At 41.3% G+C, this 227,507-nt stretch overlaps 4 protein-coding genes across 14 annotated transcripts; 1 reads left to right on the forward strand and 3 right to left on the reverse strand.

The window, feature by feature from the left end:
- The first annotated feature begins 19,939 nt into the window (after positions 1-19,939).
- On the forward strand, positions 19,940-94,346 carry CIT (citron rho-interacting serine/threonine kinase). Of its 10 annotated transcripts, none has more exons than XM_063350726.1 (47): positions 19,940-20,047; positions 20,812-20,953; positions 22,224-22,399; positions 23,746-23,847; positions 24,062-24,204; positions 25,163-25,256; positions 27,003-27,206; positions 28,432-28,585; positions 35,955-36,135; positions 43,355-43,460; positions 44,318-44,461; positions 45,795-45,914; positions 49,491-49,661; positions 49,876-49,935; positions 50,346-50,399; positions 51,539-51,679; positions 52,053-52,178; positions 55,126-55,221; positions 56,940-57,056; positions 57,497-57,606; positions 60,521-60,695; positions 62,081-62,278; positions 64,480-64,533; positions 72,254-72,451; positions 72,938-73,131; positions 73,642-73,777; positions 74,211-74,315; positions 75,689-75,829; positions 76,001-76,108; positions 76,812-76,974; positions 77,220-77,384; positions 78,610-78,747; positions 79,021-79,201; positions 79,410-79,501; positions 79,798-79,902; positions 80,777-80,946; positions 81,907-81,987; positions 82,198-82,333; positions 83,601-83,740; positions 84,601-84,693; positions 87,001-87,109; positions 87,235-87,363; positions 88,207-88,287; positions 88,910-88,988; positions 89,104-89,286; positions 90,147-90,480; positions 90,979-94,346. In XM_063350726.1, the coding sequence occupies exons 1-47, from the start codon at positions 19,955-19,957 to the stop codon at positions 91,000-91,002; spliced, it is 6,246 nt and encodes a 2,081-aa protein (XP_063206796.1). In that variant the 5' UTR covers positions 19,940-19,954; the 3' UTR covers positions 91,003-94,346. The 10 variants fall into 10 exon arrangements, with proteins under 10 accessions (XP_063206796.1, XP_063206798.1, XP_063206800.1 ...); XM_063350728.1 differs by having other exon boundaries at positions 90,177-90,480; XM_063350730.1 differs by having other exon boundaries at positions 76,857-76,974.
- A 2,174-nt stretch (positions 94,347-96,520) lies between these two features.
- On the reverse strand, positions 96,521-105,561 carry PRKAB1 (protein kinase AMP-activated non-catalytic subunit beta 1). 2 transcript variants are annotated; one of them, XM_063351278.1, is made up of 8 exons: positions 105,236-105,400; positions 104,166-104,340; positions 103,136-103,302; positions 101,309-101,402; positions 100,250-100,364; positions 98,856-98,989; positions 98,274-98,342; positions 96,521-98,195 (listed from the first exon to the last, which is right to left on the reverse strand). In XM_063351278.1, coding segments are annotated over exons 1-8 (834 nt in total). In that variant the 5' UTR covers positions 105,238-105,400; the 3' UTR covers positions 96,521-98,117. The 2 variants fall into 2 exon arrangements, with proteins under 2 accessions (XP_063207348.1, XP_063207349.1); XM_063351279.1 differs by lacking the exon at positions 105,236-105,400 and adding an exon at positions 105,510-105,561 and having other exon boundaries at positions 96,522-98,195.
- Positions 105,562-112,943: 7,382 nt separating this feature from the next.
- TMEM233 (transmembrane protein 233) lies at positions 112,944-131,010 on the reverse strand. The gene is made up of 3 exons (XM_063351372.1): positions 130,659-131,010; positions 121,713-121,847; positions 112,944-114,794 (listed from the first exon to the last, which is right to left on the reverse strand). The coding sequence occupies exons 1-3, from the start codon at positions 130,845-130,847 to the stop codon at positions 114,783-114,785; spliced, it is 336 nt and encodes a 111-aa protein (XP_063207442.1). The 5' UTR covers positions 130,848-131,010; the 3' UTR covers positions 112,944-114,782.
- A 181-nt stretch (positions 131,011-131,191) lies between these two features.
- CCDC60 (coiled-coil domain containing 60) lies at positions 131,192-215,373 on the reverse strand. The gene is made up of 18 exons (XM_063351371.1): positions 215,351-215,373; positions 182,109-182,189; positions 179,422-179,513; positions 165,479-165,658; positions 162,217-162,321; positions 160,728-160,832; positions 158,977-159,067; positions 156,923-157,148; positions 152,141-152,249; positions 151,414-151,512; positions 150,847-150,969; positions 149,334-149,465; positions 146,523-146,712; positions 144,022-145,060; positions 140,213-140,396; positions 133,656-133,830; positions 133,226-133,363; positions 131,192-131,854 (listed from the first exon to the last, which is right to left on the reverse strand). Exons 1-14 carry the CDS (start codon positions 215,354-215,356, stop codon positions 144,962-144,964), a joined length of 1,638 nt encoding a protein of 545 aa, XP_063207441.1. The 5' UTR covers positions 215,357-215,373; the 3' UTR covers positions 131,192-131,854; positions 133,226-133,363; positions 133,656-133,830; positions 140,213-140,396; positions 144,022-144,961.
- Between the last annotated feature and the right edge of the window lie 12,134 nt (positions 215,374-227,507).

Here is a 227,507-nt window from a genome sequence, read left to right on the forward strand (position 1 = left end):
TGAGGCAGAGTAAGGTGGGGTAAAACTATATTGTCACGTTTACTAAGACTGCATTTTCTTAATTTCTGATTATGCTTTCATTTCAAGCGAGGCTTTAATAGTGATTGAACAAAAGTATTTTTAAGGAAACCTGTGCTTTTGACTCCCAGATTCTGCAGAAAAAAAGATTAATTTTACAGCTTTTCTCTTTAGATCCGTCTTCCATGAGGCTTGCTTTCCTTCCTCCTGCAGCAGATTCACTTACACCATGTTCATGTGTATGCAACTGCCCCAACACATCAGTCCAAGGATGTTTTTGGCTGGGACAGTTGATGGCTGATGCAGTCTTCTCGCAGGGCTGGCTCCTGCCTCGCGTCAGACCCAGGGCCCTGGAGAGCTGCTGATTATTCGTAACAGTTAGAGCATGAGTTGTGGAAATGCAAACTTCCCTCTGGCCATCTGCCACTGGGACTTAGCCTTTTGTGGGGCATATGCCCCAAGAGCCCAGCTAGCTGGACTGGTCAATACTTGGCCCTTTTCCTGGCAGTGTCAGTTAATGCTAGTGGTGCTTTTTGTAACGTGAGCACCTGCTCTCCACAGACCAGGCACAGACTTGGTACCTCTTGCCATGCTGCCTGCCAGCATCCGCCCCCCGACGGTAACTGTTGGCTGTTATGACTGTGATTTCTTTTGCGCTGGTGACCCAGAGGTGACGCCTTCTTTATCTCATAGCAATTCCCCCAGGCACTGATTTTGCTAGACCTTTTGTCCTTGCAATCAACTGATGCTTACATTGCTGGAAAGTGGGACTCGCCATAAGGCGAGATGATTTGCACAGTATTGGCCCTTTTAAAAGAATCCCCCTGCCCCGACGCAGGAACCATGCTTTCACAGATTTGATCATCGCTATTTAAACAGAGGAGGGCGTTTAATAATTAAACTGATTGTGAGCACCTTCTGCTGGAAGTGCCTACTACAGCAAACCAAGCCTTCTGGTGTGATTAATGAAATCCATTGTGGCATTAATTTTCATCTCTAATGCTTCTTTCAGTGTATAAAACAAAAAGAGATTATACTGAGATGGCTTTAATCCCCCAAACAAAGCCTGAAACAAAACCCATTGCTGCAGCTGTTAGGATAGGGAGGGGAAAAAAGCTATTGCCTGGATGGAGAGAAAAAGCACATATAAATCAGTGCTATGTATTGTAGATATGCCACCATCTCAGTCAGGCATCTATACAAGCTTAATGCTCATTTGGGGCCTATTGACTGCAAAACATAACAGTGTTATCCGGAGTAACCTTGGATTAAAGCTTTGTTCACAGCATGGCCTGTAATTAACTTCCACTTCAAAAAACAAATCCATTGTCCTGTGAATTTAATTATTGATTTGACTTTTTAGAAACATATTAGGTTACTCTTTTTTTAAAACTCCTTTGTATGTTACTTTACTGGTATTTTATCATGTATGTGTTATCCTAATCAAATATCTATGAAAAACTGTTAAGAATACAACAGTACAGTTTTTTTAGAGTTATATGGTGGCATTATCCATTAGGATCCTAAAATGTATTTCAGTTGAGAGCTGGGACAGTTGCTGTCCATAGGTGGACACTCGACTCCCATTTCTGCTCTTCTCCAGTAGTTAGGCTTGGTTATGTCCTTTGGAGAACCTCAGCCTAGAAAAAAGGAGAATGAGTTAAGGGGAATGAATAAAAAACGAGTTGGATTTTTTTCTGTTCAATTGCACTGCTCAAGCCTGATGCAAAGCTTCACTACTCAGGTACTAAGAACTGCAAATAGTGGGTAGATCTTGTGGAGATTTAGATCAAGCATTTCAGGAGCTGATGCTCTCGCAGTGTGGAAGGTTCCTGTCTGTACAGTGCAAATTATCTTTCAGCATGGAAGTCACCACAGGGATGACCCTTTCTGAAAATGCAAAAAGGCCTGACTGATTCAAGCACACAGAGAACTGAGAGCAAGTGACTGATGAAAGTGATGTCATCCCATAATACAAAAATGTCACCTTATCCAGGACATATGAAGGCCTTCTCTGTGGTATTAGGAAACTAGGGTGAAAATAAAGCATTGGAATTAGAGAGTAGTGTAAGGTTGCCTGTAAGAAGAGCAATCATTCTTCTCTTGCTCTGGTGAAACACTTGCAGGGCTGTACAAGAAAAGCAACCAAAAAGTTCTGTCCTGTATGAGGAAAAAGGACAGCACTGATGTTGTTGCTAAGTAATTTCCCCTTCTTGTTTTTCCTCATCCCACAATTACCCGATTCAGTAAATAAGCCGTGGGGATGGTTGGAGAACTTCACTCAAGGAGCCATTCAGGGCAATCTGCCAGTGCAATTCACTCTACTAAACAGGTTCCTAAAGGAGCGAGGTATTGATACAGGCAATCCAGCTTAAGATATGGATATGGCAATGTATATTGTCCTCCCCAGAGGGTCAAGGAGAGGTGAACTCTAAGCTTTGCAGGCTCTTCAATCCCAATATCAAGTATATCGTTAAAACTGATGCTTTGAAATTAGTCTTCTGCCTTCCAGAGATTTCACCAGTTGGTCCTTTACAAAGGAAGTGTGGCAGAGGGTCTGGACCTTTGGTGGTTACACCAAGAAATATTAGAGTATGTACAACTGTATGAGTTAAGCAGGACAAAACATTTTTCACACATCAGAAAGCCACAAATCCAATAAATGTCCAAGTGCTTCAATCAATACTTTCACCTCAGCTATGAGGACAGCACTCAGAAAACAAGCACTGCAAGGGATCATCCTTTTTTATTTAGAGTAAGGGGAGAAAAAGATGTGTTGCCACAACCAGACCTATAAAAGCAGATTATTGTCCTGTGCTTTTAAAGCTGACTGTGGTGAGAGAGGAATTCCCATCAGCATCCTTAATCTTCCTGACAGTGGGCTGACAGTCTTCCAGGGGAGGTGGCACAAGCTATCAGGTTTTTTTTGCCATGCTCGCTCGCGCGCTCTCTCTCATCTTTTTGAATGATTAATTGCTTTTCTTTCTCTTTGCTTTACTGTGCTTTATTTCTGACAAATGTTTTGGTTATTCTGGTTGTTTGTGTACTTCCGTGCTGAGGTGTTTCAGTGCACCAGAGCCTCCTGCTGCTGCAAGATGGGCAGCAAGAGGTGCAGGCAGCCTAAGAGAGTTTGCTCAGAGTTTGCAGTTAACCAAATGAATAATTAAAGAAAATACGTGCCTTGCTTTCGAAGCAGGCCAGAACTGCAAAGCCAGAGATAAGACTCATGTCTGACCTTTTTTTTTGCTTTGCTTCTGTAATGTCCAAAGCTATCCGGTATGCGTGGGCCCAGGTTTTCCCTGGTGCTTGGTAGAGGATATACAAGATGGGAAAGTGTATTTGCAGAGGTTGGTAAGGGAGAAGAGAACAGAAATTTCTGGTTAAACAGAAGGGAAAAGAAAGCTGTTAGGAGTGTTAGCCAAGCAACATGTAGTAAAATAAAAGACCATCCTGATGCTTCCCAAGGCTCACGATCCCCACAGAGTTCCCAGCAAGTTTGTTGTTTCCCAGAGTTATCAATATTACGTCAGTTAGAGCAGAAAAAGCACTCATCCACCAAAGTGACTCATAACATCAAAGTCAGGGGAAAAATCCCTTAACTGCTAAGGGCATAAAGCATGTCCTGGGTGATTCAGGACTGCCTAAGGACGGAGCCAACACCATACTATGCTCACCCTACTGCCTGTGTGCAAGGAACAAGGGACGCAAAGGGAAAAGAATAGAGTAATAGTTTTGACATGTCATATGGCACATATGAGTATTGTGCTGAGAAATCTATGAGTTAGAGACGTAAATACTTTGTACCACAGCTTTTAGTCACTTTGAGGTGCAAAGTTTGGAAGCATGCCGTAACAGTCTCTCCAGAACAAAGTTGACACTGCTGGGAACAAGCAGAACTACTCTGGAGCAAGTGGAATTGCATGGCCAATATTTCAAGCCAGATTGACTTGTCTGGGGTATCACACTGGCAATTTGACTTTTTTTCACACCTGGCCCTGACCAGCCATATGACGTAAATGCTACTTTTCGGGCCTCCTTCTCGACTTACCTAGGGCTCCTTCTCGACTTACCGTGCTCCAGGTAGACTCTGGACACAGAGAGAGTCCAAGCTGTCTCCCTCTTACCGGGACAATCTTCCAACACTTATCCCAGGACAGCTCCCATTCTCAGAAACTCTTGCGCCAGCTGCAGGGATTTGCCATCGCACGCCGTCAGCATCATGTTACAGACATATGCTACTTAGAGCAGCTGCACCACCACTTCTTATTGCTTCAAGCTTTCTCAGCTGGAGAAGCTGCAAAGAAATAAAAAATATCCTGGGGACATGGTGAGCACACCAGGCTCCAGAGCAGACCTGGGATGGGGCACTGCACGCCCACTTGAGAGGTGTTAGGTCTGAGCACTTCGACGCAAACATGGCCCTGGGCTTGCTACTTCTGCAGTCCACAGAAGGAGTAAAGATGTAATGGATCCATGGGTAGATGTACATCTACATGTAGACTAGGGCTGGGTTTTTTTGACGAAGTAGGTGTTTTCAACAGTGGGTGTGACTCCCTCTTGAATCTTACATGACAATGTTTGACAAGTTTTTGTGGAACAAAAACTCCTATTAAAAAAGAAGAAGTAGCCTGTGCCTTTGCTCATATGATGACACAAACTGAGTGAGATGTTCTTGCTTGTATTTCTTTGTAGCAAACCATTAGGTCCTAAAATTACCTGTCATGGTGTTGGCCCTGGAGTTCGGCAACCATTAAATGATTAGACATGACTTTGTGCTTTGTTGTGGGGAGAAATATTTGTTCACTATCATCTTGCTCTGCTTATTATGGATATGCTGTGATTTGTAATGACTCGTTAGGAACGATGGTCTTTGATCTAGCATTATTGGATTGTAATTGTACATGTTGACATGAAGCAATCTTGGTTTTAATGCAGCCTCCTTCACTCACTGTTGTGGTCAATTATTTCATGATAATGGCAACTCTTCCAGGTATTTTTGCTTCGTTGAGCAATTATGTTGTTATGGAAACTGATATTCTATAAATTATCTGAAGAGACGCCTGATTCACTTCCTGGGAACAAGAAGTTTGAAAGTAAAAAGTAAAGGATAAGTGTCTTAATTAGCTATATATTTATTTGTGTAATTACTAATTCTTAGGGCCTATTAACTATTTGGTGCAAATACCAGCACCTTTGCATCCATGCAGGATCTGGTCAGTTGTTGTCCCTCATTAGAGAATGTGTGACCAATGGATATGCACAAGAGACGGTAAGCTTGTTCCTGCCCGTATTTAGGTGACCTGTGTGCTAACCTTGCTGGATTTGGAGAACATTTCTGTGTTCCATCTGCAGGGCTCATGAGCTCCAAAAACCTTGCCTTGGCTGTGCTGTGGTCAGTGCTGCATGTGGCTGTGGCAGGAAGGATGTGTCCTTTTGTCTTTGTGAACAAGATTTATGGGGGACTGGACACTGCAGGAGATTGATAATCTGATACAAGAACCTCTTGCTCCTGTTCAATCATTTAAACATTTCAGAGAGGCTGTGTGTGTAACAGAGTTTCCTTCCCATCTACTGCTGGTTTCTTGCCTTAAGATAAAGGAATGGGCAGCCTTGAGGGATTTTTGGTTTGGGGTATTTTGTCCAAAAAACCCTACCCTTTCAACTGGTGCAAAGGCTGTCCCCATGTTTACTAATCCCAAGCGCTGGAAAAAAATCACAGGGCCTGAACTGTCACATCATTAGAAGCCAGACAGTCCTGCCCGGATGGAGGCATCCTGAGTACGTGCAGCACAGAAGCTTTCAGAAAGAGTTTTTGCAGCATGCATTACCTAAGAGAGGAGCAGCCTTTCATCCCCAGTGCTGTTTCTTCAGCACTTTTCAAGAGCACGAACTACGATAAACATGTAGGTGGAAAACCATTGAACAGAAGTAATTAAGTTGCTCCTGGTTAGCTGAAGCTCATTCTCCATGGTTGAGGGACCCTGCATTAGCATGAGTTAGTCAGTGCTGTTCCCCCGGCATCCTTCTCCTTTTTCATGCTTTCAAACTGTGGTTTCTGTACTTCTGTTTCTTTTAAACAGTGCAGGTCCAAAAAAGAGCGTTGTTACCTTTTACATGTTCATCTTAAGCCTGAAGTTAAATGCCTGATGTTTTTGGCATCCAGATGCAGAGGCCAGGCAGGGGGCAGGCAGGGTGAGATGACTATCAGTGTGTGTTCTGGTAACAGGATCGTGCTTGGAAACATTCTTGTTTTCCACCTCGCCCATATCAGTTCAAGCTGGAAAAGCCAGCTATTGCTTCTTAATATTGACTAAACTAAATTGCTTTGTGGTGTTTACTAAATACTAGCTCATGAGAAACAAAGTCCTCTGGGTTGAAGCAGGTGTTCAGAAAGAAAACAGCACTAAAAAAGGAATGAAAGAAGTAACAAAACTTCTTAATATTTAAGTCTGAGGAGTCCAAGCAGCTTCTATTCAAAATGCCCATTCCTCCCAAAACAGCTTTCAGGAAGTAAAGTAGTGTCTGTGAATACTACAGGACAGGGGCCGCACAGGGACATCAGCTTCCCTGGGTCCCAGGGAAAGTGGCTCTGCAGGGTGGCCTACAGCAGCAAGCTCTCCTTCTCTTGACTCTGGAGGGCACCTGGAAATCTGTCTTTCCTCTGCTGGCCTGGCCACAGGGAACACTGCAAGTACTAGGAAGAGAGCCTCCAGATGTTAATTTGTTTCCCTGTGTGAGTAGAGGGCTTTAATTTGGGGGTTGTAATCAACCTTGCTATAAAAAAACACAGGTCTTAATCTCTCCAGAAAAATGAAACTCATGTGTCTTCTCATTCCAGTTGCTGGTTTCTAAATCCCCTTTGGTTTGTCAGCACCTTTCTGCTACACAGAATGGAGAGTTGTCAGACTGGTGTATCATCTCTCTGGGGCCTGCTGCCCACGTAACAGGTAGCATATTCAAATTCAAAATAGCAGACTTCATAAGAGTGCAGGTCAGCTTCGGATGGCTGTAAAAGAGATTTGTTATTTTTACAAATGTGGTTGCATATTGCTGTATGAGAACAACTCACAATGAAATAAAACTTGTTATGAGTAATTTCCATTTTAAACTCATATTTATGTATAAGAGTTTTCAAGAGAAAAAGAATTGCCAAATAATAGCTAAGACGTACTGTTGAATTATGGGTATTGGTTTCTGTTGTTTAATTACCTGCAGACTGCACTATCATGTTGGAAAGGCAATGACAGAACTTCCTATACTACAGTTCCACTCTCTTTCATCTGGCAAATGTCCTTCTATAGGATTAAAAAGTAAATTTTTTTCCATTATTTATACTGCTCAAAAAAATAATGCATCTTTTCTCCCCGTTTGGGCACTTGCTTCACTAACAGAAGCACAACTTTGAAAGCTTTTTTTATGTGTCTGCTTTACTGCTAGCATAAGAACTCCTCTGCACAGCACTATGCAAAGATCCCTGAATATTACACATGCAATGTCATCTGCTTTTGGAGAGGCAGCAAAACCAGACTTTTCCAAAAACTACATCCTATGTCTTCCCGTACTGTCTTCTTTCCAAGGAGTCCAAAGCTCTTCATAGAACCTATAATGAGGCAACTCTTGGGGTAACACTGTCCTGTAATGACTGTTCCTCTTTCACAGAGGGATGAAGAGAAGCCAAGGCAGTAACGAGCCAACAGTCCCCAATGCCAGGTCATACACAAACCTCATGTTGAAGTAATGACTTAGAGTATTAACCCTTAGATCACAATTTCTCTTCAAGGCCCAAATTGCAAGAGGGAACCAAAAGAGATCCTGGTAGTATCTTCCTGTAATGACTACACTTCTTTGTTTTTTGAGACAGACTCCCAAGGATGAAGGAAGGAGATGCTATAACACAGCTGATGTCACAGATGTATAACGGTAGTGGTAGTAAGAGAGCTGAATAGAACAAGAGAGAAGGTCACAGCTCCAAAGAGCTTGAGATCAAAACATAAGAAACATGGAAAACAGGAAAGGGATTAGTGTTAAATACCAGAAAGGAGAAGGGGAGAGAATGAATCCATATTACAGTAATTTTACTGGTCAGTTTTTAAATTGTAAGATAAATTGTGCTTGTAATCTAAAAAAGAAAAAGTATTTCTTTATTCCTGCTGGGAGGACCTAGTTCACACTAGTTGTAAATATGTTAGGACAGAAAAATCAAAGTGTTTAACTGCTGCGAAGCACTCTTATCATATCTTAATGCCTTTTGAAGCGGTAATTCAATGATTGATCAGAGGAGATCTAATTAACTAACTACATTAAATGAAAAAAACAACCATGGAGAAAGTTGTGATACTCTGCGTATCACATTCATCAGAATCTTTCCTCTGCTGCCTGGGTGTGGGTGTTCTATGGAGAAGCCAAACCTTCATTCAATGTATGACCTAAAAATAAACCTTAAGATTAAAAGTTTCCTTTGTCTTTCTGTCTTGCCTTTCCCATATTGTTGCTTTGCATACTTCTAAGACATTTTAGGAAGTGCGTAGACCATATTTGTCACTAACATATTCAGCATTCAGTTAACTGCTTAAATCTAATATTCACCCACGCATGATCTATATGGGGGTGAAATTTAGATATGAACATTACCTTAATAAAGTATCTTCTATTCTTGTTTCCCATTTTAAATTTTGCTTTATAGCATTGCACGCCTGCCGAGGCTAGGCAAGCTCAGTCTCATTGGAAATGACATTTATGAACATTTAGTGCAGCCTCAGACTGGGTTCACAGTCAACTTCTCCCATGGGGTGTATGAAAGCAGCGTGACCTGCAACGTGACGAATGAGAGAAGTGACAAATATGAAGCCAAATATTATTCATTGAGATTGATGAATACTTTGACATGCTGTTGTAAAGGAATATAGAGATCGTGTGCATATTTTGCTTACTTGACGGCCTTTCATCTTAGATACAGAGGCTATGATAAAACTCCACAGCAATCCAGGCTCTCCAGCAGAGCTCGGTTTGGCTGATTGCCCTTTCATACCTGTTGTGCTTTGGAGTGTGATTCTCCTCTCTCTTGGAGATCAGGTTGTTTTATAAAGCTTTCAGACCTTTGCCTGACAAGATCTTTTGAATCCTATGAAATCAGCCTCGTTGGGCAGGAAGAGAAGAGTCATCAAAAGTCTTCTTATGTGCATTATTTCAGTGCTGTGGGCTTGCATTATCTTCCACATATTTGGCTATCTGGTTTCTCTGAGAAACACTTTACTATTAAAATAACATCTTAGATTAGATGATAGAATTTTTGCCTATTTTAATAACTCGCTTAGGTTAGCATCAGATGTAGCCTTATGTGAAGAATTTAATTTATTTTTATATTTTCCCTCACTGTTTTGATTCAAAGATGTTGCATAGATAGATGAATATTGCTTCCCCAAATTTACATTTAAGTGAAGAAATTTCAGCAAAGGCCAAAAGGGCCTTCCAAAGCATTATGGAATATCCTCCCAGAAAAGGCTATATGGCTTGCCTGTGACACACAGTCTGGCCCAGAGGTCCAGATCTTTACTGCTCCCTGGGTCAGTTTTGTGCTATTCGGCGTCAGTGACAGGTAAGATACATGCCGTGTCAGTTTTACTCCATTTTTTACCTCTAAAAGAGTAACCCATATACAAATAACTGAAATATTTATGGGTTTGCCCTTCAAGTGTTTTTGTTTGTTTAGTGTTTCAGAAGTTACTCTGTAGGAAAAAGAAGATGCTCCTACATAAAATGATACGTCTGCAGAGCTCATGAAATATTGTCTTACTCTTCAGAGCACACCAACATCCCTCTCCTGTGCCGAAGCCTCCCTAGGAACTTGCTGTGGGCGTGAATGGTAAGAGCGGGCTACTGTGATTTTTATTGCATCTGCACGTGTGTCACCCTTGGTTGCTTTCCTTTTTCTCTGGATGACTTACTAGCTCAATAAGGTGTAGCATAACTAACCTGAACTGCTATAGCCATCAGAAATTGGAAAATCATTCAGCAGCACAGTTGATAGTTAGCCTAAAAGCCTACTCCCAGCTGATGGGGGGAAAGGCTTTTGGGTAAAGGAGGTTCTTTATGGGAATCATTTGCTCAACTGCTATAGAATTAGGCCTTACAGTTGGAAAGAGAACCTGTAATGAAGGAATCTACATCTTTGGAAAAGTGCCTCACTCTGAGCTTCAAATAATGCTTTGTTTAAAAAGCTGGAGTTTTCTTTGTATTTTTAGAAAATTAAACTAGGAGTTCCCCTGTGCTAGCATATGCTCTGGAAATGATCTTACAGCCTTTTCTGTTTAGTATTTTATCATGCTTCTATTTAACTTTGTCTGGCTTTCTGGTACCATTAATTGTATCTATTAGTCATTAGTCTGTTAAACTCTTCCTATATCTCATTTCTCTGGAGAATAAGAGTAATTTGAAATAGTTAGAGAATGCTGGCAAGGCAAGTGATTGTGTTTATAAACCAGAAACATTATGTTCCTCTTTATTTACAATTATTGTAAATGGGAAATGCATCTATTGTTAATATTTCTCTGAAATTACGTATCACTCTTTCAGACACCTGAAGACCCATTATCACCTCCGTAATTTTTGTGTTGCTTTGTCTATGAGAGAAAATGTCCTTTATTTGCCTATCTCTGAAATAGCGTCTCATCAATTGGGAACCGATTTAGAATTCTTTTAATTCAGCAGATCATTAGAATATATATGGCACTTCCAGGGAAAATCAAACCACACGGAAACAATAAAGACTGGCAGTTATGTCTCATCAACAGTAATAGTCCAGCATTAGGGAAAAAATTATGATGTATTTTTCTTCTGAAGCCTATCAACATTTAACAAAACTGCTTTTTGTATTTTTAGCCCATTATAAAAATACCAATAGTTGGGAGCCTTTTTCGGGGGGGACTGGGGGGGAGAGAAGGGAAGGAGAGGGTAAAGAGACAGACAGCTGCAAGGACTTGCAGCAGATTCTGATTCTCTATTTTGTTTGACCTGTTTTAACGAGCTTCCTCTGTTGAAATATCATAGTCTATGTTGGGAATTATGTCAGGAAGCACAATATGTGCAGTGTGGGTGAGTGAGCTTGCATAAACTGTCAATGAAGATCAATTATAGGAATTATTGAATTACACATTAGATAAGAAGCAGATGACTTCTTTTTGCATGCAAGTGCGGTGTTAACTATTTTTGTCTAAATTAAAATATAGCCATACAGGCAGTGAAAATCTGTCACTAAGCGTCACAAGCTGCCCAGGCTTATTGATTATTTTTTTTCTTTACGACTGAAGTCCTGCAGTTTCGTGGTTTTGGCATGAAGCACTGTGCAGATGAAGCGAGACAGCATCAATCTACTAACAACATAAAATTTATATGCAGCTTGGGCAGAAATAGCCCCTTACAAAAGACTCGGTAGGGATGAAAAGAAAAATGTTATTTATCTGTTGCCATTTTCTGAATGTGTTGGTACTCCTGATTCATGCTGTGTGTCCTCCTGCTCCTACCACAGCTGGGCAGTTAACGACAGGGTGGTGAGACAGGCTCGTTCCTGCACCTTCATCATTTATAAATACCTTGTATCGGCCTGTTTATTGGACCTTTTTGAATGTCTAGATGGCATTTTTGCCCCAAGAGGCTACAAATAAGGTGAGAAGACTGGCTGTAGACCAGCCATCCTTTAGCAGACTCTCCACAGCTGTTGAACACCAGTGCCAGCATTGCCTGTCTGTGCCTCTGGCTCAGTTTGATGCTGAAGAATCCCAGCTTGGCAAAACAGAAAACCAGTATGATTTAAAGAGCCCTTTTCAAGAGAGAAATAGCTGTTCTTATTCGTAGGAACTAGATGATAGATCATCTTTTGATGTTGGGTTGCTGGAAGGCATCAGAATGAAACCGAGGAGAATACAGAGAGGACAGAGGTGCAACAAACTATGCAGCCTGTCTGCAAATACTCTTTTATTCCAGCATCCTGTATTCTAAAATGGAACATCTTTATTTCCTAATATCTGTTCATGGTGGATTGAGTTGATGCTTAACCCAGCACCCTCCGCTGCTTTTACTGCTGTCTCCTGGAGAATTTTAAGTGGTAGCTGGTGTTCTGCTTTAGAAAGGTTGTTAGCAAATAACAATTACTTAGCATAGATTTTTTGGGTTCTTTTGTCATTTTGAGGTTGGCTATTAGGCTTTTTCTGATAATTGTTTTATATGAAAAGCTGACTGCTTTCTGCTTCATGTTTAAAAGGTTTAAGAATTGTAATATGTACTACTCCCCAACAAGTCTGCACCTCTCCCTTTGTTTCCAAGAAAGTAATTGCTATTAGCTGTTGCCATCCACCGGCACAATTAATAAATGTTGCATCTGATCCATTTCAAAATTTCAGAGAATCCATGCACAAGACTCATTACTCTTAGGAAAACTGGATAGCTGAGTGATGGGAAGAGCAGAAAGTAGAAAATATTCTACCTTAGTACTTATGTAATTTATTCAATTATAGAGAAATTTGAAACAGTAGTATAAACCCACCTTTTATTAAAAAGTAAGTTTAAAAACTTTAAGTCTGTCAGTAGTACTTTAAAAACACACGAAAAAAAGAAAAGTAGTCTTAAGCCTGTTTTTTTGTTTGCAGGAAATGTTTATTCCACAGAAACTCTTTTGCATGGAGTTTCCGTTCCTCTTTCAAGACTGGTGTTTTAGTATCCAGCCTTTGGCTTAAAATGGCTAAATGCAATTCCTTGGCAGACCATGAACATTTCATCATTGCAACAATCTCCCACCGTCCTTTTTTTTTCTGTTTGAGGAAGAATATACTAGTTTTGTAGCCTTTTCCTTCCAGGTAGCAAAGGAAATTTAAAAGTGTAAGAAAACAATGTGAGCCAGGCCAATAGCCCATCAGGAATGGTGAACAGTGCTCCAAAACAGCGATTTGACCATGCAGGAACCTCCAGAGCAGCCAGAAATTGTCATTCAATCCCTATATGAACATTAAGTTACTTCACTGTTTGTCAGTGTTATGTCTTAATCACTTATTCATCACAATTCTTAACATGGAAAAGCTGTTTAAAAATCAGAATCCCACAACAGTCACTGTAAAATATTACTTGGCCTCCAAGCAAACAGTATAGAACTAATTCCAGAAGAATTAAATAAAGTAACATGTAGGCTGTCATTGCTGTGAGTTCTTCAAGACAGGAATGAACACACCCACTCAGAGCAAGTACATCTTAAGTCTGTAAAGTACCAAAATCGTGATTCCAAATTAAAAAATAGACAGGCAATCATAACTAAATTTCTTTTAGTCTTACCTGGAAGAGTTCTTCTAGATTAAAGTTGTCATTGCCTCTTCTGATGCTTTTATTTATACTCTGAACAAAGTGCTGCTGTTGTTCTTTGATACCCTATTCATTCTCGCCACCGTGCCTATAAGGCTGTAGTGCACAGATTATTGTTTACTGGATTTTTGGGAATAAATCTTCAAAAGAAACAAGATAGAATTTCTTTCAGGTTCACTTACACAGAGAAGCCAAGTCTGCCTCTGCATCTTAATTCACCAGAGTTAGTAAAAAGTTTTGTTGTTCTTTTTTAAAAAAAGAGCTTACGTAATTTCAACAGGCATATTTTCTTTAATCTATTTTAATACTTAATTTTGATGCTTCAGTCTGACAGTATTTGTTTTACAGAACTGTAGGTAAGAGTGAGTCATTTTATTTTGCTTTTAGACAACAAATCTTGGAACTCTGTAGTACGTTGTAGCTACATCTGTCAGCCAACACTGGGCTGCGGGAGAGCACCTTCTACTCCCAATGACTTCTGCAGCAGAGAGGAGTGGAGCTACTGCCTCAGTGTGTGGACTTGATATGAGCAGGCTCTTCCCAACTGAACTGTAGTTTGCAACTGGCATTGAACTGACCTATTTAAAAAAAACAACCAATCACAAACAAACAACAAACTAACAAACATCCTTGTTTCAAAAAGGGGAATGTTTTCCACTCCAGTGGAAAACTGATTTAGTGATGCTTCCCTCCCCAGATGGCTGCCTGCCATTTTGTTACATAGTTGAGTTTCAACATCAGTCTAACCTTGTTTATTCCAGAAAACTCCGAATAATCACTAGACCTGTTCTCCCCAAAATCACAATGGTATAGCGCCATACGAGTATCTTTCAACGCCATCTAGCTAAATCCTAAATTAATTCACATTCTTCCACCTTTATGGAAGTCAGCCAAAAAGATTTATGTGTGTGCACGGCTCTGCCACTCATCAGTATTGGACAGGGAGGTGTGTGTCTGGCACATCTCTGCTTCTGGCTCCGCTCAGGGACAGAGATCAGCTAAGAGCCTACTACTTATATTAAGGCAGAATGAATCTTTTTGAGCACTTTCCCTTGATGACGGTCAGATTTCCAGTTTCCGAATATAGTGCGTGGACTAGACTGAGTCAGAACTTCTTTCACCACAAATCAGGATACACAACGTTCTGCAGCCCACAGGAGGGCGGGGAATGCCAGGTTTCTGAATAGAATTCCAACACATAGCAATGAAGCGCAGATGACAAGCAAGCAGATTATTGTTGTAGTAAACTAAAGGGTGTCTTTCCTGTGGATTTGTTGGTTTAAGGCAAGGAAAAAGTCCTCCTGTGAACATCTAGAATTCATTCATCCTAGGACCAAAGTAAGATTAAATTCTACTAATAAGTTTTAATTGTGCTCTCAAAAGAATTTGCTGTCTTCACTATAAAGGTATCTCAGTTCATATCGTCTTTTGGAATCCAGGTAAAATATGATTTGATATGGCAGTCTTTTACATGATGACCATGTCTAAATTCCAGAGTAACTGAGTATTTTGTTGTATGCAATTTCCAGATGATAAACTGCACCTGTCCCATTCTAGGTTTTATCTTCTAAAACAGAGTTCAACATTGCCTTCCTTTCCGTGTCAGTGAAAACATACAAGTAGTTCTTTAGCTACATTTTAAAAAAATGTGTTTATTGTAGTTGCTCAGATACTTTGGCAGTTTTGCTTTAATTAAGCCCTTGTCACTTGTTGCTCTGCAACATATAATTCCCGTTAAGTCATGACAAATTTAGTTTTCAGCAGCTCCAGGAGATGTTAATGTGAAGACATCAATATTCATGTGTCTTGACAGATCGTGAGGTTTAATAAATTGCTTCTGTAAGACAATTTTTGTGGAATCAGGGGTGTTCCTGTGGTGGCACAAGGGAAGCCTGAAGCTGAGATATATAAAAGATCATTTGCTTTTTACTGCATCTAAAAATTAATAAATTATTTCTCCAGTAAGTAATGAGGTATTTGGTCTAGGACAAACATAAAAAAATTAAAGTGTAAGACAATTAGGATTTAAAAAGCACTTAACTTTCATGCGGTTAAATGCTTAATTTGCATATAAAAAGTGTTGTTAGTGACCCAATTTGGTTCCCATTTCATTTTGGTCAAACCAGAAATTTAGCATGATTGTGTTTTGGCTTACAGAGAAATTCAACATGTAATGTTAGCAGAGTTTGGTAAGAAAACCTGGGTAGTCACGGAACAGTGTGTGCTGGAATGAGGAATCCTCAGAACTGGGATTAGGTCTGAAGAGCATCACATGTGTCTGTTTGAAATTTTATAAATAAACACAAAGATAGATGATGGCTATGTATCTAATAGGAAGGCTACCATGTGTATTTAAAACACTATTTTAGTGGATTTTACTTCTGTAAATATAAGGAAAATAAAAACAATGTATAACGCCCCCCCAGTGAACACTAACACTTATAATACTATTATTAGCGTATTGCTAATATAAACAAAAAAGGCCTTTAATATTCTAGTGGAAGTCTATGGAAGAAACACTGAACAGCCACTTAGGTCTTTTGAAGTTTCATTTCCTTTCTGCTTATCCTAGGAGAATGATTGCAGAGTGATCTTTTTTCCAAAAATTCTAAGGAGGAAATTAAAAATATGGCAGAAGGAAAGACAATATGTTTTCCTGGCGATTATTTCTCTTTGCCTTCATATCTTTCTCAGAAAAGGAATTTACTTACCTTTTCCATAACTGTTACTCCTAAAGATGTATTGTGCAAATATTTCTGTCCCCTGTAGTGTGCATGACTATTACATCTAAGCTGGATATTTTGTGATAGTTTGGGAAAAGAAAGTGGAAAAAAATGTGCCTAGGATAATTTTGGTCCCATTAAGCAGTGGTGAGAGCTACTATTAGCAAGGGTTTATGATAGCGTTCAAGTCAGACAAGTTTAACCCTTTATTTTGATGCAGAAAGTGGTAACTCAGCTATGATCAGGGTTAGGGCTAGGAAAATAATGGAAGAGCTTGGTTTATTACAGGATCTTTTGAATACTGAAGTTACAGAAAGGAATAGAGCTGATAAGGAATAATTCATTTTTTGTTTTCATACGCATATAGATTAGCTATGGTAAAGGCCAGCCATAACATTCAACAAAAGAATTGCTGAAGAATGCGATTTATTTCTGGGGTCCACATACTCTGGAAGCCTAGGTTGCAAACTGCTACCAGTCTGCATGAATGGATTGGCATTAGATTTTGGAAACCACAGAGCTGAAGAGATTTCCAAGGTAGAACAAAAAATGGGATTTTTTTGGTCATGCTTAGCTCTTATAATTGTGATAGCACAAGCCTTTTTTATCGCCTTCTAGCCATATGTAAATGTCAGGAAGTTAGCATCCTAAGAGCAGTCACCAGTGTCTTGCTGCTCCAAAGATGAAGATGTTTAAGAGTGACGCTGCTGTAAATACAGAAGTTCACAGCCAGATGATGTTAGGGGGGATTTGGCATCTCTCTGCCCATTAAAATATGGCGATGTTAGTTTGGATGAGAATCTGAATACCAGGTTCTCGGCAAAAGGTTGGCATACTGCATGCCTCATCTTTTACTTTTACTTAGTGTCTTAGACCCCGAGCAAGCCTGAAGGGTGTTAGTGACAAGCAAGCTTTGGAACAGGGTCACTTTGGCGCACTACACAACAGCACGAGGGAAGAGAATTTTGCCCGGGGAAATAAAGGGAAATCCCTACTCTTATAATAAAAAAATGCCAAACAGATGGTAACCAATTGCATGGTGAGATGTCAAAACATGTTGAGCACCATATTGGGGCCTGTTTAGAGAAAATCATAGAGCTATTTATTTTATTAATTTAATAGTAAGGAATAAGCCCTTGTTTTGTACAATTGCAGGTTTGCAATGATCCTTCACGTGAAATGAGATTATCCACAGGAGTAGCTGCCAAAATCAAGAATTGATATATAATTTGTCCATTATAAAGACAAAGAACTAGTCTACTGTGATTGCTCTTGATAAAAATATCAAAAGTATGAAGGAATCATCGCATTCACTCTGAAGACTTCAGATCACCACTTTAAAGAAAAACAAAATACATCTTCTTCTGAAAAGGTTTTTTTTTTTTTTTACCTCAGACATCAGAAACAGGTACTGAGGTGTTATCACTGAAACTGCACAGCTTTTCTTTGTCTCCCCTGCTCCCTCCATCTGCCACTTCAGCTTCTTTTCTTGATGTTTGATAACAGTTCTTGTGCAGCTGTATTTTTATGCTATTTCATTTTGCTAGTAGATATTCTTGTTTATGTGAGCCTTTTACACCGCAACAAAGAAGAAAAAACAGTAAGTGGTCTTTTACCACATGACTGCTTCTAGCAAAATATATATTTAAGGGCCTTCTTAAAGGGAAGTGATCTAACTTTTGAGCCCTCACCTAAATCATGAGGAAAACTGTATCCATCCCAAACAATGCTTTTAACAGCCAGCCTCACCCGGCTGGTCAAACTTGGGATATTGGGTGGGAGACCCACAGCTAGTGTTCATGTTGCAGAAGGGAAAGGGTAGCCTAATGTGGGTGAGATGAAACCTTTAATGAGCCATCTCCTCATCCAGTCTGTGGATCAGCTGTTCTACACCATCCTGCAGAGAAGATAGAATCATTTGAACACAATACGGAAAGGACATGTCAGAAAGAGAACCCAGCTCTTCTGCTTCCCTCATTTTCTACATCTAAATTAATGTACAGATATGGTCATTTCCCAAGAGGCATTAGAAACAGCGTGGATATTTAACAGTAATTTTGGCAGTTAAAAGAGAGGTGGCTAACACCATTTGTGCAGAAGGTCGGCTGGAGAAAGGGAAAGGCAGAGGAGCCTAAAGTTCTCTCAGTTTGGATGGCAGACAGTAAGACTTGTCTAAAACCTAGGACAGAGCACCCTTAGATATGAGTAGGCTGCAAATATCAAGGCAGGATCTGATATTTTACTAAAGTGCGCTAGCATGAAAATCAATCAGTTTATGAAAAGAAAGCTCTTTATCGCACTTCTTTTGAAGAGCTCATCTCGCTTGTGCAATGCAGTTGTGGATGAGACATAGACAATGACAGTGTCCTGAATGGAATCCAAACAGCAAATTGGCAGTGCAGGTGGTGGACAATAAATTAGATTTTAAAAACTCTTTCAGGTTTAATAACTTGAAATGAACCCAGATATGTAAGTTTGAGACAAGAAATACAACAAAATTATGTCAGAGTTCCAGTGGTGGACTGGAAGAGGTGGAAGGAAGCACAAATCCGTAAAATGATTTGTATAAAGTCATAATACAAAAAATCCATCTGTGCATTATCTTATCAGCTAGATGCCAAGCTCTTATTAGCATAATTAAAATGATTGCTGGATAGCAAAACATCTTCTTTTGTGTCACTATGCAGCAACATGATTATTTCTTTTAAGGAACCCCATCACCTCGATCTGTTGCCAGCTCAAAGCCTGCCAAGACACTGTGTAACAAAGAACTGTACTTTGAAATAGCATCCTGTGTTTTTGCATAATCGTGATGTTTGCAGATAGCATCAACGCTTCACGCTGATGTTCTCCACTGACATCACTGTACCCATCCGTCGTTAAAGCAAGGTCATGCTGCAATCCACTTAGCATTTTGATGGACGGCACATAGGCACTTTGGAGGGGATGCCGAGCTGGAACGTTTTCACCAACACTTCACTTTTAAGCTAATTACCCTATATATGAATAAGATGGTCACATACATCACCAAAAAAAAAAGAAAAGTGGGACATAAAGGTCAAATAAGCATTTCACGGAGCACAGTTTAAAGCTTCTCAAAACAGTTTTATTTCCCCTCTGGCTGTCCTACCTGGCAGTTAGCTGCTGCCAACTATGACGTCTAGCCTACGGTTGCGCCAGCTCTGGTCACAATTACTCAGAATGAGTCTTTTTTTTTTTTTTTTTTTGCCTTTGACGATTTGTCAAAGGAGAAAAAAAAAAAAGGTAAAAATAAATGGTGAGGGGAACGAACCCCGTCGCTCGCTCCCTCAGGGCCCGGTGGGGCGGGGAGCCCGCGAGGGACCGTTCGGTCCCTCGCGGGCTCCCCGCCCCACCGGGCCCTGAGGGAGCGAGCGGTTGCTGGGCCCGCAGCGGCGGCAACCGGCCTCCCTCAGCGACAAACATGGCGGTCAGCCCGCCGCCTTGACGGTTAAAACCGTTAACCGTCCTCCCGCGCGCCCACCCCCGCCCCCCCGAGGAGGGGGAAGCCCTTCCTCTAGGGACGTGATGACGGCGCTTCCGCCAGGCCGGCCTCGGGATTGGCTGAGGAGGGGGGGGGCGCGTCATCGGAAGTGGTGGGGTGGGGGGACACGCCCTCGGCTCCGTTCAAACCCGGATGGCGGTAAAGGTGAGGAGAGCGGCGCGGGGGTTTGCGTGCGTTCAAAGTTGTTATTTTTAATAAATTTTGTCTCCAAGGAAATATAAACGTCGCTTAAATTGTACCCGTCTTCATCCTCCTTTTTCATTTAAAGTCGCCTCTTAAATCACCTCTTCTTGAAAGTCGCGCTTCTCTTTATCAGGCGATCTTTTATACGACATAATCCGTAAAGATGTTGAAGTTTAAATGCGCCCGGAATCCGGTAGAGGCAGGACCGATGGAGCCCATCACCAGCCGAGTTTCTCGGCTAAATCTGCTTTTTCAGGTAAAGAGCGTCTGGCCCGGGATTAGCTGATCTCGGTTTTGTTTGTGTGTGTCCCCCCGCAGCGTATCAAAATACACTTTTGCATGCCTATGTGGACACTCAAAGCGTGCCTTTGTGGCCCTCTGAAGGAAGGGGTAAAAGAGGAGGATGACTTGTTGACGTTCAAAGTGTGTATCTAGTCTGCAGAAAGTTCAGTGCATAGGAGCTGGTCTTATGTTTGTCTGTCAATGTTTTAGCCTGAGTGGATTTTCCCACATAAAGATGGAATATTGCACTCCATGTCCTGTTATCAACAATTTTTTCATGCGTGGTGTAGCTGAGGGTTTGTCATGAGATGCGTTTACCTAACTAGCTGCTACTTGATCATCTGAGGTTCAGCACCTTCTCCTTCTAGACCTAATATCAATACTGATTGCTTAACCTATTTGTACCATGAAAAAATCCACATGGTACCATGTCAAGAAAAAAGCTGCTCAGATCGTAGTTGTCAGCAAGATGTAGATAGTTTCAAGAAAGCTGTGATTTCAACTTTAACAATCTTTAAAGGATCACTTTGTCTGAAAGTAAAATACCTGTAACAGCTATTACAGATACACATAGTGAGTTGATATATTTACCTCACATTTCTGTATCATTTGTCTAATTTCTGAAGTAGCGATTTTTAAATGGATAATATATAATCTGCTCTATACATATGTTATTGATTTGAGGCTTTTCATTGTTGTCTAAGACTCCATCTGCTGTTGCTTCTTTTTTTTTTCCAGGGGAAGCCACTCTTTGTGACTCAACAGCAGATGTCTCCTCTCTCCCGGGAAGGCATCCTTGATTCTTTATTCGTTCTTTTTGAAGAATGCAGGAACCCCGCTTTAATGAAAATTAAACATGTTGGCAACTTTGTCAAGAAGTGTAAGTTCGCTTAGACTCATTTTCAGATGTCATTATAAAAGACAGTTCTTAAGAATCTGAACGTTTAAATAATGCTTTAGTTGCTTTGATTCATTAAAAATTGTAACCTAGGATTTGAGCATCTGACTTTTTGTGGGCAGACTCAACATTGCAAAGGGGATCTTGGCAATCTTAGTAAGGCTTTATTCAGGTCCAAAAAGGTGAAATGCAAGTGGCTTTTGAAGTGCTGTGACTCGAATGTGCATCCTTCTTAGTCCGTACTATATTTGTAGTTGAGGAGGCACTTTCTTTAAAAGTGGCTGAGTAGTGCATACAGCAAAGCTCCAAGTACGCACAACAGAAGGATGTCAGAAGTTGAGAGCAGGACAGTGACTAGAGGTACGAGGAAAAAAAAATCTAGGAAGGAGCTTGTCTCTTTCAGCTTGAAGTAGTCTTTTGGATTCAATGTGTTACCTGAATTTTGCATGTGTAACTTGTAAATAGTAGTTCTGTGCTTCAGAAATTGAATTTGTGATGGAGTAAATATTTTACTGATAATGTGCTTGGATTCTTTTTGGGGAAAAGGAAGAAAAAAAAATCCATCAATTTTTCTATTAAAATATTCTAGGAAGCCATTTGGTTAAAAGTAACTCATCATGCCCTCTATAATAGCTCCATCCAACGGTTTCTAGATATTATTAGCAGAGAGTAATTTTCTGCTAGTCTGAAGAATTTTTAGAACAATCTACAGTGAGCAATTGATTATCACAGTGCATGCTGGTTGAAACTAGTCAATGGAAAACTTGAACTGAATAACTGAAATAAATGTCTACGGTTATTTGTTAGCCAATAGACTAGTGCCTCCCACAGGCAGAGGAGAAAACCCTGCCACTTGACTCGTGGAACTCGGCTGGGTAAAGCCCTCATATTTAGAGAATACACTTTGTATTGGTAAAGGATGGTTGGAAAGAAATTAGAAACAAAAGAGGCTATCAGCCTATGATGTTATGAATGGGACAGAATTATGGTTGCTATGGGAACTGTCTTAACGTTTCCTGATTCTTTTGTATATACCATATTTCAGTCTTAACTATGCATTAGTACAGTCTTTTTCTAGTACTTATGCATACTGTTTTTTTTTAAGAAGCACATTCTGGAATAATTTAACATTTCTTTAAAGTCTGGAACTAAATGTGGGGCTTTTTGTTTTGTTTTATTCCTCATTTTTGATGCTGTGTTTGTTATGAAATGCCAGTTGGCTAATGTAAAAATAAGTATTTTATTTTTATAGATGCAGAGACTATAGCTGAATTAAGGGAACTGCAACCCAGTGTGAAGGATTTTGAAGTAAAGAGTGTGGTTGGCTGTGGTCACTTTGCAGATGTAAAAGTAGTAAGAGAGAAAGTTACTGGTGATGTATATGCTATGAAGGTGACGAGCAAGGAGTCCTTGTTGGCGCAGGAGCACGTATGTATATTTTTCTGTTATGATAGTAGAACGATACATTATGATTTGTTGAACATTTCCTTTTGGTCACTACTATTAGAATTAAGTTAAAAGTGTATCTTGAGAAGGATCATCCTACATTTCAGTGAAGTAATATATTTGTGTGTAGTTTTGCTGTGTTTAAAAGCCATTGTCATAGACTACGAATCTATTGTGTGAGGTGCCGTCCAAAACGAAAAATGGCCCTTGTCTTAAAGGGTTTACCATCTAATTGTAAGACAAGAAAAAACAAATGAAGAAAATACTGGATCAGTATTGATCAGCTTGATGATGGCTTGAATTTTCAGGCAATCTATTCATTAAGGTTTTTTTATTTTAAAGAGCGACATAGAATGTCAAGAGTGGGTGTGAAGGCAAACTGTGGCGACTGGATTTTTATGGAGAGCCTCTCACTAGCTTGAGAAATGTGTTACTTGAAAACTTAAAAAAAGGGATAATGAAGGTTGCTATCATAGTTTGGTGAGAAACAGAAGTTAACCTTTCACTGACATGGGATGACAAGTAGGACAGAGATACTCCATGAAAGATCTTGTGAATTCATACAGCAATATCTGCATCAGTTGTTCCCAATATATGGTGCTGTTATGTTGCTCCTGAGATTCCTTAGCATTGTTTGTGGCTATCAGAAATGAAGATAAACTAAAATTACTCTTGCTATGGCATAGGTTGACAGGAAAGCAAAGTGTGATACTGCCTTCAATATGACACTTGCTCAGCCTTGTTGAGCATGGGTCAGTGAATGTAGGGAATGTTGATCTAAATGAACTTGCAGTATCTCTGTGATACAATTAATTTCTTGTTGTCTGGCTGCACATCTGAATAATTAAATAGTTGCTAGAGGATGATTTCAAGAAAGTCTTTATTTTAATACCTTACAATGAATTTATTACTGAATTAGCTGTGAGATGCTACCCCATAGTTGCTCTAGCCTCTTTTCTGTTTGTCTGATTCTTTTGAGATTATTTTTATTTTATTAGGGTCAGTCCAGATGAGCTCAACCAAGATTGCATTCCAGACTGGTAGATGCTTCACTGGTTTGAAAGGGAAGCTGGCCTTTGTTGCAGAGACCATTCAGTTGAGAAAGCAAGCTAGACAACAGAAGGTTTGGGGGGGAACGGAAAACACAAAGGAGTAAAATTACTTTTTTAAAGGTGCACATCACAAGAAAATAGCATTTAATATTTTCTGGGTAACTTTTTTTGATGTGTGCCTTTGGCACAGACTCAAATCTTTCTGAAACTAGGGGATTCTAATGTATTCTAACTCATTTTCATCGTGACATAACTGAACACTTCCTTTTTTTGTAGGTGTCGTTTTTTGAGGAAGAACGCAATATATTATCTCAGAGCACCAGTCCGTGGATTCCACAGTTACAATATGCATTTCAAGACAAGAAAAATCTCTACTTGGTAATGCCTACTCTTTGTTTCTTTTCTCCTCTATTAAACACTGTTGCCATTGGTATGCTGAAGAACAATGTGGTGGTTGAAGTGTGCTCATCTTCTGTAAATTTTCCTGCATTACATGCTGCTGTTTGATATGTGTCCAGTGTAATATGGAGGAATTGAATGGAATATCTTTTGTATGTATGAACTATATCTGTTCCTGTAAAATTTTATGTAGGTTATGGAGTATCAGCCTGGAGGGGACTTACTGTCACTCTTAAACCGATATGATGACCAACTAGATGAGAGTATGGTCCAGTTTTATCTTGCAGAGTTGATTTTAGCCATTCACAGTGTCCATCAGATGGGTTATGTACACCGGTAGGTAAACATTGCTTTGCATCGCACATAATAGTTGATCACTATCATTCCAGAAAAAGTGTTCTGGAATGATGTATTCTTGTTGTGTTTTATTTTTTTTTTTAATATTCTGTCCTCTTTCAGGATAGCATTTCACATGCTGTATCAGAAGAGAAAATTAGAAAATTAATCAGACTCCAACTATAATTATAGCTAAAGGCATTAACTTTGATGTAAAGTTCAAACTAATATCAAGAAAGGATTGTTATATATATTTTCTGGAGGCTTAGTAAAAAGAAGCCTTAATGTTGCACTATAAAAAATGAAAATCTTTTCCAGAGATTGTTGCTTTTAGTACCAAGTAATATGGGAAATTAGTGTAACTGTAAAAACCTGTTGTGCGCTGATTGGTGAACAGAGCAGTATAGGATGTTGGACCAGTTAAATATCAGAGTTTTCTGAGGATCGTATCAAGGCTTGAAGGCTGTTTCTATATGCTTTTTCAAATCATATTGGTGTTTAAGAAATTTATTCCATTCTGAGGCTTCGGAAATGTTATGAAATATTTTATGTTCCAAGAAACAGTAGTGACTGCACTTAGTGCATAGGCTGTGGCTTTCTAATGCAGGATAGCTGCCTGGATTTGAAAGATGTACAGAATAATAAGCTGCAAGGAAATTTGGGAAGAAAGCTACGTAATACTTCACTGTAACTCAGTTACCCTGTAGTCAAGGTGCAAAACGACCTTCTCTTTCCATCTTCTGTCAATAATTATTAACTTTCCGTGGAAATAAAGGGAACTTTACTACTTTCCTATTTGCTTGGAAACAGAACAACAGTTGGAAATAAGACTCCCACTTGTTAAGGTTTTATGCAACTGAGCACAGTCGAGTGTAGGTGAATAAGGATATCCTGTTATTGAGATGTGACAGTGGGGAACAGTATGGAAAGGTACTGATTGCTTTCTTCTTGCTTACAGAGATATCAAACCAGAGAATGTTCTTATTGACAGAACAGGACACATTAAACTGGTGGACTTTGGGTCAGCTGCCAAAATGACAGTAAACAAAACGGTAATAACATGGATTTAAACTTTGCCTTTGGCTTGTTTGGATAGGCCACTCAAAAAGGGAAAGATAACTTTATATCTGTTCCTTGATTACACCTTGTTCTTCTGCCTTACTTGTCCAATATATAATCTATTCACAGTGATATTTTTCCATTTATGAATGGCTTTTCAAACATGAGCTTGAGTATCTTTTGCAGCTCTCAGGAGATATATATTTGCTTATTAAAATTTTTATAGGCAAGTAAGGTAAAGGCAAGTCTACTTTCTCATGGTGCTACATTTCAATACAAAATCATACTTAGAATCATAGAATCAGAATGTGTTGGGTTGGAAGGGACCTTTAAAGGCCATCTAGTCCAACCCCCCTGCAGTCAGCAGGGGCATCTTCCACTAGATCAGGTTGCTCAGAGCCTCATCAAGCCTGGCCTTGAATGTCTCCAGGGATGGGGCCTCCACCACCTCTCTGGGCAACCTGGGCCAGTGTCTCACCACCCTCATTGTAAAGAACTTCTTCCTAATGTCTCATCTAAACCTGCCCTGCTCTAGTTTAAAACCATTGCCCCTTGTCCTGTCGCTACGTGCCCTTGCAAACAGCCCCTCCCCAGCTTTCTTATAGGCCCCCTTCGGGTACTGGAAGGCCGCTATAAGGTCTCCTGGAGCCTTCTCCAGGCTGAGAAATACTTGTAGAGATTCTTACAACTGTTCAATGGTGTGTTTAAAGACGGAAGTGGATTTATAATTGTTCATAATTGGACTGAAAGTTGTGTTTGTTTTAAGTAAAGTTTTGAAGACCAGGGAGCTCTTGATTGAAATGAGTCACATTCCAATGTTCCAGGCTTTACTTGCCAGAAAGCACTATATTCAAAGCTGTGAATTGGTTGAGGTTTTTTGATAAGTTGCTTGTAAATTTAGGTAACTGCATACAATTTCAAGTGATAATTTGAAATTAAAATACATCTAAGCGAGAATATGAAGTTCTATACCACAATCCTGCCTTGTTTTACAATTTTTTTTGGTAGCATTTTCTTAGTGTCGTGACTCTTAATATTTTGTTTTCCCTGTTCTTCCCTTTTCAGTGCTTCTCTGCATTGGATTTTTCTTTTAAATTTTTTCTTCACATTATCTTTTCAGCATCTTCAGGTTTATGTGTTAGTCTGCCTGCTGTTTTGTTTCATTCTTTATGCCACTCAGTGCAAATGTGATTGCAGTTTTTGCTCCTGAATTACCTTTTCTAAGCACTTCAGAAATTCAAACACTAGTACTTTGCTGATCATGAACACAAGGTAAAAAGGTAGGGATGACACAGAATGGAATGAGGGCAGGGAATATTTATGTCTAGATTTGACTGTTTTTGAAATTTCAGCTATGATGTCCCTGTTAATACTAGTTGAAGCAGTAGCCCTGGAGCGTGCATACTGCTTAAAACATCACTGTTTAGTAAACCTATGCTTTTTAGAATGCTGCTTTTCTACTTTAGCTGTTTGTACTTTCTAGTAACAGTTAGCTCTGATAATTTGACTTTTTATACCAAAGAGCTTGCTTTCTGTTTGATTATCAGCAGTTTCCTTAGCCTTGCACTTTTTTGCTTAACAGCTTTACTTAAAATTGCTTCCTTAAAATTAATTTGGAGGGCTGAAAATTGTGTCTCATTTAAAAAACAAAAAGAAAAAAGAAAAAAGATTTGGTTTATTACCAAGATCACAGTGAATAGAAAGTGCTGTAATTTCACTTGGTATATCTTTGCTTCTAGGTAAATGCCAAGCTACCTGTCGGCACACCAGACTACATGGCACCAGAAATGCTAACAGGGTTGAATGGGGATGGCAAAGCTTCCTATGGTCCGGAATGTGACTGGTGGTCCCTAGGAATCGTTGCGTATGAAATGATTTATGGAAGATCTCCGTTTGCTGAAGGGACTTCAGCAAAAACTTTCAATAACATCATGAACTTCCAGGTAGAGAGAACTCCTTCCATGTTCTTGAGTAAAAACTTGCTGTAACTAAAGACTGTTTTTACAGTTGAAAAAAAGAAGCTTATGAGTGTCTCTTGCTTTGTTATGTTCGGAAAATATTTAGAATATATACTTTATATTGTTTTTATATGTCTCTGTATTGTAGATATCGAGTTATTTTTTTGTAATGGGTGTCTAAAAATAATCTTCTGCAATGCATGAATTAAAAAAGATTTAGCTATCCATCTTCGGCAACTATAGTTGCAGCATTTCCAAAATAATCTAGAAAATGGATTGAAAGGATGAATTATGGATTGATAAAGTTTCTGAATCTTACTGAGTGTTTCTGGGTAGTAAAAACAAGGGCTAGCTATGAAGAGCTGCAGAAAGACTTGATATTTGAGGATACTGAGTGTCTGTATGATTAAAATGTCATGTGAAACTTAGTGTAAATAAATTTAAACCAATGCGTAGGAAGGGAAGAGTATCCCAACTTTACCCAGTGGTGGGCTCAAGAACAGTATCTTGATGTTATAATCTATGCAAATGTTAGTTTAGTTCTTAGTAACGTCCAAAAAGCAGCACATAGAATTGTAGGAGCCAGTAGGAAAGAAAAAGAAAAAAAAATAAATCATGTGTAGCTGGAAGTGACCAAAGAGTGGTTGCCTATTTTCTCTTCTAAGATGGGAATTAGGGGCATCAAATGAAAGTAGCCAGCAGTAACTACATTACAAACAAATAAGGACACTCTATATAGCACATTCTCATGCTGGGGAGCTCTTTGCCACAAATTTGCAGCTGCTGAATGTTTATATGGGTTTAAGAAGTACCTAGAAAAATTCACAGAAGAAGAATCCATTGAGATCTGGCAAATACAAAAACATCATCCCTGGTTCAGAAAATCCTAAGCCAAAATCCTTGGAAGTTTGGGAGAATTTTCTGGGGAAGTTTTTTGTTTTACTCTTCCATTTGTGTATGCCATTGGCTGTTGTTCAGCATAAGATGGTGATCTGGGTCTGCCATTTATCTGATTGGGTATGGTTGTTCCTATGTTCTTATCTTGACTGTAGTAAATGCATGTAAAAGCCTATTTGGAAAAAATACACAATACTGTTATTTGTATGCTATAAATATTTATCCTTTGTGCCTGACACATCTCAGAATAATGAAACTGAACCTTACTGTTCTGTTTCTCTACTGAGCAGAAATCCTTTTCTTTCTACTGCAGAGATTTCTGAAGTTCCCAGAGGACGTGAAAGTTAGTAGTGAATTTCTTGATCTGATCCAGAGCCTGCTTTGCGGGCAGAAGGAAAGGCTGGGTTATGAGGGACTCTGCTGCCATCCATTTTTTTCTAAAATTGACTGGAATAATATCCGTAACTGTAAGTAGAATAACAATGCATTTATAAACAGTTCCTGTTTCTTTGGGTAACATGAAAGTTTGTACAATGTGAGCATTTAATTGTGTTTGGTCTGAATAATTATTCATAATGAAACAGGATTGTGTCGTGGAGCAGACGTTTTTAACAAAACAATTCATTTTGGTTTCGGGTAGGATATGTTAAGATCTCGCAGGTGAAAATTGTGGGGTGAGATGAAGTTTAATACAATTCTATATGAATTTCTGATGCAATTGCCATATTACTGCGGGCACTAGACTGGAAAATCAAAATGGCCCTGTCCATGCCTTTCCTCAGATTAAAATGCATCGCTATGTTCTTGCTTGTGATACAGCTTCATTTAAGTTTGTTTGGATTTTTTTCAGCTCCTGTAGGTGATAAAATATCAGCAGTCATAGGGGCCTTGGAGTTCTTCCTCAAAGTTAATATGGCTAATATATGGTTAATTTTTTTGTCAAAAATCTGTTCATTCCACTAGGAATGGAATAAAATCAGTGAAACAGATAATTTCCTATACAGAAAATTGTTTATAATACTATGGAAGCCATGGAATTTAGTACTGAGGCACCAGCTCCGTGGCAAAAGCAAATATTTCACAGATCATCAATGATCTGTGTTTGAGTGCCTGACTTGTGTTGGATAGTATTTTAAATTATTTGGACTGTAAGATTATCTGGGCAAGGAACATGTCTGCCTTATATTCTTTATCAAATATGCTGTAAGAGCAATGATTGTGCTCCATTTTCCATGATAAATTGCTAAGCCAGTGCTGCTACTTTTGATGACTATCTCAGCACTTCAGCTGTCAGCTCCACAGAATGTTTACTCACATTTCTGTTGATTCATTAATTTTGAACTTGTGGAGCTGCTGTTGTGTTAAATTCCTTTGTTTCTGCCCTTTGAGAGCCATTGAGCCTTGAGTCTTTTTCATCATTTTAGCATATATTTGCCAGACTTCAGCTCACTCTGCCTTCTTTCCTTAGAACCCTGCGTAAGCCACCAGTTTCTGTTTCTGAAATTTTTGTATTGCATTTGTATCGTATTATCTCAGATCTGGAAAAAAATGGCATGTAAGCATATGTTCTGGTGTTTCCTTGGCAATCGTCTGTCCAGTATTCACACAACTGCACAAGTTAATTGAGTGTTTTGCCATTTCATGTGACAATGGTGATACTGATGGACAAGCTGGTAGGCAGCCCTGATGTTGTTATAATGTTGAAATAATCATTTGGGATTTTAAAAATCCCATTTTTGTCTGCAGCTGGCCAGTGGATTGCATCATTCCTTGTAATATCTGGACTTACCTCCTGTGAAGATTCATGCAGTTTTGACCCCTGACTTCATTGGTATTTCTCATACTTTATAAAACCCCACTGTAACTAGCACAAAACACAGCAGTCGTCTTGCTTTTGGTAGCAGATTCAATGTATCGCCTATTGCTTTGCTCTCTGCAGTGGTTCTCCATTTGCTGGTTCATTCCGGGCAGTATCTCTGTCATTCTGTTCAAAACCCTTGTCGGGTTTGGCCCAGGATATGTAGAAGCTAAAGGTTTCTTTCTTATCTTGACCTCTGCTGATAGTGGTGTTTAACTGGAGCAATGGCAGCCTGAGAAAATGAGGAAACTAGTGAGTGCTGGAAGAGGTCACAGGATTTAGACTAAAGAATCTCACTCCCTCAAGTTAATCTGGTCAAAGATTTTGGAGGTATGGAATGGTGGACTCGATCTTAAAGGTCCTTTCCAACCTAAATGATTCTATGATGCTTTGATTGTTAAATCCTGTGTCAGCGCAGTCAGACTTTTCTCCAGGCTATAAAAGCAATGATGTTATTTCTATTTCAGACTGAGAAAGGTAGGGAAAAAATTGGTACCCTTGCCTTGCAGGTATTTAAATTATCATGCTGGGAACTCCAGGATAACCATTCTTAGTGCAGTGATTTTGGCTAAGAATATGTCATTAAGGACTTTTTCAGTGTTACGTTTTGTTGTTATGGTAACCTATGAAACACTTGACTTTTCAGTAAACCCCTTCCCAAAAGTTAGTTACCTCTAAAAAAGCTCCCAACTTCCTTGGGTTTAAGTAGCATGTGACTGTAGAAGCAGCCCTTAAGTTACAGAAACAGAATCCAACCAGTAAACCTGAGGTCAGGTCTCAACTGGTAATTTTCCCCTTCTTTGGAGTATTGTACTAAAACATATTTGTAGATTTTGCTGTCTGTATTTGTTGACTTCTGCTCTTGAATGACTTCTGAACCTTCTAAAAAAACCCAGCCCCAAACCAGATACCATCCCACTGCCCCAAACAAAAGAAAACAAACCAAAACTTTGGAAAGATTGTGTCGATTTATTTGACAGAATTTTCTGAAAATATTTTGGAATTTGTTCACCTAGAATAAACATATTTCTATGTGTGTTTCAGCTAAATGATCAGGATTTTAACTGTAAAGTTGATAACAGAACTATTTGAGTACTTGATAAGTATCTAAAATCAGAGGTAGAGAATGGAGGATGACATACTTGAGTTATCGGCAGCAAGGTTGCACTCTATATAATTTGGGGATTTTGTTAATCACTTTTTCTTACTTGAAACCCATAAATTACATTGGCTATTTACTTTGGAACCAAAAATCTGCCTGCTGAAGGCTAGCTGAGATGGTCGGAAGACTTTTATTGTCATCTAAGCAATATATCTGTATAGCATAAAGCATCTTTAATTTTAAGAATTATTTTGTAACTGCAGTTCAAGAGGTCTTGAAAAAGGAATGGCATATTTGGACTTGCATGAGGAAACTATATATATGAGAAGAAAAGAATTAATGTCTTGTGCAAACAGAAGAACTTAAGAAAGCGTTGAAGACTGATTTTTTTTTTTTTTTGAGGCTGTCTTCTGCTATTAAACAGCCAGGAGCCCCAATCCCTTTCTTCATAAGTTCAAGACTCTTTCTTATCCTTATGAACCCGAAGTTGTCATTCAGTATGTTAACTATAGTTAAACACTGTGATATTTCATTTAAATACTTGCCTTCAGAAAAATTTGTTGACTTGTTTCTCTAACTGAATATCACTTTCATGTCAGCTTGAGGATCACTTTTATTAACAGAAATGTATGTGTTGGATCATTGCCTTGACAGAACAGAAAAGATGTTAAGATCGTGTTGTATAGATTGGTTAGAACTAGTATAATGCCTTTATTTAAAGTGGTCTTAGATAAAACATCCTTAAATTACCTCATTTGGACTTTCTGTTTTCTATTTTTCTTCCATAGCACTTTACTCAAATAGGCCTGTTAAAGCCTGAGGAAGAGTAATGCCTAACCTACTTAAAAAGGCTGCGTGGATGCTTTTCCTCAGAAAGTGTATATATAGATCACCTTGTAGATCAAGAAAAGACACATTTTTATTCTTAAGAAATGTTCTGTATTTCCTTTAAATTTCCTATTTCAGTTAAGTCTTTCACTGTCCCAGGGGAAATGCAGTATCTCTTTTCTGAATTTGCATGAAAATATTTTGAAAGGATGAAAAGACCCGATTAAGGCAATGTTCCTTGAACTAATCATAAATACGCATACTAGTGCAGATTTTTTTTTTTAAAAGCTTCTTTCCATAAGAGACATTTTATCTAATCTTAATGATGAACTGGTTAAAGTACTGCAGTGTATGTGTGGTGGGTTTGGTTTTTGGTTTTTTTTTCTTTTTTTTTAAACTTAGCAACCTACAACACCCCCTTTTCCTCTGAAAGTCATTCTTTGGAACAGATGGAAGAGGGTTACATCCTTCCACAAGTGGGGAGGTATCTAGGCAAGCAATTGGCTTTTTTAAAACATGCCGTTCTCTACAAGATACTTTAAATGGTAAACAGAACATGTACGTTCGTTTGTAACATATCGGAGGCCAAAAAAGAGGTCTTTATACCCAACCGGTTTGTACGAGTAGAAGCATCGGGTTTACTGTCTTTTTGAGTAATAGTTTTGCCTCCCCTTTGGGTGAGCCTGAAAAAAGTGCAAATTTTTCACCTTGTCAGATGCGATGGCATGGTTTGAACATTTAGTTCTCAGAGGCTTAGCTTGACCTCTACTAAAGGATTCTTCCATTTAAAGAAGCAACCGATAAGCACATCAATGTATTTGCATTCACCAGTCTTCATCTTGTTCTGAAAATACCATAGTTGTGTGACAGGCCTCTGATTTTAAACAAGAAATAATAATTTAACTAGAGATTATGTCACTATGTGGCCCTCGTTTGAGAACAAAATCGCTCATCAGTTTTAGCTTGTTTTTACGAGACTACTCCGTTTATTCTGTAGATATTTTGGACATCAGACAAAGGACTCCTTAGTCTTAGCAGTAAGGGACTATGAAGAAGCTACCAAATAATTAACAAAATCAGACAGAGTTGTTCTAGCCTTTTTTTTTTTTTCTTAAAGATATTCCCTCATACTCCTAAGTGAGCTTTTCTCCAGTCTTCTGCAACTTCTGAAGAAGTTCTGCTTCTCATTTTCAGTCACGGTTGACAGTTCAGAACTACTTAACATCTAGAGGTGTTTCTGTTGAATGACTGTTCTAAGTTTTCTATTTAGTTGCTACTATTTCTTGATACAAATGTTGTAACAAGGTTATACTGCAAAGTTGCAGAGTTTTTGGACTGTTAGTCATTAATTTTTAGTGAAAGCAAAATACAGGGCAAATGATTTTTTTCATTCTTTATTTAACCTAGTGTTCACAATTTCTCTTCTGCGTTCACATCTTTTATTAAACAGTAGAGGAAACTGTAGTGTAAAACACTGTGCTCTTTAAACTAGTTTTCCACCAGCCCCAAAGGTTTGCTTGGTCTGTCATTCAGTTTTATCTTTTTGTATCCATTGTTCCCCTATTGAGTCCTTTTCATCTTTTTATGTGCATGCTGATCTTAGGCATATTTAAATTCTGTTTTCTTTTAAGCATGTGGTTTGACTAGGAATTGTTATTGTTGGTAAGAAGAAAGAGTTTCTTTTTAATTGCAAGGGCTTGAAGATGACTCTTAAAATCTTCTTAGCTAATTTCTGGTGAGGAGTAAGGCACTAGATCTCTTCCTAAGCTGAAGCTATCTGTCAGACTCTGAGGTGTATATAATGGGGTTGTTATTTCATTATAAAAAGGCAGCTGTGTTGGTTTTTGCTACCTCTTTAAGAAAGATTCTAGACTTCCACAGACGAAGTGAATAGTTTGCTGTTTTCTCTGTTACTTCACCTCATGGACTGTATCTGCCTTCAAAGACAATGTTAAAAACCCCGCAGCAACCCCTTCCTGTAAGAGGACGGGCAAAGTTCTTTCAGCAGAGGTCCTAAATGAAAAAATGTTAATTCCTGAACTTCTCTTCCTCTGCTATGAATTAACTGTAACTTCAGGCTTATATTTGCATTACAGATGATATACTTACAAACTGTTTTCTGTTGCTTCTCTGGTTTTAATCATTAAAAGCAAAAGAAAGAGTAGCTGGACATTATCCTGACATTAAGAATTTTTAAAATAATACATCTCTGAATCAACAATCTGTATTCCAAAATTATGTTTACAGTACATAAATGTCAGCATTACATTGGATCTAAATTTATATTATAACCAATAAAATAACAGAAATTAATAAATGCATGATATTGACAGAAAATTTAAATGTTCTGGAGCCAGTAAGTAAAACTGCTTACTACAGAACCTTTTTAATTTGTGTATTTTCCCCATTTATCTCATTCTAATGTACTTGGAACTCCTGTACGTGAGCAGCATCCTAGCTGCTTCATGGAATTTCTCCTCACTGCCCTGCTGGGGACCAGCGTCAGAACGGCTCCTTGGGGAGCTGCTAACAAAGCCTGCATGGGTAGTTGGAATTTCACGGTGTATATAGGCAGATTTTTTTATATTGGGGGTGGGGTGGGGAGGGGGGACGACGCTATTAATGCTGGTCCGGTGGGTAGTTTAAGCGTACGTTTTCCTAGAGAATGAAGAGTTAAAAAGCGGGCTGTGAAAGGCTTTGGCAACCTAGAGGGAGCTAGCAAGCTCCAGCCGTGACTCATTCTGCCTGTGTCAGTCAGATAAGCATCAGCATCTGTCACGAATGCAGGCAGGTAGGGTTAAACTCTGAGCATGCAGGGAGCCAGGAGCAGGGAGCCTGCACTGCAGGGGTTGGGATGTTTGTTCCCGGTTCTTCAATTCTCATCAGCCCTTCAGCTACAGGAGATCTATACTGGATCCATGGTAACGGTTTTAGCACACTACACTTCCATCGGCTTGTGACAATGGGCTATGTTCTAGTTGCTGACTGAAGAGCCGTCTCCTTTATAGAGCAAAAAAGAGATTAGTAGTTTTGCAGTGAGTGAAGACCTGAGTAATGAAATAAATAAATAAATAAAACTCTTAAAAACCAGGATTTAATGAGGTAGGAATGGCACAGCAGGCTTTTGCATTCATTCCTTTCGCACACGTAGCCAAGCCAGCAGGTAGCTCGGGTGCTGCACATCATTGAGAAGAACTTGTTCTTTTGTTCTCTTGGTTAATTAAACTGAAGCAAACACGAGAGAATCAGCCGAAATTAAACAACTGCTTAACAAGTTAAGTGGTACCAATTTAGAAATTATAGTAAGAAATACATTGTAATTCCTGCTATTTATACCTCTCTTCAGAGCTGATTGTATCAGAGCCAGACTGCAGTGGTGTCCCAACAAGAGTTTCAGATCTTTAGCAAGCTCTTTTAGAGAAATAAAATCTTTCTGATATTTCTTCCCTTCCTAAAGACCAATTAGCCTTCTAGTAGCTATAGTTTATTAGAATCTTCCAGGAGAAAGACCGGTTTGCGGTTGACTAGAAGCCCATGCAGGGAAGATTCTTCGTAGCATTCAAGGGTAGATATATCCCTTAGCTGACTAGCAAAGGATCAGGCTACATTCTGATGTAGTGTCACTAATTGGATAGGTTGGAGACATTTTCTTTTTCCAGATCAAACCAAATTGAATTACTTTTAGCTATATTACAGTAATAATTTTCTTAGCCTGGTGCTTTGATTTGATTCAATGTATAAGTTTGAAAAAAAAAAAACCCTAACCTGAAAAAAACCACACACCAAAACCAACAATCCCAAATCCCCAACCTAAAAGCCAGGTTAGTCAGTGAGGGAGACGTTCTGCCTGCAGAGTGGTAGCCATGTTGGTAGCTTAAGGGTTAATCTCTTGTTGCTGTAATACGATTTGAGAGCAGCAGCTCAGTCTGCTTGTGTTAGCAAGATTAAAAGCAGGAGCTGCAGTGCCATTGCAAGCACTGAATGAGTGAGACTGTTGCAGAGTGAACTGTAGCTGAATTTTGTCTTTTCTTCTTGCTTTTTTCACCAGCTCCTCCCCCCTTCGTTCCTACTCTCAAGTCTGATGATGACACCTCAAATTTTGATGAACCAGAGAAGAATTCGCGGGTTTTACCTTCTACGTGCCAGTTGAACCCAGCAGGCTTCTCCGGCGAAGATTTGCCATTTGTGGGGTTTTCATTCATCAAGGCATTAGGGATCCTCAGATCAGAGTAAGTAGGAATTATTGCTTAGGTGGATAGGACCATTGGAAAAATGCAAAGGTTTGTTACAGTGAGGATGGTGTGTGGGGAAAAGCTGTTTTAACTGGCCTGTACTTTGCTTTAGGGAAGCTGCCAGATTCTGGCTTTATCTGTTGCTGCTGTGGCTTGTGCATGTCCTACCGTTCTGTGATTATTTCTGGGATGAGGGGGAGGAAAGGGAATGAAAAGACCTTTTCTAAAACAGTTATTGTTAAAATTGTTGTTCAGATACTTTGAATTAGTTGTTAGTGTTAACCAGAGAGCAGTAGGTGATTGCATTTCTGGTATTGCAGATCCCTGATTGAAGGATAATACTAAGGAGTTCAGAGATGGAAAAAGAGGGGGGGTGTTATTTTATTGGGTCAGAGAGTGGGCACCAAGTGCTGGGGATGTGTAAGGCTGAATCGGTGATCCACAGAAATGGAGCTCCACTAATCTGGGAATGTGCAGTGATGGGTCAGTGAACAAGAGAAGGAGCTTCAGGACGGCTGACTGTGTGCTGTTGGGTCAAGTTAAATATGAAGACTGGACATTGCTGTGTTGTGTGTTAAGAAGCTGGAGATTCAGATGAAGTATGCAGGGTATGTGTTTGTGGAGGGAGGTAAAAATCTAGAAAAAATGGTTTTCAATTGAAAGAAAGAAAGAGAATGGAGTCGGTGAAAAAGCAGCATATAAATAGTATGGTATAAACCATTTGGTGTGGTGGGTGGTTAGTTTCTGATGACAGAGCTATTGAGAAAGTATTAGTGCAGTACCTTAAGTTGAGAAGTCCTTACCTCAGTATCATGAGGCCTCTCAGGAATGCAATGGCTTTAGCTGGGTTACTGACTCAATGCACTAAGGCGCTGTGTTTTCATGTCAACCATCGTTCATTGCTGCTAGTGAGTTCCCTTAAGGGACTTCGTTGTCAATCTGTCTAATTGTTTTCTTTTTTTTTTTTTTTGTCATATTGGTTGTGATAATTGCTCTGCGGTAAGCGTGTAACCAAATCTGGTGATTCTCTTGACATCTTTGATCTTGCCCACACCGTAAATCAAGGTTATGTGATGGTTGTGCCAGTAATAAAAAGGGAATCTTTGATTGTCCCTCCTCAGCTGAGTTGCTTTTATGACAAAAGAGGAAGGAAGGGAGAGGACATAGCAACCAAAAAAGTATTATTTTGGTGAAATGATCTAATATTATTAGCAGAATTAGAAAAATGGAATGTTATATCTGTAGATACCTGGGGTTTAAATCTATCTTGATTTAGAAGTGAAATAACTTACGGTGTTATCTTTTCTGCCTGGGGAACTGCAATCTGTCTGTCAAGGCTACATGATCATTCATGTAACAGTCAGAAGAGGCTCAACAGTGACCATAGGTGGATGGTAAAAATGTAAATGTAATTGGGGCCCAGGACTGGAACTGAAGAGGAGCGTGAGGTAAAGTCTCAGGAGCAGTGGTGTAACTGTGCAGGAGGTTGAAGGCTGAAAAGTAACATTCATATAGCAGATGGATTGATATGCTTTCTTTGTGGAGGTAGTTATTGAAGTTATATTTGAATTTTGGTAATAGGTGAGAAGGGATACGGCAAATAGAGGTTAATGTGCTCTGGAGAAATTTTGAATGAAGTAAAATTTCTGCTTGATGTGGCCTGTTTCATCCTGAGCTGGAACAGAAAGACATTATGTACTTACATTAAAATTATTTGGGGGAAAATTAAGTAGATCTTAGTGGTTTCCTTTTTTGAATGAGAACTCGATAAATGCACTTCGATATTTTTAGCAGTAAATACTTGCATTTTGTTCTAAGAAGGGGATTTAAATACCGCAAAGAGTGTGGAGACTTGAAAATATCTGTATTTAAATAATGCAGTGACTAGTTTATTCTCAATATCGCTGCAACACTGGGTCATAAAGATAACTTCTTACATATGAAATATTGTGTGGTGCATGTTTTAACTTGAGGAAATAAAGTACTGTTTCGGTCCACAGTAGCTTGAATATCAAATTCTAGATGGAGAAGAGAACAGTAAATGGGGGGGTAGGCTTATCTGTTGTGAATCTTGGGATGTCTCCTCTGGAACGTCCTAGATACTCAAGTTTATCAGTCCAGAATTTTTCTTAAAATCTTTCCTCCGAAAGTCTAACCCTTACGGTTGCTAAGTGATGCAGATCTGTTTTCCTGTGTCTGCAGCATGAGAGCTCTAATGCCTCTAGTGCTGCTCACAGTTAGGCCAGGCAACTGCAGAGTGCCATTAACATAGTCCTTGAAACTTTCATTGCTTTTAATTTGAGGGCTTCAAGCTCTGAAATTAGGGTTATACTCTTGCCCTTGTTCAGTGGTCAGTAAGAAGCCATAGCTGAGCTAGGAATTTCAAATTCTTTGGAGAAAGAACAGTTCAAAAAATTGCACAGAAGAAGGATAAAAGAAGTTCTCTTTTCCATTCTTCTCTTTCTCCCAACCACTTAGGTTTAGAAGGATTCACCTAAGTCACTTAGACCTGTTGCCAGAAATTATATAGCCGGTGTGTTGTTTAGAAGGGTCCACTGAATGAAAATGTTCTGTATGTTGCCCCATATCATGGGAAGTTTTGGGAAGCATTTGTGACCCTGTAACACATGTGAGATCTAACAAAAGAGGGAAAGGCATGACAATGATGTGTTGTAGGAAGCAATCAGGAGAAATCAAGGGCATTGCTTATGTCATAGGTTTGTTAAATAAATCTCCTATATGATTCTAAGAACTGGGATCAGGCTGCAGGGAAGGACCAGCTAACTCCTTCTCCCATCATGGCCTCTGAATCCTTGATTTGGGGGAGAAATGCCTGTCTGACTGCAAATCTGGCCGCAGGTTTGGCTGCGAGCGTGTGACTGTGACAAGATAACAGGCGACTGAGAGTTTAATTCCATTAAAAGCCAGCCCCACCTTACTTCCTGTCCCTAACTGTGGCTGATCTCCAGTGCTTAGAACAAATGAGAAAAACCCTTAGATGCCAGAAATATGCATCAAGTGGTGAAAAAAAAATTCTTCTTGTCCTTTGCAGGTGACTAGCAAGAAGCCCTAAGGCATAAGATAAATACATTATAAATCTAGGGCTAACCAAATATACCAAAATATCTAATAAAAATAAATACCTAATTGAAAAAATTGCTTATAATATAATTTTTTGCCTGCCTCGGGTCCTCTCTTAGACTGGAGTAAGGACCTAAAGGGGCCTGACTACTTATGATACAAAATTTAGGTTAATACAAAATACTTGCTAAACCAGAACCTAGAGAGATATTCACAGGCAAGGCTGACAGTGCGACTAGTACCAAATCTCAGTTGGTGGTATTAGGGTTTTTTAAATTATTTATCAGCATGTAATAGATGTAATCCTAGTAATTCTTGAATTTTGGCCTGTGAGGCTTTGGTAGATGGTCGAAATCTTTTCTGTAAGTTCCTAAGGAATGGTATTTTTCAAGATTTTAAAAAATTATTATTACTTTAAAATTTGACAAGAATTCATGATTGTCATTATAAAATACTGAGAGTTAAAATGTGCCATTCTTCCAAAAAGAAGGACTACGGCTTTCTTCCAGCAGTTTGTCGGGTTCTGGTAAACTCTTTCACCAAAGATAGATTAAAGAGGAAGCAGAGGATGAACATACCAAAAATATGCTTTGCTTCAGCTAGCTCTATTCACAGATTGATGGTATCACTGTTTGTTTTTGGTTGGTTTTTTTTTAGGCCTGAGCAAGCATTTAGGAGGGGGCGGAAGGTACAGATGAGTATAATGCTAAAAAGAATAGAGCATGAGGGACGGGGGATGAGATTATAGGCATGTTGTGTGGGGGCCAGGATTAGGACAGATGGTGTTAATCGTTGTGAGAAGGAAGAAGCACAGGTGAGTTGGGGGTTTATGAGCGGCATAAAAGGACAAAGGAAGGTATGAGGTATGATGCACAAGAGAGGTTAAGATACAAATTCGATACCTCAGAATCATCTTATAGCTTTTCCTATACTAACACTTTTTTCTTCTTCATCTCAGCCACATTAAGACTGGAGGAGCTTTTCCACAGTTAGCACCATTTCTGATAATTCTGCTGGTTGAGGCTGTTGCTGATCTAGCTGTGAAATCACCAGCTAGTCAGCTGTAAGTTAACTTGGTTTTTAGTCACACAGGCAGTGCTTCTTCTGAAAGTAAATTGGCACAGCTAGTGCTATCAGTGCTTGGTACTATGGGCTTGGCTTTGGGGTATTTTTTTATCTTTTATTGGAATTTTCTTGTTGATGTATGCTGGTTACCTTTTGTTAATCTTTTTTTCACACTTCAGAGGAAACAGCAGAAACTGCTCTGTTGTGCTAAGAGAATTGATCCAGATGTAGCAGTTAACTTAATGAAATATTCTGCGACGGTACCAAGCTGAACGATAGCTTTGCATCATGGCTTTTGATGTTGGATTGAGTGTGTTTAATTTCTGAGATGATGCTGACTGAGGAAGAATATAAGTGCCCCAGCACTGTGGGTATTTTCCACCTTGTCATGCTGTGATGAGAGCTTATATCACCATGACAAGGCTTATTAGATTAGTCGGTATTCCATTTCTCTTGATTTCCTCTGTCTGCCCCCTTTCTGATACTTTGAAGGTTGTATGGATGTTCATGAAGTTGTTGTAATATAATTTGTACACAGGAAAGCATTACTGGGAAAGGATGTCTCTTAAAAACTGTGTGTCGAGGGCTAACTGAAATCAGCTTCCCTTGGGGATAAGATGTGCTCTTTCCATGGCAGGAGAATCATCGTGTCACCAGCACATATATTTTTAAGGAATTTCTTCCTCCCTTTGGACAGGGACGAGGAAGAAAGATTGTAGTTCTAGTTTGTAGCCTTCTCTTTCCTTACAAAACTGACACCAGCCCTGAGGAGCAGCTCCCTCTACAGTCACCTAATGAAATTGAAACCTTGCTCGGTGGGAGTCTCCTGTGCTCCGTCCCGTCCCATCGCTCCTGGCTGAACAAGGTGGCTGTGCAGAGCTCGGTATCCTCTTGCCTGAAGCTGTCCTGTTACTTCCAGGGTTGCAGTGCAGATGGATGCTCTAAGCTGGCTGGCTAGGAGAAATTTTTGAAATGCAAAATGGTGGCTGGGATATTAGGCTCTGGTTCTTTTAATAGCAAATAAAATAAATAGGCAAAAATAAAAAATAAAATGAGCCCCGCTGGGGAGGTGAAATAGAAGGAGCAAATAAAAGCAGGTCTGTGGGAACTGGCTAGAGTTTTCTTAGGTAATGCCTCAGATTTGAAAAGAAGAAAAGTAAAAAGGTGATGGCTAATGTTGAAACTATAATTAAAAAAAAAATAATAATTGCTTTAGCCAGTACAGTTCAGACCTGTAAAGCTAAATTTTTATTATAAAAAGATTTTCAGACTCAGTACATATCTCAGTACACATTTGCAGCTATTTACATATATTTGATTAACATTTTAAAGCAGATTCCTTCGTGTCTTTTTTAGTTAATGTGAGCTTTAATTTGTATTTTTAGACTGCTTTTCTCAACTATTCATTTTTAGCCTTGTTTGTACACCCAGCTGTTATGGGATTTAATATGCATCTTTCTCAGATGGTTGCCTTTTCTCTGTAGGAGTATAGACGTGCTTTATAAATTGAATTTTAAATATGATAATCTAATGGATCAGATTGATTGGACCAGGACTAAAGGAAATCACTTTTAACATTTGTTTTTTATTATGTTCTGATCATATCTGTAATGCTGACATGCAGGATTCTTTCTTCCAAGTTTTTCCACATCCGGTTCCTGAAGAAATATTAATATTTGTCCTTTCAAGGTAGAATTGGTGGATTTTGCTATGTTTGTTTGCTAATATCAAAACAGTGTTTCCTAATGACTGCTTGAGATGGTGGTACTGAAGATCGATTTTGATGAATATATGTTGCTGCAGCATTTTCATAAAAACCCGTGTCTCTTTTTTTTTTGGTGACTATCCTACATGTCTATTTGGATTAAGGAATAGATTTTTCTCAGAAAATGGTGGTGATGGAATCAAACTTTCCTTGGTGTTAAGAAGAGACTGTGCTGCTGTGTGTGGGTGTATGGCTATATGCAGAGAGCTGCTCAAAGCTCATTTCTCTCCATGGGGATAACTGGCTGCATACCAAACTGTGGCCAGGAGAAGCAGAAAGCAATGTGTGGGCAGACTGTATGATCTTTTATTAGCACCTTCATTGTACTTTGGCGTTTTCATCTATCAGTTAACACTGGTTCCATCATTAACTGCTTAAATATCTAGTTTGAATCATTTTATGCGAGGGAGAATGTGATTTTTTAAAATTATGTTTTGATGCGTGTACTTAATTTTTTGGTTGCAAATTACATATTTAAGACTGCAAAGACTAAAAATATGCCCCAAAACATTGAGTGGCTTCCTATCCTTTTCTATAATGAATTTAGACTAACAGGAATTGTAAACTTCTTAAATGTTGAGTCCCAATTAGACAGAAAGCTTAAGAACATGTAAATATTTTCCCCGGTTTTTCTGGAGTCAAATTGTTTTGAATAGTACAGTTAAGTTGTGTCTCACGAAAGAAATTACTTGTAAGTGGAACTCTGAAGTTCTGCAGTGTGACTAATCATATTGATATTGATTTTGAGTTCGTAGGGATCGTATGAATTGGGTTAGGAAAGTTTCAGTTTAATTTTGATTCACAGAAGGTAACTAAGGATGTTAAATGCTTCTTCCTGTGGTGCAGATTATTACATGCTGAAGTTTTTAGGGCTTTTGTACTTTGATGATAATTTAAAAATCTGTTTATAAATGAAGGACAAAATAAAAAGCAGTTCTCTGAAAATTTGTTATCTTTCCAAATGGTTACGTTGACTTTATGCTTTGTTTTTGTTACGCTTATGAATTCCTACAAGTTATGCAAAAATGTTGCTGTGATTTATTGTTTTTCATTCTGACATTTCCATAGCTGATGGAAAATACTGATATTGTAACTAGAAGTACACATGGATTATTTAATAATGATATACTGTCACCAGATTTTACGGTATGTTTGATCAGAAATGATGGCTGTTAGGTGATGATTGCTGGACCTTTCTTTTATCCTGGTATCAGTAAGTATCCAATGACTTTGTCAAGGCTGCATAAGTGCAGATTTCTGTACCCACTACCTATATTCATGTGCTGTTTGGCTTTGCTCTTTTAGATCTGTTTTTTCAAGTGTGGATTCTCCAGCCAAGGTCAGCTCCATGGAAAAGAAACTTCTTCTCAAGAGCAAAGAACTCCAAGAGGCCCAGGACAAGTGTCACAAGGTATTTATTTATGCGATTGGCCATCTCCATTGCTCCAGGAATCTGCAACCACTGTATGTCCAGGGATCTGTCAGATGCTGCTGATCATCCAGACTCGTGGTGGGCAAAGTGCTTTTCCTTCAGTGAGGTGGCTTCCTGTCCAGTACGAAGGGAGATGAATTTAGGCCATGCTGTTGCTCTAGATACTTTTATCTTAACAAGAAGCGGCTCTGGATTTTAAACAGCGTGATAGACGACTGCTTCTTCCTGCAGGCCGTGCCTCTTCATCACACGCACAATTGCAGCAGTACGGTTCTGAGGTTCTCTTCCTAACTCATCAGCTTCTACTTGCATAACTGTTGTCACGTCACTGGTTATGGTGAACATCTTATAACAGTTGCTGTGCTCCAATAAAGGGAACCCGGTGGAGTCTTTTAAAACTTACTGCTTGTTTGAGACTTTTATGAGAGTTCGATTACTTTTCTCCCTGCTCTGTTCTGGATTTGACCATTTGCTCCTGACAAGGAGATGGGGGGAAACCATCTTCTGGTCCAGCATGGATTTGGGATAAGGTTAAAGTGATCCATCTCTGCAAGTCAGGTGAAAAATGATTGTGTCTTCTTTGCTAACTGGGGTTCGAAGAATGACTGAATATGAACAAGCAGCTTGAATGAATGGGGTGACTTAGACTTACTACTTGTCCTTAAGAAGAACTGTGCATTCCTGGAGCAGAGACAATGGTATCGGAATTTAAACACCATTTGGAGAAATATAGCTAGAAGTCTCTTGGAGACAAATTCCTTACAAACAGAGCTCTAAAAGTAGCAGTTAACAAAGCTTTTGAAGCCCCCTTTATAACCTCTTGATATTTATTGCAGATGGAGCAGGAAATGACGCGGTTGCACCGGAGAGTGTCAGAGGTGGAGGCTGTACTTAGCCAAAAGGAGGTGGAACTGAAAGCCTCTGAGACCCAGCGATCCCTCCTGGAGCAGGACCTGGCCACCTATATCACAGAATGCAGTGTGAGCCCTTACACCAGTCGTTTCAGCTCTGAAGGCTTGAAATCTGGTGGTCTTTGCCTTTCTCTTCCATCATGCTTTCAGTGGGGTACTTGATGGAGAGAAAATAATATGTGAGAGGATATCTGTGGAATAAGGACCCCTGAATTGTTTGCAGAGGCTTGCGTGATTCAAACTTTGTTTCACGGTCATGTGCTTAGAACATACAGGAATAACTTCTTTCCTGATCTTGCTGAAACTATTTGTGATGTTTGTCTCACAGGCTGTGCTAGAACACGCTTGAGTTTGACTTCTTGCAGGTTTCTTAGCCAGAGGAGGATGGGGCCTAATCAATACCTAGCCAGAAATCTTCAGGGATAAATAAGAGGATTAGGAAACCATGATGTTGCCTCCATCTGTGGTATTCTGAGTTCAGACTGATCCAGTTCCCCAGCATAACGTCAGGGATGATGCTAGGACAGGTGCTATTTTTCAGATAGAAGATAAAAATGAGGCCTTAAAACTGTGTCTTCAAAGATCATTTGGCATTTTTCATGGGAGCTGGAATGTCTGCCCAGTTGTCCTGGCAAGATGCTAGTGAGGATCTTTTCATTCTAGTTAATACTCTTAGTATTTTCAGTTGGATATAATATTCTGTTTCCTTTCTTGCACCAAGAACAAAAATCCAGATAATACTCTGTTTCAGAGAATTGAAAAGCATTTCTGATGGGTTGGTTTGTTGGGAAGCAGATCTTAAAACAAGGCTGAGTGATTTTCCTATACCAGATGCTACTAGGGTAAATAAAATGAAGTTTGTATCTTTCTGTTCAAGAATAATATACAGTTGATAGGAGGACCACTAGTCTGTCAAAATTTGCAGGTAAGGTATGTGGTGAGGTACAGAAGCAGCTCTTCTGTTCTTTGTAGAAGTTTAACGGTGATTAAAGAATTTAACTGACTTAACAGCAACAAGAAAAATGAGTAGGCCTGTTAGTAACATGAAGTTGAAGGATTGTATCTAGGTTGTGAATTAATAGTGGTAGATAAAATATAGATAAATGCTGTCAATAATGGATGCCTTTTGTGATCTCTGTTTGGTTTTTGTCTCTAAACCTGATGTGACAAAGTAGAGATTTGAACTAAGATTTCAGTGTAGTAAACAGTGTTTGTAACGTGGGCTGTTTCTATCCAGACAGAAGCAGCACTGGCCATGAATTTCTTTAGGGTTCCATCATTGGTGCCTTGGTTTTTTTGATGCCTCACTGCAGTCAAGGAGGCATTGGTATAGCTAAAGACCTTTATTATACAGCCATCTGAAAAAGCGAAGACTGTGTCTTGAACATTTTGCTTTCTGCAGAGCTTAAAGCGAAGCCTGGAGCAGGCACGGATGGAGGTGTCTCAGGAAGATGATAAGGCACTACAGCTACTTCACGATATCAGAGAGCAAAGCCGAAAACTGCAAGAGATCAAAGAACAGGTATACCTGCTTCTCCGGGGAGCAGAGTGGCTATCTACAAATAGGCACTCTTGGCATATTCTGTCTCTGTTGCCAGGATTAGGTTTTATGTTGGTAGGCTGTGATGACTCCCAATCTGCTTGTTTTCATATGGTTTCTTAAACAAAATGGGAAGCAATAAAATTATACTTTTGTGTATATTGCAAGTAAGCACAAACTCCAAACTTCGAGTTTTTCTTTTCCTAGTCCTGAAGGTAGTTTTTCTATAAAATCATCATAGGACAATGTTGCAATGCTTTAGTAATGAGTTGCATTAGAAATGAACCATCCACTATAAATGGTCAAGCTATGCAAATCCCACAACAAGTTCATGAATCTTCACCTGGGAGAGAACTGAGCTAACCTTAATTTTGTGGTTTTGTTCCCCCACCCTTCTTTCATATCCGGACATTTAAAATGCTTAATTGTCTTTCAAAATGGAATCTGTGTTGCCTAACTGTTCTTTTCCTAATTTAACCTCTTCGCAAATAGATGTTCATAATTTTTTCCACCAGAAGAATGTTGAAAATTCATTAATCTGTTCATAAGGAAAAAAAATGTCAAAATGAAATGAAAATATGGTGACAAATGTGGACATTTTTAGGACTTTAAATGGTCTACAAAACAGAACCCATTCAGTTTTATGAATTAATAGCAACACGTTGTATTGAGAAAAAGAAATTGAAATTTGCCATGGCGTTCAAACAATTCTTTGCAATTATCTGTTGTTTTTCACCTTCAGAGCACTTAACAAACATTAACTGCCTAATTTCGTAGTGTTTGAGACAAGGAAGCCCAGAAACCTTGGTAATAATTCTCCAGACATGAGCAGCTCTTATGTAAAAAGTAATGAAATGCAAAAACAACCCTCTGGATGTAGCAGGCCTCCATAGACTTCTCTACAGCATTTTTCTGGATTGTTCTTTTATGTAATACAAGGGATATAAAACTCTGTACTCTGTGTTTTGGTAGCAAAGTTGCTTTAGATACTGAAATGTGGAACATTTTTTGGCAATGATAAATATCAATAGATTCTTAGGCAGTACAGACGCATGTAACAGAGGAAAAATAATGCAAGTAATTTGTAATCAAATATTTTGTCCCAGAGTCTTTTAATTTGGCTTGTGAAGATTCACAAGGACGTAAAAATGCTGCTTAGGTCAACAAATGGATCTGTAATGTCCTGCAGACTTTCAGATCTGGGGTGGGGGTTTCTGGGCTACCTGAAACCCATGTGCAAGAACAGTGCAACAAAATGCGCAGAGAAGTTTTTGCTGACTCATTCCAGCAAGTGGGCCCGAGCCATTGAAGACTTGGATCATTATTTTTAAGTCAGACGGAACTGGGAGGTGAGATGGAAGAGTCACTTAGAGTTTTGCTGTTGAAAACATGAAACTTGAGAGAGAGCCAGTAAAATTAGCAGCCAATCAGAATCTTCAAAACCCAATAATTAGGCATTTGGTATTTTCAGGGCAAGGCTGTAGGTTCAATTTAACCCCAGGTACTTGAATAGAAGACCGTGGTGGGTTTGTGGGCTTCTTTGTTTGGGGTGTGTGTTTGCTTTTTGTTTGGGTTTCAGTTTTTCTGTTTTTGTTTGTTTGTTTGTTTTTTGGTTGGTTGGTTTTTTTAACTAAATCTGCGTTCTGGTCATTACTTGATGAAGACCCATATGAATGGATGAACTTGCAAAAAATCAGAATCTATGTTTTTTCAAAAGGCCTGCTCATTTGTATGCAGCTACCCTGATGTGATTTGCTTCAGGTATATGCCCTGAGCTTTGCCTGTCCATTAATATACTATTAAGTACATCTTGATAGTTCTAAAACTATGACCAATGCATACGCGACAGGTATTGTTCTGGGTCACCTTGAGTGATGTGGCCTGTTCCTCTGACCTGACCGTGAGATTTATTCAAAGACAGTCTTGCAAATGTCAAGAAACAAGAAAAAACTGAAAATTACTAATTATCTCCTCTTCTTCTTTTCTCCTTCCCTGTTCTCCTCCCTTCCCAAATACTAATTTTCACAGTGGCAACTGTAGTCATACCTGTGATTCTTTGGTCAAGTGTTTGCTGATGTAAAAGCCAAGTATTTTAGGAAGTCTTAACAAATTATGATTTCTGAGCAGAACATGTATTCCTTCAAACCGTTCTGCCTTTTTTATTCACAAACATCTTTGTATGAAACAAATATTTGAGTTAATATATGCTCACGTATTATAAAAAGGCTCTAATTCTTTTCAGCAAGAAAACAAGATCATCCGTAGAGAAACCAACTGAAAAGAAGAGAGTAGGTCCCCCTGTCTGCCCTACAAACTGGAGAACCAATTTGGGGTTTACAAACCAAAGAGCCATTCTGCCCTGCTGCCTATAACGGATAGTAAAGCAATCTGTTAAAGGCCCAGCTTCTTTAAATATCAGCATAAGCTCTCCATGTTGCTTGAGAATCACAGGCTGACATTAGGGTCAGTGTTCATGCAATCACTTGTCTAACTAAAGACAGCAGCTGGTTGGAAGGAGCGATGACAAACTTGATTTTGTCATGAGACAGTTACTCTTTTGAATATGGGGGTAGTCAGGCATATTGTAAGATATTAAAATGGAAAGAAAGATAGACTCCCCCACTGTCAGTCCTTCATAATCTTTTTTGCTAGCTCTTGATGTGCAGGTTTTCTACTCGTTCTCAGCTTCATAAAAAATACTTTTTGGGGTTTTTTTGGGGGACTCTTTTTGTTTAGAGTAATTTTATAAAATATATTCTTACAGGACTTAATGAATGCTACATAAACATAATTAAATTCTTTTTTTCCAGTGAGGATACAAGAAGCAATCTCACGAGCTAGTCTCAGTTTGAATACCCAGTCCCATTGAGATAGTCAATTCAAATGTTCTTTTCTTCTCCCACCTTCCCCATCCAAATGCCCTATCTTGTAGGGCCTTATTTCTACCTATATAGGCAAATATCTTCTGTTGGCAATGTAATTTTTAGGCATTTTTTTGTAAGTTAATATTTGATTTTAGGTTGTCTCCCGTACATAGGAATATGATTCTTTTTAACTCTGTCAAGAGAAAATAACTGATGGCTAGAAGCCCCAGTATGCTACCCCTCTGCTTCTCCTTCTTTCCTTTTACCCAAGCTGTGCAGATCTGTGGTAATTGTCATGTTATCAGCCTGAGAAAATATATCTTGAGGGAGCACCTGGGCATTTAGTAGAGACATCAACTCAAAGGCACATTTCTGTTTCAGAAATTAGAAATGTAAGTAATTTTTATCATTTGTATGTAGATGTATGTCTGTGTTTCTGCAGTGAAGCCACTCTCAAAAAGGCAGTGTTTTGACTTTTCTGAGGTGTTGACTTGAAATTGTCAAGACTGAAACCAGAATACCCTGGATATGTTATTTTATTTAGCTTTTATTGTTTTATTTTGTGTGTTAGTTTTCTTCCACATGTTCTTAAATGCTCCTCTTGCCTGCAATCAGTATTCTGGGATCAGCGTCTCCAGTTATTTCCCCTTTTGCCTCTAAAATGTAATACCTTTTCCTTCCACCACAACTACAGGAGTATCAAGCTCAAGTAGAAGAAATGAGGTTGATGATGAATCAATTAGAAGAGGATCTTATTTCAGCTCGCAGGCGTAGTGATCTTTATGAATCGGAGTTGAGAGAGTCACGACTGGCAGCTGAAGAATTCAAACGTAAAGCTACGGAATGTCACAACAAATTGCAAAAGGTAGTTTAGGCTTCATGGGAGAGGCGGGCTTGAATTTCTACTGCTGTTGTGTCCTCAAAAGATTAGCATCGTTAGTACAACCGATACAAAACGTCTTCAATTGTACATGCAAATAGCGTAACTTATGTTTTGTGTAACTACTTGTGTTTAAATTGCATGAGGTGATGAGTGTACTGCAACTTTTCCTGAGACTTTTATATATTTTATATTTAAGTTACAGGTTAAAGATCAAGGAAAAAATGAATCGGGAGAGTTGTATTGCAAATTGGAGAAGGTATGCTACTTCTATGTCCTGGAGTTTGCTTCCTGGGTCTGGATATCCTGTTCTTAATGGATTGTGTTCAGAAGCTAGGCAAGGACAGGCCATTATGTTTAATCTGAGTTTGGAGTTAGGTTAGTGATACATAACGGTTTTCTTTATAAATAAAAAATAGCAAATAAAAAAATAAAAAGAATTCTGAGTATTGTCACACTGAACAATCTACTTGGTGACCAAAATATGAAACCAACCAGAAGTTAGTAAAATGGGAGTAGATTTGCCAAGGAGCATTTTGGTGTGTTGGAATTTATAGGGAGAAACAAAGTTTTTTTGGAAGTAAATTAAAATAAGTATGGAGAGAGCATGTTTTCCTTTTTGTTTTTTTTTATGAAACTCTTTGCCCCCCTCTTTTCATTTAACTGTAGATCAATACAGAGCAGCAGGCCAAAATCCAGGAGCTGCAGGAAAAGCTGACAAAGGTAATGTCTGGGTGGTGAAAGTGAGTTTTCCATGAGATTTTCCAGTGAAACCTTAATGCAGAGGAGGGATGCACTTTGTTTGATCCTCAAAAATAGTATTAGTCATAGCATGGGTGATGATAAGGAAAAGGGGGTGGGAACTGGTATCTGAAATCATTGGTGTTCTCAATATGCTTTCGGCTCTTGAGACATGTCAACAGTGTTTATTTTTACAAATGAAGCTGAGTCAGAACTGGAGTAGCGTAGAGAAATTCTAATTTAAAAGGCCAGTTTGGGCACGCCGTATGCAATACACTGGTCCCTTGCTTCCGAAGACAGGGTTCAGATATTTTTAACTCACTAGTAAAATACATATTTGGCTTAATTTAGTCTCTCAGTATACACGGTTTTAATTGCAAAATCACTTTCCAGTTCAGTTATTCACAGTAAAAATGTTGAATGATACGGGTTCACAACAGAATTAAAATACCTTTGCAATGTTTGCTGAAGGAAGTACATAATATCTAATGTTTGCAGCCGTGGTCAGCCTGTCACTTATCAGGACTGTAAGAACAGTAGGGGAACTTCTCTTATTGGGATCTTTCAGCAGCAAAGTAAGGGGTGGTCATAATAATCCACTGAGAGAGCTTTTCAAACTTGGCACCGGCTGAGAGATGGCTTTTTCAAGGGTTAGTGATCTAGAATATGAATAGGAGACCAAAATTATGTAGAAATAGTACTTCTAATATTTCAGAACAGTCATGTTTTAATCTCCCCTCCCCTTTTCTCTTTTCATTAATTCTAAGGAATTATCTGTAGGCCAACAGGTTATTTTAGTTAGAGTATTTTGTGAGCTCTTTCCATGAACTTTCAGTACATAGAGATGATTAGAAACTTGCAGTATAGCAAGACAAACATGTAGATTTCTTGGATTTTCATTTTTTTGTGAAACAGAAAAGAATTCTGTAACAGAAGTTAGAATTTGTACGTTCCTGCACATGTTTGGAGGCGGTCATAATTTTAGACCGCTAGGCCAAAGTTGTGTAGCAATTTTATTCAGAAAGTTGACCATCTTGAGGTTATGAACTTTTCAAATACCGAGTTTTTGTGAGTGTATTTTTCTTATAATACCTTACTCCCCCCCCGCCTTGGACCTTTAGGCTGTGAAAGCTAGCTCAGAGGCAACTGAGCTTCTTCAGAATATCCGTCAAGCAAAGGAAAGAGCTGAGAAGGAGTTAGAGAAACTGCAGAATCGGGAAGACTCTAATGAAAGCATGAAGAAGAAATTGCTTGAAGCGGAGGTGAGTGGAGAATGTCTATCTAGAGTAAATTAGTTATTGGAATGTGTCTCAGTTTAGGAACCCTTATCTGTATGACTCTGAACAGCTTGTATTCCTGTAGTAACTAGTCATACGAAAGTGATGTTAGACATTAATCCATTTTTAATTAAAAAGCACATATTTCTTTGAAGAAAACCAAGAGGTTTTTTATTTTCAGTGAGGAGTCAATAAGGACATGTGGTTAGCATAAAGGATTTGAGGCATGATGAGGATTTCAAATATAAAAGACAAGCATATATTGACTGCTTCAGATGACTTTTTCTAGAAACTACTCATTGCTTTGTGATAATGCAGAGTCGGTTAGCCTAAATGGCAGTTAATAATTGCTCTACAGGAACGGCGCCATTCTCTGGAGAACCAGGTGAAGAGACTAGAGACTGTGGAACGGAGAGAAAACCGTCTAAAGGAAGATATTCAAACTAAATCTCAACAGATTCAACAGATGGCAGAAAAAATTCTGGTGAGCAGAGGTGAAAATGAAAGATAAAGGGTAAGAGTTTGTAAGAAAGGGGTAGGAAAGGAACGGAAGACTAGAATTGCATTGAATAAGGTGGAAATTGTTGAATAAAGGGATTTGTTTCTTGTACCAGTCATACTGGAGAAGGCTTAAGTGCTCAAATTCTGTTTGCACCTATAGTTACAAACTCACTCCTGTATCTTTACTTTTAATACTACTTTAAAATTGTAGTTGTCTCAGTGGGAGCACTTTTAAGTCAGCTTGTAATATTTAAATTAATTACCGAATGATGGTTTCAGAAGTAAAACATTCTCAGTATGGCATACTGCAACAATAAAAACATTGATACCTAGGTTTTAAACTAAATTGCAAAGGAATTTAGAGGTCAGATCTACTTGAAATGCTTACATTTTGAAGCAGAGAGAAATTAGTCATCTAAACTGTTCATCTCCAAAGATAATATTTGTCAGGAATCCATTTTCACCCACATACCTTCTCTGTTAGCAATTTCTTGTTTCTCTCCTTGTTAACCTATTAAGTCTTTATAGCGAGTTGGTACGTCAGTCTAAGTGAACCAAGCAGAGAGTGTCTGTAATCCTTTTACTTCCCTGGGACAGGAAGCATAATTTTATAGCGGAATAATTAAATTAATTTTGTGTTTCTTGTGAGTTCTTTTTCTGTGTTGTCAATATGATAAGGAAAAAAGATTACTTTTTATCGGTAGCAATCCTGAGCAGAGAGACACCTGAGGAAGGCCAAATGGAAATGTATAAATAACTGTATTTGGAGTCAACAGGTGACCCATGCTGGTTCCGGGTAGTGACTGCATCTGTAGACTTTAGTGTAAGAATGCCTCAGTGCTCTCAAGAAAAGGCAGAACCAGTTCTTTAGTAGTGCTGTTTCTTGCAATTGTTTTGATAACATGAGTGCATGGTAAGTGGGAGACTATGGTTTTGCCGGGCACGGAGCCAACTTTATGTTTAGAAATAGTGTAAAACTTCAAATTGTTTCATTAGCCTCTTGTGTATATTTGGAGACTGTTCCATGGTTTTGATTACATCCTCTGTGGAGAGGAAAAACTGGAAGGGAATGCAGAAATACTGACTAATTGTTTTACACCATGGGATATGTTTAGCTCTTCTTGTAGATAGTTTCCATGGAATTCTGATAGAATGTTGGAGAGACACAAAAGTATCTTAAAAGAAAGTCGAACAGGCATTGAGGAAATAGTCCTACAGAGTATTTCTTAGTCCCTTGCAGCTCTGATTTGGGAGCACAGGTAATAGTTTTTTTTTTTTCTCCACTTCTACCCTGTTTTTTCCCTCAAGATGGTATCTTCAAATACTTTTGACTTTTCCTGGTACAGAAAATGTAGAAAGGCAGGAAGGGAGCTGATGATACAAAATGGCATAGAATAAGGTGGAAATTGTTGAATAAAGGCATTAGTTTCCTCTACACTCATGTAGCAGTACCTGAGAAATACCTGCTGATCTGCCTGTAGAGAGCTGAATAAGAAGCAAGAAGCAAGTTAGAGAAGCTACTTATTGCTGCGTGAAAGTTTAAATCATTGCTATGATGCTAATAACAAAGGTAGTGCTACATAGAGAACAGGGAGTGAGAACTGGAATGGTAAGAGATTACCTTTTTAAGCCCACACTGGCTGTTAAGTGCCATGGCAGAAACTGGTGAAGCTTCTGCTACAATATGAGCAGTCTGATGCTGGTAGCTTTGAAGCTGCTGCTGATCTGGTTGTCTGATTCCCTGCCAGGACCTGAAACATGTGGGCTTCTGGGGGAGGTGAGTTGTCCCTCTTGTTGCTGGGAGACATATTTCAATTGCAAAAAGCAGCAATCTCCATTCCTTGCAGAAGTGTCGGGTACTAGGCACTGTAGATGACCTACTTTTGGTGAACCTCCTCTTTGATTCTCACTTCTGGAAAAGGAGGTCTATTGCAATTACTGGAGCAAAAAAATCTTTGTATGTTTTCAAGACGAGGAAAACCAGAAAAGAGAATATGAAAAGAGCTAAAGTAGAAATATCAGGATATTTTCCTGTGCTATGCAGTAGTGAAGGCAGACAGGAGGCGTGGATGCATCCCCCAAACCTGTACTTGTCTATGCAAGAGTCAGTCCAGTGGTAGTGAATGACAGACCTGGATCTGCCCCTCGTTCTAAGGAAATCATTGGAATGGCAAATAGTGACAACGAATGAGCATCAAGTTCTAAGCTCAACTCTTGCGAGGTGTCCTATTGAAAGGTGATTATAAATATACCCTGAACAAGATAGTCAGACAGCAGAAACAGTGAAGTTCTGAGATGCAAAATTATTTAAGTCCTTACTGTGCATGGCTCAAACTAGCGGATGTGAAGTAAAGAGGTTAAAAATATTCTGGTATGTTCTACCATATATGTATTGCATCCTGCACTTTTCATTTTCGAATCAATTTATAAATAGTTATTCTGGCAACGTTTGTCTGAGGAATATAGCAAAGTAAATGCTATTCCCACTCTATGAATGTAAAATGAAAAGCATAGAGAGCAGTGCACCATTATTGAGGTCTTCTGTGAGAAAACAAGTGAGAGACCTTGTTAAAAATAGATCGGAACTTCTTGTAATGCCACTGCAGCTATAAAGTGTTTATAATTGCTTGTTTTCACAAACATCCTTGGCCCATCTTTGGGAATATTTTACTGGGAAATGGAGATTCTCACTGTGAAAGTAGAGATCTTTGTCTTTAGCAGTAGCTGGGTCAGCAACAATATGCAGAGCTTAAAACTGATAATGTGCAGCTCTCATAATGTGTTTTTTTTTTTACTACAACAGCCCTGGTCTTGGGATTTTTATAGTGTGAAGCTTAAAAAAGAATGAATGAATGTTTGATACCTGTGTAACACACACACACAGCACCTATTATTTCTTGTGGCTGAATTTGAATCTCTGCTGCTTTTAGGAGCTGGAAGAAAAGCATCGTGAGGCTCAGATTGCAGCACAACACCTGGAGTTGCAGCTGAAACAGAAGGAACAATTCTATGAGGAAAAACTCAAAGTAAAAATACCTTCTTATCATCTTCCTACAAGCTTTTGTGGGTAGAATGAGTTCAGGGAAAAAACAGTTGCCTTTAGGCTCCGATTGCTTTGTGTTATGAGTTGCCTTCTTGCCTACCACTAACGGTTCAGAGAGTTTAGTGAAATCTGATTAAGTTTTTCTTCTAGTCCATGCCCTCGTACCTTACCTGTCTTTAGCACTGCATTAAAAGAGGTAGCATTTTGAAATCAGAACTATAGGAATGCAGTTGTTGGTTGTAACTTGACTATTACTGACTAAATAATTCTTGATGCTGTTGGATCTCACATCCTGAAAAAGCCTTCAGTTCCTACTGACGATTTTCTAAGAGTATTCCCACAGCCTACCTGCAAGGTTCAAATTCAGCAAATACGAGAGCATTTCTGAAATTCCCTCTTCTTGGAGCTGTAACATCTGCCAAGAAGCCACAGAAACCACCCACTTTGTTTTTGTCTTTTCCAGGGTAGCATAAGACTTTAACAAACAGTCAGAAATAGAACCATAGACACCATCTAAAATTAGGAAAAACAAATTGGGAAATAAGAGTATGTGCACAGGCTAAGGATTTTTCTAAAGAACCTGCAGTACATCAGCCAATAAGTGCTTTTTTTAAGAATCTTTGCTTCTAATAAGCATAATCTGTTTTCATCAATCCTCATCTAATATGTTTACCTAGGACTTTAATTCTATATTTCAGCTTAAATGTGAGAGGATATAATATGTAAGAGGAGAGAAGGAATTTCTATGTGAGAAATACAAAGCAGAAAAAGAGAAGTAAGGTTTCCTGGCAGACCAGAGCACGTGGGAATCAGTAAAGAGAGGAGAGTGATAGAAAGCAGGATGATCAGAGGTAGATGTTGGGAAAGGAGAAGTGGTCACATAAAAACTGGAAAAGAGGACAGGGACTGGAAAAAGAACTTAAAGAGAGACAGTGTATTACAGGGACATATGATATGGGGTTTAGTAGGAGGAATCAGGAAGCCAGGTGAAAGAGGCTCAAAGAGATGAACAAGGACATGGGAGTTTATAACTGCAACAGTAAAAAATATCCTGTGGTGTCCAGACTTTGTGACTATGAAAACTTGTCTTTGAAGGAAATGACCTTCAATTTAACAACTGACTTAAAGTTGGACGTACATTCATAACATGCATTTTTAAAAAAATCTAAAAATTAGTTACTTTAGTCCTGTTCCTTATGATGGGTATTTGTGCCACAGAAAGAAGTATTTTACTTTCATTTGGTTTCTCCTACTTGAAGATTTCATGAGGTCTTAATTGCCTTCTCATGCATATCACTCCTGAGCCATATTGTTAGGGCAGCTAAAGGATGTGCACGTTCATATCTCCTCTACTATACATATTGGAGTACAGAGGTTTTCTATTTTCTATTGCATTGATCTGGAATATTTCTTGAACATAGTTTAGAGGACTTAAAATAATAATTAAGAAAATCTACAGTATCTCCATGTCTTTATAAAATTACATCATTAAATTCAGTCTTCAGAGATAACTGAGGGAGTGCTCTTTTTTGGAGTTTGCTCTTCCATGGATTTCATGCAATTGCATCTTGGGTTTAATTTTGCTTGAGATATGATCAATTGCTTAAAAAAAATTCAATTCTTTCTTGATGATTTTCTTTCTGCTTGCCCTTTGCCCAGTGAAACAGATATAATTTAGACAAAAGAAATGTCTTCATTTAGGTGTTAGAAAATCAGATGAAGAAGGATCTTGCAGATAAGGAAGCACTTGAGAATATGCTCAGAAGACATGAAGAAGAAGCCCGTGAGAAATGTAAAGTCCTTGCTGAACAGAAGGCGGTATGTATAGTTGAATTGGAAATCAAAGCATTTTTAAGAGTAGCTTTCTAAGACTCTGATTTCAAGCAATCTTGTTTGAGGTTTTATAGTGCTGCTGGGCTGTTTTGAAAGAAATCCTCTGATTAATACTGACTTTAAAAGACATGGTTTTTTAATTCAAGGTATCTTCAATAATATTTCCTTAAAAGTAGCCATGTCGCATGCCGCGTACTTATAATTTTGTTCATTGATAATATAACGGTTGCTTTCTCCTAATATTAAAGCAGTAGAAAGTAGTTGTAAATAGCTCCAGTAATTGCATCTGTGATGCTCTTTTAGCCATTTGGTTGGTTTTCTTTTACTTCTTTTTGCTTCTAGAAAAAGTTGGTACTTTTTTTTTAAACATTGTTTTTATAATCAGTTCTATTGTGCAGTCTCAAAGGCACATTGCTGTGTTTCAGATGATCAATGCAATGGATTCGAAGATTAGGTCACTGGAGCAGAGAATAGTGGAATTGTCTGAGGCCAATAAACTGGCAGCAAATAGCAGCCTTTTTACCCAGAGGAACATGTAAGTATAGCAACTGCTGTCATACTGGTCACTACTGAACACTTCTCAGTAAGATCTGTTCTCTTAATGTAAAAGTGGATCTTTTTTTGCAGCCTGCTGTGCTCCTTGCTTGTTTTTCAGTGAAGCAAAAATATGCTTGTTCTTCAAATAGTTGTGGTTCGCTGCTTATTTTGTGTTTCCTCAAACATGACTAGGAAAATTGGTTTGCATTACAATGTTTACTTTGGAGCCTTTCCTAAGGCTGGTGCTTCGTGCAGGTTTACCAAACAAGTTAAATAAATACTAATAATTTTAATGTCTAAACTACCTCTGGAGAAGCATGTATTCCTTTTTTGAACATAAATGCTGCTAATAGTTTTGTATTTTCCTTGGTTCTTGTGACAGTTACACGATGTTGAAATTGAAAAGATTAAATACCTTTCTTTCACAAACATTCCATCCTGCCCTGATGAGTGAGAAGACAAGAAAGCAGGATTTTTGAGCCAAGAGGTTTTCTACATGTTTGTGAATTGCTGGTTGCAATAGTGAGATATTTTGTTACTGAAATGGGCAGAAGTAACATGAAGTAGGGGATACCCCAGTTTCAGCTTCAGAATGCTGCTTCAATTACTTTTTGTTCCTTCCTAACCCAGATAGCACTTGCATATATCTCTTGCCTTTTTGGCTTCAGCCTCTCTGCAGTTCTCTTGATGACTGGTGTAATAATCAGTTCAGTGGTTTGGGGGTATACTACTGGTCAAGATCTAATGTCATCTTGAATCACTGTGTAATAGGAGATCTTCTGTGTCAGATCCTTCTGTCTGCCTGAGCTTTATTTTGCTTTGGTTTTTAGCTGAGATTCCTTGTCCTTCTAATGATGCTTTTCCTTCGTAAGAGATTTAAAGGCATTCTACTTCAATTATAGGGAAAAGCATGGATTGCTTGATACATCCTGCAAGGTAGGGCTAAAGTAGTATATGCTTTTATTTATTGAGTTAAGCGATTCATCAGCTTTGCCTGTCCACAGAAAGGTTTTCAGTGTCTGTCAGCTGCTGGATGCAATGATAGGTAATGTCTCTGTGAGAAGCGCTTGGACAGATTCACCTATAATACTCAATAGAACCAAGCAAGGACGAATTTTGGCAAAGACTTGCTTTGGTTTTTTTCCTTTTCAGTGGTGATTATGCCTCCAGATATGTAATGGCTCCAATTTTTGTTGTATTTCAAATGTCTGGCAAGTTATTTTAGCCTGAGCAGCCAAAAATATTCACAGAAATAACTGAGAAATTTAATTGCGTTGCTTTATGCTCCAGTTGTATTTACTCCAGATGACCTCCAGTTAATCACCCAGGAAGTTTTTTGAGGCTGCAAAAGCCATAATTTACCTTCAGTCTGAAATAAAACAGAAGTATTGTCTCAGCGTGTACCAGGAAAGCATATGCAAGGTCTAGTATCACAGTCACTGGTGCTGTACTGGGTGTAAGAACTTAGCTGAGGTAGATGCGTTCTCTGAGAGCAGGACACTTGACTAGAGATCCATAGAAAGCATGAAAAAGAAATAAATTTTGAACATACAGTTTGGAATAGGTTATTGAGAGACGTATTGTCAAGTAACATAATTTTGCAGGATTGGTAAAAGATAGTACAGAATTAACAACATTTGTAAGAGATAATTGCTTTATTATGCATGCAGATAGCTAATGAATTTGTGCTGATTTTGTGAATGGTAGTGGTGAAAATGTATAAATCTGTTGTTGGACTGTATTTTGAATCCAGAAAAGCTACAGCTGATCTGAGCATGTCTGAAGAGGAGAACTAGTGATTAAACCCTTCAGAGGAGGGGTGAACTCTGCTAGCTTTTGTTTCATCAGTAGCTGAGGAAGCTAATGATTATCAAGTTCCTGAGAAGATAGCCCAGTACCCAGTAGGAAGTGAAATAACACCATTTGACAGTTCTGGCTGGCAATAATCTGTAGAGGTAAACTAAAACAAGAGAAAGGGTGAACGGGTGGTTTTGCGTGCAATGCACAGAAATGTGAGTCAGAAGACTTAAGTTCTATTTTTAGTTTTGTTAAGTCTTTCTATTTGATCTTAGGCAACCCACATAATTTCTCTGGGATAGGATTAATAACAGCTTATCTCACAGTGAACTTCTTAAAATATTAATTCATTAATATATGTAGAGCTTTATGAGACTTCTAAGTAGAAAGCACACCATGAGGCAGAATTTCCCAATGCATGATAAAATGATTCCAGGAATTGTAAATAATATAGAAAGACCTTTTTTCTCCCCCCCCCTTTTTTTTTTTTATGAGGGTATCCATTTCAAATTGTTATGCTAATAATTAATCGTTGCCAGCTCTCAAAATTCTTATTAGCACAAGTAATTATTTTTGTTCACTTTGTAGATTAAGACTTTGATCAGACACAACAAAGCTTCGCTTCAATGTAGGTCAAGTTCTAGGTCCATTGCAACTTAAAAACCCCCCCAACATACTACACCCCACCCACCCCAACCCTAAACCATGGGGTTTCTCTTATCTCATGGAAATATATTGTGTGAAAGCAACTATTCTTAGCATTTATTTTTCCTGTATAGAATAACATGTAACAAGGAATGGTGAAATGAGAAGAATGAACTGTAGCTTAAGTATTGTTGTAGATTCTCATGTACAAGGTTAATTTTTCTGCAACTAACAAACATGGGATTTTAGTGCTCTGGGCATATGTTGATGAATACACTAGTACATGGATCTTTTGCAAACAGGAATAAAGAGTTGAAATTTTTTTTTTTCAGTTGGGACATAGCATTTAAGCTATGAACTTAACTGTTCTGTGGAACAGGAAACTTGTATATTCTTCCTCACTTCACCCCAGTGAAAGGACATATGTTAAGGACATTTTGGGTTTGTCACTTGTGCTTTTCTTCTACCAGGAAAGCCCAAGAGGAGATGATTTCAGAGCTCAGGCAACAGAAGTTCTACTTGGAAACACAAGCTGGAAAGTTAGAGGCCCAGAATCGAAAATTAGAAGAACAATTGGAAAAGATGAGTCACCAAGATCACACTGACAAGAACCGCCTGCTGGAGTTAGAGACTAGGCTGCGAGAGGTGAAAACTTGGGTTTAATCCCTTCAAAGAAACTTAATGAATTTATCCCATTTTGAGTATCATAGTGAGAACTAAGATTAAGTTGGTTTAGTTCTGTGTGTGATAAAAATGATATTTTAAGGTGTATTAACTTAGTTTGGTCTAGCAGTACTTTTTTCCTTAGGAGAAAAAAAAATAAATTAAAAATTGCTCATTAGAAGGAGGTAAAAGTAAGTATCAAGGATTTGTCAGTCTTAGACCTAACTGAATCTGAGCTTTTAGATCATCTTGCTTTCTCAGAATCATATTTATGGGTTTTTTTGTATAATATCCTTATAATGTTATCCAGCTGGAGTTGTCACGGGGTAGAGAATAAAAGCTTAGCTATGTACAATGACCAGCTTAACCATAGCCTTGGAGTCTACAGAATAGAAAGTAAAGGACACAACAGAATTGCTGGAAGAAAACAGGAGATCTGTTGCTTCACACACATTTTTCAGAAGTTTTCTGGAAAGGAAACTAATATGAAAATGCGTGTTTTTAAAGATTTGTGAGCTGTGCTTCATTTTTAGTTTGGTATCAACTAGTTTGGATCCACTTCAAATCTTCTTTTACCTTCTCCAGTCTCACTCCACTAATTTTCAGCTAAGACTGAAATCTTGCCTTTAGCTAAGAGGGCTGGACGACCAACACAAGTCCTTGCTTGACTGGAAGTTCGTTTGGACCAGTGTAAGATTTCAGGCAGGTTTGTCACGCATCTGCAGCACAACAGACACATTCTGCTGGGATAGCAGAGAGCCTGAAGAAGGTGCTCAGGTTTGGAATTGATTTTGAGCACTGAGATCTGTTCTGCTGCTTGTTCATTTCTTATCCATTTGTGGAAATGACATGTTTATCCCTGAGTATGCCTCAAGCAAACCTTCAACAGAAGCCATTCAAATAAACCCAGAGCCACAGGATCTGGTTGGTTTCTTTAAAAAAGGATCTGAAGGGAAAATGAAATATGAAAGTCAACAGCAAAATATATGCAATGTTTACATACATGTAAGGATTAGTATCGATGTTTATGCCTAAAGGTTCTCAAATAAAGATTCCCAATGTCAGCACAAACTACTTCAACTTTTTTGCTTTTTGTATCAACGTTTGATATGTGATATTGGAGTCCCAGCTGGAATTATTCTTGTGCCCTTGTTGTTGTTTCAAAATGCCAGGTTGCTTTTAACTTTTTTCAAAGCAAACCAGTAGTTTTTAGGTAGTACACAAAGCTGTGTCCTTGACTTGTCAGTGACTAAGCAATCCGTCAGGATGTGATTTTTGGGATAGATGTGGCAACAGCATCTTAAAGTGAGTGCCTATATTTTCTTTGTTAGTAGCTTACATTTGGATGCTACTTTGTCTTTCTTCAGGTTAGTCTAGAGCATGAAGAACAAAAGCTGGAACTCAAAAGGCAGTTGACAGAATTGCAGCTGACACTCCAGGAGCGGGAATCTCAAATTACTGGGCTGCAGGCTGCACGGACAGCCCTGGAGAATCAGCTCCGTGAAGCCAAAACGGAACTGGAGGAGACTACAGCTGAGGCAGAGGAAGAGATTCAAGCTCTCACGGTGAGACGTTAAATTCACACTATGAACTGTAGATATGGATTAGAATTATGGAGGTGCCTGTTTCATAATGAGGTTAAAATTAATTTATACTATTTAATTTTTAACTTTCAGAACAGATCAGTTGTGCCTTGTGTTGATAGGGGCGGGGATGGCTAAAATGTCATATTATCTGTACCTGTATGAATGCTTCCTAGTAGTGGTTCGTTGCTGCCAAAACTGACTGATTGTTTGTAAGAGCATTATTACGTCTGTGCTGAGGTGAAAGTTGCATATGAAATTGTTATTGTTAGGGGTTTTACTCTGTGATTTACTTATTTAAATAATATCCCATGAGTCTGAAAGTACTTCATGACCATAAATGTTCTGATGATTTTTTTTTTTTTCTATCAGTTATCCTCCTTTCAGGATACTTATTTGGGGGAAAAAAAACCCAAATTCATAGGAAAATAGTGTTGTTAGCACCGTAATTTTATTCCAATGCTTATTTCATTAAAAATTGTCATGTGTGTCTTGCAGTCTGTGGTGAGGTGTGTGAATGATATAAAGGAAAAAAAGTTCAACCTCCCTCCCCCTTTTTTTCCCCCCACTCTCAGTAAATGGAATTCTAAATTATATGCTGCTGGTTGCTGTCTCTTGAGTGCAAAAAGATGCTTTCAAACTGCTTGATTCTGAGAAATATTTCCTTCATAAAAGATTCCCATGGCTGTGGGGGGAGCGAGTGGAGCTGCTACTTTGGGTGCCAGCTACCCCCCTGAGCAGCAGTCTTTAACGACCTTCAAATCCAGTTGTTTTGAAGTGTTAAAAATGTGCATTCTCTCGCTCCAGCAGCATTTGATCAAAGGACTGTTCTGAATGTTTCTGCCATTGCTAGTTTTCAGAAGGGATGGGGTCTCAGCTCAGATAGGTGCTTGTATTATGTTGCTGCTTTGGGTAGATGAATGGGAGAACCCTTCACTCCGAGTTGCTATAAAACGGGTACGTGCTGGGAAAATACAACAACATCAAGGCTTAAGAATAACTGAAAAGAACTAAAAAGGCATCAGTTTCCTTTTTTGCTCAAAACTGAGGCGGTCCCCTCCCAGCTGAAAGCTTTGCATAACGACTAATATCACTGCCAATAGGATGGCGATGTGCTGGGCATCTTTCCCCTACACCCCCACTGAAACAGATGAATGTTTATGACCTGTGTTCACTCAGTTATTGCTTCGGTTAATTTGGCAAAATGGTAGTGCTTTTAGGCCAGCTGTTGTAAGATAGTCCAGTTTGGTGGGCTTGAGAGTATTTCTGTTATGGATTTTTTAATATACTCGAAATTTTTCACGTTGCCTGTTATGGTAAGATAGCTTTTGAGCTCTCATATCTGACTTCTGCTGGGCAGTTTTTTCCTGTTTAGTCTCTTGGCTCTAAGGAAACTATTCTGAATGAAGAAAGGTTTCTGGATGTGCTAGTGCACTAACCTTTCATTTGTTACGTTTTCAGATAGCATATGACATTAGACACTTCTTAAATCAGTTTGATGAATTTTGAGAGAGGCCATGAGGCTGAAACAAGAACTTTTGCTTTGTCATGCTTTGCTTGTAAATTAGGAGGTAAAATGGTGCATGCAATACTGCATTCTTTAAAATAAGTGTTTGCACTTTTCCATACTTTGGATGCTGTCTTCCAAAGAATTGATTATTATGTTTCATCACTGCTTTTTAGAGAGGCTCGGGATTAAATGGTACTTTATGGTAGGATTCAGGTAGATTGGCAGAGCTCTTTGGGATAGCTTGCATAATACTTCATTATAGTTTTTCTTTGCAAGCGTTAAATTGCATGCAGTATTTATTTTATATGAAATACCAATCTGGATATGGAAGTAAAACCAACTCAAATTTAAATGTCAAGAATGTACAAACTTTACATGGAATTGACATGTCTTCTGGTGACCATTTCAGATGGCACCTTTTACGTATTTGGTTCTCGAGTTTGTACATTTTTCTAAAATAGTTCAGAATTGGGAGCATAAGTATATTTTGATTCAGTAGAATGTGACGTTTGCTAATCAGTTCTTTGCCACTCCAGAGTGCTTTCATAGCCTGCAGCATCTGCCTTCCAAACTTCGCTTGCTGGTAGACTGTTCTGCAGTTTGTTTAGCAACAGCTGTTGGATTCGAATTCTAATGTATGAAAAATTGATGATTAACTTCTTACCTCCTTTAGGCACATAGAGATGAAATCCAGCGTAAATTTGAAGCCCTTCGTAATAGCTGCACAGTGAGTATTAAATACAGATCATTGAATTATTTTGAAATTAAGCATAAGGAAACAAACAATTTACTTATTTAATCCTTGATGACATTAGTTCCTAATGTGGACTTCTGGCTTCAAGGTGTTAGTAGGAGCTAGACGGATTGGATTTGATTTCTTTTAGGTTTCAGGTAAACCTCAATTTTGAGGTTTTAGTCTGATTGTGAAATTGACATTATTCTTCTTTTTGGAGAAGAAAGTAAATTAAAATATCTCATTGCAGTGCAGCTAATAAGAATGGTGTAGCAGCTGCAAAAAATGATTGTAGGTGAAGATCTTTTCTTCTTGTGAGCAGAAAAGATCTACCTGTCCAAATCCTGAGCTGCATTGTAGATGTAGGCCAGAGTGGAAGAGCCTTTATGCTACTCTGGGTTTTAAGGAGGACTTTAACACTGTTTGAAGAGGCGAGAAATGTTACGGTTCCATATAATACTTTGACATGTAGTCATCTGCTCAAAGAGCAGAGAGGACTTTAGTATCTTTGTTTGCCCCTTCTATAGCTTGAGATCTTTTGACATGTTTTTAGATTCATTTCATCAGTCTTGGACATCCATCCTTGGATGGATGTCCAAGGGTTTATCAATAGGGATTCTTGCAGATTAACACTATCTTCAGACTTATGATGCTTGATGGAGAGCATCTGTCTTCCAATGACATGAATTACAAAAGGACCACCGTCCTCTGGATCAGTACTGATTGCCTGTCTTTCTAAGCTTTATCTCCTCACCCCACCCTGTAAACAGAACTTAATTGCTGGGGTTTTTATCTTGATTGTTCTCCAACTTCTAGCGATTTCCTCATACTTCATTTTTCATGCTGTAGGGCTAAGTATCTAACATACAAGTTTTCATCTTTCAAAAATATTTTTTCAGGATGAGAGTTATTCTGTTTTCCTCAGTTGCTCTTTAGCACTAAGCAAGGGTATTCCTCTACTCTGTTCATGGAATATACTGATATGAAGAAGTGAGGAAGTAGAGCTTACCAAAGTGTGTGAACCTCTATCGAAATGAAATCCTGCGCAAGCAGCTTTACTTTTTGTTCCCGTCTTCTTTTCTTAGATTGATGCTCTAGCTCTGTATGTGCTATCATATAGCTATTTTATTTTGTTCTTTCTTGCCATTCATAAAGAACAACAGCTTTCTATGACAATGCTTATGTGATCTCCATTCAGGCAAAAAGCAGTTGTGGAAAATCTGTAGCTTCTTTTCACTGCATGGTAGGCTGCCTTTCAGAGGTCGTAACTCATTATCTAGTAGCATTTTGGCTCCGTAAGTGTGGTGAGCGATCTCCAACAGTGAAGAGTGACCCATAACATTTCAAGAATGTTGAGAGCTTCAAAGGTTCTGCATAAAAGGATTTCTAGAAGTGTTGTGTATTGTAGGCCCTTCACTGGGATAAGTGGGATCAGACATCCTCATCAATAAGAAATTAATTAAATAGTTCCTAAATGAATAATACATACTCATCATACATTCTCTTTCCAGCCCAGGAAAATGCATGTATAATTTAATTGACTATGGATAGAAACTTCGTCGTTCTGTGTCATGAGTAGTTCTAGCTGTCCATCCTGCCTACTGAGGAGCACTGAGAGAAAATATAGGACAATCCTCTATTGACAGTGAGGGATCAGAGAACGTTAATTATGGTGCCTTCACCAGATGTTTCAACCTCAATTTTATCTATTATGCCGACTATGATGCAGGCTTCAGGTTTTGGTGACCATGTGATTCTACTTGAAGGTGATTAGAGTTTATACTCTCTTAAAAATAACACTTAAGGGAATAATTGTAATATGCTGCTACTTATGCAGCATGATAATGAGTGGGTTTATTCTCTCAGCAAGTTTTCAAAGATATCCTTTTTAAGCTGAAACAAACTCCTTGAACTATGCTGGCAAACTTTGGCATGGAATTATTTTTTATTTAATCTTATTGGGAAGCCCAGAACACTGTAAGAATTATGAAAATAAGATTAGACGGGGAAAAAAAACCTGAAAGATTGAAATACTTCAATCTGAACATTTGTAGTGTTCAAAAGATAAATAAAAATACTTAGTCTACCTTCTTTGCTATTTCTTCTGTTTCTCTAGCTTCACAAAGATCACAGCTCCCAGTTGTAGAGAAGGCTTAAATCTCAAACGTGTGTCTGCTTTCCCTGTGCCCTCATCGCACTCTTGTTCTTTCTTTTGCTGAGGTCTCTGGCCAAGTGGATGTTTTTTTAGGTTCTCCTATTTGTTCATTTTAAATTTGCTGTGTTTTGGGGTGCATATATAGGGACTTGCTATATTGTTGGTTGTGATTTCTGCCTTGTTTGTGAATTTATATTCAATTGCTCTGATAGCTCTGCATTGTTTCATCTCCTGACATCTCTTTTTTTTTCTATTGGGATTCAGAACGAAAATGGTTTCTCTTTCTCTCAATTGCGCAGGAAATAATAGGACACATAATTTAAAATTTTTATTGTAATTATAGTACCTGCTGTACACACACAGAGATGCACAGAGGCACACACGAAGAGCAATATTTTATCATAATCTTCTCACAACGATAGCTCATCTGGCAAATCTGTTGAAGGGGAGGACTAGTTCCTGACATTTAAAGAATTATTTGATCAAGAATATCATCCATTTGAGTGTTAGAAGTGTTTTCTAGGCAATCGGAAAAAGATATAGAAATAAAAGACATTTTCTTAAATAGGAAAATATATGTATTCGTCAGTTGTTTCCACCTGCCTCTAAATTATGACTTGTTGTTGGATCATCAACACATTTGAAGTTAAAAATGCAACTAAGTTATCTAAGTAATACTAGTATTGTTTCAAAACTAAAACATTCAGTATCAGTAAGCGGGCAGTAAAGTCTATAAATATTTGGAAGAAAAGCAATCCTATGAAGTTTTTACACTCAGCTTAGTGAAATACTATTGCTGTTCCAGGGAACCACCATCTGAATCTTGTAGGGTTTTTTCAGGTACAGGCTGCTGATTTTACTCTTGCAGGGAGAGAGGCTTTTCTTAATACAAATCGGATATCGCATTTCCATTTATTCAAGGTTTCTCCAGTAAAACAAGGTTGATCTCCCCTCCTTGAGGCTCTTTTGTCATCATCTTATGTTTCCGTCTTAAGCATTTCTGCACTTGTCTGTGAGATTGGATATTGAGGCATTAAAACTGCAAGCCCGTTAGCCACATGTCTAATTGTAGTCATGCATAAAGTCCTGCTGACTTTGGTCTAAGTCCTGATTCCACATTTGCTCAATGAATTGGCATACAAGAATAATCTGTGTTTGTGAGAACTTCCAAAATGATGTCTAAAGATGCTATATACTTCGATGCTAAATTACGTTGCAGAGCAAAGGGATCTTGCCCACTGTAACAAGGCTAATACCCAGGCAAAAACTTTTCTGTGGCTTTGTTAAATCTGGAGTGGGGGAGATAAATTGGGTGGGAAGGGTTATCCCTGATTCTCATTTCACAGAAAATGTGATGGCAAATGGTAGTTATAGGCAAAAGTTATAGGCTTTGTGGGTTTTGTAGCCTAGCAAAAAATCAGAGGCTTCTAGAGTGTTGATGAGGTGTTGCTGTACAAGAGGCTAATGGGACCTTCGCCACGGACGACGGCATCATCATCATCTCAGGATGAGGCTCATGGTTGGCAGAGGGAGCTCGTCTTCTGGCAACTAGGATGGAGGAGTACCAGAGACTGTATGTTTTGATAATGAGTTACTGTGGAAAGGAGAGGATGCAGCGTGTGTGATGTCCTGCTGCTCTGCAGCCACAGATGTTGTCTGACTGTGGAAAAGGGAAGAAAGTGAGGACTTCATTGTTGTTTTTCAATCAAATTGGTAGAGATACAAGACTGGTATCTATCTGTAGCTGTGTCCTTTAAGAGGCTTGGTATTGTGCTCCATTGCAATGGTTGGTAGAAAGCTAGAAAAGCTTTGTCTCTGGGATCCAAATGTGAATAGGTTAAGACGAAGTGACTCTGATGCATGCTCTTGCTTCCTCCTCACAATAATTTGGGGCTGAGAGATAGCTTTTCCTTTTTTCCTCGTTACTTCTGACAGCTAGCATTCTAGTAAAGATTAGTGGGGGTTAGGAGGAGTGGAAATGGGTAGAGTAAAACTATGCATGAATCTGGGTGTTCTGAATTAAGGTTGCATGGAAAATTGCGTTAAACTCCAAATAACTTGCTGCTGATGGCATCCTGCAACAGTTAACCTTGCTGTGTCCTAGCATTTTCCTGCATGCTTGTTGGTGGCGTCTGAGAACTGGGACGTCTTCATGAAGGAATAAGGTTATGGAGAAGTTTGCAAACTGTGGTTAGCGGTATTCTAAAATGGCTTCCTTTTCTCCTTTCCCTCATTATTTTGCCTGTGGTTTTGATAGGTGGAGCATATGGATTAAATTTTGTACGTTGTGTCTGATATGCAAACCTAATCATCATGGCCCTGAAGTGCTTTTTGCAATGATATTTAACTTGTGATCCATGCCTGGAGAAGTTTGTAGGGCCGGTACAATAGCTGTGAAACGGCGCAATCTCACAGTCGAGAAACACTTTGCTTTTCTGAAACTATGCACTGGGGAGGGACTTGTACTGAGTACGGTCACTTTTGCTGAAGAGCTGTTACGCTTGGGTTGCTCTGTAGTATTTAAAAATGAGATAGAGTCTTCTGTAACAGTATAAAGATAAGTTGTGCGCTTAGACGTGGCACGTAGTGAACAATCTGCCAAGATTAGTGTGGTGTAGTTGGATTATATCTCTATTTTGTGTATTAGTTGTGATGAAGATGTGCATAGATTGAAGAGAAAACTTCAGTTGCTCAGTGAGTGATGATACAGTGCCACAGATAAGGCTGCCTAGATTGCCTAGAATTGCTTTTCCAAGCTTTCAAGTGTTTGGTTGTTATATATAAAACTATATGATGGGTTTCTAAAGGATATAATAGTGTTTTCCTACAGATTTTCCTTTAATATACTTAGAAATTTAACTCCAGAATAGCTCAGGGTTGGTTGGTTAGTTTATCTGGGTTTTTTTTTGCCTGGGAATTTCCTTAACTGAAAAGAAAAATACCTAAAGCTATTAACTCTTTTCAGGTACAGGATTCTGGCATAGGATGGATGGATGGATGTATGCCCAAGACAACATTTCTTGTCAAATGTCTTTTTTGATCTATGTTTTCTTTCTTCTTGGTTCCCAGGACAGGCATCTCACACCACGTCCCGTTTTCCTGTGTCAATATTACCCGTTACTGTTTAGTCTTTATCGTATTTATAAGCTCTGTAACCCTGTTAGTTTACATACCTGAAGATAACTTTTAAAAATTGGATTTGTCAACAATTTTCCACTTTCCTCATGAAAAAAGGAAAATTGTACTGAGAACAAACTTTCTGTCTTTAAAAAAAATGTAAAATCTGTCGATCTTTATAGATTACATTATATAGGTTATAATATATGCGGGATTTAAGCTAAGCCATTTTGGAACTGTCAACAAATATACCGTTAGGAAAATATTCAATAAAGGAGATCACGTCACTTCTTCTGGAACCCTTCTTTCTTAACTGCTTTGTCTTTCATTTTCCAGAAATATCCTACTAGATAAAGTGTAACAGGGAAATTTAAAATGGTGTGGTTTAATTTTAGTTATATTCAGGGAAAGAAGTCAAAATCTCAGAATACGGCATAAAGGTGAATGGGAGCTTAACTTCCAGTCCTTAGGGGATAAAATCAACTTGAAATACAGCCAGTTTTAAAAAATGAATTAAGTAGTTTGACGTATTAACTCTGCATGTCACCCTATCAATTTTGTGTTTTCCCCATCTCTGCTTTCTTGTATTTCAAACCTACTTTAATAGTTTTTATAGAAAGTACTTGTATTAATATATAAAATTTATGTGGAAGAAACCATGGGTGTATAAAAGATATCTTAAAACTGCCTGGTACTTGGTGTGGTTAAACATAGAAATAAAAAACAAGTAGTAGATAAAGAGATAATTTTATCTGGCAGTTAGTAGAAATCACAGATGTTACTTGTAAGAATGGTAGGTAAAACACTGTAAAAACAAATGTTCTTTTGTTCCTTTTTGTCTGTATAAATACACTTCTAAGTTCTTATCCCTACAGCAATATAGACACTAACACATCCGTATGATACAGTCCGTGGTCTTTGAAAACTTGACACATACAATACAGAATAAAATGTATTTTGAATAGGGCAGTGAGAGTGCCTGAGAAACAATCACACAATCAGATTTTCATCAGAAATGTTGCATTATAGAGTATGAATCATTTTGATTTGAGCCTAAACATATGGGCAGCAGGAACTCCCTTTCACCCAGCAGGGAGAAATGTCAGTTGGACTTTTTCTGCTGACAGTTTAAAAATCAAATACTGTTAATTTAGATCTAGGAGAGGCATGGTAAAAGGCTGCCAATGTATGCGTTACAGAGTCTTCAAAAAGAAATGGTTGTCATCTTTCCAGATAGCTGAGAAGAGATGTATGCTCTCTGTTCTGCTGCTTTAGATATTTAAGTCCTTGGCTTGTGTAGGAAATTGGAACGTTTAAATTTGAATGTGGCCAACTGTGGTTTGGGACTTTAATTTTTCCCATTTAATGAAATATCTTACTCATTTTTCTTTGACATCTAGGCAAAAATGCCTCTAGAACATGTTTGTAAGAGTTGAATATGAATTGTATAGAACTTTCTAGTTTCTGAAATTCTTTTTATTAAGCTGATTTCAAGATTATACTGAGGTTTCTTTCTCATCTGTTGTGATGATGTTGTTTTTGAGTTAGGAGGAGGTACAGGTTTTCATCCATCCAGTGTTTGTGGCCTTTCATTCATAAAAACCAAATGGGACTGTGAAAATGGTATACATACCCTTGTTCATATTTTTCTTCAGATTGAAGGGGAATGTGGTTTAAAGCATATAGTATAATGCTGTTCTGATTAGACAAACGGACGCTTTGACTTCATTAAAGGCAAGGCTGTTGTCCTTGTGGCGATTTTGCTTTTCACTGATTTTCTGTTAGTCTGTTGTGCTGCCGCACTTTTTTCTGTCTTCATATATCCCGAGCTGCCATCTGTAATGCTGTTACTTTGATAGAATATATTTCTTAAAATTTTTCTGCTTTTCCTGGTTACATGCAGTGTTACATATAGCAATATAAACAATTGCTAGGCAGATTAATCAGATTGTACTGCCTGTATTGCACCTCTTGTTCAGTTTTCTTAAACATCACGCTTCGAAAGCCCCTCTGAGAGGTATTCGCCTCGTTTCACTTAAGGGAAAATTGAGGCAAAAAAAGGTAAAGTGCTTTGGTAAAGGCACACTGTAAGTCATCAGCAGATCTGAGAATACAACCAGAACTCCTGACTCCCAATCCAGGGCTTTGGATGTGACAGTTCTCTCTCAAATAATAAATCACATTGCAGCATATTTATCCTCCAAACCAAATAGAAAAAAAAAAAATCAAGCTAGTTTCTGTAAGAAACAAAATGGTATTCCTCATCAAAGTGCACATGTGCATAAAATTTACCATTACCATATTGGTTTTGTTTAAATTTGAAAAAGAAAAAAAAAAGCCACATTGTCTCCTTGCTTGGCAATAAATGGTTCTGTGAGAGGAGAACGCTTTTTCAAAAAACTGTACTCATTGACATGTAATTTAATTTATTTTTCTGTCTAGGTGATTACGGATTTGGAGGAGCAGCTGAACCAGCTCACCGAAGACAATGCAGAACTGAACAATCAGAATTTCTTCCTGTCCAAACAACTTGATGAGGCCTCAGGGGCCAATGATGAGGTTGTCCAGTTGCGAAGTGAAGTTGACCATCTCCGTCGGGAGATCACCGAGAGAGAAATGCAGCTTACCAGTCAGAAACAAGTATGGCTTTTTAAGTCTGGATCACAGGCTCTTCGTGATGGCTAGCTAATTATCTGAAAGGCAAAAAATTCTTTTAAATCTGGAAACCTATGAGGAATGAATATGGTTCCAGGGGCAATGGCTTAAAACCATTTATTGTTTAAGCCTTCCTTCCCAGAGCAGTTGAGTGTATGAAAATTTTTGGCATTTCCCATTGTGTTTTTATGCAATTTTATTTAGAAATTTTGCACTCTGAAGATATTGTAACTTAGAATTATTCATTTTAATTTTGTGACCCTGGAAATTTCAAAATTTTCATAATGAGATAGATCTGACATTAACGGCAGTCACAAGTGAATGTATGGAAGCCTTGAAATAAATGGGTTGCGATTTACCAGCTTATGTTTGCTGCCAATTTGCATGTACTGTAATTTAAATGGTAAGGCTGAAGCTTAAAGTGCACGCTTGATGTGGGATGTGAGAATTGATAGAAGGATTTATTTTTAGACTATGGAGGCCTTGAAGACAACATGTACAATGCTGGAAGAGCAAGTAATGGACTTGGAGGCTCTGAATGATGAACTCCTGGAGAAAGAGCGGCAGTGGGAAGCATGGAGAAGTGTTCTAGGGGATGAGAAGTCCCAGTTTGAATGCCGAGTTCGAGAGCTGCAGAGGATGCTGGATACTGAGAAACAGAGCAGGTCTCTCCCCCCTCCTCCTCCTTTTATTAACTTTTATGAAAATTCTCTATAGAAGCTAGTACAAAAATTATATTTAGAAGAGGATATGGGAGTTGGAACTAAATATAAATTCTTGTGAGGTAGTTCTAAAAATGGTTTATTAGTTAATAGTCATTCACCAGTGATATTGTTCCTTTTGTTGCTTTGCAAGTGAGCGATTCATGGGGAGTGGTATTTATCATTGTAACTTATAAAATGTCTCGATTTATTATCTTTTACTTTATTATATGAAAAAATAGTCTTTGCTCCCAACTGTTCCTGTGGGGTCTTGACATTTTCAGGCTGCAGTTCTAGCAGGGGCAGGGAGAGGTTTATGTAATATCAAAGTGTTGCAGCAAACAGTCTGGCTTTATAAAGTAACATCTTGAATTTGAGGCAAACCCCTGAAAAGAGTTATTGATGCCATTGCACGCTAGGAAGAGGTCAAGCCCAGGAAGGAGTTAGGTAACGTTATTTTCCATTTTAATACAGAGTGAGAGCAGATCAGCGTATTACTGAATCTCGCCAGGTGGTAGAACTGGCTGTCAAAGAACACAAGGCAGAGATTCTGGCCCTCCAGCAAGCACTGAAGGAACAAAAACTCAAAGCCGAGAGCCTTTCTGATAAGGTAAGCAACTTTCAACCCTAGACTTTCATAATTAGACAAGATACTTTTCTAGAGGTATTACTTGTAGAAATGCGATCTTTAGCAGCTTTTTCAAGATGTTAGAGCAAATTAAAAAGACTGGAGGTCATAGAACAGAATTTTATCTTCAAGCTAAAGACCTCAAATTTCCTTTTGGAAAAGACTAAAGCTGAAAGCAGCCTATGATGTCTGGAGTGTACAATAAAGTCCTTCAGTAACTTGATATCTGCATTTGTGCAATGGCAATGTTGTTTGGTTGGTTTTCTCCCTTACAGTAAGTAAAGGAAAAATGTGTCATTTTTCCTTTTTGTCATTTTTCCAAGTGTGTGCTTGGTGAAGTTGGATTTTAAGATTGTGGAACGGTGCATTTATTGGTGTTCTATGTTAATTCTGACCACCTATCCCACCTGCCTAGCTCAATGACCTGGAGAAGAAGCATGCTATGTTGGAGATGAATGCACGCAGTTTACAACAGAAGCTTGAAACAGAAAGGGAGCTCAAGCAGAGGCTTCTGGAGGAGGTAACCTTGGAAATTCATTTTATAACTTCAGAAGAAGGTTCCACATCTTGAGAGGGGGAAGTTGTGCGATTAGCAGCGTTACACATCCACCCTTCTCCTATATAACTAGAGACATTAATAAAGCTGGGGGGGTTGTTTTTACTTAAAACTTTGCAAAGTGTGCGGCCTTGGCATGGAGCAGTAAAAGTGAACTGCTCCTCAAGGGAAGGTGAGCTGCGAGCCAAGGGTGACAGCAAGTCAGGCAAGGACAGGGACCTTGCAGCTGGTGGGCACAGTCCCACAGTAGCTGACCAAGAACAACAGAGCAGGTTTGGTGAAGGTAAGCAGGTTCAGCTAGTGGCCCAGTGATCATTACAGAAGCCTGGAGTGATGAGGCATATCCTGGGTCAGGTCTGCAAGACAAGGTCTGTGCCCAGGCACAGTGTTCTCAAAACATAGCTCAGACCAGACCAAGAGCAAGGAATATAGCTTAATATTGGCTCTGGAGCCAATAGGCTGAGGGTTCATGAGTGCAGGCCACAGGTGAGGCTTCTCACAGCTCTTTTTTCATAACTTAGCTTGGTTCACAGGAGTCTGATCCAAGGCTGCACACCTGCACCATATCAGTGAGACACTGAATGCAGGCAGCCAGAGCTGGGTAGTGGGGGAAGCGGTTGCAGAGGAGGATTTCAAGGGAAGGGTGGTTACAGGCAAGTAGACAGGGCAGTTAGAGCCTTTTGGTGTACTTGGGTTACTGACAAGTTTTCCCTGAGTTGGAGACTCCAGTATGCATCACAGTAAAAGGTTTCTGACTCTTGTTTCATAACATACGAGCGTTAATGGTTTTCATACTCGGACTTTCTCATCAAGGAAGTATAAACCTGAAAGAATTAGGAGCAGTTTATCATGTGCCCTTTTCTGTTGTTAGTTGGAGACACAGACGTAAATAGTTGGACATAAGTTTCCTTATCTTATATCACTATAGAGGAAGAAGTTTATACTGGTTTATAGGAAAATTTTTTTTTATTATTACAAAGTACTGAGATGGTTTCTGGTGATTGTATAGAGAGCTTGAGAAAATGGCATCAAGAGATTCTTCGTGTATGTGCAGTCTTATTAACCAAATAACTTGAACATGCAGTTGAAAGAAATGATGTTGCTACAAATTAATATAAATACACTGCATAGAAATGCCTGTGTAGTTCATAATGCATTCTGCAGGGGAGGAAAACTTTTAGAGCATTGTAATGTTTCAGCTATTAAAGAATTGTCTGTTTACTTTTAAGTTCTGCAGTGACGCTAATTTTACAAGGAATGGTAACATTGAATGCCTTTTATTTAAAAACAAGCAATCAACAAAAGCAAAACACTGGCCTGTGTTATCCTCTTAACAGCAGGCAAAGCTGCAGCAGCAAATGGATCTGCAAAAGAATCACATCTTCCGCCTCACTCAAGGTCTGCAAGAGGCTCTAGATCGAGCAGATCTTCTGAAGACCGAAAGAAGTGACCTGGAATATCAGCTGGAAAACATTCAGGTGAGGGTGAGAAAACAGTGAGCAGGACTCTGTCTCCCCATCCTTTAGGATGTGATCTACCATTTCTGTGTGACGCTTTCCTTATACTGTTTTTTAGCTCTGTTCTGCTATTGAGTTATCTGTTTGTTTATTCTGTTAAGATGAAATTTCTTGTATGTGTGTGGTTCACAGGTCCTCTATTCCCATGAAAAAGTGAAAATGGAGGGCACTATTTCTCAGCAAACCAAACTCATTGATTTCCTGCAGGCAAAGATGGACCAACCAGCGAAAAAGAAAAAGGTGGGTGAATAAGGTTTGAGAGGCATGGAATGCAATGACGGTTTTGTGATTAGTTACGTGCTGTGTATTCATAATACTCTGTTTTATCTTTCTTTGTGTAACACAAATGCGTCCTCATTTAAGAGCATTCTGAGTTGCTGAACGCAAACTTTACTAGGCAGAATGTGTTCTTTGTGGCTTTTTCAGTATTTTGTTATTCTTACAATACTTAGGTTACAACCCAGTAGCTACACCTCAGTGAGGCTGTAGGAATACAGAATTTTAACCATGCTGTTTTGTTTTTTATTTTAATGGTAAGTATGTATGTGTGTATGAGCATATTGTGTATCTAGAGTGGTTGCCTTGTAGTTACAGCATAGGATTGATTAGTCAGGCGATGTGACTTGTCACATCTTTGTCATAAGACGTTCTGTCATTTTGAATTTAGTAATTTAATTTTAACGACGTATTTTGAGATCCTCTGTTTAGATGCTTTCGGAAACTCAAGGTGTGAGTACTAACAGGTAACGTACGTCCCTCTTTAAATTAATCCATATCTCAACATTTTCTCTCCAGTGCCAACGTGCACTAAAAATCCATCCTTACGCATATCAGAATTATCATTAGGCCCTCTGGCCGGACTGCCACTAGCTAGTTTCACTTTGCCTAGTTTAAGCCATCTCTTACTAGGAGTTAGGAGTTGTCTGTGTGTTTCTGTTGCTAGGGCCTGTTTAGTCGGCGGAAAGAGGACCCTTCTTTACCCACACAGGTTCCCCTGCAATACAATGAGCTGAAAGTGGCACTGGAGAAGGAGAAGGCTCGTTCTGCTGAGCTGGAGGAGGCTCTACAGAAAACACGCATTGAACTCAGATCTGCTCGTGAAGAAGGTAGGGGTTAACAGAAAAGGTGAATCTGGAAGGAGGCGCACGTTTTTGGTCTGAAAACGTGCTTTAATTGTGTGCCACTATAGCGATAACATCTGTTGTTTAATTCTTATCTACTGCTGTGAAGATGCAGTAAGGCTACACTTTTTTCTGCGGGTTGTCACCACTGAACGGTTACACAGAACCACTGCTCTGAAGTAGTGCTTCATATTGGTTATGTTAATGAGTGGCATTTATCTTGTCTGTAGCTGCTCATCGGAAAATATCAGACCACCCTCATCCATCTACTCCAGCCACAGCCAGGCAGCAGATCATCATGTCTGCCATAGTCCGCTCACCAGAGCATCAGCCTACTCCGATCAGTTTGCTCGCGCCACCCTCCAGTCGCAGGAAGGAATCTTCCACACCAGAGGGTAGGTTCCTGGTGATCTTTTCTTTTTTTGCAGTCTACTATTTCAATGCTATCTCTTTTTTTAAAATTTCAAAACCAGATTTTTGTCATGATAGGAATATCAGGTGATAAGTCTTGCTTTTGTTTTTGGTTTAAAATTCTCTATTTGGGTTATATAATTTATTTCTGAAAACTTCAGCCATAAAAAGTAATTATTAGCATGAATTGTTTTGAAAGCATGTTTTTTTCAAAGGAGTATGTTTTTCTGTATTACTCTCTGCATTGATCAAATGGATTTATGGCTGTTCCCTTAGCAGTTAACATTTTTTACTTGTGTAAACTGCAGATTTGTTCTGCTAAGCAGAAAGATTCTATCGAGACTTTTGGTAAAGGGAAAAAACTTCAATTAGGCATAAAAGGAAGATACCGGGTCAAAGATGACATTGGTATCCTGTTAACTAGAAAAAGGGGATACCTTTCCATATCCTTGAGAATGGAGGGGAGAGAATCATCAGAAAAAATTAAAGGATTGAGGGCTTTGCTCATTTATTCTTAGTTAACCAGCATTGCAGAGTGAGTGCTGAACCCAGAGACTCTGAACTAAAATCTTTAGCTGGAAAAAGCCAGAACCCACAAACAGGTCCAGCCATCGCAGATAGGTGCTGGGGTGGCAGAGGGTGCTATAAGGATGGGTAACGTTGGCATGGGAAGGAGGACGCGTTCATCAGTAGAAGACCATGCCTTGAAGGATAAACTGTGTTCAGTATAAATCCACTAGCAGGGATTTTGGGTATGCTTTAAGATATGCTGGCACGGATGGTTAGCACGAAGGCTGTACGAGGAAGGCCTGCTGTGTATTGATTACAACATTGGAGGTGTTGAAGGGTTTGTTAGCTGTAAGCAAAATGGAGAGATGAGTTTAGCACGTTGTAAGAATGGGAGCTGAGTGCAGACTTGAAATTTAGATGGTTTGATTGCCATAATCTTGCGACACCAAACATTAGCCATTTCAGTTCTCCAGTCTGTTCTCAAGTGGCACATTCTGTGCATCTGTATAAGGTAATTACTGAGGTGGTAATGTAGCTTAAGATTTGCAGATTGCGAAGGAAAATACTGTCTACGTTCAGCAGGGCTTTGATAGAGATATATAGGCACTTTTTATTACCTTGGCCTTAAATGCCAAAACCCACTATAATTTTCATCTCTATCACAGTTTTCATCCTGATAATAAATTTTGTCACTTCCAGAGTACAGCCGACGCCTGAAAGAGCGAATGCATCATAATATCCCACATCGTTTTAATGTGGGGCTAAATATGAGAGCAACAAAATGTGCGGTGTGCCTGGATACTGTGCACTTTGGACGGCAAGCATCTAAATGTCTGGGTAAGAAGAGTGTGTGCGTAAACAAAGTGGCACTGGACGGTAGATGAAAAAGCATCAGCCGTCTAGAGGAGATTTTCAGTGAAAGCTGAAGAAAAGAGGAAGTATGAAGACTTCGAAACTATTTGGTGCAAACATTCTACATTAGAAAACATCTGATGGTTTAGAGTAGAAGGAGATTCTTGTAAAAGCTGGGGTCTGTGCTTGGAAGTTGAGGCAGCTGTGTCATGATTTTTTTTGTCATGTAACAGAAGTTTTTCTCTGTCCTTTTGTCAGAGTGCCAGGTGATGTGTCACCCAAAATGCTCAACTTGCTTGCCAGCTACTTGTGGACTGCCAACAGAATATGCCACGCACTTCTCTGAAGCGTTCTGCCGGGATAAGATGAATTCTCCCGGGCTGCAGCTGAAGGAGCCAAGCAGCAGTCTGCGTCTTGAAGGATGGATGAAAGTGCCGAGGTACAAACATGAATCTTGGTGCCGTATCAGGTGCTGAAACATTTGGAGCAGTTCCTTATATTATCCTGGCTCTTACAATGTGATAATTGGTACATACCCATTACAATTACTTATTAGCACTGAAATTTGTCATTCTGAGAGTTGCATGCTTGTTTTATTCACAATCCAAGCAGAAAATCCAACATGGCTTTGTGCTTTTTTTCTTCAGGAATAATAAACGTGGGCAACAGGGCTGGGACAGGAAGTATATTGTCCTGGAAGGAACGAAAGTGCTCATTTATGATGCAGAAGCAAGAGAAGGTAACTTAGCATTTCTAAGAACAACACTTTTTTTAATCTTCAGATATTGTTTGGTGAGTTGAGAGGCTTAAAGATTGTTACCGCTTGCTGTGGCCACATGTAATTTAGCTAAATCTTCTGTAATGAGGCAACACTGTTGTTTTTCTAGACCCTTAACGGTTTTATTGGCTGGTATGTCATAATAATCCAGCTGTGAAACGTCCAGTCTGTATCCACTTCATTTTGCTATCACAACTATTATCTTGCTAATTACTTGTTCGTTCTTTCTTCATCTGTCCCCCCCCTTCTCCCTGCAGCTGGACAGAGGCCTCTGGAGGAATTTGAGCTCTGCCTTCCTGACGGTGACGTAACTGTTCATGGAGCTGTAGGAGCTACTGAACTTACCAATACAGCAAAGACAGGTGAGAATCTTATGTAGATGAGGTCAAACGGATTTCATCTGGCTTGCCATCGCTTGGCATTCTGTTTAGCTGAGCAAAATTTTCTCCCTTTAACTTTTATTCTGTAACTGTGTAATTTGGAGGTTACCTCTATTTGAATTAGGTGAACAGGTCAGTCATCTAGGTTTAGTCACACGTGGGCCGTTGCTTCTGTCATGGTAGTTGAACTGTGAATAATATCGTAATCAAGCCAAATGGAAGTAAATTTTAAGAGTTTTGTAACATACTTAAAAGCACTCGGTTTATTTAGATTTCTTCTCTCAATGCTCGCTATCACGTGTGAAGTGTCATAATTCATGCCACCATTGTGCTCTAACCAGAAAGTCTAACTTAGAAATACTGTGGGGTGTATACAGTCTCTTATTATGAAAAAATGTTGATGTTTTGATTTGTATGTATTGCATAGAACTGATGAAAAGATTATGTATGTCTTGACTTTAACATTAAAGGATACAGCTTGTTAAAAACAAAGGTTTCCATAACCAATTTTTACAGATTTTTCCTGAACAGTACAGGGAAAACTTTAGTCAAGTGGCTGTTTTTGTACTTTTTTTTCACAATGGTATTTCTTCCTCTTTTGAATAAAAGGCAAGAAATTATTTTTATTTAGTAGAGACAGCATTGTTTGTATGGATTGCATACGTCCAGGCAATATTTAGCTTTAAGTAGCTAGCCTGTGCAGGACCTGTAAAGGAGAAACCTATGTATAAGTTGCTATGGTAACACATCAGAAGTACAACTTCTCTCCAATGAGGCTGAAAGGTGTTGATTTTAAGTCCGCTGACAATATTCCAAAAACTAATCTAAGTCTTATTCTATCTATATAACATCTCAGATGTGCCATATATCCTAAAATTGGAGTCTCATCCACACACCACTTGCTGGCCTGGTAGAACACTCTACCTGTTAGCACCCAGCTTCCCTGACAAACAGCGCTGGGTCACAGCACTGGAATCAATAGTGGCAGGTGGGAGAGTTTCCAGAGAAAAAGCTGAGGCTGATGCTGTGAGTATAAAAGTTTCATTTAATAATAAAATATTCTGGGAGGGAGCAGAGTTTTGAAAAATAATTTTTCAGTATTTGACATCCTGAGGTTTAACTTGAAGGTAAGTTATTACTTCTGCCTTATGATGCACAATATGAGTACTGGGAAGCTAATTCATTGTGAGACTGATGCTTTATGTTACAATACCCTTCTTCAGACTCGGGGCGTATAGTAAGAACATCCCAAAATTATATCTCTGTAATTTCAGCAAACAGGAAAGGAAGAAAAAGCAGTTAGGACATGGTTGAAATCCAATCGCATAATGCACAACATGGAATGAGCAAACCTTGAAAGAAAGAAACAAGCAAAAAGCTCCCTCCTCTCCCATTCTTACGGAGTCAGGGTTTTTAGTTTCGTGGGGTGGGGTGGGGTGTGTTTTTTAGTTTAAATTTTAGTCCTGGTAAGAATAAGAGGGCAAATTGAGTCGGTTTTGTTTTGGATAGCCTTTTTCATCATTGTTGCACTGATAACTCTCTATTTTCTGATAAAATGTTAGCTTTGGAGGTAGGGAATATCTAACTAGCATGAAATGTCTCTTTTCTTGTGCTAGCATTCCTTTGTCTCTAAGAAAAATACACGCTCCCACCAACGTTTGGATGGTTTTTTTTAATCCTTCCCCTAGGAAAATTTCACTGCTGCATTGCAGGAGATGGGGGAAAGGGAAGGGATAGGGACAACAATAGATTCTATCTGAGTTTAGGTTAATTCTGATCAGTTTGCCTGACTGTGTTTCAGGTAGATGAAAGTTTACTAATTCTTTTGTAGGAGGTATCCTTGCAACTTTTAGCTTTCTGAGAAAAAGAAATCTGTGCCAACTGTTTTGCCTGTCTCAAATGATGACCGTACATTGTTAAAATACTAATAGAGAAAGAGATAAAGATTAGCTCAACAAAAAAAATGTATCTTTTTGTCATTTGCAGAAATTGCTTGGAAATTCCCTGCTGAAGCTAGAGGGTGAAGACCGTTTGGATATAAATTGCACAATGCCCTTCAGTGACCAGGTAATGACAATGTTCAGTTGGGCCTCTCTGAGTATCGGGTATTCCAGTCATGGAAATGGTATCTAAACAGCAACACGTGTAATTATAGACTTGTTTGTTGGTTTGTTTTTCCTCTTTTCTCGTAAACAGTATCATCCAAGTTCGCTCTTGGAGCGTTCCTTGTTCTCCTCATGCAGTCCTATTGTTCTTTTTTTCCTGTTGTCACTGTAGGTCGTACTGGTGGGTGCAGAAGAAGGTCTCTATGCCCTGAATGTACTGAAGAATTCCTTAACGCACATCCCAGGAATGGGTGCTGTCTTCCAAATTCACCTCATCAAGGACCTGGAGAAGCTACTCATGATAGCAGGTAGGGGCTACGTGTTGCCATTTGTCCTGCAGTAAATACGTGGTGATTGCTCTGTACTGCGGTGCCAAAGGGCCAGGCTTTCCTGGAGATTCGTTACAGGCTTTTTTTCTTTTTTTTTATCAGTATATTGCCAGGAATCAATTACTGTGGTTAACACAGGGTTGTTTGAGGTTTTCTTGTAAATGAACATGTGAAGGAAGGTTCAGTTAAACCTTCACGAGAAAGTGATTTCTCAGTTTCCAAAGCTGAGGGAGGGATGGAGGAACCACAGACAAAACATTTCCAGCTCAGGGGTTAGTCGTCATTTTAAGGTCAATATAAAAAGTGTTGAGCTGATCAGTGAGCATATCTCTTCCTAATCACTACATAACTTTTCTTTTTAACATGGTTAACCATTTGAGGACCATGATGTGATCACTGTGGCTTAAGGCAAACAACTCTTAATGTCTCTTCCTCTAAACACTAATCCATGGAACAAAATTGGGACTTCTTTTATGGTTTGTTTAAGATTCCTTATGAAAGGAACACTAGCTTTAATCTCTCCATCTGTGGTTTTCCAGAGATAATCCTTCCTACACTGATGTAGGCATGTTGAACATTAGGGCGTATCTTCATCTGAAAGCCCAAATTATCAAGTGTCTATATGACATTTGTAGGGAATGAAAAACAAATTCTCTCTCTTGTTCTGTTTGTTCTGCGTTTTTTCCCTTGTAAAGATTTAACCTGTCCATGCTTTATTGTGGCAGTGGAGAAAAAAACAATTGGAAAAAGAAAATCTCACACAAAAGTAGGAGAAGGCTACGTTACTGTGTCCCCAGACTTCTGAGAGGAGTTGGGCTTGGTCTATAATGCAATTTATTAGGGCGCTTCTTGGAAATCCGTTGCTGGTTCTGTTGGCACAGAGAGGCTAAAGCACCTTGTACTTTAAGAAGTTCTGAAGGGTAAAAGAAAACCTCCTGCCTAATTTTGAATAGTGTCCTAATGAGGCCACAGTTGTTATGATCTAGTAGACCTTGGCAACACTAATAACCCACAGAGACAATGGCTGTTCTCCCAGTGGATTTACTGCCTGTTGTGTGGTTGGGTTTTTGTAAGTTTTCTGTTTCACTTTTAATAGCAATAATATGGAATGAATTCTACATGGTACCTTGTGACTGTTACCACAGTAACAGCCGGTAATGATAAGCTGCTGCTTAGGTAACAGAACGGACTTTTGTAGAGAATAGGGAGTTTTCCCTTCACGAACTGTAACCATTTTTGTTTCCAGGAGAAGAAAGGGCCCTGTGCCTTGTTGATGTAAAGAAAGTGAAGCAATCTCTAGCCCAGTCTCACCTCCCAGCCCAGCCCGATGTCTCACCAAATGTCTTTGAGACTGTCAAAGGATGTCACCTGTTTGCTGCTGGCAAGGTGGGATACAGCTCCCTCGGGCCCCAGACCACCCTTTAGACTGCGCTGAGCTTAATATTAACGAAATCAGCATCTTTCTTTCACTGGCAACAAATCCAACGCCTGTATTCTTCGTTTGTATCTTTTTGTTCAAATAAGAAGAGTATAGGGGCTGAAGAGAGGCTGAGCTGGGGACAGTATGGAGGATCTACTACCAGTATGAATAAATGCAGTCAGGATGACATGACGGTGTGGCCTGAACTGCTACATAAGAAGAAATGCAGGATGGCACAGCCTCCTCACAGCTGACTTCCATTTTGAGATTTATAATTAGTGAATTCCATCCACTGTTTGTTCTTGAATGTCATGTAACAATTTCCAGGCTAGCAAATTTACTTAGGTGTTTGCGTCACTTGATAACTCTTGATATTTACATTAATTCCCAGTCTTAGTCTAGAACATTTATCCACAGCAAAAATTCTCATTAACAATTACTTCTACGGACTACTTTGATAACAAACCGAGCATCACTCATTTCGAAGTGACGGTTAAGATGACAGTTTCGGGGGTTCAAGTTTAGACCTAACCTTCTTATCCCTTTTAATGAAACATTTTTCTGTGGAAAATCTTCTAATTTTTTATTAACTTCTTTCAAGAATAAAAAGAATCAGAAGCAATTCAAATTCACATTCTTTTTTGAGAATGTGAAGCAGCTTTTCACTATTTCACTAATTCACAATAACTACGCTATTAAAAATGTACTTGCTTGTCTCTGCAAAGTTCATTTTGTGGCAAGAGGTTCTCAGATCCATTTCACACGCTCAGCATTAGAACTTACCCTGTATTACCATCCTGAACTATGCTTGTAATCTTCCTTACAGGTTGAGAACGGTCTTTGTATCTGTGCTGCCATGCCCAACAAAGTGGTTGTTCTGCGATACAACGAGAGCTTGAGCAAGTTCTGTATCAGAAAGGTAAGCTTGGTCACTCCCTTCAGTAGTTCAGGTAATTCAAACATTGCACCAAGACTTCGCTTTGGAGCAAACATCTTAAACCTTTTTGCATGCAGAAGGAACATTTTTTGTCAGGTAAAATGATAAAAAAATTGCAACGTGCACGGACTAAAATTGGAGTAGGCCGCAATTTCCTTTAATAAGAGTTGGCAGATTTGGAGAGATGCAGGACACAATGGTGATTTTTTGAGATACCGGACTCAATATCTCGGTATAAGCTTTAATCATAACCTCACTTACTTACCCAAAAAAACCTTTCTTCTTAATTATCCAGCAGTGTTCCCTCACCTCTGTTGTCTTGAGAGAAATCCATAGGAAATGACTTGTCCCTCCTGTGCAGTTAAGGAAGGAATGGAATGGGTATCTGTACCTGTGAAAATCAAGGGGTATTTGGTATCATTCCATCACAGGATAGGCAGCCGTTTCCCACACGTACCCTGATACACGTGTACGTTCTTCTGGCCAGTAAGACGTAGGTGGCCGTGTAGCCCATGGCCATGTACCCCCCTCCTCTGTATGTCACCCTGTCTACCTGCAACACCGGCACCCCGCGGTACTGGTACAAGTGTTGCTTATTTCTGCCATGCGTGGGAATGGGGTACGAAAAGCAGACCTACGGCAGCTCTTCTTCACACAGCCAACTGCAAGCAGATAATACTCGAGCATCTAACCCCTGTTCCTCTTGAAGACAAGTCCAATGAACTGTCATGAATAAATTTTATATGCTCATACGCATCCAGAAAAACCCAACATCTTGGGGTTCTCTCCTCAGAACAGAGGTTAACCACTGCCCGCCTTAAAATGGGCTGGTACCCAGAAACTCATGTCCTCTCCAGTTCACAAGGTAAGGGATCTTCAGGTCAAACTACATATCCCTGGGAGTTTCTGCAGGTTACTTTGAAGGCACCATTTCAATTTACAGCTTGACTGAGGCTTTTATCCCCAAAGTGCTACACTTGCGCTGCTGTATGGGAGCAGAATCAGCACAGTGACTCACCTGCTGGCCTCCTTGGAAGTAAAGACTTGATGGAGAAGATCTTGGCACAAACAATGTGGATGGCAGCAAACCTGGAACATCTACAAGCATTGTAGCTGATATCAACTCTTGCTCAGGGTGGAGCAGCAGCTGGCAGGAAACACTGAAGATGCAGCGTCACCGTCCTCTGCTAGTGCTGCCACTCACCGCCATAGAGCCAAGGGCCTCCACAAGGGCTTACATGCAAAACGTGCAAAGGCGTGTTTTAGAAGACAGGTTTTCCTTATTTTCACTAATCCAGACAACTGAATTTAGATCCTAACAAGATGGCAGCAAGCCCAGAATGTGCTCTTCTGTTCTGCCAACTAAATTTCCAGATAAACTGGGAATTATGCAAGGAATCTTCTCCTCAGAAGATCTGGGGATCTGTGGGTTGTGTCAGGCTAACCTGCAGCTGTTCCGTCACTATGCAGATCATGGTGGACAGCAAGTCTGTGTTACGCTGTACAAAGGAAGGAAGATTGTGTATATTGGTCTTCCTTTTGCTTAAGGAGCCATCAAGCTAATTTCTTAGGTGTTAACAGCAGAGCTGCTTTAGGGAGCTGATTGTTTCTGTTGGGGCAATCACAGTGATGGACATGCCCACGGAGAAGAGTTTTGCTCCGTGGGTTATAGAGAGTTTGGGACTTGACTGGCGTCAATCCTGCTGCGGTTGCCTTAGAATCGTCTGTCTGTCTCTCTAGCAGCTGTCCTGATTCCTGGTGACTTCCAGGCTAGGAAGTGATCGTTGTAGCACAGCTATTCAGGAGCTGGGAGGGTTCTGACTGATAGAATTCCTCGTGACAAGTCTGTCATTCAGCCCTTAAAACGGCTCATTCCTGGTCTTAGATGATCTCCAGACACTGTTCAGACACGCAGCCGTTGGCACGGCTGTGACCTGCTGTAAGGAGGGAGCCACTCCCTGCTGCTCCAGAAAACTGAGCTACAGAGCAGAAGAGCATCTTCAAGAATAGTGTGTTCTTCCAAAAGGAAGAGGTTCGTATTAGGGTTAGCAGCTGGACTTGCTGACACGCGAGGCTATATTCAAGCAAGTATCACTTCCAACAAAACGAAACTCTTTCTTCTAGCAAGAGTGCTTTTCCATAGGCTTTTGAGAGACTGCTGGTGACTTTGAGGTTGCCGTCTCTCCCTTTTATAAAAATAAATGTGGCAATATATAATCTTCAACAATAAGCAAAATCTGTGAACTGTTATAGGGAACTAATATTGGTCCATACTTTCCTCTTTTCCAGGAGATCGAAACGTCTGAGCCTTGCAGCTGCATCCATTTGACCACTTACAGCATCATCATTGGAACCAACAAGTTCTATGAAATCGAGATGAAGCAGTATACGCTGGAGGGTAGGAGACATTTCCTGAGAAACGCATCAAGTGGCTCCACAGATTCTTCTGGTGGGGCTTTTCTAAAGCAGCTTAGGAAAAAAAGTCGGTGCTGAGCAAGCTGGTTTTCTCCATTCTCTTTGCAGAGTTTCTGGATAAAAATGACCACACTTTGGCCTCTGCTGTGTTTGCTGCTTCCACCAACAGTTTCCCAGTCAGTATCGTCCAAGTGAACCCAACAGGGCAGAGGGAGGAGTATCTGCTGTGTTTCCATGGTAAGCGTGTGGTGTGGTTGGGCAGTTGTTGCGGTACGTGAACTGTCAGAAGGTACCTAAGTACTGTTGTAAAGGAAAGCTGAGCTGGCTTTCTAGTACCTGGTAATGAAGACTTGTTGAAGACTGTGAATCTACAAGCCCTGGAAGAGCTGTGGCTGGTGGTTTATAAACAGTAGGATGCACAGGGCGTTGGCACTAAAATAGCACTTACTGATCCAGTCTGCTGAGGGGCTTTGGGCAGCTCGCCTCTGGCTTAGAAGTTCTCCGTGCCTGTGGCTCAGGCACCACAAGTAGCCATCTCTGCCTAAAGGGACGGGGTTGTAGTCCATGTCAAGCGCAAACAGGTGTTTGATTATCTTGAGAAAACGTTAAGGGGTTTTCAAACTTTGGCATTCTTGACTGGTTTCTGTCCAGACAGATGAGACCTTTTGATCTTCTTGTGATGAAATAAGAGAGGGTGTTATTTTTTCATATAGCTGCTTTTGTTGACCCTCTAGGATAGTGTCATGGGAACGCACAGCATGTCTTCAAAAGCCCACTAGCAGTAATTTGGGGTGAGTTAGGGTAGGAGTCTCTTAGTCTTCCCAACTGTAGACTGAATAATAATCTTACCTTACTTGGTATAGAGAGACCTAGAATTGCAGTACCTTTTGGCACTGAAAGTACTCCTACATCGAACCAATTCAATGTCAATTAGAATAATTCATGGCACTCTGGGATTTGCAAGACAGTAAGCACCCTGTCCCTGCTAAAAAGCCCAGGAACAATTGCTTTTGTCCCTTCAAAAATAAATTAATAAAATTCAGGCATATGCTCATGATATGATGTTACTTTTCTTGGCAGAGTTTGGTGTCTTTGTGGATTCCTATGGAAGACGCAGTAGGACAGATGACCTGAAATGGAATCGCTTGCCCTTAGCTTTCGGTAAGTGCTGAGGGACATTCCCTTAGATTTATGGAAATTATTGAAACTGGGAAGCATCCCTGGGGGACAGGTATTCTTCACTCAGTGCTTCCGTTTCCTTTTCCCTTGCCCAATTCACCCAGAAACTATGGAGATTCTCCCATGATTTACAATCATTATAAATCCAAATGGCAGAACTTCTGAAGTATAAACAATTTGAGGAAAGCTAACCCAAAGTTATATTTCTCTAATGTTCCCAGTCTGACAGTGATCGGACTGGCCAGTGGCATTTTTAGTGATGCTTGGAAATTTTGAAACAGTCAAGAATGGATAATGTTGGTGTGGTTCCCTCAGGCCTTTCGCGCTCCCTAGTGGGATTTTGTTCAGTTACTAGTCTGTTTGTAATGCCTTTTTCATGAATCTTTGGTTAGGGAAATTCCTGAGATACAGATAGTTTCAAAGCAACAATTCTTTAAGCCTGCATCTCCCGGTTTAGTAATAGACTCTGCGTCTTACTACAGAAAATGTATTCCCTTAGTTTTCCCAAGGGGCTGTGAGGCTCCTTTGTGCTCACTGATGCTCTTTAGAAGTTTTTAATGGAGAATTTTGTTTTGTTCTTCCTCCCTCTGTGCTGCTCCTTCAGCCTACAGGGAGCCCTATCTGTTCGTGACCCACTTCAATTCCCTTGAAGTGATCGAGATTCAGGCACGAGCTTCTCTAGGGTAAGTTGTTCTCTTTTAATCACTTTGAACAGCATGTGCCGCAAGAATAGGTGTGCTTCCCTGGAAACGGTACAGTGTTGTCATTGTAAAGACTTTTTCCTGCAATTTTACCCAGAACTCCTGCACGAGCCCACTTGGAGATACCAAATCCACGGTATCTGGGGCCTGCAATTTCATCTGGAGCTATCTACTTGGCCTCCTCCTACCAAGACAAATTAAGGGTGATTTGCTGTAAGGGCAATCTAGTGAAGGAGAACAACAATGAGCAGCACCACAGAGGATCTTCTGCTACGCGCAGGTATGGTGAAGTCCGTGTGTTATGGTCCTTGCGCACCTTGTGAGCAAACTTTTTCCCCCCAAATGTTGGATGCCCTTGTTCCATTCTTAGAGACAGAGGCTGGCGTTAGCCAGCCGTTGTAATGCTGGAATGCAACAAGGAGTAGAGTTACTGATGTTTTAAAACCCAGAAGGCAAAGAAACATTAACTCTGTAGGAATATGTGGGTAATCTGCTCCATAAATGCTTTGTGATCTTCAGCTGGTTGCCTTTTATGTTGTGATACAGCTGTGACTTCAAAGCTTGGTGAGCTTAAATGCTGTTGATATGACAGTAAACATCAATTGACTCTAACAATCTCTAAAGCAAGAGCCCCTTCCTCTTAAATAACGAGTAAGCCTTAGGGAGACAGAGTTGGGAAGTTGTGACGTGGTCTTGTTCTGCTCAGCAGAACAGCGATACTTCAGACGGGTGAATAAATACTGGGGTTGATAGTGCCACTGTGCACCGGAAACTGAGGAATCCAGGATTGTAGTTCATCCTAGCCTGGCCTGAACATCCTCGAGTTACTGAAAATTTTGTATGTATGTGAAAAGGCATAGATCAAATTTTAGTGTACTTGTATATGGAAAAGTATACTGCTTAAGATATGAAAACATGGCCTTTTGTGGCTGGATACATAGACGTGACTTACATTAGCAATTCATTAAGGCACTTTACGAATGTTGCTAACGTAATAAATACTCAGCTGCCAAAATACCTCTGCGCTTTTCACCCTGGCTCAGGGAGGTCTGATGCTTGTTCACCTAAACACAGCTGCGTGTTTGGGGGAAGTTACATTTTTGCTAAAAGAAAATGTAACGTGAGGTTTTTGTCGCTCAGCTGTTCGCGTCCATTATTTTTGAATGACAGTAGCCCAAACAAGAGAGGTCCGCCCACATACAACGAGCACATAACCAAGCGGGTAGCATCAAGCCCAGGACCACCGGAAGGTCCAAGCCACCCTCGAGAACCAAGCACACCACATCGGTACCGCGAGGGAAGGACAGAGCTGCGGAGGGACAAGTCACCTGGGCGACCGCTGGAGAGGGAGAAATCTCCAGGCCGGCTTCTGAGCACCCGCAGAGAAAGGTCCCCTGGAAGACTGTTCGACGAGAGCAGCCGAGGACGAATGCCTGTGAGTGGTGCCAGAACTCCTCTTGCTCAAGTCAATAAGGTAAGTCAGGAGCCTGGAGAACTTTGCTGTTCTCAGGAAAAGGTGTGGAAGGGCTGACGATACTGTAAAGTACAAGAGCAAATCAAATTTCACCTCTTAGCCCCTTCAACTTGTATTCAGTCTGAGCACAGACGGTAACTCACTGGCCCTGGGAACACCTTCCCTTGTGCTCGTTGTGGAGCTGCAAAAGCAGCTTGACTCTGCAACAGGCTAAAGTCCTCCAGCTCTGAAAGCAAAGATGCATTTACCAACAGAAATCAAGGTACTGAGGACTTGAAGGGGGGACAGTGTCTGGAGAAAGGAATGTGGGAGCCCGTTGTGTTCAGCGTGATGCTGACAGTCCTTGCCTTTGTCAGAATGATGCCCCCCGGGAGCGGGCAGGCAGGCAGCGCTGGCTCAGCGGCAGCAGCAGTAGTTGGGTGATGTGCTGCTGCTGCTCCTGTGCGTACGTGAGAAAAATATGTGCAACTTGTAACTGTCATTTTATTTCCCTGGCAGGTCTGGGACCAGTCTTCAGTGTAAGTCTCAGCTAGACAAAGTTACTCATCTTGACCTGCAGGAAAAACAAAGGAAATATACTGAGTATATGCACTCCATATGTCTGCTGCCCAGCTACCAAAACAGCATTCCTGGGCCAAAGCTAGCTCCGCACTGGGAGACGTGACGCTTTCGAAGATTGTTCGCATCTCAGTTAATTTCTCTGCACTTTCCTGCACTCCTGTTTTTGCACTTTGTACTACTGTTACTCTTTCAAGCAGTTCATGAACTTTTTGTATTCGCTTTAGTCCCTGGTAGTTCATCAAGGAAATTAAACGGGACTAGAGTCCCACCCCAGGTCTTTAATGTGGTTAGCATCCCTTACCAGATAATTGATCGTAGTTCTGAGACGTGCTGGGAATTCCTGATGGCCTGGAAACAGAAGGGCCAAGGTGAGTGAGTGAGTCTTTCAATAGAAGGTGTGATTGGATATTCTCGACAGAACACAAGAAAAATTACTTCCGATTAGTCTGTTCACCTGCCACTTCTGAAAGTTATTTTGTTCTCACTAAAATTGCTCTAGAGCAGCTCTGATGGGGAGGGAAGAACCCTGCTTTAAACGATGCCATGTGCCCGGCCCTGAGACAAAGTGCATTACCTGTAAGCTACTGGGGTGTAAGACTTTATCCAGGTCTTCTGCATGACAGTTCACTGCATGCTGCTGCACCATCCCTGGCTGCTCTCTCCTTTTAGGTTGCTTTGCTGAGTAGTGTATTGTACCTCACTTGTAAATTAACTGAAACCTTTAGATTACGCTGCAAAATAACCGTTAATTACTCTGGAAATTTGGCAACGAAGAGTTAACAAGCCTTATTCTATGACAAGAATTACAGTCACACTTGTGTCCTCCTCTCAGCACTGAACGTGGTCCCTTTAGAAACGCCACTGTAGTCCCGACAGTCCCGCGGTCCCTGGAGAGACGAGCAGCCCAGGGCTGGCTCTTCCCGTGATCTGTAACTTGTCGTACAATAAGAACCAAATGTCATGGCACAAGAGGATACTCACAATGAACAGCTTTAGTGGTTACGGAACACACCTTCGCCTTGGCTTCGCTGATCTAACCTCGAGCCATTTATTGCTTTCTATTCTCTTTTGCTGTGAACACGAAGCAGAGAGCAAATGATTTTCAAAGCAGGTTTTGACCATTCAATCTGCAATAGCAACATTCTAAGTGAACAACCATGTTCTTTACAACTGGAAAGAGCAAAACTGCATCCAATCTTCCCTTGGCCACACTCTTAAACTTCTGCTAGTCCCTTGCAAGCCTGTGCTAACCTGTTCTAGAAACCCATAAAAATTCAAATGCCTTGTCAGTGTCCTTTAGCGAGTTTCATGAATATTGTATTCCGTTCTCTTGTCTGTTGGGTCGTTTTAGATCAGATGATTTGGCAGGAAACTTGCTGAAAGTTTTTGTCTCCTGGTCTGAATACTTTGAAAGGTCACTGAGATCAGTCTTTAAATCTTTGCATCTCATGGAAGATCTTCAAGACCTCAGAAATGGGCTTGTTGAGTCCTGAAAGTGTATCTCTTGTGTCTTGTTCGTGAAATGCTTCCTGCTATAGAAATAGCGCAAAGGACTGTACATATTTACAAGAAACTTTATATTCGTAACAAAAGGGAATTGAATTGGTTTCTACTTTTTTATTGTAAACTGTGCGTTTTTCAACACTAGCTTTTTGTTTTAACGGTGGTTGTGGACAGCCATCTTCAGACACTGGAGGGGCCTCAGCTTACTCCTCCTGCTCCCATGAAGAAATATTGTAACATTAAATTGCAATTGAAGCTTGTTAGCGTAAATGAGGTTTTAGGTCTCCAAAAGTACAGGATTTTTCTTCATTACCTTTTTATTATTGACAAGGGAGGGAACCAGAGGGACAGTTCAAAGCTCCACCTGGAAAGTCTTGAACTTTGTTGTTGAACAATAACCAAATAAAACAAATAACTATCTTGACTGGCATGGTGAAATGAACGCTTCCTTCTATATAGAGTACCACTGAGCCATCCTGCCATTGCACCCAGCTGTGTAATTATAGGCGTCAGAGCTTACCAAAGAGCTACCCTGGACAATATTTAGCATTTGAATAGTTGTTATTCCCTGAACAAGTAGCATAAGCGGCTTCACAAAAACAAAGCATGTTCATACCAACTAAAACAGGTGGATTTGTCCAAATATTTTACTATAGCAGCAGTGAGCTGCGAACACCGACAGCTAAGTTCAGCCCTCACATACCTCGTGCTCTGGGTAGAGGCGAGACCAGTGTGAGCAGCTGGGAAAACCATCTCACCCTGGTAAATGACCCCACGCATCTTCAGCTGGAAAACAAACCATCTAATTAACAATAGTGTGATCTAATGACAGGTTTGGGATTTATCCCAGCAGTGTACTGGTAGCAAAGCGGACGGAGATAGTTACTCATCCCACTGCTGTAATATGCTGGTGCTTTAAGGCTAATAGCTGCAACTTTAAAAAAAAAAGAATAATTCACAAATCAAGTCCAATTGAGTACAACCTGCAGAGTTACTGTACATCTTAACTTACACCTGCTGGGAAAACTTGCTAGATCAGACTTAAATGTAAATACATCTATTTTTAACTGAACCAGTTTTTACAGGGTCTGAAGTATTCTTTCACAGGAAGAGGTTTTTAATATTCACACTGCTGCCTACAGTAACTTAATTTGTCCTCCTACTGTTGAGTGTTTTTGGTTTTGTGCACATACCCGCCCCCTTACCCCAATAAAGGGCTTGGTGGAGGGTGTGTGGGCGGGTTACTAATAGCTCCTCTTACATTTTGGTCTACATGACATTCTTCATGAAAATGCTCTACATAAAACCCAAGCTGCTTGATTTATCTATTGTGCCTACTATCTGATGTATATGATGAAATGCTAACTTGTTAAATGTTCCTTTATTTCTATTTTACTGTGCACAAAGAATACTTATTTAAAGCTCATTGTTGCAGTCCTATGATGCATGATCAGAATTGTAACAAAACTAAAATAATCCAGAAACTGGTGGAGTAAAAACAAAAGTATTTATTGAGCCTTTTGATTACCAAGAACCCTGCACAAATCCACTGTCAGCTTGACCACCCTCCACTGTGCTGAAATCTAGGGGTCGGGGAGGGCAGGGAGCTCTCGTTATTCCTGCCGTAGCCACAGACTGTAACGGCTTCCTCAAGAGCCACAAAAATGACTGTAACAAAAGTCTCTGCATCTACCTTAAAAAAACGTGCTCTCCTAGCAACAGCCAAGAATAAACATAACAGCACAGACTGGGAGCTGTGGGTGGGGAATGTAAGCGAGCTAATAAATCCAACTCTTGATCCAGCTTTTGCCTTTGGAGGGATTTGATTCATCCCATTACAATAAGGGAACACAGTGTGATTAATCTAATTCATTCACCTGCCAAACACAAAACAACCTGACAAAAAAAGTAAAAAAATAACCCCACGCACCCTGCAAAACCCACCCCACGGCAACAGCAAACCAAGCTCAGCCAGCGCTGCTGGTCCTGCGGCAGAGAAAGGGCCGGGGGCTGTGGCTTACCTGGGGGGGGGCGCTGAGGCTCTGGGCACCTGTTAGCTGAGGGCACCGTGCCGCCTGGCCCTGCCTCTGGCCAAGAGGCCCTCGCTCACCCCGGGCACGCAGAGGAAGGTAGAGGGAGCCCAGCGGCAAGCCCAGCGCTGGGCACAAGGCCTGGGCCCCTGGCCCTCGTTTCTGAGGCAAACAAAGCTTTTGGGGTTGCAAAAGCCCCTGGTGCAGTGCCGGCTGCACACCGTGTGCCCTGTGCGCTTCACCCTCTGAGACAGGGCTACAGGCTGCAAACGTAAAAAAAACAAACACCAAACCAAACCAAAATGCGCTCTATAAAATATTTGGTTCTGTCATGTGGCTCCACCATTGCAGCACTGATGAAAAGCCTGGAGTGAGTTATCATACATGTACTTGGGGAAAAAAAATAAAATCCACAAAGCTCAGCAAGCACTAATGAGACAAGTCCATAAGTACTGTTAAGTCTGACGTACGTTAACCTCCCTTTCTGTTCTCTGTTTCTCAACATTTCTGCTTCTTTAGTCTTTGACTTGTGAAAAATTTGTTTTGCAACCAAAAAGAAAATGTTATTAAGCTACATCCAAGCTCCTCTTGTCTTCTAGCAAAAAAATTAATTCTAGGTCATTCAAATAAGACACTCGTGGTGTCATTTCCCTGCTGGCACTAAAAGCATTTACGAGGCCTCACTGCATGATGTCTGTCTGTCTGTCTGTCTGCCAGTACACGCTCAGCGCTGCTTCTCTTCGACCACAGCTGACCGATTCCTGCCACCGCTCCTCCGCTGACACTGATCCTGCCCAGCAGCCCCCAGGCTGCACAAACGCCTTCACCTCCTTTGCTGCTGCATGTCACCGGTGCTGGGTGCCCTGCAGCGGGAGCCTGGAGCAGTGACTGCTCCTCCCTTGGCCCATCGGTGCCCAGCCGAGCACCCATAGCCCCGGTACCGGGGCTCACCTGCCCCAACGCCTCGCTCAGGCCAATGACAGCGCAGGGACCAGAGCAGGATCCGGTACACAGCTCTAGAGACACCCCCCCATCACTACAGACCCCCCCACGCCGCTTCTGTGCAGTAGCTCCCCTGTGCTACAGGACAGCGGGCACCAGCACACGATTGTTGACACCAGTACGTAAGGAAGGGCCATCACTTAACGATGGCGTCATCAGGCAGGGAACAGCCAGACGGGCTGTGGTCACGCCTTTATCCACCAGCACCCACTTCTGCATTTAGACTTCTAGGCATTTTGACCGAGTTTCCATTTCAACAAAAGGCAATTCCTCCTACATCAGTTCCCTGGAGCTGTTCCAACCTGCTCTCCCGTCTCTGTGACTGATGCTGCTTCGCTCACCGCCCTGACACAACCAGCTCAAGCTAAAAGGAACCTCTACCCTCCCTCCCCGCGCCAGCAAAGCACACAGCCCACCCCCAGCAGGTACCCACCCTGACCACGCACCCCACAGCCCCGTCCCTGACTGCCTCACGGGGCAGCATTTTCTGGGGCTAATACATACTAGAGGGTGCAGGCTGTCGCCCTGCCCAGCCTAATCCCATGCCATGCATCTGCCTCTGACACCACAAACCACATCAGAGCCGCAACCCCACACTGTCAAAGGAGAAACGGCTCAAAGGTCGGCTTGAATAGGCTGGAACAAAGAGGCTGAGGGAGGCTTAAGGCCAACACAAACCATTTCAGCCCTCAGGAACCGTCCCCTGGAGCTTGTAAGCAACTGGAATTGCATTCTTCCTGCAAACCTGCACATCACGAACACACACTGCCACCTCCCTCATCTTCTTCGCTGATTAACTACGCAAGTGAACAAAGTGTTTCAAAGATGCACCTATGAACCAAAAGCTTGCACAATCCACCAAGCCATAAAACCGCAATCAGGCAATCACAGGTTATAAAAAAATAACAAGGAAACTGAGGTTACCAAAGATGGGAAGGACAGTAACAAAGCAAGTCACCCAACTTCTGTTGAAAATGTTTTATTTGTTTCTAAAGAGGCTGAAAACAAAAGCAATTCCATATTTCAGAATACCAAATAACTATCCATAGCACAGAATGAAAAAAGAGTTTTCAGAGAAAACCATTGCACTAGACCCAGATCTACTGAGCTACTCAGGTTACTGCGGCAAGGCTCGTGAACAGGTCTGAGGGCAAACCACCCAGCCACTGCGGCCACCTCCACCCAGCGCTGGCTGCTGCACCTTTTGTCCCCACTCCGACTCCTTACCGACTTGTGCAATGTGCTCTTCCCCGCGCTGGCCCAGGGGCTGGTTAGCGTTGGCACAGTCACCGGCACGCTCGGGCACCAAAACCCAACCAGCGGGGAGGACCCAGCAGGTCACCCCCTGAGCTGGCTCCTCCAGGGCAGGCCCGAGGCACGCCAGCAGGCAGTTTTGCATTAACGTTGCGTTTATTTTGGGATAAAACAGGCTGCGAGTACCAAGTACAGGCAACCTGGCGTTACTGTAATCACTTAGCAAATATAAACAGAATAAAAAGTTGCAGAGATTCCCCACAGCCCGGGCTGCGGAACCACCACGGGTTCTACACCCGTGGTCACCGCTGCAAAGCTGGAGCGGGGCCCAGCTCTAGCCCCGGGCACAGAAGGCGCGGTGCTGCTGTACCCCGCGCGCTGCAACTGCTGACGCCGAGGGGCAAGTTTGGCCACTGCGATACAGGCGACTTAGAGTCACCTTCAGGCTGCTACCAAAGAACTAATCCCTAAACTGAACACATCGATCTCCTCACAGCTCCCCAGCCCAGCTTAAGGAAGTCCTTACCAGTGACAGCAAGAGAAATTGGTTTCAAAAAGCAGATTACTGCAAGACACATTTATGATTTACAGAAAAACCCAGCCATTAAAAACAATTGTCTTTACCAGAAATTCCACAGGGGAAAAGTTGTATTTCAGTTCTCATGAAGAGAAAAACTACAGAGCTATTCACAGTAGAAAGAGCGCACCTCGGTCTACCGTAAAATCAGAATGACCTTGTAGGTGATTGTGTTGCTGGTTTTAGCCTAGAAAGGCTGCTACAAAAAGATCATCAATATTCACACTTATTTCAGCCATGCAAGTTCGGAACTTGCTACTGAAATAACTGTGTGTTTGATGAGTTATGAAAGCAGCAACGGGCTTGCTTTTGCTGAGCTCAAATAAGATTCCACAAGAATCCTGAACTTTCTAGACTTTGGGCTACCTTGTTCATTCCTTACAGTCCGCCTCACTGCAAAAGGGCTTTCATCCATTGCTGCCCTCGCATTTTTCAGCCTAATTGAACTGATGGTTTTTTAACTGAGCTGACAACGGGCACTGACACCTTTGCCATCCGTCTAGTTGCCACGAAGCTGCAATCTCCAAGAACTTCCAAGGTGGGACTGGGAAAATAAGGCAAATATAGGAGAACCTGGAAGTCTCAGAAACAATATGAAATCAGAGTTCATTTGCTACAGCACAGAGCAGGAATACATTTGGTTAAGAGAAGAATTTTTTTTTCTGAGACTGCACGGGCCCAGAACAATTGGTCACCAACTAGTATGATGTTCATATTGGCTTGTACAGCAAAGTAGTCACGTATTTCTTCTTGTAACGATGCGTAGCACTCAGCACCATCACTCCATCCTACAGGAGATGGAAAACAAGTGAGAAACGTGGTTATCTGAAAGCTGCAAGTGTGAAGAACGTGCCCTGGCCTCTCACCTTGATAGAAAGTGCATAGAGGTGGTTCAACATGACGTGGTTGGGTTCAGGGAGTAGAGCAGGATCACACTGGAAAAAAGAGAGAGCGAGACAGTGTGAAAATAACAGAACTCACAGTTTACTCATCACAGCTGATGGGTGACAAACGCCGTCTGTAACTAGCCATACCCTCAAATACATCACACGGCTTCTTACGCTGAGTCCATCAACAAATGGAGCCAAAGCTTCAGAACAATCCAAGATCCCTCCAGGGTGAAACCCTCTGTGCCCTCACTGTGACCGTGAGACAGACCTGCTCCATTTCTTATGGGCTTCTGACATACAAATAGTGTGGCAGTAGGAAGATTAGGGCTTCTGGGAGTAAACCAGCCATCTAGTTTTCTTTTCAATTTTGAAGAAAGTCAGGTAGAAAAATAAATTTACTTCAGATGAATCCACCTGGACACACGTAATAAGGAATTTACCAACATGGCAACTATTCTAAGGTTTTTCCTAAACTGTCTCCTGTTTGTACCCAGATTTTTTCCCCATCTATTCTCACCCTCAAGGTGACTGTTCAGCAAAACGAACTAACGTACTCACAGAAATGCCTGTGTCCTTGTTCAGGATGACCTGCAGCAGGTGTGGGGGAAGAATAGGTGGTGATTTAAAGCGCTCCTCTGCCTTACAAACGTAGGGCTCCTGGTGGTACGGTCCTGGGGGCGAACTTGACAACTCTGCCAGAAAGATGTTAAATATTTATTCTTAAATAGCCTGTAGGAATATCTGCTCTTTATAGGCACATTTTTACCAGTACTCCCAAGTCGATTTTCACATCCAGGAACATGTGGCCAGAAGAAATCAATGGCATGCAGGTACAAGCACTGCAGCAGCTGATGCAGCGCCCGAGGATCAGTCACTGCCCAAGAAGGGATTTCAGATGCCCAAAGTTGAGGGTAGCTGTGAGGAGGTGGGAGGCGGAGTTCAGAGGGCCCCAGTGCACTCTAGAGCTTCACTGTCATCTCTGCCCAGCACTTCTCCAGCAAACACTGAATAGTAAATATTGCTCCACAATGTTACCTCCATGGGAAGCACTAAAAGCATGGAATGCACACGTGAAAGGCAGGTATTATTCCTGTGCAGGGACAGGAAAGAGTTCTCCTAAATAACATAAGGAAAGGCTGTTACAGCGTGTGGCAGGGAGGCATCTATGAGAATCTCCTCCTAGCTTCTTGCACCATCCAAGTCTCACAAATTACACTCCTTCTCCAAAAAGGCTTTCTCGAGGGGAAAGTGGCATATAGCAAATCCCAACCAAACACACCTTCAGATCCCAAAACAGACGCAAAGGACAGGTCTCCTGCAGGAGGATTTAAGGTGCTATTTCAATCATGGTCTCCATCCCTACAAAGGTCTATAAAGAGCAGGTGACAAGCCTGACCTCAGAGATGACTCAAGCTAAATCTTACCTCTTTGTTACACTAGAATATGAAACTTAAGGCAAAAATATCATTATTATATTATTCTAAGATATAGATTGTTTATACTAAACTGAGAGGATATGACGCATTCCTGAGCCTACGTCAGCACTACTAAGATGCATCTAATTTCTGCCTCTTGATGTGCAACTTCTGACCCCTCAGCCCACCTGAGCACAGGAAGATGGTATGAGGAGCTGTGTAGCCTGCCAGCATTGCTTTGATGTTGTAAGGTACACACTGATCCTCCAAGTGACCCAAAACCAGCCACTTCACACCGCACCGGCAAACAGTCAGCTATTAGACACCCACCACTTCCTCCTAATCAGATTTACAGTGACCCATGTTGCCCTGACAAAAGGCTTCCTCCTTTGTGCATTTATGATTCCCGCACACATCCACAGGGCCTGACAAAAGTGGAGATTAATTTATACTGGAGCTTTAACTTCAGATGAAAAGGAGGATGGAATTTTTAACAGCTCTAAAAAGTGTGATATAAAATTACCAGCAAGCTCATACCAGACATGTCTGAACATTTTTGGGAGTCCACCATCAAAGCGTCGAATACTTCAAAGTCAGTTTTCTTCACCTGTATGACGTTGTTGATGGTACCTAGCTGGCTGGTTACTACTGGCTGGGAAGAAACAATATACAAAAAAATCAGACTAAAAAAGCTTGCAGGGCTATTAGATTCTCAACACAACGCAATCAGCATTAAGAAGAACGAGATATACTGCTTTTAAAATACGCTAGCACCAGATATGGAAAGAGATATTGCTCAGTTAGTGTTGGTTAGGACAAGTACAGGATTTAGAACTGGGGGGATGCATGTCAGCTGAACCCGCCAGGCCCACAGCACTTGATAAATTCTTGGGCTACAGATAAAGCTAGGATCAGATTTGGGGTAAAGTTAACAGTGGCGACACAAAGAACTAAGCTTTACTTCTGGCTTCTACAGGGCTTTCAGAGCCAGGCTGAGACCTGCACGGCCTGATGTAGGACAGAGTACAGTTGGTATTGCTGGTTTACTACTAAAGCTAAGACTAGAATCCAGGGCAGGGGATTCAAAGAGCTAAATTTACTGTGAGGTTCTGCAAGGTTCGCCAAGAAAGCGAGAAGACTGGAACCAGCAACTGGGAATGATTAGTTCTGAAGCAGGTAGGGACTGCTGGGCAGGCTAGGGTTAAAGCTCATTTTACAGCAGAGGAGGAAGAAAAGGCCTGGTAGATTTTGGCACCATTACTGGACTATGAAAAGATCTAGAGCAGCAACAGCAACATTCTGGCACACAGAGCACAGAGAGATTTGGGCTGTCCGCAATGCTACAGTGCTTTAAAAGACACTTTGGCACTAGACAAGAAAAGCTCCCCATCTCTCATAAACCAAAACCCAAGAGACCTTGTCACCTGTTTGTTATAAAATCTCCCGTCCTTTGTCTGATGCCCACCTAGGCCAGCTGGGATGAGAAATCTCTCTCGCCAGCTTAAACTGTCAGTTTCTGTTGCTAACCAATAAATACCAGTTTCTCATCTTCAGATGCCTCAATGAATAAATACAGCGAATCGAAGAAAGCATTACCTCTGAAGGGTCGTGCGTCCACTGCCCATCCACAAAGAACTTGTACTGGTGCTCTCCTTCTGGCAGGTCCAGGATCGCCACAAAGTTATTGTGACTGGAATTTCAGACAATCAATCAGTTCCAAAATATTCTGAAAAGCGCATCAATCTATAAACTGTGACAAACGCCGTAACACAGAATACAAGCCTCCTTAGCATACAAAAACTTAACAAGGCAGTGCCACATTTAAGAGAATCTCTGATGGAATCTAAAAGTAAAGAATCCAACTAATGTTAACGATCATTTCTGAGTCCCAACACGCTCAAAATTGGTATCCACATTCCTGACATCAAGGAATCGGCACTCAGCTTTTGTAAAGTCATCCTCACATCTTCATGTTACTTGTTAGTATGCGAGACCTCATTTTATCTGGGAGACTCCTGTTGATGGAACAAGATCAGCTTACTCATATTTCCCTGCCTTTTAGTATATGCCGTCATAAATTGCATTTCACAAATGCCTATGAAACAAACAATGACTAGAAGATGAAAGCTGCAACTCAATACTTCTGAGTTAATTTGGGTCTAAATAGCTGCTGCTTAGTGATTTTGATACTCCTGTGCTGTGAACTTCCTGATTGTTCAGAAGTCTTTACCAGCACCTCAGAGAAGCTGAGAAACAGTTGACGCTATGTGAACAACTCAAACAGTCCACATAATGCCAGGATCTCTCTTTACTTCTTCTCAGGTAAGGACTGCTAGGATGCCATCACAGAGCTGGATTTGAAATTTCAGCTTGGAATAATGAACTCCTCTACTTGAGCACATCTGATTCAGTAACATGATTTTATCCATCCTCTAAGGCAGTCCAAATGTCTCCTTTCCCAGAACACCTTATCAGAAAAGAGACAAACTTGCCTTTTTTTTTTTTTTTTTTTGGTAAAGAGACAGTTTTGTCCTTCTTCCAGATTCATTTCACCATTTCCCGTCGCCCAGGCTTTCTATTCAGAGTATGACAGTAAGGCCACTTCCACTTGCCTTTTTTCCAGCTCCTGTCTTGATAATTAATTTCACATTGTTCACGCACAGAACAATCATCCCATACCATTTCCTCAGGCCACTAGGCTCCTCCCTCAAGTTTCCTAAGAAATTAAGACACTTCTGCGACGATGACAATGCAGGTAGCCACTCACTGAGATGAGACACACCAGAAATTGGCAGGAGACCAATCATTCATGGATATGTCATCATTGACAGACAACAGAGCTCAGATGACCAGTTAAACTCAGACTCTCTGCCATCCGTTATGTTTTAAATTTTTGAGAAAACATTGGTTTAAATTAAATACTTACTTGGGTACAAAACTAAGCACAACTCCAGAACTCTCTGGCAGGAAAAAGCACTTGGTACCATAACACAGATTTATTCTCTCGTTCACTAGTTTACCAGCAGGTAAACCAAGCAGAATTTGGACCCTTTGAGCTGGGCAAAAGCCAATGACGTGGCAAGAAAATCTGTACCATCAGAGACACCACGCTTAAAACCAACTTCACCTTGCATAGCCCAACTCTACCCCCGGCAGCAGACTCTGCAAAGGATTGTTTTGGGTCATTCATGCATGATGCCTCACGAACAAATCACTCCTTCAAAATTGACACACAGCTCAACTTTCCTCCTGTGCCACCTGAGAATCAAGAAGCCAGATTCTCAGCAAGGGTTTGAGAAGAGAAGCAGGAAAAATGGTAAATCCAAGCACAATATCAATCTATCAGCTGACTACCTTTCTCGCCGCACTAAGCATTGCCAGTCCACGAGGATTATCACCGACACAGCAGCAGCAGTTTATTACCTCCTTGTCAGGGGAATTTTACTCCAGTTGTTGAAGGACCCAGATAAATAAACTTCTTTCCCTCCTCCAGTCCAGCGAAAGACTGTTGGTCGAGCTTGCGTGGGAGTTTTATCATTCACTTCCAGATCTTGTTGCCAAGCTAGGAATTCTTCTTTCTCCAATGGAGCCTACAAGCACAATGTCTTAATCAAAAGGAATTCTTCCCTGGCAGGCTTAGACAACCCATATTTTACTGAAGGCGTTTTTGCACCCAGGTACAAGTCTACAAGTAGTTTTCATCAGATAGAGATTAGAAACCGTGCATTTCTAGACACTGTTCACAAGTTCATCTGCACGAATTCTGTTAAAGCTGTCCAAATTTCCAGAAAGAGTGGAAGGCAAAATAATCCCCCTCCTCCCTCCAGCCTAAGTTAGGTTAAAAAGAAGTGACTTGAGCTCATAAAAGTTTTCAAAATACACAGATATAAGAAGAGGGAGAAAAATAATTAAGAAATACACTTAAGAAGCATTTAGATTATACATATATTGGAGGCACAAAGTTGGCAGAAAAATTAAGACTTGTCTATAGGAAACACCTCTGTCCAACAGTCAAAATCTAAGTATCATTTTCTGTTAGATATTTTTATGAAACATGATACACAGCAAGACGTTTCTAACAATCCATCTAATACTGAACAAAAAAAATTGGTTAACAAATCTTTCAATATGGAAAACAACAGGCAGGTAAAACGTCACCGATAACTGCAAGAGCATTAAGGATCCAATGGAAGCTGGGGCACTGTACCTAGAACTGGGGAAGAGCTTTGAGCCACTTACATTTTAGTTTTTCTACAATTAATTCTTGCTGGAAACCATGACATTACACTCATTATATCTGTTTGAACACCAACGCAATATCTCTCCTTAGCACAGGAAGCAAGGGAGATAGTCAGTTTTGCGTGTAAACTCAATGAAGGTTGCTAACAGCACCACAACCGGACAGCGTTCCCAGGCTAGCAATGTTAAGACGACTAGAACAAACCAGCAATACCTTCATTTCCTCTGAATGGAACAAGTCTGCATCTTCAGGACTGTCCATTAAGATCTTTGGTCTATCACCCTCTTTCGTACTGATGGCTCCTCCTGAGCTGTCACCTCGGGATGCTTTATGCCCATGACGCTCCAGTCCAGCTCGCTCACTGCTTGTGTTCCCCATTTTTAAGGGCCTAAAAGAGCAGGAAAATACAGATCAGCACGTACTTTTGAAGCCAGAACACCAGCAGGCAGGAAAGCAGGCTCATCGGTAGACCTGGGCTCTGTTTCTGAGTTGAAGAGTGTAAGAAACTTTATCAACCCAAAACGCTAGCATCTTAAAATTATATCACATTCAGAACAAAGACACTAAATGACAATTTTTAGCTACTCTTGAAAACGTCCTACAGTTCAATATCCTAGCATCTTCACAAGACTCAGCCGCTCTAGGGATTGACCATACAGGTATCTGCCACCGCAGCACGCTGGTGGTCTGTCTTCCTAAGCTAAGTACTTGTTTTTCTACCTTCTAAATACCTACATATGTAACATTCTACCACATCAGCTGAAACATCAGTAGAACTTTATACCAGAATCCTTCAAAACCAGCCTACTAAAAATGTGACTTCACTAGAAAATGAAGTTATCTTAGCTGGCAACCTGCTGAGGATCCTTATGGTGGCTGGCTGCTGCTCTAAAGCACAAACAGCACAGTCCCACTGATGCTCCACTGGAGGCTGTGCAAGAAACACAACACATCTTCCCATTCCACAGCCCGTGTGGCCACATCCGCACGGAGAAGGGATGAGACTGGATGCACATGCCATGTCTTGTCTGAAAGACTACACAGAGGTGAAGAGCAGCAACTCAGAGCTGGCCAGGGGTGGTGTGAGGTGGAACCGTAGGCAGAGGGCCCTGCAGAGCGCCTAGCAGGGTACACACAAGTGCCTGTTTCCCGTTATCTCAAATTACGGACGCTGCCCAACTTTTAACTGTACAGATCTCAGCTCAGTCACAACCTGCAACCAGTCCCGGCTTAATAAAAGACTAAACAAATAACTAATTTAACTGGCACCATAATAAGCGTACATGCAAATGTTAATCGGCTATATGAAATTCCAACAGCTCTGAGCGTTTCGTATCTTCTCTCAACAACTGACTCTGCGAGGCGGGCTTTCGAGAAGGCCCGTACGGAGTCGAACGGCCGCTGAAGTGCCCATCGCAAACACACCCGTGTGTTTTACCCGCCCCGACGTGGGCAGCCGCTGCCCCCGGCCCTTCCCCGGCTCCCCAGCCGGCGCCCGGGAGGGGCCGCCCCCGGCACCCCCCGCCGGCCACCCCGGCGCCCCCCGAGCGCACCCACCTCCGCGCCCGCCGCCACCGCCGCCGCTTCCGCTTCCGCCCGGCCGCCGCCCGGGGAGAACCCGAGCCCGGCGCGCAGGTTCCGGGGGAGCCCCAGGGCCGTCCCACCCCGCTTAACGCGGCTGCCGGGCCCCTGCCCTTTACCGGGCTGTGGGAGCGGGTCCCGCCACATCACCACCGCGGGGAGGTTTTGGATAAGCTCAGGACTGCAGCTGAGCGAGCACCGGGACGCCGAACTGAGCCGTAAATGTCCCCTCTTTGTGAAACGGGAGCAAGAGCCAGCAGGATGGACACTGACCGCTGGGTGGTCAATGCTGCCCGTGAAACCACCAGGCCACGGCTCGCTCTCCCCTGAGGAAGCCCAAATGGAAATTTAAGTCAGTAACTGAGAAATGTTTCCCAAATTAAATTACACTCGTGTATTTCTCTAACATATTTCTCTAAGCATTTCCAATTACACGATCTCACTTTACCCTCTGCTCTTCATCAGCTGTTGCTGTCTGTCTCCTACTTTTCCAACAGGCAGAAAGTTGTGAGGTCTGCAGGTTCCTGGGGCAGCAGTTCTTTTTACAAGGAAATTGTTTTTTTCTTAACCAATGGAAGCAACCTGCAATCAGACAGAAGGGCTCCTACCAAATTGAAGTGTATCTGTGTGTGTTGTGTTGTGGGAAGAATTCTGCCGGGATAGCGGGATTCTCCGTGCCTAATGGGGAGTGCAGGGCTGGCTCCCGCAGTACGTTTTGAGGAACAGCTGCTCCCAGTTTGTCTCCCATGGTGGAATACCTGGCACGGGACAGCCTGCCTGAGGGATGTGAGGGGAACGCGTGTGGGCAGCTTTTCCCCAACCCCTGCCGAACAGTTAACCCTGCTATAAAACGCAGCTGTTGTTATTTTGGTATTTTGCACGGCTTAGCACTCCTAAATTCTTTGTCTCCAAACCCGATTGTTTTGTTCTGCGTGGTTCTTTTTTGGCCAGCACCACCTCATGGGCATGTCCATATGCAAGGTCCTCACACACGCTGGAGTATTGTTTTCTCCTATCAGGTTGAGTGGGAGCCCAATTCCCTCCCAGCTGTTAACGCAGGAGATGTGGGAAGCGAGTGATTAGCTGAAGGCATGTCACAAGGGCCTGGCAGAACTCATCCACCCATTGATTTTCTGGAACCCCGGAGTTTTGCTCCCCCCTTTAAAAGCATCTGTGACTTTTTGCCTCCTTCCGTGCCCTGCAACCTGAAGGGCATAAAAACTCCCCCTCCTCCACTCCACCGGGGACCAGCTTCCATATTCCACAGGAAGACTACAAAATACCTTTTCTACTCCTGCCCCTTTACATACCTGTCTTAACCTTTTCTCCTTACTGCCAGATGAGGATGTAACAGATGGGGAGCTGGTTCACATTCTTCCATCAAGAATTCCATACTCTTCACAAATGTGGCTCCTGGTTAACTCCCCTAGTGAGAATGCCAAAGGTGTCACTTGCCATTGAAATAATTTATCACAACTCTCTCTAGATTCCTAAAGTGCCATATCTCTAAGACGGACACAGCAAGAGCCCACTCAGGCTCAGCCCTCACTAAGCGCTCCTGACATTGGGACCAGAATGATTTGTTCCATAGGTGTTTAGCTGTGGACATTGCCCCACAGTTTTGGGGGATGCCCATGAATAGTGGCTGTAAGCATCTGCACTGGGAAGGAGAGGAGGAATTAGATAAAAATCTCCTTCTTGCCTATGACAGTAAGTGCCAGCATGACCTTCAAGAGGACTTTTGCCTTTAGCTATTAGCTCTCCATCAGCCAAAGGAATATATGCTAGGCTGAGTGAATATTGCAAAATTTTTTTGTTAAATACAGATTCAGAACTGCGAATTATTTTATTCTGGTGTATTCAGGCCCCTGCTTGTGTTCACTACCCACAGTTCCATGGGACAAATACTCACCTTAAGTAAACATTAAATTTAGGCATTGCAAATACAAAATTTTGGTATTAGCAATCACACCAACGATGTGAATGCCCTAGGATTTATGGTCGTCTGCTCAGGAAAAAAAAATGGAAATTGTATGGTGAACCACAACAACAGTTTGAATTGCAAGTGGCAGGCTGGAAGGTAAAGGGATCAGGGGAAAATGTAACTGAATAATTTTGAATAAGAAATTCCCTTGAAAAAAGCCCACAATCCACTTTCAGATTGTCCACAACCCATAAACCAAGATAAAAGTAATTGATTAAATGCCTTATCAGGTGGCAGGACTGTGCTACACCACCTCATAGGGCAATGTGAGGTTCTAAAAGGAGATGCTTGTAAAACACCTGCAGGATACAAAAAGCTACATGGTTTCTGTGTTATTTACCCTGTCACTAGCCACGAGCAAAGGTCAGCTCCTTTTTTCCTTACTCACACCTACCTTCTTTAATAAACATGAACTAGACCTGGCCTGACTATTGAAACTCACACAGAGGATCTTACTCAGAAATAAATTTTAAGGCATTTTGGTTCTCGGCTCATAAGATGATGAGACTCAGCAGACTTTGTCAAAGTTCTGACAATGATGACAGAGCACTTTCGGTGCTGTGCAGGCTGAGGGGTCAAGTGAAGTGACATCTTCATTACTGAGTCATTCTACCGCCTTGGAGCTATCACTTACCGTCTTTCTTCATCAGCTGACTCATTTTTAAAGAAAGTTAGGACCAAACGGGATAGATCTGAGGTCAGGAGAGAGCTGTGTTAGGGGAATGTATGTTTTTGATTAAACAGGGTGAAGAACGGCCTTACAAACCTTTTGGGCACAAAAAGTGAACTCTTGTGCTGAACTCTTGTGCTTAGCCCCAAGGAAGGCACGGCACTCACCAACCACTTGTGCTCTAGGCCGTTTTCACTGTTTGGATTATCTCCTGGAGTTGGTAAAATCAAAAGGCAATTACGCCCCCATTGAACACTGGTTGAGATATGTGTACACAAGGCTGCCATGGCACACAACCTGCTCTGGTGGGCATTCCTTAAGTTTAGTGGAGTTTCCCCTTCTCTTACCCCAGAGTATGTGTTGAAAAAGAAATGCAGTGGCCTAAAGGCTCCGACTGTTCAGTTTAAAGTCATGATGAATCCATTGATATCTGGCAAAGCTCTTTTTCCTTGAAGTGATGCAAGCTTATTCAGCCAAAGAGAAGTCATTGCAAGCGAAGTGGAAGCTGACTCAGCCTACAGCTAGATATGACAAAAACTGAAGCGCCATCCTCAGTTATGAGCTGGTAGATCAAATTCAGACATGCCACAAATCACATTATAAATGACACACGAGCAAGTGCTTCTTGTAGCTTCTGTGCCGTGGAGAGTGAGTTAGGTGGTAACCGCAGCAGAACTTACCCTAGAGTTCAAGACAGGATAACCTTAACTGCAGAAACCTTCTGGTTAAATTCCTTACCATAACCTTCCTTTCTACCTTGGGCTCCCAAGTTTGTTCCTCCATCTTTACATTGTCCGAGTAATCTGTTTCCAAACCCCCCTCCTCCTTTTAGGTCACTTCTGAATTTAGCCCATTTTGCTAGGCTGCCAGGGAGTGATGCAGAGGAAGTCAGGCAGCCTCCTTAAAGGCTCACTCACATTTCAGGGACACATGCCGTTGCTGTGCATGCAGAACATGCCGTTGTGCTTGGGAAACGGAAAACTGTGAGTGCGCATAAAAATCACTCATAGACCATTGCATCCCTTCTCAGCTCCTCTACTCCAACATAACACTGCACACCTTCAGAGAACTACAAATCAAAAATGGGATTGGAGATGGATGGATAGTAAGAGCAAGCCAACATTCAAGTAGTGTTTCAGCCTGAAGATACTGCCCGTGAAAGACTGAGGGCTCAGTCTCAGAAGAGCTGTGGGTCAGGCAGCAGCCATGCAGACTACCCTGCACAGGCCTTCTGATGTCTCTGACTCTGCCCAGAGGCATCTCCTCCAAAGTCAGCGTAGGTTCCACATCTATTCAACTTCCTCTTACTTTACGCCAGGAGTGAAGGTTTGGTGATATGGACTCTTCCCACCACAAAACGACACGTTCTATAAAGGCTCCTGTCCTTCAAGTGCATCCTCTTGTACATGTGCACACACAATGCACACAAAGTAAAAACTAACTGGGAAGATGATCCAGTCTCTCCCCAACTGATGCAAATCAGTTAAAAAATCCATTTTAGATAACCGGTTGACAGAGTTAGGGCCCAGGTAAGGAAATGAGCCTAGAGAGAGATGCTTGCACACTGTTCCAGCTGATGCATCTGGATTGATTCTGAGAGTGATGGACACTGTAGTAGCAATCAAATACAACCTATCCCTAGGCTGAGAGGCATAACACTGTGAGCACATATCCAAAGATATAGGTACAAAAGCAACAGCTTCTGAAGCCTCAAGCCACACTGTTCAGACTGTGGTTGCAGCCACATAAATTGAAGAGCCAGTGCTGATTTTCAAGTCATAAGCTGTAAACTCTTGGGTATGCCTGCAGGGAACCACCCAAAGAATTTAATTTCATATTGTCCCCTTGATTATTTTTTTTTGCTGTGCAATCTGATGAAACATACACCATACGTCTGGTCTGGCTGACCCCCTTCATACGGCAGCAAAGAAACTCCTCTTATATTTAGAAGCCCTCTTCTAGGGTTACATATCAAGATACATGCACACTGCTGTTTTGCAGAATGCAGCTGCCCTGTAAGAAGCGAAAGACGCTAACATGATCCAGGAGCTGAGGCCAGCAATTTCAAATTTCCATCTGTCTCTGCCTGTAACACATGCAGGAAGGAAAAGAGAGCTGGACTTCAGGCATTAGTTGGTGCCTTCAGCATGCAGAAAGAGTGCATCAAAAACTGGAAGCCTGGAGCAGCTTTGTGAAAGGAAGACTCTGTTCACCTGCCCAGGACACAGATGTTCAGTTGAAAAGACACTGTCCCGCATGACATCCTGGTCTCCAAGCTGATAAAATATGGGTTTGATGGATGGACAATTCAGTGCATAAAGAACTGGCTCGATGGCTGCACCCACAGAGTGGCTGTCAATGGGTCCATGTCCAAGTGGAGGCCAGTGACAAGTGGAAACCCTCAAGGATCAGTACTGGGACCGGTCTTGTTTAACATCTTCATCAGCGACATGGACAGTGGCATTGAGTGCACCCTCAGCAAGTCTGCTGATGACACCAAGCTGTGTGGGGAGGCTGACACGCTGGAGGGAAGGGATGCCATCCAGAGGGACCTGGACAGGCTGGAGAGGTGGGCGCATGCCGACCTCATGAAGTTCAACAAGACCAAGTGCAAGGTCCTCCATCTGCGTCAGTGCAATCCCAAGCACTGAATGAGGCTGGGCAGTGACTGGCTTGAGAGCAGCCCTGAAGAAAAGGACTTGGGGGTGCTAGTGGACAAGAGGCTCAACGTGAGCCATCAGTGTGCACTTGCATCCCAGAAAGCCAATCGTAGCCTGGGCTGCGTCAGGAGAAGCGTGGCCAGCAGGTCAAGGGAGGTGATTCTCCCCCTCTACTCCACTCTCCTGAGACCCCACCTGGAGTACTGCATCCAGTTCTGGAGCCCCTACTACAAGAAAGATATAGATGTGCTGAAACGTGTCCAGAGAAGGGCCACGAGGATGATCAGAGGGCTGGAGCACCTCTCCTATGAGGACAGACAGAGAGCTGGGGTAGTTCAGTCTGGAGAAAAGAAGGCTCCGAGGAGACCTTATAGTGGCCTACCAGTACCTTAAAGGGGGCCTACAAGAAAGCTGGGGAGGGACTTTTTAGGATGTCGGGTAATGGTAGGACTAGAGGGAATGGGTTAAAACTAAAGATGGGTCGATTCAGACTGGACGTTAGGAAGAAGTTCTTCACCATGAGGGTGGTGAGACACTGGCACAGGTTGCCCAGAGAGGTGGTGGAAGCCCCAGCCCTGGAAGTTTTTAAGGCCAGGCTGGATGGGGCTCTGAGCAACCTGAGGTGTCCCTACCCATGGCAGGGGGGTTGGAACTAGATGATCTTTAAGGTCCCTTCCAACCCTAACAATTCTATGATTCTATGAAATAGGTTTTACCACTTCTTCCCCACCTATTTCATGAAATAACGTAATTTGCTGTAGGTACAACACAGAATAATAATAGGCCAAATCCAAATCTAGATGCATGACAATGAAGAACAAGTAAGTTCAAGAGCTTGTCATAGATAATGAAATTTGTTTATATGCCCCTCAAAATACAAAGCAGGCAATAATTCCTCAGTCAGACAACTGCCTTCTGCCTTCCAAACCCACTGCTGTCACCAGGAGTCTTGCTGATTTGGGCAGTAAAATGTCATTTAGTTTCCCTGTGTTTGTATGTGTTACCCCTTTGTATGAGTCTGTCACATCTACAACAGAATGATTTGGTTGCACAAGGACCGTATTCATTTCCAGCACAAGCTGCATTTCTCAAACGTGGTTGAAAATTTATGTAAACATAAATAAATGAAGAGAACTCATACCAGTACATTAGTAAAGCAAAAATAAGATTACCTATGACACAGAAGCACTAAAGGACATTAGAGGAATTGCTGCATTTTCCCCTCTCTGTCACATTAAGTGGTTTAATATAAAGCCTTTATTTTTATACCAATCAATAGCACTGTAAGGTAGCACCATTTATCTTCAGAAGTACTGAAGATACAATGGCTCAATTCTCAATTATGTTAAGAGCGAGACTTCAAAGATATTTATGAGCATCAAGATGCAAGTTAGATTTCCAGTATGGTTTTCAAAAGCATCTGAACAAGTCCAGTGTCTGTCTCCTATTGATCTAAATCCTTGTTAGGCACTTTCAAAAAATACTTCAAGTTGCCTCTCTATCCTCTAGTGCCCAAATACCTTTAGAAATCTTTCTCCCCTCTGACACCACTAGCTGTGGTTTAGTTTACAATCTAGTGTTTAATATTTTGCAGAAGGATGAAAATTTTTGTACACGCTTTGATTTTTAGTACACTGATGTAGGGAACCTATTACTACCGCAATGCAATGGTGTTTACTTTGATGCCAGCAATTCAAGGTGGTAGAAATCTGAGCCCTGTTGCCGGCTGAGAGACCTCCTTTGGTGACCTCATTTTGACCACTTTGTCACCCTGGCAGGAAAGCCCCGAAGAGATGAGACCATTGAGGGACCATTTTGAAAAGGCCTCAACACTCTTTCTGGATGTTATTTTGAAAATGAAGCAAAGCGCTTACCTTGCTGATATTTTGAGCATTAATTGATCTCTAGCAACTTCTGAATGTACTAGCTACAGTACAGAGTGGTTGCATAGTATCACGTAGGCCAGAAATCCTGCTTTTGCTTTGATTCAATTCATTCTGAAACTGTCCAAGGGGTTAGAAAAAGCATTATTACTCTTTAAAATAGAAGAGGCAACAAAACTTAGGAAAGACACTTCCCACATACCAGAATGGACATGAATTAAAAGTAATTTTATTCCACTTCTCAATAACAGTTCTATCATATCTGATAATAAGGCAAGCTACTAAAAGTCCCACAAGACATATCAGACCATTGAAATAGTATTCAAAAAGCAAAGAGGAGTTCACAGAACAGCCAATTCTTGGGATCATCAAAATCAGTGGCAAGACTCCCACGTGGACAAATTCGATCGGTGTAAATGCTGAAGAAATCAACTGATTTCACCAGTGTTTGTGAAGTTTTATACTAGAGTAATTAAGGATAGGTGATGCATCACTGACTTCAATGAAAAACAGAATTTGGCAGAAAGAAAAGCGAAAAAGCACATTAAAAGTATAATACCAAGGCACAGAAAATGCATGCTACTTCCAGGCATATGCTTTAACAGGTAAAGGTATCTGGGAGATTATTTCTTTTTCAACAGGTAGTTGTACTCCTGCCAGGCACGATTCTTTTCCCACTTGCACCTGCAAAACTCCCACGCACTTCTGGGTAGTAGATCCAGATTTATGTTAGTGCAAGGAGAGTAAGTGTAAGTTGGCATAGCTTGCTTGAAGATGTAGTAACAATTAAAGCAAATGGAGCAACAACCGCTGAAGATGTAGCCATCTGTCTTAACGCTCACCAGAGCTTAGTCCTTTTAACATGGTATATTGGTGTGACAAAACAAATCTATTCTTTCAAACAGTTTTCAGCTAATTAAAAACAGCTGTTCCATGCTAAATTTTCATAAGGTATCAAGAAACTGCAGTAATTGAGAGGCCATCAATTCTGTAACCTAAAGCTGTTCACTCAGTAATATCTTAGGATCAGCAAGAGTGTAGGTAACTGTGTAAGGGTACAAAAGTCTGTCCATCTCTAACCGCATTGATATATAGACTATTCATAGCAAGATGAGAGGATGAACTAAACAAAAAGAAACATGAACAAAGCAGAACACAATGAAAATATGTGACTTTCTAGCGGAACAATAACAAAGGGATGAAGAACATCTATTTAAAAAGATCTTTTGTCAGATAAAAAAATATGAGCTTTTTACATACGTGAAGTTTAAAGAGGAAAATATGATCAGTGCAACTTTAATGCAGGACTGGAGTCAAGGGAATTCAACAATGAAAGACAACAAAACAAACCAAAAATCATTAAGAAAAATAAGGATGCTACAGAAGAAGAGTGTCTCTTAATAAGCAAGTGATTGAAATCGGTCCCAGGTGGTTAAAAATCCAAGATAAAGACCTAAAAGCTGAGGATGACAGAGGAAAGCAGCCGCTTTGCAGCCGCAGAGTACGCCCACAGCATTATAAAATCACACAGCAGGATAAAATCACAAACCCATGGTTACGACTGTGATATGTTGAGACTATTTTAAAGTAATAAAAAAATCCTTAATGGCCTGATCCAAAACCCACTGGAGGCAACTGGAGTTCTTCTACTAGCTTCAGCGGGGTGTGCATCAGATCTTACATCGTGCACTATAAACAGTCTAGATATGTCGTCTTTGTCTGGCTAGGATGAGCCAGGAAATATCACGGATCCAGCATACATTCCATGTAAATGGAAAGAAAAGGGAGTTGTTAGGGCAAGATCTCATTATACATCAGGGTAAAAGAGAAAAATGCTGCTTTATACTGAGATTCCTTATAAATAAATAATTTTGAAAACCTGGTCACGCCATGCTGATTAACTAACTGGACTATCAGTTCATCCACCAGCAACATGCCTCTGCAGACTTGTAGTGTCAAATCTAACAGTCTGGAATGAAGGGATTCCTTCTCGTCTTCTTTTTGTGCTCGCAACATTTACATGATGATATCTTCCAAGTGCAGCCCTGGTCTTCAGATAGCATGCTGCAAGGACACAGAAATATGTATTTTTAAAGGAGGAAAAGACAGAAAGTTTGCCTTCTGAGTTTAAATTATTAATTCTACAGATCTAATGGATACATTACGCCACATTAGTGGCACTTGTTCTCTTAACAAACATCCCGCTAGATTAGTGGTTCAATACAGTTTTGAATCAAAGAGCTAAATTTCTAATGGCACTGGTCATCTGTCAATCTGAACTGAATTTTTAAACTGGGTTACCTGAATCAATGCAAGTTAGGATCTTTCATTGCCAGGAAATGGGCTCTTATTTGACAAAGTTTCATGAGGTCAACAGCATCTCTGTTTCCTTGAAGTGGTACGTAAAACAGTCAGGCAAGAACAGTACTTTCAGCAGTAGATAACTTGGTAAATACAACAGCAATACACGACAAACGTTTTAGAAGGGCTGTGTAATCTCTCTTGTGCATCTGCCTTAGGAGAGGAAAGATCTGAGAAGTTCCCTCAAATTCTTGTGTTGGGGGTAGGTCTCAGACATTACCCATGGACATGCTGATCTCACTGGCTTGTCCCTGGATGCTGGGCTCTCTGCTGGAGTCCAAGATACCTTCTCCATCAAGCAGCTACCTTTTAGCACCTCCTTAAAGAGAGATCTAGGACATGAGGCACTAAACAGTAAATAGATCCTGCAGACAGCATTAACTCCTTTGCTGACTGTCTCTTGGACCGTACTCAGGACTCCAATGGGCAGAATCTATTGTAGGATTTACTTCCCACAATTGATTCCGTGAATCTATCTATTTCCTCCATGCACAGATGAAACAACTGGACCAGAATTTTTAATGTGGTTTGCTAAGGAAATGAGGCTGATGTGATTACAATCCTCTGTGCATCTACATGTGTCTGCCTGCTACACAGCCTCTGAGCGGACTGAACCCATTTGACAGACAGGTAGGGGACTTTAAGCTCGTGTGTTTTTACAAACCCAGTAAAAAGAGGTAGGGTATCAATGAGATAAGCACCCGTTAGCACCCTTACTGATAGAAAAGCAGCAGTACGAGCTCACCGTCTAGGTGTGCACCAGGAATTAACGTGGGTAAAAGACAATAGGAATGCCTTGACTTCAGACTTTGTGCTCTATCAGTTACTGGCAGGTCAATCCCTGCACTGAAAGGCAGGTAGTCTTCCTCGATTCTTTTTTTTTTGTTTCTGTGGTGAGGTACAGAGAACAGGATTGCAATGTAAAGATCTGGAGGCTGGCTGTGTAACTCCTGCCATCTTACTGGCCTCCAGTTTATTCTGTCTCGGAAAGAGAGACAGTCACTCAATGAAAGGGCTGCAAAGGCTTTTGAGAGCCTCAGGAAGGGGACAGCAGAGATTAAAAGTAATCTTGCATTCCTTTTCCCCCTAAACAATTATTTCTAAGTTAGTAAGAAAAATGCATGTATACATCTGTCCCTCATGCACAGTCTAAATGCTTACTCCTTTTCCTTCTACCAGTAATTACCAATGTTGCATTACTGCACATATGCTTGATTTAAGAACCTACTGATTATGAACCGGTATAATAAGCTAGTACTTTCCACCCAGCCTGGCTGTCTCTCTGTCTTCCTTCAAAGCCATGCTGACAGGTGGTATTTCTGTGACTTCTTTGGGGTGAAGTTCTAGATCAAGTGAGATTAAAGAAGGGGTCAGAATTTCACACTCCTCTACGAAAGCATTAAATGTCATAATGGTTTGCATGATATTCTAAAGTCATCGCGCACAACTACCCTTCTCACAGAAGTTATTACCAGAAGATAATTCTGTCCTGCCTGTGGCCCTGGGATTGAAGATAAACAAAGACAATGAACTTCTGATGTGAATTAAAAAAGTCTTGGACACTGGTCCATTGGCAGGAGTTTCTTGCATTCCTTTTCTTCAGTACTTTGGCTACCCTTCCTCATACCAAAACAGGAGCTGTCACAAATGCCTAAAGGGACTGTATAAGAAAAGGCTACACCCAGGGTGATATTTCTGCCTTTACTGCCTTCCAGCTCTGGCAATCTGCAGCTTAGAAACCTTCTGAGCTCAAGATTATATCTGCATCTTTGCATTTAAGTGGGTTTTTGTTTTGGTTTGGTTTTTTGTAACTTCACTCATTGCTGTTTCAAATAACTTGTATTTTTTGTATCCACAGCGACCAGAAGGAATAAGTCCTACAGCTGCATTGTATGTCACATAGAAAAGTACCTCCTTCTTGTTTAAAGCTGCTTTCCTCTGATGGCCCTTCACATCTCATTCAGAAGAGACAACAAATAATCACTCTTTATTTCACTGCCTTTAACTACAGATTCCTAATTCTTTCTTTCCCAAGCCAAAAAGATTGCATCTATTTTGTCTTTCCACATATAAAAGTGTTTTCATACCTTGCAGCCCTTCTCTTTGCAAGGTGTGAGTACACCACATCTTTCTTAAGAGAAGGACATCAGAACTAGAGGCAGGATTCAGGACGTGGTTCACAGCTGAGCGTCATCTGTCATTAGGTATCTTGCCATTTACTCTCTAACCAGGCATGTTAAAGCAAATTAAGGCCACACAGAGGCTATGGCTCACAGCTCTGCACTGTTCCAGTTCTTAGTGATGTCTCCTTATGGCAGACAAATGCGTCCCTTTTCTTACTGCAGTTCTTGATGGACAACACGCCTATGGGCACATATGCAGGGCTAGACTCAGTGGTGACACAGATACTGGTTTAAGTTACATTTGAGCAAGCACTGGAAGTGTAATTCAGCATTCAGGACTGGCAAGGTGGGAGTGCAGGAGAAGCTGACAGGAGAGGGTAAAAGTTACAGACTGGAGTAAGAATAAATTTGGCCTAGTGTGGAATGGGGGAGAGCCCTGATTCAGCACACACCGCAGCCTAACACTTGGTGATTCCTCAGCATAATGAGGAACACATTAGTTTACATTGATCAAGACAGATGAGTTTTATTGCTGGGCTGTTAACTGCAGCGATGCAAGTCACAGCTTCCCCTTGTCTACATTCAGGGTCGTGACTGCAGAAGTAGATGGCTCCCAAGTGCTGGGTGGGCCCTGTTCCAGGATATATATATGTGTGTGTATATATATATGTATCACTGTATATCTTAATGTATGTTTGCTAAAGATAACATGCCAGTGTTAAAGACGAATGAGGCTCTCTCCAAGGCAGCAGTAGAAGCCCTGAGTTGGCTTAGCACTGAGTAAACCTTCAAAATCTTCAAAGTCAAGGCTGTTTCTTCCATGCAGACGTAGGTGTTGCCTGCTGTTATTCTGTACTACTGTTGCTCTGCAACTGAATAAACCACAGAAGGCACACAAGGAAGCTCAGAGCTCAGAGCCCCCTTTTTCTGAAAAGTGAAAGGGTCATATTCTTCCCGAGTCTACCAGTATTATTGGGAGTATAATGTCACTGTTAGTTCAAAGCAGGACTTTCTTGCACTTCTCTACCATTCCTACCTTCACAGTGGTTTCAATGAGAGATGCTCAAGAATGGCAAAGAAGGTTTTTACTGATTAATTTGTATGTTTGCACAGAAGGAGACCCAGAAACTCTGTTGAAGACAGCAAGGGACCGCTTGGGACTGTGCAACAGTGGTGGTGATAAGCCACAGGGCACCATGCCCGAAACTGCTGGAGCAACTGCCTGGCATATTGGATGCCTTGACCGAAATGGAGCTTCAGAAAGAGGATGTGTCAGTCCAGGTTGCAGGGAATGCCTGCTGCCTGTCTTTGGGGCCGGAATGTCGGTAGTCCCTCTGATGGGAGCTGTATTCTGACTGAAGCACTAAACCTCCAGGGAAAAGGACTTCAGGAGGAGGTGAGCAGACTGCAGACCATCAGGGTGTACAAACAGGAGACCAACAGGGTCTTCACAGACACAGGAGAGGGGAGTGCTTGAGCTCCACAAAACAAAGGATGAAAAACTAAAGACTACACTTGAACAAGAACTGAATGGAGACTTCCATGACAGGGAAGGCCTGAAGTTTGTGACTTCTGGCAGGAGAAGGAAGGTTTCCTTCCTGGCCTGCAGATCTGCAATTCCAGGACACGTGTAGCCAGCCTCCTGGGAGAAGGTGAGGAGTTGTTTTGAAGGAGACTACAAAGCCAGCTGAGCCGGAAGCAAGTTTCTGTGACAAGAAGAAAAGTTGTGTAACATCAAGCCTGACTTGGATGTCCCAGGTTTGTGGCTTTCCAGAAGCACAGACCTGGGACATTGTGGAAGAACTCCCGAGGCTCATCCAGCCCTCAAACTCATTACACCTTGCATCTTTGATACTGTCAGCAGAACCATAGATAAATCAGAATGAGCTAGTGAAATTTATCAAAGGGTTTATGAACACTCAAGTAACATCCTCTGTGAGAGGCTCTAGCAGTCATGGGAGAACAGATAAAGTAGTAACACAGATTAGAAATGGGATATTAGGATGGTAAACAACAAGGTCTAGGGAAAGACACATAAGAATACGGAAGGAGAATACAAGGGGATATTCCCAATGAGGCTTGTTATCCTTTGAAGACCAAACAAAGTCACAAGGAATGTCAGCAGGAGCAACTGGGTAATACGGTAGCTGACGAATTCCATGTGGATAAAACACACAGTAACATGTCCTGGAAGGGTCACGCTTTTCATACAGATTGCTGAAGTCTAAATTACCTTTCAGGAAAAATGCATGTGCACGTCATGGAAATATAAAATCTGTGCCTAATAGTAATCAAATAAATCAGTTACAGGGCCGACTGTCATATTATTCTATTTTGTACTATCTTACTAATATTGAAGCATATATATTAAAGCTAGCACACAAGTAATTTACACTCAGTTCACATTAGCAGAGTGCAAAGCGGCTGTTTGTAAATAATCACGACCAAGGTACAAATGGATGTGAGATAACTACATGGAGCATGCAATGCCATCCACACCAGTGGCACGTCAAACTTGAAGACAACTTGGTATAAAATATAAATGTCCAAGAGCAAGGCAACAAAGGAGACTCAGGCAAGCATGGAGGGTGGGGAAAGGCCAATTGGGTGCTCCTGTTTACTCATTTTCAGATCAGAAGAATAAAGAAGATTGCTGCTCCCATCAAACACTTTCTTAGAAGCAAGGGCTCTTTGAAGGGTGACAGGTGAGAGTGGCGGGGCAGGGAGTAGTAAAGAGACTGGAAAGCCAGAGAGCAGAGTCAATCCAGCAAACCTCGAGTCCTCACAAAACTCAAGGTACCATTTGGCCACGAGACCTCTGTGGAAACTGTTCACCAAATACAGATGTTAATATGCCAGCAGTGTGATGAGGGTTCCCAAGCACTTGGGCAATGCTTCCATCTAACACAGAGATGTTTCTCTTAAAAAAATAAAACAAAACAAAAAAAACCAAAACCAATTTAAAAAATTCTGAAAAGATAAAAATTCAGAAAAAAACCATGAAATTGTACTATACTGATTTATTGCTGCTTGCTTCCTTGAGGGTAGGAGAGAGAGAAGTGCTTTCAAATGCTAGCTAGATGTGAAGTGCTAACTACCACTAATATCCGGCAGTGGGCACAAAGAAGCATTCACACATTCAGCACACAGGGTCCTTACTGTAGCGGAAGTGAACTGTTGACTACAACTAAATGTAGGTAGTGTGCCCTGGTTAATGGGACTGCTTCAGGTCAGTGTTGTCTGCCACTCCTCACGCTGCCCTCCTCTCTTCCTACTTAAAAAAAAAAAATAAAAAAATTGAGCTGCTATCCTCGTCTGAGAAATGCTGAGTGAGGTAGTAGAGGCGAACAGAGGAATTTACTGCTGCTGTCAATTACAAAACTTGGCACACCCAGCCTGAAGTGACTTGGTTTTAAATCTGTGAGGACTGAATGAACTGAACCACAAGCTGAACCAAAGAGAAATTCATGCTTGCAAAATGCAAGGGAAATTAATGAATTCTGCAGCACCATCCACTAATACCCTACAGAAACGGACCCCATCTCCACTAACTTCCCTGCAGTTCAGTATGCCATACTGCAAGTTTTTGTCTGAAAATGTTGTGCATGTTTAACCAGCTACTCCATTCCACTCCCTAGAGATGTTTGCATTTCAGTGGCGAGGTGACCTCTGTTTATAGTTCATACGTAAGTTCGTACAGTGCACTGAAAGGGTCTCCAATCAAAACAGACAGTAATAAATTGATTTAAATTGGTTATTTTAACGGGAAGTGGACATTACTGTAGAGAAAAGAAGTCATTGTTGCACAACCTTAAGAAAGGATATCAATACCTTAAGTACTTTCGTCCTCTTTTCCAAATAAGCTTATAATCCATGTGGATAACCACTATGTACACAGAGATCCATTTGCCAAGCTTCTTCATTATCGTTCCAGGTGTACAAAGGCAGGTCAATTACACAGCACTGAGAGAGAACAACCTTCTCCCACAGCAAAACAAGTCAAAATTACATTTGTGGTCACTTTTGATATAGCTATGGTCACCTTAATACCAAACAGTAAACCAGTAATTGACCATCATCATCTTCTCCTTGCAAAGTTAAAAGATATGTTGGACAGACTGAGACTGAAAATTAGCACCTGGGGACTCTATTACCTGAAATCTAAGGATCTCTATGCACTTGGTCTTGCAGATGGTGAAACTAATGGGCAGAAAAACCAAAAAGCAACTGGCCTAAATTAGAAAAACCTATGGGAGCTGCAAGAGTTTCTAGAAAATCCACTGCTGCTAAGATGCTAAGATGCTAAGACACAGTTGTTTACGTTTAGCCACAGATAACAGAATTTTCTAAATTGCAAAATAATTAAGAGTTGCTCTTTTGGAAAACACGCAACCCTAAATTTTAACGTTACCAGATGGCCCTGACAATCTTTAGTTTCATATTCTGAAGGCCATGCACAAAGAACTGCTTGCATTGGAACCAGTAGCATTTTGCTTACCGTTGTGAAATGAACTACGCAATAGATTCCAATGATGACAAGGCCAATGATAATCGATGCAACGGCAACCCAGAGTGCATTGCGACCCAGTCTTTTTGACCCTTCTATATCTCCTTGATTATAACTGTTTAAAGCCTGTAGAAGAGAAACAGAGAATTTGTGACTTTTTATTAAACAGAAATCTGTACACAAACCAATGCGACTTCTTTGAACCAACGTTAAGTTCTGTGCGCTTTAGTACCGTAGGAAGGACTTCAGAAAATGGTATTTGCTTTGTAAAAATAAACATCCACTGCCTACAGTCCAAGGTAAGTAGTGAGTCCAGGTTTCCGTTTCACTCATTTTCAGTATATTTCATTGCAAACGACAGCTCTTATTTTCAGTGGTGAAATCATATTCATATGATAAGTTTTCTTGTACACACAAGCATAAAACCTGCCAAATCATCTCTAATCCACCCACTTGCATAAGTCAGTGGGCTTTTATCTCTGGAAATATTTTTGTAGTATATGTGAACTGTTAGTGGGCCATTTCACCAGCAGTGAAATAAACTCTTATGCTTTATAGGACCATAAGCATAAAAAGGAGCATAAATAGGCTGCATTTTTACAGAAAGACTCAGGAAAACTTCTTGAAAAAAAAGCTTACTAATGTCCTATTTTTCTAATGCTTTACTTTTCAAAACAAAGTTTGAGGAATTAATAGGTAGTTTGCTAGTGGTGCAAAAAACCCACAAAGAAACATAGACCATCTGAACAAAATATCTGAGGGCCATCTTTGAGGGCTAGAAAGTCTGTCCCTTTACATTTTTGGAACACACTGGTAATTATTATCATATACATCCTGAGGTATGCATCAGACATACAGATATTATCTCAACAGATTTGAGTATCCACCCTCTATCCACCCATGATTTAGCAGATGCTTTATATTCATTACGTACAGAGATTACAAGCTCTGATAGGACCACCAATCTTCTAGTCTTTTGTGAGACACGCTGTAGGGTTTTCTTAATTAATTTTTGTTCTAACCAGGCCATATTTTTGAAAGAAAAGATTCAGTGAAGGACACTGAAGTATTCTACTACATGAGTCTAACACAGTTTATAGTAACTTTTTCCCAAGAATAAGATGCTACTAAAGAATTTTTTAAAAGAGTATTATTACTAAGAATTATTTTGCAAGATCAGGAGAGTTTAAATTCATAAACCATGACATTAAGTTCAGATTTCTTTATCAGATTGCACTATTGAACTATCTCAGCATACTTCCTTGGGGAATCAGGTTAGCCATAACCTGTTCTTTAGTATCTCATAAGCATTCAGCAAGTTTGCCGACAACACCAAGCTACGCTGTGTGGTTCACATGCTAGTGGGAAGGGATGCCATCCAGAGGGACCTGGACAGGCTTGAGAGGTGGGTCTGTGCGGACCTCATGAAGTTCAACAAGGCCAAGTGCAAGGTCCTGCACGTGGGTTGGGGCAATCCCAAGCACAAACACAGGCTGGGTGGAGAATGGATTGAGAGCAGCTCCGAGGAGAAGGACTTGGGGGTGTTGGTTGATGAGAAGCTCAACACGAGCGGGCAATGCACACTCACAGCCCAGAAAGCCAACCATATCCTGGGCTACATCAAAAGCAGTGTGGCCAGCAGGGCAAGGGAGGGGATTCTGCCCCTCTACTCCACTCTGGTGAGACTCCACCCTTGTTGCCCTCAACAAGGGCAAGTGTAGGGTGCTGCACCTGGGGAGGAACAACCCCATGCACCAGTACAGGTTGGGTGCTGACCTGCTGGAGAGCAGCTCTGTGGAAAGAGACCTGGGAGTCCTGGTGGACAACAGGATGACCATGAGTCAGCAATGTGCCCTTGTGGCCAAGAAGGCCAATGGCATCCTGGGGTGCATCAAGAAGAGCGTGGCCAGCAGGTCAAGTGAGGTCATCCTCCCCCTCTACTCTGCCTTGGTGAGGCCGCACCTGGAGTACTGTGTCCAGTTCTGGGCTCCCCGGTTCAAGAGGGACGGGGAACTGCTGGAAAGGGTGCAGCGGAGGGCTACAAAGATGATTAGGGGACTGGAACACCTCTCTTACGAGGAAAGGCTGAGGGATTTGGGTCTCTTCAGTCTGGAAAAAAGACGTCTGAGGGGTGACCTTATCAACGCTTACAAATACTTAAAGGGTGGGTGTCAGGACGATGGGGCGAGGCTCTTTTCAGTGGTGCCCGGGGACAGGACAAGAGGCAATGGGCACAAACTGGAACATAGGAAGTTCCACCTAAACATGAGGAGGAACTTCTTTACCCTGAGGGTGGCAGAGCACTGGAACAGGCTGCCCAGAGAGGTGGTGGAGTCTCCAACTCTGGAGACATTCAAAACCCACCTGGACGTGTTCCTGTGTAACCTGCTCTAGGTGACCCTGCTCTGGCAGGGGGGTTGGACTAGATGATCTCCAAAGGTCCCTTCCAACCCTATGATTCTATGATTCCACCTGGAGTACTGCATCCAGCTCTGGAGCTCCCAACATAAGAAGGACGTGGACCTGTTGGAGCGAGTCCAGGGGTGGCCACAAAGGTGATCAGAGGGCTGGAGAACCTCTGCTATGAAGGCAGGCTAAGAGAGTTGGGGTTGTTCAGCCTGGAGAAGAGAAGGCTCCGGGGAGACCTTAGAGCCCCTTCCAGTCCTTAAAGGGGCTCCAGGAAAGCTGGGGAGGGACTCTGGATCAGGAAGTGGAACGACAGGACAAGGAGTAATCATTTTAAACAGAGAGGGTAAATTTAGATCAGATATTAGCAAGAAATTCTTTACTATCAGGGTGGTGAGCCCCTGGCGCAGGTTGCCCAGAGAAGCTGTGGCTGCCCCATTCCTGGAGGTGTTCAAGGCCAGACTGGACGGGGCTTTGAGCAACCTGGTCTGGTGGGAGGTGTCCCTGCCCAGGGCAGGGGGCGTGGAATGAGATGATCTTTAAGGTCCCTTCCAACCTAAACCATTCTATGATTCCATTCCAGGAAGTATCACAGAAGTGGGAGGTGTTGGGAGAGAAATATGGGGACCTGATCAAATGTAGACTAAATAATTCAGGTTGTCTTTAGAAAACAACTGTATGAGGTATCACCAAGTGCTATTACGAAAAGTGATTTTGTTATGAATCACTTTTTGTAGCAAAGACAGAACAATTCAACAGAGTAAAGATCTGAGACTGTGCGGAGCAGGAAAGGAATGAACTTCAGAGGATACCAAGCATTGTTGTAGAGCCTTTTTTCCCCCAAGCAGAAAAATAATTAGGGACATTATCTGTGTATGTTCTGTCGATTAGCGAGCACACAGAAGTTAATGGGCTAGATGCATCCTTGGTGTTAGCACTGCAGTAAGATCACTCGTGCCAAGACAGTCCCAAAGCAATGAAGTCTATATTCCTAGAATTGCATCTCAAGGATAAGTGCAGGTATTTATTCTCTGGTGTCTAAGAAAGACTGTGCTGCTGATGTGCTCTTGCCCTTAAAGAGAGCACTAATACATTTCTTCTCTTCCTGGAAGCCTACATGCCTAAACATTTCTCTATTTTATTTCCCTAAAGAATATTACTAATACCTCTGCTCTGCTGTCAAATTTTGTTGAGGTTGGCTAGCGGACTTAAAGGATACAGTGGGGAAAGAGGGAAGAGACAGAAATGAGATGGACGCAAACACATAGTCAAATAGGATGATGTCACCTCTGATTCTCCACCAGTGCGGCCTTATGTTACAAAGGGTGACTGGCACAGCTCCTCTCACCTAACTCACTCCACTGTTTTCAGGAATCATGTCTACTGGAGACAACTTTTCTTGGGTTTTCTCAAAATACATTCGGAAAGGTGAATAAAAGGAGCATCAGAAGAAACACTGCTTAGCATGGTCTTGAGCAGGCTGACTTCTCCTTCTGCCTCTGTCAGCAACTATAAATGGGACTGTGTCTACAGGGAGAAACAGGGAGAAGCATTACTGACACCTCAGCGCTGACTTTGTTCTCTCCACCATCAAAGGACTCACTTTGCATGACCTCTAGAGAGTGGTCCTGGCAAACACTCTAAACTCAGCTCCCCATACATGTGGTCTCAAGACTGAGACAAAGTTGTAAGCAAGACATGGCAGCACCAGCTTGCAGATCAGTGCAATTTTACTAATGTATTTAGGAAGTCTGGAGAATGTCCATGTGATTTCTGCAGGTACCACATAAATAATTCACCCCATGCACTTTAATAAGTAATGTCATTTTAATACAAATCCACGATGAAGAGGAGGAAAACAGCATTAATGATAAGAGGATTTGGGAGAGACAGGAAGGAGACAAAAGTTTCTTTATTAAGAGGTTTAAATTAAAAGGCATAACTTAGACAGCATTCAAGAAAAAAATATGAGGTTTGGGGAAGTGGTTGGGGTCTGATGCAAAACTCTTTGAAATTCATTTACTTCCGTCTGCTTCAAAGGGCCCTTAGATCAAGCTTGCAGTTTTCAGTGTTAGACATAGACAACATTAACCATTACAGCCTTAAATGTTAACGTCTGTGTATTTCCAAGGGCTAGGCAATATATACAGAATACAGCATCTGTGTGCAACATTTGGTCTGTCCAACTTTTAAAACAAATTTCAGCCATTTTCAACCTAATACCATATGATTTCTCAGGTTTCTGCTACCTCTCGCTATGAAGTCATAAACTAAATTAAAGCCACAGTTCCTCAGCTGTTTATTTACTTGAGCAATCTCAGTGACTTCACCAGGTTCACACATATCTATTTATAAAAGATATTCTCAGTTCAACAATGAAGGAACTTAACCTCGTATGAACAGAAATTTGCTGAATTAGCTACAAACTATTAATCCCTTTTAATGTGCATTTTCTATTTCACATCCTGAGAGCACCGTTTATGGCAAAAGCAGAAAGAATATTGAGTTACTTCAGAAATCCGTCTCGACATCTCTTACAAATCTGGGCAGACAAGACTAAAGTTCTCTGCTCAACATTTTCTATGCTTTCCATGAGCCAGGCTGTAACAAACCTTATTTGGCTGTGCCTGGAAATGAGACGCTCTCTAGTTCAGACCAAAGGAAGAATGAGACATGCTGGCTCACTATGATTCCTCCCTGTGAACAACTTACAGGGAAGGAGAAAGAAGCAGAGGGGGTGCGTGTGGAATCGGGGAGCAGTTTAGACAGGCTTGATCTCTGTTTTTTGGCAATGAAGCAGGACACAATGAAAGGAGTTTGCTCTGCAGGCTGTACAGCAGCATGCAAACAAATGCTGGACTTCTGTGTCTCTAGGGACAGGTTGAAAGTGTTGCAGACGAAAAGCTTACCATTTTGCAAAGATAAGGGCCATGCAAAAATGCTTAAGAAGAGCTGCTAGCTGCTAAGCCTTGTTGCTTAATACTCCTGAAGTTGGTACAGGCTGTCCCATATGGTATTAGATGTCCAAGCACCTACAAGTTACTTAAAAAAAAAACCCTGCTGTATAAATTAATGAACTTTCCATACAAACTTTCTAACTAAAGGGAAGTACAGCTGTACAGTAACACTGGTCACTATTCTAGTCACTGACCTGACCAAAGTCAACACACTGTACATGGCTCTTTAGGGTCACAATTAGAAGAGGTGAGCCCCTCAGAAAGCAAGTTCCACACTTTGCTGTCCCATGACTTCTACCACTCTCTTGCTTGTTGTCTCTGCTTAGGGAAAGTAATACACAGAGAAGGCATCTGAATTCAAGGGTAACAAATGCAGTCAAAGAACTTGTTACTATCAGAGGTAGATGAGCTGAGATTGTCACAGCTTGACCACATACGTTATTTGAAACACGCAAATGATTAAACAGAAATGTGTCAACATAAAGAGGGAGTTAGGAGCAAACAATCAGGGAGAAATAGCTTCTGAGAGACTGTTTTGAAACTGTTACAAGCCTAAGGCCTTATGGAACTAGATGACTAGGCTGCCAAAGATCTTTGAAATAAAAACAACTGAAGGTGCTGTACTGAGTAAGGCCAACAATATTTGTTCAACTATCAGACCTATAGTGTTAGCATTAGAAATATCTGACCCATTTTTCAGAGTTGTCACACAGCCTCCCTTCTAGCTCTGATTCCATAAGTCAGATGCACCCAGTCCACCAGAGCCAGTTCGCAGATACAACTGCCAGTTCACTGCCAGCTAAGTGCTCTTTGGGTTCACAAAGGGGGAGAAAAGACACAAAACTGCAGATATGGAGGCAAAGAGCTCAGTGACACACTGCCTACCCACAACCTCGCACCAGAGAAGTCTCTTCTCTCTCATGAGCCTCCTGACTTGGTACCTGCACCCCACACTCCTGCTCTGATGCCTGTAGTATCACCCATGTGAGAAAGAATAAGAAAAGTGAGTGAGCCAGCTAGTCGTACAGCAACACAATGTAGCTGCTGGAAGCAACAGGAAGCAGGAGACCTGACAGCACCTGGCTGGAACTGCAGAAAAGTACTAGGGAGAGCAGTAATGCTACAGCCTGGCCAGGATCCTGAGGAAAACAGATCTCCATTTTCTAAAACTGCCAAGCAACCATCACACCTCCAAGTGACCAGCAACTGGTTTGAGGGGGCTGCTCTTGTAATGCCATTACATCAATGCTGATGCCATTAAGTGTCCATTCTACTAGCTATCCTCTTACCACCGTCATGAGAAATACATTTCTTTCACAAAGGAGGTAAGGAACAAGAAAAGGTTGTTATCACCATCGGAAGAACTTAGGACAGGTTCATTCTAAAAATACAGTCAAGGAGGTAAAATCTGAAATGGTAAGGTTTGTGCCCCCAAAGGTGAGAAAGAAGTGAGGAAACCAGTGCTGGAGTTGTAAATGGGGCAGCAGAAGAGACTGAAGACAAATCTGTCATTTAATCGGGGGTGTGTTAGAGCCCAGACTCTACTTTTAGAGCGAAAACATCATCTGAATTGAGAGCACTTAAGGAGGACATGACACAGGCAAACAGGGTGCTGAACCATGCCCCTCTAGAAGCCAACAGGACTCTTCCTTCCAGGTCCATTCTAAGTAGAAACTTATAAAGAACTCCATGTTTACGAGCCTTTATCTTTTCTGACACAAGATCCCAAGCAAGCTCTGCAGACTATAAAGGTATCTTCTGTAAGAAAATAAAATAACCCACTCTTGTATCTCAGTGTTAACCCTTGGCAATTCTAGGGAACAAGCTGAGAAAGAGAGGGAGGATGTAAATCCCAGCAGAAGTGGAAATAAAACCAGCATAGGTTAAAATGCAGAACCTGGAGTTGAGGTTAATGGAGCAGTTACAGGTTGCAGCTCTAAAAGGCAGGGGACTCGGGCTGTGGCAAAGATGACGAACGTGTTGTTTTCACAGAAAAGGAGAGATTTTAGGTAAGAATGATGTTGAAAGAGAAAGCGTTCACATACAGTAGAGATTATTGGTTTGCTTTTTGTTTACCCCCTTTAAGGGAGTGGGCAGCTGAGACCTGCACAGACTGTTTAGCATTCAGGAAGTGCTCTTCCCACCCTGGTTTCTACGTATTCCCTGGTGACAGTTACTTAAGCCTGACTCCAAAAGCCTGCATGAACTTCAACTAGGACGTGGGTGGAGACTTCTCCATATGGGGCGCAAAAATCTTTAGAGGCCAAATTCTGTCCTTGACAGTTAACTTCTGTGCAGCCCTAGTCCTTTGGTGAAAGTACTGTCACAGTGAACAGATGCTCATGGCCCCAGATCATCAGCTCTCATTACTTTATATAGCACCCTAAGTGTCCACAGACAGAAAGGACGCTGGGTACCAGCAGGACCAAATCTCAAATCAAGGAAAAGAGCTTATTTTATAGTTAAGTTAACAACAAAGAAAATAAACACAGAAAAAAAATACAGTGACTGCTAATGCTTATTTGGACAAAAAAGGTTGTGAAGATGGCTTTAAAATAGCTCCTTTAAGTAATTATCAAGCTTAAGTATGTATCCCAATATTTAGGCGTGATTTCTGATCACCCTTACTAGTTTTAAAGGAGTGTGCTTTAGTGTATTTTAGATATAGGTAATGATACTTAATTACAAAAAGAAACAACTATATTTTTACTTACCTTTTCAGCCTGGCTATCAGAGAAAAGGATGAAAATACACAACATGTTTTAAACCCTTTTCAGCTCCTAAACAACAGAAATACATTGCAGTATTACTGATTACACTGATCATGTACCCTATTAGAAAAGTCTAGATCTGACTCTGCAACTTTTAACTCCAAGAAGATTCTGTTCTAGCAATCCCTTTGAAGTTAACGAGATTGATGGATTATTAGGGACTATGCAAACCAATTATGGCTTGTAGGAGTAAGGCTGTTCTCTGTGTACTCAATGCTCAATTTTGTAAAGGTTTTTGCCAACAACGTACAATCATTATTGTTGTGTGTATTATTCTAGCAAATAGTATCAGGATAAAGAACCTGTTTACTAGAAAAAAGACACCTCTATCATATTTGATTAGCCAAAGTAGAAACTACATCTGTTCCTTTGCAAATCTGATCTCTGCTCCCCAGTTGCCACTTTCGCACACAGATACTGTGTCCAATTCAGTGTGCAAGTTAGTTGATGTAACAAATCCCATTAATCGCAATAAAGCTCCCTCCCTTTTGAAGACTGATATTGCAAACTTGATTTGAACTGCATTTCACTCCGCATTTTATATCTGCTGCTAGGACAGCTAAATGACTGAGCCCGCTGATGCTGTCAGGCTCGCTGCCTCACCTAACTCTGTCCACACGCGGTGGTTACAAGGGCGGCGGGATGCCCGTTACCAGCCCCACTTTGCTCCCGCACGTCCCGGGCGGGACCAGCCGGGAGCGCCGCGGCTGGGGCCGGGCCAGCGCAGAGAGCCGGAGGTCGCCCCGCCAAACACCCAGCCCCAAGCCGCAGTTGGCTTGGGCACCCGGCGGGGTGCTACTCACCATGACGGCAAAGACGAAGGCGACGATGTTGACGGGATAGGCGGGACAGAAGCAGGCGAGGATGCTGAGGAGCAGGTAGTTCTTGGGCCGCGACTGCGGCGGCCCGTCGGGCAGCTCATCCTCGATGTTGGTCTCGGGGCTGTTCTCCAGAGCCCTCTTGATGTCGGCACCGGCGGGGAGCGCGGACATGGGGCTGCGGCGCGGCGGGCGGGCGGCTGGGAAAGCCCAGCGCCGCGCACCGGGCAGGCGTGACCCCGCCGCGGCGCCGAGCCAAGGGAGCCGCCCGCCGCCACACGGTACGGCGCGGAGCGGCGCCTCCCCGGGACCGGCGACGGGGCGGGGTGGGGGCTGCCTGCCAACAGCTCCTCTGGCAAGAAATCTTTGAAATGGGAAGAAAAAAAAAAAAAGAAGACCAAAACGCCGTGGAGGGTTTGCAGCCCCGCGTCCCGGCTGCGGCAGGACGGAGACGGGCGGGGGTTCCCCGCGCTGCCCCGTCCCGTCCCGCCCCGCCCCCAGGAGCCGCCCCCGCCGCTGGGACGGAGGGGTCCTCCGCAGCCACACGGCCCTCGGGCGGTCCGGGCTTTTCTTGCAGTTAAACGACTTTAACTAAATTCGCATTACCCCGGGGAGAACTTCGCTGTGTTCTTACACCGTCATTTCTAGTGTCAGCGAGCCCCATCAGCAAGTGGCATAAAGTCTACAAAGGCATTTCCTCTGATCTGGGCTGAATTTGTCATCTCCTAACCCCAGGGACCTGCTAAATTTAGCAAAATCATCAAAGATTGGCAGAAAATAACCAACTTAAAGCATTTTGGTAGCTCAGGCCCAGACTACTTTGGCTAATTTTTAGCAAGTGATTCAGTCCTTACTGAACATAACTTGAAATCCACTTTGGGGGATGGAGGAGGGGGAGCAAGGAAATGAAACTTTATTATTTCCAAAACCTACTGTATGGGAAAAAAAAACCACCCAAGAACAACCAAACCACAAAGCAAGTAAATAAAGATCTGCTTCTATCATAGTTTTGGAGTTGGTGAGGAAGAGGATGACAGCCTGCACCCTGAAGGGAACAGGCTCTGTTTCTGCTATGCGATACAAGAAAAAAGAACTTTATACCTTCATGGAGCTTCTGCAAAATGGAGAGACTTCTGATCAGGTGAAGGCTGGAGTTGAGATTTTGCTCTGTCTGGCTCCTCCTGAGAGCATTTCATTAATGAAAGTTATAGAAAACAGTAAGGTGTGTTTAGAGCTTTATGAATGAGCTACTTTTGTCACTGGGAGTTTTGCAATTGACTTGGATGGAGCTATGGTTTCCCATCTCTGGATGTCACCCCACAAGATAAAATGCAATCAACACAGCAAAGGCATAAGAAATATAGGTGCAGTATTTTCACTTTCATAGACGTTAATCATCTCTCAGTTGCGTGCATAAAATATAACGTGGAATGAGAATCTGCTGATCTATCAAAACGTCAAAATAAAAGATTCTATATCTTTAGGAAAGAGCAAGAAATGCCAAAGTTACATCTGCTTGCCAATGTACCCATTAGCGTTCAGGCACAAGCTCTTTGTAGCTGTAAAATCTCTGATATGTTTGTTCTCGGGGGACTTCAAGCAGTCACCAGACAAGCTCAGAAGACACAGTTCACATCACACCACAAAATTACTTTTAGGATTGATTTCCGTAGGGACGGAGACCATGGACGTACCCTCTGCATGGGATCGGCATCTTCCAGGGCCACTCAAGCCTTTAATCCATGAGAACACTCAGGGAAACACTGTAATGGCTTAATGAGTTTGCGTACTTGTAGTTGAAACACCCACAGGTAAATAAGAACCTATTGTCAGGCATGTGAATGAGAACATCCAGCTCACACAGGGCAGTTTGAGCCCTTGATGTTGAACATGAACGAGCACAACAAAAAGCTGCTGGCACATTAGCTCTAGAGAGACGGCAAAGTTGTGTGCAGTGATTAGCCAGGGAGACTCAAAACTGGGGTATGAGGAAAGGATGTAGATTCTCACTGTATAAAATCAGACATTTAGTTTAAGTGCCTTTATAGGGGACCTCCAATAGGGTGATTCAGAGACTGGTGGAATTACCAGTCACACCAGGCCAACAACCTGCACTAAATCTTTCTCTGAGGACCGTGAACTGTAGGATGAATCTGGGCTCTGTTAACATGGACCACGTGAATCCCTTCCCAGGTCTCTCAGAGACACAGACCTAATAGTAGAACCTGGGGTTCCTTGCGTGTTTCTAGAAACAGTAAAGTTAATTGTTCAAATGAGGCTGCTAAGGGATGCTAATGGATTGTAAAGAAAGCAAGAGACAGGAAGTGGTGAGATGGGTGGAGCTACAAAAGAAATTATAGATATTCAGTAGCAATTTGTGATAATGAGCACTCATTAAGAGGTTCTCGAGACAAAGGTTCTGTCATGAGGCAGTTATTGTAGCTGAATTTAGTGGTTTGTTTTATGTTGAAGATGGGTTAAAATCCAAGAAGCATATCCTGTTAGGAAAAGATTGATTGAATTTTAAATGGCACTGACTTGTAGCCACTTACCGAGATCACGAAAAAGGAGGTATTCAGCCAACAATTTGGTTTCACAGCCCGCAGTGATGGAGGGTAGTTATATGCCTGAGAACCTGGGAAAGGTTCTTAGAGGAAAGAACCACTGTGCTGAGATGGCTCAGCAGAAAGCTGAGAAAATTATTTAAGAACATTAATTGAGAGTTTTAAGATACAGTTCCATAGAGAACAATCATAAAAACAGCCCTCCAAAAGAATGAGTGAGAATACTCAATATTCTTGCTTAAAGCCTTGCACTTCAAGCTGAGTCTTGAAAAAGAAACTGATCACTGCACAGAGCAGAAATTTTCCCAGGGATATGAGTAAGGCAAGATGCTGGATAAATTGCTTATCATGATGGGCAAAGCAGATGGGCTAGAGACATGACAGTTTCAAGATTATTTTCTTTCAAAGGTTGTCTTACCTTGATTTCAGAGGGTGCTATAGCTTGACAGCAGGATTTGTAAGGCAGAACATGGTCTCTCCACCACACTTGGCTGTATTGCTGGCTGGCAGGACTCTCCTCAAAGACACGTTCATGGCTTGCAGTGGTTCTGGAAAGAAGTTCCAGTGTCTGCACACTCAAGTCAAAAGTCCACCTAAAGATCAAAAATGGTAGTTTAAAGCTCAGAAGTTATTTGGGACTAACACGCATGTTTAGACAACATGATACAAGGAGCTTCACAGCACTAAGAGAGCAGAGTCTCTGCAAATCCTGAGTACTGTGAACTCTTCTCAAGTGTAGAGTCACGCCAGAAGGAGCTGTGAGGACCTTGTACTGCCCTGAGAGACTGGTCAGGTGGCTAGGCCATCAGTGTAAGCTGAGGGAGGCATTTCCAGATCACAGTTCTTGCTGGAACAAGGTGGCAACGTGTCACCAAACTGGCCTTACATAGACTGTGTTTGATTGACACAGTCAATCCTGATGCAGCAAAGCTAGTTACATTCAACAAACCTAATTCAAGATTACACTTTCTTGCACTCCTATGGCAAAAAGGAGCACATTGCTCTTTCCCAACTACTTTTAGGAAAAAAAGAGTGAAAATTTTTAAGTGTGCCCAACAGAGGAATAGTAACCTGACAGTAAGGCAAACAGTCTCTTTCTAAAACAAACTATCTGTTACTTCTCACTACAGCCACACAGCTGCCTATTACTGCCTGTTTCCAACCCTTCTGGGTTATTAAGCAGAAAAAAGGACTACAGAAATAATAAAGGAGACCTGCGAGCAACACTTTTATACTTTTCCAAAGGACTGTTTTCTCTGGATAGATCATGGACTCGGGCCTTTCCGAATACAGCAGACAATATGTTCACAGGAACCTTTCTCCACCCAGCCTTAAATACCACTTTCAGGGAAGGAGGTCACAGTAACATCAATGGCCACGTAAGGCCCCAAACTGAGTTCTACTTATCTCAAGAAAAAAATCCTCCCAAGCATCTTCCAACATTTAGCCATACTTTATCCTTCCTGAGAGGACAGTAAACCTGGCTACCTTGTAATCCCAAGGGAAGAGAAAACTACAAACCGGAAATCAAGTAATTCAAAGTCTAAAGTTCTCACACTGTATCCATTGCACAGTAATTTAAAAATTCTTCATATACTTCATCACAATATCTCATGATAGTAAAAGCCATCCCTGTTTTACTAATGGAAGCAAGCCCACGGGGATTAAAGCAGAGCTGGTACTTCTGTCACATAGCTCAATGCTCTGACCCTCCTCCTCCCCAAAAGGGGGATCACCTCCAGATGGGACACATGAGATTGGATGGAGGCCTCCCATATTCCAAAAAGCAGTATTGCAGCTTGTTTTAATAACTGCTTGTACATAAGTATTCTTCTATAAGGAAGCAGGAGAAAACTAATCCACCCTTTTATTTTTAAAGACAATTCTGTATCTGGTCATTCTGGTCTTGACAAGTATGCAGGAGCATCCCTTCTCTGCCTGCTGTTTGTTCTCATGATTGTCAGGCCATTTAGCAACACTTCACAAACTCAAAGACAGTGGCGTTGAAGGAACAAAGACAGAATCGCATTATTGGTTCTTGTTGCTAATAAGTTATAAAGAAATCTGTGTCACCCAAGCAGCTGTTGGAGGGAAATGACTCCCTGTCTGTTCCCAGTCAGCAACGCCAAACAAACCAGTGTCTCCAGGGTTCTCCAGCTTTTCCTCTTTGCAGGCTTACTGCTAAATCAGTCCTTTCTTCTGTACATCTTGTACATTTCAGTATCCAAATTTGCTTTGTACTGATACGTCTTTGCTTAGAAGCCTCTATTTATAATGAACTCAGGTGAACCGTCTCTTTTACTTCTGCCTGAACTTCAGCTGCAGAAAACATCCCCCCCCCGCCTTTTTTTTTTTTTTTTGAGCCTTAAGCCCAAATACCTCCACAGTTTGGGGTTTTCAAGTTTTGGACCAGAACTCTGTGCCCAGTGCTTATTGTTAAGAGAAAAGCCATATTTCTGATTCTATTCATTTAGAGTTGAACAAAAGTTACAGAGAATCCCGAATGGGGTAAGATACAGGAGAAAAGCTGCCCTGGTTGTTACTGATCTTCAGATAAACCTTCGTAATTTTACTTGGTTGGCTCCTAGGAGACAACTTATTACAAACGCAGAATGTTTATGTGAGTGTAACATTGTGTCCTGAACTCAGAACAAGGAATAAAGTAACTCAGAATATGGAATAGGGAAGTAGCCTCAGTGTGACAACAGGGAATACACTACTATTAACCACCAGAAAACTTGGATAAAAATTGGGATTATGTTAATGACTAAAACAGGTACAGCAGATGACTAAGCAGTACTAAGGAATGCAGGACTATCACAGCTTCAAGAAGTGCAAAAAGAAAGAAATCTATTGTAATTCTTTGTGTTGGCCCCAACACAGCTGTACCATGAAGGTTGCTGGCCAGCTTTGAGAAGGAGCCATTATGCTTTTGGGTTTAGATGTTTTGATATCTCCTAGCTGCTCTTTGGGTGATTATGTTGCTGTATAGTGGAGCTTGTAGATAGAAGCAATTTGTACAGACACATTGAAAGCACTAAACATACTTAAGCATGAAAAGAAATGAGAACGGAGAGATTTGGGAGGCTGCTTAAGGCTGCTTACTGCTACCTATAATTTAGTGAGTATTTGGATCAAATGAGTATTTGGATCAAACTCTTCGGTATGCAAAGAAAATTATTGTAATGAGCTATCATAAAGACAGTTGTTCCTAGCGCTGAAGTAAGTTTCTCTATTGACAGTATCACAGAATTCCATCCAGGCAGTGCTGGATAATGTCAAACTGAAAACCCTTTATCCAGGAGACAGAAACTAAGCTTACCTGAGGGCCCTTAAATTCCAGTTCATTCAGTGGGAGCCTAGCAAAAGTGTTATTAACGTATGAGGTTGAATCAGATAGGTACAGTTTACTGGTTTTCATACGTGTTAAACGTTCACACAGTTATACTTTTCCTAAGACAGGGAGTATTATTTAACTGAATACTGTAGTCAAGGAGTTACAAGAATAATTTTGGTAGTGATTTCTCATGGAAGGCACAGTAGCATGTGGAGTTATAAGACAACAGAGACAACTTGTCTGAAAAGTCTTTCTTTTCCGTAAGAAACAGATAAGAATCAATATCTGTGCATGGCACAAATGTTGAATCAAGAGGTCTAGCTACCCTGTAAGTCTCTGCTGTAAACACGTGAGAATATTCAGGAATCAAAGACTAAGTTCCTTTGGCTTTTTTTTTTTTTTGCCAACTTGCATATATTTGCATTACATTGCACTTCAAGAATTAATTTAGACCTTTCCCTAAAGTCTTTTCATATCACTGTCATTATTTCTTCTAGCATATAACCAGCTAGGGCACAATAGGGGCATCTCTCATTTTTCTGGCTTTTGAAGTGGACAGAGTTTAATATGTGTCATATTAAATAGTAAAAAGCGTAATGGCTGGAAGGATGCATGTTCCCTTCCTTAAAATGGTGGATTACGACTCTTTTTGCTATTGTATTTCTGTGGGTATTACTGAGTCAGCATTGTCTGTGGGGCTGATGCATTATTCCACCACTGGGATTGGTGTACGCTGATGCTGTAATAGGTATTGTTAGAGAAATGCTTTTCTTAGTTTAAATATAACTTTGCAATTTTACCCTTGCAGCTGTATAGGGTTATTTTTCATTTTGGATTGTAACTGTGGGCTGTGGCTTTGCAAGCATCAAAGGTCTGTGATGAGCTGTTAACTTGGGTAAATTATTCATGGTAAATAAATATGTGAACAGGGAAATGTTCAGATAAAAATGAAAGCTTCCTTCACAGTCTGAAATTGTTTTTTTCATTCGCTGATACCTTCTGAAGTACTATCATAATTTGAAGCCAATAAATAAGTTGACCGTGCAAACCTGCTAGCACATAAAGACATCTTCACATGTGTTTAAATGTTTTTCACGATCTGTCCTTTTCCATTTTATCTCTCGGCTTCTGACCTATCTGATTTAGGCACATAGCAACATTAAAGGATCTGTTACACCAGCTCAGACAGCAATGGGCATCTGCTCAGTGCTGGGTGACTTGTGTTGTGCTGTAAGAAGCCCTTGTTTTATCTCAGCGTTCCATTTCCCTGCAAATGAGTTCATGTTCTTGGAAGTTTTTCTCCTTGTGACTGACGAGACAGTCTGTTGTGGCAGTCCTTCTGCAGCACTGAAACGGCAGGGTTTATCTTACCTCACTTTAACCATCTGAAAAGAGAGCATCACAGCTCAAGCTAAGTCAAATTCCCTTTACAATCCACATGGAGAGGAATGCACCCAAAGTGAGCTTGCATGCTTTAGGATTAAAAGTTAGGGGAGATGAATCCCAAAACACAGGCACGGCTATATCGTTCTTTGGCTGGACTAGGTCAGTTAGGCTACTTACAAGTAGGGTAGGGCTTGAACCAAAAGGCTAAATGCACCCATTAGGGAAAGTCTGGATCTGGACTCAGATCTGAACTCGTGGAATAATCTGAATACTAATTGTGCTATAAATTATTAATATACTTAGCAATTTTCCACTGTGTAGCATATCCCATAGGAACCATCTCTCCTCTCACCCATATACACATGTACTCTTCTCTCATTAAGGATTCCCAAATACAGTAATTTGAACAGTTATCAAATTTAGATCTGACTGATCAATGCCATTCCACCTTTATTTCAACGTAATTACAGTGGCCTAGAGCACACTGGTGAACATGGCCCAGAACTCATTTAACTATTACTTCAGGAGATCATTTAATGGGAAACAAGCAGCTGAGACACTGTTTCTGGGATATGAAACCCACCAGGAAATAACCTGGATGCAGACATAATAGGACATGATTGTTTTCCTAATTTATACATTACATTTATCACAATTCAAAAAAACCTGTTCAAATATATAAACTCAGCGTTCAGTTTTGTCCTGTGATGTCAAGTCAAGTTGCAGTACAGACAAAGTTCCTGACTGGATAGACACCAGCACATCAGACTGATAAATATGCAAATGTTTTATTTTGGGACAGAATTGCCATGCTACGCTCCACAGCTGTCAAAAATCCAGATGCAATACTGTCCCAGAAAAAATGCCCCTTGGCGGGCTACTCAGAAGACTGAGCTATCCATGTACTTCTAGCCAGGTGATTTCTCTTAGCCCCCTCTATAGCTAACAGCAAGAGAACTGCTTCTGCAGTTCTTCGTGGTATAGGTACTTCTGGATTCTTGTGTGGGTGAAGGGCTTCTCGCCCCCTTTAGCTATAGAGGGGGCTGTAACCGTAGAGAAAGACTATCTGGCTAATGTTCCTTGCCTATGATGGAGAAGTCTGATTGCCCACTGAGAATCCCTCACACAGTTTCCATACTAAATGATTATTTTGTTTAATAATTCCAGTATTTTCTTTTTATACTCCTGCATGAGAAAATCTAGTAATTCTCTTGTGGAATTTGGAGAGGGCTTGTTAAAAAGTTGAATAATATTCAGCCCTTGCTCATGTCCTGGATTCTTTTTACAAGTACATATATTCCCCCCACCCCGCCCAAGAACAAAAGCTTGCTTTTTTGGCATTTTTACCTCAGCCACTTAGATTATATGGGTCACAGTTCTTCCTCTTTTCCTACAACAAATGGGAACAGTTGGACATTATAATCTTCCTTCCACACTTTTTGTGCAAAGTTTTCATTACAGACCATACGTATTTCCCTTAGCTGCAACTTGCCCTACTTTGTAAACATGGTTTGAACAACCATAGGTAGGAAATGGCCTCTTAAACGCAAGTATTTGTTAGAATATTATGAGAAATGCTCTAATAAGCTATCTGTGCAAGACAACGTTTTAATGACTGTTATTGTAATCTGGCACTAGAAATAAATTAGATGCCCCAGTTGTCAACCATGATGGGTTCTTTTAAAAATCCACTACAATTTACAACACAATGACTAAATCCATCACATATAGTTGGGTAAAATTTACAGTGTAATGTAGTAAAATATAGCCACCCTAATAAAAAGCCATATAAGTCATTTAGAAAAGAAACAACCATTTGCCAGAAAAAAAAAAAAGAAGGACACGTCAACAAAGAGAAAAGGCTTTCTTTTTCAGCCTTTCCCTACTTTAGGGTCTAATCCTGCCCCTGTGAGAAGCACTGCAACAGCCTAGTTCAACAATGGAAAATCAGAATCATGAAAACAGACATCGTTAATCAGGACTGACACCATTGAAAATAATGTAATCGCGTGGGGCTGATGCAGTAATCAGTATAAAACCTGCAGATTTGTGCAGCTACAGCATGCCAGCTCCTTTGGAGGGCGTATTCTGATGGGAAAGAATTAGCTTTACAGTTGCTTTGCTTTGTGAGAGAGCAAATTCTTTCCCTTCCAGTGGAATACACCCTTTATTTCCCTTCTTGACTGCAGAATAAGCTAGGATCTGACTTCTATTTCTTAAGACTTTGCTTTAGTATGGAAATGGCCACTTACTGCAAAGAGGAAGAGAGTCACAGTCAGCTGTAGTGGCATCCTCAAAACATGGAACTTAGTTGCTGGTTCAATGGGGTGAATGCTGCAGTTTCCGTGCCCTTCTAGCCCAGCAACAAAGGAGTATTCCTCACTTCTCACTGTTGAAAGGGCTCCTGAACGAATATCCTTTCTGCTTCCTGTTACCCTGATGAATAGACAGATACAACTTCAAATGTGCTACAGTGACACTGGTATGTTGGACTATTACCCAACAGTCTCAACTCTTCCCTCCCTCTCCAGTTTTGCCATAAAACAAAAGCCTCAGGTAGACCAAAATGTATCTACATCCCATCTTTGACATTGGCCAATGACAGATGATTAAGAGTACAAGAAACAAGGCAATTTCAGGGTGTTTCAGGCCCTGATATGTCCTCTCAGCTTCTTGCAATCAGCTGTTTATGATCTTTTCAGGAGGAGGTTAGACATTGATTTCTTTCAGCTTCAGTTAAATCAAGAAAGCCAAGGTTTTGTTAAGGAAAAACAAACACCCAAATACCGGGCTGCAAATGTAAAAATAGGAAGAAATTACATTTCCTACCCAGAAGAACTGAGGCATGGAACAAGCCATGCTGACCCTTGTGTGGGTTATAACAGAAGTGGAGAGGGGAAGATGTCTGCTTCCAAAAACTGTTCTTCCAGCTTCTCTAAATGATGAGCCTGGTGGGCTGGTTAAGGTCACCTTCCCTGACACAGAGCCTGCTACGACTTTCAAAGGTGTGATTCAGTTACAGACAAAGTAGGAAAGATTAAGCTTTACTTCCACTCATTACATTCCAGGCAGTGGATGAAGAACAGTCTATCTACATCCGGGGTCATTATTTCTACTTTGATGATTCAAAACAGCTCTGATATTTTCCACAAGCCAGCCCTTAACAGTACTAAATCATTACTGAGACATGCTTCCCAGTAAAATGCCCCTCGAAGGCACCCCTAAGCTTTTAGCATCCAGAAAGAGGAATGTCTGTAGGTTGAGAAGTAGGATGGGGACTTCAGCAAAACAAATGGGTCAGTACAGAAACCTCTCTGCTATTGAACAACTGAAGGATTTGTCCAGATCAATGACCACATGCCCTTCATACAAGTCCAGCACTCATCCTTCTTAGGAAGCTGCTTTTAGACATATGAGAAGAAATCTCACCAGAGATCGGAAATTAAGGTTGGGGTATCTAAGAATCCTTCCCAGCTGCATTCCTTCTGTCACATCTTTTTTCCCCCCCTCTTTGACCCCTTTCTGTCAGTAGTTGGTCAGCTTTTCTACTGGGAAATGTATTTTTATTTTGCTTAGTGTAGGCTTGCTGCATAACAAAACGTATAGCTACAGTTAGTGCCTTGGGGGAAAAAAAAAAAAGAAAAAAAAAGACTGAGCTGCTGGTTACAAGATCAGCCTTTGCACTTGTCACAACAACCTATTCTGATTTTACAGTAATCAATGCTCAACAGGGTCAATAAGAAACTTTCTACTGACCTTAATAGGAGCTGGAACTGCAATGCTACAACAGTGATATTTATTAAAACTTAGCAAAACAAATTGCTGTTATTAATGTGCAAGGCCAAATATAGTTGCATCTCTTTAACATGCTGATATAGTGCAATTAATTTTCAAGACAGCAGAACAAAGTATTGATACATAAAGCCGCCATTCCAATTAGAAAGACATATCCCGATTTTTGAATACCCATACAATGATTGTGACATTTATTTAGAATAAAACAGCCTGTCTCCAAGAGACAGAAGTGTTTATTTTACAATCCCTCTTTATAATATGCTGCTTTTTATGTCCAATATAAAACACAGTGGGAGTATTGTTGTTAATATAATAGGATGGTTGACTTCTTTTCTACCACAGTGAAATCTTTCCTATGAAAAGAGTAGGGATGACAATTTCAGAACCATTGTGAAGTGGAAGGGAGGGGTGAATGGTGGGAGAGGTATTACTTATTACTTTAATTGATGAGTTTTCCTGTAACGCTTGTCAGCCTAATATCTAAGCAATTCTCATGCAACAGTAACTTTCTCCCCTGCTTCTAGTGAAACCCACAAAAATGTTCTTATTTCAGTTTCAGAGAGGTGTAATCTGAGGAGGGTGGGGTATGGATGATACTGGGAACACATCAGGCAGTGGGAAACAGGATCAAGATTCTTTGTCTGTGAGTTCAGTGTCTGAATCCCCCAAACATCCCTCTGCTGCATGAAGCAAGTGACCAACCCAAGCTTGCAAGGTTTGTTTTGGCTAATGGAATTTGTGAATGACTGGCCCATTAGCTGAAATTGTAAAATACCGTAACAGAATTGGAGAAAGGATGAGTGGACAGAACACTAATCCAGCAGCTCTACCACGCACTATGTCGACCTTTAGCAAATTGCTTGGACTCTTGGTACATCCCATCTCCAATGTGTCAAATGGGTTACTTTGAACCCACCTTGCAAGGGTCTACTGAAGCAGTGAGTTGAAGATTGAGAGATGTTCATGGAAGTATTTGGGAGAATTCAAGAGGTCTGCAGGAAAAAACCCAAAAGTTTTAAAAAGCCCAAGTCTTTTCTTATCTGGGTATGGACCTCTAACATCTTTGTACTGTTTCAGTCCTTTATACTGGCAGACAAACACTTGAATAGGGTTGAGGATCTTACATGAGGAAACTGTAGCTTTCTCAGGAAGCAGCAAAAGGGAAGGCACTATTTTGCTCCAGAGGAGCTCTTCTCCACCTCAAAGCAGCAGTTTTCATTAGGCTGGTGCCAGAGGAGGAGAAAAGAGGATTTATTTTCTTTCTAGAGGAGTCCCTTTTGTTACCTGGTGGCACTAGGAGAGAGAAGAACCACTGTCAAACAGAATCCTACATAAGATGTTTCATAATCCCACAAAAACATTAGAGACCCTAACGTTCAGCATTGGCATCCTGCTTTGGGACCTCAAAGAGCTGCTCAGACATTAGCTAATTACACTTGGCACAATCATCTCATCTTACATGCAGACAGACACATTAGGTCACACAGTTGGCTGGTATAAAGTTTTGATTTTGGCAGGATTGCTCATGTACTCCAGCTGAGGACAAGACCCTTTGTTTCCATTTCTTATACGTAAGGAAAACTCACAACCTTTTATCTGCAGTTTCATATAGTGAGGAAGGACCAAGGCGAAGGTTTCACCATGTGTAACCACAGTTCAACCAGGAGGTTCCAAGATGCTAAATTAAGAGTTCTTTTTGTTTGCATGTAGTATCAGCTGTTACCACAGGGTAACACAACAGCACCGATAATGAAACTTGACTCAGATCATGGTGAAATGATCCCAAAAGAACAGCACAATTGAGGTTTCTCAAAACCCATGGAGGGCTGCAAGGAAGTTAGACAAAATGGAAGAATACATTGAACAGCAGAGTTGAGGTCTCACAGGTCAGAATGCGACTTCATCCTGCTCATCTGGCAGAAGCAATGCCGCCGATTTCGCTGGGCACTAGATCAATCCTACAGAATTTTGGAGGGAAGTTTGCCACTGGATTTTGAGATGGAGGGAAAGAAAAGCCTGGGCAGGGGGAAAATATAGCTTCACTACCTGTACAAATGCTAGCTTATCACTGCCACATAGAATGAGAAAGGTGGGAGTTTAACAGAACTTTAAGAGCTTGCTTTTCTCTGACGGCTGTAAGTCAAAGAAATCTGTGTTCTTGGCTCTTTTCCTGAAAAACATTTCTCTCTTGATAATGGGGGGAGGGGGACAAAATAAGGCCATTAATCAATAACATATTGTACACATCAGTGGTCACTGTACTCACCTGGACCCTAAGCTGGCCTTGCTTCCCCTTATCACGGCTGAAGGATCAACAGCATTTCTCGCCAGTGGGTCCTCTGGAAGCTTTGCCAGGCAGGTAAGCAGCTCATTAAGATCATCAGCTTAAAAGGTCACTGGCTTACTGACTCCATCACCCAGCAGTTGTGACCCACCATGAAACATACAGTTAAGCCCAGACAGGTTCACAAAGGTCATGTACTTATCACTGTCTGCAAGTTCAGGGGTGTCATTCTACTGTCTTACCCAGCAGAGCAATGGCAAACATACGCTAATGTAATTGGGGAAAAACATATCTTCAGGTGAAAATCTGTGAAATGCATCTAAAGATGCTTGTTTTTTCAATATTGATTTTAATAAGGCAAGAATTAACTCAATCACAGAATAACTACAGAATAAACTCAATGCAAAAATAAAACATCTGAATTACAAAAAAGAATTCATGCAGGAAAAAAAAGGAATTGTCTTAAAGCTCACAACTATCCTGGGCTTGGGATATTTTTCATGAAGGAGGGTTAAAATGAAGGGCAGAGACAATGCTACTTATTTATGGCAATCAGTATATCTGTACTGAGTAGCTGCTTGTTATGCTGTAGGTATTGTTAGAGGAATATCTGAAGAAACGACCTGTCTTGTGATTAGAAACTCAGTCTTCATCCTGCATAGTTAGATGAGATTGAAATTTGATGGTGAGCCCAAGACTTCATACAGGAAGAAGCAACAGTATTTAGCTTTTATTTTCTATGGCCAACTGCGGCTAGCAGAGCACCGTAGAGGGACAAGTTTCAGTTGTGCAAGAGTGGTCAGTGGGACTTCCTGAAGTTACCTCCCCTTCCCTAGTCTTCCTTGAAGGCAGATCTCAACACGCGGTACTTTTTTGCTTGAAGACAGTTGTAGCTGGAAACCATCTCATCTGTCTTTTTTGATTAAACAGTGGAGGACTCCCTACTGAGGGGGGCTACTCTTGTCTGAAACCACTCGTTGAAATCCTCTTCTGGCATCTGCACAATATTTTCACGTACAAACTGAAACAGAAAAAGGTTCTTTCCTGAGCTTTTGATTTATATGTAAGAGAGAGATAACCTATGGGAAACTATGAGCATTGTAACAACAAAACAAACGTAATGGCTTCTGCAAACAGTTAGTATAGTGTTTTATATCACCAAAACATTTTTAATGCAACTTTCAGAACAGCTGGATATGCTCTAAAATAAATTAAAAGGAAAGCTACAATCTCCATCGCAATTTATATCCCGAATCCTTCCAGGTCAAGTTTTTCTGTTTTAAACTTGCAGCTGTCTTCTACCTACCATTGCAGTACATACATTAAAGCAACTTGAAGTTAACTAAGAACTTCATCTGGAATGTCTATCAGTGTTAGCCAGGTCATATTCAAGTAATGCTCTTCTTGCTCCTAAAATACAACAATTTCCTTTATCTATTCCAGTCAGAAGGAGCACCAGGGTCCTCCTTCCTCTGTGGCTGTTTTTGAAAGATGTATAAATAAATAGATAGGAGATTCAGCTATGCTCACGTGTTTTTCTCTATTACTATTGTACTGATATGAGGGATCAAAATGCAAAAGGGAACAGAATGGAAACAGCAAAGAAATAGATCTAAAACCAGCAAGCAAAAGAGGCTTATATATGGAACATCAAGGCAAGGCTGCCTCTCTCATTAGTGACTATGCAAATTAGGGCACAAGACAGAATGGCTATTTTTATGAGACATCAAGAAAATACAGGTAATCTGATCTCGACATCTTGGGTGCTAAATCTTTGCTTTTTTAAGGTATGATAACACCCAATATAGGCAAGATGCACAATAACCTGCTCCCTCTCAGAAACTTCTGTTGGTCTTATAATTAGGGGAGATAACTGTGATGAGAACAAAAACCACAAGGTGGCATCATTGCCATTTTTTGTAAGTTAGTTACCTGGTTGGACTACATAGCAGTATACATTCTAAATGTATTTTTCTCTTTCTTGTGTCCTTCCTCTTCTGCCAGTTGCTTCTAGAACTACAAGAACTGAGCCCCACTTAACATCTTGAGAAGCAGATATTTTTTAACGTTGCTGAAGCAAAACAAAGATATCTGCTGAGATCCTGGATCAGTGACGTAATACAACACTTGAATAGCTCATGGATGTAACTATTGGGAATGACAGGCCTTTTCAGGGCACAAGAAGTTAATGTTTCTCTTCAAGTATCCTAACAATTTACGACAGATGTCACTTTCACTGTGGTGGTAAATAAATCAACAATGACATCCTATTAAGATGATACTGATTAATAATCCAATGCTTGTTATAACATCTTTCTTCTGAGGAGTTCAAAGTGCCTTGTAAAAGGTGAATAACAGCATCTTCATTTAGTGAGATCCTAAATGATTTCATCTGGTAACTTTCCACTGCATGAATTTCACCCATAGGTGCCTGCTCTTCCCACCCTCATCACACAGAGAATCAAGAACTGGACTCATCTCACCTCCACAGCTGCAGCAATTTCTGGAGAACACAGCTCCCACACCTGCAGATCAGCCAGAGCCTTAAGAAAGGTGTCTGGAGAAATTTTCAAATCAGCAGTCTTGCCATATTTTTCCAGTTTCTTTAAGATTTTCTGTACTTTACAGTCACTTTTCACAGACTCTGGGAGTCTGGCAAGCAATACAGGAAACCTTTAGCAGAAAGAAGAGCAATAAAAGAGAAGCCATGGGAACAAATGCATATCTGATTAATAACTCTGGGTTTGCCTGGCATTTCTGCCACTTCACTGCCTCCATAACTTCCGCAGGAAAAAAATGGCTCTTTGGGGAATGCAATACTCAGTGTAACTCTGAGTGAATAATGTGAAAGAGCTTTACTTTATTGGACTTGTGCACCAATTCCCTTTGCAGGGCATTGAAATAGATGCTGCTTCATTGTTCATTTAAATTTTGGATGACAAACTTGGGTATGTAAGGAAATAATAAAATCCTAACAAATGTTTCCATTTTACTACAGATTTGTCCTCTTCATCTTTTCTCTATTTATTTTGTTTAGCCTCTACGGATTTTCCAGTGCAATCAGTCGCTGATCTGACACACTTTCGGATTCTCTTTACTATCCCTTTTCCCTGTGCTATCATCATTCTCCTCTCTCTCTGTGCTGTCATAAAAATCACTGATGTAAGTGTACTGTAACACGCAGTCTTTACCATTTCACTCTGAATATAGAGATTCAGAAGGAGAATTACACATTACAATAAAAATAAAACTCTTGTGAAAAGACTACTTTTTTTTTTTTTAATGTTCTGCATAAATTCTGCAGTGCGGCTTTGACAGTTCTGAAGACTGATGTTCCAAACCTTTCTAGACTGTGCACGACTACGGTGTACTGTGGCTTTCATTGCCAAGGGCTGAGAATTTGGCAACACATCAAGCAAGAAATGCTGCCTCCCTCCAATTTAGGATACACGTTACTGGGACAGTAGGAGAGGGGTGAGAAACTTCCTCCTTAAACCAGTAAAAAAGGAAACACGTAGGTTCTCATCTTCACTAGGGCCAGTTCTATACTCAGTAGTACACTGCTGGTATGGGTATGGCTGTGCAGTCAACTCATTATCAGTGGCTAGATTACCCAGGTTACCATAATCTTGTCACACACAGGCCTTTTATAACCCATCCGTACATTAGGATATTTTATTTGAGAAAGGAAGCCATGCTTAGCGTACTTTTGTACTGCATTCTTCGTATTTTATATTATTTTGGGGTTTTCTCACTTCACGAGAGAGATAAGAAAACTAGACTGACAGCATATACTAGCAAAGCGTTCCTACTGTGATTCAGCTTTCTGGGCAAGGCAGTGTTTGCAAGGGTACGGGAAAAAGAGGCCCTATTGTAAATGAAACAAGTGGTATGGTAAAAGCAATTTCTCTGTCATGACTTGCGTCTCCACAAGGGGGTTGCCCAGCCTTGTCAGAGATTTCACTCTTCATTCCCCTGGTGGATAGTGCTTTGCACAGCAGGCCTGGCATAGAAAGCTAAACTCGTCTAACTATGCAGGCATAGTCAAAGCAAGACAGCCTCCTCACTAGGGAAGCACTATTTTCATATGAAGCAACAGTGAACTTGTAGTACTATTCTTGCATAGGGGGAAAAGTAAAAAGCCATATTGGTATAGTCGCCTTTATATTCATAGAGGTTTGTCCAAATCAACGCTTCTCCTCGCGGAACTAAGTATAAAAACAAAACTCCATCCACTCCAGTTTCAGGGCTTATTTAGGTGCCAGATCTTAACTTTGTGGGACAGCTGGAGCATATATGTTTGACAACTAAAACTGGAATTCTGATAGATAGACCAAGACTAGGTTAATTCATTAATGCATAACTGATGTGTTCCTGATGTGTCCTGGGCCACCTGCACTTTGGACCCGAGATTAGAAATGGACTTTTCATTATCTCAAATTATGAAGGGCAGAAGGCTTACTATCAAGGAGAGTGAAACAGGGCTGGCTGAAAAAAAAGACAAACATTCCATGCAGTTTGCATACTCTGTAATCCCACATCCAAGGAGATCTCATGGACAGGGCAGTAGGGAACACGCTGTGAGCTTGCTGAGGTATTCTGGTAGGCTATTTCTAGTGTGTATCTGGAAGCTGATCACTGGATACAGCTAATATCCTTTCAAACATAAACCACTAGTAATCTGCAGAATTGCTGTACTGGGAATCATTTAGGTGATTACTCTGCTTGCCCTTGTTAGCGTTGCAGTGTTATCCACGTGCAGTTCAAACATTGGCAGGGAAAATATTTTTCTTTTTAACATGGATGGCTAGAGTCAAAGCTGCCTTTGCCATCAGTTTTAATACTGTGAATGTTCAGTTCAGTAAGAAGTCATGAATCTAACCCATGTACATTTACACAGGATCTCTCATCTTCAGGGTACAGTGTGTTTTATATACTTCCTGGTGGAAGATATCTCCTATAAAGCTGCACACTTGGGGGTGTGTGTGCAAATGCAAGGAGTGCTTTTTGCCCAATATTACTGGAAAGGAACTCTTCATTATCCCCATTCTTACCATTTCAAATTAACCTATTTGCTGAGCAGGCTGAGATCTGCTCCTAGAGATCATATCTGCGTTTTTGTTACTACCAGTTTGGAAAGCCTGCATTTCCAGCAACTGATTTAATGGTTTCTAGTGAGAGTCTGCTTTGGGGAGAAAAAAAAAAAGGAAAAGAAAAAAAGTTTTTTCGTACTAAAACACAACTCTGGGATGCTGACAATCTCATTTGAACTGAGGGCTTCTGTGCCTCCTTACCAGTTTAGTCCATCTTCACCAGGTTCTCTTTTGGGTCTCATGCCCAGCTGTCTTATTCTTTCCATGTCTCTTCTGAAATACGTCAAATGTTTCAAAGCCTGGTATTTTTGACAACATCGCTCTTCCTGCTTCCTACAAAAAAAAAAAAGGCACCTTAAAAGTTAAAGCCGTGTTTTAAACATTATCGTACTTCTGCATAGTTAACTGGGAAGATACTAAGGAAGGCAGAAAACAATAAATGTGAAGAAGACATTGCATCTTCAGTCTGTGGCACTAATAGCAATTTTTGCTTTTCCAGTGTCCTGCATACATTCATATTTCTACAGATATATTAGAAGTGTTTATGTTTTGAAACAACTCTGAGCTGTAGGTAAGAAACAAACTTCATAATCAAAACAGGTAAATTGAAATTCAATCTCTGCTTTCTATCAGGTATCCACTGCTTGAAAACAAATAGAATACTGTGCAGTGATTTAAGGTAAAATATTATTTAAAGCACAACAGAAAAGAGGTGGAATAGAGTGACCTGAGCTAGAATCTTGATCCAGAGATTGGGGTCATATGCATTCCTACAAAAAGTACTACTGGGTTATAACAAAAATAAACATCTGTTTTCCAATAAATTACTTATACTATATCCTGCCAAACTGAGGTTTCATCTCCAAATGCTGGTCAAATAGAATACACTTTGTATGGAGAATGGTAAAATAGCTGCAAGTAAGTTTTCATCTGCCTTATCATGCCAGCATCCTGCAATATGGAAGGACTAGTTCCTTATGCAGTCACAGCAGCTGCTCAGGGACAAAAACAAGTACCTAGCTCTAGATAAGGAAAGCTCTGGGCACACACACACAAAAATCTAAGTACAAAATGGAACAGAAGAATAGAAAGAAGAAGGAAGAGGGGGGAAAAACAAACTGTGCCTATAACACCCTCCAGAACCACAATGTAGAGAAGGATCTCAGGTCTGATGCTGACTGAGACAAAAGAATATGCACAAACATCACAGATTAATGTTTCTGGCTGAAAGGAACAGGATGACAGGCTTCAGCTGGTCAACAAGGTAGAAATGTCACTGATCTAGCAAAAGGCCTTGAGAGAGGACATTGCAACTGTTACTGTGAGAAGTCAAAGTAATGCTGAAGAACAATACAGTGATCTCTGAACTGAAAACTCTAGACAGCGATATAGGTTGTATGTGACTGAATTTATTGTTCTGTCTTTGGGTGAAAAGGACTACAATGTCCAAAGTAAATATATCCAATGTTTTTAGCAAAACTATTTCCAGAAAAGTCATTCAGAAATATCCCAGAACAGTGCTGTGAACATTTAACCTGTAATATGTTTTTTGTACATGGACAGTCATAAAACTTTGTATCATCATCCCTGTATTCTTATTTTAATCCATTCTTTAATCCATTATAAACACATATTTAAAAGGCCTGAAGACAAGTCCTAAATCTGGTGAGGAGCAATGTGTGGGGTATTTTAAGAGAAAACAGTCTCTTCCTACCTCTCAAGGCACTCTAGAGTATCATGTAAACAACAGGCTGCTTCTTCACGTACTGCTGTGAACTTTTGCCTCATATCGGCACACAAGTTAGATTTGCTTTTAATGAAAGAGCTGATATGGCAGCTGCAAGTAAAACAACACAAAACTCAAATTAACATCTTGTGGTAACCATTTTGTAGTAAGCACCTGTGATGCTCAGAACATACAACTATGTGAGCCCACGTTAAATTCTGAGATCTCCTATTCTCAGTCAAAATCCAAACTTAATATAATTTTCAGTGGATTTTTTAATTCATCAAGTTTATGAAAGAATTTTATAAATAAGAAAATATTTGTAAAGTATATTAAATTTGGATTTGTACCATCTTTCATTGCAGTCACATCCTTCTAGGAAAGTGCCTTTGCATTGCATTGAAATGCACTACGCGTGCTGCAAGGTTTCGCTGGCCTGCTCGGGTCTCATGTCACAAAATTGCTCTCTGACATTTGCATGCCAAATGCTTTCCACATACAGAGCTGAGTTTATAAAACACATAATGTGCTTCAAAACCAGATTTGTACCCTTACCTCTGCCTTCTGGGCTTCTGCTTTCTTGATATTACACTCTCTTGGTCCTTAATGAATGACATTTTTACCCCGTAATTCTTCCGAGCCACTGGCAACAAACTGTAAGACACAACAAGGTTTAAAGTAGCATACCGTATACCTTCCCCAGAACGTGAAAAATTCTACAGGTTCTGAAAAAATATTCTTAACATTACAGACTTGCTGGAGCCATCCAGGTACAAAATTTATTTCTCTCAACCTCAACTCAAGGGGGAAAAAATGCTTCAGCAAATTCTAATTGTAAGAATGGTTTGTCATGTTGATCTTATAGCTGTGGAAGCCACCACAGAACTGAGTAATGAGGGAACACATCTAACAGAAGCTTAGCTGGAAATGTTACAGAGAGACTACTGAAAAATGCAATGGCAGAAACAGAAGCAATTCTACAAGAATAAGATAGAACATCACTTTTCCTACAAAGTTGCTGGAGCATAAGGTATCTTCTGTTTGCAAAGGCAAGATTCATGGGGCATTTTCAAGAAAATACATGCTGCTTGCACAGCTGTAAAATGGGCTGTTCGTCTACCCATGCCAAAAACCGTAAATATCATGTGCATTCACTGAATGCTGAATTCAGTTGTTCGGGGCCGGGGCGGGGGGGGGGGGGCAGGGAGAGGAGCCTGGGGAGCGGTGGAAGCATAAGCTCTGTCCTGAGTGGTTGCTTTTCCTAGTCATTCAGGTAACGTACCGCTGCACTCCAGTCTTCTTAACCATAGCATCTTTTTTATGGACCTCTTTTGACACCTCTTCATGTGTTATCTGGTTGACTTTCTGTAGAGCTGATGAAAAAACCAAATCTGTAAAAACATGCCAAGTCAATAGTACATTCCTCACTTCCTTGCAGAGGATGCCATATATGCTGGCCTGAATGGGACATTCTAAAGAAACCTGCTATTTAGTATTTGTAAAAATTAAAGTTTCTTCCAAAATTTTTAAAGAGGTTTCAAGATAGATACCCAAATATGAAGGCACCCAGTTCATTAACCACTTCTTAAAACATAAGCTTTGGTCTTTCAGCTGTGAAAAAACCCCACCATCTAGTAGAAGATACTAAATATTTTTTACATTGGATGCTTATAAAAATAGTGTATTAGAAAAACAGGTAGATTTGGAAAAACTATGCAAAAAGTCAATTTTCACTTCCTGTACTGTGCTGTTAGCATCTCAAGTCTATCGTATCACTTTGCCATTCTTCTTTTAAATGTCATATGGAATTTAATACGTTTAACATCAAATGGTATCTAATTGCCTTTCTGTGTCTCCTTATCAGCATCCACTAAAATTTAAGACATGTCCTCAAGTAGCCTTTCACTTGCTGTAGTTTCCAGATTATGCACCATTCCATTGAGCAGATCTCTCTCTCCCTCACTAATAACACTCTCTTACTTTTTCTGCCTTCCACTGTAATGTGAACACGTATATTCTCCTCTCCCTTGAATACCTGGAAAGCCAATTTAACTCACGTTTCCTTCAAATGGACATCTCTGTTTCCTTTCCCACTGCTGTTTCATTCCTGCTTTGATGCCAAACCCCTGGAGAGACACTGAGACGGCCATCTTCTCTGCATTATTCCCTCTAATCACTCATGCAGTAAAAAACACAACTGTCACACTTAGTTATTAAAAATCCTAGTACAAGCTGCCAAATTGTAAGTCATCCTCTGAGGTGCTCAATATGTCCTACATTGTAATAAGTGACATTTTACTGAGCACTCAAAACCTTGAAGTTGTAATCCCCAAATTCAAAAGGTCCTTTTCCTACATTTTTGTGAAGCGCCACAGAATATCGCAGAAAACGACTGCTGAATGTTGGCTGTGTTAAATAACAGCACAAACTATTTCTACTTGTTAGAAGTACAGAATATTATACTGTGAATTTATAAATGTAAGACGTGTGTTTGCTGGGCGCCAGCTAACGGGCTAAAATTTTAAGAACCATGCTTATAATGGAGATGCTCTATTAGCTGCAGCCAGGTGAGTTTCAAGAGTGCCAAGATCCCAGTCAGAAACTCATAAATTCTAGCACTACCTGGTTGTAGTGACGGTTCCACGGTGACCCCTACTAGTCTCAAATTGTAAGTCTGTAAGATGCTGGCTACACCACTGGGCCTTCTAGAGCGCTAGAGCCGAGGAGCAGGTTGAATACAAAGGATGACCCCCCAGAGTCTGGAACCCGACATCGATACAGGCAGGGAGCCTCTGCTCAAACTGAGCTAAGGCCGCATACAAGCCTCATCTGTTCTTGGCATGCAGTGTCAGAACCCTTCTTAGAAGAACCCAGTCCTTTCTATTTATGGTTACCATTTGGGCAGATAGAGTGGCTGGATATCTGAAACCCATGTAACTCTGCAGATAACGGTGCTTTGGGGGAAGTGGGCTGCACTAAGCAGTGGTTGCATTTGATGTTTTCTCCAAGATCAGTTGAACTGTCTAAAGCCAGGCCTGAAAGCAGGTCTGTTGGCAGATTTTAGAGGGAGATGACAGGAAGCAAACCAGGGCTAATACCACAAAGATATAGCTCCTCTTTTTGGCTGGATCAACAGAAACAGAGGCCACAATACCTTTCTGTCCTCCATTTTGTAGCATTAGAAACTGTTTCAATTCTCCATCTGGAGAAATTTGGAGAACAAATACTCAAACTTGTCTATATTCATAATATTTTTGAAATACTAACCTCTATAGCTGGTGAGCTAGTCAGCTATTAATTAGAAAACAGAAAAAACAGCAAAGAAGAATGTGCTCATTTCATTCGACCTTGATTTCTATGCCTTACTAAATCATCTATGAAATGGGGCACTAATATTTACCTGTTTTGCAGGGATCTAACAATGATAAATCAATTGAAAATACATTGACCAGTCCCAAAGAAAAGCCCAAAATTCAGGTGTAAGTTTTATAATGAGGATCCTTTCACAAATATTTATACCTCCTCTTTTAAAAATATGTTTTTGACTGAGTACTCAGAGCTAAACTGCTGGCCAGAGAGCTTTGGGGATGAAGTCCTGTTAGTGTTTAATCTCTCAGACACAAGTCTTGTATTCTATTTCTCAGTGTGAGGAAAATGTATGTCATTTGAACTGATCTGCATACATGCACACTTCATTACACAGTAACTATGAAAAATTAGGCTTGCATTTAGTACTTTTAGATCATATAGTCTCTGTCTGCACAAAAAGATTTTTTTTTTTTAATGTGGTGAAGGAAGCAAGCTTAGAACACTAATCAACTTTGTAAAACCTTTGATCAGATGTGGACTGAATGATAAATGATACTACCTCAGCAGTGACCTGTTGTTACACCACAGCTGCAAGAACTGCAGCTTCCACTTGTACCTTTGTCAACATGATGTAACATTTAAACTGGACTAGTAGAGGTCCTCACACAGCCAACAGTACTGAAAAATCAAATTCGTATAAGCATTCTACAGCAGCTGTCCCCGAACAACAGCACCTAAATTACAGTTGTACAAAAGGCTTTATATTAAGTTATGAGTTCTTTCTTTAAAAGAAATCTTTTGGTAATAGACACACTCAGTTGTATCTACTGATTAGTTGCCTACTACAGAATCCCTTTCACACTTTTGAAATATATACATATATATGCATACGTGTAGGTTAGGGTTGTGTTTGCTCTCAAAATTATGTCTGTATGAATCACATGAAGCTTCATGTATTTGGGGTATAAGGTTACAAGGCAGCTGTACTTGTAATCCATTTCTAATTTATCCATGAAGCATCCTATAAGCAGAATCCTGGATTAAACATGATTCTAGCAGCTTCAGAATTCATTACCGAATCCAACCTTTGCTACAGAGCTGCCCTGCAGAGACTAACTTCCCATATTTTTTAGAGCTAGGAACATAATACTCGAAAGGAGCAGACTTGTAACTCAGGCCAGTCCCTTGAAATCACAGGCAATCATGTGACAGTTGGTGTTCCAAAGGGTACACTGAACATCCTTCCCCTACATCACACATACTACAAGACATTTCTTTATGTCCCACAGCAAATGAAGGCTCACAGCCGTTACAGATCTCAAAATTATTTTCAAATCTCATCTCACACACAAACCAATTGTTCACTTACATCTGTAAACAAATTACTTGAAATTATAGCTTTGAATTCTCCACTACTCTTATTCATGTCATAGGAAGCTATTCATCTGTGCTCAGTGCCAGGGACAGCAGCAGCTGTGTAGGTACTATATGCTATTAGCACAAGCTTCCTGATATAGCCACCCAGCTTTTGGCAGTCTGAACCTAAAGGTCTTTCAGACCCAGAGAATGTGTCCATTCCTTTACATTTAAACGCAATTAATTGTCTTTTCTTCTATTCATTTAATTGGTTTTGGACTTGAATATACTTCCAGCAATATATTGTAGAAATGAGTTCCTAAGTTTAAGCACATATTCCGTGAAAACACTTCCCATTGCTTTAAATTTTCTGACCAATAATTTAATTTGGTGTTCCATAAATCTGGTGTTAAGGTAAGTTGTGAATAACTACTCTCTAACCACTTTCTTCCATGTACTTCATGATATTACAGAAATCTGCCATAACCTTGTATTCAGCCATTTCTTTTCTGTACTGAAGAGCCCTAGTCTGTTTAATTCGTTCTCATATGGAAGCTATTCTGTACCTCTAACACACCTCACCACTTTTTTCCCCCCCAAACTTTACTACTTCTGATACCTGCTTGTCTGAACTGGAAGGACTGGAACTGAAGAGGCATATACAAAACACTTGTATTTTTGCGTAACAGGTTTTGTGCTTTGTCTTCCACTTCATTCTTAGGGTTCTTTTTGCTTTTTTGATAGCTACTGAACATTCACAGAACTATCCCAAATGACTCCAAGAGCTCCTCCTGAGTGATAATTGAGAGTCTAGCAGAGCATGATATCAGCCTAATAATGATAATATAAATACCAATTAAAAGACAATTAGCAGTACTAAATGCTAATGTGCTTTTCTGGTCCAGCTTTACTCAGAAGGAAGGGAAAAGACAAGATTACCTAGCTTTGTACTGAAACACATTGCAGAGCTAACAGATACAGACTATTCTGTCAGGTCTGCCAAGTGCAGGTAATCCCTGATGGGAGAAATACAGAGTAAGAAACCCCTAAGTCAAACAGAACCCCCTAAGTTACACAGATACGTATACAGTGGATCAGCTGGTTACAGCAGAGAACAGTTTCACTGTTTTCACCTCCTGTTGGATCTTACAGATGCGGATGACAGTCTGATTGTACAACTGCTGTAACTCAATTTTAATTAAAACTCTTACTTAATATTCACATGAGAATATATCGTCTTTAAACCAATTTGCTAATAGGGAGGGCACAGACTTGTACAAATTTCCACGCGCCTGAAGAGAAATACACTGGTACCTGTAGTAGTGTCTTTGGCAAGGTTCTCTCTTGTAACACTGAAAGCAAATCCATTTGATATTGGTAGTCAAGAAAAGTAACTTACAGGGGAAAAGAGGTCGTTGTTCTTTAGCTTGTGCCGACTCACTCATAGCATCAGATGAAGCTACATTAATCTTGACATTGTCTTCAGAGCAAAGTACAGTGGAAGGTTCACTGCCACGAGGGGTTTGACCTCCAGGAGATGACTGACAGCTAAGCTGAGAGATGCCTGGAACAGATGTCTTGTTTATCTTCCTAAGTGCACCGATTCGTGCTTTCCATGTGCTTTTCTGTACATAGAAGAAGAAATTAATAGGACGGAGGGGTTTTCTATAGCAATTTGACAACAAAGAATCATATTTCTATAACTAATTCCAATATTAGGTCCTTCTGGTCCTCCTGTAACCTTATAGATTTTTCTCCAGTCTCTTCAAAAAAACTAGTGATATCTTGGGTAGGACCTCCTTCATTTTGTTATCTTTCTTCAATACTCCTCTGCTATAGCATTAATGCCAACAGATTAAGCTAATTTGTAAACAAGTAACGCTGCAGCTGAAGAGAGGGTTGGTAACAGAGCAACCTTCTCATGTACACGGAAGAATAGGTTAAAGCAGTTTGATAAACGTTCAGGGCTCCTCCCAACACCCAATAACCTGGCAAACAAATTTCCTGTGTCAGGAATGTAAAACTGAAGTCTGAAAGCAGACTGAATTCTGCAGACTTGATAATCAGAACAATACGTATTATAAAGTAAGTGCCCCTGCATATGTCCACCAGAAGTTTCATATCAAATACAAAAAGCAGTCTTCAAGTAATACTAGCATAAAAAGAAAGGAAATTGTCATTAATTCAGGGAGGAAAAAAAAATAAAAGCCTCACCAATGCAAATGCTGAAAGACACATTAAGACTGACATGCACTTTGGTTTCTTCCACTCATGTTCATTTGGACCTGACTTTAGAGAACTGGTAGGACTGCATGGAAAAATCAGAAAGCTTCCTATTTAGAAGTAACTGTTATTTATGTGACTTGCTGACTTTCCCTCTCTGTTTACTAACAGAAGGAAGAATATTTGCATAAAAACACAATCTTTGTCTTTTAAGAGTTTCACTTTTGCTGCTTATTCCCCAACAGAAATCGTAATCTTATATTGAATCATTTTATGTCATGAGAATACAAGCTGCAGGTGTTGAAAAATAACAAGCGCAAATAACCTGCATGTAACAACAGCTCGTATTTCTAAGAGTGCCTCACCCATGGTTCTAACAGCACTTCACAAAACATGTTTAATTTAGCCTTATCGGGGGCACAACAAGGAACGAAAAGCTTAAGCAAACTGCTGAAGACCAAAACGTAAGATGTGCTACAGACTGAGAAACCCACTGGTTCTTTGAGTTCTCTTAGTTATACTCCTAAGCGTCACTCATTCCCCCTTCGTTTTCCTCCAGTCACCTCAGCAGTTTCAAAAAGAAAGTCCTTCTGTGGTTTCAGAAATAGAGTAAAACAGTTACCAAGTGTTACAGATAATTTTCTAGTGTTTAATTTCCTCTCAAGTATTAACTTTTTTTCCTCTTTTAAAAGGCTTTCATCTGAATTGCTTGTTATGTCCTTTCCTTGCCTTTGCTTTGAATGTGGCAAGTGAATCCTGCTTTCTTTAAAGGCCTCAACATTTGGAATTTGTTTCCAAATTTAGCTTTAAATTCTGTGTAAAAAGGCAACCAAACAAATCATGACTAGAACTTACTAGAATAAGGCCTCCAGGATTCCAGTCTGAAATCCCCATTTGACTGAAAAATTTGTGTGAACAAGTACTTCTACATGACTCAGTGATAAAAAAGGGGGTAAATGCAAAAAAGAGTCTAGTTATGTTTTAGCTGAATATTTTATTCTTCCCACATCAGTAGTTATCACTAAGAGCAGGCCACAGTTTCAGTCACCTACATACTGCTCTTCCTATTACCTAGTATCAAATTGTTATTCTTCAAAACCTAGAGAGACAAGTATTCTGCAGTCACAAGATCCAGAGCATAAAATATGGTATCAGGGAGTTGAATCAAGCAACAAAACAAATGCTGGAAAAGCTGGATTAGGTCCCAAGGAAGAAATTAACAATACAAACCTTTGTGTTTGTAATAAAGAGATCCCACATGTACTTTGCTAACTTTTCCTCTTCGATTTCTTTCACTGTTTTTTTATAACCACCAGGGTCCCTAAGTGAAAACAATTTAATTAGTTTTCCATTTTGAGAGTTCTTTTAAGAAATGCAATAAATGGATAGTAAATGGTGGCTGACTGCTACTATGGTGTATATCTTTCCTTATCAGAAATGAAAAGGCAATGCAAGGTGTATAAGCCATGACTAAGTTGCAGTCACAAGTAAAGAACCACCTAAAGAAAGCACTGCCCTTCTACAAATTATCACGCATGTACTGGGCCAGACTATGCTCTCAACTTCCTCTGGGCAAGTACTGAAGCATTTTGTCCAGTATAGCAAGATTTCACAGATCGAAATGACAGCAGATTCATACAAGTTTGATTTTTATAGCTATTGGCTAAATGAAGACCGCTATTGGTCCAAAAGTTTAAATGTTACATCATGTTGACAAAGGCAAATGTGGAAGCTGCAGTTCTTGCAGCTGTGGTATAACGGGTCACTACTGAGGGAGTCTCATTTATCACTCAGTCCACATCTGATCAAAGGTTTTACAAAGCAGATGTGTTTCAAGTCCTTCACCACACTAAAAAAAAAATCTTTTTGTGCAGACAGAGACTATATGATCTAAGTGTACTAAATGTAAGCCTAATTTTTCATAGTTACTGTGTAATGAAGTATGTGTGCATGCAGATCAGTTCAAATCGCACTGAGGGAGAGGAGTGGTGGTTGAAGACAGCAGCAGAGAGCAGAAGGAAGTATACAACAAGAGATTGCACTGCTTCCGAACCTGGAAATTAATCCAGAGCCTGACACATTTATACTCTGCTCTCAGTGTATATCTCTGAGACTTGGTGACAAATTGTTTCTCTTATCCCAGTCTACTAGTTGGCCCTCATATGTAACGGGGTGAAAAACCGATCCACAATAGACACTGGATTGATTCTCCTCTCCAATTTATCAGGTAATTCTATATAATGCTACTCTGCCACCTCTGTTATAGATAGGCACTGTTTGTTTTGACTGAGAATATACAGACAAAACCAAACAGCTTTGAAGAGCTCTGCCCTGCAAATCAGAGTATAAACTGTTCACGGTTTTTCCACACACTCATGAATAATTTAAATACGTGTTACGTCAACATGATTAATTGACTAAAAAGGTTGAGAACATAAATTAATATTTACTTTTAACAGTATAAAAGTTCAGAAACAATGCTTCTTTTACAAGTACCCATCACTGTCATACATAATTGATAGACTGAAACCAGCTACTAGACATCACTTAATAGTTGTCTATGTTCTGTAATTATAACGTGTCTGAAATTCCTGTTGAGTTCACTGGAATAAGCCTCCAAGGGAAGGCTATGGGAATATACATACATATATTACTACAGGTATTTAATTTGCATAATTATTAACCAGAAGAAAAAAAGGAAAGAAAACACAGCTAAATTTGGCTGGGATAGCTCGGTGTTTTCTCCTGGTTCTACAACTTGCAATAACAGAGGACCATGCTGTGCCACTGACTTGACTGTACAACTTCCTGCTGACTGCACAGAGGCAAAGTCAATGCAAAATTTGTTTATGTTGCATGGCACAGAATTAATAAGATTTCACTCAAATAGTTATTACTTCAAAGAAGAGAAACAGCAATATATAAAGGACAAAAGATCCCGAACTCCTTATTCCATCTACTATCATGCATTGTGCACATACGCTGGATTCCAACAGGTAAATATAGAACGCATAGAACTGTTGGATTCAAGAGTCAAAGCTTCCAAAAGCCAGTGTATGGCGCACAGCTGACGGAAGAGATGTTCACTGCAAAGAGAAACAAATACGTTATACTACAGAGTCAGGGAAACAGTCAAACTGGCATTATGTTGGCTGAAGTAGATACATCTAAGCATTTCTGTAGCAGATTTTTTTTCACTGTCCCAGTGAATTCTAAACATCTCTCAAGGTTTTTGTAATGTTGATACATAATTCTGAATCCTGAAAGTATATTTTTGGATGTGAGGTTTTCAATGAAGTCATCTCAGTGACATGCTCAGTGCTTTCATACCTATGAGGATTCCAGCATTTATCCCCTTATGATATGGATTCTTACAGTTTTCGAATTCTACAGTAGCTTTTAAGTTTTGCCTTTAAGTAAAAGCAGTGTGTGAGTTTAAAATGTCAGACCCATCTTTTTCTGAACTAAGATTATCTTTGGCATTTTAGCTTGTTCCACGTGCAAACAAACTATATAAAGACAGTTTTGGCGAGCAATTAGGTCAATGAACTTAGAACAGAACAGATAGTATGTATTAGTGACTAATACAAAATATATAGAAGCGTACAAGGTACACACACCGTCTTCTCCCTCTCTTTCATAGGCCTACTTTTTTTTTTAACTAGGCAAATTAAATTTTAATTTTGACAGCCTTTCCTTAAAATGAGCCTGATCTTGAAAGCTATAACACATAAGCAAATTTTATGCAACTTAGAATTTGCTGAGTGAAGATCAACAAGGCAAATGATGTGTGTTTGTGTACATGCACACATACAGAGTTTTCAGTAACTCATAGGATTCCATCATTTAAAGTTAGAAATTAACAATTGCTATTAGTAAAGACAGACTATTTCACCATAAACTCCTGAAATTCTTAGGATACGTGTTTACCAGTTGAACAGCAGCTCTAGGTATATGTGATATCAAAGGGCTGGAGCACCTCTGCTATGAGGACAGCCTGAGAGAGTTGGAGTTGTTCAGGCTGAAGAAGAGAAGGCTCTGGGGAGACCTTATAGCAGCCTTCTAGTACCTGAAGGGGGCCTACAGGAAGGATGGGGAGGGACTGTTGATCAGGGAGTGGAGCGATAGGGCAAGGGACAACAGTTTCAAACTGAAGGAGAGTAGATTTAGATTGGATATTAGGAAGAAATTCTTTACTGTGAGGGTGGTGAGGCAGTGGAACAGGTTACCCAGGGAGGTTGTGGATGCCCCATCCCTGGAAGTGTTCAAGGCCAGGCTGGACAAGGCTTTGAGCAGCCTGGTCTAGCGGGAGATATCCTTGCCCAGGGCAGGGGGGTTGGAACAAGATGATCTTTAAGGTCCCTTCCAACCCAAACCATTCTATGATTCTATGATATGAGTTTGTGTTGCTGTGAACTCCGTTTATGTCCTACCAAGGAGGGCAAGACATAAATCTGCTTTCAAATATACCTTTTTCCTCCGGGGAAGCTTGGAATCAAGACACTGGTGTAAACAGGAGTGAAAGACTGTAAGGTCATCTTTTTTTTCGTGTTCCCTGACTTTCTCAGAGAGCAACTGTGGGAAAGGACAAGACTGAAGTTAAAGAGTATGCAAAATGAAGACAGAACAAATAAAACCATTTATGGTGTTCACATCATCACACTCCCTCTTCTCCTCCTTACATTTAAAAAAAAGGTGTATTTCTAAATTGTGAATTACTGCATTTTTATCACTTACTAATATTACAAACCTGACATCTATGTTTACAAGAATATATAATTATTTGTTATTTCTAATATGTTTATTATACTTTGAGTTATAAATATGGTATTATTTGTATTTATGTATTTGTACTGCTACTTATTATTAGCAATTAAGCACTTATGTGAAATCAAAGTGGGGCAAACACAATAACGTGGCTGACTTGTCTGAGAAGAGATGCTGAGATAGTGCTTACAGTCCATTACACTTGTGTTGGTATCATGCCAATGGTGTCACTGGGATTATATACACATACAGCACCAAAATTTCAAGATGTGCCCCTAAAATGCTGTTCCGTTTTTCCTGGGTTAACATATTGTACGCACAGAACACAATGAAGATTAAGTTGAAAAGATTCACCCCGATGAAAATGAGTCTCATGTGTTAGCCAAACCAATGTAACAGAAAACATTTACACCTGTGCAAAGCGTTTACAAAATGCTGCCAAGCAAAGGAAATGTTTACAGCTTTTTTTTTCCCCAAATATAAATAGCTACCTCCACTTAGTGTTAGACAATGGAGATTCAAGCTTAATGAGCACAGTGAGATATTGTAGCCTTCATATATATTAATAGTATACAGAAGATAGGAGGTCCACACAGAACATATAACATGAACTATTCTATGCTGGGTCATAAATTAGTGAAAAACTGAAACGATACTGGCCATAAAAAAAAATTAGCTGAGAGGTTAACTGAGATGTGAGTGGTGGCTGACTCTTACACACGTTTCTTTAGCAGAGACTTCCTAGATGAATGAATGAACGATTCTGGATTAACATTTCCTTTCTAGAGCTGAAGCAGTTTGGGGCCATCAGCTTACCGTTGCGTTCTGTAAACCAGCAAACAGTTGGAACAAGGGTTGAGGAGAGTATGCCCCAAGCATTCCATTGATAGAAATTTTCTAAAGCAAAGCAGCAATCATAGATAGTGCGTACAATACTGGCATGGGCATCTCAGCACTATATTGAAACAGAGATGAACATGTCTATTTTCTTCAGCTAATTAAGAAATGAATAAACTTACATATTTTTCTGTCTAACAAAGGCGATAGCTAAGAAAGATACAAGCTACCAGGTGTTCCTGTTGTCCCAAAAGAAGCTTCTTACACAAAACTTCAAAGAAGTTGGCTTCTTCATTCAGATAATCTTAAATAAGTTGTAACAGCAAATTTGTACTTATTAGAGATGATCTGGCACATCAATTCCACAGACTTTGCTGTTCAATGCAACACATCTGTCTTGTGCTTCCTCAAATCACACTTCCAGTTTTCTCTTCTCTGTAATCCTAATGATCAACAGAATGCCAGAACAGACAGCGGGACCACTGTACACACATTGAAGTGTTTGACAGAGTCCATATTCTTAATAATGAGGGGAACTTTACTTCCACTTTGTCTACTGTTGTGATGAGAAGCTGTTACCCAGTTTAGAGTGTTGATGCATTTAGAATAGCTGATAACACAACGAAATGCTACAACTTACGCAACAGCAGCAAAAAAAGTCCCAGTAGAGGCTTAATATTCGCTGTTGTCTTACAGGGAAAAAGAAGGGAGGTGGGAAAGGCCTACATTCATCATCGGAATCTATGCGTATAAAACCATGCCAGCAGTTTCAGTTGCTGTGAAAGACTGAAACCAGACATCATCTCTTAAAAAGACACTTTGTGCCCCATCAGTTTAACACTGCTTCAGAGCTTTTCTTATTCCATGAAGTTCCTAATTTTTGAAGTCAGCACTGTGAAAGCTAGGAGAGAAGTTAGTCTTCACAACAGATAATAATCTGTATTTTTATATCTAGGCATTTCCCCCTGCTCCGCCTTTTAAAATGTTTACCACTGCAGACAAGCATATGTGTCACAGCACACAACCGTAACTAACACCTTTTGGCAGGGTTCCTGCATATGTGTAAATCCTATGGGACAGTTTGAATAAGTAAAGGCACACCTGTCAAAGCCACACGTTTCTTGTTTCACACATTCACAGTGTGTACTCCTGTCCCACCCAACACATGCTGGAGTTGATAAAATTCTCCATAAGACTCCCTAATTTTGACATCTGATCCTAAGTGTAATGACTTCCCTCTTAGAAATGTTGGTAGACATTAGAGGTCTTTCCTCTAAAAATGAAGTTAAACTCTCAATTAATATTAATTCTATGCAACACATTGAAAATATTAAAGGAGTTTTCCAAGTTGAGAGTCGGTTCATGGAAGAAAGGTGAATGAGAGGAAGCTGGTACCTGGGAGTGATAAAAGCCACAGCAAACTGATGAGACAAGACTGTTAGAGATGGATGGGTTTTTGATACCATAAGGGTCCAAAGGTATGTAATCTCTAGAAGAGCTACTCTGTCATGACGAGCAAGTACTTCATCATCTCATTAAGTATTTAATCATCTCATCACCTAGTGAGTTGACAGATGGAAAGCAATGACAGCATTACAACAGGCATTAGAGGTGCACTGAAGAGACGCACGTGAGCCAAAGGATTGCAGACTATCGAATGATTAGTGGAGAGAATACCTGAAGAAGGTAGTAAGTAATAAGGCTGAACTATGGAAGAAACCCACTCTGCAACCTAAGCCATTTATTCTGATGAACACAATTCTTCATTATTCTTAATGCTGCGGTCTCATTGTGGGAACAAAAGCATGGCACAAACTCACCAGGCCTCCTCCTTTTCTCCTCAGAGAATCAGTGCCGAGTCAGCTACGAAACCTCCCCTGAGTTCACTGATCTTCTCCCTGCTAAACTCCTAAACTTCCTCCCTATTAAACAGCACCTCAAACTTTTTTTCCCCCCATGCTTTCCAAGTTTGCAGCTGCGCACTTACACAGATTTCAAGCATTTTCTCTTTCTGGTTCACACAAGTGGTTATATTCTGCTTCAATGCCAAGTAATGACAGAAACTGGAAATTGTTGCTTTTTAAAACTACTGCTTTCAGACCACCAAAAGCCCTCTGAGTTGACTTACGTGTTTATTTCTTCCTCTGACTCCTCTGCATCAGGGGAGCATTTGGGTAGCTGGAACTCAGTTCTCCAACTCGTGCCCTGATCCTGCTGGGCTGCTTTCAGTGTGTTCTTCCTCTTCAGTGCTTCTTGGTGAAGTATATGAAAGTATTCTCCACCTCGCTTCACAGAACTGATATGATGCCTGCCAAAAATCATCACAAGATGGTCAGTGTACTAGAAACACACACTCTCAAATTGATTAATTTCTCTGGTGCCCACCAACTTAACTTCTAACAGAGATTTCACATTCTTCTATATTCAAGAGTTCAACATTAGTATTTCCTTCTGCAATATGATAACAAAGGACAACAGTTCCCCAGTATGAACTGGGAGATTCCCTTATGTCAGTCAGCACTGCACAGGTTAACTATAGGCTATCTTGAACTCAGCATCACTTTGTCCACTACTTGATTTAAAAACTCCCTGCCTAATTCTAATTTATAGCAGCCAATTGACCACTGTCAATCGACCCCTCACTGTCTCAACTCAGTTGTCACAGCCTGTCAGGCACAGCCCTGAAGCTACCTGTTAGCTGCTAAATTCCACTTGCTGTCAGAAGACTGTATCATTAGTAACTGGGAAGCTGCCAGTGAAGCCTGGGAGTGAGCTGAAGACAACAGGCAGGACATTACTGCAAGGGAAGAAAATGAAGAAACTATAACGCACTCCCTGTATGATGACAGCAGAGGTTAAAAAAAAAAGTGAGCTAGGGCCCTGGAAGGGATATGGCACACAATTGCTCTACAGCCTTTGATGAAAACGTTAGCAAGAATGTAGCAGCTGACCCAAGTCAGCATACTGTCCAGGCACAGGATACATCCCTTTAAGTTAAGGTGTTGCTGACTTTTGAATCAAGTGTCATCAGGCTGCATTGATTCTTTCAAACACAACTAGGCTTGAAAGCTAGGCCTCATTTGTTTTACTGAGAATTAACATCTCCCTTTTTTTATCAGACATGTACTAAAGCACCTGAAGGTCATATAGGGTGCAAATTTCAAGCACCAAATTCATTAGTTCTCAAGGGAAGCAGTTTACTCCCTCCTTCCTTCCCTTGATGAAAAAAACATTTCCACAAGTTAATGGTTTTGGGATTAGGTTTTTAGTTTTGCTGACTTTTTTTTTTTTTTTTTTTTTTTTAAGTCAGCAACTAGAAATACAAGTGTGAAAACATTTCCAGTTCAGGTAGATAACCTGTCTGCTAGATATTTCTATGCTAACTTTGGAAAAAGGGGAAAAAAAAAAAAAGAGACAAGAACATAAGATGTCCCTGATAAGAAATGTTTTTCTAAAGCATGCAGCATAAGGATTTCAGGGTCATGTCAGACTGGCTTCTTCATAAGAACCTAGTATTTTGCATAAAACAGATTTGTCTTGGAATACTAGAAAACATTTAATGGCCTCGAATTCTTGCTTTATGTCCTTTTCCAGTAGTTTTCTCTCTCTCCTTTCTGCCAGCCATCAAGATATTTGTACATAAAGATATTTTTCCGCTTTGTAGTGCTCCTTCCACATTTCTGCCCCCGCTAATGTAAGCATTCCTTCTTAAAGATCAAACTCCCTGCTGTAGCTGTGTTTTATAGTGGACAAATAGTGAACAGTGAGGTTATTACATGAATCAAAGACAAGCAGTAGACAAAAATAATTATAACCTAGAAAGTTCTTCTGCACTATCAGCCATAACCAGTATTACTGGAGAAAGACGCATAAACGGCAAGTACAATCAGAGCATTTTTTAAAGGTTTATCTAATATAGGAGACTTTAACAGGTATATGCCAAAAATCAATGATCATTCTCCTATACCAATAGAAAACGTTATGCACAATTGTGGATTTTAGTCTGACTTCCTTGAAGTCCCAGGTTATTATAAGAAGTAGCTCTACGGTCTCCAAGTACAGAAAAAGACATAAAATAGAATTAACAGAAACGCAGCATGCAGAAAAGTTGTATTAACTACCTGATTTAAACAAAAAAAATCCTCTCATAATTCCATATAATTATTTCTGGGATTTTATGAAAGACCCTAGAGGTTCACAGACTCTTGTCAGGAAAACAGCAAAATAAATCCAAACTTAAAATACAGAGGTGACCAATGTACTTATCTGCACTATAGATTTACAGTATATTGCTGGAATAGGACATCAAATGTTTCTCCATTTAAATTCTGGCATCACAATGCCCTGTTTATACAATAACTTAATAAATTTACCTGGGCTGCCTATTTGACAAGTAGGTGAGAAACGTTCATTAAAATGCAAATGTAATCGAGATGAAATTTGGAATACATTTATTAAAGTAATTGAGCTTCACTCAACTGTAGTCACAACACAGATTTTTAACTGCCATTCAGACAAAAGGATTTGTCTTATTTTTCTAAGTTAATATCTTTATCAGCATGAAAATTAAAAGAGGCTCCTGAGCAGTAATAACATACCATGGAATACTTCAAGTTTTCTCTACAGGAGTATATTATTATAGATAAGGGTCAACGGCATGCACAAGAGAGTGACCCAGTTGTGTACAACACATACAGAAAATTGGTTGCAAGCATCTCTTCAGTGCTTGGTGTAAACACCTACTTACTAAATTACTCTTTAAATCCTTTAAGAACTCAAGGTCATCAGTTAACTGTAATACAGGGCCATTAAAGTATTGGGGAACTGAACTTTTACTGCTAAGATTTGGGGATTCTTGGTGCCTTTCTTTGTGAGTACGAAATGACTCACAAAAATAAAAGGAAATAATAAATTTGTCATAATTATAATTTAGGTCCTAGAAAAACATTAGGAAGCTACAATAATAATGCCAGAAACCTTTCCATCAGGGTAAAGACAAGCTAGATATTTACCAGTTGTTTTACATCCTGTTTAAATATACCATGTTTAAGTTTCCTGGGTCATCTTCACTAAACTCAAAGGAATCATTCTAAGGATGTGTTTGTCCCAGAAGATCAAATTTTACAGTTAACAACCTCGCATCTACTGTGTACACAAGCAAATTCAGCGTAAGACTGTTTACTAAAGGAATGACATGCACTCCTGAACACATGATGCCCAGTCCTTGCTCAACTAAGCTGGTACAACTCCACCTGAGCAGAATTGCTGGAAAGATGGGCAGAAGGCTGCACACCCATGTGGCTGCCCCTCTACTAAGCAACTGCATTCAATGCAGTGGGTGCGCTTCAGCCTCATTAACTCTTCCTGCTAATCCCCCTCGGTCGCATTCCCTGAGGTGCAAAGAAGTTGCAGTCTATCTATACCAGCTTGATTCTCTCTCTCTAAGGCTGAACATTACATTATGATCATGGTGAACAAATATTGTGAGATGTAAGTAAAATAACTAGCTATCTATCAAACATTTTACCTACATACATATTCCTCTGGTCATAGAAATTGCTACCCACTGGTTCTTAAAATGGCTTATTCAATTTTCTTATCTTAATGGATACAGCCTTTATATCAATAAAGCTAATGACAGAACATGGCTCACTCCAGATGCTATACAGAAAGAATTTAGCCGTTTCCAGAGTCTTATAGCCCATCATAAATACAAGCGAAACTAATGTGGCACTGCTCTGAAAGCCACTGAGAGCACAGGTTTTCTAAATGTCATTTCCTATATTTTCATAAAAGCATTTCAATCTGTGTCTGCAACAGCTCCCTGCTAGACCAGTAAAAGCTCCCCTCTGGGCACAAGGCCAGACCCTGCGGAGAGCGTTGCAAGGTGAATATCAGCCAGGTACCGCCTAACTTATTGTACTAGTGACAAACTGAATATTGAGCTAAGGCTTCCCAGGTGAAAAGCACGGGCAATTTTATCTACACTGCCACTTAAAAGCATTCTAAGTATTTTCTATAGCAGAAAAAGTAATACAACAACAATCCATTTCTGTATAAAATAGAAAGCACATGAGGCAGTAACTTTGAAATTACAGAAAATACAGCTAAACTGTATTCTGAACATTACAGACTAAATTTGTGGATTAAAAAAACCCAGTGTAATTCTTCTAAATGAACACTTAGCATTATTTGCAGCCATGCCACTGTGAGCTGTGACCCCATCACAAATCTCATATGAGGCTGGTGACTATTTGGATCCTGAAGAATTCAAAGAAATATCCCCTGAAGGAAGTGGTGAGAGCAGGAAGCTTGCTTCATTTGGATTAAACTTGAAATCTGTGCCCTTACCCAGTTTTAGGGGCACTGTGGCACTTTCTTTTTGAACATACAATAAAATGGAAGTTCTGACGACCTGAAGTTATTAAGGATCCTATGGTAATCTCTGCAGGAGCACCAGCATTAACACCTGCATTCTCATCAGATTCCAACTGATTAAATGTTACTGTCCTCACTGCTGTTTCAGTTGGAATAGGACGCTTGTTTTTTTAATCATTCCAGTTGCCCAAAATACTATGTTGCATGTATGTGCATTAACAGACATCAGACTCCACTTAAGCTGTTGCTGCATTCTAATAGCTGAAGCAATTCTTATATGTCCCCTAAATTCTGACAAGGTGCTGTAACACCTAAATAGCTAATAATTATGAAACAGCAGGAAGTGCCAAGATAAAGGAAAATCCATGTGTACACAGTACTTTTCTTATTTACAAAGCACACACAGAACAATAGGAGAGCAAACTCTGCATTTCTTGTAAATTGTCAACAGTGATACTGATTAATACCAGGGGAGAATCTGCTCCATACTCTTATCAGTAAATACTGGAGCTGCTGACCATTTCACTCAGTTCTTTAGTGCTTTACATTCAGTGTTGTAATGTAAATAAATTTGGGACATACTGGCATAGATATACATTAGGACTCCTTCACAACTTTCCTGAGTTATGTAAGGCAGTCTCATTGTAAATGAGAATTAGTACCTTGCTCACTTAAAATATGCTCAGCAAATTATTACATGGTGTAAACACCACCCAACTTCTGAAATTACCAAAAGCCCTGGAGGCAAGTTTACATGGTAGTGAGCCTGAGCTAGCAAGTCCTACTATTGAGCTCTGCATTCAGGTGATAGCCTGAAAACTTAGCACGTGGACAGAAAAAGCTTGCAGCTATTCACAATTAACATGTAGATATTAATGTAAATTAACTACGAATTCTGGTTTGGTAGTGTTTACAGCCAAGTTAGAGATGCAAATGTATACACATGAGGCAATGGAGAATCAGGAACATCCTGGTTACTACTCCTATTCAGTGGCTGAGTAATTAATTACACAGTAACGACCAAATGGTTAAATATTCATACATCTAGTCATCTTAAATTCAGTGAAGATGAGATGATAATGACATTAAAATCTATTAAATGTAGTTACTAACCCACAGAAACTCAGACAATATGTGATCATTTACTATACTGAACCATTAACCATTCTGGCAAGGACCTAAAGTAGTACCACATCAACAACTGTCTTGAGTAGATGAAGACAAACAATATACCCACATTATTTCAAATGTAGACTCCCATTTTATTCTCCTGCAGATGAGTACAATATTCTGTACTCAAATGTCTGTTTAAGAAAAACAAAACCAGGATCTGCATAATGGGAAAGATGTATATTATCACATGAAAATCTGACCGTGAAATAAGACACGAAACAAGTAAAGTTAAAATAAGACATCAGTAAATTTGTGGTAAGTTCACAGAATGTTATGCAGCAAGACATAAGGATCTTCCACAGTCAAAACACCGCCCCACATAAAAGGTGTCACCAGGTGAACGTATTCATGTATTTCTACATATTTAAAGATGTCTCAGAGTGGTTTTCGATTAGCTACAAAGACATTAAAATACAGAAGACGCTGCTTCCATTGTGAAATGAGGCAGAATCTCTCCTTTGAAAATGAGAAGAGGTTCTCTAAGATTGAGAAGCACAAACATATTTGGCTACCTGGAGGAACAAAAACCAACCTACCAAAAACCTGGTTTATTTTCAGTTGGAAATGTGTTTTTCGCAACCTAGAAAGAATGGAGGGCAGCAATTTCTCTTTTAAGTAGTCCCAGAACACAAGCATATGCACATACACACACCCCTCCCTCCACTTGTGCCATGCTGTAACTCCCATTTCTGTTGACCTTTGCATAAAAGTTTTCTTTGCAGGTAGGCACATTTAGGTTTCCAGCTCTTGGTGTCTTTGGAGAAGTGCACAAACAAAGGTGAGTGGGGAAAATACTTCCAGAACAGCACAGAGAAGACAGCTTTGTACTGAAAAAGGGCAGAAAAATAAATCTGTGAGATTTCAAGGCTTTGTTTTAAATCCTTTTCCAAAAAGCTGTGGGGAAACTATTACTAAAACTTCAAAGGAAAAAAACACCTTGGCTTTCCAATTTCTTGCTGTAAGAACATATGATAGTAACTTTATGTTCATATTACTGATAAAAACTCACTGCTTGTTAAGTGGAACTTCACCAAGGTCCCTGATCCTCTACCAGGAAATACTGCTGGTTCAAGATTTTCATGTGAAAATAGATATCAATCCTCATGATCTAGTGTCTTGCCTTACCACATAAAGGTATTTACAGAGCAAGAACATTTTACTATTAAATAATGGAAAACCCATTTTAAGTGTTAGCTTTGTTCAAACATTCAGTGACAATGTGTCATTTTGTATCAGAATACACAGGATTAGACTGTTGTGTTTAGATAGACAGTAAAATCTAATAAGCAGCAAACTATTTCCACTTAGGAAATTTCAAACATAAACAAACATATTTTTGCACAAAAGAAAAGGAGACAGACTCAAACGAACAGTCTGGAAAGGCAGAAATGTTGATAGGAATAGCAGTCTTTCCAGTGATTGATGATAGAGATAATGATTCATATATCCATACACTTAAATGGTTGTCTTTGCCCATGACTGCTGTCTAATTAATGTGAGCCATCATTCATGTGAAAGAAAATTTTTGCTTCTGGAAAAAAAATGCTGCAAACTGCCAGCAGTGACAGTGCCAGAAACATGCCAATTAGAGTGATTTCTGCCAAGCAGCAAAAGGGCACAAAACACTGGTTTCCAAGCAACTGACATTATGAAGTATTAAATACATCGGAAACTAAAATTGGCAGATAAACATTTCACCTTCTTGGTTAGTACTGCCTCACTCTCTGCTTCTTAACTCTACATTGCCTCTCCTCCCTGCTCTTACAGACTCCACTCTATCTTCCAGTTAATCGTATGCATTAAGGAATACCAACGTATCATAAACTCTAAACACTAGCATCTTTTCTGTCTGCATCTATTAGAATAGATAGATTCACAGGTAACGACACACAACGTCATAACCAGAACTCCAAAAATAACACATTTCTTGACATTATAAATTTTTCAGTAGTAGCTGCCATTTCAATCACAAAATTTAAATGGTTTTGTATTAAAGTCAGCTACACAGCCGCTAGTAGCAGGAAAAGAAGTAGGGGACACTGCTTTTTGGGTAACAGTCTAACTCTTGCTGCAGGCATAAAGAATGCATTAGTAGAGGCTGGGCTTTCTGCGTGAAGAGTGACTTTTAGAGGTCTGCCTTCAGGAAGCTTGAACCATTTTAAAAAGCCATCCAGTTTCTAATTTAAAACATTAAAAGCAGCCAGTTAAGTACTGTTAAACTGCCAGCAGTTTGACATTTAGTTTTATTTAACTAGCACAGCTAAACAGATGCACAGAGCCATTTTCTTCAACAGGGATTGTAATGCAGAGGTTTAGCATGCCCTTATTGCAAGGAAAGGCTTGACTGGCTCATGGAATGGCACGGACACTTCCCCTTTGAGCTCGCAGCTCAAAGCTACCAACTCCTAGGCATCACTGGCTGAGGATGACCACAGCTTGTCATTTTCACATGGGCACCTATGACCATCACTGCACGGTTTCCAGATTCTATTACTTTTCCTAACTCCTTTTTACTCCAAGAAAGTATTTTCAACTAGTTTCATTTGAAGCAATATACTTATTTTTTTAAGTGCTATCTTTTGTGGCGATGTTTAACAACAAGAGTATTTGCAGTACACTTGCATGGTCTTGGGGGGCTGAGTTAGTCTACAGAAGCGATTTATGGCAACCTGCTTTTATTAGGGATTAACAACTACAAGCTTCCAATGCTTTGGTAATCTCTTTTGCTGTGTAACTGTTCCTACATCTTTCTACAATTTATTAGTTACAAAGACTTCTACCTTCTTGGTTCTCATACAATACATCCTCATGCAAGTGTGGATTATTTAACATTATTTCTGGATTCCATTTACAGATGTCATTGGAACAAAGCAATAAGAAAGGATCTTCCTCACAGCTGAATGTCATTTACTTTTAGTAAGAACAGCAATAGAAATGAAAACATAATTCTTAGCTCAAAGCTAAAGATATTTGAATGCTCAAGGACAAAGGTGTTGTCTTTTCTGCCATACCGTATTCCACCCACTGAATCTGACATCAGTTTTTCATTTTGAGTTGCACAAAGATAAGCAAATTCCTTCCTACATTTTTATGCTGTCTTTAGGTAAAATGATATCTGAGAGCTGACAAGTGTCTCCCTAAAGTGACTGGGTACAACTCATCAGTAGGGAAGAGCCGGTACGACTTTCTACTTGGGAATAGTGACTGATAGTTGTGAAAGATGAGTAGTTAGAGCAACCTCTGTGTTGTGTCATCATCCTCTTTTATATCATCATAAGGACTCAAGAGAATATTACTGAGAGGAGGTATGAGGTCATAATTATAAGGTTAATCTTCAGTTTAATTATGTTTTTAATGTGTAAGATAGAACATGAAAGCTTTACGAATGCAGCTAAGTCTGTTCCAGTAATGGCTCTTCAAATATTTTGGAGATAATTTTAAAATTCATACTACTGCGCTATGTCACTGTGATCATTAACAAACTTCCTCACAGTTGGTTCCATTATACTCTTTCATACAAACAAGCCGCAAGATCACAGACACTACTTCCTGTGAATATGTATCAATTAACATCCAATTACGACAACTGCTGGGTGTTCCTTTTCAATCAGGAGGAGGAAGAGCAGCAAAAGCCAAATCCACAAAGGTCATTTGTATTCACTGACTCCCTGTAGTATGTATTAGCACGCTACTCTGCTAGCCTGACTGCTTTAATTGGAAAAGTTGCTGCCCTAGAGAAGAAAACTCCAGTTTTCTTCTTTCTTTTTTTTGCATTTTCCACTGTGCTTTTTTCTAAAATAGCTTTTTCTATAGTCTATATTGCTGACATGTCCTTTGGTCCAAACCAACAATGCAGTCATACTCACCTGAAATTGTCTTTTCCCACAACTTCATATTTCAATATTTGGTTAAAAAGTCTGTGGGTTTGATTCCTTTGCTCCTCTTGCTGTTCTTTTTTCTACATGCAGATTTAGTCAAAAGTAACATTGTGCAAACACTCAAGATGAACGGCCAGCACATTTTCATTGTTAAAAGGTCATACAATGATACTCAAGGAATTTCCAGGCTTACACAACAGAACAAAAATTAAAAAACACTTAATTTATACCTTTGATTTCCAGATATTAAGTCTGTTGAATATTTTTCTACATTCTGGGACATTTGGCTACTCTACATTTCAGAAAGCATTAGAGAAAGTGAGTTCATATTTCAAAATGACTTTTCTCAAACAAGTTTCTCCATGGCCATTATAACTCATACTACACTTCTTAAATAATATAAAACATGTAGGATTCATGATTTAATGGCCACAGTAAACTGAATAAGTTATGTAAGTGTGTTACAGGATCACTACTGGTATTACAATGTAAGGATTGCATCGTGTTAAACGATGACAGGCAAACTTCATTTGAGCATTTCTTCAGACAACGGTGCTTTCCAGAAACTAGCATCAAAGTGACCATTGCCTATACAAGAGGAAAACGGCAAATTTCTCCTGAGTGTACTAAGCAGTGATGACTAGGCCTTGACCATGCTAAACTTCTGACCTTCAAAAAACAAACTGTGTGTGAATATATCATTTACTGTTCAGTAAACATAAGTAAATATACATTTATTTGTTCAGTAGCACAAGATTAAGTCTTCCCTTTCCACCCAGGCATTTGAAATCACATGAAGCTAGTTTTGAATGCAACTGTGATTTAAAGTTATGGGACTAGAAGAAGCTGGCAGAGTTGGAGATGCTTTAACACGTAGGTATTTTCTTACTTAGCAGCACTATCCTCTGTGGGTGTGGTGCAGCTACAAAAGGTGACTAGAACACAACAGACAATTCTGCTGATAATGTAGAGGAATATAATCTTGTTTGTCCCTTCAGCTGTATTGACTTCTGGAGGTGAGAAGAGTCAAAAGGGCTTTTAATCACTCAGAAAAGTTATGACATCAAAACACATCAGGATCAAATCTGTTCACGTAATTTAAAAAAAAAAAATCTACATTTAACATAATTTTGCAGATTGCATTATCATTAAAAATTCAGTGGAAGGCAAATCTGCATTTATCATAACATGGTGCAGGAAACAGATGTGTCTTCAATTAAAAGTAGCCTAGATTAAACACTTCATCTGTTATAGGAAACAACTACACTCACCCAGAGTAATGGGCTAGATCTCTTAAGAAGTCTTTCCCTGGAGCTTCTAATTTAGTAGGCCAATTTTGAAAATAAAAATCAGAGAAAACAGAGGCATCACTGAAGTCTAGAAGAATAAAGCATTTACTTACCTGAGACACACAAGTTCCAATTGTAGCTGTTCCAGAGATAATTAATCTTACATCCTCAATTTGACTTTAATTTACCTATGAGAGTAATAATATTTTTCCACCTAATACCTAGCAGTGCAGTAGAGATAAGACAATGCTTGCATGTATTTAAGTTCTAGCCATTGTAAGATTTATCAAACTAACATCCCTAAAAGCATAAGATAGTGGCAATAAGATTAAAAAATAAATAAATAATTTAAATGAAAACAGTAAGTAAAAATATACTCCATATGTAAAAAATAAATCATTTTTGCCTTCAGTAGCAAAAGCAATCCTCATTCACACTCTGACATCCATACCAATCAAAAAGCTATATATTTATACAGTGAGTTTAGCTCAGATACATTGCCTAGTTTCTAATCCCAATTTACTTGACAGAGATGCAGAGGGGTCAAGTGATTTGCACAAAGGTACATAAGAAGTTAGCTGCTCAGCCAAGAGTTAGGACTGATATCTTCACAGTCCCCCCCTTAATTTCTGACCTCCCCATACAGCACTCAACATAGTGCTGTAATAGTCAGAAACAGAGAACACAAGAAACAGACTATGTAGAGAGGCAATTGGCTTTGTTCCCTTCTTCTGGCATGGACAATTCACAGAATGGTAGAGTTGAAAGGGACCTCTGGAGATCATCTAGTCCAACCCTCCTGCCAAAGCAGGGTCACCTAGAGCAGGTTGCACAGGACCACATCCAGGCAGGTTTTGAGTATCTCCACAGGCAACTCCACAACCTCTTTGGGCAGCCTATGCCAGTGCAAGATTTAGTCCCTCACCAAAGGGCCCAAAGCACTACCTTCCGTGGAAGCAGTCCTATATCATGTTACTCACTATAATCTCAAAGATGATCTAGATTTTTTATAAAATCAAATTTAATTTCATAGTTTTCTACAATTATAGGATTAGAAACTCACTCAATCTACTGAACTGGAGAGAATTTCAAAGCTGTGGAAAAGTTCATCTGATCCCAAACATCTCGAGGATGGCCAAGGCACACAAAAATGCCATGGAGCTCCTAATGGCACTTCAAAAGCACGTTTCCCAACAAGTATCAAATCAAGACGCCCTTACGTTAACCTAGTAACAAAATGACACATCATTTGTTCAAACTGTAAGTTGTAATGAAATAAGCTGTCCAGTTTGCTTCGTCCAAATGTCTACAAATCGATTTGCTAAAATTTTTAAAATCAAGCCTTTTAATACCAAGGGTGATGGTAATTCTCATCCTACAGAATACTTGCAAGTATTTTTTGTCCTACTCATTTGAAATAAAGACTGTAAAGCAACCAAAAGTAAGCTCTGAGCACCTACAACTCATATATCAAGAAGTAAACTGATCTTAGGCAGGTTATCATCAAAAGAACTTTAACTTGACCTCAAGGAGACAATACCACTGAAATTTAGCAATGAACAATGAACACAAGCAGTCAAACATAACTAACAGTGCATTTATGGCGAAAATAAGTCATGCTTTACTAAAATTGCATAACCAACCTTTGAAGTACACAGCTTTTATTCTTTTGTTTATGGTTTATTACTATTTTCAGCCAAGTTTATCAAGTGAAAATTCACTAAAAGTGAATTAACAACGTGAATAATAAAAATAATTTAGGGCAGAGAAAGACAAAAAGGAAGAATGTGAAATTTAACGTCATCATGAGTAACTAATATAAAATTTACAAATTGCTCTGATGTAAAAATTTGGGAATATTTAATACCACTAAATTATTGTGAAATGTAAAGTTCTGATTACTCTGCAGTACTATATGCAAAGAAGCTACTTTTATCTAACACCCTCGAGTTTTATGCAGTTACAATCTCAGCCATACAGTGCAAGAGCCTAACTTGTTTTCATTATATTATGCTAATCCGATATCATGTGTTCTCTTGACTACCATATTTACTTAGATTTAACCTAATAATTAAGCTTTTATATAGATGCCTGTCTTATTGCTGCTTGCTTTAATTCAACTATTTTTATCCAGTGAATGCTCTTCAAAGACTTAAAGTCTAGGAACCCCGTAAACACTTGTGTAATCCGTACGCTGCTGGGGCTGGCAGTGCTAATTTGTCAATTTTATTTGCAGCAGGCTGTAACTAAACCTTGCCAGATGTAAATCATCTTTTTGTACTACTGCTTGCTGTTTCAATTGCAAACGAATCTCATTTCTTAGTTAAACACTCACATCAAGAAAGCTAGAAGGTTCCAGGAAAATTTAGAAAACCCTAGAGTCACCTACTGCAAGGCTTATTATGCAGTTTAGCAACTGTTTAAGCTAATACTGAGCAAATAGAGTGAATGGTCTCTGTAGGGAAGTTCGGAGTGCAATCAGAATGTGTGATTGCAACAGAAAAGCATACTGAAGCCTCAATCTTGTCAACTTAAGCACCACCTGCAGTGACAATGGTGAAACATGGGTGACAACACAGTCTAAGTACATTTAAGAGTACAAGTGCCTAAATGGGAAGAGTACTCTTTGCTAAAACCTATTCCCAATAGGCTTCCCTGGTTTTTGTTTTCTTTTTTAAAATGAGACTATAAGAAATGCCCTGCTGGGACAGAAGTTTATTGTGTTTAGTAGCAATAGAAGATACTCTGTAGCAAAGGCATACACACCCAGCTACTTTCTGTGGTCAGTCCCATAAAATAATGATTACTGTCCAAACTTGTTTCATACACAGGACCCTAAATTCATGTCCTATTATACCAGGTCACTACCCATCAGATAAGGGGCACAAAAATCTATTCCTTCCATGTCAGCATCTTCCCAAGACTCAAGTTGGTATATTCCAAATGAGTCCATGCAGGTATTTCTATAATAATGGTAGATATTTTCATTATGATTTTCCATCACATAGTGGACATTATACGTCCTAACATTGCTCATTTTTGACTGCTTTATTACCAGATCTTGGCACAGCACTGTGCCGTGCAAAAGACTGCAAAGAATTAACAAGCACCTTTATAAACAACACTAAGACAATATAGTATTGATATAGACAGCTATCAAACAATCATTCCTCATACGGCATTGACAAGATTTTGAGCATACATAAAGCCTATAAAGGAAGATTTGTAAGCCATTTTTGCTAGGGTGTTAGTACCATTTATTAATTCGCCTATAATCCAACTGCTGCCACTGCAGAACCAAAGATTTCTTTAGTCTTGACTGGCCCATTTCTGTGTGCTCTGGATTTCCTTACCTTGAGCGAGCTAGAGCTTCACTAAGAGTCCTCAGCTCCTTTCCTGTTTCTCTAGCTGGGGAGAGCCTCTTCACTGGTTCCGGTGGATCAGGCTGAAAATTATCAAATCGAAAAGAAATACTACAGTATTAATTAAGAAGAGCTTAGCATAGAGAAGGTATGTGCAGTCTCAGGGTTCAGTCTTAATCACCAAATACTTTCTGAGATGGTCATCATCTGGGACAACACTGTGTCATTTCACAAGCATGTAAACAAGCCGTATACGATAGTGCGGTGCATGGCCACGTATATGTGTGTTCCAACAGCTTTTAACTCATTGGCTGACTTCAAGTTTGACAGAGATCTTTACAGGCAGTTAAGCACCCATAAGCTTCATTAAACTACAAGACAGGAAGAGGAGATTGTTCAATGGCCTTGACTTAAGGAATGACTGCTGCAAGCGCTTATGCATTAACAAACTACAAAAGCATGGATGGGAGAGAAGTCTTTTAGAAGTCCCAATCCAGAAAAAATTTCAATCAGACTCAAACCAAAACGCTCCACAGATATAGCTGATTCTGGAGCACAGAACAGAACGGCTTTATTATTTTCTTTCTCACTCTTATTTTTAAGAGTCTACAAACCAGGTCAGCAATTTTACATAAGGGTATTAAAATCACCTATATGTACATTGTTCAAAATGCCTGCAATATTTTTTCTTCTGAGCAGCTACAAAACTGAAATACATGGGAGATGAAAGCTTCTATTTGTTGTTGAACTAGCCCTGGCTTAGAAGTACTCTTGGGGTTTCCAGAGAACAGCTGCATCAATTTCATAGAATTATGATTGCATGCTGTGCATATGCAGTGGTTTTGCATGTGTTAGGTAAGAAAATATGCAGCTGAGGCAGTGCTCAATGTGCAAAAAGTACAGGCTAAATTGCTATCCATTGAGAGGCAATAGCGCTGGTCTGCAGAGACTGAGGTGCAGCCAAAGGTATTCCTTGAAGCAATTCCATGCATTTCATAAGTGTCCTAAGGTATTCAGAAAAATAAATTCCTGGTAAAGGAAATAAAGATCCTTTATTATGCACCTGGGAAAGTACGCGACAGGATATCGCAGATCTCAGTTGGATCTGTAGAGAAAATTGCCACCTACTCCAGAGAGGCTGCAATCTTATTTCAAATTTTTATGCACATCTGAGCGTATTTTTTGATTGCTGAACCAACTGGTGCTCTGCATGGACAAAAGCTTCTGTGGTAAGATTGAGTTGCATTCTTCACCCTTTTTTACTATGTTTTTAACTTTCCAGAAAGTTCTTTTGAAGTGCAAACAAAAGAAAATACTTCTTATTATTGAGATGTGTAGATAAAAATGACAGTTGTGAAGGAGAACTGAAAAGAAAAAAAAACAGTAAATGAATGCGTTTGTGGAATGTTTCTGGTATTCAAGCCAGAGTGCTTCTGCCAGTAAAACAGCTGGCATAGGTGCCCATTTTAGCAGGACTTCCACTGCCACATCTCACTTTTCAACTTTGTTAGCTTCCACCAAATCTGAAATACCTCACTGGCTGATTCGAATTAGATAAAAAAGGAAATTAAATATTGTGTTATGGTAGGTGAGATATTATCGGATGCTGAAGTCAGGCTAGCACTTGTGCTTTCCTCCTTAAAGAAAAACTTCTAAAAAAGAATTTAAAAAAATGTTAGTGTTAGTTGTCAGTTTTCATATAATTGTAAACAGAAGAGAAAGGATGGTAAAAAAATTATGATCAAAATCAGATGCCTGGCATTCAGTTTTGTTCTCAAGAGAAAGGAGATGGATCAGATTTGAAACAAGCTAACAAAGACAACATACGATGAAAAATTAAATCTTTTTGCTAGACTGTCAAATAAAATTCAGGCAAATTGTTAAATGTGTACAGAGGAATTAAAGGGTGTTTTAATTCCAACATTTTCTTCATATTTAACTTGCTTTGGGCTAGATAGCCACAGACTATATTGTAACTCCGCGCCATAGTACGACTGGCCTAAGAACATACATTTAGGTGGTCTTGGATGAATTGGAACAGACTTGCCACAGTAACTGTTCTGTGCTCACTAAAAAGTGTTATTTAAGTAAAATTATCTCCAGGCCATTCGATATTTAAAATTGTAGGCTAAGGTCACACCAGGCAAAGGCTGAAACCCTGGTATAGGCTAGATCATCAACAACTGTTAATTAGTGCAGCTCTACATAACACCCAAAGGAACAGCTCTTTCAGCTTCAGGTTTTTGAAATCTAAGGATGTGCAATATTGACCTACGTAGTTTAATAAAAATATGAATGTTTTAAATAAAAAGTTTTTTGAATGTATTAGCCATTTCTGTGCTAAACTGTAATGTAGTTTAAAGGTCAGTCTTATAGAACTGATGCATGGAATAACTAACACAGCTAATCTGAATTTTCAGAACACTATTTTTACCAAGTTACAATAGAACCCTGCATCTCACTCAGCAATTTTTTTTCCTGATACCTTCAGGATGAGTTTTACTAGATAAAACCTATGAAATGTTCAGTCACCCAGCAAAAGGCTGGTTCCTTATGTACAGTAATGCTTTAAACCTTGAATTCAGCAAATGGATAGCTATATGAATAATTAAAACACGATATTTGTCTGTTGCCTTCTTTAACTTCATCTTGAATCAAAGCTTCACCAGTAGTCTCACCTCTGCACTGAAACAGTCATTAGTAGTGACCTCAGCCACTTCTTTGGTTGTTTTTTCCTGCACATCTTTTTTCACAGGTTCCTAAAAAATGAGCAAAACCATGTAACAATATCTGAAATACTGCCAGTTACCCATACTGTAGCAGGTCATAATTTTCAGAATTAAGTGGTACAAATAAATTTTTCTACAGAGATGCAAACTAAAGCAAAAACAATGGTTAGTCTATTGTAGAAAAACTTAAAGTGTCACTAAGGAAGTTTGGTGCACAAATAGGTTCTCATATGAAGTACCTCCCAACTGTGCAAAATGCATACATGCTTTCTAAATTACTGTACTTAAATGCTTAGAAAACGTAACTTTTCTCTTGGAAAACTCTTATATAGACTGCTGTGTCTAACATAAAAAGAAAATCCAATTTCCAAAACCAGGAATAGGAAATTACTTACCTGTAATTGCTCTTCCCTGAAGAAACACACTGTGATAGACCACTATGCTTGGATCTGTGCTTTTACCCCCCAAGGAAGGCACAGACTCATAAAAATCCCTGAAGTCAGACACAAGTCTTTTAGTCCTCCTTCAACCATCAGTTTATTCAAGTGTAAGGAAGACATATTCCCTCCTATTAAAAAAATTATATAGCTAGATTAATAAAAGACTTTAGATCACTCAGCAGTGCACGGTGCTCAGGCTAAAAGGAGGTGAAAACAGTAATTCTTTCCTGCTCTAGTTTTAGATCAAAGAGCTCATATATTGATTCCAAGCAAAGCAAAGCTGGAGGCCCTAATGAGTTACATCTATATAGTCAGGATAGAGCTGATGTACAAAAAAGGCTGAAAGACTGCACAGCAGACTCAGAGATGCAGATGAAATACTTGACACGCCACATAGTTTTTGCACAACAGAGCAAAGCCTGGAAATATTCGAGTATCAGAAAAAAAAATAAATTTTAAGAGCAGAGCATTTTGCTTGTTGGAATCTTGACTTGAGAAGGCACAAAATTCTTTCAAAATTTATGTTCCTGTGCAACATTTCAGCAGAACAAAGGTTCAAAGTATAACGAACAGTATCTTCACCCACTGGAGAACTGCAAACACCGATGTTCTAATGTAACAACTGAGGCAGCCCACAAAAAAAAATAATAATAGAAAACTGAGGGGAAAAAACCCCAACCAAACAGGCCCCAACCCAGAAATGGTACTAACAGCAAAGCAGCTGGAATGGAAAGAAGATTTTCTGCAAAGTATAAGGATGAACTAATGCAATGTCAAGAAGTAGTCTGAAGGTTCCACCATTTCATGGAGTTGAGGTACACTTGAACAAGACTGGTCAGCAGCAGAGACAGATGGCAAACTGACGCTGCTCAGGAACACAAGCCTTACCAGAGGGCTACCAATGTACCTGAGAGCATGCCTCAGTGAATCCTCAGCAAAATTCTGAATATTAAATGTCTTCATCTGTGAAAACAGGCTTTCAAAAGTAGATTGGAGTTATAGAAATGAGTTGCCAAACAAGACCCCTTTAAAAAAAAAAAGTCATTTCCAGCAAAAGTAGTCTGAAATATTTTAACTACATTTCTGTATATTCATGAACACAAATGATCTATCCAGCACATAACGCTAAAAGACAAGTAATTATTTATTTCCTCTAATTTGCCCTTCTAAATTTCAGAGTACTCTTAAAGGTAGAAAGGTGTCAGATGGGTGGAACAAAAGACTTTATCAGTGAAACATCTTCAGAGAAGCTGGTTCAGAAGCAGCTTGGTTTCAGAATTGGAAAAATTTTCATATTTTGGGCAATATTTTATTTGTATCAGGGCACACTTTTTTTTTTTTTTTGAGTGAAATGAAAAACCCAAAAAACTCCAGGTATTTGGACACCTTTCAGTCTCCTTTCCTGTTACTGTTTCCATACAGGTATCATCTCTGCATTGCACATCTATTTGTAATCTGTAATCCTAACCACCACAGCATCATCTCATAACACAATAAGCAACAAAACCAAAAACCATAAACTTGTGTCAGTTTTCTCATCTTCTCTGCTACAGAAACAGCATGCAGCAGACTAATGCTGGTGGGGAGGTTTGGGTTTTTTTTTTTTTTAGATTGCACACATTATCTGTATTTAAAGAGAAAGCTAGAAGAAATCTGATTTGGACTTGGAGCAGAAGCATCTTGCACTCCAGGAACAGCACAGTTTCCCGTCTGCTTTGCTCCTGACACCCCCCCCCCCCTTTTTTTTTTTTTTTTTTTTTTATAGCTGGTGATACCTTGAATTACATGATTAAAACCAAGTGGTAGAACATGGCCCTAAGGTTTCAATGGCTTAAAGGCACCAGTACACTGACCACTGGTATAAGGTCTGGCACCATTTCGTTATATCCATTGCAAGACTAATGCCACAGAGCACTGAAGAAAAGTTTTCTCAGCTGCAACATTTCTCTACATCTTAGCTCTGGCCAGCCAGCTCTGCCAGTTCATGAGGAAAGGAAAGAGAGCTGTGAACCTATCTACCCATAGCACAGTTGCTCAGGGAGGGAGGCATCACATACACCACCCCCTCCACCCAGGCACTGACAATGTGATTCAATCAGCCTTATCACGGAAAACAGATGGGAATAGCTTCCTTTTCTCCATTATCTTTCATTACTATGTGATGTATTGAAAAGGTGCAATCTGAGCTTAAAACAGTAACAGTACCTAATTATAGAACAGCAGAACTCTATCTTTTTAATGTGCAGTGCAGATATAAAAAACAGAGAAAACAATACTGTTATGTCTAATTTGTTAAACTCAATATATTAACATGACTATCTGAACAGTCTTTGGAGTTTGGGTGTTGGAGTTTTTTTTTAGTGTTTCCAACTTATGAAGACTTTCATCATAGTTCACCTAATTTGCTTTTAAGCCATCAAAAGGCCTGTTTCAGTGATCATTTCCTGCTTTCATTATAGTGAGGTAACAAAATCTCATACAACTCCATATGTAAGAAACAATTAAAAAAAATAAACATAAAGTAATATACGAAACATCATCTCAAAGTAACATCACATGAAGAAGTGACCCCAAAGTTTTCCATGGAAATGATAACAGTCATTTTTCTTGAGCTCACATCCAGCAGCTCTAGGTGAAATGAACTACAGCAATCCTGCAGTAGGTGGAGCTCGATGCCATGTGATGATCTACAGCTCCGCTCCTGTGGACCTGGAGGTGACCCCTTTCAGTGCTACCACAGGTGGCTAATGGCACACAGGAAGCACTGGCCATGCTGCCTTAGACAGCTCTTTGTGTGTCCTCTTCATCTTTAGAAAGAAAATTGAAGGCTCTTAAGGTATTTTTGGATTAACAAATTCTTGTTTAGAGCTTGTTTGAGTCGCAAACCACCGCCTGCAGACATTCTAGATTTTATCCTAACAATTCCCAAATACTTCCACTTTCTCTTCTAAATAATTCTGGAGATTAAAAATTGTTCAATTCTAACAAATCCTTCCTTTTATTAAGCATTCTCTCCATTTCATACACCTGTCATCTATGCAGATGTCATTCTGTAAATTTTGAGAAGTTCCAACTTCCTTCTAGAAATCTTATTGTGAAAATAGCCTGCATTGGCAGTGTCTATGCCATCTACAGATGGAGAGTACAGGTACAATCAACATGCTTTTAGGTTGTACACTTTCAAATTTTTTGTTTAAGCTGATGAAAGAACCCATTTCCTTAGCAATTCATAAAGGTTCTTCATTCTGGCCAACTCATTAAGTTTATACGTTATTGTCAAAAACAGCAGATTGACACACTTATTGCACTCTTTTTCCTTGTAATATATCACTTGAATAGGAGCATTACGATTACATTTGCAAACTGTGAATGTGTTTTGATGAAAATAAATCAGCACAGCCTCATACAGGCCAACATTTAGCCATCCAAATGCAAGATTGTCCTGATGAAATATATTTTAATTTTACAAAAATTTTTAGAAAGCTTTTGTGAAGCACTCCATACAGAGCTTACTACTGCTGTTGTGCAGGTGGGACTGTAAATGTTGAATTTTAAAGGCAGTATTCTAGCCAAGTACTTGGGATTATTTTATATTTTTTCCCCTATTTCTTCATTTACTGCTGCTGCTCAATACTGACCCTTTCTGCCCTTTCACTAGAATGTGGGAACATGGAACAGAGATCAGAACTAAAAGAGAATTTTCAATTAAACACAAGAGGCTCAGAGACAAAGGGTTTCATTAAGAATATATTACAGAAAATTAAGATTGCTTTAAGAGTAATGCTATTTCAGTGCTTCAGCTTAAAAAACCCAAGCCACAACTAAATCTACACACGTAAATATATATCAGCATCAAAGACAAGGATACCCGATTTGTTAAGGTTGTACTGTACCATATCAATAATGCAAAGCACTTTGCAGTTGAGAATCTCTGTTGCCAAGGGGAGCACTTGATAAGAGCTATTGCAGCAGCTTCCGTTCCTTGGTGTTTGATCAGAAATGGTCCTGATATCGATGGAAAGGGTCACTCATCCCACTGTTTTACCATAGGTAGTTTTAATGAGCGAGGGAGTTCCAGTCCTGCTAGGTCTCCTTCTGCACTCCAATGAACACATTACTGTCAATATAGACACATCAGGAAAATGGAAGGAGGCAGCTGAAAAGTGAAAGAAAGGTCATCTGCTAGTGAAGGCATGAGAAAAATTTGGAATAAGTAGATTCAATTTCACCTCTGACATCCTAAATAAAACATTTAACACCTTATCCCAGCTAGCAGAAGCCTTTTTTTTTTCTTTTTTGATTACAATGAATTTTTGTACAAACTCTACAGCTCATTGTGCCTCTACTCCCCATGTCTGAAATGGGAAAAGTAACACTTCTTTTTCATTAACATCTATGAAGTATTCAGCTATTATAGTGATGGAAAGCCTATGTACAGAAAAACTGTTGTTTTCATAATAAAACCAGCTTGAATAGCTTGCTATTGTATATTCCATTGATTTCCCTCTGTCTCTCATATTCCTCGGGGAAATTATCTTTTGATTTTCTTGTCTCCAAAGAATATTTACCTAATTCTGATAAGTTTGGTAAGTTTTGTAAAAATAATTGGATCAAATTAATCTCAGTTGCATTCTTGTCAGTCCATTTACTCTACAGTTACTTTTAACCCCGTAAGCAACTACATTATTTGAGCTGCCATCTTTATAGCCTCCATAAACTGTTTTCATTATGAAGATCTGAAAATTTTGAAATGTGTCCTTGGAAGTCAATGCAAATAAGTAAGAAAAAAAAAATATCACTTCTGTATGACATGTGTCTGTACTGCTTATATTTCTGTATTCTGTTTCTGTCATTTACATGGTCTCTGGGCAACATGCAAATAACCTAGGTACATGCAACACTCCCAAAGCATTTTATTCACATTTTTGGTTGCATACTGGCAGTGATATTACTCAGCTTTAGCTAATGTTTTCTAGATATTTTCCCCTACTGAAGTCAGAATTACAAATGTTCTCACCAAATCTTCTTCCAGAAGACCAAATGTCCCAAAGGCATTTTGGATTGCCAAAAATCCATGCTGCTAGAAATGAATGTAATCCCTGTTAAACTGAAAAAATAAAAACCTTTTGCACCACAGTAGTGCTTACTTCCTTCTTGCATTTAGTAGGGTTTAAAATAGATTATGAACGTGCTGAAAAGAACCCTTTAGGCACAAAGGATACTCAGGAAGCAGAAGCATCTATAAATCTCTCTAAAAAAATTAGTTTCTTACTTCTGCTAGTCTAACACAGGATTTCTTATTGGAATGCTATGCTAAAAACATGAAAGTTCACGAACCAAGGCAGGAGTACCTAATAAAATTATCAGATCGATATCTGCTACAGCACAGAGTCTCTATTCAATCCAAAAGCAACAAACAAAAAAGAACATGCTATTCTGTTTTATTTCATAGTGAGAACAAAGTTAATTTGAGAAGGAGTTGGGGAAGACACAGCTGGAGAGCAGAGTTACCAGCCTCAGGAAATTCAAGGAAATGTAATTGAGAACAAATTATCTCTTTAATTACTTTTGACCAAATCAATAAAAACCATGGAATAAAAAGCATGATGACTGCCACCTGGTAGAGGACAAAGAACACCAAAGTTGAAAATTACCACAATACTAAAAGACGGCAGTGTTAAGAGCAATCAAAGCACTTCTTACAGAAGAAAAAAAAAAAAAAAAGAGGGTGAAGGATATTACTTCAATAAACAAGCAGTGCATGTAGAAGTTAATGGTTGTTTTTGGCCACTGCTCACTGTTCTCAGCTGTGAAAATCATTATCTCTTTACTATGTCACTTCAATTTCAAATTGTCCCACTCAGGGATCAGAAAAAAAAAACACAAAACAACCAAAAAACTCCAAGACCTCCTGTTTCCTTCTGAACTTCCAAGGTTTCTCCCATGCTGGCTTTTATTTACTAAACACCAATTTAGGAATTATTTAAGTTTCAGGCACAGCACTTATTCTTGTCAGTGTGTTAATAAAACAGAGCAAGATCTTACCTCTCCTTTGGCTTCATTCCCAGATATGAATAGTAATACTCACACCTGGAGGTCACAAATATGTAGCTAAGCACAGCTGGCTCTGAGTGTGATGGATGGGACAGTCTTCTGGCTAGGCAGAGATGGAGGGACTACAGTGGCTACAACGGCATCCAGTGGCAGTGAAGACTCCAAAGCTTATCTATCTATACTACTTACACGGTCCTCATTACTATAGTAGTTTAGCAGTTCACCACCTTTAAGACATTAATCCTCGCAATATACTTGTCAAGTAGGAGAGTGGTATTATCCCTTTTGTATATATGAAGAATGAAGGTAGAACAAGGTAAGTGACTTGTCCCTGCTCACATACAACATATACAGGAAGAGCAAGATATTGAAAGCAGGTCTGTGAAGCCAAAAGCATGCGTCTTAGTCTGGAATCACCAGATTCCCTCCCTCAGTCTGATTAAATCTTACAGCATTTGTCACTGTCACTGAAGAACATTAAAAGGAGGCAAATTTCTGAACCTCCTTCTTTCTTCTCAACCATGTTTCAGGTTAACATTCCATAACTGTTCTTCTTCATGTGGATGCTAAGCACTGAAGTTAAACTGGATTTCAGATGTGCTGTTGACACCTTGCCCTCTGCCTTTTTTTCCCCTGTCTTATTGCAACTCCTCATGGACCTTAAGATCTGCAGATTTGCAAACAGTTCCTTTAAAAGTCTTGGCATTTATATGTGAGCAGGACGACCTGTTTATTTTACAGGCTGAGTAAAAGAAATTTCACTCTGATATGACCTTTGCTCGGATTTGTTCTTGGAAGGAAGCAGAGCGTCCACTTTCCATCTCCAGAATTCTGTATCTAGATTCATAGCAAATATGCTGAGACGACTGGCTCAACTGACCCGTTACCGAACTCTTCCCAAGGTCCCTGACAGTGAACATCTGCTTTACCGTGTTCCGCAGCAGAGCTGGTTTAGCTTGAGATGAATGTCTATTGTTTAGTAGAAACTAAATTTCACAGCACCAGGGAAGCAGCATCAAGGTGGCCTGTAGCTAAGCACTGATTTTTCTGAGATGTTCCTCTGCTTCTTTCTCACAGGTCCTTATGTCAGGAGTTACTTCAGCTGGAAATAGCAAAGAATTGCAAAGTGCTGAACTGGCTCAGGAGCCTGAGACAAAGTACACTACTGCATAATAATCACTACCCTGTGCTCGCCGAATAGCTTAAATAAATGCTTCACGGAAGTACAATTAGAATTAGCAAAAATAGAGGCCTTAAAAACAAATAATGAAAAAGGTAAAGAAATTAGGCAGTTTAGGAAGATGGCGATATCTCACTGATTTTTAAATAGTAAACTGTCTTTGAGATACACCCTTTCCCTTGCAGTAACTAATTCCTTTCTCCTCTCCTGCCCAGCTTATACCTTAAACTCACGCACAGACTAAATCCTTCACACGGGGTAGTATGTCATTTCAGTCTCACCAACACCGATTATGTATAACCTCTACACAATAGACAGAAAAGGCAGGATGGCAAATGGACTGCCTCTGTTCTCTAAAACCACAGTCACATTAGCTAGAATTTCAAAGTTATTGAAAATTCAATATTACAACACAATTTTTCCTCCCAGGAATATGTGTCTTACAGTTTTTGAATAGGCCTGATTAACGTGCAGGCATGCCTAAAAAGTTATTTACTTTTTCAATGGAACAGATCTGACTTCTACTAAAAGCACCATCATTGGCCCCGAAAAAAAAACCAAAACAAAACACAACTCAGGAAGATGAGCTACTTCCTATTTCAATGTCAGACCTACAATGGAAAAAAATTTCAAGTGACAACATAATGCAGACAATGCAGTGAGATATGCTATATAGCCTGAGGTAAAAGAAACTGGCTTTGGAGTCTTTTTTGTTGCAAGTTGCTGTAACCCACATAGCGAATAAATGGATTTGGGGCCAAAACCATAATCATCACTGCATCCATTCCCACCAAAACGCATTCTCTGAGAGGTCCTGGGGGCAAACATGCACCACTCCTGCTGGTTTTGTCGATAAATAGAAAATCTCATTCTGCAAAGACTGTTAAGCGAGCATTTTTTGTAAGATCTAAAATCATTTTAAAGCACAACAACAAAGAAAAACACATTAAAAAAAATACAGTATGACAGGCTTCCTGGCACAATTTTCTCAAACAACAGCTGGTCAAGTATGCCAGACTCACAAGAAAGAAAGAGCTGGCTGTGCTTTCTAAAGGACATTATTTCAAACAAACTAGATCTCAGAACTTGGAAAGAAAAGTCTTTTTAGTTGGCATAGGGACAGGAAAACTATTGGTAGAAGGAACAACTAATTACGGATAAATTCACCTCTGGAAGGAACTGTGGATGCATAAGCAAGACCAACTTTGCCCTTGTAAACAGAATGCACAGTGCATCAGTCTCAAGAACTTCTGTCTCAAGTTCTGAGACAGTTACTTTCAAAACTTCTTTTAGAAAACCTCTTTCATGCAAGAAAGCTGAATTCAAAGTTATCAGCTTTATGTGGGTGATTTTGCTTTACTGATGTCTCAGAACACCAGAGAGCGTATGTTAGTAAGGTTTATTAGAATTCATTGTATCCACCTGTATTTGAATTTAAAAAAAAAAAAAAAAGGAAGGAGAAAGGGCTTAGAGATTTTTCCTGGTACTTAGAGTCAAATTACTGGATGCTAAGTTCCTCATTATGTGAGCTCACTTTGTGCCTGCCTAGCACTTATTTCTAGAATGTTTCAGCCTGATGAAGTATGCTTATTTTTCCGACAAAGATGAAGCTAGCCAAAGTCTGAAACCCTTCTAATGCGAATAACGATTTGTTAGAAGCCTCACAGTGAACTAAACTCTGATCTCTGGGCAGCCAGACCCAGAAGTGGTTCACACCTGCAAATACGGACACAGTGACTTTCAGAAACATCATCTTAAAGAGGATGGGCAGGACCAATGGAAGCTGGGAACAGCAATGCCATGGAAAACCATGTTTATTTAAATGCTTTAGCTTCCAGAGCTCTATGACACTGGCTGCTCACAGACCGCATCTGCAAAACTTCAAAATTTACCAGACAAACATTTATTTTGCTACAAAGTACCAAAGTAAGAGTAGTAGAAAACACAGTCATTTCCACAATTAAAATTGGTTACTCTCAGATGACAGTAGAGTAAGTTTACGTGCTTGTGTGTGGGCAACCAAAGAGCTAGAACTATGACAACCAGAACTCTAAAACACTATAATTGATTGTCATTTCAGATTGCATGACCCTATTTACTTTATTTACTTGCAAGGAATATGCCAAAATGTGTTTTACCATGATTCTTCTCTAGAGAATAGCTGTGAATAACTGGAATAGCCATGGTGGTTTTTGCTTGTATTTTTATACTCGCAGGACACAAAAATAAGCCAATAATCTTCATCTCTATCCTAGGCTTTACTTTGGCCTTAGCGTAATAAAAAGAATGGACATTACTGAACCACTTTCACAGTAAAACTTTAAAAGGTCTTGAACTTTTTTCCTGTGCTGAAGGCTGAGGGTGTCTTATTCAGGATTATGCAGAAAAGATCCATCTTGGACTTTTGAGTAAATCAAACAGTCTATAATTGGAGAACTAAGCTAAGAAGCATTCAGTCAGATGAACACACATACCTACCAAAGCCCTGTTGTAGTATACTATTTATTTGGTCACATACCTAGTTTGATAAGAAGCTATGAAGTCTAACATAGTCTTAATCAGTGTGAAAGATTGTATTTACTTTCTTTAAAAGTTTGAGAAGCCTTAGGGATGTGTCAAGAGTCTAATTTCTGGACAATCCATATGGATAGTCTAGAATTAGCTGTGGGACTATGACACATTCTAACAAAATAGCAATGTCTTTGGATAAATGCTTAAGCTAATGTGTTCTGTTTCATAGCTCTGTTTTTTGCTAAGTAATAGCTAAACCTCTTGTAACAGCAGCCTGAAGGTGTTGGAAAGGCTGGACAGAATACTATGGCTGGAGAAGAAAATGTCAAACGTACAGGGAAAGATTAAGCCTGAGCTTGTTAGAGCAATTGTTTCACTTGTATCTCCCCAGCTCACCAGTGGCACACTAAATGTTATTCTGGGATCACAGTGACTCATGTTTCTGTGGAAGAAAATAATAGAAAGCCAACATTAACAGAAAGCTCAGCCGATTAAACTTCCTCCCATCTATAGCCTTCCTAAGAAAACTTGTGTGGAGGAGAGCTGTAACAGATTGCTTTCCAAGTAAGAAATCTAAGTTACTACTCAGGCCAAATAGTTATCAAAAGCCACCACTTCTTTTTTCTAAAGTGGTAGCTGATATCACAGCTGATATCTGTAGATCCTGAGCTTTTGGCAAACAAACATTACATCCAGTTCAGGGAGGGTGGAGGAAGGGATGAAGTTTGTTTTGTTTTGGGTTTTTTTCCCCCTGAAAGACAGCTAAGACTCAGTGACTAGGAATAACAAAATCCTGTAAAGGAATGTTAGAGAAGTTTAGTAATAGTAATTCTCTTTCATCATCACAGCACTTTAAAGCGTTTTTTAAAGGAATGCTGTTTTCTAGCCACATCAAGATAGATAATGTCCCAATGCGCAAACTACTGATACAGATTCTCTCCTCTAAGACTGCAGACTAGTTAATCAGAATCTCTAAGCGGATTGGCAAATACAAAATTTTTGTTTAGTGTTACTCAGCATGCAGTGATATACCTAAAGTCAGAATGTAACCTCCTATATGGAGTAGCTAGACAATGATAATAATACAGTAGGATCACTATGGAATTTATCCATCTTTTTTTCAATTTATGCTTTTTTTTATTCAAAACTTAAACTTCTACATTTATCTTGCACACTGCCACATTTTTGATATTCTAAATCGTATTTTAAAAACTCAGATGATTGAGTTTGTATAATGAGAAATTTAATGACCTGTAAAATGAACCGAGTGCATCTGCCAGCCCTAAAAAAGTCATCTTTTCACCACATGCAAGTCACAATATGGGACTGACAGTTCCATTGTTATTCTTCCAGGCAGCCACTCCTGTTGCTTTCCTAAAACAAACGTGCAAAAAACCAACATTTTTTGATGCAAGTTGAAGGCCAGGATTATTAAAATGCTTAAATATTTCTTAATATAGAATAAACAAAGAACATACAATGGTTGTTACATAAATGCACATTCTCCCCAGGTAAACTGAAAAGACAAAGTTTACAAACAAAAAAATAACCAAATTCTGAACCACTGTTTAATTTCACTCAAGCATATTTTTGTCAAAGGGTCAAATTCTCTGCTGGAATAAAGACCCTAACTGAATCCATATTTTGACAGGAATGAATATAGTCCATACCACAACAGCAGAATGAATATGCATCCACAGACTGGCTGGCACCAACTTCATCCATGATAAACATGAGACAGATGAACACATCAAGAAAAGGATCTTAGTGGCTATGTTTTATGCAAGATCACAGAGTATCCTTTAATCCTGATACAAAGTCCAAAACATGCTTTTTATCTACACCAAGATACTAGCATAGGGCTCTGCATGGGTTTTAGGTGTAACATACTGAACTAAAATGCCCTCTCTTTATTATCTGTTTGTAATTTATACTAAAATTCAAGCATGCATGCGCACACACACACATCCCCCTTATTCATACCTAGTGCAGGCTGGATCATAAATTAAGTTTGCGAGCATTCTGGCATAGATTTGACTAGGTTATCTGCAAATAAAGCCTTATATAATTTTATCTGTTACTTAAAAAGAAAAGTACTAATATTTAGGAACTACTCTACCCTTCTTGTAAAAGAAATTCATTCCAAACTGCTAACATCCAACACATAAATAAGGGAATAAGCCACAGCTAAACCGCCAGAACTCGACTTTCCGAAGGACAGCTATTTTGAGAAGCATTTTGTGATAGCTGTGCCAGCTGCACACACAGACCGCATTACATCTGTGGCCCATTCTCCTTAAGCATTGTCTTTGTTTTGATATCTTATTTTGTATTCCATTAGTTTTAAGGCTGTATGTCATACTGCCATTAAATCACTGTTTTCAAGCAATAGTGTCTTCCAACTGACCTCAGAGCAAAAAAGCACAAAGACTTACATTCATACAATTTGCTGTTACAACCAATAGGTGCTGGAAAGCCTTACTCCAAAGCCTCAATCTTACACAGCTAACTTGCTCTGACTTACCAATTATTGCTGTGCACCAATTCAGATCTCACATAGATAATATAAGCTAACATTAATTTAGGAGTACAGCTGAAAGTGAAATACCCAAAGGGAAAAAAATTACATATACAATATTTTACCAAAAGCAGCTTTCTTAAAAGGGAAGGATGCAAACATTTCTGATGAGCTAATGGAAATGGCAAAGTGACCATTTGGAAAAGGTTTGTTGGTTTTTTTTGTAATCTGTTTTTATCTGCTTTCACCAAAAGATGAAGTGAGGTCACTGTCAGCAAGTGTGATTTCTGACTGCCAGACAGCAGAGTTGAATAAATTCCATGCTGCTGAGCTTCTAGAAGAAGCCAGAGAAAAAAAATAAATAAAGCTTTCATCTGATGAACCTGAATAGGGATCACTAGGATCCTGCCAAGATTTAATTTCTCATTTTTCATGGATTAACATCATTGTTTATAGTTCAGGCTGTTGCATAGTGACACAAGCTCTAAACAGGGTGACAAGAAACAAACCCAACCAAACAATTCCAAGATACAGCAATGCCTCTGATGGGAGTTTAAAATGAGCTTATTTTACAGAAATCCATCTATGAGATTCACCAACAATGGCAGCATTTGTCGAGGCAGAGCTTGCGGGTGAAGTGCCCGAGAACCCTCCAGCGACAGCACAGCTGTCTTCACAGAGGATTCAACTCCCTGAACTGTAATGAGCAATTTGTCTCACAGCTTTGATCCACTGTCAGTTTAGCTGACACTGACTCCAGGAATTAATTTGTAACGTTTCAGGCTAACCTAATAAAACAAATAAAAAATTTAAGTAGTGTGTGGTAGATACCTGTAGATAACCTATCACCTGCTGCAGTTGTTAACAGAAAAGTTAAATGTCTTTCTGTTACAGTACAAAGGCTCTCAGTTTCTTGAATGCATAAATACATAACCCTAAGATATAAAGTATTAACAAGGTAAAGCAGCATAAAGGACAAAATATTTGAACCATATGCTCCAACCTAATACTGTGTTGATCCTATGTATTTGAGAAGCTTCCTTAGAGAAGATACCTCCTTTGTTCAAATAAAGGATCTGTTCAGTTGTACAATCTGCCCACTTTGGAAAACAGGTTCAGAACTAGAGGGAGATCAGTTTCAAGTTTTTAAAACCATCACAATGGAGTTGGACTAGAATATGTTTGGGTTTTAATTACAAGACAATTGTTATAGATTTTCAATTACTTTGTCAACGTGATAAATGCACTGTGTGAAAGTCATAAATACTAGCTCTGGCATAACTGATCAACCCTAATTAAAACATTAATACCAGCTTTAGAAAACATTTAGGAAGGGGAATATAAACTCTCTTTAAATTCAGTCCTACTGCTATGCTGTCATGACACTGCAGATGAATCACAGTTCATCTCTTTCAGTCCATTCTGGACAAAAATCTTTGTCAGTAGCAAACTGCCACTATGTTGTGGCTTAAGGTTGTTCACAGTGGTGGTGTGTGACAATGACAGCCACACCATTCTTCACCAGCCAACAAACTTACCAATATTATTACACCTGCAAGAACACACTAGTCCTAAGAGTTACTAATGACTAGATTTCCAGACCTTTACTATTTCCTATTCCCCTGTATTCACGTATGTGTCTGGCAGTAGGTTGGGTGACTGGAGCGAAACATTGCTGCTGGGCTCTCGTGTGTGATTTTTAGTGAGGAATGTTTTGCATGTAGGCTCCACAAAATAATATTTTTTAATGGCAGCACTCTGTCACAGCTTCTCTGTCATATCCAACACAGCCAGTTAGCAGAACTCAGATCAAGATGACCAGTAGCACCTGGGGTCACACAGCACCATAAATACACAAAGTATCAGTCTAGTTGTAGGGGAATTCAACCATGTGTGTAAGTCTTATTCTAAAACTGTCAGACATAACAGGTTTGACTTTCTGCCATTACGTCATCAGTGGAAAAGACAGCGTTTGTCCTTTATTTTTAGGCTATAGTTACGAGATAAATTCATACATTCTTAAACAGCTCCCCAAACAGCAGGGGACACAGCTGACTACGAGGATCATTTGTTATCTAATAAAGCTCTAAGTCTTCCTCTATCTGAATGGGGAGCTAACAGATTCAAGGAGTACAAGCAGTTAAAGAACAACTTTGAGGGGAGAGGGAGGAATCACCAGAGACACAGGGTTCTTGAAGCACTGAAAGGGAAACATTGACACACAGTGGGACCTAATGATGCCACCTAAGAATCCTGGCCAGATCGGGATCCTCAGTTGGAAGACAAATGAGGCTATCTGACCACCAGTAACCATTGGTTGTACCTGCAGGAGAGAAACGAAGCACTAAGGCCAAAACTAGTGAAGTAAATACATTTCAGACTGAAGCACTGTAGTCCAAGGACTGCTCTAACAGACGAGGAATGACATGATTTCACCCTCCCAGAAGTGCCACAGGCATTAGCTCAAGGCCAAAGACACAGTAGAGTGCACTCACAGTGACTAGGATTGGCCAGAGGCTTCAGTGGGTTCTGTAATTTACTGCAACCTGACTTCAATTGCAGCAGAGAAAATATTACAAATAACCCTAACAGCTTTGCGGTCTCTTTATTTCAGCATATGGATTGTTATCTGGAGCCCGATGTGATACAGCTAGAATTTATCTTTTACAAGTAAGGAAACTTAAAAAAGTCAAAGTCATTCTTAAACAGGAAAGATTTGTAACAGATGCAATGTATGAATGAGCAATTACAAATTCAGATACTTCACAACAGCTTTATGAAGCCTCTTTTGACCCTTAAATGAAATTGTTTAGGTCCAATTGTTTTGGTCTGCGGACCAAAATCTAGCCATGTTTCACTTGAAGAACTGTGCCTTACTCCATGATCACTCCACTGAGGTTGATAAGAGAAGCAGATGAAATATCCAAGTATTCCACCCACACCAATAAGGACTGTGGAATCTGTCTTTTGTACCTGCTTAGACTAGCAGAGAGGACACATAAACCTTTTAGCAGTAAGTCATTGAGGAATTAAGTTAAAACCTCCCTCTTAATACACTGGAAAAAAGGTTCCAGGCTACAATACCTCAAACAATATCACAGCCTCGTTTTCACAAATATCATAAAGTAACTCCTTTTTCCAAATCAACAGAAACCAAAGTAACATTATAGCTACTACCTCCATTCCCCATACCCTGCTTTAGTGCTCTTAATGTAAAGACCGACAGTTATATAGCTGCCTAATTAACTTGACTATCTTCCCCTAAAAATACTCTCTATCTTAGCTCTCCTTCTGTGCAAATAGCATAATGTTAATTTAATGGAAAGGTCATATTATACTACAAGGAATGCAGTGACATTCCATTACGTCCTTCTCTCCCTGCTTACAGTCCTCCCCCCCATTGCTGTTGTGCATTCAACACTTTTTCTATAGGCATTTCATGAATAATGAGAAGGTACTCTAGACATGGAAAATGCTGCCTTCCACTGCTTGCAATTTAAGAGACATCATTGTATAGTCTCAAGGAAAGCAAAATACCACCAATCTGATTTTACACAAATGGTTTTTCCTCTGCAAGCCAAACAAGCTTTAATTACTGTGCTTTTCCCCCTCACTGCTGAATGCCTTCCTTCACTTTCCCTGCACAGGGAAATACTCCAATTTAAGAACAGTTTTCAAAATTCTTGCATTCAGATCAACTTACCCTGAAACTGTTATTTTTCTACATGAGAAGGATGATGCATGCCATGCAATGATTCGGGGGAATTAGCAAGGTGTCATGGCTAAACTTCCACTTCCTTAAACTGCTGTCTGCTCACTTAAGTTCACCTCTCCTTTTTCAATTGGATATATTATTATTCATCATTTTCTATGCTGAGTTCTCTGGTAGTATTGCTCTGCTGACCACAGTTAATCAGGGATGGCTGATAGGACCTCTACATTCAGTCTGCAAAGTGCTTTTGGCATCATTTGGGGTGAAACTGATCTATAAATATATTATCCTTCCTAGAAACACAACCCAACCTATCTACAAATCTAGTCCTGCATTTCTACATCAGTTCTGATTAATTTTTTCCTCTCTTGAATATAAAAATCTCCACATTGTTCATGTTCACCTGCCCCTGACTACATACCTACCACTTCCTACTAGTGATCACATTCAAGGAGAGGTTCCTAAGTTCCACATACACAAAAGAACACAGCTTTCCCATCTGAAATATGTTCTTACATTTCTGGTACACATACATTCATTCCTGACATAACTCTACTGAACACGACAGTAGAAAAATCCATGAGTGTCTGGTAAGATCAGCATTAACGTTCCTTTGTGCTACCAGAGTGACACAAAAGAATAGGAACCAGAAACTCATCCACGAATTAAGAAGTGTTAACTTTACTGTCCAGTGCAAGTTCTAAACTGACTGTACCCATAAACAGTAACAACCATTTATTAACTAGCAATTCTAGTCAAATATCAAAATGCTTTTTCCCATTCTCTCCCAAAAATAGCCATTTGACAAAATGTTTTCATTTGTTGAAGCAATTTTTAACTGCCACACTGCAGCCAGGGGAGCACCAGGTTCTTCAAGTACAAGGAATAGTCCATCTCTTTCATTACGTAGCCTACACAGTATTGGTATGCACTATTTAAGAGAAGCAGACATTAAACCTGTTAAAAATCTAATGTTTTGAATATTCACTGTAAAGTGTAACCTTTGTAATGCACTTCTCTGCTGCCCCAGGCATGATATTGCAGATCAATTCCCAAACCTAGGTGAGCAATGCAATTCGCTAAAACGACAACTGGAGCCGTAATCACAGAAGTGTAATGCACCATGACTGTACCAGCAGCCTGACATTTGGCAAGTTTACGAAAACCTTAATAACAATGCATTATTACATTTGATATGCTTCCCTTAATTCATTATGGAAGCAGCCTTTAGGAACAGAAACTGAACTTTTGAAATTGATTAGACTGTTTTGAACTTAATAGCATGGAGATTGTGTGGACCATACCGGTTAGCTGCTGTTCCATAGATATGTCAAACTAATTTAGTGATCATAAAGCCTTTATTTTTATAGAACATAACATTTCCACGCAGTTAGGCTCAGGTCAGGAGTACCACCTAACATTTAATATTCATGTTAGAAAGTAAAACTACCACTCAACCAAATAAGAAAAGTCCAGTCTTAGTTCCATAAGCACAGGCCCTATCTCTAGTCTCATCTATATCACCATTTTTATTTCATACTCTAAAAGACAAAGCAAGAACACTTGCAGGAAAAACCAAGAGCTCAGGATCAGAAACTTCTTCACTATAATACCAGGTTTACACTTTCCATATGCAGTTAGCTAAGATAATTAACTTTTCTATGTCTCTTTCTCCAAAGGTACAACAAAGGTAAAGATTGCCAGTCTCACAAGGCCAAGAAGAAAAACATTTCAACAAAATTCTCAGTACATGAGTAATTAAGTGTTATGGTTAACAGTAATAAAACCACTTCAGCTCTGAAGGACTGTTTCTCTTCTAAAATAGCCAAGAATTTCTAACAGACATGCAACTACAGTGGCAGAAAAAAACCCGCAGACAACAAGAAAAACAAATGAAATTCAGAAATTCTGCCTCAACAACAGTTTCACTATGTCTACTAAATCTCAAATACTTGCTTGGCAGTGTTGCTAGACTCTTGTTAGCATTATTGCAATATGATGTAATATTTACCTATTTTGTCCACGGACATAACAAATAAGAATTTCAGTTCCTCAAAAATGGTGTGACTGACATTTTTCAACTTTTTAGTATGGGTTCTTAAAAATTAAACCCAAGTTAAAAGAAACATATTTATGGCTCAGGCTAACTGAGGAGAATGAAATTAATTAATAAAACCAACAGTAGCCAGTGTACAGTCTAACAGCTTAATCTGATATAACATTTGTTGAAGGAGGCAGAAAACTATCTGCTATTGCAATTTAGGCATATATCCAAAGTTGATAAAATATGTCTAAAATTGAACTTTCCTTCTTATATCATTTGCTCTGTTCCGGTTCCATCTATGACAACACCATTGTCTATCACCTCACAGCTTCTGCTTATCTTTCATTCCGCTCCTTTTAGTACCACTCCCACATGACCAAACTGCTTCAGACCACTAGGTTCAGTTACCTAAAGCTATACCCTTTCTGTTATTCCATAGACAAACTATCCACAGTCTGCTTATTCACCACTTTCTAATACTCCCCAAAACCTTATGCATTCAGGCTTACTAACATTTAATATCGTGTACATAAAAGCCGCAATATAATGGTACATTATCATTACATTGCAAGTGTCTGGTGGGTCAATGCCTCCTCAGATAGGTGAGAAGTCACATAAGAGACAGAGAGATGCCATTAGGCTGTTCATTTCCAAACATTCTCCGAGTTTGTTGCAACAAGAAATGCATCTGTTACCATTTTTAAAAAGGAAGAGTAGTGTTATGCTTGCTAATATAGTTAAAGGTTATAGAAGGAAAGACAGTTAAAATACTTGAGCAACTCATTCTATTTACTGAAAATCAACGTTATGCATAAGATGTGTACAACCAGAGTATCACCTGCTCATTGCTAGCAGCGACCATGGTGAAAGCTGGAAACATACATCAGCTTTCATCATGATAAGAGTAGCAAAGATGTCACCTCAGATGGGTAATGGACATGAATTCTGTCCTGCCTAATGATTACCACACTGAGAGCTTGCACATATAAGTTCCCCCCTCTACACACAGGCAGAACAGCTACTTCCCTGTATATTCACTCCAGAAAGAAGGGGGGGGCAGAACCCAACCAAAACCATGTCACAAATCCTATCTGGTTAACATCAAAGAAGAAAAAAAAAAAGCTCACGCCCTTTTACCTATTAAAAACAAGGAATAGAAACCAGAGAAGGTTAGCCAAGGAAAAACTATCTGCAAAATTGACCTACGTTAATTACATACAAGAAGTCTCCATGGAAACCTAAGTCAGGCATACCTGTATACCCATTGTATGGTAGGCTTTCAAATGGAAGCATCACACAGTGATGACAGTCTTTCAGACATTCCTTAACGCACATGCAGCCAGGTCTCTCAGAGGCTAAAACAATGTACCCTTTCATTTCCATAACAAGCAGTAGAATCTTTCTTACAATGTGACACTATGAACTTCGAAATTGTAATTACAGTGTCACTGTGCTCACACCTGCTTTCTGTGCTTTCCACTATCTGTACTTAATATCTTAATAATACATAATACTTAATAAATGTTTTGTCAATAGTGAGGTGATAAACCATAGTAAATTGATAAAGGGCAGGTTTCCAACTACTGACTTTTCTTGCACAACCTATTTCTTTCTCTTTTGTCCCTTCTGTCCTGCTCTTCTAGAGCATTTCTAGCATGTAGGCTTATGGACAGCTGCAAACTGTTGTGACTTTAGAAAGCAAGAAAAGGCAAAAAAGCAATAAAAAAAAAAGGAAGGAAGGAATTTCTTGAAAATTAGAAGTTTCCCATATTAAATGAAATTTATTTTGTTCATGATCTGCAACAGATAACCAAGATTATTCAAGCCATGACACAATCTATATAGCTATTGCAGTGGTAGGATAAAGACAAACCTGTTTTTGTAGATGCTTTTAGTTTTTGCACCAATTTTCATAACAGCCATGCACTGCTGTTATAGCTTCAAAAAAAGAAAGAAGAACGTAGGCATAATTTTGCAGTTCTTCATTCCCAATTTTTCATCATAAACGCACAAGGACAAACAGGATAAATTTGGATCACCGAAGAAGCTTAAAGCATGGCTCTCACTGCTACAATCTCTTCTGTACCCTTCCTGTTTCTTGCTTGTTCCGTTCTGTCCAAAACATCAGCCCATATAAACATTGTAATTCCTAAACTCACAGTCTTTGTGACATGATGAGTGACAAAATAATGCAAGCAGAAAAAAAAACCCCAAACCTTAAATCAAATAGAAATTAACCCTTGCAAACAAAAGACATATCAAAATTCTCACTTTCGTGCTGCCAATATGCATTTTTTAATTGTTAAACAGATACTCAAACGTTTACCAACAAAGACTTTGAGACCACCTCTCACAAGCAGTGGAAAGGTGTGGAAGGGTCCAATTTTATCAACCAACAATCTACCAAAATACCCCAAGAGATACTTGAATCTGAGCATCTCTATCAATGCTTTGGCACTTCTGAATAACAGCTATCGCAGTGATAACTCACCCTTATATTCTACCTCATATAGCTAATATGGAAAAAAAATATGCCTAGAAAGTATTAGTATTTTGTAGCTTTTCACCTCCAAAGCCAGTTGAGTAGCTAACAGAAAGAAATATTGTGCTATCCTCTTTCTTACTAGTATTTTGTTGAAATTTAACATTCTTTAAATAGAAAGTTCCAAGGTATTTCTGAAGCTTATTCTAAATCTATAATAAAGTTTTGGTGGTTTTGTTTTTTTTTTTAAATTACTCAGGTGTAGTACTACTTAGATGCAGCTATAAGACTGGGGTTGATCAATATTGTTTACTCATTTCGGAAAGCATTAGGAATGACACCACACCCAAATAGTCCAGCTTGACCAGTTTCTCCATTCTGGAGATTCTAGAAAGACAACCCACCACTAACATTTTCCTGCTCTTCCCAGAGCAATAAGGAATTATGGCTGACCTTCTCATCAGACAGTTGGCAGGAAAATGGTTCTTTGCATTCTAAGTTATGCCCTGAAATACATGTTTTTAGCCTTCTGGAAAACAAGATTTTAAATTGGAAACCCTGACAGATCTTTAACTGCAGCAATAACAAGTAACATCAGCGTAATTTCTCTTGAAAGAAATTGCTCTGTGTTCTTATCCAGTTTCCAGCTTAAAACCTTTCATTGCTGATACTGTTGTCAATCTTATCTAGTGACCTATTTACCTAAAGCACAGAATTACACATCAGAATTTGATGAGTACAGAGCAGGCTTTGACACTAATAATACTCAAGATTTTATGGACCTAGATTCTTTTTGGGGCTTGGTCAGAAAGGCCACCTTTCTTTCATGTAAAAAGTCAACAAGCCACCTCCAAGGTTTTGCAAATGAATTTGTCATAGCAATTAAGGGAAAGAAGCTATATAAACATGATAAAAGGTGACTAACATCAGCATGCACCGTTACATTAAGAAATAAGAGAGAGACCTTTAACACACTGCTCTGAACACTTAGGAAATCAAAAATACTGTCTGGATAGCTACAGTCTTTGACTTTCAATGAATCAGTGCTGTCTGCAATGTGCACCTGACCTGTGAGAGAGAGGGGAAAAAAAACCTTCAAACCAAATGAAGTAACTTCCAATTATTTGTAATGGAAGCTCAAAGGGCTCTAACTCGCAGTATGGGTATGGACCAATATTAACACAACACAGAATCAGGCAGCACCAAAGGGAGACTCCTCCCCAACATGTTTTGAAAAGGCATGAATCTGAAATCCATTGGGAAGATGCTAGGTGTAGCTGCCCTGGTTAAAATACATGGCCCATTCAACTCACCAGGATTCTTTTGATCTTCTGATGGGGCTTTGCGCAACCTGGTCTAGTGGAAGATGACCCTGCCCAGGCTAAGGGGTTGCAACTATCTGATCTTTACGGTCCCTTACAACTTTACTACCAGGAATATTATGATCTCATGGCATCTATAATTAGACATACACAGTATCTACCGTCTTCTCAGTTATTCAAAATATGGGGACTACTAGGTGTGGGTGGGAATGGAGGTAAATAACTCACATAAAGCAAAAATACAGGTAATACAAGGTATTTTTAAAATTAGGTAATAGGAATACATTTCTTTTCTGTTATCTCTGGAAAAAAACAACAAACAAATAGATTTTTGCAGAGCACGCTGGCAGGTTAAATAGTGAGAGTTTGCGCATGAGCAGCATGAAATTCCTGGGCCTTCCCCAGTTTGTGGGGATGGAGGGAAGCAGAGGCTCAGGTTCACTGCCAGGAATTTTTATTTTAGTTTTTCAACTTAGTAACCATTACCTTTTTGGAAAAGGAAAAAGAAAAGAAAAAAGGCTAGTCCGAGATTTTCAAGACTATCTAGTGCTTTTAGCCATGCTCTCCACAAAAAGGAACAATAGGTGTGACTACATCCCCTCTGATAGCTTCATGAATCTAAAGCATAAGCCACAAGCACACATTTAGTGACCTATATATAGTTTATTTGCTGTACAAACGGTATAGTTTTAACATGCTAATTTGGTTAAGTAGCTGAGTTCCAACTGGGTTTCAGAGCACCCTTAAGGATCAAATTCCAACATCAATTTTCAATACCAAGCCAATGACAAGCCACCATAAATTAACTAACATTTTCAGGATTATCAGAATTTTAAAGAGTATATCTGCAGTTGAAAAATCTTTAAAGCAACTTCTAATACTCAGAAGGAAAGATGCTTTAAACATTAAGGGTTCAAACAAGAACACTGGCAACACTTGCTGGACCTTCACTAATTTATAGAAACAAGCCTCTGGATGAAGACAGCCAGCAATATGCTGCTTTAGGTAGTATGTAAAAATAAAGTGAATGCCACCCATTGTCCATTTAAAGCCTAGTACACTTGATCTAAAACTTTAAGCCCTGAATGCAACACACACAATCAGAGTAGAAAATTAAGTAGTGGGTGGACAGAATCTTTCCTGCCTACCCTGAATAATAACTACACTGCTTCTGCTGCAGCTGTCAGAGACTATTCCTTGGGCACTCCATTAGAAAGCACATAGCTAAGTGTAGGCTCAAAGTCACAGAGACTGATGTTACAGATAGTAGGCTGGAGAGACTTCACTCTGTTTCCACAAAGACAATTGCTCTCTGCACAAAACAGCACAGAAAACTGAGAGCTTCAGATCTCCTTGTGTGAGCCAACAGCACTGAGAAAAAGAAAACAAATGGCAAAACACTGCAAGCTCCTCTCAAGCATCAGTGACTGAGTTCTTGTCCCTGTGGTTTAACAATTCAAGCTTGACTTAAAAGCGACTTGAGACAGTACAAGGCCCACAATGTTGGTGGATATGCAACACAGAGGAGACCAGGAGATAAAACCCAGACAAGCAATCAAAATATCACAGACACAGCTGGCTAATCCCCTTACACCTTCCTGAAACCCAAATACAAATGCAGAGTAAAATATAAAATAATTAATTCACTACCTCCAAAGCCATCTCTACCTATGTAAGTTGTATTACAAACACTTCTATACTATTCTTATTCCCGACTTTTGAGCTTTTTACCCACCTCTCAACTGCCACCATTTTTTGTTCATGCTTTTTAAGCTATACTTTGCCCTCGTGCCCTAACTATGGTTCCTCTCCTTCCATTTCCAAGGCTTGTTATTTTTCCATCAGTATTTTCCCTTAAGTACATTCTCATTATCTCATGTTTTCATTAATTAGCCTGCTATTGCCTCTGCTCCATTTTAATCGCTCTCATTAAGAACTTTAAAGACCAGTTCAAAAGCGAGTTCCCAAATCACAATATATACATCAAAGCAGTCCCGCTTTATTTACAAATGCTCTATATCATCATCAAATATTGTATTAGACTGTGATTATTCACAGGAAGGCACAGAATATCATTTCAAACATTTACTTAAAACAAAAATAACAATTCCTTTCCCTGGAAACAGGGGCTTGTAATTTACTTAGAAGAAAAGCCTCCCTGCTTCTCTATTTAAAGCAGAACCAGGAAAGTCAGGCCTACCTGTGCCAGCTGTCCCAAAGCATAGAGGTTGAGTTTCTTCAGGTCCATGTAGAGAACATCTCTAAGCTCCTGAAAAGGCTCCCAAGTGGGGCTGAAGTGTCCCTGAGTGATTTGCTTTTGCCTCCTATGGTAGTTTTCCCAGAACATTTGTTCTCTTGGAGGTTCACTGCTTCTGTAAATTGTTCTGCTTCTGGCCAAGACCTTTCCTTCCTTCTGAGCAAAGCCAGGCAAAGCCTGAACACCCACAAAATCCAGAGCATCCAATGCTTCAGTAGCTGCCAGCACCTTGGTTCTGCTGTTCTTAGATGGATCTGATACCACAGGTGCCTTGAGTCTGCTGCTTTTATGTGGTTGTGGTACCACAGGTGCCTTGAGTCTGCTCTTTCTACTTGCATCTGCTACCACAGGTGCCTCAACTCCACAGTTTTTAGATGCACCTGGTACTGGCATTGTTCCAGAATGCTGTTTTTACTCCCCAAGTTATTAAAACCTCTAGTTTCCCAGTCATGAAAATACACACCTGCTGCCCAAACTCTGAAGCAAGTCTTTTTAATTTTCTAAAGGGCAGCCCAGCAGAATAATCTGCTGCTAACTAACAACACTACACTCTCACTCCCCTCAGCAGCCCCTCAAACAACAGAAATAAATCCTGAGCAGCTAAAACCTAACCAGTCTCCAGGGGAACACCCAGAGCACCTCCTTCGGAAGGGTTTTATTATAAATAAAGCTGGCTTTACACAGATTATCAGCACCACCACAACCTCCTCTGCCCACAGTCCTCACGCCACGGGCTTCCCGCCTCCCAAACTCTGGGGAACAGCCAAAACTCCCTCCAACCTTTCTCCGGGCGCCGCGCGGGGGGCGAGGGGCCGACCCCTCTCCTCAGCCGCCTCAGAGGGCGGCGCGCGGCGCCGCGCGGCCGTTAACGGCCAACGGTTGCCCGGGAAACGCAGACACACACACACACACACCCCCGCGCGGCGCCGCGCACGTGCACTGCCCGCCGCGCGCCTGCGCGGGGGGCGGGGGTGGCGCGGAGGTGCACGAGGAGGGGCACGAGGAGGGGCCTTGCACGAGGCTGTGCACAAGGACCCCAGCACCGGGCGTTGTATTGGGCTGAGCACTAGGGCTGAAGGCTGGGCTGTGTGCGGGGTGCTGAGCACCAGGCCTGGCACGGGGCCGTGTGCAATGGCCTGAGCACTGGGCCTTGCACGGGCGCGCGCAGAGTGGCCTGAGCGCCAAGCCTTTCAACGGGGCTGTGCACAAGGACCTGAGCGCCAAGCCTTTCACGGGGCTGTGCACAAGGACCTGAGCGCCAGGCCTTTCACGGGGCTGTGCACAAGGACCTGAGCGCCAGGCCTTTCACGGCCCTGTGCAGAAGGGCTTGAGCACCAGGCCTTGCACGGGGCTGTGTTCAAGGTGCTGAGCGCTAGGCCTTGCACAGGGCTGTATGTAAGGGCCGAGTACTGGGCATTGCACGGGGCCAAGCACCAGGGCTGAACACCGGGCCTTGCACAGGTCTGTGTTCAGGGTGCCGAGCACCAGGCCTTGCATGGGCCTGTACATAAAAGTGCTGAGCACCAGGCTTTGCACAGGGCTGTGCACGAGGGACTCTGTACCGGGCCTTGCACGGGGCTGTGCGCAAGAGCTGAGCATCAGGCCTTGCATGGTGCCACGCAAAGGGCTGAGCACCAGGCCCTTTGGGTGACCGAGGGGGGAGCCTTGCACCTGAGGCCATGTGTTAGGTGCCCCATGCCCCCATGGCACCTTGCTCAGCCTTGGGGACACAGCTGGGCTGTGTGGCTGTGCCCCACGAGCATTCCTCCAGCCCCGAGGGGCCACAGGGGGAGAGTTGCAAAGGGATTCCTCTGGGAACACCCCCCCGGGGGTCACCAGCAGGCAGCAGCCAGGTTAAGGTTTCTCCAAGCATGAGGTTACCAATGGAGCTGACTTTTTTCACCTTTCTTTCAAATGAAGGACAAGCTAAAGTGTCCCTCCCAAGCTTAGGGACACCAGAGCTTGTGGCCAAGGGCGGACAGGGCTGTAAGTAACAAGTCTCGCTTTTAGTAAAACAAAACTATCGCTTCCCAAAATTGTTAGAAGGCTCGGTGGTTAAAGCACTGGGAAGTAGGAGACAATGTAATTGTAACAGTAAAGGTAATATTTACCAGTATTTCAATTAATTACATGTAATCCTTAGCTTCTGTCCTGGGTGGCAGCTTGGGACGCATGGCAGAGCACCCCCAGCCCCCCCTGTGCCCGGTCCCGGTGCCCCAGGCAGATGCTGTTCAGCTCTTGAGAAAACCCATCAAATCTCACTCCTCCTACGACCGTTTTCAGTAAAAGCCTTTCAAACTTCACTCAAACCTTGTCAAACAAGCAGTAACTGGTGGCAAATGAGAACTTGAGATGAATTTAATACTGTATCTATTCAGCCCTAAAATACAGGGACGATCAGCAGCAATAGCACATTATCTGAGATATATGATTTCCAGCAGATTGGGTTTTTAGCCTGTCAAGATCACTCTGACTATTTGAATCCTGTGAGGTGTCTGAAGGGATGGGATATCTGGAAACACCTCCTCCTTCCTGTCTTCCCCCTCAACCCTGAAAAAACCCACCCTTGCTATTATTTCCTTGCATTTTAATGTGTCCAGCACTACTTTGCTGTTACAACTTTTGGTTTAGAGTGATGTGACCAGACATGAGAGGGCAGAAGTGGTGAGCCGTGGCCCAAGGAGCGGAGCTGTGGGGCTCCACAGCCCCAGGGCTGCAGGAGGACTCGGGGGACGTTTGCAATTGGGAAGGTTCCCCCCACCTCATTTCCCTCCCCGGCTTTATATTTTCTGCGGGATGAATTGTTCCCCAAAACCTGGTGTCTCGCGCTGCTTTGGTTTTCAGGAGAAATTTCCCACCCATGTGCTGATCCGGATCAGAGGTACTCACGCATGGATCTGCTGAATTGTGGAGCTGGAAATGCAATTTCTGCTACTTTTCTCATTGGCTGCAACTTAATCATAGATGTTTCCAGCTGAAAAGAAATATTCCCACACCCGGTGTTTGAGACAGCCACGAGAAACACCACAATTTGGTAATGATGACCCTCTGAGCACCTGCTTTTGTTGTACCTGGCTGTATGAGCGTGTTTTCAACTAAAACATTTGAGAAAGAACTAGTTTCAATGACTTCCCTAATACAAATGGTGACATCTCATCTAGCACCGGGATTTCAGCTCCGGGGACTTGAGGGAAATATCTGCTAGATGATCACCACGTGGAAAATATAAAAGCGGCATTTTGAAGCAGCCTAAAATGTGCTTCTACAGCCGTAGAGTGATGCCTTTGCATCAGAAAAAGGTACTTGATTGGTTTTGCTGATTGGTTTGCAATGGAAGAAGCCTCAGCTCAACCTTCGGCTGCTGCAGGTTGTGTCCTGCCAGGGGATTTGGGTCCTGGGGCAGGAGGACCATGGCTGAGCCACGTCACCCCCAGCACCCTCTGCTTATTTACCTTGGGGGAATCCAGATGCCGCAAGTGCTGCTGAGGACCGGGGTGGGCGTGTGAGAGCCGTCCTGCACCCACACCCCGCAGGCTTTAATGCTGTAACGCTTTGGAGTTGTGCCCAAAGCACAGTCTGCTTCCCCGGTGGATCCATTTTTTAATGGCCTTGAAATAACCGAAGCGCAGTTTGGCTTCATCAGGATGCTCAGGGTCCAGCGGGGCCAGGAAGGGACCGGAGGGGACATGCACAGGGCGACGTCCTGCTGCTGCTGGAGACACCCCATCTCTCCTGGTCTCCACACCCTGCAGTTCGTGCCCAGGTCCCGCGTCCTACCGTCACGGGCACCCACACCCCACGGGCAGCGTGTGAGCATCAGCCTTGGGTCAAGGCTCTTGCAGAGATCATCACGCCTTTCTCCAGGCTGTTTGCAATTTGTTTCCCCAAAAGTTTGTCACTGGGAGCCCACCCTGCAAACTCCTCCTTGGCAAGAATTTCCCTCCGGAGCCATGGTGAATAACAAGCCAGCAGCTCGGACACGTGCAAGCTGCCTGTGCCTGGCTCCTTACTGCCATTTCCATATAAATAGGCTCCCCCCAAGACAGGGGAGGGTGTATTATTCTGAAACAAACAAAGATGGATCTATGGGTTTGTGTTTTTGGAGACGCATGAAACCATTTTCCTCCTACAGCCCACAGAGTCTCCCCAGTAAAGCTTTTGTGGTGACCAGCTCCTGTCACCCAGCCCAGCCGGGTGGGTTCTCACAGCTCTTCCCATCCTCAGCTCCATTTCTCCTCCACCCTGTTCATCGCCTAGTCCCATTTTCAAGAAATATTCCAGGAACAAGTATGCATTTGTCTCTTTTTTCCTTCTGTGTCATTCCTCCATCCAGCTTACAATTTTTGGTGGCAATTTAACAGCTTTTACAAATTACATTTCTATCTTTTCCTCAGTTATTGTTACAGAGGAGAAAGTCACATTTTTCACTGCGATCCTTCAAGTTTCTGCTGTCACTGTATTTAAGACTTTTTTTTTTTTTTTTTTTTTGTCCTTAGCTTTTCTTTTCTTATCCCTCAAGGGCAGCCTTGGAAATTCAAAGCTGTTCCCTGACTATCAGCGGATCTGATATTCTCTCTTGGCAGTTCTGCAGCAACTGTCTCTCTTCCTTCCATCCTTCCACCTAAATGACACCCTTTTCTCAATAAATTACCCTTTGTCTTTCAAAGCGACGTTTCCATTTGTGACAGTTCGGATGTATAATAGTTGCATCCCAGCGGATACCTTCAGGAGCGTCAACTAACAGGCCAATACAGACTCAGTGGTGCAGAAAATAAAGAAATTTACGTATTTTGGGGCATTCTTTCCTCCCCAGTAATTGGGCTGTGCTCTGAATTTTCAACATTTGAGTTTAAAGGTATGGTTTCTTGTTACCAAAAAACCCTCTCCTGGACCAGAGGGATGGCTGAAGCAATGGCAGGATTCCCTTTTTTCAACATAACATCCCTTGGGGTCCCTGGAAAATGTTCCGGGACAGCCAAGCCAACCCAGCTGTGCCCCCTGGCATAGGGTTTCATAGGCTTGGTGTGCTGACCGCAATGCATAAAGCACCAAAACCTGCGGAAAGCACAAATCTGGCACCGCACACCCAATTCCCCTGCTGGATTTTAGGCATTTAGCCTAAATTCATGCAGCACTGGGAGGTGAGCAGCACCCTGAGCAAGGGTGCAAGGGGAAGGTAAGTGGAAATATCACCTGCAGTAACACCCATGGGCATCTCGCACCGTCCTTAAACACAAGCAGGTGACCCGGGAAGGTTTCCCCCTCCAAAACGTGCTGGGTTACTTCGAGCGTTTGCAAAGCCTTGCGTCGTACTTCGCAGTTATCCAGCATTTTCCGCTCTTTAGGGCCGAAACGTGCCTGAAAAACCGCCGACCAACAGAAGCCCTGCTTGCTTGTGCGACAGGGGAAAACCATTGACTTTGCAAACCTTTCCTCGCCATAAGGACGGCGATCGATCAGCGCTGCCGTTGCTCGTGATCTCGCTTAATGGAGGGGAAATGTGCGGCGTGGCTGGAGGAGGCTCAGCTGGAGCAGTGGCTCTGGGGTGTCCCCAGGATTCCCATGGGCAGGGAAGGCTCCTGGGGACCCCCCCACTGCGCCGGCCGGCGCAGTGGGGGGGTCCCCAGGAGCCTTCCCTGCCCATGGGGACACACACGCACCTCCCCCAGCGCTGCTGGAGTGGGGATGCAGCAGATAAAGCTCAGGAAAGTTGGACGCTCACGCCCCGCTCCCATCGGATAAGGATGGAGATGTCCAAAGCCAGGGTTGGCAACAAGAGCATCACACCCCCCCAGCTCCCACAATCTGCCCAAAAGCAACAGATTGGACATTTTTATCAAAGTTGTCAAGATCCAGACCTTGGCTTTAGCAGCCTGGGACTTGTGCTCTCGCAGCCCCGCACCTTTTGTCTTCTTTCCAAACACCAGACAAGCCAAACATTATTTTACAATCCCGGCATCTGGCACGCAGCTCTGGGCAAGCCTCTCCGCCTGTCACTGCTGAGATAAATGAGCCCGTTTCAGTGGCCGACTTCATAAAAGTATATGAAAAGTAGTTAACAAAAGGGTATTTCACAAAGCCGGGAATGCAAATGCAACCTCCGAGATAACTAATTAACTGAAGCAGCCATAAAAAGGGGAAGCAGCTTCCCATCTGTGGAAATAGATGTCATTTTATAGAGGTGCTAATTAGTTATGCCCAGTCCTGCGGCCGTTTCATCGGCACCACACACAGGCTGCCTCCTGCTCCGCAGCTCCCAGGGCTTTCGAGGTAAAGAAGGGGAGAGCAAAGCTTGGGACAAGAGATGCTTCATCTTGCAAAAGTCCCCTACGAATGTCGTGTTTTCAGCTGGTACCCAAGCAGCAAGCAAAGCCAGGGGTTTTTTGGCAGAGGTGGCCGGCACGGCCATGCAGAGCCGTCCGGCACAGAGCAGCGGCAGCACTCGGCACGGGCTGCACAGCAAGGTCGGTGTCCTGTCCTGGCCCTGGGGAGATCATAAAATCATAGAATTGTCTAGGTTGGAAGGGACCTTTCAGATCATCGAGTCCAACCATCAACCTAACACTGACATAAACCATGTCCCTCAGCACCACGTCTTTTAAATACCGCCAGGGATGGCGATTCCACCACTTCCCTAGGCAGCCTGTTCCAATGCTTGATAGCCCTTTCGGTATAGAAATTTTTCCTAATCACAGAATGATAGGGGTTGGATGGGACCTCTGGAGATCACCCCGTCCAACCCCCTGCCAGAGCAGGGTCACCCAGAGCAGGTTGCACAGGAACACGTTCAGGCGGGTTTGGAATGTCTCCAGAGACGGAGACTCCACCACCTCTCTGGGCAGCCTGTGCCAGGGCTCTGCCACCCTCAGGGTAAAGATGTTCCTCCTCATGTTTAGGTGGAACTTCCTATGTCCAAGTTTGTGCCCATTACCTCTTGTCCTGTCACTGGGCACCACTAAAAAAAGACTGTATTTAAGTATTTATAAGCCTTGATAAGATCCCCCCTCAGTGTTCTTTTTCCCAGACTGAAAAAGACCCAAATCCTTCAGCCTTTCTTCATAAGAGAGTTGTTCCAGTCCCCTCATCATCATCCAATCTAAACCTCCCCTGGAGGAACTTGAGGCCATTTCCTCTTGTTCTATCACCTGCTCCTTGGGAGAAGAAACCGACTTAGCGCTTATCCATCTCCTCCAAGCCAGAGGTAGTCGTGGGGAAGGTTTCCTGGGGGCCATGTTTCGGCAGCAGGGGTCCCAGGGGTTTCCAGGTTCTCCCCAGCATTGCTGCCACATCCCGGGGGTTTTCACGTGGTTTGGGTGTACGGTATTCCAGGCTCGCCTGGGAGGTGTGGTGGGGAGGGTTAATTGTTTAGCAGTGCTCTGGGTTTGCCAGCTTTTACTTGCTGGGAGGCAGCATGTTTACAAAGACAGATTCACAATCACCTTGTTTGAGTCCTCCGAGCTGCCGCCTCCTCAATAGGGAACACCCTGGCTGGGGCAGAAAAAATCCCCTCCCAGGTCTTCTATGGAAAGTGATTTCCCCCTTCCTCAAATCCTTCCAGCAACTTCTGGGCAGAAGCTTTAAGTTTTGGTACACCTCACACTTTGGTCTGTATCCCTGCTTTGGACCGAGAGCACAGCTCGCACCAAAGCGCTCCCTAGGGAATGCTGGCACCCAGTGGGGTTTGTCCCCACCGTGCCACCGCCACAGCCCATGCCTGTCCCTTTTGAGTTCTCATGCAACCTGCAGCTTTTTCTTTGCTCCTTCACCTGCGAGGATCCGTGCGAGCCCCTCAGTACGCAGTGAGCTCAGCAGGATTGGTGCTGGAGCGGGACGTACCACGGGAATTAGTCACCGCCGGGACCTCAGTCAAGTTATTATTTAATGCCCTTTTCCAAAGACATTTGTACTTGAAAAAGTGAAGAATTACGAGCTCTCTGCTAACAGCGTGACTCAGAGGAGCTGTGGGCACACACCATTTAAGTGAGAAGTGCCTTCACGGCGATGATGCAACATGGGCGAGGAGGGGAGAGGGGCTGCTGCATCCCACCAAAACAGCCGAAACCCGCCTGCCGCCCGCCTCCCTCCCCTGCCGTGGGAGGACATGCTGCTGAGAAAGTGGGTTTTGCAAAAAAGCCACCCCAATTAGCTTAAATTTGTGCTGCCAACAGCTTTGCTACAGAGGTGAGGGCTCCCACCACCCTTTGGGAGAGCCCACCACCGAGACTGCACCCGGCAGCTCGGTCACGGTCTGACCCCGGTGACAGCAACCGGAGCGGCTCTGGCAATCAGTGCACTGAGCCAATCTGTGCCCCAAACACCGAGCAGGGCAATGCTCTGCCGCCAAAGGCCACGCTGCCCCTCACCGTGCCGTCCCGCCTCTGTGGCTGCCAGGAACTTGCTCAGCAAGAAGTTGATGGGACATTGCCAACCCCCTGGAGCTGGCTTTAAAAAATGACGTGCCTTTGCCAGACGTTACCCGTGAACTGCCCCGGCACACAGGCCCCTGCACGGAGCACCGAAGGCACAAATATTTGCAGAAGCCATTTGGGGGTTGCCCGAGTCCCTGTGCCAACCGTGGCAGGTCGCAGCATGGGTGTTGCAGGAGCCGGGAAGGTTGCAGAAAAAAAATAACGATAATTTACTCAGCTTTCCTCGACATAGCATCTCCCACCTGCATCCAGTATCAGCCTCGCTGGGAATTAGATCGGGCATCAGCCGGGAGATGCTGTACGGAAGGAGGGCGACCAGCGATGCAATCTTAGGGATGCAAGCCTTGAACTTTCTTCGGATTGACTTCCAGCACGTTACCGGAACGGTGAGGATTAGCTGCCAAGCGGAGGCATTTGGAAATCCTCCTAGCAATTTCCCAAAGTGGAGGAGGAGGCGGCTTTGCCTGTGCCCAGCCTCGTAAGGCCCCCGAGGGAGCGGCTGGGAGCGGGGACCTGCGTGCCCCGTGGTCGGGACGGGGACAGTGACTTTGCACAATGCTGTGTGCCGGTGACTCGTGACGCCGCTCGGCCCCAGCCGGCCACGGCAGCTGGCAGAGGCTGGCTGGGAGCGGGTTGCAGCCCGGGTATTATTAGACGCGATGGTTTTATTTTTAAGGGCAGCACTTAGGCCAAAGTTCAGCGGGTGCAGTTGGAGCCCTGACACCGTGATGGGCACGGGATGTGTCCCAACCTGCCAGACACGCTCCAGGTGTTCGCTGCCGAGGGTCGGAGGGGCCCAGCCTGGACAAGCATCACCGTGTCCCATGCAGGCCACCATCCAGCCACATGGCGTCGTGCAGCAAACTACTTCATAATCCTCCTTTTGTTATAATTTAAAAAAAAAAGAGAGAAGTGATGACAATAAAAGATCCTAAGCCAGGGCGGGCAGGGCTCAGGGTTGTGTAGCACCGGCTTTGCCAGATCACATAACCCTCCTCGTTTCACATTCCCTGGGGAAATTTCCTCCCCCTTTTGCAGAGCTCGAGCTCTCAGAAATCTCTCCTTGCTGCTGTCCTACTTAAAGGGGAAAGAAAAAAAAAAAAGAAATAGGAATCTGTGCAACATCTGTATCAAGCTGCAGCACATTCCTCTTCTCCTCCGGTGTCACACAGCGTCTCCCCCGCCACTCGCCCAGCCTGGCCGTGCAGAGCAGAGGTTGGGGAGCCCAGTCGGTCCGGGGCTTGGCGTGGGAAAGCAGCCGGGCAAGAGGGACACTGCCGTCAGCCCGGAGAGGCGAGGGATCCCTCCATGCCATCCCAGCATCTGCGGGATGGGGGGACAATTTTCTGAGCAGCAATTCCCAGCGCACACACACACAGAGCCGGCTCCCCGGGGCTTGTCAGAACTTACCCAAGTGCCACACTGAGCCTGCGCTCCTGGCTGCGGGGTGTTGGAATAAATTGAAGCGCAGAGGGAAAGTCATTAAGATCTCTTTCATTAACACCACTCCTCGCGGGCTGGGAGAAGCTGAGGTTTTGTCAGATCACGTTATCACCACGGCTTCGCTGCTTCCGAACCTTGAAGAGATTCTTCCAAAAAGCACAACCGCCCCCTCGCCTGCTCCCCTTTCAATCCTCAGCTGTTTTTATTTCGCTCCTTGAGATAAAACTATGTGTGTGGGGGAGATATTTACACACACATAAGAAAATATAGATGCGCATAAAAATAACCTGATGATTTGAGAGAGACATTTCACTTCTGCAGAGCTTTCCGTTCTCCATTCCATTATAAAAAGAAAGCGCTGAAGCTGTCGGGGCTCGGAGGGGGGGTTTGCCGTGGCTTTCCTTGGGGATGCAGCGAGCGTCCTCCCGCCCGCAGCAGGCTCTGCTTATGCACAGGGTCTGAAGCCCCCGACACATGGGGTGGCGGCTGGGGGAAGGGTACACTGGGTTAGTGCTGAAATCCCTCAAGAGAAAAAAAATAACGAGACTTTTGTGACCCTGGAAAATTTATGTCTCGTTGTGGAGCAAATACAGCGGAGATGAATTCCTACAGAAACCTCCTCACAGCCTTATTACATTCATGGTACATTTCCAGATGTGTAGCTGCCTGTCTTCACGTTGCTTTTATGTTTGAAATATCTTTTTTAAAGGAAAGAAGGAGGAGAAAGACACGTGCCCGGTACCACCCGCCGCAAGCTGATGCTGCCCAGTCTGGGAGTTCGTCTGTGCCCGGGCATCGGGGCGACGCAGCATCTGCCCATCCCGTGGGGTGAACAGCCGAGGGGCTCACACCCCCGCCACTCCTCCTGCACCCTGCACACCCCATAGAAGGGATTTAGCATCCACTGACCCTGATAGACATTTGGGATCCATGGGGTGAGACCGGCAGCACGTGGATGGGGGAGAAGGGGAGCTGAGGCAGCAGGGCAGGCGGCAAGGGCACGCTCAATCCAGCACCTCTGCCAAAAACCAAGACAACTCATGAACATGAGACCCGGGGCAGTGCTATCGGTGTCCCTGCAAGCCACAGCATGCTGGGACGTCGCTGCTGCCTTGCGGGGAGCACGTCACAGGCTGCACCAGCCAAGCCGGCATAGCTCAGCAGTACAGAACATCCTCGCCGGCTCCGGCACGGGGGAAACACGATCGCACCGGCAGAGCCCGGCAGCGCCGGCGACGCGCTCGGGCTGCCTGCTGCCAGCCTTGTTTTGACTTTCTTTTTAACAGGCTGCCACACACAGCATTCTTGGTGACAAGTGACAGCCTTGTTGTATTAACAGTGCTCCACCAAATGGTATTACTATTGTTATCTGTTTTCGCAAGTATAATAGATAATATGACTATCCCCCTCCGAAATAGCCTGGCGTTTGAAGGAAAGATTCAGATTATTTGCTGAACATCTCAAGCTGTGATAACAGGAGACAGTGCCGTGTCGTACCAGAAAGCACTGCTGCGTGTTACACGCATCGTACCTGCGGGAAGCTTCTTGCGTTTAACCGCGGGATAGCTGTCACTGAGTCATTCTGTAATTGCAGGAATAGATAACAAGAAAAGGCACTGCTCTGGCAGAGCCTGCCCGGCCAAGGTTGTTTAAAAATACCTAGCCCCAGCCCTCACGGCTTTCTGCAGCTCTGCTGGGTGTCGGGAAGCCCATGCTGCTGGCGAGCAGGTGCTCCCTGCGGGCTCGGTCCACTGAAATAACTGCTGGGATCTCGCCCAGGATCTCTTCTCCCAAAACTTAAGCCAGATCCCAGCTACACTGGAAAAGACACAGTAACACACCCCGCCAGCGACTTCCATTTTGCATTAAGTGTGAAGATATCTCTCCCATGGGGGAGCACCCCCCTGCCTGCTGGATGGACCCATCCGCTGTAATGAATCTGACAACAGTGGAAATAATAATAAAAAGTGTATGTAAAAGCAGCTTGCCCGGAGGCGGGCTGAAGGGGCAGTGCCCCACGCGGCCCAGCCTTGGATGGGGCTGAAGCGGCACTTTCTGACCCAGCAGAGGGTCGGGGGACCCTGGGTGCAGATGCTGCTGGGCACCGCGGCTGCTCACCCCATCCGTGTTCGCTGGCACGAGTCGGGAAGGAGGTATGGACAGGGGAAAGGCTTCCTGGGAACCCCGGGGCTGCTCTCCCGTCATCCCCAGCTCACCTTCCTGGGAAGCAACACAACCAAGGCTTGCATATTTGCTGCTACTGCTCACCCCGAGCACTCCAGCCCACCCCGGGGAAGCGAGACCCGTCAGAGGAGACAAACCAGCCCACGCACGTTTCATTTGCCATGACTAACAGCTTAAGTAAACGACCGGGTAAACACACTAATTTTACTTTCAAAACAAAAAACAAAAAGCAAAAAGCCACAAAGCCCAGTTCTTCTTCCTTGAGTAAAGGCGGGTGTGTGACTATTGGCATTTGTCCTCTCGGTGCATTTGCGAGTTGCCAGCTTTCTAAAACCTGGCAGCCACTACAAGACAAAGCGACATATTGAGCGCAGGAGCAAAAATGCTCCTCACTTGTGAATGCCAAGGAGGGGGAAAAAGAAAAATCAAAAACAACCTGTGAGGGCAGTGCCTGCTGCCCCGCAGAGCGATGCCGGGGACGCTCTGTGGCATCGGCTGGAAGCCACGGGGACGGAGCCTGTCCCTCGAGCAGCGCCGCTCCGGGGATGGCTGGCGTTAGGGTGGTTTGTAGCCAAAGGCTCCATTCTTGCCTTTGGGGGTCTGTGCGTCCCATGGCGGGTGGCTTTCCAAGGAGAAATACAGCTCTGAGGAGCAGCACCTCACCTGCACCCACAGGGCCGTCCCTCCGCCAGGTCCAACAGCTGCTCCCCATCGCCCTGGGCTCACGCCATGGTCATGCAAAGGCCCCCGGGAACCCCAATCCTGCAAGCCCTCCTGCTCCCCACATGCATCCCAACCCCTGTGGAGGAGTGGGCGAGGAGCCCAGACCTGACCCTGCCGGGTTTGGGATCTCTCGGTGTTAATTGGCATCAGACACAGGGTTGAGATGAGGCCGTTTCCTAAGCGGCGCACCGTAAGGATCTCACTTGCTCTGTTTGATGACTCCTCTTGTGTCGTTTCAGTAGCAGGTGGTGAAAGCTGGGGGGGGTGGGGAACCCTATAAAATGTTTAACATCCCTTTAGCTTCAATTTATCTGAAGAGACTTCAAACAGCACAATTTCCCCCTGCCATCTGGGTGCCACTTTAAAAGACATTTTCTCATATCATTGCAATTTCAGAAAATCTTGTTGTACAGCTATGGAAATGCAAGATGCTTCCCCTAAATTGTGCATCAGTGTGAAGCGTTTTAAACCTCAACTGCAGCTTATAATATATTTTGACAGCTCACAGACGGCTCCTGAGAGACTTTTCCTGTTCCAACACTGCCTGTACAGGGGAGCCCAGCTTCGGGCGCCGCAGTCCTGCGAGGCAAAGCCCTGCGCTTGGCTGTGCCTTGTTTTGCTCCAGGAACGGGAAGAAGATTCCCTTGCAGAGCTTTGAACATGTCTCCGTGACACGTATTTCCCGCTCACGCGCCCCCAAATAGCTTAGAAACACGTTGAGCTACTCCAAAACCTCAGAGAAATCTCTAACAATCATATAAACGTCCTGCAAGCGGGCAGCCTGGCAAGAGAGAAGGGCTCTAGCGATGTCCCTGCTGGACTCAGCCCTTCTTGGACCCCCCCAAACCACGGCAGGGAAAGCTGCTCCCTGCACGCAGCCAGCCCCAAAGTACAGCTCCAGAGGAGAGGGGCTTTGGTGCCAGCACGAGGCATCCCCTTCAGCGTCCCAGCCCCAGGGGAGACTCCCAGCCCTCGGCCAGGTGAGGGGGACACCCCAGCCCCCAGCACTAAGCCTTAGCTTTGCTGAGCTCCGGACCAGAGCACCAACCCCTGCCCGCACGAGCAGATCCCCTAATCGTGGGGCAAACTCCCATCACCAGCAATGCACAGCTCAGCCGATTTCTCCAGCCCTGTCAAAGCTGTTTGTCCCTGTCCCTCCTCGGCAGAGGCAGTGTCCCCGTGCCTCCGAAAGCGCCCGGGCTCAGACATTGATTCACAGCCAGAGGAAGTGACTGAAGAATGAATGGAAGGGTTAGTGCAGGTCAGCGGGTGGTTAGCGTTAGTTGCCTTAAGGCTTAATGACCACATCAATACAGCAGGAGTAACTCCGGAGCAGCCGGTTCATCAAGGGGATGACCTGTGCCCAGCGAGGGATGGGACACGCGGTGACCGGCCGGGTGTGCCGGCAGGGCTGTGCCCATTTCCCCTGCAAGGGGTGAAGCCACAGGGCACGGAGCCGGGGTTAAAGCCAGAAGAACACTGATCCTTCCCCAAGGAGGTCCAAAGAGCTCCCACCACGGAAATGTCACCACTGTGCAGCTCAGCTCAACCCAACACGTCCCCGTCACCCGCTGTGTTTCAGCATCCCCAGCCGCAGCAATGGGGTGCACAGTCACCGTCATCGGCCACGATCGCTGGGGTTTTGGGGCAACCCCAGGCTGGGCATGGAGAGGGAGTCACTCTGTCCCAGGAGACACACTGGGAAGGGAAAAGACAAGCATTTAGAAACGGTAAAGATTTTGTTTTAAATCCCATGGGTTTGCTTGTTTTTGAAGACCTTAATGCTTTTTCCCACGTGGCTCTGGCACAGCAGAGGAAGGTGGCTGCTCCACGGGCAACGCAGGAGCCGACACCGCGCCAAGGGCACAGAAGGGCAAAGCTTTTGCCGTCAAACGCCCCCCAGGCTCTGGAGGGGTCTGACAGCTCACCCAGGTCATGGGCTAAACTCAGGGTGGGTAGACCCAGGACTGGGTCTACACCTGGCAAATCAGGTCCAGATGAGGCCAAACCATGATGTTACCGCCCTGTGTCATCTTACAGCAAGAGTCCAAGTCTTGAGAAATTCCTGCCATGCACAGTTCAAGGAAGTCAAGGACATTTCCAGCAGAGAAATGGATGTCCCTGAGGGACCAAAAAGCCATCTAAGGGCTGAGGATCAGCCTTGCTACCCCATGCACATCGCTTCACGGGGGCCTCAGTTTCCCCAAGGTACAGAGCGGGACATTTTCAGTCCTTGAAATATCAGATGCATCTTCCAGGTTTGCCCTGACACCATCAGAAGCCAGCCCTGGGAACTCGGCTGGGTGCTGGTTCTGTGGTGTTCTCCCCAAAGCTGGCTCCTGCCGGAGGGAGCCTCTCGCAGCTCTCCAGGGAGGAGTTGAAATGCCGAGCACGCCTCCCCGGCATTCGCCCTCATCTTCAGAAATTGCAGTAAATCAGTATCGCTGCAAATTGGGCTCTTTTTTTGGCTCCGGCTTGATGTAAAAAGGAAAACAAATGGAGTTTTAAAATGCAGCTAATCAAGGAGTTAGAGAGAGGTTAATCCTAATGGATTAATCAGCTGGCAGGGGGACGGGAAGGAGGCGCGGGCAGGGAGGAGCAGAGAAGCAGCCGAGCCTGGTCACTCCTCCCAAGGGTGACGGCAAGTTTCAGGGAGAGTTTGGAGATGGTGGTGATGCTCCTTCTTCCACTCGGGTGCCACATCCAGCGCGGGGACCACACAGGTTTGGTGTAGCAGTAACAGGTGAGTCCTGGACTTAGGTGCACCTCCCCTGGGGAAAAACTGAATCCTTGATGCTTTCCTTATCACCCTGTTGGAAAAACAGTGAGCAACGTTTGACTTCACCACCCTCCCCTACTGTCCATCATCTCCCTTTAGACACCAAAAGGTGATAAAACCTGGGATGTGGGACGGCCCTGGCTGGTGTTAACCCCCCTGCAAACTCAGGGGGTGACTGGGAAAGGGGTTTTGAGCAGAGCTGAGCTGCCCCGAGGCTTTTCCACCACCTCCTGCAGAGCAGCACCCACCACAGCTGCCCTGACCACCCTGCAGGGTCTGGCCAGCAGCTCCTGCAGCCAAATCCAAGCATCCTCCTGACCAGTAACCCAAGACATCAGCATCTGCCTCCCGACACAGCCGGGCATTCTTCATGGGGTAAAGCCTCTTGATAGGCAGCTAATTGGGCTTAGCATAAAAAGGGCTTGAATGTAATTAGTGACAGTGAAAGCAAGGAGGTTTAAAGAAGGTTATTAATGATATACACCACTGTATACAACAGCATAATCGCCAAAAAATTATTAGATCCATTAAGTATCATTATCAAGGCCTGAAGCTAATCATTTAAGCTTAATGAAACTAATACATTTCTCCAGCACTGGCAGTAGGGCTCATCCCTCGGAGGGAAGCAGCAGCCGGGAAGCCTCAAGCCATGGTGTCACGGCAGCATCGCTGCTGGCCCCGGCTGTGGCACCAGCGCCGTGCTGGCTCTGGGTTCCGCGTTCCCAAGAGCTGAGCCCACTTCCAGGCACTTTCAGAAGCGATTCACTCATTTCAGCAGGAAACCTTTTGCTTTGGCAGCTCAAAGACCTTGGGGTCAATGATGTCCTGCACAGGCGTTTAATGCAGGTGGTTTTCCCCAGCGCCCCACCGGTGGTGAGCCCCATCCTCAGTGTGGGTCAGGCTGGTGCTGCTGGTCTCTGCTCCCTGGGACCTTTGGCTCAAGTGTTAATATCATCAAGGAGGACAACGAGATCTTCCAAACCTCCCTTAGGTGGTGCAGGAGCAGGGGTCCAAGGTGTCCCCCTCCACCACCAACCTCTGGGGGTGCCTGGATGCCTGTCCTGCTGCCTCCCCCCCCCACCTCCCTCCTCTCCCTTGTTTTGAGCAGCTCTTTAGAGACCGGAGGAGAAATGACTCCGAGCCAAGGCAGTCGCAATGATCTCACCGCTAATTATGCGGAGGAGTCATTTAGCTGTGCCTGCGCGTGATGAAGTGATATGACAGAGAGGAACAAAACCCCACAGCCACTTTGTGGATTGCAAATTAAAGAGGGGAAAAAACCCAAAGTGAGCAAACCCAAGTGCTCGACCTGCACCTGCCCCTCCACAAGCCACTGCGGATGCTGCGCTACCCCCAAACCCACCGCAATCAGCAACGGGTAGCTCAGATTGGGAAACAATCACCAATCCCATTAGCTCTGCTTTCCCCTTGCCTTTGTCTGGGTCTGTTTTCCACCCTGGTCCCAGCCACAGGATCATCGCTGCAGCAGGACTCACCATCACTTTAAAGAGGAGCCTGGGATTAGCACCAGCCTTATTAAAAACACTCACTCACACCTCATTTTACCTTCACACTGGAGATGATTTAGCTTGATTTATTCTAATTAGTTGTAATTTATTATTTTAATGAGCCCTTCTGCAGGCTTTCTGTGCTTCATAACCACCCTCCTCAGCTGCTAAAATACGTTTCAAGGAGGTCTTTTAATAAGGAGAGGTTTCCAAGACCACCTCGGACAGGAAGCTTTTTGTTGCAATACGAAACAAGAAATTTAAGAGGAAATATGCCTCTCCTCCAGGATCGGGTTGCTGCGGAGCATCTGGCTGGGAGCAGGAGGCTGCACTTCAGCACATCCCCCCAATGGCAAGATGGCCCTTAATTACCAGCAGGTTTGCAGCTGGGTTTAAAGACCAACAGAAAAACACAAATAGGAGAAAAGTCTCCTTTTCCCCCCAGCTACAGCCCGTAATTCGAGGGAGGGATGTGTGGCTACGAGATGTTGCGGTGCCCAGAGGCAGCTGCAGCTCCATGAAGGGGTTGATGATGCTCAACCCCATGGTCACACACAGCGTCCACCCGGGAGGGTCCCTGCTGCTGGTGGGGTCACCGGGCTTGAGCCTTAGAGCACCCCCGGTCCCCTCCCGAGATGGGCACGGGCAGCAGTAGCCAAACCACGATGCCGTAACGCCCCACTGGCAGTGCTTTGTCCCCAGCTGTCTCCTCCCTTTCCCCCCACAGCAGCGGGCAGAGCTCCAGGGACATCTCGACCTGCTCCCAGGGATGGCCCTGCCAGTTTATGGCCAGGAGCTCCTGCTGAACTTCCCAGCTTTTGGTTTAAAAGGGACAGAAAGGCCGTCTGGTCAGCTGGAGTGTAATGTCTCTATGACACCAGTTTCTTTCATTAGAGAAAAAGAAAGAGTTTTTGCTTCTCTGTCCCCACGGCCATCGTCTGGCAAAAGCTCCTCTTTGGAGACATCCAAAATAAAGCTGCTGAGATTTGCTTTTGCAAGTGGAGACCAAAACCGCAACAAAGCAAGATCCCCAGTGGAAGAGAAACTCCCAAAAAGATACATGAAAAACCCCAAACGACCTCGACTTTAGCAGAGAAACACTTAGGTGGTTACAGGGTATTCTCTGGGGGGAAAGGGACTGACTTGTGCTGAAGGGAAATGGGTTTATGTGAGAAATAGCGAGAAAACCTCAGGGAACCTGGGGACGCTCCGGAGGGCTCTGGGAAGGAAAACCACCCAGAAGTGTTATATCAACCCCCCCTGTGCGAACCCAGACAGATAATCTGCAGGAATAAGAGCCAGCTGCCACGGGAGAGCCTGGAGAGCTGCACAGCGCCGGGAGGGGCCGCGGGGAGGACGGTGGCGAGGGGGGACCGAGGGAGAGGATGCTGGAGGAAACCAGGCTGAGCTCCCGCGCGCCCGTGGCACACACATGGCTCAGAGCTGTGCGGAGAGGCTCCCAGAGCAGCTGGAAGGCACAAACATCCCCATCAGCCAACAAAAGGGTCTCTGTGGCCACCCCAGGGCCCCACAGCACGATCTAATAGTGTGCTGGGAGCAAGCCAGAGACGTCAAGCGCATCTCTGTGGGGCAAGCCAGCGTGTCCCGAGCCATGGGCACACGTGGATGCAAGAGTGATGCTTGCCCAGAGCAGAGCTGGACACAGCTTTGGGAGACGGTCATTGGCCACCGCTCTGCCCAGGCACAAGCCAGCTCCTGCCGCGGGAGTGGGGGAGTCAGAAAATAGGAGCAACCCAGTTCTTCTAGGAGAAGAAACCGGGCCTCTGGAGGTGCCTGGTGTGTCTGGACAGCTCTGGAGCTTCTTGTGGATTATTTAGCCTGCTCCGCATGCTGCCAACCAAAATAAATCAGTTCGGCTTTTGCTTCCATTTTAGGAAATTAAATCCTCTGGGACGGGATGGGAATGGGTGCCCTGCGAGGAGCCACATGCTTGCCCAGCCCGGTCCCGGTGGGGTGTAAACCAGGGCTCAGAAACTGCTCGGCCCACGCCCCTGCCTTGCCAAGGGCCAGTGGTGCCGGCAGAGCCCCTGCGGCTTCCTCGGCAGCTCAGAGATTTATTCGGCCTCCTGCAGACCGAGCCTCCTGCCACTGAGCTCTCCCAGGGATGGGGTGACCTTATCCTTATCTCCTTGCGTCCTGCGGCCGGTTTGGGCAGCCGGTCTGCCGAGGCCGGTTTCCCATGACGCAGCCCCCTTATCTCCTGCTGTTGCGTTCCCAGCTCCAGGCCCTCCCCATCAGCCTGTCCCGGCTCCGTGGCCACAGCACCGGGAATCGCTGGTTTGTGCTGCAGGAGGGATCACTGCTGCAAAGGAGCTAGGAAAACCTTTCCCAAAACAAAGAGGCGGCACACACCACCTGCTTCTCCCTCCGGCTGCCCAGGAGGGCTTTGCTGGGGCTTAGAGCCGAGCTCGCAAGCTCACGGTCCTGAGACGCACCAAGAGCTGCTGGATGTCCAAGCTGAGCCCCGAGCCCGGCATCTCCTCTCCCCGGAGCAGGCACGCTCCTCACGCTCCTCGCTCCGGCTGCTGCCCGGGCAGTGAGGCACAAGCTGGCACCAGCGGCAACAAAGAGCGTAATGCAAATTGCCCGGCATCCGACTGCTTAATTACACCAGCCCCTTTCAGATGTGATTGTGTATTTTATCAGAACTGACTTCTTAAAAAGAAAAAAAAAAAAAAAAAGAAATCTTTCTGACATCTGCTCCTCTCCCCGCCCCGGCCAGGGGCATGGCCCGGTGCCAGCAGCATCAGCCTTGCTGTGAGAGCGGGGTTTGAAAGGCCTGATTAGGATGGTTCCTCTGCCTCCTCCAGCAGGAAAAACCATTTGGCTTTGAATGATGTATTGAGAAGTCTAACGCCGCTCCAGAAGGAAAAATAAGGGAGCAGAGGGGTGCTGCTGCGGCTGGGGTGCCCTATGCCAGGGGAACTGCTGATCAATATGATCCTGCCCCTTCTCCAATGCGTGAGAGGGGTCCCAAAACGCGCAGCCCCAGGTCTTGGTCCCTCCTGAACCCCAGGGGTTGGACCCGCTGGAAACCCGCTCCTCCCTGCCCAGGGGATGCTCACCCACAGCCACGTCCTGTGCGCGGCCTCTCCCTGTTAGAGCCGATATTAAGCTATAAACCCTAATGTGTTATGACACCACCCGGTGCAGCGTAATTGCTCTAAACCTGTGAAATGTAATGTAATCGGCAGAGCGGCCATTAGAGCATCGTGTTACGGGGCTAATGGCTTCAAGCCGTTATCTCACGCGCAGGCTGAGGATGCGCAAACAGCTCCCGCTCCCCCCGGCTCTGCCGCACCCTGGTACCCCAGAAACGCACATTTCCCACCCCCTCCTCCTCGGACACAGGGGGAGAGGCTGATGCAGAAATGCCCCAGTGTTTCCAAACTTATTTTCCCATTCGCAGAAACACCAGTGGAGAATACTTTTTTTTTTTTTAAAAGCCTCCTTCACTTCAATAATCAGGTCATGCTTAAAAAAAAAAAAAAAAAGAAAAAAAGAAAAGAAAGCAAATTTCCACTTGCAATTATTTCATTAGTATATGATACTCCAGACAATCCACCAGCTTGAGAAGCTGCGGGCTGCACAGGTCCAAGCACGCCGCCTGGGTAAGAGGTCCTTAGTGCTAATTGCCGATGCCAGCCTCAGCCATTAAGAAATTATTGCTAATCATGGAATTGTTAGGGTTGGAAGGGACCTTAAAGATCCTCTAGTTCCAAACCCCCTGCCATGGCAGGG

The sequence above is a fragment of the Chroicocephalus ridibundus genome, chromosome 13 (assembly GCF_963924245.1).
Source record: "Chroicocephalus ridibundus chromosome 13, bChrRid1.1, whole genome shotgun sequence".
Lineage (NCBI taxonomy): Eukaryota > Metazoa > Chordata > Aves > Charadriiformes > Laridae > Chroicocephalus > Chroicocephalus ridibundus.

What these genes read in the sequence shown, in the direction of transcription:
- CIT (XM_063350725.1), top strand. Translation starts at nt 19,955, where the DNA reads ATGTTGAAGTTTAAATGCGCCCGGAATCCGGTAGAGGCAGGACCGATG. An exon ending in CAGATGGGTTATGTACACCG is followed by an intron (nt 24,205 to 25,162) that starts GTAGGTAAACAT and finishes TCTTGCTTACAG; the next exon opens with AGATATCAAACCAGAGAATG. An exon ending in TGTATTGCAAATTGGAGAAG is followed by an intron (nt 49,936 to 50,345) that starts GTATGCTACTTC and finishes ATTTAACTGTAG; the next exon opens with ATCAATACAGAGCAGCAGGC.
- PRKAB1 (XM_063351278.1), bottom strand. An exon ending in AAAATTCCCCTGACAAGGAG is followed by an intron (nt 101,403 to 103,135) that starts GTAATAAACTGC and finishes CTGAAATTCCAG; the next exon opens with TCACAATAACTTTGTGGCGA. An exon ending in AAAATGTTCAGACATGTCTG is followed by an intron (nt 98,990 to 100,249) that starts GTATGAGCTTGC and finishes TCTTTCTGGCAG; the next exon opens with AGTTGTCAAGTTCGCCCCCA.
- TMEM233 (XM_063351372.1), bottom strand. Translation starts at nt 130,847, where the DNA reads ATGTCCGCGCTCCCCGCCGGTGCCGACATCAAGAGGGCTCTGGAGAAC. An exon ending in CCTTCGTCTTTGCCGTCATG is followed by an intron (nt 121,848 to 130,658) that starts GTGAGTAGCACC and finishes TCTCTTCTACAG; the next exon opens with GCTTTAAACAGTTATAATCA.
- CCDC60 (XM_063351371.1), bottom strand. An exon ending in GAAGCTCTAGCTCGCTCAAG is followed by an intron (nt 165,659 to 179,421) that starts GTAAGGAAATCC and finishes GATTTTTGGCAG; the next exon opens with GCATCATATCAGTTCTGTGA. An exon ending in CAGAAGCCCAGAAGGCAGAG is followed by an intron (nt 150,970 to 151,413) that starts GTAAGGGTACAA and finishes TTTTACTTGCAG; the next exon opens with CTGCCATATCAGCTCTTTCA.